Source organism: Sylvia atricapilla, chromosome 20 (genome assembly GCF_009819655.1).
Source record: "Sylvia atricapilla isolate bSylAtr1 chromosome 20, bSylAtr1.pri, whole genome shotgun sequence".
Classification (NCBI taxonomy): Eukaryota; Metazoa; Chordata; class Aves; order Passeriformes; family Sylviidae; genus Sylvia; species Sylvia atricapilla.
Genome location: NC_089159.1, coordinates 7,742,901 through 7,948,995, shown reverse-complemented (window position 1 = coordinate 7,948,995; position 206,095 = coordinate 7,742,901). Strand labels below are relative to the sequence as shown.

Below are 206,095 nucleotides of genomic sequence, written 5' to 3'. Positions count from 1 at the left end.
GCCCCTCAGAGTAACCCCGGCCCCCACAGCCCCTCAGAGCCACCGGGCACCGGCCCCCACAGCCCCTCAGAGCCACCGGCTCCCCACAGCCCCTCAGAGCCGCCCCGGCCCCCACAGCCCCTCAGAGCCACCGGGCACCGACCCCGGCCCCCACAGCCCCTCAGAGCACGGCCGGGGAGGGCGGCACGGGCGGCGGAGCGCAGGGTTGGCTGGGGTGCTGGGGAGAAATTATTCCTTTGAGAGGGTGAAGCGCTGGGCGCAACTCGTTCGGAGAAGCTGTGCGCGCCCCGTCCCTGGAGTGTCCGAGGCCAGGCTGGATGTGGCTGTGAGCAACCTGCTCCAGTGGAAGGTCTGCCAAGCTGTGGGGGACTTGTGATGACACGCACAGGATCACACAGAACCGAGTAGGGTGAGAAAAGACCTTTGAGGTGACGAGTCCAAGCTATGACAGAACACCACCTTGTCAGATAGACTGAGTGTCACATCCAGGCTTTCCTCAAACCCCGCAGGGATGGTGGCTCCGCCGCCTCCCTGGGCAGCCCATTGCAGTGCCCAGTCGCTTTTTCTCTGAAGAACTTCTTCCTAATGTCCAGCCTAAACCTCTCCTGGTTCAGTTTAAGACTGTCCTGTCCCTGTTGACTGGGAGATTTTGCCCCTCACCTGTCTCCATCCTCCTTTCAGGGAGTGGTAGAGAGTGATAAGGTCACCCCTGAGGCTCCTTTTCTCCAGGCTAAATAAACATCACCAACTCCTCCCGGGAGTCATTCCATAACCTCCTTTCCAACCCAAACCATTCTGTGACTTCCCACTGGCCCCGGGAGGGTTCATCCAGCCTCCCCAAAGCCCACAGATTTGTTCTCTTCTTTGTTTCCAAAAATCGAACATAAATACGTATTTACCCCTATCAAATGGAGGCAGAAAAACCTGAAAGCCAATCCAGCAGCATAAACGTGAACTGGGCTGCATTGAGTTACACCGTCTGTCTGGCTGGGGTACAGAAAGGAAATAAAGCAGAGACAGTGACATGCAAACCAGGCTGTAAAATGTATTTGCTCTTTGTAATCAAAGTCTGCAATCTGCAAGCCTGCAGAATTCACTGTGGAATCCTCAGCTGCTCCCGACTGATGTCTGTGTGTCCATACTGCAGAAAAACCCCAAAACAGCACACTGGAATCTTACTATCTACTGCAATAAACACCTTCATTTTTACAACCCTTCCTTATTCGGCTTCTCGTTGCTGTTGTTGCTTTCAATTGTATTTAAAATCGTTGTGTAGCATCCAGAGCCATTAGGGGATGCTTTATAAATACAATTAATTATCATTATTATTATTATTACAGCTTTACAATCTCTCTTTTCTCTTGCCAAGACCTGCTCCCTAGAGGTGGTTCAAAGCAGGAGAAGTTTTGTCTTGTTTTTTATTAGTCCTGCCTTATCTGCCTTAATTAAGTATCTGGGTTCTTCAGGGCAGAGAAGCTGTTTTTTAAGTCTGCAACCCTGAACTCAACCAACCCATGCAGCAAGATAAATATTCTGCTGTAAAAATAATATTTATGGCTGCAGTTAATACATCTGGCCCTGCTTTTTAGTGAACAAAGCAGGAGGAAGATGCTCTGAAATACAGAACAAGTCAAAAGCATTTCTCTCTTAAGGAACAATGAAATAAAACGAGGAAACAACAATTCTTAATGCAAAATATTCACAAGGAGAGGTGTGACTGAACTGAAGTTACACCATCAGAGTGCTTAAAATGTGTGGGTGAGTGTTCGCCCAGGTGCTGGTTCTGCAGCAGAATCACGGATTCAGGATGCCCATTTGACAACCAGCTTGAGACACTGGAATTAAAGAGTCAGGACAGCATCTCAAGATTTTTAATAAGCAGTTTCTTGTCCATACCAAGCCAGTGCCTATCTGCATTTTCCTAACTCCTTTTTATTTTTCATAAATACTGGAGGGGTTTTTTTATATACTACACCCGTGTTGACTAGTACATACTATATTTTTCACTGAGGTAATATTTAGCAAGTTTGGGTGTTTGTTTTTTTCCCCCCAAAGTATTTGCCAATTACTTGGCGCATATTTGCCAAATTATTTGGCTCACTTTGGGATTTCCCGGGATATTTAATAGCCGCCCGGTGCTCAATAGGGTCTTGAAAAAAACCCCACAAACACTGACGCAAGCAGGCAGGGTTAAAAACGCCGAGCCCAAGGGCCGGAGACAAGAACGGCTGGAAAAGGGGATCCGTGTCCCACTCCCCGTTTTCTCCCGGTGCTGCGGGAGCGCCTGGAGAGACCTCGGAGCCGCGGGGCTCCGGTGCCATCTGCCGGGGACACCTCGCACGGCAAGCGGGGACTGCCACCGGCACCGGGGCGGCAGCAGGGAGAGCTCCGTCAGGAGAAAAGGAGCCTCAAAGGGACCTTATTTCTCCCTGGAGAGAGATTGTAGCCCGGTGTGGGTCAGTCTGTCCTCCCAGGTACCAAGCGATGGGACAAGAGGAAACGGACTCGAGCTGCAACAGGTTGGATATTTGGGAAAGATTCTTCACCAAAAGGGTGGCCGAGCCCTGCATGAGGCTGCCCAGGGTAGTTGTGGAGTCATCATTCCTGGAAGAGTCCAAAAACCATCTGGATGTGGCACTTAAGCAGCAGAGTTGCCCTAAAGTATCCACCGATGGCTCTTATAATCTGATCCCATGGCAAAACACTTATATAAAAACAAATTTGATTGCAAAAAGATCTTCAGTTTTTCATTCAGCTGCATTCTGAACTCCACGTTGCACTGAGGGCAGTGGATTTTCCACAGTACTGTGGACATCAGCCAGCAGCAAGGTCTCTTAAAGGAAAGGGACACACTTCAAACGGTTCAGTGTTTGACATAAATCCATTGTGTCCTTCTCCTTTTTGGGCAGCTCTTAATCACGAGTACATTTGTGGAGTGTGTTTTAGCAGCAAGATGTTGGCTGTCTTTCAGATTAGGGACATCCATATCCAAAGAAAGCCCAGAGCAGCCATCCTGCTGGGAATCTGCAGGGAAAACCAGGGCTAATTCTGCTCTGCACATGATGCAAGTCAACTGCAATCCTCCTCAGATTTTTTTCTTCTGAAGTCACATCAGCATCTCTGAGAATCACACAGTGTCCCAGCTGCCGAAACCGGCTTCAGCAGGGCAGACCATCTTCCTGCTCTGGCTGGATTGTGGCTGGTCACCCATTAACTCCTTTAAACACGTCTGTGTTAAGGTATCAGCCTCCCAAAACGCTGCTAGAGATTCACTGGAAGTCTAAAACAGCCGCATGGAATTTGACCCTTCAAATTCCTCGAACTGCTGTTGCAATCCTGTTAATATTCGGATTGCTGAGGGCGGCCGGTGGTACCTTTGACCCTCCTCATTGTCTGCAGCTCCAGAAGATGAGTCGTGCTGAATCCCATCGGGCAGCTGGCAAGGTCCTTGTCCCTGTCCCAGAGGCAGAGGCAGTGCCAGGTCTGTTGTGCCAGTGATGGGGGAGGCCTCAGGGCACCCCTGCTCATCCAGCCAGGTCCTGGGGTGTCCGTTCTGTCACTTTCCAGCAGGACTGGGATCCACGTGTAACCACAGAAACACAAAACAGCGCTTCTGAAAGCAACCAGAGTTGATTTCAAACAACCCCAGCAAAACGCAAGGAAAGATATTTCAGTCACAATCTTTCTGTATGCGTTTGGCTCTCTGGGGACTAGTCCAGGACCTGGCTCCTGGGACTGGGAGGCAACTTTTTTCCCCAAGCTTATAAAGATGGGCCTTTTTATTTTCACAGTCCTTTCCCCCCAGGTTTCTGCCCGATTCTCTCCCTGCTCTTCACCAGCCCAGGGTATTGATCTCAGCGGGGTCACCAGTAAACTTCAAAGGCACTCACACTTGCACTGCTCGTTTAGGACTATGAATAGCACCATCTGAGCCTTATCATTTCCCCTCTGCCTCCACGGGAGATAACAGCACGGCAGGAACCCTCCGGCCATCTCACCAGGCTGGTGACAGTCACAGTCACACCAGCCAGTTATCACCTTTTCCCATAATCTTTTCTGTTTCTTCAGAGCTGCCCCTGCAGCACCATCCTGCACCCACCGGCCACAGGGGAGGAGGGAAAGATCACTGAGAGGAGAACTCTTTTGTCCGGAAATACCCTGATTTCATCAGGGCACATAAAATCAGACTGACCGTGACTCACCACTACTCCTCACGATTTTTCATGATGTCACATCGTGTTTGAAGGGACAGGGGAATAAGTGAAACATTAACGAGACATTACATTTCAGGCTGGTGACACCACATCTAAAAGGCACCAGGGCAGCATTTAAACAGCTGGAAAATCGAGACCCACTTTCCACTGTAATTTTCCGTGCACTAGTAATAGGCTTGGTTACAGCTATTTGGTTACGAGTACCTGCACTTAGGTAAAATTTCACTCCTGTAACAACCCAGCCTCTGACCCAAAAGAAATCTTCTTGCCAGATGCTGGGCAAACACAGCCGTTCAAACCTTCTCGCCCTGCCAGCAGCACCACTGGGCACGGGCCTGCCGGGTGACAATCCCTGGATCAGGGACAATCCCTGCTCAGGAGCTACCGGTGAGTGGATGGAGGAGAAGGGGATCCTGCCCGGAGCCAGCTGCCCTCCACTGTTTGCATGACGCTGATGGCAGTGGGGACATCCCTTTGCTCAGATGTCTCGTTCCTGCCTTTGATAGCCTCTGTGTTAGGGAGCCGACCCCACAGATAGCATCTAGGGGGTCCTAAACCATCGTCCCACAAGGAGTTCCCCAGCCCATAACCACCCACTTGGGGGTCACTGGACCTCTGACCGACACGTGTCTCCTCGGGGGATCCCCATCGCAAAGCCGATGAGCAGAAGAGCTCCAGATGCCGGTGAACAAACAGGGGGATCCCCAAACCACCAACACCAACAGGGGATCCCCAAAAAACCCCCGCGATGGGCTCTGGCTCTGGCCAACACGTGTGTGCGGGGAATGCCCAGCTGCAGACCCGCGGCCGTGAGGGTCCCACTCCCGTCCAGCGGAGACTCGCAGCCCTGACCCCGAGCACGGAGCTGCCCGTGCCGTGCCGAGCCGTGCCGAGCCGTGCCGCTCCGCCCACAGCCCCGCGGCCCCGGGGGCGGAGGCGGCCGGGCCGTGCCCATAAGGCGGGCGGAGGTGGCGCGGGCGGTACCGGCGGCGATGGCGGCAGCGCGGTGCCTGCAGGGCGCCCGGCGCCTCCTGCCCGCGGGCGCACGGCAGGAGTGCATCGAGCTCGCCCGGCTGGCGGGGCCCGTGGTGAGACCCTGGGCGGGGTAAGACCGGGAGGGACACGGGGGACATCCAGAGGACACGGTGCCCTCCCGCCGGAGGTGCGGGAGCGCGTCGCCGGGACGGGGATCGCGGCGGAGCTCGGCTGTCGGTAGCCGGGCAGCGCTGCTCGGGCTCTCCGGGATGCCGAGGAGGGAGATCTCTGACCCTGCTGGTCCCGTGCTGCAGGGTTTCGGCTGCCTTCAGCCTCCGGGCACGGCTCTGCGACCGGGGATGTGCCTCCCAGCCGCGCTGGGGCCACAGCGTGGTCCCTCCGCCGCTCTCCATGCCTGGGTTGGCGCCCGGATCCTTATTCTTTGCCCCAGGCGCTCTTGCTGCTGCCCAGCGTGGTCCCTGCTTCCCTGCAGCACGGCTGTGGAGGAGCAGTGGTGGGCTCGGGGAGGGGGACTAAGCTGTTAAACTGCTCTGTGAAATCAAGTCCTGAGCCCTGGCACTGCCACTCACCCCTTGGGTGACAAGTGAGTCACTCCGCTTAGTGCCAGCTCCATAGGTGGTCCTTCCAGTGGGCTCTGGGTGCCCTGTGACTCGCTGTCCTGAAATGCTCCCTGGACTGGAGCTGCCGTGTGCCATTTGTCTGACCCCTCTGGAGGGAAATGGACCTTTGGTAGCTGGCACAGACAGTGCTGAGCACATTTTGTAGAGGCTTCCTCAAAGGGGAACCACGCACCACAGCTTTGGTCTTAATCACTCGTGTGTGAAATTTTGTGCTTTTAGTCTTCTGCTATATCTGGTAAATAAGTACCAACTGTTAAACTTCTCAGAGGCACCCTTCTGACATCAAATCCCTGATCTGCTGTATCCAGTCAGGAGAGGAAGTCTGGACTAGTTTCAGTTTCTGTAGCTGAACACATCAAGCCCTCTCAGTCCCCTCAGCTGTCCTGCCTGCAGCACAGCCTGCTTCTCCATGTGCACAGACACCTCAAACCCAGACCTACAGCTGCTGTTTAATGATCATTTCATGATAAATGCTGTGCTGGGATGGTGCTGGAGGTACAGACCTCACCTGTGGGGATTACTCACAGCACTTGGTCCAACATGTCTGGGCTTGGCAGCAGGACTGCATCTGCAGGCAGCAGTGGTAGGTCTGCAGAGAAGGGAATGTTCTGCTCTTCCTCTGACCCCTCGGAGCTGGTTTTCCAGCAGCTCTGGGCTCTCATCTTGCCAACTGCTGGGTAGGAAGGAGCATGAACAGCTCCTGGGCATGGTTTCCAGCTGTGCCCACCCCTCAGTGGGTATAAATGTCCCTAACTCCTGCCATCTGTTTTGAGCTGTGCCATGACTCTGCCCTGGATGCCTGTAAGGGCGACATCCTCTTGCCAAGGAAAAAGGAGGTCTGGAGTGCAGTCTCTGCTGCAGCATTGTGACACACTGCTGGCAAGGAACACGCAGACTGGCCTTGGTGTCTCTCCAGGAGGAGAGGATGTTGTGGTTTTGGAGGATAGTTTTCCACATATGCACGCAAATGTGGAAAAGCACTGGGATGTTTTATTTTCCCTTCTCTATGCAACCTGGGAAAGAGGATTTCTACTGAAGCCCTTAAGCCTCTCTTAAACGGGGTCATCTGGCAGATTGGCTGTGTGACACCAAAATACCACAGGGCAGGTAGATGTTGGCTTTGAAAGACAAAGCTGCTGAGAGCCTGCTTGAGTCCTGGAGCTGCCTCCCCTGCTCAGCAGTGTTGGCAAGCAGGGACGGGTTCCCAGGACCTCAGCAGAGCCCTGGCCTGAAGGCATGGACAGAAACACGAGGAAACCTGGAGTGTTCATAGTCCATCTCCTGGGGGAGGGGTGGTGTTCCACAAGCCCTAACAGGTCCTCATCTCACCATCTCCTTCTCCTCTCATCCCAGTTCTTTGCCCAGCTGCTGGGGTTCCTGATCAGCGTGGTCAGCTCCATCTTCTGTGGCCACCTGGGGAAAGCTGAGCTGGATGCTGTGACCCTGGCTGTCTCTGTACGTATTGCTCCAATTCCCCTTGGATTTAAAACATACAAATTATGTGCCACCAAAAAAAGAAGAACTAAAAAACCCCAGACCTGTAGGAATGTATATGCAAGGGCCCTGTTCTTATATTTTGCCCAGAGCACAGGCAGGAGAGAGGAGCTGAGCAGTCAGTGCCTGTGCCAGTGCAAGGCCAGCACCTGAGAGCTTCTGGCCAGCTCCCTGACCCCATCAGACCTGGGCATGTAGCCAGGAGCAGCACTGTTGGTTGTGGTGCTTTAGATCTTCACTCCTTGCTAGAAGATCCTTTCCTTCACTATTTAGTTAATGAAACTGTGTTATTCTGAGAAATACAGACGGACTGGAAAACTTCCTGAAAACTTGTAGCAGAGCTGTCTCCCCACCCAGCTGGGAGGGAGGCAGTGCTGTGGGCCAGGTTCCCCTGTCTCTCCTGCAGGTTATCAACGTGACAGGCATCTCCATCGGTTCTGGCTTGGCCTCAGCATGTGACACGCTGATGACCCAGGTCAGTAGCAGCTCCCCCTTCCCTGTGCCTGGAGGTGTTTGCTGGTGGTGTCTCACCTCCTGTACAGTGTGATCTGGTCACAAAGGGCAGGGCTGTGGCGGGTGCCAGACAGAGCAGGGTTGCAAGCACTCTGTTTGCCTGCTCCCTCCCCAAGGAGCCCTGGGTCATGCCTGGGTGCCAAAGGATTTGCAACCTGCAAGTTACTACATCCAACCAGCCTGGTATTTGCAGCTGCAGGCCATGAGAAAGGCATTTAATTGTCCTGTTGTTGCCCTGAGCGTTTTCCCAGCCCTTTTGACTCCCTGTGATGCCCACCTTGATCCTCTTTCCTGACCCAGACATATGGCAGCAAGAACCTGAAGCAGGTGGGCACCATCCTGCAGCGGGGCATCCTCATCCTGCTGCTGTTCTGCTTCCCTTGCTGGGCCCTCTTCATCAACACTGAGAGGATCCTCCTGCTCATCCGACAGGACCCCGACGTCTCCAGGTCAGGGATGAGATCCAGCCCTTCTGGATCAGACATTTGCCATGGAGTGTTGAAATCAAGGCTCTCTGGAACTTGAGTGCAGCGCTGTTTGGCTTGGCTCTTGCTTTGCTGTATCATTAACTGGGGAAACAACTCTCTTTCCAGGTTAACTCAGCTCTACGTGATGATCTTTATTCCAGCACTTCCTGTAAGTGTCTGCTAAAGCTGTTTAGAAGCTCCGTGTACCTCAGTAACACCAGGGAAAGGAGGGAGGGCCTTTGCTGTGTGGCTCACAGGGCAGCTTTAGGGTTTTACAACGTGCCCCTTGACCTTGTACCTTACCAGATGTGCACAGGCCAGCAGCTGCTGGACCAGCACGCAGGGGCTCTCTCAGCTTCTGTGCAAAGGCTTTTGCTGTGGCCATGTAACTTGTGATGGACATTGAACCAGGGCTTCCAGGCTCACTTTTAGCAGTGAGATAAAGGCTGGAGCTGTTCCCACACTCACAGCTGCTGGGCCCTGACTCCTCTGAGGCAGGGAGCAGTACTTCTGTGGGATAAGGATCTGTAGGTTTATCCTTTCTTCCAAGCTTTCCAGGCTTTCCCATGCTGGTGAGGAAGCATTGGAGGTTTCCCGTTTGGAGACTGATCTATCTTCCTGATAGGAATGGGATGTGCTTTCTGTCACTCTTGGTTTTGGGTGCTGGCAGTGCTTCAGCTGGAGCACAGGGGTTTTGGAAGAAGGTGGAGGGGCGTTTGATCTGGCAGTGTTCAGTGGTCACTTGGCTGTTGAACCATGGTGTGGTGTTGAGCTGAATCCTGACTTTTGCAGGCGGCATTTCTGTACCAGCTGCTGACGAGATATTTACAGAGTCAGGTATTGTATTATTAGCCAGCTTCTGGCCATGGAATAAAGGTATTCCCAGAAATGTGGATAAGGTTGGGGATCTCAGTTCACCCTGTTCTGGGGAGAGCTGGGCTGAGGAGTGTGTGAGGAGCCAGCCCTGGCTGAGCTCATGAGAACCACTCTTAGCTGGCTCCATTTCCTACTTCTCAACTCTGCGTTTTATGAGTTGCACCAGCTCCTGAGCTCTGCTTGTCACTTCCTGCATGTCCCAAAAAGCCCATATTCACCTGGAACATGAAAGCCTTCTTGGCTTTCTCCTTGGGCATTGCTGGAGGTCTCCCTTGTGTTCACTGGATGGGGCTTGGGCTGCATTTTGGGGAAGCAAATTCCAAAGTTCCTCCTTGGCTTCCAGGAAATCATCATGCCTCAGGTGGTGACAGGGATTGCAGCCAACATCCTCAATGCAGCCATGAACGCCTTCCTCCTCTATGCTCTGAAGCTGGGCATGGTGTAAGTGTGAGCAGGGCTGGTGACAGTCTCCCCCTGGGTGCAGGGGATTGCTTAGGGCATGAGGGGGTTCCCTGGGTGCCCAGTTCTTCCACCCCCTCCCTCCAGCCCCCAGGTCTGCAAAGCTGAGGCTGGAGGGGTCTGCCCCATATCTGCAGCAAGGTTGCTGTGGGTGCCCTCAGGTCTGTCCTGCTGTGACTGAGGAATGGGACAAGGATGTCACTTGTAACCTGCCTGTCTCTCTCCCCAGGGGCTCTGCCTGGGCTAACATGGTTTCTCAGTACACCCAGGTCATCCTCCTCGTCCTTTACATGTGGTGGAAGAAGATCCATGTGAAGACCTGGGGAGGTACTGTTCTATCTTCATCCTTCAGAATACCAGTATTTGGCATTGTCACCAGCATGTGACAAAGGGATTGCCATCCCCCACAGCAGGAAGATGCTGCAGCCATGTCCTCAAGGCCTTTACTGTAGCTCCAAACACATTCTTGTCAAATATTCTGTCAAGGATGCAGCATGGCACAGCAGCAATCCTGGGCTGATGTCCTGTGAGCTGCAGGGGGATCTGTCCTCAGAGAGTGGGTGTGGCACCCCTTTAGGGGAGCAGATGGAGAACACATGTTCACTCTGCTTCACCTCCTCCTGTCAGGCTGGAGCAGGGAGTGCCTTATGGACTGGGGCTCCTTCATCTGGCTGGCAGTGCCTGGCATGGTCATGATGTGTATTGAGTGGTGGACCTTTGAGATTGGGAGCTTCTTGGCTGGTGAGTCCAAATCCTCTTTTCCCTCTGGTTCTTGGTGGCCACTGCTTGAGTGTGTCCCCAGAGCTCCCCTGCTGGCAGCAGCCTCCTCAGCTACAGGGCTGGGTCTGCAGGACACTGCAGCTCTTCCCATCTGTTCCATGGGGACAGAGGCCTCCTTTTCAGCCAACCAAGGAGGTGGCAAATCTTTTCCAGGGCTGATCAGCGTGGTGCAGCTGGGTGCACAGTCTGTCATCTACGAGCTCGCCTGTGTCGCCTACATGGTAAGGGCTGGGGCTGTGAAACCCCAGAGAGCCTGGGAGGAATCCCAAAACAGTGGCCCTGTGGATCAGTGCTGAGGTGGGAAGCAGGGGTTGGGAGCAGGCAGGTGATGCCTCTCAAGCCTGCACATCCAGGGTGTGCTGCAGATGGAAAATGCCTTCACTGCAGCAATGTCAGTTTGTCCCAAATTCTCCACTGGGGAAGAAGAAAATCACTGCAGGCTCTGCTGTCACTGCAGGCTCTGCTGTCACTCACCTCCTCTTGTCTCCTGCTTCTCAGGTGCCCCTGGGCATCAGCGTGGCTGCAAGTGTCAGAGTGGGGAATGCCTTGGGAGCAGGGGATGTGGAGCAAGCCAAGACCTCCTGCATCACTGCTCTGCTGTGCACAGGTCAGTGCAGTCTTGCAGTCCAGAATAAAGGGCAATTATCAGCAAATGGTTCAGTTTCCCTCCCCCAAAGGCCAGGGACCTCCCATAGGAACCCAGTCCCACTTGTGTGGACCCTTTGGGCAAGGCGAGGTCCTGACTCATCTGTTCTGTTATGAGCCTGGTGCAAAGGCTTTGATAATTAAAAATGCAGCTTAGTGCTCTGTTCTCACACTCCAGAGGGTAGAGGGAATAGGTGGGGAGAGTGAGAGAAAAACAGACTTGTCCTCTGCTGCAGTATCATTTGAGGGCAGTGAAGTCCAGTCTCCACCACATGGAGCCCCTGAGGTCTGGGCCTGGGTCAGGCCCTTGAAGCAATTTGACTTTTCCTTTTTGTTTCAGGAGTTTTGGCTGTGGTGGTTGCAGCATTACTGGGGAGCCTAAGGGACGTGGTAGGATACATCTTCACCAACGACACGTGGGTTAACAGCTTTCTTTTAAGTATTATTTCCTTCCTGGAGGGTGTTATTTATACCCCAGAAGCTGCTGACAGATAAGAGTTCATAAACCCCCGTCTGGCAAACGTTCCTCAAAGGTTCCTCCCCATTTCCCAGCGTCCCTGGGCAGCACTGCTGCTTGTAACAGTGGGACACTACTGTGGTAGCAGGCTGGGATCAGGGAACTGGGACCAGCCTTTGTGGTTGAACCAAAGACCAGGTGGTGCTGCTTCCCCTGATCAGTCCATCCATCTTCCCAACAGGGAGATTGTCAGCTTGGTGTCCAAAGTGATGCTCATCTTTGGTCCATTCCACTTGCTGGATGCAACAGCAGTGAGTATTTCCACACGTGAAGTGATTTCTCTCTGCAGCTTGGGGTGCAAAGCTGCCTGAAACCCACTCTGGACCTGTTAAAATGATCCAGAGAAGCAAACTGAGAATCTGTCACAGCAGCTGGTTGTGTTACCTGTAACACCTCGGTGTCCTCTTTGCCCCTTGGCATTGCTGCAGACAGTCCAGTTTTTCCTCCTCTTTTTCCCTGGCCAAGGCTCCAGCTTTTCACTGGTTTATCAAAGCAACACAAGTGAGCAGCTGGCTCTTCAGAGATACCAGGTTCTCCCAGCACACTGGGATACTCAACAGACAGTAATTTTGGCCTGTTTCCTCCTGCCATGGACCTGGGCACTGTGGGGAAGCTCTTTGGGATCTGCTGGGTGTCTGTTGGCAGAGCCCCACACCACGTGCTCCAGAACGTGGCTTTGCTCGCTGCTGGCTTGGTGGGACAGTGCTGCGGGTTTCCCTGTCCCCAGGGCTGTGCCATGCCCAGGAGCCAGCTGGCAGTGTCCCCTCTGTGTCCCCTCTCCTCAGGCGACCTGTGGCGGGGTGCTGCGGGGCACGGGCCGGCAGAAGCTGGGCGCCATCGCCAACGCCGTGGGATATTACACCCTCGGCTTCCCCATCGGCATCTCGCTGATGTTTGCAGCCAAGATGGGGGTGTTAGGTACGTGTGACACCCTCCAGCTGGCATGTGTCAGCTGTGTTGAGCAAAGGCTCAGCCCTGGAAACTCGCGCCTGCATCTTCCTTTGGATCAGAGTGGGGCTGGACTGCACGCTGCTTTTGTGCTGTGCTGAGTATGTCCCAGTAAATCCAGGCTTACGCCCAGCTTCCCCACGAGCTGTTTCCTTGAAAGTTCTTGGGCTGAAGTCCTCGAGCACTCTGGCAGTGATTGGCAAAGGCAGGTTTTCCTCAAGCCCTCCCTGAAGTAACTTCCCACTGCTGCAGGTCTGTGGGTTGGGATGATCATTTGCATCTCCGTGCAAGCCCTTTCCTTCTTGGCTTTTGTCATCCGAATGGATTGGAGGAAAGCTGCAGAGGAGGTGAGAATTGTGCTTTTCTCTGGTAATTCTTGAAAGGTGCTGAGATACTCCTGTTTCAGTACAACACTACAGCCCTCTAGGAGGTGGCAGAAGTGAACTGGGGTCTGTCTTTCTCCTGTAGCAGAGGAGCAGTTTGGTATTGAGAATGCTTGTCTTGGGAGAGTGGAGGGTGTTTTTGGGCTGGGCAGGACACCCTTGCCCTGAGAAGAGCAACTCTTCCCTGTGTTTTTAGGCTCAAGTCCGAGCTGGAATGAAAGAACAAGTGGAAGATGTGAACTCCAATGGCACAGTTGCTAACAAAACATCTGCTGTGGGTATGTAGCCGGGCCTGACACCAGGCAGGGAGCCCGAATTCTCCACCCAACCCTTTCCTTTCCTTCCCAATTAAGGCAACCATGCCTATCCTGGAGGCTCAAATGGCTGCAAAGAGCACAGTGCCTGGTGCTGGCCCTGGGCCAGTGGCACTTTTCCTGCCCTGAGTAATGGGGTACAAGACACAGTGTGTCCCAGTGTCCCTAGGCCTTGGGAAAGGACCCTGAGGACTGTCACAGGTGCAGCATCAGCCTGGCAGCTCCTGGCTGGGCAGCTGAGCCTCCCTGCAGCACTCTCTGTCCCACAGGTTACACCTCCCTCGACACAGACACCGGAGACACCACGGTCCTGCCTGAGAGCATCGTGATGGGCGAGAGGCAGCCTGACCACGAGCTCAGCACCACGCAGGAGGAGCCTGTTGTTGTCCCTGTTGTCCCCGCTGTGGCTTGGAGGGCTGTGATCCTGCACCGAGTGCTGGCTGCTGCTGCTGCCATCGCTGTCCTGCTGGTGGGAATCCTGGTCCGGCTTCTGACTGGCAATGGCTAAAAGCAGGGACCCTGGGGAACTGTGCACGGAGCAGGAGGGCACGTGGCAGTGTCCCAGGGGATGGGCTGGGGAAGGAATTCCCCCTCAGTGCCTTACCAAAAGTCCCTTTGCACGGTTTCTGGTTAACTCCCGATTTTTTATCCCACCCTCAAGAGTTCTTAAAGGGGGTGAGGATGTGGCACCTGGGAAAAAAAAAAAAAAAAGGCTTGAGAGCTGGTTCCTCTCCTGCCTTGCGCTGAGATGTCACTTGTGAGGTGGGAGTGTATCCTGGGGCTGACCCAGGAAGGAGACAGGGTCCTGGTGCTGCTGTCCTGCTCTCTGGGGACATTGGATTGTGTCATTTGCTCATGGCAGAGGCTCCTGCTGCCCACAGCATATTTACTCACAGGCCAGCCTTGCCAGCATCTTGGAGTGGCAAATCCCACTTGTAGCTGCTGTGGCAGCACAGAACAAAATGGATTTTGCTGGAAGATGTCTGACTGCTGTTGGGTGCTGGCCCTGACCCTGCTCTCCCTCTGCAGGGCGGGCACGGGGCCTAAAGCAACTCTTCTTTGCACTTTTGTAAGGTGGGATTTTGATACAATAAAGTTTTCTGAGTAAATCTTAGGCTGTTTAATACGGTGTGAGTGTGACCCTGGTCATTGGCAGGACTGTGCTGTTAAGAGGCAAGACTGTGGGTCTGACCCTGGCCCTGAGGTTTGGGGCTGGCTCCAGACAGTGTTATCACTCTTCCCCTTGGGTACAAAAGCAAGCTTTGCTGTTGTCACGGTTGTTGAGCACCGTGGAAGAGGGAGGTGGTGTTGCTCAAGCCTCCAGAGCCATCAAAGAACTGCCCTATGTCATAATGCACACAGCCCAGCGCTGGGTCCCCCTGGGCCTGTCCCGGCCCTTACCTGCGGCTGAGTGACTGTGACGTGCCAAGTGCTGGGCCCTGGCAAGTCAATACCTCATACAGATGGGTGGCACCTCCCTGTCACCCCACGGCTCTCCCGGTGCTGGTGGGCTGTGAATGAAAAAATGTGACACAAGCGAGCTTGAAACTGCCACCATCCCCAAGAGCGGCGGGAGGCCGTGGCACACTCTGCCCCGCTCGGAATCCCGGTAGGTTTGGGATGGGAGTGAGGGGGGGCAGGAAGGTGTCGCACCCTGTCCCGTGAGTTATCCCAGCCCACCGCCCGCTCCGTGCAGGTGGGGTCTGCCCTGGGCACATCTCCCCTTCCCCGCCGGGCCAAGGACACTGAATGCGGCCCGGGGGAGCGCTGCCAGTGAAACCCGACCCGGCGGGGCTGTGCCAAGAGGGCCGGCTTGTCTTGGCCACTGTGATGGGAGTGAGTGAGCCACTGCCCCGCCACAGCTCACCGCAGCCGCGCTCAGAGCCGACAGCCCTCCACCGCCGCTGGAAGAGCAGGACCAGCCTCCAGCCCTCTGGCCGGCGGAGCTGCGCTGAAGCAGGAGAGGTAGGAGCGCTCACAGGGTGGGTTTAGGATGGCTCAGCCCCCAATGCTGGCTCAGGACAGGCAGCAAGCGCCTTCACGGTGCGCTCCGGGCTCCTTTGCGCTGCCAGGACCCTCGCTGGGCTCCGGCACTCCGTGCCCTGCCCTGCCCCACTGCCCACGCTCCCCATGGCCAGCCCAATGCCCGGCCCCGGCTGAAGTTCAGCCCGCCGTGGTTACACATTGCTCGGCCCGGCGAGCTTTAACAGAGCGCGGAGGAAGGGGCTCGTTCCACTCCCCGGCAGGGCAGCATGAAGCCGGAGAACTTCCCCGAGGAGAATGGCTTCGGGGAGGGAAGGACCGCTGATCGCCAGGGCGATCCCACACCCGAGAGCTGCCAGGAGAAACGCCGCTGGATCCCGGAGAACTTCTGGGAGGACGTGAGGCAGCTGCTGGTGCTGGCGGCGCCGCTGGTAAGGAGCCGGGAGAGAGTCCCTCCAGTGTAACCACCCCTGCTCACCTCCATCCCTAACCTTCAGCTCTCCTCCGTGCTTAGATCCTGATCCAGCTGCTGATCTTCCTGATCCACCTTGTCAGCTCCATATTCTGCGGCCACCTGGGCAAGGTTGAGCTGGCCTCTGTCACGCTGGCCATCGCTGTAAGCATTCCCGGGGCCGGGCACCAGCTCATCCCTGCTGACACGGGGATGAGATGGGAAATGGGAAAAGGACAGAGGAGATTTTAAGCTCCCACTTTTCCTTTCAGCCCTTCTTCCCTACCTGAAAATCTTAAATGCTCACCTTCACTCCTTTTGGTTTTTTTGGTTTTTTTAACTCCCAGGTTATAAATGTCACTGCCATCTCTGTAGGTTATGGTTTGACTTCAGCGTGTGACACGTTGATATCACAGGTGGGTAGGACATGCTGGCACCTGCCCTGGGGACACTGGGGGGTTCCAGCATCAGCTAATGATGCCCAGGCACCACATGGATCCCTGGCTGCTCCTGCCAGCTGGGGAAACTTATCCCCAGGTAACAGTCCCATAACAAGGAGATCTGTGCTCCAAATCCTTCCCAGGAGGTTTCCAGGGTGGTCAGGGCTGCTCCGTGCTCTTCAGAGCCCCCTTTCCCCCAGCACCAGCTGATTCCACTGCTGCCCTCTCACCCTGCAGACCTATGGCAGCAAGAACCTGCTGCGGGTGGGGGTGATCCTGCAGCGTGCCACCATCATCATCCTCCTCTGCTGCTTCCCGTGCTGCGCCATCCTCATCAACGTCGAGCAGCTGATGCTGGTCATGCGGCAGGACCCCGACGTCTCCAGGTTGGGTGGTCCCCTCATCCCTCCCCAGGCCTGGAGGGGCCGAGAGGAGGGTGGCCTTGGCCATGCCCCTCCCTGACCCCCCTCTGTGTGTCCCCAGGATGACCCAGAACTACGTGAATGCCTTTCTCCCTGCCCTCCCGGTGAGTGCCCGTGGGCACCCTGGATGCCACCTGCACAAGGGGACAGGCTGTCCCCATCCTCCAGCTTGGCACTGGCTCGTCTCATCCAAAATCTCATTTCCTTTGCAGGCAGTTTTTGTGTATAACCTGGAGACAAGATACCTGCAGAATCAGGTGGGTCCCAAAATCCTCACACTCACCCTGGCTCAGACTCCTTTCCACAGTGCATCCAGGGTTTCCACACTCACTGTCCCCAATGACAAGGCGCCTAGATGCCCCAAAACACCTCTGACCCTGTAGATCACCCCCATCCCAAGCCATCTCTGTCCATCCACCTCCTTTCCTACTTCCCACTTCAGGGATTTCCCTCCATCACACTCATTTTCCAAGCAGGTGACATCACTGGGAGCTTGCTTTGTTTTTCTTTTCTGGCACTGAGACTGGGGCTGGGGGGACCTCCACACCTGCCTGCCAAAACCTTTGTGAAGACCCCCCCATCTCCTCCTCCTCCTCTTTGCAGATGATCATGTGGCCGCTGGTGCTGAGTGGGGTCATCGGCAACATGGTCAACGTGGCTGCAAACTACGTCCTCCTCTACGTGTTCCACCTGGGCGTCACGTGAGTGGCACCTGTGTCCCCTGGGGAGGAAAGCAGGGCACCTGGCAATGGCAAGGGAACACTGAGCTCACAGGGGTACAGCAGCACGTCTTTTTCCCCCCTGAGGGAGGCATGAGCAGGGTGCCAATGACCTTTCTCACTTCCTCTGCAGGGGCTCTGCCTGGGCCAACACCACCGCTCAGTATTCCCAAGCCATTTTCTTGTTCCTGTACATCATAGGCAGGAAACTCCACGTGAACACCTGGGGAGGTAAGGGCATCTCGCCTGTTCCCTCTGCTTCCTGCTTTACCCAGAAGCGTCCATGAAATTTCTATCAGGTGCTCTTGATATTGAATGAATTCTGCTCATCGTGGTGGTGAAATATTAACCCCAGCCCGAGGTGCCCCGGGTACCACAGTGCTGCTTCGGGGGCAGCTCGTCACGCGCCAGCACTGGCAGAGCTGTGTGCTCAGCACTAAACATTAATTCTGCAGAAATGAAACTTTCTGCTGAGGCTTTGGAAGGTTCAGCCCCAAAGCTGGGTGAGCGCAGACGTAAGCAGGAGGTTGTCCTTGGACACCGCTCTGGGAGGGATGGGCTGAGGGTTGTGCTGCTCTGTGGCCCACGGGACAGCAGCAGAGAGGTTGTAGGTGGACACTGTGCTGCTGGAGATCCTGTGGGGCTGCTGGCTCTGGGAACAGGAATGGCACCTCCAGCTGCCCCAGGTGCTGTGCAGGATGTGACACAGGGCCAGTCTGGTGTTGTTTCTCCTCTCAACAGGCTGGTCCAGCGAGTGCCTGCTGGAGTGGGACAGCTTCACCTCCTTGGCCATCCCCAGTATGCTCATGATGTGCATTGAGTGGTGGACCTACGAGATTGGGAGCTTCTTGATAGGTCAGTGGAGAGGGGAGCTGCCAGGACACGGCCAGGCTTGACCCAGAGCAGCCCCCACAGCCAGCACTGACCCCTCCTGTCCCCACAGGCCTGCTGAGTGTCGTCGAGCTCTCCGTGCAGTCCATCATCTATGAGGTGTCTGTTGTGGCTTTCATGGTAAGGGCTGGGTTATCACTGCAGACCAGAGCTCCACGGGGGCTGTCCTGAGACAGGCACACAGCAAAAATCAGCTCCAGCAAAAAACCCTCTTCCCTCTCTGCACTTGAATCTCTCCCTGCTCCTGCCCATCCCGCCTTATGGAGGTGCTTTAAATCAAATCCTGAGCTTCATCCTGCTCTCTGCTGGGTGGTTATCCCCCTGTCACTGTGACAACGCCATTGTCAGACACATGTGAGCCCTGTGGTTGCAGATCCCGCTGGGGCTGGGCACAGCTGCCAGTGTGCAGGTGGGCAATGCACTGGGTGCCGGCAACGTCGAGGCGGCCAAGAGATCCTCCAGCACCAGCCTGATCTGCACAGGTCAGTCCACAACAGCCTGGAAAGCCTCTTCCTGGCCTCCTTCCCGTGGAGCAGGGAGTGTTTGCAGTCCTCTGCCTGCCTCTTCTCCTCCTGCTTCCAGCCAGGCTGGGCTCAGCTCCGTGCTGTGTTTTCAGGGGTGTTCTCCGTAATTGTGGGGTCCATTTTAGCCTCCATAAGGAATGTGCTGGGATATGTCTTCACCACGGACAAGTGAGTGCCCCCAGCTCCTGGCCTCGGTGTCTGCAGATCAGGTCCCAAAAGTGATCCTTGGCTTTCCTCTCTCCCCAGGGAGATCATTGACTTGGTGGCGTGGGTCATGCCTATCTACGTAGTCTTCCACTTGTTTGAAGCCATGACTGTAAGTCCCAGGGAATGCTGCCATTTCCCATGGGGAACCTTGGTGCTCAGCAGCAGCTGCCTGGATCAGGCAGTGGAGGGTCCCTCAGGCTGCAGCTGAGCACCAGTGCCCACACCAGCACCCTGTAGAGCTCCTGGGATCATCCCTTAGCAAACATCGAGCCCATAAAAAGATGGTGACCCATGGGCAGGGATACAGAAATAATGGGAAGAGGGCAGGGAGCTGGGTCATCTCCTAAATTTGGCCAAGGAGATGCTCCCAGCTGCAGCCCCTCTCCCTCTCCTGGCAGGGCGCCTGCAGTGGGGTGCTCAGAGGCATCGGGAAGCAGAAATTTGGTGCCATCCTCAACGCCGTGAGTTACTACGGTGTGGGCATGCCCCTGGCAGCTGTGCTGCTCTTCGTGGTCAAGATCGGCGTCATGGGTACTGACCCCTGGGCACTGCACCCCCAAACCCCCCACTGGGGGCTCCCACAACCCTTGTGCCTGGCTCTGTCCCCCCTCTGACCTGCCTGGGCTCGCTGGGGTGGACTGGGATGGCTCCTGCAGCTGCTGGGAGCTTTTACTGGGAAAAAGCAACCCCAAAGCAGGCACCCACGTCCCCACTGACCTGGGTGACATCTCCTTTCCGGGCCTGCTGTCCCGGGATGCTGGGTCGGCTGTGGCTGACGCCGTGTGCCCTCTGCAGGCCTGTGGATCGCGATGCTCGCCTGCGTCTTCATCCTCTGCACGTGCTTCGTCACCTACATCTACCGCCTGGACTGGGAGAAGGCGGCCAAGGAGGTAACCCAGGCGCTGACAGCACATCCCCGCACTGGGGAGGACCTCAGTGCCCTGCTGGGATGAGACAGGCTCAGTCTCGTGTCCAGTGCTGTCCTCCAGTGCCCCGGAGCAAAACCCAGCGCTCCCATGACATCGCTGCATTCATCTTCCTCCTGCACAAACACTCAGTGGCCTCAAGGCCTCCCGCTGCGCCTTCTCTGGGGACACGAGGCTCCGAGCAGACGGGGTGACCCGAGCTATCCCAGCCCTGCAGCCCTGAGCATCACTTTGTGCCTCAACAGCTCCGGGGACAGCCCAGGAGAGGGAGCACGGCTTTGCTGAGCCGGAATTCCCGGCTGATCCCAGCACGTTCCCTCCCCAGGCTCAGCGCCGAGCAGGAGTGACCCAGCTGCCCCCTCCGGAGCTGCCCAGCCTGGGCCCCGAGCTGTCCTGCAAGGAGCTGGATGTGGCACCGGCCCCCCAGCCCCACACTTTCCTCCCGGCCAGGGCGGTGTTGGGCTCTGTCGGTACGGCGGCCACGGGAGGGGTTGGGGTCAGGAAGGGGCTCGAAGGGTTCCCATAATTCAGGAATAAGGTGTGATGCTGGTGACACCCCCAGGTGCTGGGGGAGAGCAGCAATGACCAGCGTGGGCTCGGGAGGGTGACACAGCCCGGCAGAGGGACAACCTGCGGGCACTCCTCACCTCCAGACACCCGGCCCCACCTCTGGGGACAGGACCCGCTGGCCATCCCCACGCTCTGACGTGCATTCACCCCTGCGACAAAACCCTCCCCCAGAAACCCCTCAATCCCCCTCCAAAGCCCTCAAAGCCCGTTCTCCTTACAGCGGGAATCGAAGCGCAGCCCGACGTTGTGCTCACGGGCATCATCACCAAACCGGAGGGCCCCGAGCAGCAGCTGGAGCTGCGGGAGGTCACCTCGGCTCGGGCCACCCCCGTGGTCACCAAGCAGCTCATTTTCCGCCGTGGGCTGGCCGCCGCCGCCGCCGTGGCTGCGCTGGCGCTCGGCATCGCCATAAAGCTGATCACCGGCACAGCCTGACTCTCACCCAGGGCTCTGGGGACTTGTTTTTGGGCTGAGAGCCTTTCCCGAGGGACGGGCGTAAGGAAGCGCGGGAGCAGCCGGCGAGGGAACGGAGCGCACGCGTGTCCCCGCAGGAGCCAAGGGAGCCTCTGCCCGCGTTCAGCAGCGATTGTGCGGAATATTGCTTGGGAACGGGCTCCCCCCGGCTGCTCTGGCACCCCAACGCTGCTCTGGGCTGCCTGAGTGTGTGGGGGACCCCCTCCTCCAGCCCACACAGCCCAGCTCCCTCTGCTGCTCAATAAAGAATAATGGCCAAATGCCCAATAAAGAATAAACTCGGCTGGAATGGGGCTGGCTCCTTGGGCTGCAGGCTGAGGGCAGGGCTGGGGCCACACCAGGGAACATCCACTCGTGGGTCTTGCCCTGCCCCAGGTGGCCTTTGCAGTAAAACAAAGGTTTTATTCAGCAAGGGTCAAGGTCAGCTCTGAGTTACAAGTTCGGAGGTAAAAGACTATCCATAAACTAATAAAGCCTTGAAATTCAGTTGTGGAGGAGGTGGCTGTGGCTGCTCTGCCCCTCCGGGCCAAGGATGCCCCACACCTGGCACTCCAGTTGCAGAAGTGCCCCAATCTTTGCCCCAGTTGCCCCAAATGCAGCAGCACAACAGTCCCTGGCACTTGGGACAGCATGGCCACAGCTCAGGTGGCTTTTGCCACTACCTCAGATGGCCTTTTTACACCTAAAGTGTAAAAAGTGGTTTCCCTGCAAGGAGCATCACTAATTCGGTCACGAGGCCCATCAAGGATGAGATGCTGCAGGTTCTTTGAGCCTCCTTCCCTCTGCTCTGGGGACAACCAGCCTGGACTGTCCCCTGCAGTGAGACCCTTATTTCCCAGGCTTATCTCTGTGACAGCAGCTTCCTCTGGGGATCAGGTGAGGTGTTACACAGACAACAGGCTCAGTAATTAGTGGCTTTGTTTCCTTGAGACAAACACTCCCACGTTCCCAGGAGTTTTTAGAGGAACTACTGTTTACAAAGCAGGGTGGATGCTGTTTCCTTCCATCTGCCACTCACTGCTCAGGCATGGCCCATGGCCTAGGTTGGGATAGATTCCTGTTTCAGCAGGAGCTGGAACCTTTAACTTGTGGGGGGTCTCTGATTTAGGTGCCTTTTTTTTTTTTTTTTTTTTTTTTTTTTGTCTTCTACCTCTTCAGTGCATTGGCTGCCAAGGAAGAAATGGAATTGCAGCAAAGAAAAGTTCAGCAGTAAGACTGCAGGGAACAAGCAGTGGGTCCAAGGGCTGGCTGCCCATCACTTCTCTAGCTTGGGGCACAACACCTGCAAAGGCACAGAAACAGGGATGAGTCCTCCAGGGAGGCAGCAGAGCTCAAAGGAACAGGGTGATGAAGGCTGAGGGCAGGTGGGAGCTGGGAGCACACACACACAGGGACAGCAGTGACCCAGAGCTCACCTTTGCCACCACGGCTTTCACAGCCTCCAGCAGGGCCGAGATGAACTGTCCCACTCTGCCCTTGTTGCACTGCTTCAGGAGGAAGAGCTTGGCCAAATGCATCATCTCCATGCTGCCGGGTGGGTACCTCAGTTTGTTCACAACCTCCCACCTCAGGTCCTTGATGAGGCAGGAGCGGCGGTGGGAGAAGGTCTCGAAGCTGTACCGGCCAAAGTAGGCACCCATCCCACTCTGGCCTGAGGGACACAGGCAGGCAGGTCACAGCAGGCACAGGGACACCTCAAACACAGTTTAGCAAACCCCCCAAGGATGGAGAGAAAGCTTGGTCATGCTGCTTCTCAGGCAAGAGGAGCAAAGAGCAGCTTATTTAACTTTGCAGAAATCAGTGAGCACCTGCTGGCTGCCTTGAAAGTGTTGCCTTGGGTGTGAACCCACCCTTAAAATGTTAATGAGACCAATTTTCTCCTCCCAGGGCCGGCCTTGCTTTTCCCACAAAATTCCCCCAGGGGCAGGAGGAGCTGGGATGATGATTTCAAGGAGTGGGACATGAGGAGGAACAGCCAAGAGCTCAGCCCTGTGCCCACAGCCAGGTGGTCTCTGCCACAGGAGCCTGTGGAAACTCAACAAGGCCATGGACAAACTCATCCCACGGCCCAGCACAAGAGAACCAGAGTCACTCATGTGCCAGGGGGCTTTCCTCTCTCACTCACTCCAACACCCAAAACACTAACGAGCCTTATTACAAAGCAGCCCACCCCCGGAAATGACATTAATGGGAAAATGAAGCTGAAGGTTCCTGAACTGCCAAATGGGCACGACAGCTCCTGGGTCAGAGGCTGCTGCTGACTGAATGCAGGTGCATGGGCTGGAGCAGGGACTCACCCACACCGCCGAAGGGCAGATCTGGGACCAAGGAGTGCATGAGGACATCGTTGGCTGTCATGCCACCACTGGAGGTCTCTGCTATCACCCGTGTGATCAGCTGCCCACAACGGGAGAAAGCACAGAACAAATCAGGATGGGACACAACACCATGTACCAGAGCAGTGAGGGCTCAAGGTGATGCTTCCATCCCAATCTGGTGGGCACAGGCTGTACCTTGTTCCATGAGAGAGACCAGCGTACACCACCTAAGCACAGGATCTGCCCAGCTGGAGCAGCCACAAAATGAAAAGGCTTCATGTGAGCCCAGGGTGTTCCTCAGCCCTCCCACCCAAACTGCCTGAGGCTGTTGTTGCAGGGCAAAGCCCTGACCTGAATTCCTGAGCTGGCACAACAGGGCCTGGAAACGGGGGCAGGAGACACGGCAGGAAGCAGCACCCACCTGTGTGGGTGGAGATGGACAAACCTAAAGCCCTTCAGCAGGAGACTGGGAGCCTCCAGCAGCTCTGGGGACTCTCATGGCCCCCAAAAACGGCAATTTACGTGGAAAAGGAACTGACACACACCCTGCAGAAAGCTGTGTCTGGCATCAGCCACCATCAGGATCCAGCCCTGCAGAGAGGCTTCCATGAGGGAGCACAGCCCAGACCCACCTGCTTCTTGTTGGAGAAGACATAGAGGGCAAGGGGCTTCTCCCGAAGGTTGATGAACTCAATGGCTTCCTCCACACTCTTCACAGTCACAATGGGCAGCACCGGTCCAAAGATTTCCTCCTCCATCACCTTTGACTCCGGGGAAACATCCGTGAGGATGGTTGGTGCTGCAGCAAACGGGACAATGGGAGAACAGCATGAGCAGGGCACACACCTGGCCCAGCACAGGACCTTGGTCTGTTCAACGTAACCCAAGTGAGGCACAGACACACGGACCCCAAAAATCACCCGCCACCACCTCCCCTCCACAGCAGCTGCCAGGAGCACCTATGAAGCAGGAGGTCTCATCAGTCTCTCCTCCAAGAGCAATTTTTTGTCCTTCCAGCAAGTCCAGGATTCTCTTGAAGTGACGCTGGTTGACGATCCTTCCGTAGTCTGGAGACGACTTCACATCTTCCCCATAGAATTCCTGACAAAGGGAACAGCAGAAACAAAAGTGCTCAGCACAGCTTCTAACAGCCACAGCTGCAGGAAATCACACCCGGGACAACTCCCTCACCTTCAGAGTCTCCTTGATGTTCTCCACCACCTTGTCCTGGATGGATGGGTGGCACAGGATGTAGTCTGGGGCGATGCAGGTTTGCCCACAGTTCATGTACTTGCCCCACGTTATCCGCCTGTGACAGGGGAGGAAGGGACATGGTTTCTCCATGCTCTGCTCCCCACCTCTCTGGCAGCCTCTGAGCTGGGGGTGCTGGCTCAGAGACTTCCCCTGCTCCAGGTGGGTTTTGCCCCAGTGCTGAGGCTCCACCAAGGGTGCAACAACCCGACCTGCAGGCCACAGCCAGGTCACAGTCCTTGTCGATGTAGCAGGGGCTCTTCCCCCCCAGCTCCAGGGTGACAGGGGTCAGGTGCTTGGCAGCTGCTGCCATCACGATTCTGCCCACTCTGGAGCTGCCCGTGTAGAGGATGTGATCAAACCTCTGGGTGAGCAGCTCAGTTGTCTCAGGAGCTCCTCCAGTGACCACAGCGTACAGATCCTGCAGGACAGGGCTGTCAGGCTCACCTCAACCCAGCGCATCACTGAGACACAGAGAAACCTGGGGACCAACACAGGACCACCCTCACCTTGTCCAGGTACTGTGGGAGGAGCTCAGACAGCAGCCGAGCCGTGTTCTCACTGACCTCTGAGGGCTTCACCACCACGGCATTGCCTGCAGGGCACACACAGCACAGACACTGAGCCCTCACATCCTCTCCCCAGCCCCACACACCACCCACCAAGGCCCTGGGAGATCCCCACCTGCCGCGATGGCCCCGATCAGGGGCTGCATGACCAGAAGAAACGGATAGTTCCAGGCTCCAATGACCAGCACCACGCCCAGGGGCTCGTAGTGGATGTAGGCCTTGTCCCTCAGGATGAGCAGGTCCTTTTTCACAGGGTGAGGGGCTGCCCAGGACGGCAGATTCTCCACGGCCCGCACCAGCTCCCTCAGCACGCCCAGGAGCTCCTGGCTGTAGGCGTTGGGCCCGCTCTGTAACAACAGGGAGCTTGGGGAAGGGCTGCCAAAGACACCCACCTCCCACACCACTGTGGCACCCTGGAGAGTCAGAGTCACCCAGTTCCACGGCGGGGGACACGACAAAAAACATTTGTCACCGCAGAGGCCGCCCAGCCCTTCTGCTTTGCTGAGGGTAACCCACTGTCCACAGCAACAGGGAGAGACCCTTTGACAGCACAGACCTTGCTCAGATCCGCCTTGAGGGCTGCCAGGATCTCCTCCTCCTTCTCCTGCACCATCCTCTCCAGGGCCTTCAGCTGCTGGATCCTGAACTCCAGCGGGCGGCTCCGGCCCGAGTTGAAGGCGGCCCTGGCCCTCCCCACGATCTGCTGCATCTTCTCCATGGCCGCCGGGCACTGAGGGGACACCGGTGACATTGGTGACACGCAGCTCACTGCGGGGCCACCGAGGGCTGCTCAGCCCTGGGAACACCACAGTGAGGTGTCCCACTGCTGCTTCAAATCTGCCTGCTTTTCACTGTTTGCGTTTTGTTCTCACGCAGCTTCAAGAAAACGAGGTGTATTTTTAGAGTTTATCTGCTTTGATAACCTATTTCTCCTCTGGGAGGAGAAGGATGATTGATGGTGATGTTCACCAAAGAGGTCGAAGAGGTGGCTGCCTGTGCAGCAGATCTTTGGCCTGCTTGTCAAAGTGTGTGTAAGATGGAGTCAGAAAAATAAAGTTCAGAGTTTTCCCTGCTGACCTTTCTGCTGCCTGCTCATTCTTTCGTGTCCCAAACAGTGACATCCCACCCTGAGCAAGGCTGGCAGACGTTGTCCCTCTCAGAGAAGAGCTCCCACTCTCAAGCTGAGTGCTCAGGGCTCACAGCATCCCAAACCCAGTCCCACCTGCACTGGGCACCCCTCAGAGCAATCTGGGCTTTGCTGATTGATCCTGTTCTGAGGGTTCTCTCCAAGCCTCAAAGCCACCCTCTGCTCACAGGGATGCTCCCAAGGAGCCAGAACATAGAGATGACTGTGGGCTGGGTGGGCAGCCAGCTGGAAGCAGAGCTGTGTGCCCAGAGCCACCCTGCACCCATCTTCCCCATCACCCTGAGGCCCTCACATCTTCACAGAAACATCACAAAACACTGCAGAGATTTCACCTTTTAGTCAGAACCAGAGATCTGGTCCTGCCCAACCAATCCAGACACCAAGATCCCCTTTCCAAGGATTAAATCCTGCCCCTCCCAACCCGCTGCCACAGCTGAGTAGCACAACCCAAGAAAGCAAGTGACTCATTAAAAAAAAGAGGGGGGGGGAGAAAAAGCAAGTTACCTTCAGAGAAGCTTCTCCCTCCACCTGTGGCAAGCTGCAAGCAGGCACAAGCCCTTCCCCTGCCATGGCTGGGGGCGATCCCTCCTCCCCAGGAGGCTGGCCCTGCCCCGGGGCTCTTGCTGGGTACAGGATGCCCTTTTCCCAACTCCTTGCTGGGCTCTGGAGCCCTGGGTGGCTGCTCCCAGCCAGGGCAGTGACTCAGGCCCGTGTGGGATGGCACAGAGCACGTGGCTGTGCCCACGCTGTGCCACACTCAGGATCCAAAAAACCCCCAACCAGGCAGGTGACAATCCATAGATCTGAAAAGGGGAAAAACAGGGCCAGCCTCTCTGCTGGCTCATCCTGCTCCCTGCCTGGCTCCAGGAGAGTTTTCAGTGCCCAGCAGAGCTCTGGGAGAGCCTTCCCAGGGTGCCAGGGACACAACACAACACATTTGAGCCGTTCAGCCAAGCCATGGCCAGAGCTGGGAGCAGCAGGGCAGGATTCCTCAGGAGACTGCAAGGACTTACCACACTCAGTTTATTATTTAAATTTTTAGTGTTTATTTAGTGGCTTGCAAAATGTATCATCAAAAAGGCTTAGCACATGGATTTTCACCAGACATGAAGAAATCCCACTTATTGCACAGTAAATATAATTTTCTACTCTACATTAATTGCATTTATTAACGACTTTTCCACTTGCTTTAACATTAATAGTTCTAAGGCTCTTTCACCTTCAATTCCTTCAGCATCCTTCCCCCAAGCTAGAACAAGCCCCACATTATCCCCTAGTGCAAGATTACAGCATCCTGAGAAGCTCAAACATGAAGGAGCACACACACTCTTCCAGTAATTGTTTTCCCTTGGAGGAATCTGACCAGGACCAGCTTTCTACTGGCTTCGGCTGGGATAAAATTAATTTTCATGGTAGACACTATGTTTCTTTGTAGAAGGACAGTGTTTTGGATTTGTGACATTGGGAGTGATGGCATTTGTCTTCCCAAGTCACCACCAGGTGTGATGATGCCCTACTCTCCTGGGGATGGCTGAACACCTGCCTGATGAGGGGAATTAATGAACAAATTCCTTCATTTCCTTTGATGTGCCTGCAAGCCCAGTTTTCACTTCACCTATTACACTATTTTTATCTCAACATACAAGTTTTCTTACTTTCTTCCAATTCTCTTCCCCATCCCACAGGGAAAAATCAAGTGGCTGTGTGGGGCTGGGCTAATCCACAAGGGATTTGTCATTCCCACTTCTCTGAAAAGGCCTGGAAGTTCTTTTGCTCCAGCATGAGACACTCACCAGCACAAACAGGCAGTGCAGGCATCACCTTCGGAATTTTCTAACTGCGAAATAACTGTTAAAGGCACATGATGAAACACAGAAGGCAGCCCCTGACCGGCTGTGGATGATTCTGGTTTGCAGAGATGGGAGAATGTTTCACCTCAGTTAAATGGCAAGGGGAATAAACTCACTGGGTTTATTCACAGCCATCACTCCTGGCCAAATGCCTGGGGCAGCACAGCCTGTCTCAGGCTTGTCACCAAGAGGGTGGGTGTTCAGACCATCCCCAAAACTGCAGGGAAAACACTGCCAACCCAAGGACTGCTGAAACTTCAGCTCCTGAGGGTCACTGAAGAAAGATGAGTGGTTTGCTGCAGGACACTGTGTGGCCCTGGAAGCTCTGCATGGCACGGGGTGGAGGTAGGGACTGGAATTTCTTGCTCTGCAGTCCTCCTTTGGAGAGCTTGTCCCCACTGGTCCCTCTGTTCCAGCATGGCTTTTAAGTAAACAGGAATCTGAGCCTTCTCGTAGTTAGTGCCTCTCTAAGGCTACTCTGTGTGCTCCACAGCTCACTGAAATCACCCAGAACAAAAGAAAATAATGACTTCCCAGCTCAAGGAAACAGACACAAAGCGAGCACCCAGAGTATATGATGGCGCCTTCTCCTCTCTTCATCAGTTAACCACCTGTGAAGGCAAAACACAACACCAACGTCCTGTGAAGGATCTGCTGAGACAACACCAATTCCCTTTTCTAGAAGAGCCTGAAGCAAAGCCCCTTCAGACAGGGTGTTCCCCAACGTGCAGCTCTCCTGCCCCTCAGCATGCACTGGTTATCTCAGATGCCAGGGGAAGCATCGTGCTCTGGCTCAGCCCCACATTCACTCATCTCCAAAGCTTTCCCCAGTCTCAAACTAGGTCTATGCACAGGAAAAGAAAAAGGCTCCTACCTCACTGTGACAGCCACAGCAGTGCTCTGAAACCTGCTCCTCCTTACCACCCACTGGGCCAGCCCAGCCTCTGCACAGCCAGCACAACCATGAGGGCTTTTCTCTTCAGCACAGACTGGTGGCTCTGAGAAACCCAAATGATTTCAAGATGCTGTGAGTTTCCCCCCCCCCCTCATTCCCCTACACAGGGCCTGCCTCCCTGGCTGCTGCCTCGAGGCCTGAGCCAGTCCTTGGCTCTTACACCTCCTCCTGGATTATGTGGGCAGTTTATTTGCCCTGGGATGTTTGGCTCCCGAGTGTCTCCCTGCAGCAGCAACTACACAGACTGGAGGGCAGAGTCCTGATCCACCCTGCCACATCCTGTGCCCTCAAGAGCTGCTCCCTTAAGCTCACTAAACCCCAGGGAGCAGTCGGTGTAGGCACACGTAGTGTCTGACATGGACAACCAACAGTGATCCTGCTTAAAGATTTGGCATCCTGAGCCTCCTGCAAGCCTCTGCCTCCTGCAGAGAGGACATCCCACCCTTCTGTACTACCCAGCTGGAAACAAGGGAGGAAATGGGAATAACTGAGCTGAGGTCAGACAGGAGCTGCAATGGGTGAGGAGGAACAAGAGCGCATTGCTAACCCTGGCTTTGGGACACAGCTTCCCCTCCCCAGGGTGCCACGGCACAGACTGCAGCTCTCTGGGCTGTGAGGCAGCTCAAACCCTGATGAAGGAAGCCCTGAAATGGAAACCACTCCTAACAAGTCCCAAACTACCAACCTCTGCCTCTGGAGGGAGCATCCCACGGGTGTCACCTACCAGGGAAGAGCAACAAGGAGTACAGCAGCCTGCGGGATCCCTCCGGGGATATTCCTATTCTACAGACTGCTTGCAAGAGTGAGAAGGTAAGAATTTAAGGTGGGACAGATATCATAAATCTCAAGACAGAAAAAGAGGTCAGGCTTTATAAAAGGGCTGCAGTCGCAAAGAACAGATCAGGTAAATCGCACACGCACTGCCACAGAGAGCAAAGACCCAAACACTCACCTTAATCATCACTGCTGCCACAACTCCCAGCAGGGCCAGGACAAAGAGCCCAATTCTGGCCTTGTTAAACCGCTTCAGGAGGAAGAACTTGGCCCAGTCCACCTTCTTCTGGCTGCCAGGTGGGTACCTCATCTTGTTGGTGCTCTCCATCCTCAGGTCCTTGATGAGGCAGGAGCGGCGGTGGGAGAAGGTCTCGAAGCTGTGCTTGCCGTGGTAGGCACCCATCCCACTGTGCCCTAGGGACACAGGCAGCCAGGTCACCCCTCAGCCAGACAAAGCTCTGCCCACCTGAGGACAACTGACCCTGTCCCTGTGATGTCCATCTGTACTCCAACCCTTCTTCTTCCTCGCCTCGTTTCCACCAATCACTCCGATTGCAGCAAATGGTTTTAATCCACCTTTCCCATCAGGCTGCACTAAATGCTTCAGTCTTTCCAAAAATACACCCAAAGGTTTTTCCCTCCTGGCCCCTGTCTTAATGCTCTCCCAGAACTTATCATTATTATCAAGACCTGCTGCACAGAGATCCTTGAGCTGCAGGAGGGACAGGGATACCCACACACAAACCATGAGTTGTTGTTCCCTGGGACACACTGTGCAGTTAAGTCCTAACCCTTAAGGAGCTCCAGTAACTTACCAACACCACCAAAAGGCAAAGTTGAGAGGAAGAAATGCATAATGACATCATTCCCAGTCACACCACCACTGGAGGTTTGTGAGATGACTCTCTTGATTAACTAGAATAGAAAAAAAACCAAAAACCCAAATTATTAAAAAGGTTCAAAGAAGAGACCAGACCATGTAACTGAGGATATTGGGAAGGCAGCTACATGTCAACAATATTCATCTCCTTGGCACAGCCCAAACCCACCTCCTTGTTGTTGGAGAAGACATAGAGGGCAAGGGGCTTCTCCCGACCGTTGATGAACTCAATGGCTTCCTCCACACTCTTCACAGTCACAATGGGCAGCACTGGTCCAAAGATTTCCTCCTCCATCACCTTTGACTCCGGGGAAACATCCGTGAGGATGGTTGGTGCTGCAGCAAATGGGACAATGGGAGAACAGCATGAGCAGGGCACACACCTGGCCCAGCACAGGACCTTGGTCTGTTCAACGTAACCCAAGTGAGGCACAGACACACGGACCCCGAAAAACACCCACCACCACCTCCCCTCCACAGCAGCTGCCAGGAGCACCTATGAAGCAGGAGGCCTCATCAGTCTCTCCCCCATGAGCAATTTTCTGTCCTTCCAGCAGGCTCTTGACCCTCTTGAAGTGACGCTGGTTGACGATCCTTTCATAGTCTGGAGACGACTTCACATCTTCCCCATAGAATTCCTGACAAAGGGAACAGCAGAAACAAAAGTGCTCAGCACAGCTTCCAACAGCCACAGCTGCAGGAAATCACACGTGGGACAACTCCCTCACCTTCAGAGTCTCCTTGATGTTCTCCACCACCTTGTCCTGGATGGATGGGTGGCACAGGATGTAGTCTGGGGCAATGCAGGTTTGCCCACAGTTCATGTACTTGCCCCACGTTATCCGCCTGTGACAGGGGAGGAAGGGACATGGTTTCTCCATGCTCTGCTCCCCACCTCTCTGGCAGCCTCTGAGCTGGGGGTGCTGGCTCAGAGACTTCCCCTGCTCCAGGTGGGTTTTGCCCCAGTGCTGAGGCCCCATCAAGGGTGCAACAACCCGACCTGCAGGCCACAGCCAGGTCACAGTCCTTGTCGATGTAGCAGGGGCTCTTCCCCCCCAGCTCCAGGGTGACAGGGGTCAGGTGCTTGGCAGCTGCTGCCATCACGATTTTGCCCACTGCAGTGTTGCCAGTGTAGAGGATGTGATCAAATCTCTGGGTGAGCAGCTCAGTTGTCTCAGGAACTCCTCCAGTGACCACCGGATACAGCTCCTGCAGGGCAAACACGAGCCTGAGAGTTACCTTGATTCAAAGCACTTACAGCAGGGCAGCAGCCCTGCATGTGGCAGAGGGCAGATTTATTTGTGGTCTCTTTTATAATGGGGACAAAATATAACGGTATCAGAGATATACTCTGCTCCTTCCCCTGAAATGAAGTTTCATTTGTGCCACATGAACTAAAAGAAATAGAGGCTGAGGCCAGGGCTGAGTGTGGCTGTGGAGCTGCTCCCACACAGTAAGAATCAGGGTGCATATGATTGCCAGGCTCCCCCAAGGGCTGTCTTCTTCCTCTGCTCCTGCCTCCCACCTAGAGAAGGCGTTAACTCCCTGGAGGAAACTCCACAGGGTCCCGAGCAGTGACAGTAACAGTCTATCTCCACGACACAGTGCAAGGGATGACAGAACTGCCAGGCAGGAGGAGGAGACACACCACCTCCTCCTGCAAGTGTGGTTCAGCAGGACATGAAAACCCAGGACATATTGCCATGGAACACGCAGTGCCCAATTCTCAGGAAGAGCCAGGCACAGCCACCATCCTACACAACCTGTGCATCCAAGGGCATCCCCAGCACAGCTCTAAAAGAGCAGCTCCTGCAGTGAGAAGCACACACACACCTCTCCATATGGTCATGGGTGTCAAAAAGGCTGTCACATGGCAGCAGCATTATGTAAGCTCAAACACAAACACAGGGAGAATTTGTCAATGTACCTTTGGACTCTAACAGTAACTCAACCCTTCCTGTGCCTCCTGCTTATGCTCCTTTGAAGGGAGCAGGCAATGGATTTGGCTCCATCCTGCAGGAGCCCTTTGGAAGCAGGACAGATGAAGACAGTCGTGTCAGGCACGGGGCCACCCTCACCTTGTCCAGGTACTGTGGGAGGAGCTCAGACAGCAGCCGAGCCGTGTTCTCACTGACCTCTGAGGGCTTCACCACCACGGCATTGCCTGCAGGGCACACACAGCACAGACACTGAGCCCTCACATCCTCTCCCCAGCCCCACACACCACCCACCAAGGCCCTGGGAGATCCCCACCTGCCGCGATGGCCCCGATCAGGGGCTGCATGACCAGCACAAAGGGGTAGTTCCAGGCCCCGATGACCAGCACCACGCCCAGGGGCTCGTAGTGGATGTAGGCCTCATCCCTCATGGTCAGCAGGTTCTTCTTCACGGGCAGAGGGGCTGCCCAGGACGGCAGCTTCTCCATGGTGAGGGCCAGCTCCCCCAGCACGCCCAGGATTTCATGGCTGTAGGCGTTGGGCCCACACTGAAACAACAGGGAGCTTGGGGAAGGGCTGCCAAAGGCACCCACCTCCCAGAGCCACCACCACAGCCCTGCTGCTTCCAAGGGTCTGTCACCGGCAGTGGCAAAGGAGCCCTGGCCAAAGATGTGTGGGAGGCAGAACCCAAAACATGACGGCCAGGAATGCCTTTGCAGTCCTGCCTTGGACTAACTCCTTAGAAACGGTGGCAGCAGATCCTCAGGCCGCAGTGGGACAAGAGTAAGAGCCATTTAGCACAGCAAAGGCAGCCCTTGGCCTTCCCACTTCCCCCTCAGGGCTGACCGCTGTCTGATGGGAGAAACCCCCGAGCCAGACCTTGTTGAGATCCGCCTTGAGGGCTGCCAGGATCTCCTTCTCCTTCTCCTGCACCATCCTCTCCAGGGCCTTCAGCTGCTGGATCCTGAACTCCAGCGGGCGGCTCCGGCCCGAGTTGAAGGCGGTCCTGGCCCTCCCCACGATCTGCTGCATCTTCTCCATGGCCACTCAGCACTGAGGGGACACCGGTGACATCGGTGACATCCAGCTCACCGCGGGCCCTCCCTCGCCCCGCCGCCCAGCCCCGGATTGTCCCCCACATCCCCGGCGCTCCCCCGCCCCAGCCGCAGGCAGCGAACCCGCCGCCGTTTCGCCCCTCACTCCGCCGCATCTCTCCGAAACCTTACGTAATCCCTGAGTTAGAAAAGTTTGCAAAGCAGCGCGGGGCGTTGGTGGCAGCGTGGGGATGTCACCGAGCCAAGCCGGGGGCTGCTCCCGGCGGAGCGTGGGATCCGCGCTAATGAGCGACACCCGGCCGGGACACGGCGGGACGGGGACACCCCTCACCCCGGGGACCCCCGAGCGACACCGGCGATCAGGCGACGACCGTGGCAGCGGTCTCGGCGCGGTGGCTGAGAGCCGCCGGCTGTCCCCCCGGCCGCTGCCCTCCGCCCCCGGGCACGACCCTCCGCCCCCGCGGCCCCGCCGCCCACCGGGGCCGCCGCCGCTTCCTCTTTCCGCTCACATGGACGGAAGCGGAACGGGCGAGGCCGGCGCTGCGCTCCGCGTGCGGCGGTCCCGGGGGGAGAGAGGAGAGGGGAAAAGCCGAGCGGGGCGAAGGACGTGTCCCCGCGGTCACCGCCGCTACCTCGCCCGCCGCTCGGGGATGCTCCTGCCGTGTCGCAGCGCCGCAGTCCTCCGTGGGCTCCGCCGCTCTGGCGCTGCCGGAGGGTTGTGAAACGCTGCCGGGGCGTGGGGCTGCTCTGCGGGCGGAGGGCAGAGTCCCTGCGGGGCCTTATCGGGGCAGAGATGCCCTGCCCTGCCCTGCCCGAAGCCGGGCAGGTGATGTTCTGGGGGAGGCAGGAGGAGCCCGGCAGGACGGTCGAATTAACCTTGACACAGTCGTGGCGTGGGAAGCGAGCCAAAAAAAAATAAAAAATAAACCCAGCCGAAAACCAACCCCCCCCCCCCCCCCAAAAAAAAAAAAAAAAAAACAGCCGCAGAGAAAGGAGCTCAGGCAAGGCTGGGCACATTCCGGTTAAAAATAGACCTGCCACAACTTGTTCTAGGAAAAGCACGGGGATTACTTAAGAGTTGCACGCTGCCTCTCGTGCCACAATTTACCAGGGCTTTTATTGCTAAAGCTCCTCGGCTGCAGCTGTATCCCGCTAAATCCACTGCCACACCTCCTTGACACACAGGGCTGGCACCTGGGTGCTCCTGCCCAGGTCATGGGGGCTCCAGGCATAGAGCCCTCCTTCTGCAACATTTAATCCCATTTTCCCACATCAACACGGCCCTTCGAAGCTGGGAGTGCCCTTTGGCTCCAGACTCTGCAGAACCACAATTCCCCCCAGACACCGAGCTTGGCTTCTGTGGTCAGTTGGCTTCACTAACGCCTCCTGGGCTATGGCCCAGAAGGAACATTTCACAAGCTGTTGCACAAATTTTGGCAGTAAACACCCCGCTCTGGAGAAGAATGACATGAGCAACTGCTAAAACTTGTGTGCAGGAGGCAACATGAGAAGGAAGAACAGGCTGGGCTTGACAGGGCCCTTCCAGGTGGTGTATGGAGAAAATCTGGGCTTGCATTGAAGAAAACATGGGTAAAATGTTCCTCACGGGACCATTGCCTGATGCTAATACTCCCCCTTATCCTGTCAGCATCCTTGCAGGCACAGCAGGCTGGAGCTCTGTGCAGCCCCAAGGGAATTTGGATGAGGGATTAATGGTACTGCAATCAGAGTAAAAGCCTGAGCTCTCAGCACGGAGCATTACATTGTGCCTGGGGAAATGGTGCTGTAAGGCGCCCACCCAGGCTGGCAGCAGGAGCACGGAGGTGGATGGATTCTCCAGAGCTTGTAGAATTCTTACCCGTCAGCCCGGAGGGTTTTCATGTCACAACAGAGCTGCTTGCACTTGGCAGCACGTCCTGGAAGCAAATATCCCCAGTGGTGAGTGGGGATAAACCTCTGCAGAAATGAGGCAGCATCCTGGGAGAGAGTCCCTTCTGGTCCTTGTCAGGGACATCTTTTGGCCAGTTGGGGACAGGAAACAAGGCTGAGGGCTTTTGTAGCTTTGCAGAGTCTCAGCTGGGTGGGACACGTGGATTTCAGGGAAGTGTGGGATCTCGAGTGAGACAGAGGAATACCCCGTCCTCCCCACGCCTGGGAGCTGGCAGTGTTTTCTATTTTAATTCAATCACTAAGAAACAATAAAGGGAGCTATTTATGGGAGAGCAGTGGAACTCCAGAGGAGCTGGGAGGTGAGCAGTGCTGGGGGGAGGCCTCTAATCTGTAGTTACAGCAGCAAGAGGTGTTTCACTGAGAAGCTGAGCTCCAAATTCCTCCTTACCCTCACTCCCTTCTATGAGTCAATTGACAGCAATGAGACAGGCTCCTGCCCTGCCCTGGGGAGCAGCCCTTTGTGCTGATGCTCACCCTTCTTCCAAAAGCACCCGGCAGAGCCTGAGGAAGGAGGACTTTGGTTTGGAAGATAAACTGGGCAGTATTTGGTTTCAAGAGTCCACCAAATAACACAGCTAATCAATAAACGTCCTTTCCGCTCCCACACCACGCTCACTGAACTTCCAGCTTTCAGCTACAATCCCCAGTCTCTGCTTAAATGTCTGCCGAGTCTCAAATTCCAAATGTTTGCTGGAAGTCACATAACCCAGCCAGATCCAAAACCCGAGCAGCACTCGACCATAAAAGCGGGTACAGAAGATGAACAACAGGGAGAGGTTTTTAAGGAACCTACAGGAATCAATGCAGCTCAGTTCATTTATGGCATCACTTGTTTTGGAAGCTGTGGCTGATCTCACATTCGCAAGAAGGAGATACTGTTGTCACACAGAGCCCTGGTCTGTGGGCTGCATTGTGGACAGAGTTCAGGCCATGGAAAATGTGAAAGGGACACAAAGAAACAATGGGAATGATTGGCACAAGGACTGCAACAAGACTCAACAGCCCCACTGGCACTCGGTTGGCTTTCAGGCAGCGAGGAGGGGGGAGCCTGCCCTGCACAAAAGCCTATTGACAAGGTGTTTGCCCCAAGGAGCAGTGCCAAGGCTCCCTTCAGCTGGGCTCCAGCTGACTCGGAGACCTCAGGAGAGGGGTTACCCCCATGGACTTGACTCCTCTGCAGAAAGGAGGAGCTGTGGGGGCACTCTGGGAAAAGCCACAGCCAGGGCCATGGCTCAGGTCAGATGGGGAAGTTCAGGATAAAAAGAGATTTGCTTAAAGACTTAAAAGGCATCCTGGACAGTAAAAAAAGATAGTAGCAAGCAGAGCTTAGAGAAGAAGAAAAAAAAACAAAGTATCAAAACTTGAATTAAAAAAAAAAAAACAAAATAGGAGAAGAAGCAGGAATGAAACAGGAGGTGGGTCACAAGTCAGGTCACAAGCCAGCCTATCTGAATTTCAAAGCCTCAACAAGCTTTGGAAGCAGCTGGATCCAGCTTTCCCTGCTCCAGATGAAAAGCAGGTTTCCCTTTTTTGTGTAGCTGGCACTGGGACTTGGGTGAATCACAAGTTATTGCCTCTGAACCCTGAGGTGATGTGGTAATATAAGATAATAGCAAGAACTATGCAAAATCCAGGCAGCCCCAGGAACACCTCCTTCCTCAAAATGCTCCTTGGAGTAACTTGTAGTATCTTAATTGCAAGTTAAATTATCAGGATTTCCTCCTCTGCGTCAGAGGAAGGGCTGAGAGTTCAACTTCTGGCTTATGAAAAGCAGCAAATGTCAGAATCAAAAATGTGTTTTACTTTCCTCAGCTGACATTGTGTAAATTGGACAGAGTGGAGCAAGTGCAGAACACTCAAGGAGATGCTGGGGAGCTGAGCTAGAAAAGCACATCAAATCTCTCCTTTCAAGTTCTATCTTTCAAAGGCTGGGAGGGGAAAAAAAAAAGTATTTGGTAAAAACAAGCACCTGCTGTTCAGCACAGAGAGCCAAAGACAGAGGACAGCTTCAGGATCTTTGTGGAATGAGTTTATGCAGAAAGACAGGCCATGAACATTGGTCTCCTCCTCCTGAAAACAGCCAGCAAGAATAGCCCTTTTCTTCTCCTCCTGTTTGTGCAGCTGTAGCCTTGCTGGCAAGAGGGGAAGGAGAATGAGCTTGAATCCTGAAAGGAAAGAAAGAAACCCAACAAAACCCAGTGAGTTCCTGAGAAAAGCAGCCTATCTCCTAGACTTGTGCATTAAGGCTGGTGCTTTGTTCCTAGATTCGGGCTCAGACAGATCATTAGCATTCCCAACTCACTCCTTCCTCATCCTCTTCATGTGCCCCTCACAAGTGGAGGGGTTTTTAATAATAAATTGGGGACAGTTTTGATAGTACAGCTCAAAAATACAATATCCACACAGCAGCTACCTCAGCTGGGCAGAGGGCACGAGCTGTGAGGTGAACAAAGGCCATTTTTTGTCCACTTTGGATAGAAATTGTAACTTCCTGCCAGCTTTTGTCAATTAGCTCTGTATATGCTGTCCTGGCAGCCCAGACAGCTCCCCTTTGCTAGAGGCAACAAACAAGCACCTTGTTGAAAGATCATACAGCTGTTACCCAGGATCTTACTTGGCATTTTTATTTTCCAATCCAAATTTAAAAAAAAAAAAATTGGGAGAAAAAAAAAAAAGCAGCAGCAGGGTAAATTGTCTTCCTAAAGCCAGGGAAAAACAAACTCAGGGACACTTTGTGCCAGAGCTGTCCAGAGATAAAGAACTCAAGGATGCTGGCAGGTCCAGCTGCTGAGGGGAACATTCAGCAATTTCTTTACCCAGGCAAGAAGAGATTTTTTTTTTTCCTAAATTTAACACCTCTGCTCACAGAGACACAGAAACTCAGCTGTACCATAGAAACACTTCTAGTGTCAGTATTTATTTTTACCTTAATATACATTTATACAGGCCATAATAAAAAGGCTATTACGCAACAGTTCAGTGAGTTATTACCTAGTTCCAAGAATAATGCATGCAATTACAAAGGAGAGGTAGAAACACCGTATTAAAGACCTAAAAATACAAACATTATATAAACAAACACTTTCAAATTAACTGTTGGAATTTCATACAGATAAATAAGGTAAAAAGTACATTACTCTGTCAAAGTAAAGGAAACACATGGTTATCCCAACACTGAAACAATATTTTGATGTGTAAGCCCTGTACAACTTTGTCAAATAGTTCAGACCACTGTGTTTAAGAGGATTAAAATGATTTTGTCCTGGAGAATGGTTTATTCAAGTATTCAAGCAGTTGAGTAACAAAAAAGTCCCAAAAATAAAGTATAGGAACCATTTCCAGAGAAGCTGATCTGCCTAAAGACTTTGCAAATCGCTGTCCTCATGATCTCATGGGATGCTTGAAATGACAATACCTATAAGGCTAAATGAAGCTTCCCACCTCTCCCCCAAAATGCACACAAAATAATCCTGATTTTTCACACACTCTATATGTAGAGATTCTACATAATTTTATCAGCATCTCAAACCACAACATTATTTTCTGGTTTGTTTTTTTTTTTCACCTTTTTTTTTTTTTTTTTTGCATGGTTCCTTGCAGAACCTTTCAGTTTACAGTATTTATTGTAATACTGCCCAAGAAACAAACTACAGAGAACTGTCATTACACCCCTAAAGACTGCAGGCATTAATGCACATACTGCATGCACAACAAAAGATGCAACCAAATCTATAGAAAAAGCAAACAACCAGCAACTCAACATTGCTATTACTGAGAAAGTCCAGAGCAGTAGTTACTCAAGTATTAGACAAATAGGTATAAAATGGAAAGGTTCACATGAATACAAGTTTTTACAGTTTGTTTGAAAGTCTTCTAGAAGCTACATTTGAAATTCTGAAAAGAATTTTATGTACACTGAAATGAAATTCAGCCAAGTCCATTGTGCCTTCTTTCTCTAGATTTTTTTTTTTAATACAGTTCTTCAAAAAATGAATATACAGTTGCTTTAGTAAATTAGTGCAAAACAAAATATTTTGGAAGAAGATCATCAAATTGTATCCACATCAGCTGAAAACTCCCTGGGGATTTTGCACAGATGGAGAGAATTTCTTCCATCCCCACTTTTCCCCAGGGTAAGAGCGTGTTTGTCACCCCTTCATATGACAACCTGAGCCATGTGTACAATAGGTGAGCTCCCAGACAAGGCAGCTGAGCCCCAAAAAGCTTCAAGCAGCACTTGCACATGGTTAGGGTTTCCCAAATCCACTCAGTCACATTTTACTGAACAGCTTAAAAACTCTCCAGGGAATCTTCTGAGGGAAATGTCTTTTTTTTTTTTTTTTTTTTTTTTTTTTTGGTACCTGATGCAGAAGGATCCGTTCTCTAAAAACCTCACAAGGGAAAAAAACAACAAACCCTGATCATTCAAGTTCAAAGCACACGTACAGGGATCAGTTTGAAATGTGAAGAGAGATTCTTTTAAATTCTGTTGCTAGGAAGGAAAAGGAGCTGCTGGATCCGTAAGGCAAGTGTACTTTTGGAATTTCTCCTCTTTGAATATGCTGCTGTTTCTTTGGTAGTCACCACAGAAATGTAAGAATCATCTTCCACGTGGGGCAGAACAAGGACAACAATGAAGCTGTAGTGAAAAAAGTGCAGTATCACTGATGTGGTCCCTTATGTTCACACCATCTGGTCCTCAGGATATTCCTACTGCTCATACACAGCCACTGTGCTGTAGCAGAGTGCAGAAAGCCTTCGCTCGATGCTGGATTTATCTGCAGAGAGAGAGACACACACAAAGGCAGGTGATGACCAGAACTATTTGACAACGTGAAAATTCCATGTAATTCTCATTATTCAGCTGAACTTACACTTGTGTACGTTTTCTATATCTGCAGGGTCTTGCAGTATTTTAGTCAGTCCCTCCAGCAGCAGGGCTGCCTTGTGGTATCGATATGTGATGTCTTCAGTTTGCTGGAACATCTCATCCAGAGCTGCCGACTGCACCTGCAATCAGTCGGGACAGTCACTTTCAGAAACTCCACCAGATAAGCAGCCAAATGAAAAATTCAGAATTAATCACCTAAAAGTGTCATTAAGAAACTATTTTTCAGCTTTGATTGAGCTGGTGTGTTGTTGTAACTAAGACAACAAAATGAAGGTGGAATTAGATGATCTTTAAGGTCCCTTCTAAACCATTCTGTGATTGTGAGAGGACACAGCACCTGTGCTGTGGTAACAGAATATTCTGCATTAAAAAAAAATCTCTAAAAGCACTTTTTGATATGAATAAACATGCTCATTCTTACACCTGCATTCTCTTGCAATGAAACAAATTAATTGTGCACAACATCACCATTATCAGGGTTAAGCACAACATTTGCCACGACCTTTTGTGTGACATAAGAGTTCCCTCTCATCACTAAAGCAGTTAAATTTCCTTTGTGGTCACTGAAAATATCAATTCTATTTTCTGGTTATGTGGAAGAGAGATATGAGAGAAGGCAGCAATTCCTATAGTTCAGGGAAGAGGAGGCACTCACCATTTCCACAGCACAGCTGTAGATGAGTTTCTCTGCAGTTACACTGTTGATTTCATCAATGAACCTTTGCTTGTCCGAAAAGAAACGATTCAACTTTTCTGTCAGTTTTTTGCACATTCCAATACAGAATTTGTATCTCTCATTGAGGCTTTTCACAACTGGGAGAAAGGTAAGAAGAAATTAAAAAAAAAAACCCCACAACAATCCAACCAACAACTTTGCCTAAGTTCACCTTCGCAAAATAAACTTGTTTAAACTTGTAGTTTTAGTGTTTATTTACTCAACCACTTCTATGACTTGAGTATCTATCATATAATTTCTATTTCAAGTTAATGAATACCCATTTCCTAACTGTTTCTGGCTGTTTACTATCAGAATTGTGCAACTGTACGTATCTAGAGTTCTCCTGCAGAAAAGAATAAACAAATGTTGCAACTTAAAACTTTCTGAGTGATGTATCAGCCAAGAAAATTCATGAGCAAAGCAAATTAAATGATATTGCATCTACCTTGCTTAACAGCAGTGGATGGGTTCAGTTTCCCAGATTTGACCTGTGCTTTGGCAAGATGCAGAGAAGATGCCAGTAACTGGGCAGCTTTCATATACAACACCAGCTGCTCCACTTGTCTAAGGAGAAGAGGGGAAAAAAAAAAAAAGTAATTTATGCATCAAAATACCTTTTTTGAATGCACTCAAGCCAGGGACAGACACCACTTTTTAATCACAACATCCCACAGGATGCAGCAACAGCAGAAAAGGAAGACAGATGTTTAAAATGCAGCTCCACCCCTTCCCTCCCTTCCCTTTACAAACACTCTGTCATGGGGTGAGGGGACATCTGCTCCTTTAGGAGCTGCAGCAGCAAAGACTAACTGCTTTAAATGCAGACGTTTGAAAAAGGAGCACTTATTTGTGGGGACTCTGCCCGAGGTCAATGTCTCACCACAAGTGACTGGGTGTACTTTTCATTTCCTGTCCCCCTGGAATTCTCAGTTGTGAAAAGCAAACACTCTACAGGGGTTTTCTGTTGGGTTTTCATTACTTCAGGAAGAAGGCAGGAAGTAGAACTGCCCTTTCCCACCACTTCAAATTTCTCCTGTTTCTCCTGGCTTTTGATTTGTTATTAGGGCTGATTAACTCTTTTTTTCAGTTAAACCAAATTTGGACACCATTTCTCCCCTCCCAGCTTCCACCTCAGTCAACAGGAACGGATGAGGGCTCATTTCTGCCAGAAGCTGGTACATAAGCTTCCATGCTCAAAAATGCACTGCTGCACTTCAAACCTGAACTCAACACTTTCCCCAGAAAAGTGGCAGACCTAAAAAAAAAACAACTCTTGTCTTTGCTCTCTGATCTGTCTTCAGCTGTTAAAAAAATAATTCCTATAAAGATTCCCTACAGGAAAACAATCACTCCCAGCAGAAAGGGCAGAGCTCCAGTACATTTTTGGTGTGTTGGATCTTCACTAAATCTCTGTTTGACTGCATACTCACCCCCATTCTTTGCTGAGCTGGCTGATCTGATCCACAACGATGCTCTCCTGGATCTGGTACAGTGACACAGCAGAAGTGCACAGGTCTGGGTTCCCTCCCCTCACTGCTGTCAGATCCAGAACACACTCTGTAAATGTCAGCATCATGTTTAGGTGACGCAGTGTGTCTGTGTGCTCTCTCTGTCAGAGGGAAAGATGACAGCAGTTTAACCACTCTAAGCCATCAGCCACATTTAAAACTCTTGTTAATCATTTAAAGATTTCTTGGTGTGTCAGTTCTGTGCAGGAATCACATTGTGGTAGAGGCAGCATTAGGGATGACAGAACCAAATGGGCCCCAACAGATCTGAGCTTGTTCTATTCTTTGTTAATGAATTCAAGATATTGTAGCTTATACTTGAGAGTCTTTCAACAAGCCCAAAGGAATTGGTACATGGAGTTCTGTGTTGAAACCTGAGGAACTAAAGGAATCACAAGTGGGACAAATTACTTATTTTATCATCAATGACACAAAAGTATGCTTGACACTTGTGTGAGGAGCCAGGAGGAACATTTGGCTTTTATTATGTAATAGACTTAATACCTACATAAGAACTGATCTGCCTCACTCTAATTCACACTTGGTTCTGGAATTAAATTGTGTTACAAGGTGGCTGTTACCAAAGTTTACAAATTAGACTAAAAACTTCAATGGGAGTGAACAACTCACTCTGCTCTATCAGTAAAACACAGTACACATGCAGAGTTTCTCCTCAAAAAGAAGCCTTTAAAACTAATCAAACATGTCTTAGCAATGTTTGTAATATTTTCATTAATAATACACGTCTAAATACATTTTAAACTCTATCTGTGGGAAGAATACAGTGTACTGGTAAGGATTTGTGTTTTAAGAGATATTCAACAGGGACCCAAACACCTTCCAAGAAGATGTGAATGAAAAACCAGAACAGCAATCTGTCTTGAGAAATGTACACTCCAAGAATAGCATTCTGGTGAAAGACCACCCCAATTTTAAAGTGTCACTCCCCCACACATTTTAAAAAAATATAGGACAGTCCTCCCACAAGTAGGACTGAACGTCATCCCCTGACTGTGAAGAAGTAATGAAATGCCCAGAGGGGCTTTGTCACTGTCAGCACCCACATCCACTAGCATTAAACAGAGGCCTCTCTGGGAGGCTCTGGTGGACAAAAGCAGTCATGTTCCTTTGGTTACCTTTTCAAACATATAAAATGCCAGCAATAACCACCAAAGAGAAACTGGCAACTACTGATACAGCAATATTTTCAACATCTTGAACAGAAGAACCAACACATGAGACAGCGCAGAGGAAACTACAAAGCACACGGAGCACTCCTGCTTTTACCACATCTGTTTCAGCAACACCACACATTAGAAAACACGAAATGATTGTTTCTATACCTCCATTAAAGTTTCCTCAGGCAATTCAGGAGCTTCAAAAGTGATAAAGCCCTCTAGGCTGGGAGGGGAAGTACCATAAGGGATGTACTTCAGACTGGGAGCCGCCTCAGCCCCCGGAGGAGAGGAGCCCATGTAAATGCCAGGAGGAGAGCCCATATAAACACGGCCACTGGTGGAGCACAGAGACCCTCCAGAGCTGTTTGATCCCACTGCAAGGAAAATAGCACACACATTCAGTCTGATTCGGCACTGGGTGACAGCAGGTGACACATGAGTCCCCTGTGGGACTCTCCTCACTGCTCTTTGCATGGCCCTGCAGAGAGAGCAAAGGCTGTTCTTTAACAAGTGACAACTCCTACCAGATTCTTGGCTGACAAGGAATTCAGGTTGTGCTGTGGTTCACACTGCTCACCTAAAGCCCTTGACCTTCAGGTCTTTAATATCTGACAGCAGAGCTGTCTCTTGCCAAAATGCAGGCAGCTCCCACCCTTGGTGAGCTGTTTCTGGGACAATGCATTCCAGCAGGCAAAAATCAGAATCCTGACACTTCCTTTCCACCTTTGCCATAGAGATCACACTCCCAGTGAGGGAGTAAAGCTGTGTACACAGGAGGTTACTCACTGCTGGACTGTAAATCTGTGCCTCTGACCCTCTTTAGGGGGGAAAAGGCAGAAACTATCTGATATTAACCTCTACTTTTCAGAGCAGTTTTGCTGTAGGCCCTGTGCATGGCAGCAAGCAGGCCCCAGAAGTGGACAAGCCCAAGTGCTGCCTTTGAGAAATGTCCACACAACAAAGTCTTACCTGAGGTGGTTCTGGTTCTGAGGACCATGTGGGTGCAGGTGGGAGGGGTGGCACTGCTGGGTGGGGACCCCACAGTGAACATGACAGCCCGAGAACTTGCCCCACTTCCCATGGATGGAGTTGCCATTGCAATTCCATAGGCTCCTGCTGGAGCTGGGAGAGAACATTTCAGCAGGTTAGTCCCTATTCCATGTAATCACACCAAGAAGTAATTATATGCAGCAAATTGGAGCACTGCAACACAACGTGCTTTGATGCAGATCCAAGCCCTGGACTAGTTAGAGGTTCTCACAGGAAATAAAAGAAGCTGAGTGGACAGTCTTGGTGAGACAAAAATAGTCAAGGTGCAGCTTAATGTATCTTTTTACTTTCAATCTCTCAGTGTTCTACTCTCACCCAGAAAAGAGCAACAGAGACTCCCTGAGAGCCTGAAAAAAATGTCAGCTTTGCAGCAGAAGATCCAGCAGAAAAATTCTAAAGGGAGATCATGACAAGTCTGGAGGCTAAAGACCAGCTCTGTCTGCAAAACTCCTTCCACCTGCTCAGAAGAGAGAACTTCTGGTGGCAAGGGACAAGCTCAGGGAGGAGGAGAAAAAAACCCAACCAAACACCCACAATTACATAAATTTGCTTTCATATGAAATCGAGGTGGAATTAGAAAATGAAAAGCCACAAATGCTAAATTAAAAATAAAACCAAACCAGAAAATCCCAAACCATTCCAGCCAGCATAGGCAGTCAAGATATTTCTGTGTTTAGCACAGAAATAAGTATTTTCCTGTCCCGGTTATTTTTAAAGCTATGCTAAAGAAATGGAACAGATCCCCTCAAACATTAAAAAAAAAGCCTTCTGTGCTGAGGCTAAAAATTGTCAGAACCAATTCTCAGAGTTGGAAGCAGAACTGTGATCCAGCTGGCATTCCATAAAACCCCAGGCACAGGGAAACAGCTTGGAAGTATCACTGATCCTTACCTGTGTCCATTGGCCTCTCTGTGTTGAGACTGTCTGTACTGCCTTGGTATAACTGCCCTCCAAGGTTGGTCTTTACCTGTTGGTCTGACAGCTTCCCAGTACTAACAGACCTGCACAGGAAAACACATGAATTAAAAAACCAGAACGTTATTCAGGAATATCATCCAACTTGCAACTAAGGATAACTAATATTCTTGGCATTTAGTACAGAGAATTTTTCAACAAAGATAGAGAAAGTATTGAAGTCTTGCTTGTTATCATGGATCTTCTAAAACAGAGTGAACCATAAAAATAAAGAAACTTTTTTCTCTTGAAAAATTTATGTTGCAAATTTTGTCATAGAGAGTCTCAAGAAAAAGCTGAACAGGCTTTACAGAGGCAATGAAATTCCAGATTCAGCTAATCAAAACAAAAGGGAACTAGACAGCAACACAAAGTGCTTCAGGAAGTCTCTGCTATATTTATAGCCAGTACAAAATGTTTCTGTTGCACACACCAAACCTCAGCATCCCCTCACAGCTTTTTCACTCTCTGAGAGTTGCTGTGTGCAGTTCTGCTGCCCAGCTGCCTCCCCCAGGGATGCAAAGTTTCTCCTAAAGCAAATGGGAGAGCTCCAAGTTATCACTTAAACAGAGAGCTTTGGGCAAATATCTCTTATAAACACCTCACCTACTCAAAGATGCCCCTCCTCTTTCAAAATCAGGCCTGAAATTTGATGAAATGTTCTTTCCTGGCAGTGCTTACCTGCCAAAGGTGGTTTTGCTGTGCTGATCTCCTGCCTGTTTGTCAGCTGCCTGGCTGGAGTGGAAGTGTGTGAAGTCCCTTGGGTCAGTGATATCTTTAGGCTGCAGTGGGGTTTCAGCCAAGCCCTGGCGATTTGCCAGGGCCAGCAAGTTGGAGGACGCTTGAGTTTTAGGTATTTTGAAAGGAGCTGTTGCCTTTAAAAATCAAGAGCAAAAACACAGAAAAAGATCAAAGTTAGAACCCCAAAATATTCTCTGTTTCAGGCACTGTGTTACTGAGAACTGCAAATTTAACAAACCTTGGTGGGAGAGCCGATGATTGTTGGCAGTGGGGTTTTGAAGAGCCAGTCTGAGCTCCTGGGTGAGGATCCCATGTGCTTGGTAGGGGATGTTCCCAGACTACCTGGCCTGCTTGGCTGTGGAGAATGACTGTATCCATACCCAGCATAGGATGGGCACACTGGGTCTGAATGCTGCTTTCTGAGCTTCTGCTTGTTTTGGTAGATGTCTGTGAGAGTAGGAGCACTCTGCAACCTCGCTCCCATCAGAAGTGACTGCGGAGACTGAGATGGTGGTATAGGAGAACCTACGGAGATGACAAACTCAAAGGTAATATTCTACTTGCAGTGTTTGATGAAGCCCAAAACTCCAGAGAACAACACTGAACTGCAAATATTGAGATGTGTTTCATCATTAGCTCACTAGATAGCAAGGAGCATGGATTCAGCCCGTGGATTATTTAAACTATTGCTGCACCATACTCCAAGCTGCCAAATAGGCACAATTTCAGGCTGACAGCTGTCCTGGCAGCTGCAGTACATCTGGCAACCTGCACCAAGACAAATAAAGTGGTTGGATTCAGCAGGAATGGCATAACCAGCATTGAAATTCCAAGCTGAATAGAGGTTCTCAAGGCCTGGAATGATATTCTTGCAAACAAGAGCGTCAATCCGACATCGCATATTAACGACTTGTTTTGTGTGTAATGACTTCATTTGCAGACACAAAGGCAGCTCATGTTCCTGCAAAAAAACTAAGTACTAAAGAGAACCAAATTATTCAGATGGAACAGTTTGGGGACATTACTTTGAGCAGTTGTTTACTTTTTAGTCTGTCAGACTGAATCTTTTTTCAAAAGCTGACAGAGGAAGTCCACGCTTAGGTACGAGTGCAGTTTCTCCTAAAGCAAAAGGGACAGCCCTAAGTTATCAGTTAAACAGAGGGCTTTGGGGAAATAGCTCTTATAAACACCTCACCTACCCAAAGATGCCCTTCCTCTTTCAGAACCAGGCTGAAATTTGATGAAATGTTCTGTTCCTGGTGTATGCTTTTATGTCTCATGATAGGGAACTGTGCAAAGTTACAAACACTACATCAGACTTCAGCTTTATGGTCACAGCTACCCAGAGAAAATGCCTGTCTGTAACCTCCAAGAACTGACATCCAAGTGAGTTTCACTCATGTTTAAAAAAGAAAAAAAGAGAGAGAAAAACTGAACCGTACAACCAGAGGAGGCTTTTAAAAGCTGGCCACAAGAATCTCCTGACAGAGGCTTCATTTCATAAATACCTGCTCAAAAAAACCATCCCCAACTTCTTGCAGTTTGCTCAGTAAAGTGCCCAGCTGTTACAACACATCTTTCAGCCTTCTTAAGCCCATGTTTTTGCTAGTTGGATTTTGAATATGAGCTACTTCATCTTGATTTCATTCCACTCCATTAGGCAGCATGTTTCAGAACAGCCTGTCTGCCTGCAGCTCTAGCAGAGGGATCAAGTCTATTTCTCATTAACTTTTCAGCCAAGAATTTGCTTGCCTGAAATCCCTCTGCTTCTCTGCCTCACAGCACTGGGAAGCCTTCACCTGTCCTTTTAGAATCAGTCTGAAATCTCACTGGTTACTGTTCCAGGGTTGTTGCCACCCCAGGGAAGGCTTCTGAATTAAAAGTGTGTCCTCTGCTGCCACTGGCAGCAAGAACAGCTCAATTAGTTCAGAAGCTACATTAGGAAAGACATCTTCAGTCCATAGAAAAAGCTCAGCCCAGATGACCTCACCTCACCCAAAGCAAAAAACTGCTTCCCATGCCCATTTCCATGCTGAGAAACAGACTCCCTGCAATTTGTGGTGTTGTACAGTCATTTCAAATTAAGAAGTGAAACCAAGGAGGGAAAGAATGCAGAAAACATATGAAGAAATAAAACATTAAAACCCCTGCCAGCCGAAAAAACAGTGCTGTGATGCAAGTTAGTTTGATCTTGGCAAAAGGCACTAAACCAACAGCCTGATGAAACTATCCAAAGAAAAGTTGCAACAAGAAAAGCAAACACAGTGCTTTGAATTATCTTCACACACACTCCTTTTCACTTTTTAAGAGACCATTTCATATCTAAGGATTCACTCATTCCTTTTGTTGAGCCAGCCAATGGCACAGCAATTATAAAGCCAATTTTTGAGACACATCATCTAACTTATTTCATATGGATGAAATAATTTCCAGACATGGCTACTCCAAGAAGTGAAGGCTCTATCATATCCAGATGGTTTTGGACAAGTGTTAAACAAGAGAAAAACTCACAATGAAGTTTCAACAACACAGCTTATGAAGTCAAAATAACAAGTATAACTAGCATTTTAGTTAGAGAAGAAAATGCACCCCAAATGTGCACAGAGCAGGAGAACGAGTTGCTGAATGGCATATCCTTATACCAAATCCTTCTGGCATTACAGTGCAATTCCATCTTTAACAGTCTCAGAACATCTTCAAGTCCTATTTCTTCCTGATCTTTTTTTTTTTCCCTGCTGGCATGCCATAATAATTTATGACTTGCAAAGCTTGCTGACTGCCTAGCAACAGTAACATCAGATCCCAGCCGATTTCCCAAAGGAATGACGAAAACGTGTTGCACGTTGTGCACTGGCAGCTCTGCCTCCCTTTTCTGAGAACTGGCATGACAGAGCTGGTCTATCAAAACCAGATTCTGAGAAGCATGTTACTACCATTCATTATAAACCAGCCCTGGTTCAAGGCAGGCTTCATCAGAGTTGTTGTTCCAGCTTGAGAATAAGAAATTTCAGTCACTGTCCTGTTGTGTAAGGAATTAGCTATGGGCAAAGGTGTCACCCAGGCCACAGATGGGCTGTTTCCACAAGAACTCAGTGTCTCCTATTGACCCATTCTAACGTGTGTTGGCTCTCCTACTCCTTCACAAAATGCTCTAGAAGCTCTAGCAAAATAATGCTGCTTGCACTGTCCAAAGTCACTCACCTGAGAAGTTTCTACTCCTTGATTCATGTCCTTGGAGTTGTCCACAACAGCAGTGCCCAAGCTGCTCAGGTATGGTTCCAACTATGCAAACAAAACCAAAATGTGGATTTACACTTTATACTTCACTTAAAAAACATTTGTGGCTTTTCATTTTCTAATTCCACCTTGATTCACTTAAAAACATGAAGCAAGTGAAAACCTAGTTAGTTTACTTCTGCGAGAGCCATTTAACAGAAATTATTTCTGTACACTTGGCCTGAGCAGGCCGTGGTTTAAGATTAATTTCAAGCAAGAATTAAAGAGTTCTGAATGACTGCTCCAGATCAAGCTTTACTAATTGCTAAGCATTTCTGCGCTTACCTAGTGGTGAAGGAGAGTATGGTCTGGAAGATCCTGTGGACAGCCTACGCCCAACGCCCTGGGCAGGGTCAGCTGGCACTGGAGAGCACGAGCCCATCTTCATGAACCCCATGGGGCTGGTGTTGGAGCGTCTCACAACGCCGGCTCTGCCAGGGGAAAAGAATGGTCACACACATACTGTGCCCACTGGTGCCTTGAGATAAGCTTCAGGATCCTCCCTGAGCAGTCTGATCAGTTAAAGGAAATACTGGTGTTTCAACAGAAAGCTAAGAATTTAAGCTAAGCTCTCCTACTGACAATAATCAAGATTTAGTTCCCTTTGTTACCACGGACTTTTAAACTTTGAGTGCCATAATAGTCTGTTAACTGGAGAACATTAAAATAGACTTCCCTTAGTACACCTTAATCTTCATAAAACTTGATCAGCAATTTTTTTTATTTCACAACAAAGTATTGCTGTAAATGCCTATTTTTTAATCAGCAAAGATTCTGACAAAATTTTCATTTTGGGTCTTGAATACAGCTCAGATAACTGAAAACAGACTATTTAAGGGCAAGTCATTTCCCTGAATGTAGCAACTATAATCAAATCTGGGATCCTGGAAAAAATATGCAAGAAACCCTGGGTTTTGGTTTTGTAAATATCTCCAGAGTTCTGAGTAGTCTATTTATGAGTCTTTGACCTTCACCAGCCTGATCCTGTAGACCACAAGGCAGAGAATGAGCCTGGCTCACTAGAGCTTTGTAATGAGACAAGCTGGTTAATTAGCATGCCAAAAATTGTTTCCTTGATATTCTACAGGACAAAGCATTCATCTCATCACTACATGTGTGAAAACAAAACATAACTTATTACTGACATTTCAGTTCATGATGTAATGCCATGCAATACACAAAGAGCAGTAAAAAAGCAAGACTTCATCTTTTTACCTTCTTGGGTCTCATTTTGAGTGAAAGAACAAGCTCGTTTTGTTTCCATGAAATATTTCAAGTGCCCATCCAACAATCTTGAGATTGTGAAGGGCTTTTTATTCGTTATCATTGAAACATCTCTTTAGTGCGGAAAAAAATAATGACATCAGCAAGAAAGCAGGGACATCTGCCAGGGTCCCAGACAACCACCAGACCCAAGAGAAAGGAGTTAAGAAGTCCAGCCTCACCTGGGTGATCCGTGGGGGTTTGACACGGGGCTGGCAGTGGAGGAGAGGTTCTGTTCTATGCGCTGGTAATTCCGCAGCTGGGTGGGAACCGGGATCGGCGCCGTCTCGCTGCGGGGGGACACGGAAGGCTGACAGTGCCTGGAGTTGGGAGATGTGGAGACAGGAGATGAATACAGCTAGGCAGGTCTCGCTCTCTCTCAGAGTTGTACTGTAGGAATTTGGAGAAAATCTAAGAAACAGGCAAATAAATTTCTTCTGTGCTGCCTGGGTGTGCTGTGATCTCGGCTTGTCCCAAGCCAGTACTGCACTGGGGAGGATCAGGAACTGTTCAGGACTCCTTGCCTTCCCTGCATTGGCTGGGATCACATGGAGCTGGGAGTCAGCCCTTGGTCACACATCACTGAGATCTCCAGATCCCTCTGACTCCCTGCCAAGCCGCCTGCTGTGTTTACCACACTTGAAAATAACGTTCTAGGAAAACCCGGAGTGCCAGGGACAGGAAGTTCAGAGAAGGGCTGGAATGTGGACAAAAGCCACCCAAGCAAAGGCAGAGATATCCTCAGAGACACTGTGAACTTGCAGGAGGAAAACATGTTATGTAATGCAATAACGAACCCCTGAGAGGAGCAGCCAAACCACACACCTGAACATTAATCCACAGATTCCAGCTGCAGGTTGGCCAAGTTCAGCTGCAGTGTCAGTGACCTGCCTTGCCTCAGTGTGGCTCCTGATAAGGAACTCAAACCACTGCATATAATCAGTAACCAACACTTTTAAAGGAAAACAGAATTCAACGGAAAGAATTTCAAACGAATGAGCTGTCTGGAAGATAATTGTTTTACTATCTGGGCCTTTATTGACCATGTCTTTAAAGGAAGATTATAAATTCTTAGAAGAAATGTGAAAAAAATTCTCTAGAGGACAAGACTCACTGCCTGGCTCCAGCTGAACAGAAATCTGGGTTTTCTTACTGTAATTGTCCTATTCTCTTTGCTACCACTTAGAATGAAATATTACTTCCTAATAGGCACAGAACTTCCTTAGCAAAAGAAAGTAAGTTTGTCCTGCTGCTGCCACCCAGTTTCTGAATCCCACAGAATAATTTGGAAGTTGGCTGTGGGCACACAATCAGCAGAAAGCCTGAAAACTTCCAGGCAAGGAGAAGGACTCCCAAGTGGAAACCACAGGAAGGCTGTGGGCAGCCTGCCATGACTACACAGCACACTCAGGGAGCACGGGGAGCCTCTCCCCAGGAGAGGGAAGCAGATGTTATTTAAACTGGGGCAGTGACACTCAGGAGACCATGAAGGCACTTCAGTTTTTAAAGAACTCAGCACAGAAAACGCCTTTCCCTGCTCTCACACAGGTAGGTCCAGGCAAGCTCTTGAGCTGTGAGCTACCAGGAGGCAGCAGTGCTGTGTGAGTGGGGTGCAGAGGCACAGCCCCATTGGGGCTCCCCAGCTCAGGCCCAAAGCTGAGCTCTGGCCAGGCATCCTCCAGTCTGATGTGGTTTGTTACCAGAGGAAATGCAATACAGATGTCTGCAGAGCTGCATGCAAATCTTGTTTCTCTGAGACCCAGAGGATAAAACTGGTAATAAACCACAGGAGAGTGAACCACCTCGACCTAATCTGCCCATTCTGGCTGGAGACTGTCTGTGAAGACACACAACACAGAGCAGTGTAACTATGGGCACAACTAATTCAGTTTCATCAGCTAATCAGAAAGATTCACTGTTTCACAGGGCATAACCTTTTGTAAAACACCAAAAAACCCTAAAAGAAACAAGCCACAAATTATGAAAGAATATTTGTCAGGAAATAAAAAACCAAACCCCAAAACCAAAACCAGCATCTGGCAGAGTATCAGACACTCTGCTTTCTTCAGACCATGCCACATGCAGCCCCAAATGCAGTTACTGAATTAACTCAGCCAGTAATTAAATCAAACTATTATAGTACAAAGTGTGAACAGTAGGCACCTGTTTTTAATCACATGACCATTTATCATTTAGCAATGCACAGATAACACAACTGACATATTTTCATAACATTTCTAATTCTAAAAACTCTGCCTGACACAACTTAAAAAAGGAAAGAAGAGTGTATTCATACTACATTATACATGGCCAATTCAGAGCAAATGGATCTCTACAGGCAAACCATCCCCATTATCTGCCCTTAAACATAAAACATGAGGCTAAAAGCTGTATCGACAGCCCCTGTCAGCAGATTTCACCAACTGCACAAAGATCAGCACAAAGTAACAAACTTTTCTTGTGACAAGCATTTCTAAACAAATAATGCTGACTTGCAGCCCTCCAGCACTGGCACAAGCCAAAAATGCACCCAACATAATAGCTTTTTTTCCCCAGTTAGCCACTCATCCTCTTTCTGTTTGTACTGAAAACATCATGGAATTCATCACTTGAACAAATTCTGCTTAGATATTCCATGAGTAGTTAAACACCATAATTAAGCTTTACATTTTCCAGTGTACCACAGGAAATATTTCAGGCCCCACTGATGAAAATCAGTTCTATTTTAAACCAGCAGAAACTGAAGCCTACAGCCATGTGGAAGAAAGGGGACTAATCACCAGTCCTGCTGGTGGAAAACCTGCAATACATGTTTAGCTCCTTCATGTGACTTTGGCATCTTGTGAGACACGACCATGAAATTCACAACAGTCACTTGCACAAAAGCCACACCCAGTGACCAGACAAACCAAGCCAGCCACGAGACACAAACCCACGGCAAATCTGGGCTTGCAAAGTTCCTCTCCTCTCACAACCACTTCTTAAAATGAATCTGCATTCAGCATTTTGATTCACTATATGAAGGCCACACTGTCCTTCCCAACTAAAAACGACAAGTCAGTTATATCTCTAAATTTCTACTTTTAAGCAGTTCAGAATTTAAACAGACAAAGAATGCTCTCAACTCCTTAAGGAAATCTTTTGAGAATGCACCAGAGAAGGCATAAAGGGTAGAGAGCCTGGAGAAAAGAAGTCTGGCTTCTATTTTAGCCCAGTTTCACAATTAAAAAAAAAAATAAAGCTAAAACCATAAAACAGCAGAGACTCCAAGGCCACACCTGTTAGCTGTACCAGAAGCAGCACTTCGAGAAGAGGCTGAGGATGGTTTCTGTACAGTTCCTGAGCTTCCAGAAATAGTTAATGGTGACTGCCTGTGAAAACAAAACCACTGTCAAAAGACAGGTCCTCACACCACAGCAACTCTCTACTTGGTAACAAAACTTCCTGAATTCAAGCTGCTTAGATACTCAAATTCAATTCTTGTTAATCTTTCAGAAAACCCACAGAGCTATGACAAGCCAGTGCCAAAAGCCCAGAACCCCTTTCTGCTGCTGCAGCTTCAGTTTTAGAAGAGGAGGTTTCTTTTGGAAGAAGCTCAGCACACCTACCCTCCACACATCAAGAACTCGCTGGAAGCCCTCCTGCCAGCTGCTCCCAAAGGCATATCATCTGCAGGAGGGAACACATGGAAAACCCACGTCAGCAAGCAGAATCATACAAAAAATTATATTTCCAATATTGCTGTTGCAGGAAAAAAAAGCCACTTCTGTGAATATACTAAAAGGTTTTGCGTAGGGAAGTATCCCAAATGTGACCCCCGACAAAAATGGAACTGGGGAATGGAGTTCTTTACCAAGTTATTTTGCTGTTTGTTTGTGGGATGTTGTCATATTAATAATAATTTTGAAATAAACTCCATTGTTTTAGGAGTACAAGGTATCAGCACTGGGATGTTTACAACAATGGATGGCAGAAACCCTTCAGGCAGCCATTTAGTCAAATCTTTACCACAAGTTGGTGGCATCATCCAGAAATCAGCTGACTTTGGGTAATTCAGGTTGGAACCATGTAATAAATGTGCTGCATCCAAGTTTTTCTTTGCATAAACCCAGGCTGATGTTTTACCTTTCATGTTAGAAGTGTTTTATGTTTTTTACCTGCACCTGGTTTTTAAAGCTCTAGAGCATGAGCTATAAATGTTCAGAGAGTCTGGAGGAAACAAATTCTTCCATAAAGAATTCCAAGAGAATCTTTGGGTCTTTTATCAACAGTTGTTTACAACTGATTCTCTTCTTCTACTGCCAAGCCTCACTATTTTCCATGACTTTAAACCACCCCCTACTGCATATCTGGCTGCTCCATTGAAGATAAAAACATCCCAGATGGACGTGAAGTACCAAAGAGTTTCCTTCCAAAAAGGAATCAAACTCCATAAATTAATTTCATTTTGAATTCAGACATATTTAGAGCAAAGAGAGCCAAAGAACAACAGGAGGTAGAAACGTGTTATGAATGAAAATTGGGTTGAGATGTAAAAATAAGAAAGGTTCTTACATGAATGGTCTGAAGAGATATTGTGTGGGACAAGAACAAAGTCATCTGTGTCACAAGAGGAGTTCTTGCTACTGGTACTGGCAGAGTCTTTAGAGACTTGAAGATAGTTAGGAGGACCCAGTGGAGGGGAAGACAAATTTTCTTCTTGAATGTGCTGCATGTCTGGCAGAGACTGGAGGGGGGTGGTGGGAAAAAGCAAGTTAAAAAAACCCACTGCAAATCCAGTGATTCAGAAAGTAGAAATGCTTTTGAACCATGACATTTCAAACACTGGATAACCCTGTAGTGTCAGTTTAGACAGCTCTGTACTGATTAGGCTGTGAGTTTAAACAATTGTGATTTATTCAATCATTCCTGGTGATACAGATGTACCTGTTCCAAATACCACATAAAATTGAAATCACTGGTTTGTAATAAGGGGCCTTAGCGAAAAGGGCCAATTCAAAATTTATCTGTAACAGCCATTACATTGCAAACCATACCAGAATATCTAAAGATTTGCTGCTCTAGCATTTGGTATTTGCATGTATTTTTTTACCTTAACTAAAAAGAACAACAAAAATCCTACAAGATACAACACAAGGAGCACGAGAGCACCAAAGTGTTAATGGTATTTAAGGAAAAGACAGGAGTGTTCCTTGCTCTTTGCTCCTCAACATGACAGTTTACAGTACTCAAGTATTAAAAGATTTTAAAAATTCATGAATTCTTGGCTAAACATTACAGATAATATTTTTTCAGAGGTTGTTGTGTAACACAGAACTTACTGGAGGAGAAGCAAAGCGACAAGGAGAGCTACCACAGGAACTGCCAGAGACTGAGCCTGGGTATGTGGGCACTGGTACAGGACAAGCTAGAAGAGAAAAACCCAGAGGGGAAAAAAAAAAGGGACTAAGACTTCAAAAGGCTTGAATTTCAAACAAATTTCCTCATTGCTTCTCATTCACAAGTCCTTACACAGCTTATAAGAACAGCACATCCTCAATCACACGAGGGTATTTAAGTTCAGTGCAAACGTCAAAAGAACAAGTAAATAAGTATCACATTTCAGTCTGGCATAATACAAGAAAGGATTCAACACTCATAATAGAGCACAACAACAGGCAGGCTGAGGAAAATGTCTCATAAGCACTTGGTGTGATACTTGGCAGATCTTTCTCCCTCCCAGCCCTCAACATTCATCATTCACACAAATAAGTGAAAAGAAAAAAAAAAAAAAAAAACCCAACTACTTACATTTTTTCACTGTTGAAATGTGATCCAGGAAAGGGTGGTTGAAAAATGCTTCTGTAGAACAAGAAACAACCACCATTGTGAGTGGATGTACAAATGACAGAATTTACAGACTGTATTGCAGATGGTGATAAATGGTTGCCTTCCCAGAATCATCAGTGCAGAGCCAGAGGGTGAAGAGCTCATAAAAGATTAAAGTTTTCTAAGGTATGGGCTGCTATAGAGTTTGGAAAGGAAACAAGAATCAACTGAATAACAACAAACATCAGTCAGCAAGGCAAATCAGACTGAATCACTAGAAGACATCTTGTGACTGCACTTAAGGCCATGTACACAAGGAACCTCCCTATACTGCTGAGGAAATGATGTTCTTTATGGTTGTAGTTCAGCTTTAGTTTGTTTTTCAAAACAGTGAGCATTTTTCACATCAGACACTGAAAGTACTTTCAGCTCTGCCTTTCCCAAGGATTGACATTTATTTTTGATGCCATTAATGCTACACCTTAGGTGGCAAAAAGAAAAAAAAAATCACAGCACAGCCATTGTCCTTTCCACTTCCCAACAGCAGAACACGACCTGTGCAGCCAGTTCATGGCATAAAGCAGAATTAGACATCATTTCTTTAACAATTTCCTCAGTGAACTTGCTGTTGTTACATTAGAAATACTTTGCTTTTGTTGTAAATGGATATGCTGAGGCACTTTTAATTGAGCATAGCCAGTTGGCCACCAGGTTACATGGAAAGTTTTGTTCTGCAAGGAGCAGTGTTCAGCTGGTTCAGGGAATTTGAGGGTTGGTGGGAGCCAGCTGCTGAGCTGAGTGAACTTTAATGTCCTAACACTGGAGGAAAAACAATGCTGTGCCTCAGACATAAGCAAATAACAATGAGAAAAAAAAAAAACAAGAGAAGGAATCTGAGGCCTGCAGTATCTCCCTTCCTTCAGCAACACTTTTCTCCATGCCCCAATAAGGGAAGGAATCCAGCTGCAATGCCTGAACAATGTAATTATTAACTTGAACACAGGGATCAGGTGCTCTCCAGCTTTTGTACAACACCTGCTGTTCTACTTCATATTGCTGGAAGTCCAACAACATTTCCAGTGCTATTTTTACCTTAACAACAGGCGACTGGGCTCTGTTATAAACTCTCCCTTTCACTCCCTTTGCTAAGCACATTCCAGAGCAGCCCCTTTGAGGCCCTTTAAGTGGCTCAGCCAAGGAAAACATGACTTTCATCACTGCCATTCTGCTTTCTATTTTTCTTTCGAAGCACAACGCTTTCTCCCACCACCACAAGTGATACAGTGAATTTCCCATGTTTGAAGAAACTTCTGGGGATCAGCACACCCAGAGTGCAGAGGGGAATCAATTACACACAGTCCATGTTTGTGATGTATTATTTCTCCTACATGTAGAGATATCTATACTGACCTGTGGATGCTGTCAATGCAATTTGTGACATGCTACCCAATTATCATGAGCTTTTTCTGGATCTGAACTAAAATTTTAAGATTAATGTTTCCTGGCAGCTATAATAAAACTGCATTAACAAGTAGTGCTATAAAATTTAAATAAGCAGCATGAATATCATGACATACAAGATGCAGCTAAGAAGAATTAATCAAGATGTATCTTTTCAGTAGTGTGTTTTCAAAGTGGGTTCTTCCAGTACATGGAGATCAGAAATGTTTGCTCCCAGTCTGATGCCAAAACATCAGTTAAAGTAACAGAAATAAGACTTCAACATAAAATTTAAGGTATAGTAGTAAATCCTTGAAGGAAAGGGCACAGTTGAAAGAATCAAACTGATTTAAATTTCATACTCAAAAACAAAGTCGTTATTTATGTGCATCACTTAATACTGACAGTAGTTACCCAGTGATTTGTTTTAGCTACTCTGCCTTCTTTATGAAAACAGAGAAGAAAAAAAACACTTCACTTCTCATGTAACTGGCTGTGGACAAAAGGTCAAGATAATTATTCTGGTCACATGAATACAACTAACAAGTGAAGTCAAAAAGAGCAAGAAGAAAAAATAAATACATACCAAAGTCCATTCTATCCTTTTGGTTTCTCTGAAGCAAACCCAACAGCAGGTCAGCCAGGTAAGCTGATGTTTCCCTAGGAATGCTGCACACAAGAGGAAGTAAAACATGCATTAAATGTAATGCATGCATTGAATAATGCATAGCACATTGAATTTCAGGGAATCAGCATTCTGCCACGTCCCTAAGTCACCACTGTCTGTGCTTTACAGCCTTAGTACACTGAGTTTCAGCTAGGTACAATGAAGGGAAGATGCAACATGATTCACTGGTATCACACTACATCCTTGCAAAGACAGCAACAGCAAATATTTTTATGAACCCCAGGCATTCCCCAAGATGAAAAAGTGTTCAATCAACAAGTGTAAGTGACAGGAAAGGCCATGGTGACATACCTAGGAATCAAATTCCTGTTCTTTTCATAAAACATTCTCAAATCTTGAGGACTATTTGCCTGTCAAATAAAAATGTACATTAATTAAAGCTCGGTTTCATGGAGGAAAGAGCTTTTGTACCTAAGCACACATACACAAAAAGGAGACTTTTGCATATGGGCATTAAAGGAGAAAACACCAAGCAGAGCAGTGATTTCAGCACTGACGATCCTTATTTATGTATTTCCTCTGGATTGAACACACTCATCATGCAGACTAAGCATAAACAACTTCTCCCTTGGTATGCTCAAGCCTTTGCAGCACCAACACTCAGACATCACTTGCTTCTGCTTCCCTGACTAGAAGCAAGAGCCCCAGGAATGTCCTTCAGACTGAGAAGAGGGAAAAGGAAAGCAAGTGTTACCTGAAAAGGTGGTTTTCCAACAAGACACTGATAAATCACAGTTCCTATGCTCCACAGGTCTGCTTTAGCATCATAGTGTTGAGACATAATCACTTCAGGGGCCTGGAAAGAACAGCAAAGTCTCAGAAGGGAAAAGAAAAAAAGGAGAGCCACAGCAATATGAATCTACTGTCAGGGCAGTATTAACAGAGACCATTTTATTGTAAGAGAAAATAAACATTTTCATGTGCATCACATGGGTTGAGAGGTAACAACTCCATTGAAAATGAAAGCTGTGTTTCAAAACCACAAAAAACTAGAAATGCTGATGTTCTGAGGAAAATATCCAGCATTTGGCATGTTTGGGAAGAAAAGGGAAGTGTTATTTACTTGGCTTCTGCAGTTCTTCTTCTGCACAAATAACCACTAAGAAATGTTTAATGTCTCTCTGATTTTAACAATCGTGTTCTCCAAATCCCAAGGAGAAAAAAAAAAAGAAAAAAAAAAGGTAGTAAAACTTTGGAAAGGGGAACTGCACTCTGTCCCTGATCCCTGTAAAGCAACATGAGGCATTTGCCAATCTGTAAGCAGTCAATTATTTTGTTCTGGCAGAAGAATGCTGGAGATAAACAAGATAAAGTGAGATATCCCTTACCATGTACATAGGGGAACCACACAGAGTTGCAGCCATCATGTTGCTGTGCAGATAACGAGCAAACCCAAAGTCAGCTATGAAAAAAAACCAACCTTGGTCAGTGAAGAGAAAGATAATTTTCAAATTTTTAACTTAAAAAAGCCTAGAAATCACCTGTGTCTGACTGAAATCTGCTACAATTAACAGTGAGATTGAAAAAAGACAGGTTTAATATCTAGCCAGCTACGTGGAATAGTAGAATCTTTGTCATGCTGAAAGAATAATGGACTATCTTTCAAACGAGCAGCCCAAGAAGCAGCAGTGACATCATTTGCACAAAGTGCTGCTCAGGCACCTCCCCAGCTGCAGAACAGCCTGTCTGGCGTCAGCAGGAAAGGATTAAAGTCACTGGCTAAATATAAATGGCTCATTAACAGTGATGAATATACAATCTGCCTGCAGTGAAATCACATCAGGTACAAGTTGAAGAAGTCAAGTTTCAGGTGCCTGAATTTTCCATGCAGGCAAAAGCAGCTGAAGCTATCAAGTAAGGACAGCAAGGGAAGAAGTTTTGTCCTCCCAGTGCAGTTTTTTGAGCAGAAGCACAGGAAGGAACTTGTTAAAAACAAGATAGTCTTAAATAAACACTTAACAGACAACAAGGAGTGATTGACACTCCTGAAGTGGCCTCTGCAGAAGAGTTTGGTAGTATCTTCAATATTTGACATCTCTCCCCTGTTACAAGGCCAAACCTCCCTTCTACTATGCCAAAAATAGGTCATAACCTTCATTTCTAAACCTCTCAAATAACCCTTAGGAGGATCTACCACTATAAAAGAAAACAGCTGTAACTGCAATTGGAGTCTTGCATACATAGAGTCTTGAAATGGGTTAAAGGCTACTTCAAGATTCAAAAGTTAGATTTATGCCTAACTAAAACAGTTTAGTACTAGAAACATCAGCTAAATAGATTTGTCCCGCAGATTTAATCAAAAAGATCTTTATGATTCAATCTTTTTTTTTACCCCGAGAATGCAGCACAGCATGAAGCTCATCATTCTTGACTTGCTGTCTGATTTGCATCAATTGAATACACTCCACATCCAGTACTTGAACTAGAGAGACATTTCTGAGGAGAGGAAATGTGGGAATGCAATCCCTACACCTCCAGCAGGTGCTTCCAAATAGGGGGAGAGTTTCACTTTACCTTTTGACACGTTAAGAAGTCAGCTGGAAAGTTCTGTGGATCTCTCCTTGTAATTGGCTTGGGGCCAGCCCAAAAGTGTAGACTGGACCCTGAGAATGTTACTCAAAGATTCTAATTACACTCCTTGGGCCAGGGGCCAAAAAGCCCACCTAAACTATGAAGTACAAAGGAGAGAGAACAAAGTAACTCCACGCTTTTCCAAGTGCTGTAGCAAGCAAGGAGTTCATCTCTGTGCCGTACTCGGCTTTGTTATTTTGTTTTTATATTATTTCCCATCTTCATTAAAACCCTTTTGATTCTTCACGGCGCTCTCCATCAGCTCATTATTACAGCCACGTTCTTGCCCTCAGAGTGTGGGTGAAACCCAGAGGGAAAGAAACCCAAGAGAGCTGATTTACCCTTCCCAGCGAGGGGAAGAACGTACCAATTTTGATGCGGATGCCGCTGACGCTGGCTTTGCGGCGGCTGGCGTAGGACAGCAGGATGTTCTGGGGTTTGAGGTCCCTGTGGATGATGCCTTTGCTGTGCAGGATGCGCATGGCTGCTGCAATCTGCTGCAGGAACACTCGGATGGTGTCCTCACTCAGGGTCCCCTTAGCTGGCAGTGACACACACAGGAGCAGGGAGGGAGAGAATAAGTATCAATGTCTTTAGGTAAAAGCAGTGAACTCCACAGTGTTCAGCTGGAAACACAAAGAGTTATAATCCAGTCATCGTGAATTACACTCAGAATGATCCAGTCTCCAGTGGTTTTTTTTTACAAATGTAAATATTCTCAACAATATAGATATCATCACAGTTTTAGAGCAGCCACAGAACTCTGAATCATCTGTTTTTCCAGTAGTTTATTCAGCTTGGTAGCATCATAATTGTAAAATTTCATTAAATCCTGAACTGGCTAAAAAGGCAAAGGAGGCAAGAAAATAAAAGAACTTCACATTGAGTGTATCCAAAAATCATATTAAAAGCTGAAGGCATAAAATTTGTTCTTTAAACAAATGATTATGGGGATGCTGAGAACCACTCTGCTCAGAAATTTCATCCGTGGTAAAACTTACTTTGAAAGGAGAAAAAAAAAAAATGATATGTACTTTTGAAAGTCTCTTCTGAAGGTATTATCTCATTCTGCAGCCCAAAAAAAGCACTGAACACAGGAGCTGAATTTCACTGTCTGAGTCTTTCCAAAGGTTTTAATGGCAAGTGAATTAGGCTTTTAATACACACAGTTACCATAACAATAGCTGTGCACAGAAAAGATTCCCTCCACACACTGAGATACAAGGGCAAGTAGAATATTTTAATCACGAAAAATGTGAAGATTAACATCTCTGCTCAAAATTTTCTGTAAATTCTGTCCTCACTTTGGGCAAAGCCATGGAAAATCTCTCCTAAGCCAGCACTGCCTCTTTCTTCAGAGCATTATTACATAAGTAGATCAGTGTTTTTAAGTTCACATCTCGGAAAAGAAAAACAGGTGGAATGAAAACACTGGGAACAACCCTCAAAATGCAGTTTTAGAAATAGAAACCCACACATTTTTTTCAGCATGCTACTTATGGTTAACTACAGCTTCTCCCTCATTGACAAATAAGGGAATATTACATTCAGCTGTGGAAAAAAATCCCATTTTCTGTCTGTGTATTATCACATTCACCCATATTTAAAGCACAAGCAAAAAAAATCTCAGAGAAACACCAATGGATGTCAGGAATACAGAATATAAACATGAAAAGCAACATAATAAGGAAATACAGTAATCAATTACCTTGTAAGTAATCTGCCAAGTCCCCACCATTGCAGTACTGTTAAAAACAAAGGGTTTTATTCAAAACACAAGCACTGAAACACCTGCTACATCATTTCTACTTTGTAATCTTTTAATGAAAATTAGATCCCTTCCAGCTGTTTGCCTTAAAATTGTTTTGTTAATTATTTGTAATTAATAATTTGAGGTGTCACACTTCATCAATACTTACAGTATCATAACGTGAAACTGCATAATTTATGAAACTAACAGTGCTGATAAATTTAGCAGGGCATAGGAAATTCATACTTTACTTTCCAAAATTTATTTTAGCAAGCCACGATTAGCTTGCAGGTGTGCAAAGGAATAGTTTTGTCTAAAAGTCTTTAAAATCAACCAGAAACATACATGTTAACACATACCTCCATGACCAAGAAGACAGAATTGGGCATTTCCTAAAAGACGAGAAGAAAAGTGATTTAAGGATGTGAGAAGACAAAGTCTGTACCTGCCATAACCAAATGTAACATGGGGTTTTTCAATCACTGAGATGCCTTAATGTAAAGTCACTGTTTCAGAGCATAGCAAAAGTGTAGATTCTCTACTAAGAAGATACTTTACATTTCCAGAAATATTTCCATATGCATAAAACCACTGGGCAATGCTTCCATAAAGTGTCTCCCTGAGTGAGCCCTTGGCAGAAGCACATCCCTGCCATGCTCCTCATGGCAGAGCTGGGAGCTGTGTCCATCCTCCTCAGACTTTCCAAAGCACTGACCTCCCATGACCTATCTGCAACCTGAATTCCCTCTCTTGTAACTGGGGAAAAGTTCCTGAAAGACAAGATTGCCTAACTTCTACTGTGAATTATCTATGCGCTTCACAAATCCAGTTTAAAAAATAAATCTGTACTTAAACCTGACTGTAACAAAAACATTCATCCTTTTTCTAAATATTTATTTTGTGTGAGGGAAAGAAAGGCCTGACCTGTCTGTGCTAACAACCAACATTTGTTTTCCACAGTCTGCATAAGACAGTTCTGTTGGGTCTACAAAGTTAAAGATTCTGAGTTTTTAGAAAGTAAAAGTATTTTTTTGTCCCTCTGAGCTGATTAAGATTGAAAGGCAAGAACACAAAGAGAACTGGAAGGAAACTAAGGGAAGTATACAGTAAACAGGACGATGCTTTTAGTTACAAAGTGTGTTACCTCCCTTTCCCTTTAAAAATAAACTTAAACAAGGGCTGACAGATTGAGGGAAAATATGTTTTTTAAGACAGTTGAAGGAAAAAAGTGAGATGGCACCAGACAAGGCCAAGCACATGCCCCAGTGGGAAGTGGGACTGCAGACAGTCTGACTAAATTCTGCTAAACAGTGTGACAAGAAAGTCAAAAGGGACATTGCACAGCAAAATAAACGCTGCGAACTCAGCCACCTTTCTCTGTGCTTGCACTGAAAACTTGAGCAGATGTTCAGTTTGACCACTCTGGCAAGAATTACCACCAGGGTGCCATTGTCAAGGGTTCACTAAACAGCTTATGTTAGAAAGCTTGCAAAAGAGAAATAAAAGCAAAAAGTGGGCCCAGGCTAGAGAAATCAAAGACCCGAAATACCACACACAGCACAGAGCTCAGGGACAGCACAACCCATCAGAGCCAACCCATCACAGACAACTCCAGATAATGGTAATAATTACAGTTCAAGATGAACTGGCTGGTTTAAGGTTAATTCAAGACTGTGTTAGCCTGCTTCACTTTTGGGAAGCATTTGTTCACTCATGTCTGTGATACAGAAATGCATTTGAGAATCTTTCCAGCCCAAAACATCAAGCACATTTTGCAGATTTGTTTATATTTTGTAATTAGCTTTAAAGAAAACAAGTTTCTAGGAGCATGAGTCAAATCTGTTGGGAATGGCAGGCAAACTCCAACCAATACAGAGTATTTAAGCAGCAGCAGATCACATTTCAGGAAGTCACAATTGTTCAATGTTTCTTCAATTGCTGTGACCAACATGAACCATAATTTACATTCCCATAAACACCTCAAAACCTCAATGCATACAGCAAAGCAAAAAAAAAAACCCAGCAGTAATTACTTGCTTTGCAAATTACTGAAAATATATAATTGCTCCTTTCTGCATTGTCCCTTTGCAACAACACCTTCCAAGACAGTCTGTCTTTTAGGAATCCCGAAGATGCCAAACAGCAACTCTGAGATCCCAATTTATCAAACTGAAAATTCTGCCAGCTGAGGATCTCTTCACTTAAAGGACAACTGTGACATGGAAAAGAACAAGGCAGCTAAGGAGCACGGAAAGTCCATTCCCCAGTGACAAGAGAGCAGCTCAGCTCCTGGATTCCCACCCCAGCATTGCAATGCCATGAATCACAAAGATGTTCCACGGCGTCAGAGCCTCCACTGCACAAAACCAGCAGCTTATGGCAGCGTGTAATGCTCAGCTCATGACAGACATTTATTCATCACACAGCTAAGAGGATGTGTTTGCTGGATTCCCTTGGAAACAAAGTGCTCTCAAATCAACTGCTCTCTTCAGAAACAGCTGATGATTCGCTCTGTTGTACCAGCTCTTACCTGTTTAGAAAGTCATTTCTGTGGACCATACTGCGTTGCCCTCAAATAGAATTACACCTTTTTTTTAAATTGATATTCTTGATGAAAAATTGCAAATCAAGTCATTAAGTAAAGTATGAAGTAGAGCATGCTTCCTTAATTTATCTTAGAAAATCCTTTTTTTAATAAATCTGCAGGGCAGATTAGAGACTCCACCAAGATATTTTCCCAGACTCAAAGTTCTCACCAATTCACACTGAGGAAGTAATAGTTTACACAGAACTGATACCAACCTCCCCAGCCACAACCTGTCCCAACTTGAACTCATAACCAAACACTTTTCAATATCCCACCAACACAAGAGTTAGTACAAAACAACTGAACTTTTCAACCCTTCAGAGTTGCTCAAGTTTTGCCTTACAGTTCTTGGCCAGCTTGATTGGGAATCTGATCTCCATTTTGGGAATACATTCAGAACAGACAAGCCAGCTCTGGAGATACATTTTGCCCTTCTAAATTATTTTGCTGAACAATAAAGCTCTCCCTATCAACATTCCCCAGACTTGTGATTTCTGTTGACTTGCTAAGCAGAGCAAAGTGCTCAAAATGGAAAGATTAGAAAACCAGCATGTTTCAGATCTAACATTCAGGAATAAAGCTGATCTAGCAAGCTATTTTAAACTGCCTCCTGAAACAGATAACAAAGCTTTCAACAATTTGCATTGATGTACAGATCACAAAATTAGTGCAGCTGGAGTTGTTCTGACCTACACTCCTACCTAGATAAATAAGCAAAACAGATATCTGCTGTGTTGCAACAATTACCAGTTTTGGCCAGTGACCCTTGCTTGGCTGATGAAAGTTTTCTTGGCAAAAACCTACTTTTGCACCTTTTTATTCTGAATCTAAGTTTTACTTGCAAGCAAAGGCTAATAATAAACCAATTTACAATTCTGAAAGATAACCAGATAAACCTAAGAGAAAGAGGTTAAGAGGCAACATATTGGCCAAAACTTGCTGTGTTTTAATCCAAGGCTTTCATCAGCTGTCTTGGGGGACGTGAAGTTCCAACTTGAATCACAGTCTTAAGCACAGTAGTTCCACTTAAAAAAACATTAATTGAAAGAGAAGTCAAAACACCCATGGTTACTTCCAAGAGCTGTTGCTAGATCTCTGGAGTACTGGCAGAAACATTCCCTAGATTTCATTTTGGTTCATGAGTCCTCCTTTAGGACAAGCTGAAGGTCTGCAAGGAGCTTAGTGAGCTCCCAAAGCAGAAACTGTGGCAAATAGTTACTCTCTTTTTGCTTTGAATCTGTAGATTTTATTTCAGTGCAGCTCATGATGGGAGTCCCCAAAGCAGAAGAATTGTTAACCTGACAGCTTGTGCACTGCTGTTATCTGATTAATTTTCTGCTATGTTCATTTGTGCTACATTGGATATAATTTTTTGGCCAGGAATGCACTTTTTTTTTTTTTTTGAGCTTTAAATACACTTGGCAAAAATCCTAATAATGTAGTGAAAAAGGGCAGGTCCAGGTCTTTTAAAGGCTGTTTCTCTCTGTATCACAGACATTCTTGGTTTACTTTGTGAGGGCAACCAGCAACAACTTCTGTGTGCAGCTCCTGTCACCTAAAGGACTGAACATTTTGTTAATTCTGACAACATGTTAAATCTCAGGCTAAATGTCACTTGTCAGGTGCCTATAAGGATTCAAACAGGGTGCATGCTGCCAATTATTCACATAAAAGAGCAATCAGCCATGGAGAAATGCACCACAAGAACTGGACCATCCATTTGCTGTTAGTGAAATGCTATATTTAACCAATATATGGGAGGTGGGGAAAGGGGTTGCTCTGCTGCCCAGCACCAAGGAAAGGCACAGCTGTTCTCAGCACAAAGGTTCAGCACACTTGTGTACTAAAAAGTCATGTGGAACAGTTCTGAAATTCAAATTACAGCATCCAGGCACAGCAGGTAAGCAAAGGACTGTGTAGTAATTCCTCTGAAACAGTTCTGAAATTCAAATTACAGGATCTAGGCACAGCAGGTAAGCTAAGGCCTGTGTAGTAACTCCAGCTCTTTGGTTCTCTGGTTCTCAACAAATTCTAATCCTGCTTGTACCCAACCTCCAACATCTACCCTGGCATCATTCCTGCACTGTCATAACCAACCTTTCAGCTGGCATCAGCTGCCAGGTACTGTTTCAAAACCTTTACACTTGCTACAGGGTAGGATTTTTCTTTTTATCCGAACACCATGTTCTCATTTGATTACTTCCACACAGACACAGAGGATGGGTATTGACAAACACAAAGGCCTTAAGCAAGGAGCTGAGGGGACAAAAATAAAGATATTGTGACATCCCCTGTTCTGCTGGGAGTGTGGAGGCAATGAAAGCTGTGAGACACTGAGATCAGGAGCACACACAGGATGCCTGGAGCAAATATCTCAAGAAACACACGCAACAGCACCAGAGCAACTGGAGCCCTTGGGTAAACCAGAGATATTTAATTCCTGCTGCTAAAACAACAGTTCCTCCTCTCAGCACCCCTAGTAGAGCTCCTGGGCTCTGTGTACAAGCAAAGCTGAGCTGGAGGTCCCAGAAGACTCTCTGGCTCCATTCCCACTGGCTTTTTCTGCTTCCAAGGACAGCAGAAGCAGCTGCATGGTTTTTGTCTGCTCTGTACCAACAAGCTAAGACAAGATACAATTTTTATCCAGATACTGTTTCTCCAATAACACTCTAGAAATTAGTTCTCCCTAAACTACTGTTCAAATAGCAAACTTCAGACTCCATACAGTGAGGACATTAATTCACGCTCCTAAAATGCTATCTCCAAGATACATTACAGACTTTCATTCGGAGGGCTGACATTCTAGAGAGGTTTTGAATTAAATTATTTGCTAAAACAGGCACTGTCTAGCACTGTGTAAGAGATTAGATCTACTCAGCACACACTTGGGATCATGAACTGCACAAAACTGTAAATTCATGCCCTAAATATAGAACATTCCAAATAACTTACTGATACCTTCATACTTCAGTGGAATACTTTATCCAAGGATCTCAGTGTATTTTACACTGCTAAGTTAAAGGCTATTTCAGGCTCCTTTTGCTTTTGAGAAACAGTGGCTCCACTTCCCCAATTAACAGGATCTAAGATTGATTTTCTTTTGCAGATGAATGACATCCCACAGCACCACCACGGGAAAAGAGTTGCATCCTTAAACCATTTCAGAGATTTGGGAGTGGTTTTGTTCTTGAATGACAGACAATCAACATTTGCTCAAGAAGATAAGTGAAAAATGTCTCTCTTGCTCTCCATCTATTGTATCTGAGGTTTTACTAAGCATTTCACAAAAAAAAATATTTTTTTTTAAGTGAGCTACTTCCAGAGTATGCTGCAAAACATTTGTCTCAGCCAGATGGGAGGGTTTTTTATTTAAATCTCTCTCCAAGTTCCTTCAGCCATAGCACCACGGCCTCCACACCCTGGTGTGTGCAGCTCCCCAGCCCTGTGAGGTGGCACCAGCAGCAGTGGAGTGCTCTGCTTACATAAAATGCTTATCTGCAGCTCAAACCTGCCAGAGCTGCACGTCCACCTCACAGAAATCAAGGGCAATTATCCCGCTGGCTGCAGAACAAAACATTTTTATGCCCCCATTAACACACACCAGTTCACTGGGGTGTGGCTCCAGATGAATGGGCACTTCTAGTAATTGAACTCCAGACACACTAATAACATATCGAAATGGTGCTGCTCACAGGAGAGGAAGGATCAGCAGTGGAGAAGGTCTGAAAATGTTCATGCACAATCAGCAGAACGGTCCCCAAGTTCTTGGATTTAATTAAAGCCTCCATGGTGTGTCTGTCTTTATTATGCTGACTTGTGTGAGTGGTCATGCAACGGGAACACAACCATCAATGAAGAGGCAAGAAGGAGGAGGAATCCAAATACTTCCTGCAAGTCAATCCAAATGAAGCTTTTTGGAATATATAAAATAATAACTGTACATTCGTTCTCAAAAGATACATTCTAAATTGCTATGCAGGGATACAGCTTTAATCTCAAAGTACTGCCATTAATTTAATATTACAAGATGTGAAAATATCCTTGATCACAATCAATTTACACTTTTTTCACTTGGTTTTGCCACTTTTATTGCACATCATCTTTCCCACATGAAAACTCAGGGCAACAATCAGCTCTTGGCGTATTCAGCTACATGATCTGTCAAACTGCCTCTGAAACAGGAGCATTTTCTTATTTCAAACTGTCTAAGGTTAAGAAAAGCTTCAGCCCAACAGAACTACAAAAATAAAACAGACTCCCATTCACACTGAGAACTTCCTACTGTGACACAGACTCCACTGGCTCCAGCACTGAGGGAAAAAAAATAGCTTCTGTAAACTTAGCAATAGCTTTAAATCCTAAAGTCTTATCTGCTGGACTGTGTCACTGTGTTCACAATAACCCTGGCAAACAAAAAGGGCAGCACATGCTAGAACATGAAATACTAAAGAAAATTAGTAGGTGTAACAGCCTACTAGACATGTGAATGCCTTGCATAGTGTTCATTCTTGCTGGGCTATAAATTAATGTAATCACAGAAGTTAATGATGTCTGTCACTTCACAAACACAGCAGAAAGGGAAAAGCTTATTTGTGCAAGTGGCACACTCTTTATACCATATCTTGCAAAGCAATTCCTTCTGTAGAAGGAGCATCCTACTGCCAAGCTTTGTGTTTGCTGTGAATGTGTTTGAAATAGATGAAGGCACAGGACACAGGTTTGCCCTTCTCTTTGCTTTAACTGCTCATTTTATTTGAGCACAACAGTTGGTGACAAGCAGCAACATCCCCTTCTCAAATGGGAGCAGCACTGATCATTCAAGAAAACCTGTCACCCTTTCCTGAGGCAGAACAGGAAAACCTAAAAGTTATGTTTATAAAAACCCTTTAGGTAAAGAAACCATAGATAACTGTAGGATTCTGTAGTCTTGTGCATAAATCAAAAGAACAAGAGTCTCTCCAAAGCTCAGATGTTAAATCATCCAAACACCCAACTAGTCTCCTACCCCCAGGTTGAGCTGCAGAGCTGACTCTGACTAAGGAGCCTTCACACATAAACGACTGTAAATGATAAATCTAAAATTCAGCAGCTTACTCACATACCAACACCCTCAGTCAACAATTCCAGTTGCTTTTGAGATGTCTGGACGTACTAAATTTAGGATGCTGAGAGATTATTTCCACTTAGCAATACTCAGGAAAACCTGGTCTCCTTAAGAAGCACAACAGACAATACTTTCCCTCTCAGAGCACATAATATCACTCAAAATGAAGAATTTTGAAGTCAAGATGCAGGAAAAACAGAGTTTACAGATTGAACCCAGAAGTTTTGATGCATGGTCAGTTGCTACATGAACATCACAGTACCTGAAGTCACTCACATGCTACAGACTAGAAAACCTGAGCCCACCTAATTTATGTCACATGAGCACAGATTTTTACAGCAAAAGGTGCACATCCACACAAGCTAAAAGCTTTTAGCACATGAAGGTGTAAAGACAAAGGAAAGACTGAATGTCACAATCTCTATTTTGTGTTGCTTTGACTGTGCAATGCACCAAAGGTGCTTCTCAGTCATTTTTTTTTTCCATCAGTGTAATTCTATTTAAAATCAGAACTGAGCTCAGGAGATAAATGGATAGTTCTTATTCAGGCAGAACAAATGGCTCCATGAGCTACCTCATGTCTCTCATTTAGCTTTGCTCAACACTGGCAGGCCTCAGGATACAAAAATGTCCTTCCCAAGCAGAATCCACTCCCCTAGACAGGCTGCAGAGTAACTCCTCCACCTCATCAGGCAATAAAGAGAGGAAGACAATCTGAAGTAATTTTAATTGAAAAGATCCAATTGTCTGCTCGGCTTTTTTCACTGTATCCTGTCCTGAACACAAAGGCAACAGACACACGTGATTGTGGTTTTCTGCTTCCTTCAGCTCCTCCTCACTGTGACAGGGCTGAACATCACATTTCTTTGACAGATCCCCAAGATGCTGCTCTTGCTGACACTTGTTTTTGCTAAATTCCAAACTGATGACAGCAACAAAGTAGATTCATTCAAAATAAACTCAGAATAAACCCATCCAAAATCTTCTACTTGGCATACATTTTATATGTTCATTATACTTCCATAAATTAATTTTAATTAAAAAAAGATATCAAAGTATATTTTACCTGGACATCATAAAGAGCTACAATATTCTCATGCTGAAGTTCCTGTAAAACAAAATATTTGTATTATGGAAAAAGGTTATTAGTATTACTACTATTATTATTATTAATTGAATTTGCTGATAATGCCAATTTGGAGATCATCAAAGAGAATCTTTTTAAGATGATCAGATGGAATTTAGAGGAGATCTCAGCTGTTTAGACAATATTTACAGGATAAGGAAGTTAGGCAATATCTTGAGAGGTCATAAAAACATTTGGTTCCAGAACTTAATGTCTGTGACTTGTTACAGAAAGTACCAGGGCATAAGATCCTCTAATGAGCACTGAAAGCTGACAAGATTTAATTTTCTACTCTTACACAATTTCTTGCTTAGTGAAGTAATCAACTAGACCATGTTCAAATCAACCTTACTTTTATAATACAAAGAAGATCACACCAAATAACATTAAATAAAACTCGTGGGACAGCTCACTAATTATTTATAGCTGCTCAAAAAAAAACCCCTTTTGTTTGTTAAGTACTTGCAGCACACTAATAAGCCCAACACTAATTCTGGTGTATAATAAATAAATGAGAATATAATATGTATATAATGGTATATAAAGTAGTGATGTATCTCAAGAAGCTCAGAAACATGGGAAGAAAGCAGCACTCGTTATTAGTGAGTGAAATGAGATGTGAAATTCAGTGAGCAGCGAATGCTAAATGACCACCCAAGGAGATGTTTCTATAAAGTAACACTGAAAAACTGGAAGATGCTCTGTTACATTTCCTCTGTCAGAGCCACACTCCAGGTTTTAAGGCAATTATCACAAGTCAGAAGTGGGCAGCTGCTACAGGAATCAAGTCAGCTCACTGATTTCAGCTTTCAGGGCAGCTTTGAGCAAAAAAAAAGATGAAAGAGCAAAGCCTGATGATTCACCCTCAGCTATGATCTGTTGGGAAAAGGTGCCACATTGGCCATCCTGAAGGACAAAGTCTTCCACAGGTGCAATAAGCAAAGCACGGACACTGGTTCCACAAAAATTTGCTACTTTTAACTGCAAAAAGCACGCTCACAACCTGTTCTGAGACATTTCCAGAACTAAAGATATGAGGTTTTTTCTGTTTTTCTTAGTATTTTTTATTTCTGGATCTCTTACAAAGAAACAGCACAACAGCAATTACTGTGATACCACACATGACCTGGAATGAACTAGGTCAGAAGTCTCTTTTCCTTTTCAAACAAAGCAGCTTTAAAAATCACTGCAAATTAACATACCTTTAAGATTTTTATTTCTTTTCCAAGCAGGATTTGTGACTTCGACAAGTTCTTTTTGTTAATACTCTTTATGGCTACTTCCCAATCAGTTTTCTGGAAGCGAACAAAAAAAGTATTGTCAGTTTACCTTTTTTTTTTTTTTTTTAACTTCATCCTCTATCAACTATCTAGGAAAACAGTGAGAAAAAGTTGCAAGATCACCCTTCTTCCACCCACCAGTTATTACTGCACCACGTGACACCATCAAGAACTATTTAATTCCACAATAGCTTAGACAGCTATTAAAATCCAGCTTCGGCTACACTGCATTTTAATGGATTCCAAAGCATTTAAAACAAAGAAAAAACCAACAACTAATCATATACCATTTATTTTTTTTTTTTGGTAGCAGTGCTATTTATCTGCTTCTTTAGACCTCTCACAATGATCAAGTTACTTTTACTGTCCTTTAAGGACTTCTCGTTTTCAGCTTTTTTATCCTCTGCAGATGAAAACTGCACAAAACTCCCTCTGTTTTAAGCAAGCTCATATATTGTCTATTTATATATTACCCAAAAATAAACTGACTATTTATTTGTGAGGTGGGAGCACCTCCATTGGCCATTAAAGTTTCCGTTTCCCTTTCTCCTTTTTCTTTTAACCCCAAAATCACTGCACCGTGCCTCTCCAAGCCCTGTGCGCTGCCTTAATCCTCCAAAATGCTAAATCCGAAGGGCTGTTTTCTGGAAAGCAAAGCTCTTTTAGACACCAGAATAAACTCACGGCATCAAGAAACCATAACGTAACTATGAATATCCGGGGCGATTAGCAAGTCACGCCAGGAAACCAGACACCTCTGAATTTCAGAAATCTTCAGCCAATCCCAAAGGAGTCGATTTTCCATTAGATCCCTCGTTATCCAGCGAGATAAACATGACCCTCCCCGACAAACAAAGGGCTCAGCCTCCCCTACAGCTGCAACTCTCCCCTGGCCGCTACGGCACGGAGCTGCCAACAGCGGGGAGGAGCGGTGCGACCGCGGACAGGCCGCTGGGGTGGAGGGAAAGGCAAAAATAAAGGGTTTAGAGATGCCGGGGCCGGATCCCGGCTCAGGGCCGCGGGCCTCAGCCCAGCCAGCATCTCCCTTCGGCTCTTTTTTTTCTCCCCCAACACCCAAACCACGTCAAAACTCCCCAGAGGAGGACACAAACCACCCGCACCGCCACCGCGGCTGTCACCCACCCGAGGGGCTGCTATCGGCCCCGGGTTGTGTAACCAGCCCCGCTCCGGCTGCGGGCGAAGCCCGTCGCTATTTACCTTGCGGTGGCGACCTTTGAAGACCACAGCAAAGGCTCCGTGTCCTATCAGGTCCTTCTTGCTGTACTCAAAGTCCCCCACCACCTCCATCATCCCTCAGCGGGGGGCATGAAGCCCCCGGGAAGGACGAAGGGAAAACAAAGAGGGGCTCTTCCTCTAGCTACAGCCGCCTCACGGCAGCCGGCGGCGGGGTGGGAGCCTGCCCCGGTCCTGGCTGCCCCCGGCGGCGGGGGCAGCTCCTCTCATAGCGCCGCAGACCCCCGGGCCGGCGGGGCTGCTGCAGGGCGTCACCGAGCCGAGGGGCTCCGTCGGGCATGGGGAGGGGAAAGAGGGGAATCTCAGAGGCCGGGTGTGAGGGGACAGCGCGGCATCGGCGCCGGGACGAAGGGCCTTCTCAGCGGGGAAGGGGGCTCCGTGCCCTGCCGCTTCCCGGACCCATAGCCCCGCCACAGCGGGGGCTGCCGGCGCCGCGGCCCCGCTCAGGGACCGAACCCCAGAGCATCCAGCGACGCGAGGGAAGGCGCGGCCCACGGCTCCGGGGGTGGCTGTCGCTGTCGCCGCCGCAGCCCTCGCGAGAGAGGAGGAAGCAATGAGAGTGCGGACGGGGGTCTCTCAGGCCGCCAGCTCCTCCCGGGGTTCTTGCTGCTGCTCCACCAGCTCCGCCACTGAGACCTGCACTCGGCCAGCTCCGGCTGCGAGTGCCCGGCCCTCCGCACCGCCCGCGGCTCTTATAGGCCGCAGTGCGCAGGCCCAAGCGCTCGGGTGCTTCCGCTGGCGGCCAAAGAGTGCCTCACCCCGGGTAACCCTGCGGTCCCTCCGCCGCCGGCGCCTCAGAGCGGAGCCATTGCCCCGAGCGGTGCCCGACCCGCGGCTGTCCCGGCACGGCTCCGGGGGCCCGCTCGGCTCGTCCCCTCAGAGAGGACGGTGACCCTGGGCCCACCCTTGCCCTCACCCCGGAGTCGGGGCAGAGAGGCCAAACTCAGCCCGTCGTACCCTGCCGTCGCTTCAGCCCTTTCCTCAGCCGCCTCAGGCGCACCCGACAGTGAGGACAACGCTGAGGGGTCACCAGGGGAAAAAGGAGGACCGGAGTTGCACAGGACAAGAGCTGGGACAGCCAGCAGCCAGAGTGGGAAGGCAGGTACTGGATCATCCCAGGTTTCCAAGGCAGTGGCACTGCTTACATAGCACCTCCAGGTCACACAACCTCAACCCTGTCCCTGCTCCAGGTCACACATTCTCAGCCCTGTTTTTGCTTCAGGTCACACATTCTCAGCCTGTCCCTGCTCCAGTAGTGAGCAAGACCTTCCCTCAAACCTGAAACAAGGAGTTTCAATGAACGGAGGGGCAATGGAGTAACATGCATACAAAGTTCTGTGAGCCAAAAGACACTTCAGAGTTGTTTGCTCCCTTTATAAGGATAACAACGCCTGTAATTTACAGCCCCTGCCTCCCAGCACTTTTAGATCAGCCTAGGGCTGTTTACAGCACGTACAAACATTAAAAAAAACCGCAACCAGCCACTGAACAACAGTCACATGGAGCCTTTGACCTTCACCTACAGGTTTACATAATTCTGCTCCTTTCCTCTGGCTCCCATTCCTCACTGCTCTCTTTTCTCCCTCTCCACCCAGTTCTCCATCACACCACTTCCACATCCCAGTTTCAGACCCTTTCAGGCTTCCCCAGTATCCCCAGGGGATGCAGGGTGTGACCCCTCTGACCTCACACAGCTGTGCTGTGCCTTCCCTTATGTGACACAGGCTCTGCTTTCAGTGTCACCAGATCAAAATAGAGACTGAGCAAAGACTTGTGCACTTGGGCCTCTCCCCATTCCTCACTTATCTCCCTTGGCTTTCCAGCACTCAGACCCAGGCACTGCTGGAGCCATGTGCCATGACAGGATCTCCTCAGCTCAAGACTTCTCCACAGACAACGCACTTAGATTAAAAAAAAAAAAATAGCCAGCAAGAGATTCTTAAAGGAAAAGATTGACAGCTTTATGAAGGCTATTTTAAGCTATCAGAGGAATCCTAAGAAATCTGTTTTGTGCCAAAGAGAACCAAAGGGCCTTAAAACCCCTCAAAACTGAGTCGTCCCCCCCCCCCCTTTATTTGGTGAAGTTTTAAGCTCGCACCCAAAATCCATCCATGGCACTACCCTAACAAATAACACCAAGAAAGCAGAGCTGACCGAAAATTTCAACAGCTCAGAACACCCCTGTGCAAAGAATAAATGAGATGTAAAAATATTCCAAGCTAATCATAAATTAAAATGTTGGTAGTAACAGACACTTTGTGATACGCTTCACAGTGCCCCTTTAAACCAGGAAAAAGCCCACAAGCCTCCATGTGTTAAATATTCTGATTCATAAAAATAATTCCCCTCAGAAACGGTTGTTTATTGCCATCCACCAATTCTCACTTCAATATTAATCCTCTCAGCCTCAGCGTGTATCCTCACCCCAAAATCAACTTCCCTACGTTTTAGGGAAGTATTAAAAAAAAAAAAATCATTCCGAAGATGCCTTTTGAACAGATAAAAGTCACAACAGCCATCACTAAGCCACCCATTCTGCATCACACTTGCGAACCGAGACACATTTCCCGACACATTTCCCTTCGGCAGCAGCACTGCCTGATGTCCTTTTGTCCCGGTAATGGGGCTGGAGCCCTGGAGCAGGTTTGTCTCAGCTCAGCAAGGACAAACAGGCAGGAGCGGCGGCGAGGTTTGACCGGAATAACTAAACACCCTGCGCTGGGATCCCAGCGGCACCCGAGGGCTCCACCAGCGCTCGCTGGAGGCTGCGGGATCTGCATGCGGGTCACTCCTCCCAGCAGGATCCTCGACTGGCGGCTGCGGGATGTTCTGAGTGTTGGGAACTCCAGCATCCAGGCAGCAAAGAGCCTACAGACTGCACCTTCCCTCGCTTTTGCTGCTGGAAGAGTTCAGAGGCAGAACGGGCGGGATTCGCCTTTCTCAAAAGGAGCCTCGGGGCTGGAGATGTTGGGAGGGCAATGCAGGATAACCCGATGGGGTTCGTGCTGCTCCTACACAGGGTATTTAGCTCTGTATCCTGCAGCACCCAAGGGGGATGCTTGCTCTCACCATGCAGCAGGACACTAAAACACCCTGCCTGATTGACCTTCAAAAGGATCCTTCAAAAACACGGAGCAGTGTCCTGAGTTGGTTGGTTTTTAACATCATGCCCTGCAGGAGATGCAGCCCACTGAGAGAGACCACTAGCAACCCCACAGTTCTGCAAGCACCATTCACAGAGTGAAGGAAACACAACAGCAGTTCTGGAGATGGCTCTGGGGCTCCTTCCCAGCTGCACTACTTTGCTTCAAATTAGTCCCTCAGTTGTGAGCCAGGACCTCTGATCACAAGAGAAACACATCGAGGAAGGAATTAGGAACTTCCAGGTTGCTTGTCTGGGTGCAGAGAAGGATGCTTTCATCTGGTAGCAGCTCCACAGAACACAGATATCACTGCCCTGAGTTTTCTTAACACCTTTCATCCTCAAAAAGCACTAATGGACTTTCACACTGAGCCTTTCTCTGCCACACCACACCAGCAAAATGCAGCCCTGAGGTAGAAACATCACCTGAACAGCGCCTGGGCTGACCCAAATAAAAAGCTGAACAAGGCTGCTTTTCCTACTTTTTATGCAGAACAATGAATGAAGTGCATTTTCTTCCTATTCATTGAAAGATTTTTTTCTTGTCTCTCTTTCTCCCCAGGCTATAAACTTGCACATGGAAATTAAATTACAGATCTGGGAAAATATTCAAGAGATCATCTGAGTCAAACAGGACAGGAACATGTGGCTCCAAGGACCCAGAGAACACAACACACACTCCACTTGCATGGATAAGCAGGACACAGCCCCAGGAAGAGTTTTCACATGGATTTTAAGGCCTCGCTTATCTAAACCAGCTCCCAAAGGTAGGAGTCTGACAGAGTCTTGCTCACCTCAAAGCTATCAACTTCACTCCAGGTGTTCTTCCTTCCCTCCCTCCATCACACTCAGGATTTCATTAGACAGGTAAATCTTCCTCAGAGGACTGACACACTTCCCAGTCCTTCTCACCACTGTCCTCCCATTGGGATTTGTAACAAAATTTATGGGGGCATCAGCTGGGCTTTTAAAGGAGAAAGAGTCAGAGGGCTCTGTAGGATGGTTTCTGGCTATGCTTAAAATTATTCTTGTATTACCAGTGAAAAGTAACACCTTTGTGGTAGGCAAACCCTTGTAGGATGCTTCATGAGTAACTCAGGAGGAACTGGACTGAAACATGGAAGCAGATCCCAGGATTCCCATCAAACAGCACTGGAAAAGCTCAGGCATTTCCATGGGTTTTCTGTCAGGCTGGTGCTGCCGATCCCAGAAGAGCAACCAGAAAGCTCCAGCCTACCTCCTAGATTTGTCCTTTAACACAAAGCAACGTCTTCCCCATTAATAACGCCACCAACCCCAATTTGCATCTGCAATTGCCCGAATTAGCTAATTAAAGCTCCCATCGCCAGCGCCGCCGAGCGAGGGCACGTCACGCGCTCGCTGCAGCTCCTGCCAAGCAGGAACCAGCTCTGGAGGGAAGGGCAGCAGCTCTTCCATCCCCAGTGCCTGAGCAAGGCAGGAGACTGCAGCCAGACCCGGGAAATGCCGCATTCAAATAAAACTGGGAGGGAGGAGTGTTGGGGAATTGCTTAGGAATACAGCTGGAGCGGGGCCAGCACTTAGTATGCACGGAGGCTGGTGCTGTATGAATGGTAAAAATAGCAGCAGATGCTTAGATAAGAAAATACAATTTGGTTTACGTGCAAAGCCATCACAGAGCGTGGTTCAAAAAAAATCTACCCGCTATCAGATCACAGGAAGATTAAGAGAGAGAGCTTAATTTGGTGTAAACTTAGTTGCAAGCCCCTCTCTTTCTTCAAGAGGTTTCACTTCCCTTTTGAAAACTTTTCTGCTTCAGCATTAGAAAGGTGGGGTTTTATTTATTCAGGCTTTATGTCACAGAAGCAGAGTCTGAAGGGATGGCAGGAGCATGGTCAGAGGGAACAAGTGATTGCTTTGGTTTGGAAATCAGTGGGCAAGGTACACTGATATTTTAGGTACACCTACACAATGTACAGCCAAGACCAAGTTCCCACGGGCAGGATTGCTTCCCTGAGCTTTGATACATCCCTGCCTCCAACACAAAACACACAGACTGACAGGGCACAGTGACCCTGAGCAGCACTCCAGGGCAGGAAGCAGAGAATGATGATTCTTCACTCAGGAAGAGCCACTGGCAACCAGGAACTGCTGTTTGCAGCAAGTCAGACTTGGGGACAGAGAGGTACACTCTCAAGGGTGAGTCATTTGCTTTAGCACAAGCACCCTAAAAAACTTGGAAATCAGGCAGGTTTCTTGGCTGTTACCAGTGACCTGCTCCTTTTCTTCCCAAGGCCAGACTTATCAGCTGGTTTTAAACCACCCTGTCCCACATTTACCTCAGTCAATTACAAAAGATTTTTGTTTACACTGCCAGCAAGAACCAGCTGGAGGAAGCACCCTAATGAAAGAGCAGGTATGGGATACTGAGCTCTTCCCGAAAGATCCCAGAGAGATATATCCCTGCTGACTTGGCTGGCAGAAGGAGATACTAACAGCAACAGGAACCACAAAGTGTATTCTCAGTCATATTAAAAATTTTACCCTTTGTTCCAGCCATTGGCTCACCTGAACACCTGCAGACATGCAAAAGGCCATCACAGTCTTAATTCTCCAAAGCAATCCTGCCAATAGGGATATAAAGTCATAAAATGCATCTTCTGCAGCTGGGAAGTATTTGAGACCCAAACTCCTGCTCTGAACTGCAGTAATCACTGTGTATGAGGGCTATGGAGAATGTTTTGACCTTCATGCTAACCTGCTGCAACTAAATCCGACAGTGTAATTTCTGATCCTTATTTATCACATCTTGATTTTCTCTGTTTCATAAGCATCCTGAAGTAAACAATTAGTCCAGGCCTATTCATCTCATGATGGCTGGAAACCTGAATTGACTGATAAAAAGGCTCATAAACAAACTTACAAATACCCAGCTGACAGTGTGAATCCCTCTCACCCAGTGGGCAAGTAAATGCACTTGAGAAATTCCAGAAGGAGCCAGCCCTGTGCAATGGAAGCATTGCCATTTTCTGTGTCAGCCCCAGCCCTGCTGTCAGCACGTATCCAGGGCAAGGGACAAGTGCCACACAGAATTCCTGCTCCATTCTCCCCCTTCCCCACCCTATCCTTCCTTCCCCCTGCGCCAGTGGTGTATGGGAAATGGGCACTCTCTCCCCTGTTCAGAGTCTCATTTCCCCATTCCCAAGAGTTGTGGAAACTTAAAAACTCAGCACAGCTCCTCAAGTCATTTGAAGTCCATGCCTGTTACACCCAGAACAGATGAGCAAAGGAGTTATCTGCTGTGGATGCAGAGGATCACTGGCAGATAATGCTCAGCACAGCCCACAGGGAAATGGGGCTGTGTGGAAAGGCAAAACCTTACTGGAATAATGAGAAGCCCCAAGTCCTCATTCTCAGCAGATCTTTGTCCCCGACACACAGCCAAGCACAATTCTGCAATGTAATGATGTGCTGAATTTTCCCACTTTTCTTTCTCTGAAGGCCACACAAGGATAACCCTCTCTGTTCCCACTAAAACCCTCTTCTCCACAGGATTCTTCACAGAGAAAGAAAGGGCACGAGCAGTCTCCAGCCTTTGCTTGCCCCTTTCAGGACATTTGCTACTGTGAGGCTGAAATTCCAATAAAAAGCCAGTTGAGATGGAGGCAGATGAGATATCCCTCCTGTGATGTTCAGAGGAAATCATCCTACAATGCACAGCTCTTAATAAGAACTAAAATTAAAATTTCCTTAAATAAACATAAGGAAAGAGTCCACGAGGGAGAGTTGCCAACGGGAACATGGAGCAGTGTTTGGATCAATCTCTTCGTCCATCACCTTGGAGATCTCCCAGGACTGTGCTGAGGGCAGGACCAGCAGCTCCATGTCACTGTTCCTATCGACGCCATCTGGAAAGGGAAAGAGCTGCTGTGTCCCTGTGGTGGGGCACCAGACAAGAGCAGCACCACGGGGACCTGGGGTCACCAGCCACAGTCAAATAGCAACCAGCTCCCAGGAATTTGTCTGCCTAATTGGGAGAGGGAAGAAGGTCAGAAAGGAAGACCTGACCAGCTGGTGCAACTGTTCCTTCCCCTCTCCAGGAGTCAAAATATCTGAGTCAAATTTCATCCTGACTGCTTGGCTGGAGGGGCTCTGCTTTCTAGTTATCTCCCAGCAACAGTTCCTGCCCTGACAGAGGTCAGGTCTCCAAGCTGGAATTTGACCCACTGCTGTGCTCTCTGCAGGGAGATCATGCCCTAACCACACAGGTCTCTGCAGGGACACACAGAGTAGCTACAACATCCTCATGGACACAGGTTACTCACATCCGCAAGCACTTGTCCTTCCCTCCGCTCGCTACCCTCTGTCCGTCCGGGCTCCAATCCGCTGCATACACCTGGAGTGATGGAAATCAGTCACCTCTGCTGGCAGGAGGTCACTCCTGCCCCCCAAACCCCTCAGCTCAGCTCACCTCATCAGCATGGCCAGGCAGATCAATGGCCAGTTTCATTTTCTTGGCATCCCAGACCTTGAGGGTGCTGTCGCTGCTGCCGCTCACCAGCAGGCGGCTGTCGGCTGACCAGGCGATCTGGTACACGGCTGAGACATGGCCCCTCAGCGATGTCAGGTACCTGGGGATGAGGACAGGCTGTTAGAACAGCAGGCTTTGTTCCAAACTTGCCCTTGCCTTCATGTTTCTTCTCCACCAGCAGTCACAGGATGCCCAGCACACGCCAGGCAGTCAAATGCTAGAGAGAGTCCATCCAGAAACCCTCCCAAGTGGGCTCAGAACCTTCTAGATGATGTCTCTTCAACTCACCCCCTCTGCCAAGAAACCCTTATCCAGCGGGCAACACTTCAGCCTTACTGCACAGGTGTGTCCTTCCCTCTTTGGCTGAGCAGCCCAGATTTAGAAGGACCTTTAAAATCGCTGACATGAAAGCCAAGCTCATGAGCATTAGGATTGGTTTGCAAGAGAGGACTGCTGCCTCCAAGAGCTCACCAGTACTGCAGCTGACAGTTAAAAGCTGGATTACAGGAGCATCCAAATATCAACAGCACTACTTGCAACTACAAGAATTTGCATCATCCAGAACAAGCTGTTCTCTGGCACAAGAGCTGTTTAAACTGGGTCAGTCTCCAGTTCCCAGCACACATCTTCAGGAGATCAGTGGAGTGGAACATCCCATCCCACCACAGCTGCGCCTGCCCTGCAGAACCGACCCTGCAGCAACAGGGTGTGCACACAGGTGCCAGGCAGTGCTGTGGCTGAGTCACAGTGGGGCTGCTGCACACACAGAGCCGAGCACAGACACCCTGACACAAGAAAAGCCAGACAACACACTTCCTAAGGGCAGAAAAAGGCAGAGGCAGCAGAGTGACTTCGTACAAGTTGAGGCTACAGAGATGCTGAACACATCAGGGAGCTGCTGGCAATGAACTGGGGCCCAGCCCTGTGTGCCCTGAGCATTACACACAGACTCCACACCAGCACCACCTCTAACAGAACAAACCAACTCACTTTCCTGTCCTGCCATCCCAGAGCTTTATGGACTTGTCAAAGGAAGCACTAGCTATTATCCGGGTGTCTGGGGAGAAGAGGACTTGGTTAATCAATGCCTGGTGGCCTGTCATTCTCTCCAGTGGCTTCTTGTCTTCTGCTGGTCTCCAAAGAAACAGGGTGAAATCATCTGACCCCGAGACAAGCCTTTCTGGTTCCTGGCCCTGAAAAAGGGATAAAAGAGCCCAAGTTTTGTACAAGCCAGGTGTGGAGAGCTTGGAAGCACACCAGTGTTGGAGTGTCCACTGCTTTCACCAGTGACAGTGTTAGAAGTGACAGCAGGGACAAAAGGGACTTACCCGCACTTGGTTGTATCTCTGCAGTGCCCTGTCTTTCAGTTCTGACACTGAAAAAGGGAAAAGGAGGGTGAAAGAGAGATTTGCAATCCTTAGATGAAAAGAAACTTTATAACGTTGCCATGCCAGTTCCAATGTGGGTTCAGCAGGAGCATTTGTGACTGCTCAATTTGCCAAAGGCAATTTGGGAGCAAAAGCCCAAATTTTGCTCCCAAGACAGTGACCTCCCCATCCCCCAGACTACTCCACCCTGGCATGGGCAAGAAAAATCTTGACTTCTAGCACGACCAGTCCTCCCCCAGCCTCCAAGGTAGGTGCTGCACTCACAGGAGCCTCTGACATCCTGGGGGTTGATGGTGGCCTCGGCCGGCTCGAAGGCGCCGGTGCGGAGAACGTAGTCGGTGCTCAGGGCCATGGTGTTCACCCAGTGAGCGTGGCCCTGCAGCGTGCGGCACAGGACACCCTGGGGACAGAGCCACCCTCAGACAGGGACAGCACACAGCCAGGCTGCTCAACACCCATCAAACCCACCAGGCTGCAGGGACCAACCCCAAAGTGCCCAAACCTGCTTGTCCCAGCTGCAGCCAGGCTAAGCAGGGAAGGAAGACACAACACTGTTGAGCTTCAGGAATCAGTTTCCCTCGCACAGCACCCATCAGCTCAGGTTGCTCCAGGGATGTTTCCAGCTTTTAGCCTCATTTAATGCTCTTGAGGATGAAAACATCACACACCTTTGCAAAAAGTGCCAAGCAACAGGTCAAGATACAGCAGCTCTGTTTCTCAAGGCACAAGCTGTGTCAGGAAGAGCACACAAAGTTACCCGAGAGTGTGCCCAGCCCTCTCTGCCAGCAGCCCAAGGGCAGTCCCTCACTTACATCCTGGCTCCTCCAGACTTTGATGGTCCTGTCCTGGGAGGAGGAGTAGAGCAAGCCATCGCCCCCCCACTTCACACAGGTCACCGACTGCGTGTGGCTTGTGAGGATTTTGTCACACCTGCCCATCAGCGTGTCCCAGATGCGGATGCTGCCGTCCTTGGAGGCACTGGCCAGGTAACGGCACTCTGGGTTTCTGGGCAAAGAGACCAAATCCATTTGTGCAGCTCCCCTGAGCTCCCTCCCCATCAGCCCCAGAGGATTCAAGGGTCCAACAGGCAATAAAATGCAACTGTATTTTAGCTTAAGATCAGAGAGAGGCAAGACAGGGAGAGCACTGAGCACTACAGAGAACAAGGTCTCACAAGGCAGGGAAAAGGCAGACAAACTCCTGGGCTACACATCGGAGAAATCAATCCAGGGTAAAGCTGGCAGCTGAGGCCTTGGCAATGACTTTGTTTCCACAGCCTTAACCCACTGGCTAACGAGGTCACCACAAACTGGCACCTTCCCTGGGCACAGGATCAGCCTCACACAGGGAGGACAGACCCATGGCACTGGGAATGTGTTGGATGTTTCCCTGCCTCTGCCATACCTCATCTCCAGCCCATGGACAGAGTGCTGTTGTGTTGACAGAGCTGAAAGGGGCAATGTCCATCCACATCCATTGTGGCTCGGGGCAAATTGAACACATCTGGAAGTGGCTGGCCACAACCCAGCAAGGACAGGGCAGCCACAACCCTCTGTCCTTTGCACATCTTTACCACTCTGCATGGTGGCACCAGCAGTGAGGAAGAGAACTTCCATTGCACTGGAACTGGCTGAAGAAAGAGAACTGCAGCCCTGACAGGGTCATGTCTCTCCTCTCATTTCCTCATCTTCCTTACAATCATTTTTTTGCTAATCCAGTTAATTGTCTGCAAATAGCTGGAGCTTCCTACTGGCAAATTCAATTTGCAGGGCTCTGCTCTGAAGGGCCCCTTTTCCTTTCTTTTTTTATTTATTTCTGTAACATCTTGGATTAATGGCTACAACTGTCCCCCCTCCACCCACCTCTCCCAGAGGGAGCTTTAGCTGGTCGAAGGGATAAGGGGATTGTACAGTTAATCATCCCTCATGATAAACAAATGGGATGACAGAGGCCAGCAGGATCAGGAGAGCAGAAAGGAGTGCTCTGCCCTTGGACACCACCAGGATTCCCTGCTCCCACCTCAGCATTGCTGGAGCAGCACATCAGGGTTTGTCCAGCACCACAAAAGCAGTGTTTTCCACAGGCAGGTGTGTCTTTTTTCCCAGGGGAAAAGAGATGCAGCCTGGCAGTGATTCCCAGCAACCCACAGAGACTGTGAGCAGCAGCTGGGACTCTTGGCTCCCAGCTGCACACATTTTTCCCAGCTCACCTTGAGAGCTGCTCTACATGGCCTTTTTCCTATAACAGGAGAAAGGCAAACAGGAGCAATGCCCTTCAGGTCAGGCTGCTCTTTTCCATAGGAGCAAAGGGGAAGGGCTGAGCTGGCCCCTTCACTTACATGTGGAGCGGTTCCCAGCACAGACATGTGATCCATTTGGAGTGGCCAGAGAGCACCCGGCCGATCTGGCTGCCCGTGGCTGGGTCCCAGAGAAAGATCTGTCCAAGAGAGGAAGCACGAGGGTCGAGTCAGGCCACAGACATCATGTGAATCCCAGAGACGTCGGAGCTCCATTTAGAGAGCAGAGGTGTCCTTGGGATCGTGTTTGCACTCGCAGGCAGCAGCAGGGGAAGGGGGCTGGATGCCTTTCCAAATCCCTGCAGCAATCAGCTGACACCCGAAAGAATGAGACCTGACTGCCCTCCAGTCTGCCTACAAGGCTGCTGCTACAAAATTATCTGACTCAACTCAGAAAGGATACAGGTCCCCAAAAAGCCACCCCCTGCCAGAGACTCAAGTAAGTGTTTGCAGAGCACAGTGAAAGCCACAGCGAACTAAACGCTGCTGATTATCGGATGCTGTGGGTGGGACACATGCTGGTTTTCTCTTGTTGATTCTCTCTCTACATAAATGTTCATCTTAAGAGCCAAGGCATTAGTCATCCCCTACTTAAGGATCTAAGAGAAATAGGGAAAAGCAGGACAAGCAGCTCTCTGGGTTCAATTAAAGGCACACCAGCACCAAACCATGGCTGAACTATCCTGGCCCAGGACATTTCCTTGGGATTGGCATCACAACTTGGGCAGCTCTGTGAATGTGACCATTCAAAGGTCAGAGAAAGAGACTGCCCCACAGCAGCTCAGCTCCCATTTAACCACACACTCCTGCTTCCCCAGGCATTTCTGCAGTTCAAGCACACAAATCTTTCCCCATAGTGGGGGCTGAACTCCTTTTGTGTTCCTGCAAGAGGGAATTTGGCCATGTCTGTGTGAGAACACTGTGACCAGGCTGCTGCTGCACGCCTGGGTCACGCTAACAGCAGCCCTGACCTGTCCTCACTCCAGACACCTCCCTCGTGATGGAGCCGCCTGCCAACGGCCACATCCAGAGCCTGGACTCTCCTGTACAGAGGGAAAAGCGTCTGCCAAAAGACAGCAGGACTCAGCAGCAAGAGCTCTGGTTCTAAAACCTCAGGGGTTTGATGCCAGAGCACTGCCTGGCACAGTGACAATGCCAAGGTGACAATGCCAGAGCACTGCCTGGCACAGAGACGCTTCTCGCAATATCGTGAGACATCCGCACACAAAGCTCCTCTGGAGAATGGGAATCCTGCTTGAAACAATGGGATACACCCCTCACACCCCTGAAGAAACAAGCCTTCACCCTTAAACCCCCACAGCCCTCCCAGCCCCATGCTGAGGGAGCCCACATGTACCTGGCTGTTCTTGCAGCCCGAGGCCAGTTTCTTGCCATCAGGTGACCAAGCAATGCTGAGCACCCAGTGCCGGTGACCTGGCGGAGAGAGCACGAGTGGCTGTGAGTGGAAAGCTGTGACAGTCCCTGGTGCTCCACAGGAACCCACTCCATATTCCTCCAGGCCAGCCCTTCTTTTTCCACTTTGCCAAAGAGAGGCACTCCCTCCCCAGGCTGCAGTCCCGGCCTGGACGGCTCAAACAGCACCAGGCTCTGCTCTGCTTGTCCCCCCAGGGGGGTCCATGAGGGATGGGGTCACACCCCAATACCCACCTTTGGCCGTGAACTGCGGAGTTTCTGTGCTGAGGTCCCAGAAACGAACAGTGGTGTCTCCAGAGCCGCTCGCCAGGTACCTGGGAGAGGAGGAACAGCTCAGCACAGTGTCCCCAGGACAGGACAATGGTCCCCTGGTCTGCCTGCAGCCACACCCTCGTACTTTCCCGTGGGGCTGAAAGCCACAGAGATGACAGCCTCGGTGTGCCCCTCCAGGGAGCTGGTGCAGCGTGTCACCGCCCGCACCCTGAACACCGCCTGCGGCTGGTAGATGATGTCCAGGACCTTCTCTGTCTCCACGCTCTGCCCTGCCAGGGTCTTCTCCAGCGACGCCACGATCTCGGCATCGTGGACGAAGAAGGCCAGAGGCACCGGCTCATCCTGCGGGAGAAAGAGCAGGTGAGCTTGCGACAGACGGCACCGGGTCAGGCTGCGGGTGTTGGGGAGTTCGGGTGGGGCCTCACCTTCTGTAGGAGGGCGTTGCAGACCAGCTGCAGCTTGTCCGGAGTGATGGTGACGGGGACGTCGAAGGGGGAGCCCAGACACTCCCCTGCCTCATCGCGGAACTGGATCAGGAGCCGCTGCACATCCTCCTCGTCCGGCGACATGTTCTGCGGGACAGCGGGCTCAGCACTGGGAATCCCAAGGGCAGCGAGCACAGCCCTCCGCTCCATCAGCGACACCCGCCCGGGGAGAAGGAACCTTTACAGGGGACCCCGCCTAGGGCCCGTGGGAGGGAGAAACGCCGCGCAGGATGGGGTCAGCAGGAGCCGCGCGGGGGAACCCCAGGGGAGGGCGAGAAGACCCCGGAGCGCCGCAGCACTCCCACCCCTGCAGCTTCCATGTGCTGCCCATCCCGATCCCAATCCCGATCCTGGTCCCGGTCCCGCTCACCGCGGCCATGTGCGCTCGCGCCCCACGTGCGCCGGAAGCGGCGGGAGCCCCCGAGCGGGGCGATGCTGCCCCCTAGCGGCCGGCGGTCAGCGCCGCGCTCGCCCCCGGGGCCGCGGGTTCGAGGCCGCGCAGGGACAGCTCGGTCCCGCGGCGCCCACGCGTGGGGAGGGCACCGCGGCTCTGAAACCTCAGGGGGCTGGTGCCAAAAGGACTCAGGATAAGGCCGAACCTCGCACACTGCAGCCGGCCCACAGGTTAAAGAAACGCAGCCCTGAGCAATATCCATATCCAAATCTGGGACCTGTAATTCCTGAACACGCCCAGGATTAGTCGAGATCCTGCCCAGGGTGGAAACTGAGGTAGGGGTGCACTAAAATAGGCTAGTTTAGTGTGGTTCAATACTTCAGGACCAACTCCTGCCCCTTTACACCTTTCCCAGCCCAACTTCTGCCACGTCCTGTGACAGAACACCTTATTTACTATTTAATAAGAATTAATCTTATTCACCACACTGCCATTAACATAATCCATTAAGAAATGTGGGCAAAATTACCCCAAAACTCACATTAAAAAAATCCCATGCAACTTCATACCCCATGAAAACAGCAAATCAACACAAATTTTAATATTTATATATTTTAAATCAAAACACAATTAAATATAGTATGTTTTAAGTACATGAATGCTTGGGTATGAGAGAAATAAGAGGTGGTACATAGTACCAAAAACCTATACACAGCCTTTTTTGCTTTTTCATAACAATACAGTGTGTCTCTATACAATCAAATATTGCAACAGAATAACACTTTCTAGTCAATCAAGATATTCTGAACATTGGAAATGATTTCAGCTCTTCGCATAGTGATTTCTTTGCACAAGTCTGAGGAAAAAAGCAATCATTAGAGTTAAAAAAAAAAAAAAGACCCAAAATAAAAGTGTCGTATACTAAAACTGCAGCAGTAACGTAACAGTGAGACACTGAGTACTTCTGCTACCCTGCAAAATCGATTTGCTGGGGGAAAAAAGAGAGGTGCTGTGTAACATGGTAAGTGTTGACAGTGTGAGGAGGAAGGCCAGAGGTCATTAAAAATCGTTTTTCTTTGTAAACCAAACATCTGGAATTAGATGGGTGGAGGACAACAAGCGGTGGAGAATGGCAGCAATTTCTTTTTTCCTTTTTTGTGGGATGGTGGGGACAGGAAGTGGAGCAGCCTGCAGGGTCCAAGCTGCTCGGAAGGTGGGAGCAGAGGGGCTGCAGGACCAGCCTTGGATCTGCTCCATGGTGGAAGCAGGGGAGGTGTTTGTGTGTGTGCAGGTGTAGGAGCTCGACAAGGACGAGTTCCTGACCCTTCTACACTGCCTTCAAAGTTAATGCAGTTATGAAGTAAAATACATTTATCTTACAGTTGAATACGCATCTATTTCAAGTAACGGAAAATTAAACTTAGAACTTTCCAGGCCATTCACTGCCAATGGATTCGCCCCACAGCCCTTCCAATTCTGTGTTTACAAATTACAAGCAGTAGAACTAGAAACTACAGCAAAACCTTCCCCTCTGTTGTGGCCTATGTGTCCCATTCCAGATATTTTGCTTGAAAGTCCTTTTTTTGAGACAGGGTCAAGTACTTGTGAAGTCGATCACAGTTTCTCAGTGACACATTTGTAAACTGCATCTTCATCTCAGAGCCATCATTACTGTGAATGCCACATATGCCAGGGAAAAGTGGTTTCTTCACTCTCTACACTGGAGGTCCAGGATTGCTTCTTTTTCATTCTTCCTTAGAAATGAGGGAGATTCCGGCGGTTGGAGTAACAGTGCTTTGTTTTTATTGGCTGTGTTAAAGAATCCACCAATAGGGAAAGTTCACTCCTTCTCAAAGTGGAAAACCAGATTTCCTGTCCTGCAGTTTCTAAAATCATAGCTGGAAAAGGGAAAAACAGTTCATTTTACCCTAAAAACATGCAAGGTAATTGTTCAATAGAAAGACATTTTGTGTTTAAAAGTGTTGACGCCAGGTTTGTTTTGAGTTTGGAGGAGAAAAAAGCCCCAAACCTAATCCAAACACACTCAACCTTTTGACTACTTGCTTAATTGAATCCAGAACATCTGCAGCCATTTGAGATTTCTAAATACTGTGCTGAGTGACCTTTTCATCCAGGCAGACTGGAATTGTATCATTTGCAGCCAAGCTATTAAGCAAAATCATTATACAAGTCACTTAAATGTTACTGCTCTATTAGAAAGAAAACACTCACACAGTGAAACTATGGATCCACCCATTTGGATCAAGTAAATGGGCTTTGGCACATGTTTACCTTCAATAACTGAACATAATGCAAGTTAATTTTTAGAAACTCACATACCTGAAAGTCAGAAGTACCAGAATTAACTTGGTAACCTGCTGTCACCAATATTTCACAAAATCCATCTGCTACCTCAAAACTGGGGTTTTTTAGACAGAGAATGCATGGGCTGTACAACAACACAGACACTAAGCAACAATACACAAACCTATGGACAGGGTTACTGTGTCTTTTTAAAGTCTGGAGACAGAATTGTGCAAGTGAGTGCACCCAAAGTGACAAATTCACGGCTGTTGAGTTTTACTGACACTTCAAGCAGAAATACCACTACTGACTAAGAGGACACAGCAAATGTGAGCTCAAGTAAGGGATTACACTTCATCCTGCAGCACAGATCACCCTTTTCACTAATTAGGCAGTTTGTAGACTCCAACTAAGTTTAATGCCTGCACAGGAGAACCACCACAGGCATCTGTTAAGAAATTCCTGCGTCACACGTAGGCCGAAACACTTCCAACCTTTGTTTCCTCCTCTCATGCTCTGCTGGTTTGAACATTTACCAGCGTGGGTTTCAGGCACAGGAGGAAGGCAAGTGAGAGCTCTGCTCCTCCCACAGCCTGGCTGGAGCCAGATGAAGACAGAAGCCTTTCCACCCCCTACCTTGGTGACCTCCAAAGGCTGCTCACACTGCGCCTGCTGCATGACGTCGTTGACAATCATCTTTGCTATTCTCCAAGCCATCTCTTCTTGAGCCTGCAAAACACAGCCCAAAACACAGATAGCTTCAGGTTCTTAAAAGAAAAACACAGTGCTCTCAGCCCAGCCTTGGAGTCAGGGTAATGTTCACAACTCCACGACCTGTATGAACATATCCTCCCTCGATGGAAATGCACCTGGCTTCTAAGCAGTGTTAACTTCAGTTATTGTACTTAAGCCTTGATGCAATTTCCAATAGAGTGGAGATTTTAGATTTATCTCTTGGGGATTTGTCCAAGCCCCTCAGAGAGGGAAAAATGCACCCTGGAATCCATGTGCAGTGGTCACTTCACCATAAAAATCAAACAGCACTTCCACCCCTACCTATAGATCTATAAAACCACAATAAGAAAAACCCTGACTGCAAGCACACACTTAATTACTTCAACCAGCAAGCACTGGCAAAGAGCAAACTAATTTCACACATACATGCAATCAAATTATATTTAGCACACAGACTCTCCCTGTTCTTGCTGCAGCAAAAAGATGCTCAGAGATAACAGCCAGGATTAAGAACATCAATACTTTATTTTTCTGAAGTGTGAAGTCACAAGAAGAACATGAAATGGGACACACCTCATCTGTATTTCCTTGAACCCATTTCTTCATTGCTTGTGAAAACATGGACCCTGGTTGAGATAAAAACAGCAAGCAAGGTATGTAAGCAAAGTGAGGTACAAAGCTGATTCCTGTCACTCTTCTGAAGGGTTTGCTCTGCTGGCATTCAGGACATGGAGCAGTGGCAGGAAAGACAAGGGACTGCCTGGAGCCATTTGGATATTGAGCCTTTCCCAGAGCTGAAAAGCAGCACCAGCAGCAGGTCCCAGCCTGGGTGGGAAGCACATGGAGAGCTGCAGTTCTTTTGCATCTCAAAACCAAAGCTTTGAAGGTTTGATCACCAGCTCAGCTGCTGACACTTCCATCCCTGCCAGGTTCCATTAACAGCTCCAACTCCCACAGGCTGCTCATGCTCCCTGGAGTCCAGCTGGACCAGAAAAGCAGAATTTGGATAGGAAACTGGGCCAGAGATGGGTTTTGCCTCAGTACAGGCCAATCCCCCACATCATCACTATTCAGCTTAAAACAGATCTGGAAAGAGTCAAACACTTTGCCTATCCTAACTCCAGCAGGGAAGAGAACAGCTCTACAAATGTTTACAGAAATGGAGAGAAAGAGCAAAGCAAACCTTTTGATTTTTTGACATCAGGCTCTGGTTCAGATTCTCTGATGAACTGCCCCAGGTCACTGACTCTTCCAAATGTCATCTTCCTGAGGAGAGGAGTGAAGAACCATGTGGATGATCAAAAGAACTTTGGCATTATGGAAAGCTATATCTGACTATATACTTGGCTATATTTTGGAATCAAAGAGGAACAATAACTACGAGGAAGAGAAAAACCAATTGGAAATATTTTCCTGGCTGCCATTTTGGTCAAAGAAACATTCACCAGGTGTTAAATCACACTGTTGAAATAAATTTAGTGTCAAATATTAAGACATGGCCTAAGATCTTGCATTTAGGCTTGCTCTCCATGCAGGAGGACACAGCAAAAATGAAACAGAAGTGAAACATGTAACCAGAAAGGAAACAATACACTGAAATGAACCTTACCCTGCATATGTTCGTTGATACAAAGATTCTGGATCCAGACTTGCAGCATCTACAATTATTGCTTCATCAAAATTTTTCAGGATTTTAACATTAGCCTTTTTGACATTGGACTACAAATAAAAATTCTAAGTATTAGTGCCCAATGCAGACAACTGCCAGCTTCTTAACAAAACTGCAATTTTAGTGCTTTTAACACAGATAAAACTCCATCAAGTCTCTAAGCAAGAGTATAAAAGAATTAGTGTATCTACACAGCCTTGAATTCTCAACTCATAGGACATTGTTTTTAGCAGAGGATGATAAAAGTTCTGTGGACAGAGCCAAAGACACAAAGCCCAGGTCAGCACACGCTGCTGCCTGAGCATTATCAGCTCAACAGATCCATGTGTGCTGGCAAATCATTTGTTGTGAGTCTGGAACATCCCTCTCCTGCTCTTGGTAAGCAATTCCCAAACACAGATGCCTCCCCCATGCACAGAGAACAAACATTTATCTTCTGGCCTGGAGTATTTATATAAGATTATGAAAAAAAAGCCAAGGAAACATCAGAGCAACAGCAGGGAGGGCACAACACACAGTGATCTTTTATTGCCTCAGCATGGAACAGGAACACCAATGGCAGCTCCTTTCCTGCTGCTCTTTATGCAAAAATATGCATAGGCCCAGAGATTCTCCTATTCAGACAAGCAGGAATGCACACCACAGAAAGCAGCACCTCATTTCCTAAATTGCCCAGCCAATTACCAGCAGTTCCTCCTGCTCAGAGGATCAAGCAGCAGGAGGCTTCAAGAACACAGATTTTATTCCCCACTTCACAGCTAGGGGAGGAATATTCCCTCCTTGCAAATTAGGAGGTTTAAAAATAGTATGAGCAGGTAGTACAGCTTCCAAGTTGCTGGAAAGCCAGGACATGACTAACATTGGTGTGGATACTGGATTTGAAGCTCAGGGTAGCCCTGCAGAGTTCAAAAAAAGCAGCTCTCACTTGGCTCTTCTGCTCTCAGCTGGGATGCAGTTTCCAAGCTGCCCTGGTTAGCCAGAATCTACTCTGTATTTGAGCAGATTGATGCCTTCACAGTCCTGAAAATAATTTACTCTTCAGGACAGAAGATGTGGCACTTTAGAAGAACTGAGCACACAAAGCTTACATGTTTATATTTAAATTTGATAGCATATTCACAAGTGTCAATTTTCACCTGAAGTTGTAACTATGGTATTGACAAAATAATGTTATTTCTAATAACAAGCATTCTTAGATACTATGGCACAATGAAAGTCTTCAGTAATAGTAGCAGCTTAATAAAGACATCACTGATGTAAAGAAATAACAGCAGCACAAGGCTTTGGGTACAACAAATAGCAGAGACACTTCTGACAGAACTGAGCTGCAGGTAGACTAAACACATCCTAACACAACACAGGTTTTAAATGGAAGTGGAATGGTGTTTCCTACATGGTAAAAACTTGGATATTGACACAGAAAACCCAAATTGGTACCTGGGAGGCAGAGCCATCCGTGCTCCCAATGGAATCACTGTCAGGAGAGCTACCAGGGCCATGAATACTCAGTGCAATGTTCCCTCCTGGGAATTCATCTCCTCGTACTGAATGGATGAGGTCATTCAAGTATTTGTAGTAAAGGTTGCTGGACAAGAAACCAGGTAGGAAAACCTGAGAGACAGAAAAAGTCCTCTTTAATCAAGGCTGGTCTGCACGGTTAGAGAAGAGCACACAAACATTTCAGTCCTTGTGTATATGGAACACAAGTAAAAGCATCCATGGATGGAATTATTGAGGATTAGTAACTGCAATGCTTTAAGTTTTAATCTCACTGTAAAATGAATAAACCCAACTGCCTATTAATCAAATCCCCCAGAAACTGGAACTGAAGTTCAGGGGTTTTTTATTCCCCTTTAGAAACTTAAGCTTGACAGCCCAACAGGCTTTACAGTTATTCTGCTTCACTGTTCACAATTCTCTGCAGCTCCAGAATCAAATAATTCATTTCTGGTATCTGGATATCCCAGAGTTACATTATTAACCACAGCACTTGTATTAGACTTGCAAACAACTCCTACTAGGAGGAAGGAAAATTTTCTAAAGATATAAAATAAGCTGTTGATAGCAATTCATATGGGAGGAAATTCTGTTACTTCCATTAAACTGCAATAATCACCCGAGACAAACATTTCACAGAGCATTAATAGCAGCCAGTGGGGGCCATCTTCAAATCAGACTGGGGAAAATAGTCTGGCAGATTTTCCTGTTCTATTATCCAGGTAAACAGGAAGTCAGTAAAGGAACAGGACAAACCAGGGGCACACTATGGAACCTCCATATCACCTTCACTAAGTGTGAACCCCGCTCTGAGGAAGGATCTCACCGTCTCCATGGTTGTCCACGCCTGCCTTAAGGGAGTGGTGAAGCAGTTGGGGAGAGGCCCCCCCTCCCTGCAGATGTTGGATTCAATCTCCAGCCTCACAGAGTCATCAAACCCCAGAGGATGAGTGGCCTGCAGGGAGAAGTACCTGGGGCAGGGCAAGGAAACAACACAAACAGGATTTGCAAACCTCTGCAGGTGCTCGGTGCCCACCTGTGCCCCAGACACTGCAAAAAACCTGCACACACCTGGCCCCCACTGACCACAGGTGAGACATCCCCCCACAACCACCCAGAAATGGTTCTGAGAGCCCTGCCCTGAAACACAGAGCAAAAACAGGGAATGGAAAACAGGGATGGAGCAGGAAACTCCCAGAACTCCAAAGCAGCACTGCCTCTACTGCTCATATCCTCGCAAATGGAGTTTAGGGATGGGGGAATGATTGATTGACTTAGCTTCTGAGTGAAGCATTTGCTTCCTCTCCAATTATTATTTCCTCCCTGGGCAATAACTCAAGTTGTGGTAGAGCCTCACACTTAAACTTAAGAACCAACATTTCCTGGAAGCAGTTGTGCTGTCTGTCTCCCAACTGTCATATTGCTGAGTGAAGCACAAAATAAAAGAAGAAAGTTTCTCTCCTAAAAGTCTAGCATTAAAAAGGATCTGACTGCTTCCTTAAAAAAAGGAAATATTTCACAATACTAAGAACAAGCACTAGTTGGCTTTTATTATGTGTGAGAACAGTTTGTACAGCCTACTTTATGTGGATAACAGTATCTGAACATCAAGGTTTTCTGCAGTGCTGTATGTGCTATTAGGCTTAAATTGCAGATTTTAAACCTACTAGCAGATACATTTCAAAATGTATCTTCCACTTTCAAATGTATCTTCCATTTTCAAATGCCAACCAATCAGCTTTGTTATTTCCCAAACAAACAAACTCAAGTAATCAGGCGCTGAAAATCCTGAATTATGTCTAAGAATGGAATCCTTGTAAGGATTTCTCCTCATGTATATCAAAAAATTGGAAATGTTCACATGTGCAAACACATCAAAAGCCACCTGGATAAAAGCACCTCAGCAGAACAGCACAAGAATGCAGAGAAGTTCCTTTTGCACAGCATAACACAAAACCACAAGTACAGAGACAAAGGATTGTTGAACTCCCTCACTTGTCATACAAAATCATGGCATCATTCTGTGCTTCTTGCCCATCATACTGGCCTTTTTTGGCAGCAAGCTGAGACTGGAAGTTATCTGCTGCCAACCAGAACTGCAATACATTAACTGCATCTTCCTTCTCCATGTACTGGAAGGGAAATCAGAAAAAGAGGAGATTAAAGAAGTTTTAGCAAGAAACTTTTAATAATTTTTTAAACTTTTTTTCCCATTTAGAACAAGAAACATAGGAAATGCAAAATAGTCACCAAGACAAAATATTTTGAATTTCTCTTTCAGACAGATTCTGCTTGATGGGAGAGAAAAAAAAAGGAGAAAAAAAGAGAACTTCTGACATTTCTTTTCTGTACTTATTTTCACACTTAGTTTCCAAAAACTATTTGTCTCATCCTAGGACAGGAAATACCATTTTTATGCTACATTTAGCTTACACTGAGCTCAGCACATTGTCTCAACTTCCCAAGCTGCAGTTTCAAACTATATCAGCTTGTCAGACTGTCAGGACAAGTATGTCAAGAGCTGATTCCTTAAAGGTGCAGGAGCCTGCAACTGTGAAATCTTTTATTTAACCTATCACATCACTAAAGGTGCCCTCTCCACACAGCACTGGTTCTGGTTTGTTATCTGTAATAACACTTGAGGCTTTTACAGTCACTACAATGTGAAGATCACAACGACAATGTCAAAGCTTCTACAAAGCAAAGAGACTCTGAGAAGCACTCACTAATTGGAGAGGAAACCACAAATATTCATTCCACAACACAATGGACAGGTCTGAACGTTTCAATGAGTTCTGTGTTGGGGCATGAAAAAGTTCAATGCATTTTCCCTCAGAAAAAACACACCTTGGGTTTTTTATTGTATTTAGAGTCATAGAATTACAGAATTGTTTGGGTGGAATGGGACCTTAAAAACGATCCAGTTCCAGCCTCCTGCCATGGGCAGGGACAACTTCCACTGTCCCAGGTTGCTCCAAGCCTCATCCAACCTGGCCTTGGACACTTCCAGGGACCCAGGGGCAGCCACAGCTTCTCTGGGCACCCTGTGCCAGGGCCTCCCCACCCTCACAGGGAACAATTCCTTCCCAATATCCAATCTAAGGATAAAAGCCATCAAGGAATGAACAGATTTTTTTTTTTTCATCTGCTAGAAAGGGATCGAAAAGCAAACCCAAATGTTGACACTCACCTCAGAGAAGTAGAACAGGGCTGACTCACAGAACAGAATGTCAGCCAGATACACAGTCCCACTGGTCAGCACCTCGATCTGGTATTTACAGAAATGGTGACTCCGCAGAAACTCACTAAAGTGCCTGCACAGAGACAGGGACAACCAGTTATCAGGGTCAGCAGCACCCAAGGCACCCTCAGAACCAATTAGCTCTTGCCCAGAACTCTGATACTTTTGGTTGGATAAAAGCAAAACAAGCAAGAAACAGGGCAGGTCTGTAAATGGCACAAGAAAGAGATAAAGAAGACAAGAGTGTGAACAGCCAAGTTCAGCAAGAATGGATTTGGAGGAGGGGATCTGAGCAGTTTCAAATACAGAAGACAGCACAGAAAAATGCTGATATGGTTATGTCTCCATAAACATTTTTAACAGAACCTTTAGGACAAGAGACACAAGAACCCAAACCCCTGCATCAACTCACTCTTGTTCCATTGCACTGAACACTATGGACTGTGCTGTAACAAAGCAGTTGGGATCCACTTGGCCATCCTCCCCACAGATCTTTGCTGCAAAGAAAGACCAGGTTAATTTTAACATGGATTTGGCTGATGGAGCTGAAAGGCACAAGCAAGGACTAGTTAATGAAAAATTGCAGTTCAAATCCACCAGAATCAGCTGGTTCTGACTGAGCAAAGAGCTTTCAAAGCTGGCCAGACAGTAATAACATGGCTAAAGTATTTGATTGAGACTCATATCTGGATCCCCTCCATAACCACCAAGAATTCTTTCCTTAATTAAACAAAATCTCTTTCCCTCATTTAAACAAAAAAGTTTTTCTGAGGATAGTCACAGCTCTGCTGAAGGTCAGATCCACTAATACTTGTAATCTATCTTTTTACAGCTGCCTTTAAAATTCATAAAAATAAAGATAAATACAAGTGTGTGACGTATTAGAGACACATTTTTATGGGGACAGAGCAGCTCTGAAATGAGGAAGCAGTTAATTCATTCTTACCAACTATGTCATTTCTCATTGCTTCTGTAATAGGGATTGGTTTAGCAGCATCTGGAGAAATATATTTGGTAAAAGTACTAACTGCATCTCGTTCTATACCTGTGGGGAAGAAACACAGAATCAAACTTGGAATTCCTTGGTATGAGTGAGTAACAAATTTGCTCTTTAGAAAAGCACGTGTCTAATTCTCAGTGATGTTTCCACTGCAGGATATTCATATTCTGCTCCTGACCAGCTGCAGGGACTGTGTGATCTCCAGCCAGGTCACAACAAACACAGCACGGACCCAGAAGGAATAAAACAATATAGCTCCAAATTTTCCCTACCACCACACAAGGCAGAACCCACTTCCTCAGCTGCACACCACAGGCCCAGAAGCGACACCTTTCAGGCAAGTGAAATTCCCAATTTTTAGTTCTCATCACAGAGAAATCATTTGCATTATATAGGAATTACTAGGAAAAAAAAAATCTTTAAATGAGATGGCTCAAACAAGTTGTGTTCTTTACACATCATCTTTTCTGACTTGGGACTCTGCTCTGGAAGAGAAAAAAAAAATTACACTCAAATGCTTTTCAGATTTCTCAAGAAGGACCCTGTGTTTTCAAATTCTTTTTAGACATCAGAAAGCAGAGGTGCTTTGATGACTAAAACATCATTTTCCTTGAGGTATGTATTGTGGGGGCACATGATAAATAACTACATGAGAAAGACAAACAGCAAGAGAAAGGGATGCAACACGAGGAAACAGTTGGGCAAACAAAAGGAACCAATATGAAGAAAGAAGTTTCCTTTTTGCCTGCAGACTTGCACAAATGAGGGAGGACTGAGTAGATGCAAAGTAGAGAAACATGTAACTGTGCATGTATCTCACTACCAAAAGGAAATATTGTAATTTCATCCTTACTTCAAGCAGCCTCTGAAGAGGTGGAATCCAAATGACAACAAATCAGTTACAAGGGGAGGAACTCTATCAAATAAATCCAAGAACAAAACCAGTACATTCCACACAGAAATCTCCACAAGTCTCCTGCGACCACTACTTATATAATTTTACGTCATACAGGATATTTACCTTCCATGGCAAGTTAATTCTCAGCCCCACCATCCAAACATTCTCCAATTCTTGTAAGGTGGGGTGGGATGGGATGGTTGAGGGAAGAACTGGACATGGCAATATTCACTTAATTTCTTATGATGACACATGGAAGAACAGAAGCAACCTAAGCTCATTGAGTACACAATGATTTTAAAGTCTCTTCAGCAGCTTTTTTTATTTTTAAACAAGTCAAACAATACATAGCTCAAACTGACCAGCAGCAAGTTAACATCAGTGATACACAAAACTTCCTTCCTTGCAACATCACATCAGCCTTGCTGAGAACCTGAGAACTGAGGCAGCTCCCTGTACAAAAACATTCCCCATTCCCCACCTTTTCAACCCAAAGGGAACACGCAGCACTTACTTTTCATGAGCTTTCCTGACAAGTCCTTTAGTGCAGAGGAAGGGCTGTTTCTATTTGATACTGAAAGCTTGGAAGATTCTTGCTGATCAGCTGGAAGAGAGGGAGTCCCTGTGTCTGTTTTCCTCAGAGGCAGAGCCCCGCGGCCACCCCGCCCCGGCAGCCCCACATGGTTCTGGCTGCTGGCAGTTCTGTCAGGCTGGGGCTGGACCCCAGAGCCCTCCAGCCTCTCCTCCAGCCACCCAGCAGGAGGAGAGGAGGCCAATTCCTGCTGTTTGGAGGGAGACACTGGCTCTGCCAGGGAGCTCTGCTTCACCGTGTTCAGGCTGTGAGCGCGGATGCGGGACCAGGTGGTGGAGTGGAAGCTCTCGGCCTCTAACCAGAATTTCACCAAGTGCTCCATCCTGCGCAGCTCCATGAACTGGATGAAGTAAGGGAGGGCTACACTGTCCTGCAGGACTTGTTCAAGGGTCTTGGAAAGGCTTGATTTGGTCTCTTGAGCCTGGTAGTTCAGACACGATCTGCCTAAAGGAAAACACGAAAGGGAGTGAGTCCGTATTGTGCCCACAGATGTGGGGGTTGGATACAGAAATGTCCTGTAATAACAGTGTGAAGAGCAATTCCAACATAATGACAAAGGAAAGGAATCATCTGTTCCCTTCAAAACCCTCCAGGTTAACACAGATGTAACAGCAGCCACACTTTTATTACCTATTTGTTTACCTGAAAACCAAGTGAGTGCATGGTGAGTGCACCAGGAATGCACAGAATAAAATAAAAACAATTATCACAGCCTTACCTAAGTCTCCAAAGTGAGCAGCTTCCATGTGACTTGGCTGCTTCTTGAGGGCAGCTGTGCGGCTGCTGGAGAAGGAGTCCATGTTGGCAGAGATGGCATTGATGGCCACATGGCTTGGTCCTGCAGCCTCCAGCAAGGCATGATTCCTAGTGCTTCTCTGAGGGGAATGTACTGGGAGTGGAGCTGCAATCAAGACAGGAATTGTTAAAGCACAAGGACCTCAAGACCTCTTCTAAACACTGCCCAATGCTAAGCACCCCCAAATACACCAGGGAGTTTGTAGGAGTCAGTCTCATTAAAATCTCATTGTACCACTGTTTGTCATCTTTGATCAAGGGTCTGATTAAAGACCACAAGTTTTATTATTGCAAGAATAAACTCACTCCCACCCACCTCTATTTTCTTTATTCAGCAACAAATCAAGAGATGCCACGTCTAAGCTTACATGTGAAATATTCCTGAGTCTTCCTGCTTCCTTGATAACCACTTCTGTAACAACTTTATACTCTGTCAGACATTTAGTTTAGTTCCAAAGCTCCTGCCAATCTATTTCCATGCCTTTTTGAAAACTAAAATGTGTTAAAAATCCTGAACTACAAACCTATCTGTGAGGTTTAATAACAGTTATTTATCAAAAATATTTTTGTTGCTCCTGCTTGGTTGCAAGAGAAAAAAAAAAAAAAAAAAAAAAAAAAAGGCAATAAGGAAATACCTCTGATGAAACCCAGGTTATAAACTTTAACCCCCTCTGGCTGTTTCAGGACGTGAGTGGCTACTGCAGCTCAGAAAGAACAAATGAGAACTTCCTCATACAAAATTCTGCTAATTGTTAATTGATGACAAAGCTGGAAAAAAAACCCCAAACATGCTCACAGCTCAGGAAGCTGTGTTAGATGAGAATGTCATGCAGGGACATCTTACACCTCTGACTCAAAAATAAAGCACATCAGATGAGCTGATTATCTCAGCACCTCCCAGGGATGTGTTCCATCAAGGTGTCAGGCAGCTTGGGCTTCATGACTTCCATGCTGCATCACTTTATTTTTATTCCCAATTTTATGACAGCAGTTGACAATTTCACACTTAGATGTCACAGCACAGATACCTCAGGAGCAATGGAAACATTTAAATTATTGCCAAGTGTTTGTGCAGTTGCAGGACTGGACACCAAGACACCACCTGCTGCTTCTTACACAGCCTCTGGTTTTTCATATCAGCAATAATGGAGAAAATACTTTTTTTCCAAGGCCAAGGGATGGCAGCAGTGGGAAATTTTGGTAGAGGTCACTTGTGTAGAACCAGAGCCACACTCCTCATAATGCTACAAGCTTTTGTCAATTAGATTTAAATTTAATTTTATATTATGGACATTTGAGAAAAAAATGTTCTACTCTCTCTAAGGGTCAAACAAAGGTGCTCTCTGCTGCAGCAGCTCACAATGTGCAAGACTATAAATATTCAAGTTTTTTTTTATTTTCAGGGTCACCATACTGGTAGTTGCACCAAAGGTGAGGTGTGGCTATGAAATGGATACAACTCACTGTTTCCTGCATTTGACTTGAAAGACAGACCACCAAGGTGAAAAAAGCCTGTAATTTTCTCTTGATGAGCAGATAACACATTACCAAGTAGAGAAACAGGATTTTGTCTGAGGGTATAAAAGTAACAAATCAGATTCTCGCATTTACCTCCTCTCCTTTCAGAACAGCAAGAAAATCTGACAGGATAAGCAAACTTGTTTTCCTACAGTTCATAAATCTCTTTTCCACCAAGACTTTTTTCTCCTCTCCTAAGAGATTTAGCAGCAAGACCTGTGCAGCACACAGAGCAGCAGAATGGCTCATTCAGGATGGGATCTTCAGCCTCACAAGCCCCACCAAAGTTAAATCTGCAGCTTCTTCTGCAAATCAGACACAGTGAAGCTGCACTTTCCAAACTCCAAAGGACACTGCACCTGAGCAAGAAACTTCAGGAGCAATTTTTTTGGATAAGGAACAACCACTTCATGCAAGGTGACCGGATTGCCTGATCACTTTGAATTAAAGCTCATGCCTGACATAACTTAATAACCTTCTGCACTTACAGATTCAGCAAGATGAGGAGGAAAGATTAGTTACTATAAATACCCAGAAACAGAATTAAGTTCTGGGTTTGGTTTGAGTTTGATGCACAGGTCAAATCTGTGCTCAGGAGTAAGGAAATGATCCAGTTGGGTAACAGAAAAACGGTGGATGATGGCAGAGATCTGAATTTACAGAAAAATGCTTGATCTTACTTTTAATTGCTTTCACATCTGTGGTCTTTTCTTGTTCTTTGCCTTTCACTGTAAAACACAAGGGAAAATGTTAATGCTATTTTGGGTCACTAATGGCATTTACCTGAGAATGGACATAGAATTCCCAACATCAGCAAGTATCAGAGGCAGATGGAAACTATAATTTTGTTAAAACTGATTTCTCATTTAAATTGCACATCCAGTAATTGACAGAGGCTTTCAAAGCTTTTCTGTTGACTTACTTTCAAAAGCAAAACCTTATCATCCATTAATTAAGTTTCAGGAAATACAGTCTGTTAAATTTCCATGGAGGAAGATGTTTGCAGTCTGTGGATTAAAGCTCCATTCAGGGTGATTTAATAAACAGCATGAAGAGGGGAAAGGTGTGTTTTAAGTGTAGAACGCTGGCAGGTGCTCTCTGTGAACCAAAAATCACCTAAAACCAACATCTCTCTTGTTTTGCAGGAAGAGCAGCAGAGCACCCAACACTGAGGAGATGTGGGCTGGCTCTGGCTCCATGGAGCTGCTTCCATGCACATCATGGATACCACAGAAATGCTCTGGAAACTCCCTGCAAAGAGTTAATTCTCTCACAAATAGTCTTGCTTAATCATCATCAAACCCCGGGTGAGCAACTGATGGGGAGATAACAGTGTAAAAAGTTGTGATGGAAAAGCGCTTTGAGGATTTATTTTTTTTTAAAATACTACTATTTTTTAAAGGAAGCTCCTAAAGGAAGTGAAGGAGGTGATCTGTTCAAAACAAAAATAAAGAAGCCCAAGCAGCACATAAACAGGATGGCAGAGAAACAAATGCAAGGGTGATGTTGGAGAATGTGATCTACCAGGGAGGCTGCTCCAGGCCAGGATTATTACTACAAATAGGTCATCCCTGAACACCGACTGTGGAGCCCTTCCTAAGGCAACCAATCCCACAATTTACATCACAAAACCCATTAAAAAAACCCACCCAAAGCCTTCCTATTCCGACCCGAGGATGTTAAATATTTTAAAGGGGAACTCCGGTCTCCGGTTACATAAATGCCCTGGGCCGGTGGCTGCAGCGCTGCCTGCCAGCCTCCCCTGCCAGCACGAACGCTGCAGGGCTGCAAATTGGCAACCTGGCGCCCAAAATTTCAGCTGCCAGGGAGCACGTTCTGTGACAGAGGGGTTTTAAGTGTCCATGAGAAGCGGAGGATTCTTTCCACACTGACCTGCAGCCCGACGCAGCTGTGAGCAGGGAGAGCAACCAGCCTTTACATAACTGGAGCTGATGGACAGGAGAGAAATCACCGAGGAACACTGAACCAAGCAACCTCTGCAAGCTCTCATCTTTCCCAAATCGCTCCAATATTTCATCAGACCCGTTCCTAGCTATCAGCAGTAATTCCTGGCTTTCACACAAGAGCCCTCCATAAGCCTATTTTCAGTTTAAATACCTCTGTTCCTTCTTCCCAAGCTACTCAATTCCTCCATAAATACCTACTTACAACTGGAAATACCAACTCCAGGGTCGTGTCCCAACCCTTTCCACACAGGCTGCTTCTGTTCCCAGCAGCTCTGAGCACGACCAAGTGACATCAGCAACAGCAGGGGACAAAATCAGCTCCGATCCAGCACCAGCCCGAATTTTAGAGAGTGAAGTTTCACTACATGAATTCACTTTCACTTCCCCCAAAAAGCGGATGCTGTGCGGTGCCCGTGTGAAACCAGAAGGAACCACAGAATGGGGGCTGAGGGTGAGATTTCCAGGGGCCAATCCCATTCCCAAGGGTGCCAAACCAGCACGTGACATTCCCGAGTTTTAATTCACATCTTGAACTGCTCTGAACAAACTCAAGAAGTGTTCACAGTGTGTCAACAGCACACAAAAAACAACGAGAACCTGCTGAGGTCAGCCAGGCTGTGTGGGACTCCACGTTATTCCCAAGATGTCCCCAGGGATGAGCTGTTCCACTGGCAGCAGTTTCATAACCTGCCCTCAAGCGCCCAGCTCACCTGTTATACTTTGATTTCTTAACCCATTATCCACCCTCAGTCTGCCAGACTTTTACTTTAAGGCCCCAGCTATAAAAACACATCACCTTCAGTTTTGATTTTTCTACAGATCAGTTGCTTTATGATTTTTTGCTACGGTTTAATTTAAAATTAGTTTTAATTTTTACCCACTGCAATATCCTCTTAAACAACGACAGCTCACCCCAGGAACACTGGTGTTTGTAGGATTTTGGACTGCACGTGGCCAGAGTTTTATCCTAAGCCTTAATGTGCTGCTTTCCACACAGCTTCAGTTCAAATCTTCTCTAAAAGCCAAATCTAAAAACAGAGATCACACCATGCAGTGCTTTATGCACAGCCCAGATGAAAGGTTGCTTTTCTCCTCTCCTTCACAGCGTCTCTCTCTCAGGCATTTAGTGCTGATTTGCCTCTCTGACCAAAGATCCTTTAATCAAAGGAACACAGATCCTCAATTACACTTCTCAGATAATCAGACCTTTCATGGCTTTCTCCTTGAGAAAGTTTCCACCCAAGCCGACCTTGTCCCTGTGATCCCACAGCAGGATGGAACCTCAGCTCCACAATTCTCAATGAAGCAGCAGGAGATCCTTATGAAGAGTTTACAACCATTATCAAAGTTTTATTCTGCAGCCCAACATTTGTATATGAACAGCCCAAAAAGGATTATGGCACTTGCAAAGTCCAGAGTTTTCAGATCTGTTAGTGAGAACAGAATTTTAGACTCATTTCCCTCACAACTACTGCACTAACCCCCCCAAAGAGTGACATTTTCAGTGCTGCTGTTTCGGCTGAGCAAGATCCAGAGGATGTGCGAGCCAAGAGCATCAACATCACCCCAGGTACTATGTTCTTGCCTCCCAGGATGTGCACTTTGGGTTCGGTAACCCAGGAAGGACAGTGCTGCATTAGAAGAGTGCATTGCTCCAGCCACAGCATCACGAGGAAACAGACCTTTCCCAAGGGGCCCTTCCTAAAAGATGCCACTTTCAACAAAAACCTCCCAAACCACAACTGGGCGGGTTGAGAGCGCAGTGCCCTGCCTGCAGCACGAGCACAAAGTGCCTTCCAAATGCTGCACTGCCAGAGAACACTTAAACTGCACCCACTTGAGCTGCTGGAGTATTATAAATATTTCAGGAGCCCTGAATTTCCGAGCTTATGCTCCCTAACAAATCTATTACAGAATACACTGCCAATGACTCCTCTGGCTTTCACGGAGAGCTCAGTGCGATGAGGTCCCTTTTTCACTGAGATTTTCAGCTGCTGCCGTACATTCTCAGCCTATTATATTTTTTACAAAGCCGGGTATGTCAGCGTTGTAAAAAAAAAATCATCTGTAAAGAGCTCAGAGGCTCAAACCCTGCACGGAGCGTGGGAGGTGCTCCAGCCCTCTCCCGCCCCGGTGCCGGTCCGGAGCCGCGGGCAGCCCGGGGGCCGCAGCCGCTCACCGGAGAGCCCCGGCGGCAGCCGAGCCCCGCCCGGCCCCGGCCCCCGACCCCTCCCAGCCCCGCGGGCGGACACGGCCGCCGGCACTGACCGTCATTGGCGGGGAGGCCGCTCCTCAGGGCCCGCGCGTCCTCGCGGGGCCCGCTGGCGATGCCCGGAGGGACAGGGCCGGGGCCCGGCAGCCGCGCGGGGGACGAGCCCGGCGGCCGCCCGCCCGCCGCCCCTCTACCTTTCCGCCTGAAGAAGGACATAGCGCCGGGGAGGGGGCGAGGCGGCCGCCGGGGCGGGGGAAGGCGGGAGAGAGGGAAAGCAGCGCGCCGAGTCCTATGAATGAGGCTGCTGCGCCCGCCCGCCGCCGCCGCTCCCTCCGCCTCTTCCTCCCGCGGCGGCGCCCGCGGCCGCCATGTTGTCAACAACGGCCCCGCGCCCGCTTCCGGCAGCGCCGCCCGCGCGGCACGGCGGGATGCGGCCGCACTCAACATGGCCGCCCCGGCGTCGCGCCCGCCCGCCAATGGGGGCCGGGCGGGGCCGCCATGTTGGGTGAGGGCAAGGAGCGCGAGGGGCTGGGGGGGCGGGGCGGCCATCTTTGATCAGGGCGGGGGGCGCCGGGCGGCGTGAGGGGCTGGCCGCCATCTTGGCTGAGGGCACGGGTGACCGGGGGACGCTGCGGCACATTGGGCGCGTCCCGTGGGCAGCAGGGACAGAGAGCCCTGAGGGCAGGGGACAGAGCCCTGAGAGCAGGGGACAGAGCCCTGAGAGCAAGGGACAGCGGGAGAGCGCTGTGACAAGGCCATGAGAGCCTAAGCGCCTGGAGAGACACCTCAGGGACTTGTCCCAAAATGTCCCCTTCGGCCATGGGGGCCGCAGCAGAGGGGACGGACAGATGGATGGACACAGGGACAGCCCTGGCCGCTGTCCGAGCTCCCGCCCGGGCTCTGAGGGCTCTGCGGGCCGTGTCCCCAGCCTGTGCAGGACACGCGTGGTGCGGGAATGCGGCAGCTCCTTCATCCCGCGGCACCCCGTGTCCGCACGGCCGGGGATCCCTGCCGGGCTGCTCGGACACTGCCGGACGCTGGCAATCCATGTCCGATAACTCAGTTCCGTCTGCCTCCCAAATCCTGCCACAAAAAGCCTCTTAATCATCCTCCCGAGACAAACCTGCCATTCCCTCACCTGCCAAGGGCGTTTGTCACCGTGACACAGCGCTTAGGTCGATATCCGAGGGGGAAGATCCGTGATGTAAAAGCTCTACAAACGCTTTGTACAGACTGCAATTACAAATTCTGCTCTGTGTGTGAGGAAACTGAGGCACAGAGCCAGAGGGCAGCTCTGCCATCGCCGTGTCACCCCGGATCGATGCGGGGTCACCCCTCTGCCGTGTAGCTGTCCTGCCCTTGCCGCCCGAGCCGTGTGAAAATGATGAAAATAATAATCATTGTGAGTTTCTGCGCCCTCTTTCATCCGAGCATTCCGAAGCTCTTTACAAACACTCGGTAATTAAGGCTCATAAATTGTAAATGGTATAAAAGGTACGTGGGGATCTTGCAGGGCTGGGATGGAGCCGTCTCCTGGGCGGGATGGTGCCGCTGATCAACGCCCTGTAGCAACTGCATTTTCTCTTTTGATATTATTTTTGTTAACTGGTGCTCTTTGATACAGTTTTGTACACATGCCCAGAGGCTGGCTGGAGCATAATGAACTATTCTATACGGTTTGTGCATAATGAATGGAATTATTTAATTGGCACATAACCTCAGAGACTGCTAATAGACGAAAACATTCTGAAGATGAGCAAATTGGAAAGAATGGGATGACTTAGGGAACACTAAATTAAACATGTTCTGCCAAAAATTTTTCACCCAGTCCTCTTGGGCTTCAGGGTGTCCATGGGGGTTGAACAGTGATTTACACAAGAGTTCAACATGAATTACCTCCCCTGGACTGAAATTTTCTCTCATTTTTGGGAATTCAGAAGCTCCAATCCAGAGCTGCTCACTCAGCCTTGCATCTGGATCTGAACTGGAAGTGTGAGTGACAGCAGGTGCTGCAGTCTTTAACAGAACATGACAGTTTAATTATCTGAGCAATCAGTTAAATATGACTTCAGGACATGGGTTGGCCAATCTCAGGGAAACTGAGGGACTCCTCCCTAGATTAAAATATTAAAAAAAAAAAAAAAAAAAAAAAAAAAAAAAAAAGTTGTCTTACTTCTTGATTTTTTCCTCTTCACGGCTAGAAAAATAAGTAAACTTTAATATTTGAAAAGATCTGAATGCAATGATCATGTTTGGGCAGATATAATAAAGCAGAACAAGACCATGATCTTGGGATTCTCTCCCATATATAGAATTCTCACTACTTCAAGAATACAAATACCAAAAGTTGTATGAGTAAGGACTTTAACAGCTGAGATCTTACTCTGGAATAAATAATAATGGCCTAAATATATCAGGAGTCAAAGATGTTTTTGCACAGAAACTCACAGCACCTTCAATTAGAGACTTGTGTTTTTCTCCATTTTTTTTTCTTTTCTTTTCTTTTTAATGGGAAAACAAGTGTCTGCATGCACACACAAAATCCCTGGCAAATTTGGCTGTGGCTGACCTCAGTCCGTGAACCCTCATGGGAACAGGAGGGTTGGTACCTGTGCTGAGCATTTCAAAGGAGGGAATTCTCCCACGTCCCAGCCTGGCAAAAATTTAACTGCTTTTATTCAAACATTGCAGTCCCTCCCTGTCTCCTTCCACTGAGCACATTCCCAGGAAGGGAGGTTTATTCCTCTGTGCCTGGGTACAAACAAGGGATGAAGAGTGGGTGAGTTAAAACTCGAGGTTTGAAGTGTAAAAATGGGGTTAAAAGGTAAAAAACCCCAGGTTCAGTCCCCGCAGGAAGAGCTGTGTTGGTGATGTGCAGATGTGCAGGACACAGAGCTCTGGGAAGCAGCACTGAGCAGGAGAAAGCAGAAAATCCCCCGTTCCAGGTCCTGAGCTCTCCCCAGCCCTGCCGTGGGCTGCTCCTGCAGGAACGGAGCCTTTTCTGCGCGGCTTGGGAGCCACTCCGGAATTATTCTGAATCAGTGAAAGCAGACGGGCTCGTTGGCACCTCCAGCCTGCCCAGATGGCATCGCCAGCGCTGTGTGGGGCTCACCTCAGATGACCTTTCTCCACTCCACACTGCTTTCCCCAAGTTCTTGGCCATTCTGTGGCATCATAAATACTTGGGAAATAATGATCTAGTTTAACACCATCTTCTGTTTCTCCGTTCTTCTTTTTTTCCCCCACCTTTCGCTTTTCTAGGTGCCTCAAGGAGTACAAGAGGCGATGCAGCACATGACAGCAGTCGGTTTTTTCTTCAAACCAGGGATATGGGCAAAAAAACACCGCTGAGTGTGATTTTTTTTTTCCCTTCAGAACTTGCCTGAAGTCACAGGACGAGCAGCATCCGCGGCATTTCCAGATGCAGGACGCAGAGACAGCCCCATGAAGCCACAAAGCTGCATCCAGACAGAACCGCAGCGCGTTACCGGCGGCTTTGCCCGTGAACTCAGCCGTAGGAGCGGATGATTCGGCGTCGCTGCCACAGCGCACACCAGGAGAGGGTGCCAAGCCCCCGGTTCTGCTGCCGGGATCCGCACGGGCTTCCCAGGACTCGGAGCTCCCTCCAAGCGCTGTGCCTAAAACATCAACCAATCCACCCTCTTTTCTTTTTTCTTTATTTTTTTTTTTTTGACCAAAAGCTGCCCAAATGTCTTTAACTGTTCCAGCGCTATCGGCAGTAAGAGCCCGAAACCCGCCCGAGGACATTAGTGCAGGATCAAGACATTTTTTGCTACATTTTAAAACTGATCTGATTCTTTATGCGGCTGATGGGACCGCTCGGGGGAACAGCTGAGCTCTTGGAGATCGAGAAAACCCGTAAGAACTGCGAGGCACAAACATAAGACAACAATCCGTGCTGCACAGGCACCGTGAGGTTTAGCAGGAATAAAACCTGATCCATGAAGTTTTTAGAATGACTGTTATAAAAATCCATCTGCACTGGGAGGCGCAGCTTTTACACCTCAAGTAAGCGCAGGCTCCCGGGCGGCCGCTCTGCCTCCAACACCTTGGATAAACCTGCGGGATTAGAGGATAACACTGCCCGAGGGAGCCGACCCCGACTCCGAGACCTCCGTGCCACGGAGGGTTTAAATCCCCCGCGCGGTGCCACCCGCGGAATTCCCGCACCCGCGTTCCCCGCTCGTGTCCCCGTCCGGGGGAGCTGCAGGAGCGGAGCCGCAGCATCGCCGTCTGCGGGCACGGAGGGAGGCTTCAAAATAGCGCCGAGCATTTACCGCAGGAGCAGCCCGAGAAAAGGCGTGAACCCCCCCGAACACCGTGCGCGCAGGTGACCCCGCTCCGCCCGCCCCGGATTCCCCCCGCCCGCCGCGGGTGTCGCAACCGCGCCCGTCCTCAGCCGCGCCCCGCGGGGCGGGCGGCGCAGGGAGCGCGCAGGGAGCGCGCAGGGGCGCGGGCAGCGCTGCCGGCCCCGCGCCCGGCCCCGCCGGCCGCCCCGCGCCGCCGATGCTGTCGGTGCCGGTGCCGGTGGCGGGCGCGGGGGCGGCGCGGGGCGCGGGCTCCCTGCCCCGCCGGCGCACCATGTGCAGCGGTGTCGGCTGCTTCTGGGCGCTGCTCTCCGCCGGCCTCCTGGCCGCCTGCGCCGCCGCCTTCCTCTCGCCGGCCTGGCTGCTGCCGCCCGGCCGCGCCGCAGCCGGCTTCGGCTTGCTCTGGCGCTGCGCCGGGCCGCCCCGCGGCTGCCACGGCTCCGCCGGCCCCGGCGGCTTCGGAGACATCCCCTCCGGTTCCTGGCAGGTGAGCGCCTCCCCGCCGCGGCACCCCCCACCGCCTCTCCCGGGTTCCCCGGCATCCCTCGTCAGGTCCCCGACATCCCGCCTGCCCTTCCCCGGACTCCCCGGCATCTCCCATCACCTCCCCGACCTCATCCGTGTCTGCTTCTGGCTCTCCGGCATCCCTCATCACCTCCCCGACATCACCTCCGTCTGGTTCGAGCTCCCCAGCATCCCCCATCACTTCCCCTGCATCCTCCCCTTGCTTGCTTTGGGCTCCCCGGAGCCACCCCATCACCTCCTGGCATCCCTCCAGACCTGCTCCAGGCTCTCCGGTATCTCTCTGTCCTCCTCATGTCCCTAAGGTCCCCCTGCCATCACCCCAGCGTCCCTTGTCCTGTCTTCCAGACCTGCTCCAGCATCCCAGAGCATCCCCGGCATCCCCCGTGCTGCCCTCGAGCATCCTCTGCAGCTCCCCGTGCTCTCTCCAGCATCCCTTTCATCCTCTGCATCCCACCCGTCCGAGCGTCTCCTCAGCACCCCTTGGGTATCCCGGGGTCCCTGTGGGGTCACATTCCTCTTTGGGATGTTTTTGGGGTGCTGCAGGGACGCCGCGGTGGTCAGTGCAGGTCCCGGCCGTGGCCCCGGCAGTGCTGACCCGGCCACGCTGCCCTGGCGGGTCCCCAAATGCCCCCGCGCTGCCCGGGCCGGTTCCCGCTGCCTGTGCGGGACTCGGGGGGAAGCTGGAGAGGTTTCTGAGCGGGGCGCTGAGCATCACTCGCCGGCTGAGTTTGCTGTGCAGGGGGAGCAGGGACGTGGCTGAAACTGCTGCTCCTGGGACACGTGGATCCAGAAATCGAACGTGGATATGGGGATCCCTCTGCCCGGCCACCCGGGGTGATCCCCTGGCCAGGTTTTGGGTAGAAAGGAGGCCCAGACCTCCCCGCTCGCCCCATGGGGCCCGGGGGTGCTGTGGTGTCCCGGGGTGACAAAGAGCCGCCCGTCACGCTGGGTGTGTGCAGGGACCGCACAAAGCCCGGCCCCGGCATCCCACCGCCCGCTTGCCCCGGTCCTTTCTCCCTCCTCTCCCTTCATTCTTAGCTTCTTACCCCGAGGCTGTGAGTGTGAAAACCCTGCCTCTGCTCGGAACACACGAGCTTGGACTCGCTCCAGGTCACAGCGAGGGGATCCGCAAACCGGGGCTGCAGCCCCGGGAGGTTGTGGCTGTGCCGGGCACAAAGGGTGTCAGCAGCTGGATTTCTCAGCCTGCCATGGAGCTGCGCTGTTATCTCTCCTAGGACACCAGGTCTGCGTGTGATTCCTTAAATCCCATCACGGTCCTTAAAATTGGCGTTAGAGACAAATATTGTGAATCGCAAAGAAAAGAACCAGCTGTATAAACTCCTTCCTATTTATATAAAAAGGTGCAAAAATGCTCTTGTTTCCAAGGGCTGGCCTTTGTTCAGATGTTTTTGCAAATGTGATGCAGATAAACACTTCCAAGTAATAACAAACTTTAAAGATAAGAATGAAGCTCAGCAGTGACTCATTTGAACAAGCTTCAGCCTCTGGAAACATTGAGACCCAGAATATAATGTAGCACAAAGTCTCTAAGTTCCTGAGCTTCGGCTGAGGAAAAGATGAATAATCACATCACTAAGAGGAATTTGCAGAGCATTTTGGTGACATGTTGTGTCACCTTTATTAATGCCACCCAAATAATTAATGAACAGCAACCAGTGCAGACTCTTTCAGAGGAGAATGCTCCCTTACCAGCTTTCTGCCATGATGAGGGGGAGAATACCTGTTGTGATGGTTATTTGATGGGCTGGAATATAATAAAACAGTCCTGACAGCTTTGCTGAGGCAGGCGACAGCTTTGGCTTTCTTGCATGAGCAGCCTCCGAGCCCGCACGCCTCGGTGCTCAGCACGGGGGGAGCCGAGTGTTGGGAACCCTGGCCACGAGTTCGAGCAGGAGATTTCTCTCCCTTTTGGAGAGATGGGGAGATCGTGGCTCCTTTTTCTTTGCTGTCAGAGCCCTGACGTTCATTTCCAATCTTTCCAGCGATCTGATGGGCAGCTCTGTCTTTAAATGAAAGCCGAAGGTGGAGAGGAATCTGGGAGCTCCTGAAAAGAGCCTCCAGCGTTTGCTGAAGTGCAGTTTGCTGGCAGGAGGGTGGGAGCTGGGGCTGCCGGGGGCAAAGGGACCCGAAGCTGATGCGGGGCTCGGGAACTCTTCTAGAGTGGAGCTGGTGCCACATCTGGGGATGCTGAGAGCACATCTGGGGGTGCTGAGAGCACACCTGGGGAGGATGCTGAGCACACCCGGGGAAGGTTCCCACCCGCAGCCGGGATGTCCATCCCTGGGGAACATCGTTCTTTTTGTTTCCTGCAGAGAGCAGGCTCGGTGCTGTTCCAGTGTTTCCCTGCTCCAATGTGCCCATTTGTTGAAGGGGTGGGGGAGCTCAGTCCTGCAAATGATCGTTAATGCCAGTTGTGTGTGCACTTGGGGGATTATGTTAATCATGCTACAAATGATGCTTTGAATCATGTCTGGAGGTTAATTAACATGCCTTTCTTCTCTTAAGAGGGCCTTCATGTCTGCTTAGAGTTGCTGGCTTTTTTCTGCTTCCTTTCATAATTACTTTGCAGCTCTCTACTATCATGGGTACCTTTAATTTAACCCTGCCAGTGCTGCTGGGGCTTTGCACTGAGCTCAGCATCATGATGGTTATTATACATTATGGGGTGGAATACAACAAAATATCCCTGATGGCTCCAGATGGACAGGCAGGACCTTGCAGGAGCTGATGGAAACTGGAGAGGATTTGTCTGGAGCCAGAGAGGAGAATGGATGGTGATGGTGGTATTGCCCAGCCCAATTGTGAGTGAGGATCTGTTGTGGGATGACTTGGAGCTGTGAGGGCTGGAGAGGGACATCCCAAGGGTGCAGGTGCCCTGGAGAGAGGGGATTGCTCTTGGGAGGCCACATGGAAAAAATAGGGGAACTTTTGAGCTCTGAGTGGTTTCATTGCATCTCACGACTTTTCTTTTTCCTGATGCCAGATCACTGTGTACGTGCAAAATAAGGCTTCATCCTCAGCTAATTTATTTTCTCTTTCAGTGGGAGCATTTGGCTCATGGGTTCCTGTCTCAGTGCTGCACTTCGGAAGCTACTGCTGCCACATTTCAAATTTCTATTTTTATTTTTCCAGATAGTCTCCAATTATTTTCAGGCTTTGCCAAGCATGTAATCTAAAATAACAAAGAAGCTGATCAGCCCATGATATTCAGGTTAAAACCACATGGACCATTTGCCTATGGAGGCAGTGATGCCATGCTGGAGCAGAGCCCAAAATAACCTGCTCAGGACAGGGAGAAGGCTTTGCCCAACCCCAGCAGTTCCTTGAGTGGGTCTCTCCTGGGTTTTAAAGCAGGACTTGAAAAGATTCAGCAAAGCTTAGTGAAAGTGTACAATAAACCTGCTTACCCTTTTATTAAATCTTCATTGCAGACTTCTCACTGCATCAGTTCAGCCCTGATGTCCCTGATGTCATCTGGGGGTTGCCCACTGGGGCCAGGTTTGCAGAGAAGTTACACAGCAGCCCCAATCCCAGTCAAAAAGCACGTGGGCTGCTCGTGGAGATGGGAAGAAATCTGTCACTCTGTGGCAAATCTGTCACTCCTCTTGTAGCATAGGCTTTGGAATTAGGGAGAGATGCAACGTGACCCAAGCAGGGACTCGTGTGTGTGTGCTGGCTCTCAGGCAGAGTCTGCTCTGCCTCCAGAGCTGTGTATCAGGCCAGCACATTAACTTGGGATTATCAGGAAATCAACTTTTAGCTCCTCATCCTAAGAACTTCCCAAGAGACCAGACTCTGCCTGCCAGTCCATTTGATTTTTAATTGCACTTACACACCCTTGGCAGAGTTGTAAGCACTAAGTGTGAGGAATTCTTGACATAGCAGACTTTATCTGCTTTCAGCAGCCACCCAGAGTTTTCTGACCTACATTAACAGGACTGAAAACACCTGGTGTTGGGGAAACGTGTAATTCCTGCGCTGTGGCCCCACATTTTGGTGCCCAAGTCACAAACCACCACCAGGACTCACTGACCTGCTCTCAGCTAAGCTGGGCTGAAAGGGGTGCTGAGACAGGACCAGCTTAAGGGTGGGCCGTGGGAGGTCAAGTTGATTGAAAATGCAGCCAGGCTGCTCTCAGGATTAGTTCTGTCCACTGCCCTCGGAGGGAGAGGGAAGCTGCTTTGCATGAACACAGAGGTGGTGTCAGCCCCGGGGCTGCGGGGCCGGGCTCAGGTCACACCCAGGGGTCACCTGCCCACACAGCCCCTCCCCAAAGAGCAAATCCTGAGCCCTGTCCCTGGGGAAGGGCATCCTCTGGGCACATCAGAGACATTCTGGAATGAGCGTTGTGTTTCCCCTTTGCAGGGCCCAGAGCGGAGTCTGGCACCGGCTGGCAGGGACGTTTTGAGAGTGGGACATTCCCTCCATCCTCTTGAGGCTGCAAATCCCACTGCGCCCGGGCTCCTCCTCGGGCTTTGTGAGGAAAAGCCAGATGGACGAGTGTGTGACCCGCGGGGCATTCCCCGGCCGCGGCGATGGGCCCGGCTGGGCGGCCAGCGCCAGGAAAGGGCTTATCCCAGCCAAGGATAATGACAGAGTGAGGGGAAGGAGGGCTGCTCGGGTGCCCGGCACAGTGCACTGCTTGCTGCCTAATTAAAATTTCATTAAGTTGGTTCGAATCCCTTGATGGAGGTCACAGGCACACCATTGATGTGCTAATGTCTTACTTTCCCCCTTTTTTTCTGTCTTTCACTACTATCCATCATCCTCTTAGATAAAGCAGTGCCATTAGGAACTGCTTTCCAGCATCCCCAGATGCAATGGCACCGAAAGAGAGACAGCCATAATTCATCAGACATATTATCTGTCTCTTATTTTCTCTCTAATTAAAAAAATGCCTTCCCCCCCCGACTTGAATCAGTTTGGGCATTAACCCCTCTGGTGTTCTGTTGAATATGCTGGTGAGCTGGGAATTGGAAAAGTTGCCTGGAAGGCCAGGAATGGCTGAGCTTTGTTTTGGTGGAGGTGGTGCTGAATTTTGTGCAAAAGCATCTAAATCTGGGCTGAGGGGAGAGATGCCCCCTGTGCATGTTGTGGTGTGGGCAGGTCTCCATCCACCAAATCCTCCATTTGAAGGGGAAGAAATGAGGGCTGGAGCCTCCTCTGCATCCCTGTGGCTCAAAACATCCCAAAAGCTCAGGGGACTGAGCCATCAGTCACCTCCCCGGTGCCATCACCCCTGGAGCTCTGCGTTCCTGCCTGCTTTAGGATCCGATAACAGCGGCCACTTCCCAGCGCTCCTGGGCAGGGGTGGCGTTTTCTGGGAGAGGGATGGAGAGGGAAGATCAAACAGGCAAGAGAAAGCTCTCAGATGGCGCCCGAAGGAAAGGAATTGCCGGGGAGGAGAAGCCGAGGATGTGTGGGATTCTCTTCCTGGCCGTCGCTTTAATGCCGCCCAGATGGCGAATGTTTGTTGCTGTGCCTCGTGTGGGGGAAATACGAAGGAGCTGCGAGGCTCCATCCGCCCACCCCGGCAGGCAGCGCCTCCCAGGTGGAGATTCCTGCCTTTTACCGAGATCCTCGCCCGAGGAGGAGGCACAGGAGCCTCCTGCCCTCACCTGCATCGTCCTCCCGAGTGCTGCCAACTCCCTGCAAATCCCGAAGCTGAGGCCCCACTCAGCACCTCCATCCAGCACAGAACTGGTTTTTTAACAAGGTTAAAACTCTCCATGTCCATTTGGTTTCTGTCTCTGAAGGTGCAGCACTACTCAGTTTAACCCCAAAACATGTTCCCATAAGGAATATTTGATCACACAGAGCTCTGATAAGAAAGGGTTGCATTTAAAAATTAAAATGGTTGGAATAATTTTGCCACCTCTTCCTTTACTACTCTTTACAGTTTTTCTCCAGTTCATTTGGGGTTTCTTAGATATTTCCTCTCAACAGATACGCCCAAAAAGCCATGGTAGCTACACTATCATCTTCACTTCCTTTTTCTCACTGAGCCTGTGGCTTTATTTCCCAGTTATTCAGGGTATTTATTTTTTGTCCCCATTTCCAGAGATGCTGAAGCATCTGAGCAGGTTTGGAACAGCCCAGCAGTCTGTAACCTTCCCTCAGCCTGCTGCTCTGGGTACCACCGGCCCCATCCAGGATGGCAGCTGTTGAGGATGGTCAAGTGCCAATTAATAAATTGCATTAATAAACTAATGGGCATCATGACCCAGTTCATAGTGATGGCAGGAGCTTTGCCAGGCTGGTTTATCTCTGCTGAACCAAACACCAGGTACTGTTTCTCAGAACTAAAACCTGGACTGGAGAGTTAATTTTCCCTTCCTCCTTCCCTGCTTTAATTCTGGGTTTCAAAGATTAGTTTACTTTTATTTTTTTTTATTAGGGATATTAAGGAATTCTTCCCAGGATGGCCATTATGTGACATTTTAATTTTGATTTTTCTGGTGAATGAAACAACATCTTCAGCAGATTTATTGCTTAGTGAATGGCCCAGCCATGGCATGTGTCAGACCTGTAAAACACTAAAATAACGGGCAGGGGATTGTTGTTAATGGGAATTTATTACGCTACATAAAGGCATATTTACAGTCCCACCAGGGGACGATTAATTTGTTTGGGGATAAACAATTAATCTCCCCGGGAGTGGGAGCAGAAAATCTGACACGGTTTTATGTCTTTTCCCAGCGTGGCAGAGGCAGGATTGCTCACAGCCTCCCTGGGGGCATGTCCCTGGCACTGCCAGGGGTCAGCAATGCCCAGGGATGGGCAGCCCTGCTCCTCCCTGGCAGGGTTTGCACTGGGAGCTGTGCCCTTTACTGGGATAAATGGGGTTTTTCCTGCCCTTCCTGAGCTGGGCTCTCACAGGCAGCCTCTTGCATCCCTGTTATTCCTCCCCACCCTGTCTATTTTTGGGTTTCAGCCTTTGCATCTGTTTCCTGCATCCTCTCCTTTCTGCTCAAGATGCAACAGGCACAAACAGGGAGGAGAGAGGGAGGTGCTGCACAGTGGCAAGGAGAGAAATTCAGCTGTTATTCCTTGGTACCTTTGCTCCATGGACTTCTTCCAACTTAAGCTCTCATACTTCTCTTTGAAAGCAGCTTTTTGATCTTTGCAGGAGCAATTCCAGTACAGGGCAGGAGCACTTGGGATAATTCCCAGCTGAGGCCCTGGAAAGGTTATGACAAAAGCAAAATTTCTGGTTTCCAAGAGCATATGCAGTGTTTTGGCAGGTAATGCCAGCACACACCCAGGAGAATGTGGGAGCCAGGCAAAGAGCAGTGGTGTTCCCTTTTCTACTATTACCTATTTTTGGGGCAGTTGTGCCCCTGCCACCCCTTCTGCCCCCAGGAGCTGCCTGGCAGCTGTTCAGTGGCTCAGCATTCCTGGCCCACATGGCAGATCCCAAACCTCACCATTTACCTTCACCTATTGCTCACAGGAATTTTCTCACATTTATTCCCAACGGGACCTTTGTTCCCTTTGCCAAGGCCTGGCTGGATTTGGTGGGGTTTTGGCCACCCCTGGGCACATCAGGATGCTGCCAGCCCTGAGACTTCTCAGTCTTGTTGCTAAACCCAGCTCCCAAACCAGATCAGCTCTTCTGGCAGTTTACCACTCACCTGCACCCATCACGTTTGTGCCTTTTTCCTGTCACTTTGTCCTGAAAAAGACCTTCACACTTCTCCATGGGGATTAACAGTCTGAGCAGCTCATCAGTTGTTTCCAGCAGGAACTGCGAGTTTTTAGGGGATTTGAGCTTCCACAATTAAGGAGAACCTAGATCATTAAAAATAATATGCTTCACACAAAAGAGGAACCAGCCTGCTTCACAAGACCCCTTTCTGCTGAAAAATTCATTGCTCTAAATAATTCATGGTCCTTGCAAAGGAGGATGGTTTTGCTGGGCGGAAGGTGAAATGCAGACACCAGGCAGAGGAATCCTTTTTTTTGTTATGAATCCAGATTTCCTGGCCATGCTGCTGCCCTGGGAGCAGGGCTGTGGCTGCTTTCCCCATGGGGCCCCAGGCTGGGAGAGTGTCTGTGCAATGGGGTCATGCATCCCACACCATCCCAAACCCCATCGGTCCCTCCTGGTGTAGGGACAGGGCAGGGAGCCCTGCTGGCATGTCCCAACCTTGTATCTTAGGCCCTGAAGCAGCGCTTGTCTTCTGTTCAGGTCTCAGTGGCTCAGGAGGCTCTGGAGAAGAGAGCAGCTATCCCTGCTGGAGCAGCCTCTCCATTTCTCTGGGTAGCTGTTTGCACTGCTGTTCCTTTTACATTGCCTGTCAGGAATTCATTTATGGCTGGGACAGCATTTGCATCGCTCAGTGCATAAATAGGCTCTAAATAAGATGCTGATTTCTAATCACTGCACAGCCCCAGGAGAAGCACTCACACCAGGGTGTCAGGTGGTGCCCACGCTGCCCTGGCCTGTCCCTCTCCAGCACCAGTGCGTCCCTTCTTGGAGCAGTGGCAGCTGCTGGGCAGGACCCTGCAGGCACTGGCTGTGTCACCCAGCACCAGCAAGTCCAGCTGCTAAACACCAGCTCAGCAGTAATAACAGGGGTAGATGTAGGGCAGTGCCAGACCTGTGGGACAGCACCACTCATGGGAGGGGGTTTTTAGCTGTTTGGACTCCCCATTGGCATCACAGGGTAAATCCAATTCCTCTTCCCCTGCTCAGCCTGTCTGTGGCTCCTGCAGAATCATTTACATACGGCAGATTATTTGTAACCTCTTTGGTGAGGGGATGTTAATGGACACCTGTATTGAGGGTTGTTTCTGTAATAACCGTGGCTGCCCAAAAGCTCAGGTAGAGAGGGAAAAATAAGAAAGGAAAACTGTGCATTGCTAACCAGAATGTCTCACCAGGACAAGAGGGCTGGACAAGGGTGGAAGTGGGACCTGACCTCCTCAGAGCAGCTCCCACACAGGTTATAAAAGTGAAGCTTTTCAGGAAGATGGGAGTGAGACCTGCCTTGGAGCTGTGCTGCTTCAGGGAGCTGAGGCGGGTGTTATTGCAGGGTGACTCACCAGAGCCAGCAGCATTCCCTGGAATCTGCTGGGAAATGACAGGAGCTGCCGTGGCTGCCGCAGTGCTGAGGTGTCCTCACGCTGTGTGAGCACTGTCAGGAGCTGGGTGCTGGAGGGGAAAGGTCCCCTCACTGCCCCCAGCCACGCTGTGCCCCTGCCTGGGCTGGTACACCCCTGCTGGTGCAGTGTCCCTGGCTGCCAGGGCCATCCCCTGCCACGGGGACAGAAACAGCGACAGTGCAGTGACTGAACACCTGTCCCCAAGGGCTGTTTTGCCAGGAATTAGTGCTTTTCCCAGTTTTTAGGCTGCTGGAGGTGGGAGCAGCCTGCTGCAATGAGAGCAGCAGTGGGATCCCCAGAACACCTGCTCAGTGCCAGGCCTGCTGAGGCAGGTGCTGCCAGATCCATTTCAGTGCTCAGCAGAGGCCCTGACACATCAGGGACATCTAATGGCACTTGTCTTAGGACGTGGCCCTTCATGCATGTCATGCACTTGCAATGGTCACTGTGGCCCCAGTGCCAGTAACCCCTGGGTCAGGGCACGGCTGAACCTCGGGCTCCAGATTTCACTGTGAACTGAACAACGAAAGGTGGCAGGGACAAGGAGGGAGAAGCCGCCAGGGCTCCACTCCCCACTTCCCTCGGGGGATCTCTGGGAGGTGTGGCGGTGGGGTGACCTCTCTGACAGCCCCCTGTGTCCTTTCAGACCAGCGCCGTGCTGTGTGCGGGCGGCTGTGCCCTGCTGGCCCTCAGCTCCCTGCTGGCCATCGTCGCTGTGCTGCTGCCCGGCGGAGCCTGCGAGCGCCGAGTCTGCACCCTGGCTGGCTACATGCAGACAGCAGCAGGCAAGTCATGGGGCTTTGCTCTTTGGGGTGGGAGGATGGGCTGTCCTTTCGGGGTGTCTCGGAGCTCAGCAGCATGAGGTGCTTGCAAACTCAAAGCAAGGGTGGGAGGAAAGCAAGTGGCCCTTCAGTTTAGTGATTGCCTCCTGCACTCATCATAAAAGCTATTGAACATCACCTCCAAGCAGATACACAGGTCTGTGGCAGAGCAGGTCCCACTCAGGATGTTGTGTGGGACAGAGGGCTGAGGTGAGTGGTGGAGATCAGGCTTTCTGCTGGGAGGGTGCTGCTGCACCTCCTGGGGTCCAGGGGATGCTCCCTGTGAAGTGTCCAGTTCCATCTTTGTGGTTAAGCCTCCGGAAGGATTTCCCTCTCTGAGCTTTACACCTCAGACAGGGGTTGCCCAGCCTGCCCTGTATCTCCCCCAGGCAGCCCTCGTAATGCTGCACCCACTTAAAATTCCATCGCAATTGCCGTGCTTCTGCCTCGGGGGAGTGCCGGTGCAGAGGGAGAGGCAGGAAGCTGGGGAGGGACAAACCCCACCGGAGATTTGTCACCCCTGCAGGGAACCATGTCCCCGAGTGTTGGACCAAACCTCCCCACCTGGACATGAGCCATGACAGGAGATTAATGCCCGTTCGTGTCTGTGCCCGAGAATAAACTCCCTTCCTTGGAGAAATTCTCAGGGCCAGCCAGGCTTTGTTCTCTGCCTGGAAGCATTCAAGCTGCTTTGAGAGGAAATCCTGTTACACGCTCTCCTCTCCAGGGCTCATCCCGTGGGATCTGATTTGGGACAGATGGAGCAGGACAGATTTTAGCCATGGCTGCTCCAGCTCAGCCGGGCTGTGGGTTTACAGAGACAGCTGCTTGTGCCTGTTCCCCTTCTCCCAGTCTGGGGAGTCCCATCTCTGCTGGCTGGTGGCCAGTGCGTCCCCTGGGTGTAGGACAGAGGCTGGAGAAGCCCCATGGCAGCAGATCTCCAGGGATGGAGCCCTGCAGGTGACTCGGGGTGGCCTTGCAGGTGATCTCCCCTGCAGGGGATAATTGGGGGAGAAAAGGGTAACCCCACATTACCTTTTCCTGGGGGGTGGCACATCCCTGCTGAGTCTGGAGCAGATACAAAGCAAAGGATTAGGAAGAGTCCCTGGGAAGGAAACTGTGGCAGATAAATACAAATGAGGCGCTGCGAGGGGTTCTGGTAATATTGAACAGGCTGTAAATAAACTGTAGGCTCTAAGCGTTATTGACAAATGAAAATTTACTGGGGACGTTTGAGCAAGCTAATGGGTTGCTTTAAACCCTGGCATTGCCTGCTAAGCATTTTGTCTTGTGCTTTTTAATTTTGTGCACTGTGGATTAATTCCCATTCAGAGCCAGGCAGCCCTGAGTCAACAGAATTAAATGGTTTAATGTATTTGGATTCAGAAATGGTGCCCCTCCATAATTTCTCTCCTTGTTCCTCCCTTCCTCCCTCAGAGGAAGCTTTTCAATAGAAATCAGCTGCAGTGAGGTGACAGGGAGAGAAACTCCTCCCCAAAAATCACATTATCTCGGAGAAAAACAGGGATTTTAGGATAGATGGAATTATATGGGAGTGAAGGAAAGCAGAACAAGCCCAGGAGGTTTGGTGGAGTAGCTTTCTGATGGGGGGTGGGGGGCAGCTCTGCCAGGGATGAGATGCTGGCAGAGCTGTGGGGTTTTGTTTCTCTCAAACCCCAGGTTTCCAGGTCCCACAGTCACCTTTCCTCTGTCTGACCAGATAATTTCCCACTGAAATTTTGCTCTCATTTTCCCATTTCACAAAGCCAACTTGAGGTATTTTTTTTTAGAGCACCAAAGGTATGAGTAAATAAGCTTAATTCTATAAAACATTGAATCAGGAATCCAATGTCCTAATAAAGAGACAGGTGCATTCAGTCGGGAGCATTAGAAATGCCAGGAAGTGCAGGAGCAGAGGTTCCAGCAGAGCCAGAATCAGCCCCCCCAGGCTCTGCACTGTCTCAGAAAGATGCCCTGAGCTGCACTCACATAAATCCAGGTGCAGAGGCCAAGGATTGATCCCTGAACCAAGCAGGAACCAACCCTGAGAGCAGCCCCACAACAAGGGCAGCCAGGCTCAAGCTACATCTTTAACACTTTCCTGCTGTATATTTGGAGATCCAAGTTGTGCCTTTTGCAGCCTCAGAAGGGAGGAAGGTAAAAACCTCCGGCAGACAAAGCAGAGCACTAATTGCAGATGCAGACAGGCCATCAGGGTTCAGAGCTGGGCTAATTGCCACCATACTTTCAAAACATGAGTCCTGATGCCTGGCATCCACTCCTCAGATAAAAACCCAAAAAACCAACATACCCACAAGGGGATGATCTCTAATGAAAGAGTTAATGAGCAACAGGGAGAGGAGGAAGTATAAAGGAATATTTGCTCAGCTTTCCCACCCTACAAAGTCAAAGCTGTCCCTGAGAGATTAGAGATGGAGCTCACTCCCTGGTCACTGTGTCAGCTCAATAAAATGAAATTTCTGGGGGATCCTTCCTCCCAAACCTGCATGGCAGCACCTCCAAAGAGGCTGAGTGAGCCAAACTGGCCCATTTATGTGTGGGCTGCCCCAATCCTCAGGTGTAACCCATTGCTGTTGCTGGAGGAGGGTCCTGGGGCTCACCCCAGGGTCATGGAGGGCAAATGGGGGCACAGCTGAAATCCTGCCAGTTGTCCTTCAGCAAAAGCCTCTTTGCTGGGGTTTTACAAACAGGAGTTAATTCCAGGAAGAAATGTCTCCTGCTGCAAGGGGGTGAAAGGGAAGGACAGGGAATGTTCCCCAGGGCTGATTGTGCCTCTACAACCTCTCTGGTGGCTGCCAGGTGCTGGTCAGGGGTCTGTGGTTTAGAGCTGGACATTCCAGTTCAGCTCTGTAAGGCTCTCAGAGCAGTTTTTCAGTGACTGGCAGTGGGGAAACTGCTGGAAGGAGCACGGGACCATCACAGTGTGTCAGGCACTGCCTTCATGCCCTGGAGAGCCCCAAGGCTCTGCTCTGAGCTGTCACAGCCCACACAACCCCAGCAGTGTCACTGCCTTATAGAAGTGTCCTGAACCCCGAGGAACTGAGAGTCAGAGCAGCCTCTGACTGTTTCCAGCAGTGACTGAGCTCCACAGCCCAGAACATCCTCACTCCCACGGGAATGCCCTTCCCAGGGCACTGAGGCTTGTGACTGATGAAAACTGAGATTGCAACTGAGGCTGAGTTAACCCCATCAAACAGAAAATCTGGGCAGATTTCTGCTTTGGGGGCTTGTGGTACTAAGGGAAGGATTATGGGTGTGCTGTAGGATTAAGCTGCTGGTGACCAGGCTCCAGCACTGAGGCTGCTTCCATCTGCTGCTTAGGAACAAGTCCTCACAGGCAGGATGAGCAGCTTCCCTCATCCCTCAAAGCCTCAATAAAGCCAGGACTGTGCTGCTTTTGTGCTGCTTTTGGGAAGCTTTTCCCTGTGTGCTGTTCAGGCACAGGGCTCCTGCTTTGCTGGCAAGGGGTGGCTGATCCAACCTATCAGTGGCCCCACAGCTGCTGATCCTTTCCCTGGTCCCTGTGGCCTGGCAGGAGGAGAAGCAGAGCTTGGCACCTCGGTGAGGGCACAGAGCACAGGAAGCCTTCAGGGAGAGATTTGCTTTTCCCCACACTGCTCTCTGTCCAATCCTACCACCATCAGCTCACTGCTCAAGACAAACCCAGTACTGAGGGCAAATGATCCTGACCTGCCTGTGCCTTTCTAAGGTTCTTCTGGTTTTAAAGAGCAATTTCCCAGCATCACCATGACAGAATCAGAACAGTCACAAGACTCCAGCAAGACAAGCAGAAACCCACAGTTATGCAATTCCCTCATTTAGCCACACTGTAATCCCAGGTTTCACGGTAGTCCCAAGAGCTTCTTCCTGGAAAATTTGTTCTCCTGTATTCTGCAGCCAAGATCCCTCTTACTGGCAGCAACATGATGGCATTACAGAGATGGCCTCAGCTTTTGGTCAGTCAAGCAGCAGAGCAAAATACAGGAGACCTTGTGATTTTTGTCTGTTCTTTAGACTCTGATCATCCAGTAAGAACAAAGAAAGAGGGAGAATTGTTCATTTTCGGATCAGTGTGAACCTTCTAAATGTATCAGTTCCCAAGGACCTAGATTAAAATGGCTTGTGCCATTCCCAAGGGAGAGCAGCAGGATGGGTGGGAGGTTTGGGGCACAGCAACTCCCTGGCCAGGCTCCTGTCCCAGTGTCACAATGTTATTTAGGAAGGCAGGACGTGATCCTTCCCCCTCATTGCACCTCCCATCCCACCCTGCATCCCAGCCCACCTCTGGGATCGATGGTGCCCTGCTTCTCCCAGCTTGTGCAGGCTCTGAATGGCAAACAGCACCGTCATGCACATCCCTATTGATCCCTCAGACTGCTATCGATCAGCCTGCTGACATATAGGTAATGTGTAATTAGTAACTTAGATAAGAACAGCACCAGGAGGGAGCTGCCTGGCAGCTCCAACCTTGGCTGCTGTGTCCATGGAGCAGCACAGAGGGTTCATGGCTGCCTGGTGATTGTTGACCTGGCATAAGTCACTGAAACTCTTCCCTTCCCTGCAGCCATCACTCCTGTGCTGTTCCTGCAAGGTCTTGGATCCCTCCCATCCTGCCCCTCACCCAGAAATCCTGATTGGAATAACGGCATGAGGAAGGCACTCTGCCAAGCTTCCCTTTCCAATGCACTTGTGGCAGCTGGTGGGGATGCTGGAGAGCAACGTCCAGGGATGTTGCAGGGGCCACCAGACAGTGGGGACATGCTCTGCTCCCAGGTTCAGTGTCACAGCACCGCTTTGAGAGGACACAACTGGAGCTGACACCTCCCCAAGGCAGGGAACAGTTTGGGATTGGGAGCCCAGCACCACAATCGACACTGAAAAGTTCAGGAATGGCCAAGGACAGCAGGGTGGGAGCCGTTCCCTAAATGCTCACTAGAAATGTTCGGGAATGGCCAAGGAGAGCAGGGTGGGAGCCGTTCCCTAAATGCTCACTAGAAATGTTCAGGAATGGCCAAGGACAGCAGGGTGGGAGCCGTTCCCTAAATGCTCACTAGAAATGTTCGGGAATGGCCAAGGAGAGCAGGGTGGGAGCCGTTCCCAGCCCTTGCCGCCCCTCCCGTAGAGCCCGGGGCAGGGGCAGACCCGCAGCCGCTTTCCTGCTGGGCGTTTTTGTGGCTGCGGCAGCCCGGGAGCCCCATCCTGTTGACGCCGAGGGTTGTTTGTCAGAAGACATCCTTGGGATTCGGAAGAGGAATTTGGCAGTGGAGGCAGGGAGGGAAGCAGTGCTCTGTTGTCCGGGCATTGATTTGATTTAAAATCACCCGAAGCTTCCCTCAGCCCTGTTTAAAAATACCATCTTGGTATTATCGCAGAGCCCACGCCGTCCCTCTTCTTGTGGCAGTAGCTTCTTGAGAAACATGCTCAGTCCTGATGCAGTGACATTGCTGGATGCGTTCAATCATCAGAGCAGCATTAAGAAAATGTTGCCATGAAGCTGTTTCCCCATTTAGGAAATGTTCCTCGAAACTGCAAGAGAAGCTTCCAAAATAAGCAAAGTCCAGTCTTCCTTCAAGGTGCTTGGGCACAAGAGCAAAACACAGCAGCATAAAACCTGAGCCTGGAGATGTGTCCAGCTGCTGAATTGCAAGGCCAGCTTGTTTATCTTTGGAAAGAGCAATGCTCCCAACACAGCTGGGAGCAACTGCATGATCCTCCTCACTGCTCAGGTCTCCACAGCCATCCTCACCCTCTGCCCTCCATATTTCACATCTTGTCCTTGCCATAGAGACAGCACTCACACTGTTGGAAGCCCTGATTCCACCCCTGGTGCAAGGCTTTTTTCCCTCCTGCTTTCTTTAATTACATTAGCAAAGTCAAAAAACCGCCTTTGGCATGTTATTATTCAGTCAGTGAACTCTCACTAATTCCTGACACAACTAATAAATATCTGAGGGTAGGAGCTCACTGCCAGGGAGAGGGGCTCAGTCACAGCCCAACCCGAGAAGTTCTCACTCCAGAGCCAGCACTGCTCATGCCTGACTTACCTGTGCTCTCATTTTGTTCATTTGCACTGATGCAACTCATCTTCTGTTACAGTTTTTGCTCATTTTCTCCAGGATTCAGCTCAGGAAAGGCCACAACCATCCTGAGCTTTGGGCTGGTTTGTCCTGGAGCAAGAACTGCTCTGGACCCTGTGGAGATGCTGGGTACCAGCACCAAGCCCAGATGTTGTTATTCCATCACTCTCTGTGTGCTTAAGAATTTGATGAACTCCTATGTTAGAAGCAACAATTGACTTCTTTTCCATTTACCTCCCAGCTGGGAGGTGTTTCCTGGGAGGATGTTGCAGGGAGGAAAATGAACTTGTCAGATCCACAGATCGACAGGCATGAAAGTGGAACCACAAACATCAACTTCAGCCTTTCAGGAAATTTTTACTTCTGCTGAAACAGTAATTTCTCTGTGCTCACTCCAGTGCATACATTCGAGTGACAGATCATCTTGGTTTGAGAACAATTTCGTGATTTTATTTCCAAAACCTGAGATCTTCATTGGAGAGCCAGGCCATTAACCACAGCAGTGAAAGGAGAGGGGCTGGCAGCTCTCCTCACAGCCAGACTCCCTGCCACAGGTTAAGTGCAGATCAGCCTTCCCCAGGGCTCCAGCTCATTTCATACAAGGTGCAGAGCTGCTGAGGGAAAAGGGGCCAGACCCTGGCTGTGCCATAGAGCAGCTGAGCCCTGCTCCAACCCAGTGACAGATTCATTTCCATCTGACTTTTGGACGGATTTCTTTCCTCTGCTCAGTTCTCAAAGTGTGCTGTGCTGCTCTCCAGGTGGGTTTTGCCATCTGGCACGAAGCTGCTGACTTGGTGCCTTTGCCCTCCCTTCAGGCCAGGTCCCAGCAGCAGCAGAGTGTGCCTGGGCTAATGCCAGGAGCAGAGCATTTCTCAGTAGCCTCATTTAGAGAATAAACCAGCCATGTCCTTTCATTGGTTTCTTGGAGAGGGGCAATACATTTCCAGTGGCATCAGTGACAGAAGCAATATTCTTTCATTGCTATCATCAGAAAAGAGCAGCTTTATACTGCAAGAAAGAACTATTGCACTTGTGCAAAACATATTTTTTATTCCCTTAAACCTGAGGAAATCCTTGTCATATTAATATGTGTCTGAATTGCTTCTCTGTCAACAGTTCTCCCAGGGATTTGAGCTTAGACCAGTTATTGCACTTGGATGTAGTAACAGTCCATAAAAAAGGATATTCTGTAAATAATAACAGTGCTTTGTAATAAATGGAAACTACAAATAACAAGTGCCACTGGGACTCCAACACTGCTGCCCCTGAGGAAATACAAGCCCCAAGGAGCCCAGCACTGTGCCAGAGCCACGTGTTTCAGATGGGAAAATCCATATTTCATTTGATTCCCTCTGTCTGTGACTCTCCCTTCAGTTTACAGACAGTTTGTTCTTTCTACAACACAGGGCATTTACCTGGTTTCTAACATTTTCAAGGCACCAGGGTGGAACACGTGGGTGTTACCAGAAGACTCCACAAGCCATATCTTTCCAAGCAGACTCCTTCTTGAATTTTTGCTGAGGGATGATTTTGATAATGGCTCATCTTTCATGAAGTTTAATTGAGCTTGTTTCTGCAGCAGAGAACCACTGCAGGAGAGGGTTCCCCTTCCCTTGTAAGTTCAGGTTGCATAATAAACCAGACCCTGAAAGCTTGAGAGCATTTATCATTTAACAGCTGTCATTAGTGGCTGCCCAGTCTGCTTGTTGCATGCCCACAGTGCTGAGAAGGATCACGTCCTCTTATCTCCTTGCTGTGTAATTACATGTTCAGTTGAGGCTTCTTTTCACAAACAGTTTGACTTCTCCCATTCCCCCTCCTTGCTTAGCTCGTGTCTGTTGGCTGTTGCTGGGAAGATGGAGACAGACCCCTGTAACCCTCCTCCAGGGCCACCTAAATGTCCTCCCTTGCTGTGGGGAGGGAGCTCATAGCTGAATTTCATGCATCCTGAAGCAATTGTGTAGACACCACATCATCTTTATTGACTCATCCATCTGCACAGAGCGCAGGGTGTAAGGCTGAGGACAAAAAGCCTCCCTGTCCTCTCTGATGCTGGCAGGGAGCTCAGGACTGTCAGGAGCAGTTTGCAGTTCAGTCTGCTCAGGGATGCATTTCAGGGAGTTTTGCTCAGCCCTGGTGCCCAGCCACATCTGGCTGTGCTGAAGATTTGGGCCTGTTGCTAATACCAGTATTAGCAGCATGGAGACAGTCTCTGGCCTTGGGGGGAGATGTAACTGTTTGATGGGCTGGTTGGATGCTGCCTGTAATTTAAAAGGCATCTAGAAGTGGGGACAGGGACTTGTCAGAACACAGAGCAGGGCAGTGTATAGAGAAGCCATTACCTGTCTGCCAACACCAACATGCTGCACCAAAACCTAAAGGTTGGCATCAAATTTAGGGTGAAGCAGTGAGCCCCCCAATGCCTCAAAACCTGTTGCTGAGATTAAATGAAGCTCATGCTATTTGTAGATCCACTTTGGAAGTCATTACGGGGCCTGGTTTGGCCCAGCCTTGGTGAGCACATTGATAAATCTGGGTGGCAGCTGCTCACTGCCTTTTGTGTCACAAATTGCCCAGGCAGTTAAAAACTCTGCTGTCTGTGCACCAGCCAGGCTGACTTTAGGAGCAGGGGGGGATTTCCCTTGAGAAATGAGCAATGAAGATCTGACAAATGGGTCTTTCCAACACCTACAGTCCTGGCTGATGTAGGACAGACCCTTTGGTGGAACATGGGGAATTTTCAGTCCTGCTTTGCTTGCTCTGATTTGGCTTCAGTGTCCTGGATTACTGGGAGGTGGTGCTGGGTGAGCTGGGGAGTCAGCCCTGGGAACAGCCACAGGAGCAGTGGCTCTGGGCCAGATCCACTTCCTTTTTGCAGAGCCTGACAATGCAGGGAGTCTGGCAGAGGTCTCTGTCCTCCTGTGGGCACGTAGCACAGCTCCCAGGCGAGCTCTGCTTCGGAAATGTTTTGCTCTGCCTTCCTGTCTGAGCCTGTGCTGAGCCAGATTCCTTTGCTGGTAAGGAACAGATCTGCTCGGAGGAGAAATTTACCCTGCACCAAGTGTAAACACAGATGGAAACGTGGTGGAGCCCTTTTCAAAGTCAAGGGAATAAATCTGTTTAAAAGGCTGAACATCTGGGGCAGTGAAAGAGCAGGTGAAGCATTAACCCTGGAAAGGACACTGGGGCTAAGGCTGAGGGCACAAACTGCACAATAGAAGTGTCTAAGTGGAGAATTACCCCAAAGAGCATAACAGAAAGGTGAAAAGACTCCTTTTTGGATATTTTTTAAGACTCCTGAGTTTTTTGAGCCCTGTGAGTTACACCCCAGGCACTTTGGATGGAGCAAGCAGGTTAGGCTTTTCCCCTGGACTGATCTCATCTGCCTTCTCTAAGGCAGCATGTCAGGGATGCAGCCCCATGTGTCCTCCAGCTGCTGGGAGGGATAAGCAGGATTTTGTTCCCTGGTTAGGCTGTGCTGCAGAAACCCTGGAAGGACAGACCTGGCACGTTCACACCAGTGGGAATCAGCTTCCTGATGGTTTGGTCAGCTCTTCCGCTCCAAGCCAGGACATTTTCTGTGTTCTACAGTAACGGCACTCCTGAACAAAGGCCTTGGTCCTGCAGGGCTTTATTCACTTGCCTAACCAAAGAGCTAGAAACATAGCTAAGCCTTGGATGGCTGAGAAAATGTGAAATTGGGTTCTCCTCCCATCCATAACCTTGGCAGAAGCAGAGCTCCGGCTGCTAAAGCCCATGAAATGAACAGCCCCTGTTACTCCTGATAGGGGTATAAAATTCTAATTACTTGAGATTCAGTGTAACAGGGATCTTCTCCTTTTTGATTGAATTACTCCGTGGTTATTCCTAGAAGACTGGAAGCAGATGGCAAGGTCTGGCCAGGCATTTAACAGCCTGAGTTATGGCACAGAGGGGATGGAGCTGAGCTCCAACCTGCTGCTCCTGCCTTCCTGCTTGCTTTGGGTCCCCATCCTGGTGTATTTCCTGGGAAAGGAGAGGCTGGAGCTGGGACAAGATTTGCAGCAATGGATGGAGACGTGGAGCATGTCCAGCAGCAGAGGGTTTGTTTTGCAGCTCAGGTGGCACCACAGAAATGCAAACATTTTGTTTCTGTAAATCCCGTGCTGCTTTGGCCCAGGTAGGCACATCTTGACAGCAATCCCAGTGTGTTGTGTGAGGAGCCTGTGGATCTGGGAGGTGACAACTGCCCTTCTGTCACACAGAAAGGCTCCGAATCCTTCCAGGCCCAGGAGGAGGATGGATGGATGAAGGCAGACGGTCCCCTGGGCTGGGGTGGAACAAACACAGCTGTATAATTTCTGCCTCACTGCTCCTCCTGCCCCCGTATATCTTGAGCACATCAATAAAATCAAACAGACTATTAGCAGCACGTCCTGTTATCAGCCATGGATGGGCATCAGGCAACCTGCATTTTATGAAGCGCTGCTCCTACCACTGCTGGGGCTGCAGTGATTATCACATCTCCTCACAGCTGGGCCACACCACAGCTTTTATGAGCTACCCTACATCAAAGGCCCTTTCTTTTTAAAGATAAATTAACAATTCTCTCCCTTTCTTTTTATTTAATGGCATAACAGCCAGCTGATTACTAGGTGAGACACCAATCTCGTTGCCGAGCTGTGCTTACTGCATTGTCTATTTGATTATTTTTATTGAATAAGCAAATGTTCTCTCGGAGCTCTGAAGTCCTTATGAGGGAGACTCATTTTCTGCTACTGTGATCTCTTTGTCACGGGTGGGTGATGTATGAAAAGGAATTGCAAATAGCTGTTTACAGCAAGCAAAGTCACAGAACAGCCCACTTCAATTTCTGCTATCTGTCGGAGGCTGTTGTTGGCGATGGTCAAAATTAATTAAGCAGGAAGGAAGAGAGCAGAGAGGCATTGTGCATCCAGTCCTGACATTGAAATATTAATGGCGAGCTAATCAAGAAAGAGTATCTATGAATATCTAATCAGCTCACAGTTTGCAGTTTTAGTGAAGCAGTGAACTTCTGGGCAGCAGCCCTTTGCAGGAGGTGTTGGGAGGGGAGGTGGGCGGGCTGCTCCTGATTGCTCTATCTGGGAATAAACAAAGAGCTTCTGCCTGTGACAGGGGCTGAGGGACGTTTTCCTCCCACATCTCACATCCCTGCTGCCACTGGATGCTGCTGCATCCTTCCTGCTGTCACCCACAGCAGCCAGGCCAGAATGTCCAGCCCACAGCATTCCCAGCGCTGTGTTCCTCCCTCCCCAGTGCCAGAGGCCATGTGGAGGGCTCAGCTCCTCCAGGACTGAGCTGCAGCATCTGTCCACATCCAGGTCTTGGGAAAAGGCTCAGAACATTGTGCCTTGGACACACAGCCTGGCCCTCTCCTTCCATGCCTGCTACAGGCACCCCATGGGAGGCAGCAGCTGTGTCCCTGTCTCTCCTGCCAGTGTGTTCCCAAGTGGAGTTTCCAAGCTTTTTATGGGGAAAAGGAATGTGATGGCTGTGCTACAGGGCCAGGGTGCACTGCAGACCTCCCAAGCCCAGTTCCTGCTCAGCTGCTTTCTCCCACCCACCACACAAGCAGAGAAAAACAAGAGGAAACAATCCCATGGCAAAGCTGGGCCGATTCCAATCAAAGCCACAAAAGTAAATGTCGGCGTTGGGCGCCAGGAGTCGTCAAGCATCATTTCTTTCTTCAGTGTCACTGTAATGAGGGCTGTGGCTTTGGAGATTTCTATTGCTGTGTTTCTGCAAACAGTTCCCTCCTCTAACCTCTTGGAAATTGGATTTTGTGGGGCTGAGCAGTTTGTGTGCAGCAGATAGCAGCAGGACTGATAAGCAGAAACCTGTTTACACACTCACTCTCATCTAATACTACGACTGGGCAGGCAGCTGCCTAGATTATTTTTTAAATTTCTTTTTTTTTTTTAAGCACTATCAAATGTAATCCTTGTTGGCTGAATGTTTTGCTGCTTAACTGGGAGAAATCTGAACTAGACAGTTTTAACATGTAACAAACATGAAAATGATGTGAAGAAAAAGATAAAGGTAATAAGTAAATTTTAAATGACACTAAGGAAGAATCAGGTGGTGATCAGGAGGGAATAGAAAACCTATGCTGTCCTGTGTGAGGTGGCATTTCATGTGCTGCCGGGGGAGTAGGGACTGGATACAACTCCAAATGCAGAAAGGAGAGAGTCCTGGCACGTCGCTCTGACAGCCACAGGAACTTTCTGGGAAAGGAAAAGCAAAGCAGATGGCATCAGCTGAGAATAGTGGAAGGTACCAGGGATGTCCAGGGAAATGATGGAGCCCAGTGGCTGCATCCACTGTCTGTGGGAGGAGAAACCCTCTCACTGCAGCTGTGTGGGGGCTGCAGTGCCCAGCTGCAGCTCCTGGGGCTGGTGGGGGAGCCAGCAGCAGGATTTCTCCAGGAGGAGCACTCTGCAACGTGCTTCCCTCTACTGCTCCAATATAACCCAAATCTGTCAGCCTTTAGGGCTTGCTGAGAAGGTCATCTGTGAGCATGGCTAATTATTTCAAGCAAAGCAGCAGGCTAATGCCACTAACCTGCTCCCAGGGACTGAGCTCTGCCCTGTGCCTTGGCTCTGTAGCTGCACACAAGCTGCAGGGAATTACGGATCCATGGGGGTCTGTGTAAAGCTCATGGATATAAACAGATCCCACTGGCAGGTACCTTGAGCACAGAGAGGGAAATTCACATTTTTCATAGCCGATTCATTCAGTTGTCATGAAAATGCTGTTCCAGCCAGAAGGCAGAATCTCTTCTTTCTGCCATTTAATTTTCTTTAATCTGCTCTTGACATTCATTGAAAGAAGTATTTTACCCACATCAAAGGCAAAGATTTCAAAACATCACATGGAAAAAAAACCTGAAGGTCAGTCCAAGCAAGGATATGGTGGCTGACATGAGATGAAAGACTCTGGTTTCCACAAGGAAGGTCTGTGCAAAACAAGAGGCCACACTGGCCTGTGCTCTGAGGGCACTTCATTTGCACTCCTGGCAGGAGCTGCAAACAGTGGGCTTTGTGTGTTTGACACCTTCAGCAATTCAAGCAAGGCTGTCCTTAATATGAACAGGTTCAAAAATAAAAGATGCCTTGACAACACAAGTTTTCAGAAGGCGCTTCATGGGGGTGAAGTGTTTCCTGTGGCTCTGCCCAACGTTGGCCCAACTCTCTTTGCCTGGGGCAGAGCTGGGCCCTCCTTTGCCTTCACCCCCCATGAGGGACTGGTGCTGCTTCCCACATGATTAAATGAGCCAAAACACTTGACAAACTCGACAATCTGCTGAACGTGCATCCAGTAGAGGGGCCAAGCCTGTACGATGCCTCTGGATGTGTGGAACATCCTGAATGCCAATACTGAAGAAAGATGCAAAATGTAAAAGTTCCTCAGAAAACTTCTCCATTTAGTTCATTTTGCATGGGTAGAGGTAACAAGCTGACACAGGTTAATTTATAGCTTGGTTGTATGCTGATTGCAAAGTACACATTTCCAGTCAGCCACCATGAGTAAATCACTTTCCCACTGGTTCTCTTGGCATATAAAAGAAATTTCTCCCTTCCCGACATTTAAAAAAAATCCTAATATGTTATACACTCCATGACTTTATAGCATCTTTAATATTTAAAAGGCTAGAATCTATAACCTCAACCTTTAACAAATGTACAGTAACGTGATAACAAATTTGCCTCGAACAGCTGCTATCTTGGTACCAACTGGCACGAGGAGGAGGGAAGTAATTGGCTTGTTTTCAGATAATTACCATAATTGTAGTGACACCATTTGGATCACATCTAACTGCGTTCCTGCTGCAAGTTGGATAATTTAATAATTGGCAGAATTTAGACTGACAGTAAAGGTAAAGTCAGCATATGGTGGGGAATCAGCAGGCACCTCCCTGCACTGCTGGTACAGGCTCTGCTGCTGTTGCTCTGAAGTTCAGCAAAATCTTTTGGGTTTACTGCTTTTCTCGAGCTCTGTGACTGGGCCACATCTTTGCTCCTTTTCTGACGCTTGACATGATGAGACCACGTTTTGCACCTCTTGAACCTTTTGATTTGAGATCAATCAGTTCTGTTCACTCCTGCCCAAATTACTACTTCCTTTGTGCTCTTGAGTATTTTTAGCTGTCCTACTTCTGCTGGGGGCTCGTCAGAGCTCTGCACTGAAAGGGGATTAAACCACTGTCAGGTGCTTCCAGGCAGCAGAAATGCCTTTCCCAGAGGGTGAAGCCAGGCTCCCTGGAGCAGGGCTCATTCCCCTGGCTGAGCCCAGGGGAGCTGGGCACTGGAGGGAACTTGTTCCTCTTGTGCCTTCCTGTCCTTGCTGCTCGTGGCCAGCGTGAAGGGGATGCAGCACCTCCTGTGCCTCCAGTGCTGAGAGCTGCCCAGCCACAGCCCCGGGAGCAGGGGCTGCAAGGTAAGGCCAGGAGGTGGCTGAGGCTGCTGGGGAAAGACAAGGAGGTTTCTCAGCTCAGCTGGGCACTTTTGCCAGGAGTTGCAAAAGGAGCGCAGCACTGAGCTGCTGCCCTGCAGTGCCTGTCTGTGGCCTTGCCCTGCCTTCTTTTGCAGGGCAGAGCTGAGGACAGCTGACAACAACACTGGCAGTGCTCAAGGAGATGGGCTGCTGGAGCTTCCCCAGTCCCCAAATCAGAGATACTCCTGGGGTACATTTGCTTGTTTTGCTTATGTGACTCTTCTGCTTTCCCTGGGCTGAACCGAGACCCCAGGTGCATTTTCCACGGGTCCTGGTGGGTGAGGGCACTGGGGATGCACCCTTAGCCCAGGCCTGGGATCCTGGGGATCCCTCAGAGAGGCTGGAGAGAACTTTGGCATGGAGCAGGGGAAGGGCTCATCTCTAACAGACCCCTCTGCCAAGCTCCACCCCAGATTGGGCACACACAACCCTGGCACAGGAGGGAGGGAAGGAAGATGACTAAAAAGTAAATCCCCAGGTTCTGGTGGGTGGTCTCCAGTGCAGTGCTGGGAAGGAGTGGGAGTGTGTGCTGCACCAGGTTTGTGATGCCTGGAAGCAGCTGCTGATCCCCACACATCCCTTCTCCCTGCCCTGCACACACAAACTGCAGGGGATCCGTTTCCTCACAGCATTCCCTCCCCCTCTGTGATTTATTGCTGCCAGGAGGCTGTGCATGTGGAGGTGGCATAAATCTCACCCAAAAGAGAGAGAAGGAGGAAATTTGCATTCGCTTCCTCACTGGCATATTGAATGCAGCTTTCCAGTTCACTGCTGAAACCCTGGGCAGGTCCCAGGCTTCCCTCAAGATAAAACAGGGCCAGCACTGGGGCTTCCTTCCCTGCTGGAGGAGGCTCCCACAGGCAGCAAGGAGCAGCTCCACCACTGCTCAATTATCCCCAGATTAATTTAATTTCATTCCTATTTATATTTTGTGGTATCAGCCTACATCATTCTGTAGTATTTACAGGCTTCAAGCATTCCCTGTACTCCCTTGTGCTGATCTGCCAACAGCCACAAACCCTTTCCTCATTCAGACCTTCCAGTCCTCCAGCTCATTTCTGTGTCTCACCCACCTCCCTCCAAGTTGCTTTCATCTAGGCTGACAGTCCCTGTGCTGGAGTTAAAATCCCCCAAGCTGCTACTGGAAGCTACAGAAAGCAATTAAGGAAATTACAGTCAGAGCATGGTCGTGCTGCTGCAAGGTCTGGATGTCCTGTCACAAGCAGGCAGCCTGGACTAAGAGGCTTTCAAATAACAGAGCATAAGCAAACAGGAAAGCCTGGCAATTGTTGTCTCCAGGACTGCATTTTACCTGGAAGTCCATCAATGTTTTCCTGTGTCAACACTAAGCTGGATATAAGGCAAAGAAAGAAATGCAAATGAGGAAGGAGAAAGCAAGGTGGATATAACACATTAATCAGAGGCAAAAGTTGGAGGCAGTCTGCAAACCTCTGCTCCTGCAGGGGCTGACAGCTGTAAATAGCATACTGAAGCCATGGAGGAAGTAAAGAATTAATTACAGTGCCAAGACCCAATCCCACTTCCAGCCACAGGCAGCATTTATTAAGATCTCACTGAGGCAGGAAAGATTGAACAAGGGACTCAGGGGACTACGAAGGGGAAAAGAATTAATCAGTTTGTCCCAGGAGACTGGAGAAGTCAGATTAAATAAAAAGTGGAAGTAAAATGAAAGGGGGAACAAGATGGTTGGAAACCTGGACTTATTTGAAGGAGAAACTCTGGAGTCATAGCTGGGAGCAGTCCCAGGGGCTCCAGTCCCCCACTACAGAAGCTGGAGAGCTTTGAGGACAAAAGCTGAAAGTTTGCCTTGACCTTTTAATAGGTTTAAAAAAGCCACTTCCTTTGCCTGGCAGAAGGAGGCCAGGAAAGACATCCTCAGCTCTCCCACCTCTGGTCCATACTCCAGTGCATCACCAAGGAGCTCAGACTCCCCACATCCCAGGGGATGGATATGGACCTGAGAGTTATTCCCCAGGCTGCTGAAACTCCCCGACAGCCAAGCAGGGCAGCAAGGGAAGCTGCACCCAGTTGAACAAAGAGAAATCCCAGAAGCAACACCCTTAAAGGAACATTTTTGTCCCTGCCCATTTTCAGCCAATGTTTTCCATCACAATAACGTTCAGTTATTTATCTTCTAAAGTGTACAACATTTTCTTCCCTCTTTTGTGCTGTTGCTTTTCTGCCTGTCCCTCTGGGAAAGGTCACTGGGCTTCCACATTCCTGCTGTGTAATGAGCTGTGACAAACGCTGGTGACCAGGCCGGGGTCATAGAGTTTTAGAGGGAGTTGAACACCAACATCACAAGGAGGAAGCCTGTCCCCAGCTTGTGAATGGGTGTCCCATTGCCAGGCTCCTTCCCCTCCATGCAGCTCAGTAGCAGAAACTCCCTGGAAGCCAGATTAGAGACTTTTGTCTTATTCTTTCCCCTCAAAAATCCCAAGCCTGATATATCCAGACATAAAATAAAGCTTTTCATGTAATCAAAGTAAAGAGTGAATGGAGGAGCACACTTTGTCCTCCTTAGTAAGTTTTCAGGAAACAGGAAAGCATTCCTGCTTTTCTTGCATGTCTAAAACAAGCTGTTTAGAGAAAGTCTTTATGGAAATGCAAAGTATATATCCTATAAACAGGGTTTCTTCAAATTCCAGCAGCTTTGATTTAGAAGAGAGACACCAAAGCCCTGCTTGCTGCAACAGAAACACTTCCCAATAAAATCGCAGTTTAGAAAGTTCCTGACTTTATCATATCAGTCTCTTTCACAGAAGTACAGGTCTGTGCCTACTTTTTTAGCAAACTTTCAGATTATTGGAATATACTGATTACAGAAAGTGCAGGTTGTAAGGAATAGACATTCCATTAACAGCTGCATTGGGTAATAACCCTTAACATCAGAAAGCATCATCATAGCAGGATGGGTTTTGTCCCATGTTATGCCAAAGAATAGTAAAAAAAAGTCATTTTCTGCTGATTCTATGGTGGTATTTCCTGGAAAAACCACTAAACACTGTTTGCTGGAGTTTAATGTGCGTGAATGATGGGAGGGAGGGATATGCACAGCTCTTGGCTTTGCCCTGTGTGACAGAAGAGCAGTTGTCACCTCCCAGTCAAAAAAATGTGGTGTTTTCCTCTGACCCAGAGCACGAGCACTTGCCTGTGTGCAGCCAATCCTTTCCCCTGACATCAGATTGAAGGTGAACAAACCACCAAGCCACAGCTGCAGGCAAGACTTAAAAAACCCCACAAGCCACCAAAAGTAAAGATGTCTCTCTGCCAACACCTGTGTAATGTTTCAAACTAAACCAGCCAAAGAACTGAATGTGGAACTAGTGCAGAAATAGATTCTCCTTCAGAAAATGAACAAAAAGGATGTTTGCTGGGGGATATAGATAAGGCAGGAAATTAGAGGTAAAACCTAAAAGCTGGAGATGGAAGAGCCTCCCTGAACCAGCTGTGCTTCCTGGGGTCCCATGAGGCCCCACTTTCAGTCTCTGGGCTCTACAGTCCCAACTGCACCAGGTGCTTTTCAGAGCTGGTGCTGCCCAGTGACACCTCACACCTCCACTGTAACTAACCCAGAAAGGACAAAACCTTCCCATCCCTTTCCAGTCAGCTTTTCCTACGAGGTGGTGCTGAAAGCCTTGATGCATCTCACTTTAATGTCCCTAGGGCTTATCGATGGATCCCAAAATTAGATCAGCAGACCCCAGCAGGCTCAGGAGTCTTAGCTAGGCTTGTTACCTTAATGAAATGCTAATTGCTGCTTCTGCAGACTAAAAAAGTGCCTTTGGTCCTACAGCAGCTTCAGTTAAGCAGTGTTAATTGCCAAAGCTAATTATGTTGCTGTTGCTCCTAGATACTGGTTCAGGTTAGGTCTGTAAACAATAAACCCAGTAGTCAGTGCCCTCGGTGCTTTCTGTGCACAAAGCAGGTGCTTGGCAGGGAACAGGGGCCACATCCTGAGCTGATGCCACACACACAGGACAGGACAGGACCAGGGAAGTGGCAACCTCTAGACAAGAGACCTCACAGCAAATCTTCTTCCTAAAATTTTTAGGATTTGTATTTTGAGAGAAAATACTGGAAAAAAAAGAGGTGATATTTCCTCAGTTCTACAGGTACAGGCTTTATTAATTTCTTTAACCAGCTGTCCTAAAAAAACCACAAATTTCTTCTGTGATGCAATTAGTTGAAGCCAAGGAGCAAACAGATCTGGGGTTCAACTTCCCAAGGAAAAAAAAAAACAAACCTCTCCAAATGCCTTTTTTTGTTGTACATCCCACATCTGTTTCATTGATGAAATTCCCAGCTGAAAAGGTGCATTACATCAATTAAACCACCAGCATTTTCCAAGATCTTGCTGAAAAACCATTAGGATAAAATATTTGCTGGTTAGAACAGCCTCGGATAATTGCTCCAAAGGGGTTTCACTTTGCCATACCCCTTGGAAACCACTGCTTTGGGACTGGAGGCAGAAGCAGCCCCGTGTGAGCAGCTGTGCTGCCATTGCAAAAACCGGGATGAACCTTCCCTGGGACACTCCCAGGGCAAACAGGAACAGCCTGGGAGAGCCACAAGGAAAATCCTCTTGAGTTTGGTTGTGCTGCTTTACTGCCCTCCTCCTTGTGCTGGACGGGAGCAGAACAAAGCAGGCAGTGCTATAGGTTGTTATTCCAGAACGAACTTTACAGAATCCTGTTTAGGGAACATGCAGTAAAACAGCTTTTATCCCAGATCCAATTAACAGCTGAGTTACAGGACTCAAGTGAAATAAAGGGCAGTGAATCTCCCAGACTATTTACATGATTTATTGGAACACGGCTGTCTGCAGGAGCGGGCGGCTGCTTCATGTTTAATTTATGAGGACACGAGGGGGTGAAGGCTCAGTTACCAAGCTGTTGGGGGGTTCCTACCCCAGCAGTGCTGAAATTCTCCTACAACAAAGGCACTAACAGGCCTCTTGCTGCAGCACTGCTGGCTGTTCATGGCATGTCAGCCACGGCTTCCCGACTGGGCTTGGCAGAACTGCTGCTGCAAAAGCACCATTCATCTCCTCTCACTCCTTTCAAGGTTTATCTGGAGCAGAGAACCAAAGCTCAGACATCCAGAGGGGAAAAATAGATGAGTTCCCAGCCTTGCAGCTGAACTAGCAGCAAGGGACAATGCATGTAGTGGGAGTTTCTGTAACAAGCATGGAGAAGTTGGGACTGGAGTTTTCTCATCTCTGCTTCTGAAGCCTCCCTTTCTAAGCATCTTCCAGGCCAGAAGAGGATATTTGAGCTGACAGCCTTGGAAGAGCTCCACCGTTTGATGTTTGTATGTTTGTAGAGGAAGCACAGAAGGATTTTCAGTGACAGATGAAATCTGCAGTTCTTCTAACACACCAGCTAAAGGGATTTTGCCTCTTTTAAGGCCAAACTATAAGGTTTCTATTGCAGAGATATTTGATACCAGGAAACTGAGTGTTGTGAGAAAATGAAAGTGTCCATAGTTTTCCTCCACTGCAATCAGTATTCGTGTAAAATAGCTGCTTTCCCTGTCTTGCATAGCAATGCAGTAGTGAGAGCAGCTGCTGTTTCATTTTTTCCCTTATTTTTCAGAAGTAGCAGATACACAGCGATAGGAAAATACAGTGACAAGTAAATTGACTTTCTCTAAGTGTCTGTTTTCAAGAAAAGTGTTTTTCTGTGTATGGCGGGGTTTTTTTAACACTTCAGTGGTGTTCTGAATAGCTGTTAAGATGAGAGGCTCCAATGCCATGTTGTATCAGTATCACAAAATTGGGAGCTCCTGAGGGAAGGAGCCTAATTAGGATTATTATTTATTGCTAGAGCAGCCTTAGATTTGGCAAGTCCTCGCCCAGCAAGACTGTGTTCACTCCTAACATATGTTGTTTGGATCCATCATTTGAACTTAAAAGCTAAAAGTACTTTTTCTCTAATGGGTAGAGATGCAAGCTCCCCTCCAAATCTCTCCAGGAGGTGGAAGGCTCTCCCGGGGGTTGCCTTTTTCTGTTAAGTGTTTCTCTAATGGGCTTGGAGAGAAGCAGCATTGACACAGAGCAGAAGGAGCAGAAAACAGCCTTACAGAGGCAATATAAAACTTCTGTTGCCAACTTCTCTGTTCACCTTATCCACTCAGTGTGATCTCTCATAAGAAAACCAAGGCAACTCTCATGCTTGTCCCCAAAAACTGATTTAAATAATACAGTTAAAATATTATTTGCAGAGAAAGCCATCCATTAAAAATCAGATTGCTGCATTTACTTTTCTTCTGTCAGATAGAGAAGGCTGCTTGTAAGGTGAACTTCAAATGGGACCAAGTTTTAGCACAGTTATTTGTACATTCTGCTCCCTAAGATGCAGGCACACAAGTATCCCCAGGCTTTGGTATTCCTGAGGGACAGCTAACACAGCTCTCAGGGACTCCTGGAACATCACAAAACAAGACACCTGAGCCGTGTGGGGAGTTTTAGGCAATTGCTGTCAAAGGTGTTGTGATCTCTCATGTCCCAGTTTAGGGAGCTCAAGAGAAATAGCAGAAAACAAGGTTTTAAATGAAGGGTGAGAAAAGCGTTAGATTAATGCACCAGTAGTTAAGTCTTTACAACAGAAAGTGCTGTTTCTCTAACAGTATTTCATGCAGTTCCTAGGTGTGAGACAATAAACCCTGCACACTCATCTTAATAAGGAATCTGTCTTGGGAGTGCCAGGGACTGGCATGGGCTGCTTTTGCAGGAGCAGTTTGAGATCCAGTAGAAATAAGAAGAGAGAATTCAGCTCTCAGGAACACAGGGTCACATGAAGAATTAAAACCAAGTCTCCCAAGCCACAGACAGTGTCAGCCCAATCCCCCCTCCTGATTAGAGAGTAATTTTTCTCGTTTCCCTCATTCACACTCACTCTGGCAAGGGAGGGAGTTGATGCTTGCAAATTTAGCTAAAAGCTTTCAACCCCATTTCCATGACACCAGTGCAGAGCTTGTTGCACATAGGTGCCAAAGAAAGCATTCTTTGAAATACAGAAGATTTCCAGGGTGCAGCTCGCTTCCCTTTGCAGCAGAGCTCGGGTAGGGTTTGTTGGAGCCGCCTGGGGTGCCCAGTCCCAGCAGGACTCCCTGGGGTAGCAGCACTGTTGCTGTGGAGTGAGGACTCAGCAAGGAGCTCCTTTCCATCCAGCCTGACCAAGGCTGCCAGCAGGGAAGCATTAGGGGCAAAATGTTTCCTCTGGCTCTTTTTCAAAAGCCTGGAATGGACACAGCCCATTTTATCATCATACTTTAGGAAGAAATCAGCAGTCAGCCCAGAACAAGTTCTAGAAAAGTCGTTGCAACACTTCAGGGTTTCAGTTTTACTGAGTTATCCGAAGTTTGGCAGCCAAGTAGCAAGTGTGAACAAACAGCCATTAACGCTGTTGTTATTATTATTTACTGCCCTCAAGCATCCAGTACTGCAGGGGGGAGGAATAAGCTGGCACTTGTCCTCAGAAACCTGCAGCTTAGGTTTAGTCACAGCAAAACAAGAGCTTCTATCAGCACACACCTCCCTCGCCTCCATCACAGTCACTGGGAGCTCTCAGGTTGAGGACAGTGTTGTCACTGACAGTAATTAAAGCTGTAACACGAGGCACAGGTCTTCGCTGGGCTGTGCACAGGGCAGGTTGAACCTGGCTCTGCCGCTCCTGGCAGTTGAATTCCCCTGTGTTTTGTGTCACAGCAGGTCTGGTCGGCACATACCTGGGCAATTACTGGGCTCAGACAGGTAGTGCCATGAGCTGGTATGGTCTGATGACTTGTGATCACCACTCCAGACTGTAATAATCACGTACAACTTTGATAACCAGCAATTGCTTGACTCAGCTCCTCTCCTTTCCCCCCTCCAGGCACTCCCAGTTTGCTCCTGGGAGCTCAAGCTTCCCCCCACCCCTGCTGACAAACCCATCTTTAAAAACTGTGTCAGCTGTGAGGATGCAGATGGTCTCATTTGCATCAAACAACTTTTAAATTATCATTCAAATTAAATTAAATTGAAAATGCAATGAGCTGTTCCTGTAGAACTCCACGCACAAAGAAGAGTTAATGAAGGTCACATTTGTAACCAGTGAGGAACATTTAAACTGTATCATGTTTGGCATGGGATGCCATTAGAATAACATGCCTTTCTAAATAAGGATAAATTACTCTTAAAGGCCTTGTGCAGGATCAGTCCCTGCTCCCAGAACAGGCTGGTCTTTGGGCCCTCTGTAGTTTAAAGAGGGAAGAGCTGTGCTGGGTGCAGCAGAGCACCAACAAAACTCGTTGGCCATGAGGGTGAGGCTCAGGCACCTGGGCCAGCAGGTCCTGCCTGCTCTCCTTGCCTGGATGCAAAGCCAGGCACACCTGTAAGGCCTGTGGAGCTCAGCCAAGGGAGCTGATTGAAAGGTGCAATCCCCATGCCTCTGGCTGTAATTGCTTCATTTACACACACAGAACTGGGTGTCTTCTGCCTTGCTCTGTGTTTGCAGCCATTGAAAAACTGCCCTGTAATGCTTTGGGTGACATCCGTCATCTTCATGGCTCTGTGTTGTCACAAGGATGTCACAGAAATGAGCCATGCCCAGTTCTGTGTGCTGAGATGACAAATGTGACCTGGGTGGCTCCCTGGGTGGCTTCCCAGGGCCCAGCTCCTACTCTGATGCCAGGCTGGGCTCCAATAAAACACTGGGTGAGTGCAGGAGCTCAGCCCTTGAGCCAGTGCCCTGAGTCCAGACAACCACACAGCAACAACCTGAGCAAGCCAACACAAAACAGAAATTTGTAGTTACTCTTCTTTCTCTCTCCTTTGCATGATCCTGCACCTTATCTGCACCTGCTGCAGGCCACATCACATGTTTCATCTCAGGAAATGAAGCAGCATTTTGTATAGGGAAATAAATAGCAGTAGTACATCCCAAATGCTCCTTAGCAACAAAGCTCTTGTTTTTACACGGGCTCTGCTCCACACTCAGGTGCAAAGTCAGATGCTGAGAGATCAGAGAGACCTGTGAAATGGAGAGTAATAATTGGCACAATTTTTGTCATCTGCAAAGGCTTAAGAGCTGTTGGTTCACTACAGCAATAGCCTGCTGTCTCAGAGAAGAGCTAACACCTGCCATCAAAAGGGGACTAAAGTGCTTTGCTTTAAATAGCTACCGAGGTTTTAGTTGCTTTGAAGTGACTGAGTGCATCCAAAATCTTAGAAAGCAACTGTTCTAAAATCCACCCATCCCTATTTCTGCCATTATAACAAAAGCAGTCAAGTCACAGCTGAGTGCAGCTCATAATTCCCTGCAAGAAGAATCACCAGGTTCAGTTTCTGAGCTGAGGACAGTGGCTAAGTGGTTGGCCCTGTCTGCAGAACATTGCTGAAAGGCAGCAGTGTGCCTTTGCTTACTCTGAGCAGAGCATTGCTCGAATGTTTCTTCTAAAATCTCATAACAGTTGTAAATCTGAGGAAAACCCTTCTGATCCCTGTGGATGATGGTCTAATTTGTTATCAGCACAGCAGAGAACAAAATCTGGACCTGAGCGTTCTACTCAAAGCAAGCTTTTGTTTGATGACATCTGAGAAATTGCAACAACTGGAATTAAACTATTTTACGTAATCCATTCATAAGATAGAGCTCATAAATAATAGTAGGAAAACAAAATGTCAAGCCAAACTGATTTAAAAAAAGCTTGAAAGCTGCCTTACAAATGAGTGGCACAATAGTAGCTCAGCAGTGAATGGTGATTAGTCTCTGTTCTGCAAACCAATTTATTTATCAATAGCTGAAGTTCAAAGATTATGCAAAAGTTTAACAAAGTCAAGGATATGTGACTAGGAAGAATGTGTCACACTGCTGCCTATATGGATTCAACAAAGGAATTTAAGGCTTTGTCTTCTTCCTAGTAACTGCAGAACAACTCTGTCTAAAGCCACAGCTTCCCTCTGGGCATGGGAGCAGATTTCCAGCTCCAGTTTCTGTGCCTCCTCTTCACCAGCTCTGGGGAGTTGAGTTAAATGGTCCTGACCAACGATGTCACAGTTTTCTGCTGCCTTTTGCCTCTGTTAACTGCTGTGGTACATGCCCAGCCTGTGGCTCGGACACAGCTCAGTTTCTGAACCTGGAAAACTCAGTGATGTTTCAGGAGAGATGAAGACTGTGAGTCTGCCCAGAGTTTTCCTGCACAGCATCCAAGTGTTGCAAAGAGGAGCCTTTGCACTGTCAGTTCATTTTCTCCTCAGAATCTCCATGGGAAGGGAATTTTCCCTCTTTAGATGTTCCATTAGAAACTGCTGCTGCAGAATCCATCAAATGCATTAGAAGTCCATTAGGTCTGTAAGGCTGCTGTTTGTTTTCCTGTGTTGTCTGAAGAATTTGGAAGGCCACAAGCTGTATGTTGCCTGTGGCAGATTATCCTGTGCAGGCTGGCTGTGTGCTCTGGCTGCAATATCCTGTGTGCAACAGGGATATGTGGCTTCAAGAGATGAGAGGATACAAGGCCCTTTCAATCTGCCTGTGCCTTTGAACTGTGTCACACAAAAATGACAGCAGTGGGAGACACAGCAAATGAAGGCCCAGAAGTTTAGCCCAAACTAACCACATCATTTTGCATCAAACAATTCTGTCTGATATATTTGCTCTATAGTCAGTTCTGAACTGCATATTCTTCCCTAAAGCTGCTTCAACAGGTGACACTTTGCTCAAATTATAGCTAGATCTTCATTAATGTATGCTGATGGTACTGAAAAATCCACGTAGGATAAATGTCCTGGAACATTTAATGATCTTGTATTAATTAATCAATTCTAACTTACATGCAAAGGATTATTTCAGGTAACACCATGAAACAGTTATTTCTAAGATAAAACAAGGCACAACAATTCTGTGCAACCCAGGATGATGAGGGGAATTAGGCAGGGCAAAGCTGACTGGGACACAGGATTAATCTTTGCAAACTAATGTCAAGCCAAGTGGGGAGTTTCAGCCAAAGCTTGTTCCAACAAGTGACGTGCAGTGATTTTGATGAATCCTCACGACACCCTGTTGAGATCTGGTGATGTTGTATAAACATGCAGCATCTTGGAATCTTGCAGAGAGCAGAGATACACCTGGTACAGCACAGAGGTCAGAGCTGAGCGTGTGAGACACTCGTCTGGTTTGTTGCAGCCTCCTGGGAAATTTGTTTGGGTTTGGTTAACTTGACTTTTAAATGTAGGCATCCTACAGAAGGAAACTTCCCTGAATGACAAGTCTGATGTAGTTTAACAAAACCATTTTTGAAATGCAGAACTCCAAACGTGATTAAAATGCAGGTTTTCCAATGTATATTTCATCAAGGCTAACCATGAACAATCCTTTTTAAGTATTTCCTTTGATGGCTGGCTGTTTATTTGGATTCAGTGAATGCAGGTTTGGTGAAAGAGGGTGTCAAACAGGTCAAGAGGCGAGACGGACACTGTGCCCTGGAAATTCAAGCCTTTATTATCTGGTCTCCACGGGATTTCCTTTCCTACACGGAAAAATGTGTGGTAATGCCATAGCAACAACAAAGGAACAAACATAGCAGGACATGTCTCTGCTGTTTAAGGCTTAGTAGACTGGATTTTGTAAATGACTGCATTTCCAGAACAGTTATTTTGCTTAGAATAATATAAACAATGAGAAGCTGAACTAAAGGCACAAGAAATAAGGATGAACAGCTTTCCATCTTCTCCTCGAGGATTTTGCCTGTAAGGCAAAAGGAGCCTTATAAATATTAAGGACGAGTTGAAAAATCCTCATTTTAATTTTAAACTGATTCCTCTTCCTCATCTCATACCACACTTACAAAGGAATCATCCTTAAGCCCCACGATAAACTCCTCACCCTGTGTGGGTAAGCACAGATGCAGAATACTGCATGTATTCTCTGCCAGTTAGTTCCCACAGACAAAATCTGCTGCCTGCTTCTTTGGCAGAGGGGCTTTGCTGAAGGATTCAGGAGTTAAATGGCCCTTGGGGAGCTGGGATGTCTGTGGAGATTCACAAAACGGGAAGAGAGAGCGGCACTTTAAGGCTGGACAGCTCCTGGTGTGGAGGTCCTGCTCCCAGATGATCCTGTCCTGTGTGCCAGCAGGACACAGAGCAAGGCATAATCCACTTTTTTCCCTATGGATTTGTTCTAGGATGCCACAGGAATGCATGGCTCACCACCAGCTCTCTTGAAGCCACATGCAAACAGTAGATCAACATGATTTATCAAAATCAGTTTATAATCATGACACTGATCTGTCAGTCAGCAGCCCCAGAGGGAAGTTTTTTGCAGCCCTCCCAGACCCTTTAAGATCCTTGACATGAAATGCAAGGCTTTCTGAGCTGCCTCCTGACCTCTCTTGTGACCTTCCTCTCACAAGCCATTATTCTCCACACAGTGGGCCCCGACAGCAGAGCCCATCAGCACCTGTCATGGAAAGGGTCTTGGCTAAAAACTCACAGTCTGGCTGCAGTATTTCAAACCAGCTCTTTATCAGAGGAGACCAAAGTCAAGCCAAGAAAAGATCTAAGGAGATGTCAGTAAGAAGGAAAAAAATCCCTCTAGTTTTCAGGACGGATGGGTAACTATAACCACCTTTCGTGGTTACCATGTTTGTGCTGGAGTAGATCTCAGCCTGGGTTTCCAGTGCCTTCATTTGCAAATCTGCCTTCCATACCCATTAGGGGCTCTAAAAAACAGTACCTCTGACCTCAACCTCTGCCCACTTCCCCACTGTAATCCTGCCTCTGATGATTTCTCTACGAGTGTCTTTAAAAAGAGCAGCCAAAGTTGGGCAGGATCCAGAGCCCATCAAAAACCCTAATGGGGAGAGGTCCCAACACGCCTCCATAATTAACACGAGCACATGACTGACAAACACACTGATAGGGCTTCATCCAAAAAGCTCCTTCATAAATATGTGCTGTCCTAATTATATGAATTCCCTAATAGTTCAGTACATGCCGAAATCATTTCAGTAGGCAGAAAAAGACATATCATAAGATTAACACTTAAACAGATTGGAAACATCTGGCTTTGGAAAGTGGATTGGTTAGACAGCAGCTTTTGCAGGGCTTTGCAGGGTTATTTTCCCCTTTGGATTAATCTGCTCGACTACAGAATAAGTATTTTTCTGACCTGCCAGCAGAGACAATATTAATAGTTTCTAATTCTTTAGTCAGCAGAACAGTAGGGTGAAAGCATGCTTGGGATTGGATAGAAGGGAGTCTTTATGATCCTCCAGCATCCCTTTAAATTCTCCTTCTGTCACTTGCAACAAAACAGGCACTTTTTGGTATGGAAAACACATGGCACACAAAGAAAAAAGGAAAAATAAGCCTGCCACCTCTAAAGGCAGAACTGCACTCGGATTTATGGGGTTGTGGCTAACGAACAGAATAACAGCTGATATCTTTTTATGGGTGATTGAGAAAAAGAAATGTATTTCATATACCATTATGTACTATTACACAATGGTTAGTCATCTCAAAGAGGTATTAGATGGACTTTTTTTTTTCATTAAAATGCTATTAACAAATGAAATGGGTGGGAGGAGCCATTGGCTTGGTAGTAGTAAATGACCTGATCACAGGTGAGTAATAATAATTGTGCATCAGCAGTGATCAGTGCCAACTTGACAGATAGCTCAGATTTGACTGGTAATATTTGGCATCAAACCTCATTTCTATGCACCCAGCTTCCTGCCTTCTATCTTTATCACCCAGTGCATTTTCTTTTCTGAGAGCAGGCTGATTGCTACTAATCTTCCAGCCTGTAACCTAATGCTCTCTCTTTAAATGAAGTCCCCATATTGTTGATAAAGAGTCATTGTGTTCGCTTATCTCCCTCCTCTCCAGAAGTGATAGCAGTAAATCTGACTTCTCAATTAACCTGTGCTGAATTAGAATCTTTATGATCAAATTGGTTGATGTCAGTTTTGGGGGTTTTTTTTGTTGGTTTGCGTTTTTTTTTTTAAATCTGGACTGCTTGAAACTCAGTGGGAATTAGGATTTGTGTATCTCACCAGAGCCTCTCTCTGTGTGTCAGACTGCTATGGTGTACACAGATGAGAAGCCATTTTCCTGTCATTCTTACAAATTGCTTCTCTTCCTGAAATTTTCGAAGGAGGAATGAACGTGGCATTGTGTTGCAGGGAAGGCAACAGAAATGAGATCATTTACACCATGGAAAAATAATGGATGTTTCACAGATGTAGCAAGCAAAGGAGAGTATGGCATAGATCTGTCTGTGAGACAGGAGCCAGACCTTCTACAAATTCATTACAATTATTATTTTAAATGTATTTTTCCAGGATGCAATGTTATACATTGGTACGTGGGAATGAAGACATTCAAAACTCAGTATATTTACGTCGCCTGTATATTTTCCAAACCGTTCTTTTCAGATTAAAGTAATCTGTGGCTCACAGATGCCACATCCCATATGGGAATCTCATCAAAGGTTAGGGAAAAAATTGAATGAGTCAAGGGAGGCAAGAATTTCCAACCAAGCCAGGGGAAGAGGCTCATGGGCTGGGAGCACATCCAGCCGTCCAGCCTTGACACTGCACCATCAGCCTGGGCTTTCCTCTGCTCTACTCCACAGAGTATCTCTGGTGCAGGGACATCCTGCTGCTCCCAGGGCAGCTTTACAAAGCCTGGTGTTAGACACTGTCTTCCCTGAATGTCTTAAAGCAGGGCTTAACCTGGCTTGCTCAAATTCCTTGGCATTTGACATAGATAAACCAAGGTTAATTACAGAATGTTTAATGAGAGACTGTATCTAAGATCATCAAAACGTCTCCTTCTTTAAAAAGCACGTAAATCTCATTAAAACATGGATACCTAAGAAAAGAGATTTAAGAGGCTAAATGAAAGCCCTGTCATTACTGCTTCATTTCCTTGCTGCTGTTTGAGTTTTGATGGGAAGGGCACTGGCAGATGATCCTACCCTGATTAATACAGTTCCGCTGAAGATTTCACCTGCAATTATTCCCTGTAGGAACACAAGGACCTGGCCAGGTTTAAATCAGCATGCCTCAGATATCTCCTTTATTCAACATGTAGATACTTCAAATATTTTTCTTGTTCAAACAGGGATGTGGAGCTGTAGTTCACCTAGACTGTGTTTATCTGGCACAAGAAAGCCTGCTCTGACACACAGAGAGGTTGGTACAAATCAAATTTTCCATCTCTCCACTACAGATTAAAGCACGAACCAAAACTAATGCCATAAAATAAAATCTGGTACAATGCAAAAGTTGTGCCAGAGTACACACTTGTTCTGACACCCACGTACATGACGTGCTGTAAAACTCCAGCCCAGGAGTGCAGACTTTTCCTAAGAATACTCCTCTGCCAAAGATTTCAACAAATGCTTTTTCTCTTTCCATTCAATATTTATGCTTTCCTTGTTAGATTCTGCTTAAATTCCCATTATTTCAGGAACTAACTGATGTTAGTGCAGTATTTCAAAGCACCTCCCAGTTAAAAGACATTAAGGTAATCCATGATAGTATAAATAAGAGGCTTTTTTAAGGAAGTCCTTGAGACATTTTACTGTAATGACAGCAGGGCTCATTAAACAGCTGCATCTCCTGCCCGGACTGGGGACGTTTGCAATGCCTGCTGTTTGTGACAGCCCCCAACGTGACCCCTGGGAACACAGCAGGAGCAGAGCTGGAGGATGTAAATTGGATTGCAAAAGGAGCAGAGTGTCAAAGAGCAGCCCGGGCAGTGCCGGGGGTTCTCCTCCCTTCCACCTGCTGTGCTCAGCAGGGTGACATTGTCCTGGGCACGGCAGCCACGTGCGCTGCACAGAAATCCCACAGTGTTTTGTCCAGAGCCTCCCAAGCAGTGCTGGTGTGGCAGCACCTTTCCCAGGGGCACATTTAGCTCTGTATTTCAGCTGTGCTGGTTTGGGGAATTTATCTCACATGGGTATCAGGAGCATGGAGATCAGACTTGCTGTGAAGGGCCCTTTCCTCCTCCTGCTGGGGATGCTCACGGCTGAGAGAAACCTCCTGAGCACTTGTTCCAGGCGGTAAAAGTTCAACTCGTTATGCTACAGAAGCAAAACATTCCAGTGAACGCATCCAGGCACATTGGGGTTTGATTAGAACTTTGTAATTTGCCACTGGACAATCTAGAGTGTGAATTTGTCTGCAAGTCATTTCACAAGGTCCAAGGGGTTATATCCTCCACGAGTCACTGAACACAGGTGAACTTTTATAAAATATTGTTCCGTCAGCCTTTCACTGTGTGTGTACAGAATACCAAGCTTCCAGGCTGCTGAATTAAAGCTGTAAATTTAAGCTGTCAAAGCCAAAAGATGTTGGACCAGGCAGCAGGTACCTTTATGACATTTCCTTATTACAAGCACTGAGATGCAATTGTTCATGGAGAGCATTAAATCAAATTGTGGATGGAAGCTGTGACAGAAACCCCCCAGGTTCCTGCCTTACCGCAGGCACTGCAAAGTACTCACAATTAACCTGCCTGGCTGGAGAGCTGCAGAGGGGAGATGCTTTTCTTTTGGATGGATTTTGCCATCCCAAATGGAACTGTACACTGTGACACCGAGCAGTTTGCCATTACCTTAATGAACTAAAGCCTGTGGAGCAGCTATTCCATCAGGGGCAGCATCTGCTGCACTGCCCCTTTGGCGGTGGTGCTCCACTGAGCTGCATCCTCCTAAAATGGCATCAGGCTTGAAGGAGCAGCCACATTGTGCAGAGACACAGGAGAAAGAGGATGGGTTGATAAAATTAATGATGCTAGAAGGGTACTCCTGTGCTGAGCAGGTTATTTGGCTGTTGGTTGTATCTTACATGACCTGCAATAGATCAGTAGATGCAGACTCTGACAAGAGCTCACCTGTCTGCACTGAGTGAAAAGTTTCGGGGGAACACATCCCTGAGGACAGCAGAGATAAACCTGAGCTGTCAGAGCCATTCAGCCAGGCCACGGCTTCCCATCAGGGCAGTTTACTCGGGCTTTGTTGTTGATTGTTGCACTCATTGCTTCTTTGTAGTCCATCAGATTTAATTCTGTCCGTGGATGCAGTAATTAGACGTTCCTGGTTTTATGAAGGGCTAATAGACCACCTAAGGCTTTGTGTAAATTAGTTAATGTTTCCTCCTGCAATGCTGCTGTTTGTCCTGTGTTGTGCTGGCAGGTGCAAAATGTTCCTTGCAAAAGCATAGGGAGAATCACTGAAGTACAGCAAATGCTTAGGGGTTTTCCAAGGACAGGGTTAAAGGATCATGTTCTTTATGATATATATGAGCACAGAATTTATTTTATATTTCGTCTGTAGCCCGAAATGCCTTAAAATTGCTGCTGAGAAAGCAGATACCTCAGAGGAAAAATATCCTTATAAGGGACATGGAGGCAAAATAATAATTTCAGGAGGTGTTTAAGCCAAATGGGAACGGTGACAGTGAGCAAACAGCCTAAAAGGAGCATGGAATATCATCCGGTTTGCACTGAAACACAGACTTGTGGAGCAAAATTTTTAGGCTGGCTGCATAAAAATTAAGGATTCTGTAGGGAAAGGTAAACTGGTGTTGTCAGATAACAATCTGCTAGTCACACTGCAAGAGAATTGTGGCTCTTTGTAGATATCTGGGGCTAAAACCTGGCCTAATGAGGTGGGTGGCAACATTTCTGTTGACTCAGTATGTGCCGGATTTCATTCTAATTCTTTAACTGTTTTTATTTCCTGTAAACAATCCCGCCTAGAGCTGAGGAACATTTTTAAGTGAGGGTTTATTCCTCAGTGCTTAACTATAATACATTAATAAATCAGTAGCCAAACTAAATAACTACTGGTTTTCGATTATATTTCAGCCTTCTCATGTATTTCTGGTCTTCCTCTTTCTCATGTTATGCTGAAAGCAAGTCCAAAATCCACATTTTCTGGCAATTTTGAGATGCCCATAAGAAAGGTAACAGATACTCAGCTCTCCCAAGCAATCCCTGCCCTGTGTTCAGGCTGTGGTGGAGGCAAAAGCCCAGCATTAGTTCAGCTTTGGTTCCCTTCCTTTTCTGCTGATCCCATGAAATTGAAAAAGCAAGGGGGAAAATACCAAAAGATCCCATCACATTTTCTCCAGTTTAAAGTACTAACTATCATGTTATGAAAAAGCCTGAGGTAAGCCTCAAAGCTGGATCTCTTACATGGCAATTTCCTTGAAGAGTTGTTGGATCACATTTTTGTAAGGGTTTCTTCTACACACGAGTTTTTCATTGCATCTATTTATCCCAGTAACCTGGAATTCATTTATCTGACAAAGATATTTCCATGAGTGAGCTTCCAAACACACAGAGGAAAAATATGACACATCTGCTTTTAGTTTGTCCTTTCTGTGGCTAATTTAAAAATGAACACTAAGGGAGCTACGTGTCAGGCTCAGAGGATTCACCTCATTACTAGCAGACTTCTAACTCAGAACAGAAAATAAAATCTGAAATAAAGATTTCAAATGCCACATTGCAAACTTCTAGATGGCAACAGATGTGCCAAACCACAGAATCAATATGGCTCTGATAGAGTGGAGGAAGGATTGCAATCAGTAAGCAGTTTCTTGGGTACTAAAAAACAGACAGGGATTTAGATCAGCTGGTGAAAAATCCTTTAAATCTTCCAACTTGTTCCCAAGTCTCTTGCACAGTGATCAGATACAGCAGACGAGGCCTTGTGTCCTCCCCTGAATGGAGTATCTGAGCAAGCAGCAGAAATGCCTTAGTTTGGGAGCTCAGTGCATTTAGAGTCTCTAAAATGGATGCGGGGCCTCTTTCTGCCTTTGTCAGACAAAACCCTAATGGAACTGGGACAAGAACAAGTGCTGTTGTGTCCTGTGCTGTGCTGAGACATGGGGTGTTATTTCTTAGAGGGAAAATGGGTTAAATGGATGGAAATGTTTGGCCCTTGATGGCTGATGTGTGCACTTAGGGTTCATCATCTGCCCTGCCTAGATGCACATCACTTCTGCCAGAACAAATGAGTATTTTCCTGATTAATCAGGAGCCCTCAGGGAACTGCTCTTTCTGTACATATATTATGATCATTAAGGAGCCTGACTACCCTGTCCTTGTTGCAGGCTGTGGGAAATGCAAAGCAAATTGTGCAAACTACACTCTGTTTATTGGACACATTTCTCTGTATCTCTTTCAGTAATGGTGTAATTCAGTATCCTGAGATGACAAATGATGTATTTAAGCTCATTTTCCCATGCTGCCCCATAAATGTTATTAACTCGAACGCTGAAACGCAGGAAGATGGAAATGCTGTGGGGATTTTTGGCAGTGCTGAAGGAAGCCCCTGTCACGGGCCCTGCCTGGGGTGTTCCTCACTGCTGTGTGTGGGGTTGGCAAGGGGGGTCCCAGCTCTCAGCAGGGCACAGCTGAGCAGGGCTGGCTGCTGGAGTCACACAAACCCAGCTGCAGGGCTGGCACTCCTCCCAGAGCATCCTCACACCCCCATGGTTTGGACAGAGCAGCAGAACAGGGGCAGGACAGAGGACACAGCCCTTTACTCTGTTTGAAAGCACACCTTTCACTCTGCAAACACATTACTGCTTAAATCACATCTGACAGGCTCCAGAGGAATTGCTGTGGGAGCAGTGCCTGAGTTTGGGAGGCAGGAGTGACTGTGTCCACCTGACAAGCAGAGGGCTCCTCCCACCCACCCGTGTCTCATCATTGTTCTGTACTGGACACCTAATTAAACAGCAAATTAACATTAATTGGTACCCCTTCTGCTGGCACAACCACCTCATTGTGGTACTGCATAAGGATCATGGAAGGCTTTCCACTAATGCTTTTCTCAAATGACAGAGAATTTTCCTGGTATTGTCCTCTGCTGGGTCTACATTGATTTCTTTTTTAAAGTTGAAAATCTATGATGTAGTGCTCTTGAAAAATTAGGAAAACAAATCATCCTCCAGCCCAATATAATAGGTAACGTTTCAAATGCTGGCTAAAACCCATGTGAAAGGAGAGAGAAATATGCATCTTTTGATTACAAGACCCGAGCTTAGAAATTGGCTTCACTTCTCTGACCCCCTGGACTGGAGGGGCACCACTTTTCTGGCACTCTCACAACTTAACAAGGTCATCTGCACTCCCAGAAGAAACTCAAAATTCATAACTGGAGTTTCAGGTAATAAAAAAGAGAAGAAAGAGATACTGATTTGCAGTTCCTTTACATAAAAATATATTCAAGGAAATATTGGGATCTTATCGCTACAGTTGGGGCCTTAAGCAGTTCATTTATTAAGGAAGTTCAATGTTTATTTAAGATTTCAGCTCCCCTTAAAAAATATCTAGAAAATAAATGAAGTTCAATGCCAAAAAACCCACAGCAGAGCTATTCTTGTATTAATAAAACAATGGGAATAATACAGATGTCCTTGAGAGTAACTCTTTCTTACAGAGATAAGGAGTGATTAATGGGAAATTTGTTCTTGCCAGAGGTGGCTTTCAACAGTAAGTAAATAAATAGTACGATCCCATTCTTGCAGTCCACCTACCATAAATATTATTAATCTGGTAATAGGAAGCTGTAATACTGCTGGCCATTCAGAGGTTAAGATTCTGAAAACACCCTTGCCCCTAAGGTTATTTTGTTGATGATGTCATTTACTATAATGCCACAGGAAAAAAAAAATGGCATGGCAACCAATTCAATTCAGTTTTAAAATAATTTCCAGAATAGAATGCTTATTTCTGACAGTGTCACTGCACCTGCTCAAAATCAGCTAAAGAGCTTAGCCTCAAGGAATGGAACAGCCTTTATGAAGCTGAATTTTAAACCTGAGGGAGTGCTGGAGCAAATTAATATGGGTTATGTCCAGTGGCACATGTGCTGCAGCAGCTGGAGTCCCCCTAAGCACTCAGTGGGAAGCAGGACATTGCCAAAAGGCACCAACCTCCTGCAGCTCTCCTTAGCCTGAAGTTACTTGCACAAGAGACAGATTTCCAATAGAACCTTAACCAGAGATGGGGAAAAAAAACCCTCCTCCACACAGACATTCAATTGTCCCCATAGTTTATTTATGAATTCTGGATTTCATGGGCCAAATTTATTAACTAAGTTATTCTGTCAAGAAATATAAATGATGATCATTTGTTAGCTGCACCTCTTGAATAACAGTATCAAAGTGTAATAAAATTATTGAGGGGATTTATTAACCTGATGAAGTAACTCATTAAATCCTTCAAATGCATTAATGAAGGAGGAAGTGGGGGCCTTTTGGTATAATTGGAGATGGGAAATTGTGCAGCTGGGCCAACCTGATAAGAAGGCTCAGATATTCCAAAACACTTTCATTTAGCTGGTAGTTTGGGGTATTTCTATCACTACTCTGGATTTCAACATGATTTTTCTAATCTAGGTAGCTCTGCATCAGAACACAACTATTTTTTTGTTGTTGTTGTTTTACTACTTTCTTCTAGCAGCTTTGGACTAAATTAAGCTCTTGTGTGAGACGTGGCTGGGGTTCTCTAAAGCTGATCTGTCTGCTGTTAACTGAGGGTGGCTGGACCAGCACAACCAGCTCAGGACAGTTTTGACCACAGGTTTTAAGAGGACACTACTCAAAGTTCCTGTTTAAGACTTGGCTAAGGAACACAGGGCTGAAGTCAAAACATCAGATGTGCTGTGCTGATTCATTTACACAAACAGCCATCAGTGACAGCAAACCCTGCTCAGGGAAAATAAAAGCTGGATGTTAGAAAGAGAGTGGGAGAGAATGGATCAGAGTGCCATGTGCACCTGAGGATCAGTGCTGGGATCACCTGCTGCATTTCCAGGCAGCTTTCAGTGAAGTAGCAGTTGCTATCCCATTTTCCATCTGCAGAGAGCATCTGGCTCAAGCCAGAGCTGACTCTATTTATAATGTTTCTAAAACCACTGAATTGTCATACCTGCACTGTTCCAGTGAGCAGCATTAAATCTTCCAAGCACTCAGAGAGCATCACTGCTGGAGGTGCTGCTCGAACCCACTTCAGCAGGACAGGGGCTGCATGTGGCTACAGCTGTGTGGCACCTGGGCTGTGAGAGAGGAGCTCTGGAGCAGACAATCATTTCCAGCATTACTCGTGGTGTGGCTGATTTATGGTGGGCTGGAATCAGCAGCATGAAATGAGGGTTGTTACAGAACTGTTCTTTATGATCAAGTGGTGGCACGTGAGCTTCTGCTGACTGATGACATTCACAGGACTAGGACATCTGAGAAACAGAAAACTCTGCTTTCAACCCCCTGTCAAGTAGTTTTTATGAGGAGATTTGAAAACATGCAATTTGTGTCTTCCTGGTAGTTCCTATGCCCTGGGAAAACTGAAGCTGGTCTTTGTAGCTTAAATCAATTAGGAGAAGGATGTAGGTTGTCGTTTTTGTTTTAGGCATGTATTTTTCATGGTTGCATTCCAGATAAAACGCTGTTGTGTCAGGGATTCTAATCACCTTTCAGCCATATATGTAAAATACATGTCTCTGAAAGAGGTAATGAATGTGATATCCCTGAGGCTTGGAGACTGCTGCGATGTGAAGTGCAGCTGTAATGAAGTGAGACGTGGGCATTATTCTCAGACCTCCCACCACCACTGCCTTGGCTGCCAGCGTGAGAGACAAGGTAGAGAATGGGCAAAGTCAAAATAAATTCACTGTACAACGCTTTAGAATAAGGTCACCTCTGGTGGAAGGCTGGTATTTAATGGCCACCAGGTTCATTATAAATCTGTTTTCATCAGTGTCTGCTCTGCTTAAATTGTGAGTCTTGGGAGAGGTGAAAAGATTGATTTAAAACAGACCTGTGGGCTGAGCAGGTAGGGAGGAGAAGGGAGCGAATGTGTCATGTGGAATCATGACATTTCAGGTGATCTACACCTCACTGCCTGTCTTTTGGACCTCAGCCCCTGTTCTAAATAGCTATTTAAGAACTTGGATTTGACAGACAGAGCAGGAGCCAAGACCTGCTGTAGGCTGGGCAGCATCTCCCCTTCCCAGGTGAGCTGGCTCCAAAGGAAAAACAATATAAATGTGTTTGTTCCAGCTGCACGTGGACCCAGGCTGACACTGTTCCTTTTGCTAGGGAATGCATCAGATGGTAGGTGGAAGCTGCTCTTGTTCTCAGCCAAAAGATCATAAGAAAAAGCATTAATTTAAATTTTCAGTCATCAGTTTCATTCCCTGCTTGCACTGAGGAACATAGCAGTTTTGGCAAGGATAGGTTAATTAAGAAGAGAAGCAAAGCATTTGCCACCCTGATTTCTATTTGTAGAAATGTGCATTGCTTAGAAAATATGTACCATGTTATGTTTACCTAAAATAGAACAACTGAAATATGCACTTTTTATTAGCACTTCTTAACTGTTGAATAAAATGTGACACAAAGATAAGGGAACACAGGCACATTACAGGCATGATACATTCTGAACATGCTGCTCTCAGCTAGAGAATCCAACACTTAAATATGTCAATATTACATTATTAGTCTGCTTCTGTGTTTGCTGCTCTGAGAGAGATGAAGTGAGCATGACTTATATAATTTCCAAAAAGAATAAATAGAAAATCTATGTAATTATTGAAGCAGTACTAAAGAAGAAAATCATAATGGTTTCCAAATGAGAATGCATCTGACAGTCCTCATTTCTTAGCTCTCTGACTCTTGTAAAATTTCATGTAACACACACTGCTATTTTGAGAAACATTAGCTCTTGTCTCTCTTTTACAGTCTGCTAAAGAGGCTGTATTTCTCCTAACCTTGCAGATGACAAAATGCACTCCTTCACCATAGTCTACACAGCACTAGATCATTTCAGGCTTTCCAAGTAAATGACACGCAACTCTATAACTGTATGATTAGGCCCATAGATTACCAGATTACAGCTATAAATCTTCACCATAGCTACCACTCACTTGGGCAGAAATAGTCAAGTTTCATCATTTGTTCTCATGTAGAAAACATGCCGTGAAATGTAGCCTCAAAGGTCACTGGGATGGCATTTCCTTTTGTGGCCCTTAATAAACTTGCAGCTAATGCAGTAATTACCAAGCCCAATTACCTCTGTGATGGCTTCAGAGGATTTCTTTTCCAAAGTCTGGATAGTCAGATTCCACTCCCTTCAGTTAATAAGTAAGATAGATTGAGCTATTCCTACAGTTGTTAGACATTTCTGAAACAGGTTATTTGTAGAATGAGGGAGTTGTGCCAACAGAACCTGAGCTGAGTATTTTAGTGGCACTAAAAAAATTGTGTACAAAAGGTGCATGGACACCCTTTTGGTGCTAGCTTTATTTACAGTAAAGTGTTCCTACTCTATCTCAGATAAATCCAAATAAACTGAAATGGAAAACATTGCCCAGCTTTTGATATACACGTATTTCTCCATAATTTTGCATATATGTACATACATAAAAATACAACCTATTTTATCTGATGCAGTTCCTTAGCTTGTGAGCTGGAGTCACAGACTCAGCATTTCTTTAAACACAGAGTTTGGAGACACTGTACAAACGAACCCCTTCCCTTTGTTAGCTACAAAGGGGTTTGACAAGCTACACAGCTCTCGCTATAACTACATTTATATTACAGCTGCTAAGTGCTAACTTGTGAGTTGCACCATTTAGAAAAGCCAGAAAAGGAACTGCTATAATCTACTCCTTTGGCACCAGTCCAGCACTGATAGAAGCTCCTCAAATCACAACATGTTTGACTGAAATGATGCCAGTGGAATAATTCTTTACAAAGAAGAGCTGAAGTGTGGTACGTTAGAAGTGGCTGTGCCATTATTAGGAGTTCCAGCTCTTTATTCAGTTACAAAAGAAGGCAGCTACATCTTTATACCAAGCATATGGGCATTATTATCCCCTTTTCCTGCTCTTCTTTTGGTTTCCTTGGAGGGAATAATTGCTAGGGCAGCTTCCAAGAGTTTGAACTCCAGGTACCTGCCATGCACCTGCCATGAGTTCAGCAGAGCAGAATGGCATTTAACAGTCTCCCTGTTTGCCTCATCCTCCAAAGTTCAGCTGTTGTAACAGTAGGATTTTAGTCTGGTGTCTTTTATCTTTGAGAGGTCACTTTCCTGGTTATTTTACAGTCAGTTTATTTATAGTTATACAGTTTCAGTTATTTATATGTAATAGACATTCAAAGCGATGCCTGCTGATTTTAGATATATTTCAGCTCTCTCCAAATTACTCTGGGTAATTCCTCCTTTCCTGAAGTAGTCAAAAGGAAATCACTAATTTTCAGATAAGCCCAGAATTCCATCTTGTTTCTATTTGTACACTGATGTGCAGCTATTACTGACAAAAACCTTGGATCTTACTTGGCACTGTCTTCAAAGGATAGATATGGAAGAGAAATACTGGATACCTCATTTTTGTAGAACGGAATTTATCCAAAATACCCCAAATATAGAAACCCTTCAGGCACACTACAAAAATATTTGCTTGGGAAGAGTGCTGGGAAGGATTGAGTGTAGGGCAGCCAAGACAGCAGGACAAGAGGTGACATTTTTGAAGATGTTTGGCTGTGTTACTGGCTGCCAGGTTTTCCCTGTTACCTGTATTTCTGGCTTGGTGTTAAGCTGTCTGTGGCTTTGGATCAGCACCTGCTTACTCATTTAAGATCATGTAAGCAAAATCACATAAACATATGGAAAAAGCTGGAGAGCAGCTAATAAAATTATTAGGTGAATAAAATGTATGAGCCTGAGAAGAAACATGTTATTCCAAGTCAACTGATTGTGCATATGAAGAACTGCCAGGTTTAATAAAGGAGTTAATGGCTTATATGTAAGAGGAAACTTCTTGATGAGATGAGTGAAAATTGCTTTGGTAGATTAAGCTCTGTCAATAAAAATCTTCTAAGAAGACGTAAGACTGTGACAATCTGTAATAGGGTTGGAATAATACCCTTGCTTTCCTGTGATTCAACCCTAATTCTAATGATTGTCTGATACGTCCCTCAAGCTTGCAATTAATCCGTCATTGTCACAAGCATCAGGAATACAATACACTCCTAAAATAAGCAAATTAAATTTCTAAGACAAACTAATCTTCTTACAGCGTGTAATTTCAGGAAGAGAATTCATGCACACAGTATATTTCACTACTACACATCACGTAAACATATTAACAGACACAATAAAATAAGACGTGTTTTTTGTTCTCTGTGAGCCACCTTTGGATTTCCATCCATTCCAACATTAGTATGGAAGGACAAAGATAAGCTTAGCCCAGTTTAACCATTCCTGCTTCACAACACAGAAAATTATTTAATTACTGTGTTTCAGATGTTGGGAACTCCATCAGTCTTGCCAAAAGAAGTGGAATGGAAATAGCCTTTTTTTGTCATGGCATCTAAGAGTGTTGTACATTGGTGCCCTCTGCACACACTCCAGAGAACTGCATTGCTTTGCTTTGGTTTAAAATCAACTTGAAAATGGTGTGAGAGATTTAAATAATTAAACAGTTGTACAGGAACTTAATGAAATGAATAAACCATTGCACTGACAGAATGTTATATATTATTAATTTTAGAGTAGCAGAAAATGCTATTTTCCCCAACTAGAAGTGTCATTGATTCAGTATTTTCACCAACAATTTACATTTTCTTCCTACAAAACCCCGTTTTCTCTAAAAAGAAATGTCCTCCTTTCAAATAATACTCGATTCCTATTAAAGTTATGTTATTTAGAAACCAATCAATTCAGAAGCCTACTTTTCAAAAATAAAACCAGGCCTTGGCTAGCAAACGCTTCAGAGCTGAAACTGCCATTTACCATCTGGCTGTAGGACACCAGGGAAGCAAAGAGGATGAGGGTGAGACTGTAACTGTTTGGGATTAGAAAGTAGAAATAAAATATGACTTACTGTTGAACCAATGTGCTTGGCCTTGTCTCTGGGCTGCCCTCAGCTGTGGCCGTGAGTTAGTGGAGAGGGCTTAGGTGAGGAGAACCCAGCAATAACAAACACCTGGGTGGCACATCAGAAACAAAACAAGACAAAAGAGCACTTTTTAACCAGTCTTCATAGCTGATGGGAGATTAATCAAATTATCAAACCTTGTTAAAAAAGAACTCAATTATGCATTTTACCAGCAAGTCCCCTCATACCCCAGGGCTTCGTGCTGGAGAACAAACCAAAATATGTTTGTCTGGCCTCATCACCTTGTGTGACAGCAGGATAACGCCACGCAGAACGGTGAGATGCACTCGCTGCTGTGTTCTGACACCTTTGAAAGTGATGTTTGTTGTCGGAAAGCCGTGCAGAGGCGTGAGTGTTACACGAGGAGCCTAAATGGAGCCCCACTGTTTCTTTGTGCGCTGTCCCAGCTCGCTGTGCTGCTGACAGACACCACCATTAAGGAGTCATTAGCACCATGCCTGAAAGCTCGGCTTCTGCGGATAATAACGGGGCTATTCAATATTTGGAGCCTTTGTAAGAAAGAGGGCACCTAAATGAGAATAATGAGGTCATTCTATGACATGCCTGAGGATATGAAACCATGGGTAACTTTTTAGCCCGTTTGATATGTGAACATACACGTTCAGCTGTGGCAGATTATTTCTAGCCTTGGAAAAAAAAAATAAAATAAAGCTGCTTCTATTAAGTCACACCACGCAACATCAGCACCAAGTGGTAATCAAAACACTGTAAAACACAGCCTTCAAAACAATTCTGTGTAACCCAATCAAAAAGAAAACATATATGGAACAGATATGTGAAACAGAGCAAGGGGTTGAGACAGTGTCAGGAAAGCAGTGAAATTTAACAGTTAGGAAAGAATTTTTTATGACTTGAAAGGATTATTTCCAATTTCGCCTTTTTTTTTTTTTTTTTTTTTTTTTTTTTCCCATCGAATGAGATGCTATTTTGGCTCTGAAAAGATGAACAAACTGAAATTTTAATTTTAGACCTTCTTCTTGCTTAGAGCAGTAGCTGTTTCTTGTAAAACTGGCTCACTTTCCCAACATTTCACAGAAGGTTTTGTACCCCGGGGCTATTTCAAGATTCCTGGTGCAGTGGAGCAGCCTTGGGCTGCAGGAGCGCTGTGCTGAGCACCCCCTGTGCACCCCAGGCTCTGGGGCAGCCCCCTGTTCCACATCCTAGCTGTGTCACAGAGAACCTACCACCACACAGGTCCGAGGATTAACAGGGTTTAGTTCGTGGCTTAACACTCTCGCTGCTGTTTACAGCAGAAGTAGGAGAAGTCTCCCCTTTTTTGAGTTATTTCTGCCACCACAGGAGGTGTTCTGGAATTTTCCTGGGTGTGCAGGAGTGTCATGAGGCTCTCAGGCTCTTCTGGGAAAGCTCAGTGACCTTTACTGAACAAGAAGACAGAATCATGGAATAGTTTGAGTTGGAAGTGACCTGTAAAGGTTCCTCTGGAGCAAACAGAGATGTCTTCAAGTAGATAGGATTGCTCAGAGCCCTGTCCAGCCTGACCTTGGGTGCCTCCAGGGATGGGGCATCCACCACCTCTCTGGGCAGCCTGTGCTGGTGTTTTATCACACTCATCATGAAAGACTTCTTCCTTCTGTCTACTCTGAATCTACCCTGTTTTAATTTAAAACTATCACTCCTTGTCCTTGTCTGGTTTGGCTTCATTTTGACTGTATTTTCATTTTATATAGCTTTTAGGGGTGTCACACGTGCAGTTAGGGAGATTACATAACTTCATTGTACTCAGCCTCAGCACGTCTGGTTACTGTCAGGCCCCAAACGCAGGGACTCAGCTGCTGAACTCGCAGATCCATGAACTGCCCTGCCCTGGGCACCCCCAGCAGGGGCAGCTGCTCGAGGATCAGGAGTTGTGATCCTGGCTCAGGATGCTTGTGCTGGTTAGACTTTTCCCTTACTGGCTCTTGCAGCAGCACCTTTACCCACCTTGTGCTTGGAAAGAGGAAAAGGCCACAGCAACCACTGCAAAGTTATTCCTGAGGTGTAAAGGAAAGAGGGTGGGCTGCTGGAGCAGGTGAAACTCCTGGCTCTCAGAGTTCCACCTCTTGGCAGGCAGCTTCTCTTTGTACCCATGTGTGAGATACCCAGAGGGAAACAGACTTTGCTGCTGCTTCACTTTCTCTCCTTTTAATTTCCATTTTCTTCATCTTACTGTTTTCTACAAGGGATTAACTCAGTGGTTCCATTTGGACTAGAAGGAAAATTACAATTCAGATTATTCAGGGACATGTTAAACTTTTTGACTTAATCTAGCCCTCAAGCTTATTAAAGTGTTTTTTAATTAGAAAAGATTAATGAGTGATTACCCTTTTTTAGTGGATACTTTTAAGATTAAGCCTCTCCAATATTATAATTGATGTAATATGCATGTGCCCTACCAGAAAGGCAATCACAAACACAGAGAATATCACATAGTGTTTGTTTTATACTCCTAATGTTTCATTAGATGTTTGCAGGCTATGAATTATCTATCAGCTCAAACATAACTGTTAATTCTGGTTGCTTCTTGAATCACTACCCTGAATTTGAACAAAATAGTGTCCTGGAAAAAGGGGAAGAGAGGAAAAGAGACTGCTCCATGGTATCTTTTTAGTACATAAAATAAAGCCTTTTAAAACAGAGATTTTAAATACAGTGGTAATTGATTAGCAGAAGGGATAGGAAAGAAAACGTGGTTTCTCAGTGCTGTCAAACAAAAGGTGGTGTAACCTCTCACACCAGCCTGGCTCAGCCCTCTTCACTTCCAAGGTGGGCAGAATCAGGTTCCAAGAGTTGTTCCTGGAGGATTTAAATGCATCTTTATCTTACTCATGAGTTGTATCTTGGGCAGTCTTATTTTCGAAGTTGGAAAAGTGGTTCAATTACCTGCATAAGTTGATACTTGAATATGCCAAGGATTCCTTAAAGACTAAAATTTGTGAAGTTCTATTAAAAGCCAATGCAGGGTAATTGCAGGAGGCAAGCCTGGCTCTCCAAGGTCAAGAGACATAAAATAAATAAATAAAAAGAAGATAAATGGTGTTGTTTTTAATCAGTTGTTCAAATGCAGGATGTTTTAAACAATTTGAGTCCGTACTAATGAGTCTCACATTATCAGAATCTCATCAGCAGAATCTGAAAAACTGTATTTGAACTCTTTCATTGGAAGTTTCTATTTGGCAGAACAAAGTAATTGTTTGTCTCAAGCACAAAAATGCTGTTGAGAAGAAAGTGAAGCTGGTTTGGAATCTGTCAACTTAGGAATTCTTCTCCTCTGGATTCCATATCTGAACCACCTTACTTTTTACATGGCTACATTATTTGGATCACAGCGTTTCTGAAGTTATTTAATGGCAAGAGTTCTCATGAAAAAAATCCCAACTTGCTGCCTTGTGACACCACTGCTGTCCATAAGAGGTAATTATGAAAAGGAGGATAATCAGCCAATCACAAGGGGGTTTTATAAGCTGTGAGTTTTTCCGTTGATTTTAATATTATATATATATATATTTGCCTTGCTAAAATAAGGATTTTTTTTTTCCAAAAGAATTAATGTTTGATAATAACTGGTGTAATTTTTTTTTTCTTCCTCTCTAGTGTTCATAATGGCTTCTGGGCTTTTGGTTTACCCTTTTGGTTTCAACTCTGCTACTGTGAAGAGAGTCTGTGAGAACTCAGACATCTACTATGCAGGAGACTGCCAGATTGGATGGGGGTACATGCTGGCAATTGTTGGGGTCATGTTGTCTGTCTTTTTACCATTCTTTGCGAAATATGCACCAAAAGAGCACATATCTCCAACTCCTATACCTACAATTTTATAGTATTTTAGTACTGTTTAAGAACAGAACATTCCTGTCTACAGTAATGGGCAGAAATTATTAAAGCACTTCCAGTTGGCTGTGTTGCTAAAGAGAGGAGAGGAGATGGGGAAGAGAAGGTCAGATTGACAAAGACCAAAAGTGCATTGAAAGTCTTCCGTAAGCACGAGCAGCGAACACTCTGGAATTGAAATAGGATTAATCAGCAGCTTTTACACTGCTCTAAACAGATAATGGCAGAATGCCTTAGACAAAATAAAATAAAAAAATAATCAGTTTATCCTCAAAACATCTGTCTACCTCCCAGTTTCTTTTGTGTCTCAAAATTGTGAGTCTTAAAAGCTTCGATTCACTTTTGATATATTGTGAAATGTCAGAACTGTTATGAACCCAGTAACTTTAAAATCAATAATGATATTTTGTTACAATTATTTTGATTAGTGAAAAAAGCACCTACTAATAGCCACAGCCTAAAATTAAGATTGATAGCTAAAAAAGAATTGTATACAAGAAAAAAGTTTCTTTTTAATCTATATATATTAGCAGCACCTGCATTTTGTAAGTTCTGGGCACAGTTTTTACTTCTGCTCTAATTGCCAAGGTACAGAGACATCGTCATCAAGTCTTGGGTAAAACTGAAATTTCTTTTTTTCCAAGAGCTCCAACTATTTCCAAAGGCTTCGGGATGATTTAATACTTTAACAACAAGAATTGGTTTTCAATATTTCCTAAATTTTAATTCTAGGTGAACTCTAACAGAATGTTTTTAACTATGACAACTGTAGATTTTGGGTTTTGTTGTTTAAGGCTGAAAAGAAAAGATCTCTGTTTACAAAAATGTCTGTGCCCAATTGCCCTTATCTGTAGTGATAACACAAGCCAGAATGAACTAATTCCAGTATTTACACTGCAATTCAGAGTCCAGACTGTAAAACAAAAAAGTAAAATGCTATTGAACATCACTAGCAAAAATCTGATGCTGTGTCAGAATTACAATGGCCATATTTCATTAGTCTGTATGGAAATTCTGTGAGGTCTGATTTCCACAATAGCACTGAATTCATTATTATCAAGCATTGAAATAAGTGCACTTGATTGCCTTAAGCAAAAGAAACATTGGGTTCTAATCTCACACCACGGTTGTGTTTTTTCATTTAAAATAAAAATTTAATTCTAATTCTATTATCATCTTTTATTTTCTATTATTTATTAAAAAGAAAAATCACATAGATTATATTTAATTCAGAGCTGTACTTCTTAGTTTTGTATTTTGGCACAAACCAGGTGATCCAATTTATTATTCTTCACTTAGCTGAGTCCAACTGAGTCCTGAATTTTTATTTTTTTTAAAGGAAGGTGTACATGAAGGGACAGACAGAGACATGTTGAGGATGTATAAGAAAATGCAAACAGAACAATCACTGTGTTATTTTAATATACATCAAAGACTTCTGCAGTCTTGTTTCCATTCCTCACCCTTCTAAACTTCAATGGAACATTGCATTGTTTTCCAAAATAATTGACCTGTCGTTACATTTCCATGCACTCTAAAAGCAAATTCTGCACATAAACTTAGCAAGTTCTTTGAAAATACAGATTCCAGTGCAGAATTAAGTACACTGAGAAAGAGAGCATGAGTGCTCTGCACTTTTGCTCACAGGGACTCAGAAATTAAATCTTCCAAATATTTAAAAATAGGTTGAAGGAATGCCCTAAAGTAAGAAGAATGAACTTCAGTCACTTCTGTATATTGATGTGCTTTTCAGTGATGTCTTACACTTTTTTTTACGAATGGCTGAGATTGATAATTTTCATGTCAGAGTCAGAAAAGTGAGGAATAACAAACAACATGCAAAAAGAAAATAATCACCACAAAGTAGAGAGACAGAGATGCAGGCTTTTCTTTCCTAACCAACCTGTGCCTTTACACTAGAACCATTATACAAGACAGGATCAATATGGTCAAGAAAAAAAATCACCCAACAACTGAAAAATGTTGAGTAGTGTGTATAAACTGTATTGAGTAGGGTTTTTTCTGTTTTGTGTAATGTTTACGACTGTTCACTTAATGTTTCACTAGAAAAAGTGATTTGTTAGTGTCAAGTAGAAACTTCTTTCGCGAAATTCTAAACACTTCCTGAAAAGTAAAATTATTTTAGATTTTTATTAACAGCCATAACACAACTAGTAGACAAAGGACCTATTCCTGTCATTACTTATTAACGTAAGTTTCACATGTGCAGAACTGGAAGCATCAACCACATAACTGGAGTCAGTTTTAAATTACTATTACAGCAGAGTCTCACAATTCACAACACTGCTGTACCAACTCTTTTACTTCTAAAGCTCAGCTTCTGTTGTGCAAAACCATCAACCTCTGCATCCTACAACATTCTGCATCTTTTATGAGTCAAGCTAATGCTTCCAGTTGGAGCTTCCTTTAACACTTTGTAATATTTAAAGCTAATCAAATACATGTACATGACCTCTACAACAGGATTGGCAAAACCCTCCTGGAAGCATCCATGCTCTGAGCCTGCTTCACACTTGAAGGTGTGATGGTAATTCCAGTGATCCTTGCAGTAGTTGGTAAAGCACATCCTTTAGATCTCACCTGTTGCTGACAATGCCTGTGCTCACACTGACAGATCACTTTTTTAAACAAAGACTGTCTGCGCGTTGAACTGTGTAAAAGCGTTTTCCTGTTACGATTTGCTGGACCAGGTTCAAGTTTTATTCTAAATATATAATTTTTTAAGTGTAACTAAAAGCTGTATTTTCCATTAATGTGTTTCTGCGTTGACTAGCTGGCTCCTTTTTAGAATATTAACTGTTTTCTGTATTTGACTTGTTGGATACAATATTTCAATTATTTTAAATGTGAAATTTCCAATTGCCAACACTGTATAATAAAATAATTTAAAACAAATCCCGGTACTGTTTGCTATTTTCTTGACAACTCTTTTGTTTTGCAATTCCCAAGAGATCTGCTACAAAGCTTCTGAAATAGGGGAAAAGGAAATAGGAACAGCAGGAATAATCTATGGAAGTTAATGTTGGAAGGCAAAGGCACATAAACATGCTCATGGTCCATCACTCATGAAAGATGTTTCTATGGCAAAGGCAAGGAAGTTCTGTGTTCAAATAATTCTTTCTTTTCTACTTCCTCTGTGTCCTTGGGAATCTTCCTACTGCTTCAGGGTCTGTTGTTATTTTATACAGGTATTATACTTATTTTTTTAAAAAAACATTTATCAGGAAACACATAAATGGGAACCCAATGAACACCACACAGCATTTGTTGGATAACACAGCGCAGTGATATTTTCAAATGTTTAACCAGATTTTCACTGGTAGTTTTGGTAAATGTTGTAGTATGTCTAGCCTTTATGGGTGACAATTAGATAAAATGGGGGTTTGGACAACCACTTTGACTTTTACATTTCATTCATAGTTTTTACATATGCTGTCATCTCAACATCTGCAACTTTAACAAAGTCTTGGAAAGTGTTCTGTTCTTGAGCAGTTGCTGGTCTTACAGAGACGCTCTTGAAAATGTTCCTTTTTGCATCATAGGTCCCCATGCACCTGTGCACCCGACCTCTAATGAGTCGTGGAAGCTCACGGTCCTTCATCAAAGCATAATAAACACATAAAACAATTATATCACCTCACATAAAAGCTTTCCACATGGCTGGTTCCCTGAGGGCTACATCAAACACAAGACCTTTACATCAGCTTTGTTGCTGTGACCAGCTACTTAAAAGCTAAACTCAAAGTCTCACCTGTTTTCCTGAAACAGAAGTCTGAAGATGCCTAAGTTGTGACTATTGCTCTAAATTTGGAACAATCCAGTAAAAACGTTCAGCCTGCTGTTTGCACAGTAAATTTATGTTTTCTTTTGGCATTCATAAAAAGGATTAGAGCCAGTGGTGACTGTGTTATGTGTGGACACAGAATACTCACAATTTCATAAAACACGCAAGGCAGGGTCTCCTTTCCATCTCTCAGAAGAAAATTCTTTGCCCCATATGCTCCAGGTGTGACTGCAGAATCCAGTGTGCCTGTCCCATAAAGCAAAAGTTAATCATTCCAAGATTAAAAATTTTAATCATTATATTAAAATATATTAAAATAATATATTTTATATTAAAAATCATTGTAAAACTCTATCACTCTACAGAAAGTTCCTACTAAACAGGAAAATTTATTCTAACACATTCTAAAAACAAAGAAAGGAAAGAAACAGGATGGGAAAACTTGATGTTGGAGGATGACTGAATTGTTATTTTTGTACCTGTTTCAGTCACCTTTGATAGCTGAATGGAAGGGAAATTAAATGGTGTCCATGCCAGTATTCTGTGGGTTTAAGTATTCCAGCTACTGAAAAATTCTCTCTTGTTGTTGCCCTAGCATTATTATCAGATTATATAATTAAAATCTACTATGCTTACCTAAAACTTCAAATAACAGTGGAGTTTTATAGGCATATTGGCTCCAGTGCCTGACACTTTGAATGACTGCAGACAGGATTCGCAAAGAATTCTTTTTTATTTTAGTTTTTACTTGAGATGATGAAATTTCCTTTCAGATGGAGACAAAAGGTTAAGTTAGACATACACACTTGCAATTTTAAAGGGCACAATGGGTATTTGATTACTATGTCAAATAGGCAATAATTACATTAAAATTAGAGCATTTGTTCAGAATATACAAACAACTCCCTGCCAGTTTACTGAGGATTTTAGATTATAACAGTATGAAAATCTCAATTCTCAGTTTCCAGAAACCCCAGGTTTTACTAAGGCAGCTTGGGCTGATGAAAACCTCATCTTCCATCAATTTCCTTTCTTTACTGCTCTCCTCACTGTGCCTTTCCTATTAACCCCGCCCATAAGTTTTACCTCACTTTTCTCTTCTGAGACACAACCAATTCGGTTTTCATTCCTTTTATTTTGCTGAGTATTGTAGTTAAATTTATATGCTGGACTATGATCCTGCAGATTTCTTGCCACAGCGTTGGGTTTCAGTGGCCACTGTCCCTTGGCTGTGTCAGTTTTGATGAGCTGGGATGGGTTACCACTGTCAGGATGTTTTTGCTGCTGGACAGTTTTCAAACTGCTTGAAAAGTTCTCAAACTTTCGAGAAGTTCCATTATCAGGTCTTGAATTGGCTGTGTTACCTAAAGGAGTATATTCATTTCTGTTCCTGCAATACAACAGAGCCTCTTCTGATTACTCATATATGTGATTAAAGTATATAAAAGCAACCCATAAATTGTTGTTTTAGCTTTAAATGCCTTCAAACTCATTTCATTTACACCAAATTTATCCATATACAGGGCAGTGATTACACCTGTGCATAAATCCATCTGACATCAACAGGCTTAAAACCAGGCTGAGTTACTGTCCTGCCTTGTGTAAGGGATCTTTTCTGACCCAAAATTCACATTTTTTCATCATTCTAAAATAAAATAAACAAGGTTTCCTCTGAGAGTGATCTTCAAAGGGTTTCTTTGAATGCTACAGGCATATGGGGAAATGTGAGATGCATTTTCACATAAGAACAGAAAGGAAGAATAATAGACATTAAAGGCTTCACCAACCTGCAGGCAGACAAGTTTTTTCCAGCATTTGCTAAATTAAACTTTGATGCATTTGGCGGTTTCATAAGGGAAGGAGCCATCGGATGTTCTGCTTGGCTTTCAAAGACAAGTTTATAATATCAGTGACACAGCAGCAGCTTTATTGTAAGACACACATGGATTGTTCATGGAACAATTCACATCCAAATAAAAATCAAAAAAGCAACAAATAACTTGCTTTTTACATACCCACTGTTTGCTGCTTTCTGCAGCTCATCCACTTCTGGGTTTGCAGTTCCCCAGCCTAATTTTCAAAAGACAAAGGATTGAAAAATGGATAAAAAAGGAAAAGCCTGAAAGGTAATAAGTCTTTGTAGGCCTCCAATGCTGCTTAATGTCCCACAAACAGGCTCACACAGGAAGGAGGAAGAAAAAAGAAAAAAGGGGAGTGTGATCCTTTGATATTTGTAATTATAAGACAACTTCTAACAAGTAGGTTGCTTCTCTAGATAATGTTCGGTTACAAACATTAGACTTATTAGCAACAGAGACTTTATTATAAGAAAACTTTAAAACTTTATTACAAGTAAAACATAATGAAAGCACTAAAAGCAGAATTCTGCACTGTTCTTTCCAAGTCCAGTTTGAAGAACAGAAGTTCCTTTCTGAACTACAAGAAAGACATCTTACAAATGTTTCTTCATGTAACACAGGACTTGAATGTTGATTGAAATCAACTGAAAACAAAAGGTCAGTTTCAAGAGACTCGATTTAAATGCCAGTGCTACTTCATTCTCCCTCACACAAAGAGTCAAACTCCCTCTAGGCAAGAAGTATTAAAAGCTCAATTGTACAGAGGAGAAAGAAATTTCCTGGAGGACAATTTTTACACAATGAACTTTTCAGAAAGAGATATAAAGGATGCATATAGTTCTTTGATAAAGACAATGTCGGATTTCATAGAATACAGTCAGGAAGTTGAGATTTCTTTGGATTTAGAGGCAGTAAAAATCTTACTTACCAAATGATGAGGGAGAGAAGTCATAACTACGAGTCCCAGAACCAGTATCTGGTTCACTTTTAAGTGGATTTGAAGTGAGGGGCTGTCTAGTTCTTTTCTTCTGATTGAACAGCGGTACAGGAAGACAACCTAAAATTAAAATTTAAATAATACTATATTAATAGCAAAAGGATACACAATCCACACTTAAAGCATGTAAACAAAATTAATTATTTTACATTACACATAGGAATTACATTTCATAAACACATAACAGACCATTCCCTCACAGAATTTATATTCCCAATCCTCTTGTCCTGCACATAATCCCATGAATGAAACCCTTACCTGAGTGATTACCTCCCTGAATCCATCTAAAATCTTGCCCTGTGCAGCAATAAACAGGTAACCCATGCGAGTCCACACAGGAAATGAGGATTTAGGGCTAAACACTGAATATCCTGTATGAATACTACAGACATAAGTGTATTATATGCATTTATGTGTATATAAAAGCATAACGAGGTGTGAACAGGAAGGCACATAAGAAGGGCTGGTACCTGCTGTGCTGCGAGCGGGGGTGTCAGCTAAACTCCTTCTCATTTCTTTGCTGAATCTTAACCGGCAGCAACGTACTGATTACTCCAAATTTCCTGTATGAAAGTCAGATAAACAAAACAAACTAATTAATGCTGCAAGCACATCCAAACTTCACCTGATTTTATGGCGGTTTCTCTTAATAACACTGCAGCTCCAGTGACTGGCATAATTTCGAGGACAAGCCCTAAAACACTGTACTGTAGCTGTACTGAATTTAGAAGATCCACAGGTGCACGCCTAAAATGCAACTGCTCTTTGCAGATTCCGCTCCGCTGAGGGAGTTGGCGGAGGGTCACCGTTTACCGGGCTGAGGGTCAGCCCTGAGGGATGGGGCTGAGGGTCAGCCCTGAGGGATGGGGCTGTCATGAGGGTCAGCGCTTACCCGGCTGAGGGACAGACTTGAGGGACAGCCCTGAAGGACCGGGACGAGGATCACCTGAGGGACAGCCCTGAAGGACCGGGATGAGGGTCCGCTGTGACGGTCACCCTGAGGGACAGCCCTGAAGGACCGGGATGAGGGTCACCCTGAGGGACAGCCCTGAAGGTCCGGGATGAGGGTCACCGCTGAGGGTCACCCTGAGGGACAGCCCTGAAGGACCCGGCTGACGGTCAGCTGTGACGGTCACCCTGAGGGACAGCCCTGAAGGTCCGGGACGAGGGTCACCCTGAGGGACAGCCCTGAAGGACTGGGATGAGGGTCACCCTAAGGGACAGCCCTGAAGGACCGGGATGAGGGTCACCCTGAGGGACAGCCCTGAAGGTCCGGGACGAGGTTCACCGCTGAGGGTCACCCTGAGGGACAGCCCTGAAGGTCCGGGACGAGGGTCACCGCTGAGGGTCACCCTGAGGGACAGCCCTGAAGGACCGGGATGAGGGTCACCGCTGAGGGTCACCCTGAGGGACAGCCCTGAAGGACCGGGATGAGGGTCACCCTGAGGGACAGCCCTGAAGGACCGGGACGAGGGTCACCGCTGAGGGTCACCCTGAGGCGACGCCCGCCGAAGATAACGGACCCGGCCCGGCGCCGCCGCCTCAGGCGGTGCGGAAATGGCGGGAAGCTGTTGCCCGTTCCCAGCCGCTGAGGGCACGGCGGGAGCGGCCCGGCCCGGCCCTTTAATCACCCTTTAATCACAACTCTTTAATCACCCCCTCGGTGGGATTTCATTAATTACCCCCGGCCCCAAGGAAGAGATGTAGTGTGACCCTCAGAAAACCCGGGGCAGAAGCTGAATCTCCAGAAGTGTGTGCACGAAAAAGTGGCTGTAAATAAAACGAACGGCATTCTTCACCCTGTTTGTCTCTTCAGTTGTTCTGGCATTTACACATGGCTGGTTCCTGTTTAAAATCTCACTTTAGCACGATTGGATCTTGTCCTGTTTTCATAAACCTTTTCCTTCAGAAGCTCTCCCAAATATCTGTATGCAGCACATCAAACCAATCTGGATAAACTAAATATCCCACGTCCTTTTTCAGAGTGTGAGTTTTGGCAAAGCGAAGGAATGAGGGATGGGTCCCAGTGTTTAACCCCGAAGAGTGAAAAGTTTCCATGGGAATTTCCATCCATTCCCAAATTGGTGGGTCCTGGGACACCGGGAGTTAAAGTGTTTGGATGGGAACTGCTCTAAGGGGATAAAAGAAGCTTCCATGGGTTTAGTTCCTAACCTCGTGTTTGGAAATTCACTGTCTCTGTCCTAAAAACACTCTTAGGAGACAAACTTCTTGCATGTTAAGTAAGTGCATAGGCGATCTCTGTGTTTCATTCAGTGCTTTGGAAGGAATTACAACCATTACAGTGCCAGCAGCAATAAAAGATAAACTATATGTTCCAGCCCTGCATGTTTGCATTTTGCTGTTTACTCCTCAAACTACTGCTGTGTCTAAATTCAGCAAACCCAGATTCAGAGTGTGAGTTGTGGTTTTGGGTGTTGTGTCACCATTCTGGCACCACCGCTGAAGAGAGAGGTCAAAGGACAGTACAGACTGTCCAGTGCTGTAAAATGCAACTTTACTGCTTTGTTTAATAAATTACTCATTCTGATTAAATATCTGACAGCTCCTAAGCACAGAGTAATACAGCTGAGTATTTAAGTAAAGAGTCTCTGTATTAACTCACTCTAAGGTTCAGCAAAATCTGAATGGGTGAACCGAAACAAAGAGAGCAACTTTTGTAGAAATTATATTCCTGGCAGAACTATTCTAGATAAATCCTGTGCTTCGCTTTTCCCAGATCTACAGTCTGTCAGCCTGGGATATAAAGCCTTTCAGGCACTGGCCAAATATTCTCTAAGTCGTTTGGGTATAATCTTAATAAAAAAGAATTGTTCAATAAACATTCTTTATTCTCTTGCAATCTTAATATTTGTTATGTTTATATCATGAGTCATATATCAGTTGCAAATACTTCTGTCGTTTACAGAAATAAAGCTTATTTTTCTGTTAATAAGACCTTTTATTCTAAATGTTTAGATTCTCAGGATGGAAGTTACAGCTGCTCTTTGGCTTAAGCTTCAGAAGCCTTTCTGAACGCTTTTGGAAATGGAAGAAAAGTTGCTGACTAAAGTTTTTTGGGGAGAGAACAGAACTATTGTCCCATCGTGGTCTAGATCTGTTTCCTTTTTAATAAGAGGCTGCAGAAGTTAGAGGGTTGTCCCTGGCAAAGTTGTTTCAATGTGTTAGAGGTCTGTGTAAGCAGATCCTGAGATAGAACTGGAGCCAGAACTCTGGGTAAGTCAGTCGTGGATAAACTGCACTGTAATTTCAGCTCGTGTTCCTTCTAATCACTGTTCTTAGGATTTCTCAAACAAAAAAAGTTTGTACAAGCCACAACGTGCTTTGAGGAACTTAGCTGTTCTTGGCTTTTTTCAGAAGAAAATACTTGATGTTTCAGCATTGTGTGCTGGACTAGAGCCAAGATACGATTCTTGTTTTGCTGATTTTGCTCACTTTAAATCATTCTGCCCTTATATAATATAATACTTATGTAACTTCAAACACACACGAGAATACCTGTTACTCCTAGTTTGCAGTGCAAAACTGCCTGACATTTAAGTGTAAAAACAGTGTTTTCCACTGTTCATTAGTACAGGATTTCTCTATAGATCATACATTATAAAGACTGCCCAGAGTCTTTAACTTTTGGACTGTGGAACTGTGCCATTAACAGCCTCGGAGATGTTACTAAATACGGAAACTGAAGGGGAGGCTCCTTGGGGAGGGAGGTTGGAAAATCCCGCCTCAAAACTGAGTTGAGAACTGTTGGGAGAAATCCATTCACTTTCTTTTTACATCTGACCTAAGCAGAAGAAAGACTCTCCTACTGGAAAGATTTTTTTTTTTTTTTTCTTCTCCTCAGAGAGAAAACTTTTCCTTGAGCATGAATTCCCCGTGTGCTCGGGTGAGACGGGTGGGGCTCTTCGGGGGCACTCACGGCAATGAATTATCGGGGGTGCTCCTGGTCAGGCACTGGCAGCAGGATGGAGCTGAGATCCAGAGACCAGGAGTGGAGGTGAAACCATTCCTCACCAACCCCAGAGCTGTGGAGAGGTGCACCAGGTACATTGACTGTGATCTCAACCGGGTTTTTGACCCCGAGAGTCTTGGGTAAGAGCAGTTGTGCTTTTCTGTTCTTCTACTTTTCTGGGTTTTAAAATTCTTTCCAGATTAAAATGTTAAAACACAAGTTCCCCTGCTACTTTAACAGTGCGGTCACATTACTGAAATTACTGACCTTTAACCTAAAAAAAAAGAACAATTTGCATGTGTTAACAGACTCACTTCTATTGCTGGTAAGATCAGTCTCAAACCAACACATTATCTTAAACACCATTTTAAATTAGTATTAGATGAGCTGCATTTGTGTGAATTGGAGTACCACTGTTCTGAGTCAGAGTCATTATTTCTCATGCCTTGTGCAATTCAGTTTGGGAGCTCTTCTGAATACAATTAGACTTCCAAGAAATAGCAGATAAAAGCAATTAAACCTAGACATCCGAGTACCTGAAAGAATTGCACAGAAATCAGGGAAGTGTGTTTAATTCTAGTTATGTACAGTAAAGGTGAAAAGTGGAAATTAGAAAAACTTATACTAGAAATAATCTATTCTCAGGCAAAAGCATAGCCAAACCCCTCAATAATGTACCTGATTCATTATATTAAAAGAAATACTGTCTATAATTACTGTAAAATAGTAACTGATTTTACATTTTTTAATAGGATTTGATGTTTCTGTGCTTTTGAGACATCTATTCCAGAGGTGTACTTTGCTATATAAACATTCTTGGTATAGTTGCTAACCAGGTAATTCTGTTTCAGAATATCACAGAAAGGAATACTTATTGTATGTATTTTACAGGCAGTTATTCTTACCTTCTTACTCTACACATCTTTCCATGTGGCTTTTCATCTTAGAATTTTGTTGTTGATTATTACATCTAAGATAAGCAGATGTTAACACATAAGGATTGAGGCCATTCTTCTAATTGTTTACTTTGGAAAAACATAACAACAAAAAAAGGTAGTTTTGTTTGGTTTCAGCTGCTTTGAACACAGAACACTTGAAAAAACACCAGATTAAGACACCTGCAGGTTTCCTTCATATCTTAACTACTATTTCTCAGTAAATACTATGAAGTTGCCTGCTCCTATTACAGAACTATAGTGTTTGAAATACCTTCCCCTGGTCCCTTAAGTGTAGAACCTTCAAGATGACAAATTATTTTACAAAATAAGAAAAAGGAGAGTGATATCTTGATGCTATTGAAGGCAATGGTGTAAATCTCATTTGCTTCAATAAAAAGGATTAATTAACAGTTTTATGTGAAGAAATGTTGAATTACAAAGGCAGAGCTAAGGAATGAAAAGGTGGAAAATGTGATACACAGAGTCTCCTGAAATTACAAGTATTAAAACTTGAGATAGGAAAATCTTCACTGAGCTTTAGGAATAGACTGTAAAAGTCTGATCAGATCATGAGAAGACAAGAAATAAAACAATTTAGAAAAAACCTTGAGGGTGATGTCCAAGGCAAAACATCATGGGCTGGGGTCTGAATATGGGCTCCAGCAGGAGGTGGATCCAGTCTTGGAAGTGCTCTATGTTGTTGTTAAATTTTTAATTAGTTTTATGCATAGGGGGAAATTTTGGGATGTGAGGGAAATAAATCGTTTCCAGCCAAACTTTGATTAAATAATTCTAATACCCTTCTGCACAAGACACAGAATAATCAGCCAGTTACTAGACAATCGTACTTGCTTTCTTCAACAAATTCAGCCAATTTTAAGTTTGGTGATTAAACAGGTGATTTCAACTCCAGTCAATTTTGGATTTAAAGTAAAAAGAAAAGGCTAATACGTATTTTGTTGACTGTAAAGCCGTGGAATGAGCTTACTAATTTCTTTGTGCTGATATTAACAGCAGGCCAGTGGTGGAAGATATTCCATATGAAGTGAGGAGGGCTCAGGAAATCAATCATATATTTGGTCCCAAAGGTAGTGATGATGCCTATGACCTTATTTTTGACCTCCACAACACCACTTCTAACATGGGTGGTACCATTATTCTTGAAAACTCCAGGGATGACTTTACAATTCAAATGGTTCATTATATCAAGGTAAAACTAATTTAAATGAACTATTAAAATAGATTATTAGTTGTAATGTTGTATTACTATATATTATTTTGTAGTTCCTTTGAATATACTATTTTTTCTTCTGCAAAACTGTTTAAAATATTTCATTACTCATAGGATGATTTTTTTAATGAGAGCCAATTATTAATTTGATTATAATATCAGGTAATTCAGATTTAAACTAATCATATCTTCATGTATTAAAATGAGCATTATTAAAACTGATGGGCAAAGAGGAATACTTAGAATAACATCTATGAAAATTAATGCAGTTTAATCTACTTTCACACTGATCTCTCAGGAACTCAGATAAATTTGGGATACACATGCTAAATAGTTAAACATTAATTTCATTAAATAAAGAGACGTAACAAATAATGGAAGTTGGTAATGACAATTTTCCCTGATCAGTGATGTGTCTTTAGAAGGTGTTTGATTCTGCTGTTCCTGAAGCTGATAAGTTTTGGTAGAGTGAGGTTTGCAGAAGTGCTGCTTTAAACATAATTTGAATTCTGGTGACCTGGACAGTGACTGATGGAATCCAGGTTGGGCCAATGGTGTGGATTTTTTTCCCCCTTAGAAACAAGGCCTTTTCAAACTTTTTTTTTTTCCTTATTACATGTTTTGGTTTTTTTTTTTTTTTTTTCTTTTGGTAATGCTTATAAAAATATATGAAGATCTAAAAATCTTTTGACTAAAATGATACAAAGAGTAATGGTGAGCAGTCATCAAGAAAGAAGCCTCAAGTAGCAAAAATGCCAATAAAGAAGATTAAAATGAGGCTTAATTCACAATCTGCATCCTTATAAGAGAACTGGATTCTAACCCCAAATAAAATAGTTAAAATCTGCTTTATGGTATTTCAGTGCTCACTTTTGGAATCATGCTGAGGAGATTTTTTTTTCTCTGCTGGCAGTTCAGGACTAGAACTGTGCTCAGTTCTGGTTCAGCGGAGCTGCCTGGCATCAGTTAATGGAACAGACACCAACAAACACAGCTTTGTGCATTTTCTAAAGATGTCCTACTTCCTTGAGGGCCCTGAAATAAAGGCAACATATTGAAGACATTGTGTAAATCACTTCTGCATCAGTAATCTTTTGTGGCACAACATTTTAAACCATTTTGCATGACAAAGGCGTTTTTAAACCATCTCCACAGAACGCTTTGGCTCCAGAACCTTGTCCTGTTCTGCTGATTGAACATCCCAGCCTGAAATATGCAACAACTCGGTCTGTGGCAAAACATCCTGTAGGTAAATATCAAATCTAAAGGTTCTTTCAACCCACCAGCAATGATTTTGAAATATGGCTGTTTTCAGATGTGTTCACTGCCTTATGCAGAGTGCTCTGAGCACCAGGAGCTGTTTGTTTGACAACATCTTTACCAAAATGAATGTATGTGATTACCCATTCTTCTGCAGAGTTCTGATTTACACAGTCAGAGTTCTGGCTTACAAAACACAGAAGTCCTAGAACTCAATTAACCCACTTTTTGCAGAAAACCTTTATAATATATGACAAAGACCTGTTTACCTTAAAACCCCACAGAATTCTGTGCCTTAGACATTAAATACTGACCCATCAGACACTTCTTTCTTCTGTGCAGTGAAAGCAGGTGATGTGTGATGGTGACAATAAGTGACATTAATAATCTCCCTCATCTCCAAACAGGTGTCGAGGTGGGGCCCCAGCCACAAGGTGTTGCTAGAGCTGATGTTTTGGACAAAATGAGGAAGATTGTCAAACATGGCCTTGATTTTGTGCAGCTTTTTAATGAAGGTAACGAGAGGTTACAGCATCCTGTGTCATGTCAGTGGACTATTTTAGGAGAATATTTTAAAATATGGGTTGGGCTATAGCATTTTTAACAGGTAAAAGGTGGGGAGAGAAGTAAAAAAAAATCAAAAATTTCAAGTCAGACCTGTGCACTACCTAAAATACACTCTGACAAAATAAATGTTTTTAATTATTTCAGAGTATGTTTTGTCAGTGGGTTGGGGTTTTTTTTGAAATAGAAAGAAAATAATACAGTTTATGCATGTCAGAATTTCCATGCTTGTGCTGGAATAGTAAAGATTAAATACCACTGATGCCACTCTGTGCTGTGCAGCACTAGCAAACAGACCTTTCATTGATTTCCTGATCTACAAAATAGGGGTTTTTAAGTGAAAAGTAACATTTCAGTATCAAATTTAGACTTGAACTTCATATGCCCCAATACATGACTGGAGCTTTCTACACCTCGGCTTTGAGGGAACAACCTGATGATTTCAGCCACTCTGCAGAGAATAAATAATGCAATGTTCTTTTTAACAGGCACTTTTTCATCTTGACATTAAATTTCATTTCTTCTTTCTAGGCAAGGAATTTCCACCATGCACAATCGAGGTTTTTAAAATAATGGAGAAAGTAGATTATCCTAGGAATAAGAATGGTGAAATTATTGCAATAATTCATCCTAAACTACAGGTACATTCTAGAATAGTTTCCTTTTGTGACATTTTCTATTTATTCCTGTGTTTCTTCTGCTACATTGTTGTATATTTTAGTAATAAATATTTTAAATGCCAATATTGCCAATGGGTTTTATTGAATACTTTAGATCTCCCCAAGGGTTAAGTTCTCTCACTAAGGTCATACATTTATTATTTCAGGAACTGCCTTGGGAATCACTGAATCTAAAATCACTACAAAGACAATAGGGTAGCTTATGCTTTAAAACATAAACCTAATTTTTAATTCTTAAATGAGTGTCTGTTTTCAATCAGTTGTGAGCATCTGCAGTTTCCTTCTAGTTCACTTTACCAGTGAATTCTGAAAATGAGGGCCAGACACACAAAATTATGTATTAAAATAAAAAGGAATTCTTTTAAAAGCTTTTGTCATAAACTGCAGAAATTAGCAAAAGTAGCATTAGCTCAAGAATCACATAAAATATATAAAAACCTGAAAGTAATATATGCTATTTATTTTCTTTCCCTAAGGATCAAGACTGGCAGCCTCTGAAGAATGGTGATCCTCTATTTTTGACTTTTGATGGAGAAGTAATTCCATATCAGGGGAACTGTACAGTCTATCCAACATTTATTAATGAAGCTGCATATTATGAAAAGAAACAAGCTTTTGTAAAAACAGAGAAAATCAAACTCACTGCAAAACACCTCAGGTTGTCAGTCTCAGAGCAGAGCACTTCCTAGGAGCTTGTTACAGATTTTTCATATTAAAAGTGAGTTTCTTTGTGAAGTCCAGGGTCACTCAGTAGTAACTTGTGGGATAAATAAATGCAGAATCTAATTTTAAATTGTAATTTAATTAACCTTGCTGAGCACTTTGAGCTCTATTGTCATAATGCTGATTATGACTCTGTTTATTGTTCTAATACAATCCTATAGATGCCAAGAATTTATAAATATTTTTATGAAGTTTTTAGGAAGAAGCTCATCCACAGTAGTACATTACATACAAAATTTGCAGCTTTTCTATTTCATAACCCCAAACCACAATAGCCAACACTTTTTATAGTGGGTTGATCCTTGAAATTAATTCCTCAGGTAAACACACAAAATGTGAGACAAAGGAAAAACTGGGCAGAGAGAAACATGGGAGGATGTGCATAATAAATGATATTATCTGCATATGTGACTGACCTCCACTGTGCTGAAGTGGAAGCCTTGGGATTTATTTTGTTTTTATACTTCCAAACATAAAAACAAGCTAAAAACAGGATTTCAGAGAAATACACTCTGAAAAGCTTTACATTTTATTTTAGTGTCTTTCACAGTTAATTCAAGATGCTGCTGATTTAAGGCAAGATTTAGGCAGTTATTCTGGTTTTGTTGAAGAGCAGTGCACAAACCATACCTGAGTAGTCCAGAATGGAAATTAAGAAGAATTCCATATAGGGAGACTTGTTCTGTATCTGTAGAGACAAAGCCTGTCATAACATCTTAAAAAGAGAAAAAAATGGGGGTTTAATTAATTTTCTGAAGTTGTTTGTCACATATTTGACAAGTTGATGATAAACATTAAGAACTTTGCATAAGGATATATTAATTATTTACTGGAAGATTAATTGTTCAGGTAATTCTCATATTCTACCTTTGAAAAGTGATGTCATCCTCATTTACTACTAAAATTTAAAGTATTTTTTCCTTGCCTTTGTGTAAGTCCTATGGCAATAAAATAAAAACACAGGGCAGGATATTGATCGAATTACAAGTTTTATTTCCTTAATTTAAATAAACATGGTATAAAAAGCACAGAATTACCTGCTCTAGTCATTATTCAGAGTGTCCTTGGTAAAAGCCTGGAGGCAGCACATGGCTCATGTGAGGTGGCCAAGCCCTGTGGCCACACCAGGAGGGCATTTCCTCAGTGAGAGCTTTTAGAAACAACCCCCAGCTCATTCCTGGGCTCATCCACACGGTTTTGGACCTGGGCAGTGGCTCAGCACATCCTTGTTGGGCTTTTTGTGCCTTCCCTGTTTCCCAGGCAGAGTGGCCTCAGCACAGCACAGAGGTCTGTCTCATTGTGTTTCCAGCAGCCTCCTGGCCCAGCCTGGTTCCTGAGTGTGTGTGAAGAGGTATTTTTCCCTTTGTACAAAAACTGGCACTGAAAGGATCCAAGCAGACCCGTGCAGTCCTGAGGCAATGTCCTTCCTTGGCAGCTTTGGTGCAAAATTACCCAGCAAAGACCAAAGATTCTGAGACCACGGGGATTTTTCTTCTCATCCTCACATCTCCTCCTGAGAAGGCCAAACAGTGCTCAGGTGTGATGTGGCCTGGGGTTACACAAATGTCCTTCCCCTCAAATTCCTGTGCCCTGCCAGAGCACAGCCGAGGTTTCCTGTGGATCCCATCCAGCCAGGCCATGGGTGGAACCTGCAGGACCCACGTCACCATCCCTGTAAATATCTTTGCCTTATCCTTCCCACTGCAGGCTTCCCTCATGATCTCTTCTGTCTTAAGAAAGTCTTTTGGATCATTTTGCCCACAGCTGCAAAATCCAATGCAATCCTTATTATCATTCAAACACAGAACTGAGTTCCCCTGAGCCTCACCTAAAATAGCACCTTTAAAACAGGCACCACATGAATAATTCTGGTGAAAAGCCATGACACTGGAGACACATGTTAATTGAAATTTAAAAGTACACAGAACAAATGTTTCTCCTTTTATATACACACATAAAATAGAAAACTCAAAATATAATTCATAGTACTTGGTCATCACAGGTAGTGAGTGAAATAAGAGCTACGGAAATGCATTAGAGTCCTCTGAATAAAAAATAAGGTCTGGAAGGGTATTGCATTGAACTAATTTTGTTCACCTCGGGAAGAAATACTGACTTCTGATTTTTCTGAAGTAGTTGAATGCAAAAATTAATTCAGAAGAACTTCCCAGTGTGGTAACTTTTTATGTAGCAAGACGCAACAGCATGGAAAAACCAAGGAGGAAAAGTAATGTTGAGACTGGAGCAAATATCCTCCATCAGGAATTATATTTCTGCCCTGTTCTTTCATAGGGAGGCACAGACACACAGTAATAAATAAACAGCAATAAACTCCAGTTATACCCTGGGGACTGCACAGAGGAAAACAGATCAGGCAACGCCACTGGGACCTGAGGAGGCTTTTTCCAACTTGTGGGACCAAGCCTCCAGTAATGGAGTCAGTGACAGTCAGTGCAAAAGCTGCAAATGTATCCAGAACCTTGTTATTTCAAAATAATGTACTTCATTTAGTCATCTTCAGAACTGAAATGCTTTGCTTTTCACCACAACAAGAATCTTTTTTTTCAGTGTACAAAATGAGTTTCTCATGAGTTAGAGATTCCAAAAACCAGCAGATTGGGATCACAGTGGCCTTAATTTTCCACAAAAGGAAGAAATATCTCACATTTGACCTTTTTTATCCAGTTAAACATCTCGAGCCAAGTTTGAGGAGCATCAGTCAAACTTGGGCAGCAACAGTTTGAGAGGCTCAGGACTAACCCAGTGAAATAATCCCATTTATTTCAGCTCAGTTGCTCTGAATAAATGGGTTCAAGCCATCAGACTGTGTCACTGAAAGTTTGTGTTCCAGCTGGCTACAGCTGTCCAAAACAGCCACAAAGCTTTCAGCATCCAGTGCTGATGCTTTTAACCTTCAGAAGAGCCACATGTCAAGCACAGCACAACTAAACAGAAGTTTCAGGCAAATCATCCATTTCTTCAAATGTATTCAGGGTGTTTTTGCTATTAGTTCTTGAATTATCTTGAATTTTGCTTGGATCTGCAAAAAAATGCATTGTAAACAAAACAGGATATGGTAGAAACTGTATAGGCAAGATCAGAGTTTTGCACCTTTTTTTTTTGTTTGTTAAAAACATGTATTTATTTAAACAGCAAGCTCTCAGTTTGCTACCATATCTTCTACAGAGATTTTTCACCCCAGAGGGAGCTCATTTCTCAAGGACACTCCTGCCCTGGCAGCAGATGGATGTCTTGGATTCCCTGGCCAACATTTATGTCATCCAATATATATGTTACAAAACTTGTTTGTCACCAACCCTCTCTCCAAGTCTTAAAAAGTAATTTAACACCACTGCCATATTAACCATTCATTTCTCTAGCAATAATGTGTGGCTTAATATAAGGGTTTATATTTTTTAAAGGTATAAAACTGTTTCAAAAAGCATCTCTAAGAAGAAAAGATTCTGCAAATAGGGTGTGATAAAATTCCACAGTACCTGTTGGCCCTGGATCTTCATTAATAAATGAAACATGGGTTTTCCACTCTGTCCATTTCACTTCATTAATCCTGTTTACATTGTACATAATTTGTGTTATCACCATGCATTATGCCCCAGCTCCATCACTGATCTTCCCCCTTTATTCTTTCCTGGGATTGTCACACTTTACCACCTGCTTTGCTGGCACTAAAAGCCTCAATGCCTTCTGCACAGTCAGGCACTATTTGGAGGTGAGAATAATACCAAGACTGCTTCATAATTTCACACGTTGTTAGTACAGTCTTGAAATATTTAAGTATTTTTCATTAAATAGCACAGTTCTTTAATATGGTAATCATCAATTACCAATCAACTTAAATGTGATTGCTTTTAAGCTGACATTCAAAGGAGATTATGATAAAGTGACATTTACCGCAAGCAGATTTAAGGCTTCTACAGTAAAAACATATGAAGAGGAAAATCTGCTTTCTTACCAAACCATTGCCTACATAAAAAAATTGTACATTTTCCCTATTTAAACAACTGGTTTCAATGGAAAGACAAAACCCAAATTATATTTTTGTGCATCTAGCATAATTTTAAGAGATAACAGAAATATTCTAAAGAGAGTTTTGAGGAGAAATAACCTCGAAGGAGCATAAAGAGAGCAGAATTGATAGCACATTATTCCAGCTTTGCTTTACCTTAAACACACCCTGGTGTCATTTTCAGCCACTTTACACCGTTCTCCCAGCTGGAATTTTTTCCTCAGGCACTTTGGTAAGAATTTTTCAAATTCCAAAATAGTCCTGGCTCTCTATTGGCAATAAATAGTAAAATAAGTGTAGTTAGCCATGGTCTGATTTCACAGCATGCACAGTTTGCAGGTCAAGCCTCCACCCACAGCCAACACCAAAAACAGCAAATCACTGACAATTTGTGCAAATAGGGATTCAGATTCCTGGAAAAACAGTGAAACACATCATCCTGTGACATATCCAGGGCAATGAAAGTCACGACAGAGCACGGGTTGGAAATCCAAGGCACAATATCACCTCTAGGACTGTTAATTCCAAAGTCACTACAATTCTCCAATTCTGGAATTATTTATTTCTATTATTCACATGCAAAACCAAATGAGGATTCTCTTTAACACTTAATCTGTTGTGTCATTATGAGAGTTTTTATCCCAAGCACCTCCCAAACAAACCTGGAGTTTCCAGATGTGTTCACTCTCCTTAGAAATATCCTCCACTGTTTCTCCCATTAACGCAATGAGCATGTTCAAGAGAAGAACAAAAGTCAGCACAACGAAAGTTATGAGGAGCAGGAGAAACAGGACAGGGTACTTGGAGTTCTGCTGGATCTCCAGGTCACCAAGTCCTAGGGTGAGCTTGAAAAGATCCATCAGGACAGGTCCCAGGCTGCTGTTGGAGTGGCATTCCCCACCCTCCTGGCATGTCTCAATCAGAGCAGCGAGAGCTGAGAAGAAAGCACAAGGGAATTTCAGTCACAATCATTATTTAGGAATACAGGGCATTCCATCCCAAAGAATTCAAACTGCTTAAGAGAGCCAGAGCTGCCCAGGCACACAGAGCTGCCAGGAAGCAGGAGGAGCCCACATCCAAATGAAATTCCAGGGATTTGAGACCGAGGAAAATGGCTCATCTGTTCACATCTAAACTTAACATCCAGAAGAAACCCCAACATGAGCTCTCATGAAAACAGGGTTCTTATTCATAATTATGCTAAAATTTTTACTCACAAAGAACATCAGTGCTTTTCTCCAGTAATATTTACCTACGCCAAATCCCAGCAAAAACACGATATAGACAACTAAAAATTTGATCACATCTTGCAGGATGACCTGAAAACGGAATGAAACAGTTGACAGAAATTAAAATTCAGAACTAGCTTTGTGCTTGTGAATTCTGCAGGGATACAGCTGAGGCACACACTGAGCATCCGACTGCTTTCCTTGAGCAAACAAATCCAAAAGTCTGATTTTTGTCTCAAGCCTGGTGTGTTCTCTGAGAGTGACTAATTCTGTACAATACAGACATTACAGATTATGATGCAATTAAATTGCAGAACTACATTAGCTGGAAAAAACCACAAGCTACTCACATATTTAATGTAATAAAAATGTCAATATTAGGATACAAACTAGTTCCTGCTGTTGAAGAACAGTGTGTTCTGCTGAAATAATGCCTAACAACTGGAAATAAGACACTTCAAAATGAACTATAAAATACATATAATTGCTGAATATACTTGATTTGGATTGTAGAGCAAGGGCATATTATCAGGCAGGTAAAACAAAAGAAAAACTTGCCTTTTGAATCATCACACTGTAGATGCCCATGGACTGGAAACCTCTGGTGAAATAGAGCATATTGGCCCAGCCAAGGGCCATTGCCAAAACAAGACACACCAGGTGTTCTTTGTAGGAAAACAAGTACAAAAAGACAGAGAAGATCACAAGCAAAGCTTGTATAAAACTGTTAAAAAACAAACATATATGTAAAAGAGAAATTACTAGCACAAAACCAACAACAGAATGGAAAAACACGAAAACAAGATTTCTTTGCTCTTTAGGCTTAATTTGTAATGTCATGCTGCTTTTTTATCCTCCCCATGAAACTGGCATTACAGTTTAATGATAAAATGGGTTGGTGCAAGTGATATAAGTATGTTAACATATAAGGATTGTATTTATTAAAGTTTAATTTAGGTAAACTATTCTCCCCAAAAGAGCTGCTCAATTGCACATTTTGCTGACAGAGACATTAAGAATCCTTACAATATCTTAGAAGCCATTCAATTGCAGCTTTAGCTTAATGAATTGATAGAATCATTACAGATTTTCCAAAAACAAGGAAGACACTGGCAGGTGGGAAAAATCCACTTCATGCACATCAAGCCTGGTATTGTTACTGACAATGCAACCAATAGTTTGTGTCACAGAAAAGCTGCAGGTAAACTTACATCCATCCCTCTAAAACTGATAGTTTTGAGGAAAAAAAGTATCTACTACAGCAGTGCCTTATCTGTGACCATGAGGTAGGGAATTTTATATATAGTGGAAAAAATACATATACATGTCAGACTTACAATGCAAAGTGGAACCAGGCATCAGAGAGAATTGACTGCAGGTCTGAGGGCCTGAGCAGGAAGATGGCCACACTCTGCAGGCAGAAACAGGAAATACAGGCATGGTGGAAGAGAAAACAGACCTCAAAACCTGTTTTTCAAAATAATTTAACTGGTGTTCTACACTAATCCATCTACTGATAAGATGTGGTAACTTCCTGAATTAATTTTTTTATGGGGCTGTAAATTCAAAAGTTAAAACTCTGTCATCTCTGGCATAATTTAAGATACTGTTTTTAATTACTCACAGTACATGGCAAAGTTATACCATGGGATTTTTTTTATTACAACTTGCAATTCTTTTGTCCTTAAAGCAAATAATTTGACAATACTGATAATATACAAATATCAGATCTCTGCATTGACAATTTGAAAAGCAAACATCCTTATATTTGTTTCACAGTTGTACTCAAATATATAACCAGGGTCATTGTGAATAAGTGATTGTGCCAAAGATTTGAAAATTACACAAAGATACTCCAAGTGTATTGCCAATATCAGCAACAGCATATTCATAATTTTAAAGAAGTTCTTTACAAAATAGCTGTATAGTTGTTACTAAGAAGAAATCTTACCTCTTTTATGCCTATAAATATTGCTCCTAACATAACCATCACCTGTCCTGACAACTGCAGCCACCCCACTCCTCGGGTCAGAGCCAGTGGATAAGGAGGAGCCTGCAAGACAAATCCAGGGGAAAATCTCAGTTCCATCCCTGAGGGGTAAAAGACAAAGCAACAGAAACTCTCACACCTGTAACTCTCTGGGTTCACAACTTCCTCCCTTCCAGGGAGAATTTTTTTGATGTATTTGTACTTTAGGTCACTTCCACAAAAAATGCAGATCTGATGCTCCCACACTGATGTGGGAGAAGGTGGTCTCTTCTATATCCAGATATTCCAAATATCTACTCTTGTTTTAGCATTTTAAATACAATTCAAGAAATATTGTTGCCTTTTAAGTCAGTAAAATTTGGTGAGATTCAGCTGCTGTACTCACTTCATTTTCATTAGGCCTGTGGTAGGAAACCAATGTTAATGTTACATTGTACAGGAAATAAAAACAGCAGGACATGAAAAACATGTGCCGGGCAAACTTCTTCCATTTCATCCTCAGGAGTGAGTTCAGAGGCTCCAAAGTCAGCATTTCGTGACGATTCTGAGGAGAAAAAAAAATTAAAAAAAAAAAATTCAACTTGCTGCCTGTAAGGAGACGGAATTTTAGCTGTGAATTTTGTGTATTTTATTCCATGCTATACTTGCTTCCCTAGAAACACCTCTGTGCTCAGGGATGTGCCAGACCCCCCTGAGATGGGACAAAGGGACAATTCCTCCTCCTGCTGGGATAAGCTGCCATTCCCAGCCTGGCGAGTTATGACTGAGCTAAAACTCTCCTGTGAACTCCTGGTCCTGCTTCCTATGGAAATTTTGTGGTAGGATTTGAATTCAGCAAATGTAAAATCCTGGCTTTGTAAATCAAACACTCTTAAAAACTTAAAATACCAGCCTATTAAGTAAAGTTTCCTTGGTCTGAGCAACTTGGCCATATTTATGTTCCTAAGTCAAATTAATGTTTCAAATGTAGGAAAAGACACTCCAAAATAACTAACCTGTGTTGCAGGAGCTGAATGCATGTTTGCTTACAGCTGACATTATGCAGTGGCATAAAATTTATCTTGATACAAAAACTGAGAATCAAAAATTACTGTTCACAAGTAATTCAATTGTTTGCAAGGCTGCAATATTTAAAATGGGGGTACTTCTAGGAAAAAATATAAAAAAATAGGCAACTTACACCAATATTTGTATTATAAACAATGATTTCCAGCACTGAGTTGTCAGCAGTGGTATCCAGCTCTGTCAGATCATACAGAGAAGACTGAACAGGACCATAAGCCCAGTCTGTGAATTTTCTTGACAGGCTCCTGTTTGGCTTCTCTCTGATCTCTCTGCTCAGGATGTACTTCAGGATCTAAAACATGAACAGATCATTTGTCAGCAGCTGTGTTGTTCATGGGAAAGGAGACAGCACATGAATATACTCGCCCAAACTCCCACCTTTTACCTGTAACATTTGGTACAGTTGTGCAATTGAATGTATTTGTAATTGTGTTATTCAGTGATGAGTGCTGGAGGTGAAAAACCTCTGAGAAGTAAGTTCAGTGTTTTTAATGCCTTCAGATTTTCTGTCAGAGTTATTTTTCTAAAGGATGAAAGCACGATTTTCCATGTGTTCATTTATGTCTTCCTTGAACTGAATGACTTTCTAAACCATCCCATTGCCAATTCTCAACACTACCGTTGATTTATGCAAACCAAATTCTACAACAGAGCAGTTCTAGTGAGTTTTCTGAAATTCTTTGGTGGTAAATGCAGAACTTCTGTAGAGCAGAAGGCTGGTTCTAAACAGCTTGTGTAGTTTGTATAGAGGGAGGGAGTTACAGAGAAACCTTGAAGCATGAAAACAACACTGCAATGGAAATACTTGTGTTTTGACCAAAATCAGCTCACCAAATAAGTTTCTCTTAGATGCTATTGAAATCACACCCACCTCTAATTTCCCAGTTTTTGCAGCTAATTGCAGTGGTGTCAAACCCTCCTTATTCTTGGTTGTTTCCAGATTTCTGTCTTTACTTTTCAGCAGAATCATGTCGTACATTCTGATCACAAAATCATTCTGTGTTCTGGAGTCCTCTGCCACAGTAACTAATGCATGGAGGATATTGTTTCCTCTGGAATCCTGAGAGGAAATATTGGTCCTGGCATTGTCCATTAACAGCTCAATTATGTCTGGCTGGTTGGTACATGCTGCTAAAGCCAGTGCAGTCTCACCTACAGAATCACAGAATGCAGCAAGAAGTCATGTTTTATTTCAAGCATTTAAATCAGAATAGAAAATATTGTGTTAACCATCTTAATGTATGAAAGCACATTTATATATTGATTGCACTGGATTAAGCTCTTGTTTTATAGAAGTTTGGGGTATTCCTTAACTTTTCCAGAAATATCTCAGCTCCACTTACCAAAATAAAAGCCTTCATGCTTGTGTTTGGGATTAAAGAAAATACCCTGGGCATGAGCATTGACATCAGCTCCTTTTTCTATGAGGCTCTGGGTGATTTCATACTGTCTCCTCTCAATGGCAATATTTAGAGCTGTCTGGCCTGAAAAAGCACACACAGGAATTTAGGGCTGAGTCTCTCAAGCACACTCTGAAACATTAATGATGTTTCACAAAGGATGGAACCAGTGATAATGGAAAAAAGTTGGTTCAAAGGGTTTAAACCATCATTATTTTATAGAGGTTATGTTTGACCATATACCTGAAACTGCTATCAGATGGCAATACCTTTATATGCCTCTTCTGTGTATGCTGCATTGATAAATCTCTCCAAAATGCCATTTTCCTCTGCAAAGGACAAGAGCATGTTCACTATCTCATTTGTGTTCTGGTTGATGTTCAGCAGAGCTTTCATCAGACAAGTTTTGCCAGTGTCTGAAGCCGTGAACTTCTTCATCAGGTAATCTACAAGAGTGAATTTTGAGATTAGATCATTGTTACTTATTAAACTTCTCTTCATTAGGGGTGAAACCTGAGGGATACAGATGAACACAAACTATTTGCCAAACTATTACTGCACCCTGTTTCACTTTGTTCTTGGGCACCGAGGCAACCTTGGTTTTCCTCTTGGACATCCTGGTGCCATAACTCCCAAATTCACAGGGGAATAAAGACATTTCCCAGGTTTAGGAACTCAAGATATCTCCCTGAGCCAGCAGCAGCCCTCCCTAGGGGGTTGCAGAGCTCACCTGGCACAGGCAGGTTGGTGCAGGCACTGGATCTCTCCTTCAGCTCAGCCAGCAGCCGCTGCAGCTCCTCCACGTTCCCCTCGGACACTGCCCGGAACAGGTTCCTCTTCAGCTTCTTCCTGGCACTCGTCAGCTCAGGGCCTTGGCATGTGTTAGCACTGAATTGTGAGAAATCATCATGAGGTTGCTGGTGCAATTTATCCTGGTTTATTTTAGTTTAAGAAGAGTAAAAACCAAATACAATTATTCGGCCCAGACCACACAACCTTGCTTCACTTCCACGGACAGCTCAGAACGTTTCTCACATTGCTGATTTGCAGGTAAGTGGGCCGTTGTGAGGGTGCTTTATTATAAACAGCACATTTTCCAAGCATTTTGTGGTTTTTCCAGTTTATTTGGTATTACTCTTCTAGAATAAAGGCTAAGAAACACTTCTTTGCTCTGCCACAACTGACTGCAGTGCTGAGATTATCTGGTGCTGCTCTCTCAGCAGAAGGGAGTTCTTAACCTCACATCTTACACCACCTTCTGATCATCCTTTATTCTGGAAAAAGAATGATTTCATATTTGCCTCAAGCAGAAATACTCCATGCCTGACTGTGGTGTGTAGGTCCTGCATTGCCATTTAAGAAACACCCATTATATATAAAGAATCCTCCCACTAAATATGAAAATTGAGAGATTAGACTTGTTTAATTCAACATTTAATTGTTGAAGAATCAGAAAGGCATGCACATACATGACCTTTTTTTTTCCAAAACATGGCAGGAAAAATAAGTAATACCTACCCTACCGCAGATTTAATCAGTTGAAAATGTGCTGAGAAATATTTGTGTCTCCACTCACCCACAGCTCTCGACATTAGGGCTGTATTCAGTGGCATCATCCTGAAGAGACTGTGGGGAATCCATGTCTTCTCCATTTCCAGATGCACTGCAGAGCAAGAAAAGCAAATGTGCTGGGATTTTAGCAGGTATTTTTGCAAATTGCATGAAGAAACAGTGAGTGGTAGGACAGAGTATCTACACTAGAGCTTAAATTAGTCCAGTTTGATGTTGGCCTTTTAATTCCATCATTTTTATCTCCCACATGGATTTTAAAGGGAGTGATAAAAATAAAGAGACTCGCAGGATTTTATTATATTTTTAGAAAGATCACATTAGGAAAGCAATTTGCTTTGTGTTTTATTATATTATTTCACTACAGATCCTGAAACCATGGGAACTTTTTTCTTTTTTGTTTTTAATGATCACTGGTTTTTATGCATCACCCTGAATGTTTGAAGCTTACATTCTTCCTTTTCACAGGCTTAATTTGTCATCTGGCACAAAACAAATCCTAAATCAGTAGCAGTGAGTGGGTTGCAAGCCCACAATGAAAGATTTACCTAAAGATTTACTACACAGAACACTGTTGGCAATTCAGGAGTGTTTTGTGGCTGATTTGAATGAAAGAAATTGAGGACTGGGCCCTAAATAGATATTTAAGTGATATATTTAACAGATTTTCAATGGCATTGATATTTTGTAATTGCTGTACATAATTTCCACACAGTCCTAAAAGCAGATCTGACTCAGAAAAATTAGGATAAATTAGTTTCTTTCTTGTATTTTTGTTTTCTCTAAGATTCAGATTGGATGAACTACCTCAGGTTAATAATTTAGGGAACCTGAGCTATTAATTACTGGCAAAACAGATGCATGGACAGCACTGCTCTGCAGGTATTCCCTTCCCTTTGAAATAAAGCCGAGAGCTCCAAGTCCATTCTTATTCCATCTGTCTCTCTGCAGAAAGCTGAGTAATGTGGTGACAAAGCATATGTGCAGGTCACTTCCTGAATGAGAGGGGGAAATTTGGACACCTCTCCTCTGAAACCAAAATCAGCCTGTCAGCCAATTCCTAAAAGCTGACCAGACATCCTCAGACACAAAAACCTTTGGCCATTCTGGACCTGTACCAGATTTGTGACATATTTCCCTTACTCATAATTATTGGCTGTTAGCACCCCACACAGGTTTTTTTAAATTAAGTGTGTTCTTCCCAGTCATATTTTTTCTCTATTCATTCAGCATAAATGGCTGCTTTAAATATTTCAGATTCAGCATTTCCACGTTTGATTGTTAATGAGCAATGGAGGGAAGACGTCAGCAGGCAGCTGGGAACAGAGCTTGCTAAATTAGGCTGTGGTCTTCACACAGCAGAAAACACCCAAATGAGAGCATGGAGTTTGTTCTATTGCATCATAAATAAAAGGCTAAGATTAAAAAAAAAAATACTGATTTTAAATTTATTCAGATCTGAGGCCTGATTTATTCCATGGAAATGTCAGCACTAGATAAAACCAAAGATAAATCTCCAGTGAAGTCCTGTCTTTGAAGTGACCAAAAGCTATGAAAAGTCATGTGGAATCCTGGCACTGAGGCCCAAGGAGAGTTAAGGGGAAGCTGCTGGGAAGAAAATAGATATATTTTCAGCAGGGCCATTGCTTGTGCATCTGTAACTTACCAGGGGCGAATATTTGAATCCATGGGTTTGGAAAACACGGGGGGAGAGGTGTTATTGGGAGTGGCATTGCTTTCAAAACCATCAATCTCCAGGAAAAAGTGGGAACTGTTGAAGACAGTGCATTTAAAAAAAAATATCAGTCATAAAAGGCAAGCCTAACCATAAACCAAGAAAAGAACTACCAAGGGCAAGCTTGACAATTTATCTCTCCTGGCATTAAAGCTGAGCTGGAGCAGAGCTTATCTGCTTCCCCTGAGGGGATCCCAACCTCCAGCCTGTGCCCAGCTCTTCCAGGCTGGCAGATGGGCAAAAGTCCCAAGGTATTTTTAGAACACATGGCATCAGATCCTGACATGTGTGAGCAGCAATCTCTAAACCAGCCTTGCACCCACCTCCTCTCACTGCCCAACCACAAAAAAAACTTTTTTTTTTTTTTCTTTTAATCCCAGTCCCTGCTCTTCCAGCCAGGAGCCATCAGGATGGATCATTTCAAACCCATTAATAGTGATAGTGATTAAATCAGAAAGTTTGAAAGGTCACACGTTCAGTGACATCAGGCATTTCCACCAGCCAGGGCTGAATGTGTCCTCTTGCCTGCATGACATTTTACTGTTTTCCCTATAAATAATTATAGAAATATTTATGATGAAAAGAAATAAAATTTGGAACAACACAGAAAAAGTGATACGAAAAGAAAGATTTCAGCTTTTAAAAGCCTGCTGAGTCGAGAGGCAAAAATCAATGATTTGGTTTTACTGGATCTCAGTAAAACACTGCTACAGCTCACCAGAGGCAGAGGAGTTTCAGTGGTGGATGCAGCAACTCCCACAGGAGCTGTTGTTCAGAAACTGCCTAACATTTCTAAAATGTTGCAGCAGCCACCTGGAAAACCTTTCCAATTCACCTAATATTTATGGGCTTGTCCATAAGGCATTTTTTTTTCCCTAGCTGCATCTTCCCCAAAAAATCTTGTCGGAGTGAAGTACTTGTATTGATGGTAAAATGCAGTGTATTATTAGGACACTACTGAATAACCTGCTGATATTTGCTAAAAATACCAGTGTCTAGTTCATGTCATTTTCCAATGGCTCAATGATCCAGGTGTTAATTCTGGCATCCAACAGCTGTGCAGCAGCTGGGAAGGGAAGCCTGCTTTGGGGGCTGACAGACCTCACCTCCCCTGGCTTGGGGGTTACCTGGGGATGTCATGGTGGTGAAAAAAACCACTCCAAAAGCCACCGTGCAAAGCAGGGTGCCATCAAATAGGCCGGTGCTGACGTGGCCGGGTGCTCTGCCCACAGCCATCAGCAGGCTCTGACAGCCTCCTCCCCGCCTGCCCCTCCGATTTCCTGTGCTTAATTACAGACTTAATCCACCCAGATTCCAGGAGCTTCCAGCAGGGAATGCCACTGTCTGTCAAGAAAGTGAATATTGCCAATACACGCTGAGAGTGAGAAATGCCACCCTGGGAGTGCAGCAGCTGCTGGTGGGGCGGTGGAGGGAGAGTTTTGAAGGAACAGGATGAAGCAGCATTGGAACATGTAATTAATAGAATATGTTAAAGCCCTGCGTTCAAATAAATCCACGTGATCTCGGTGCCGTGTGTTACAGGAATGCTGTCAGCCACACCCGGAGCTCTGGGCTGAGAGGTGGGAAAAACCCCAAGGTTACTATTCCTGAGGCCACAATGAATGTGAGATAGGAGTTAAGTAATTGAGGGCTTGGCTTTGGCAATATTCCCATAACTCCACAATCTGCCGCGGAATTGCCCCTTTTTTGAAGTGCTGGGTGTATCAGGAGCTGTTCAGACACCATGTCTCCCCCCATATGCCACCAAAGAGCTTCTCTTCTTGAATTTAATGACAAAAAGACAAATCGGACCACACAGGCAGTGGATCTCAAATAACTAATGGCACCATTCCTGTGGAAGGTGATTCTTCTGATTATTGAGAATTCTAAATGTCAGAACAGCCACAATTGGCCAGGTCTTCAGAGTTTCAGAAATTGCCATAATAACCAGTAATTATCCAGAATGAAAAGTTTATGAATGAAAATTCATCCTTGCTCTATAGTAACTTAGCTGACTTCAGAGTACCAGGCAGGAGTTACATTTATATTACTTATATTCCCCCATTCATATTAAATACAAACCCTCAATCCCTTTATTAATTCTCTAGTATCAATTATGAATGAAAGTGAATATTTTATAAAACAGCAAAATAGTCTCATTAATCAGACTAATGAAAAATAGAGTGAATTTGGGTTTCTGTTTGTGATACGATTTTTCAAACCTCCTGCTCTCCCAGCCCTCTGCCTCTTCATAATCTGTCACATTTCCATGTGAGGCTAAGTTTGAAATGCTCCCTTTTTTCAGGCCAGTATCACTTACATAAAACCTGGGGTGTTCTTCCATGTGAGCTCTTAAAAAATATATCACTTTATACCAAACATTAACCATCATTAGATCAGATTCTTGTGAGGCTGTACAGAACAAAGCTGTTGGTGGTATTTCAGTGCAAAGATCTCCTAAAGGAGATAAAGCAGGGAGTTTTAGTGGTTTAGACTGAGCTGGAGTCCTACCTTTTCTTGGTGGGAGTGCCTTCAGTCACCTTTTTCTCTTGCTGGTTTGCAGGGGGAATTCCAGGTGGGTTTGTTTTCTTGCCCATTAGTGGAACAATTTCGTTGTTATCTTTAATCATGTTTCTGCAGTAAAGACACATCAGTTACTTGACTCCTGTTCCTTTGAAGGAAGTATGGTGACCAAATTACCTGTTTACAGTCCCTTCTCGTGTAAACACACAAATATTGATCCTTTTTTTCCCCCAAAGTTTCTCATTTTTCAGCTGCTGAGCACAACCCCCCCAACATTTCATGTGTCAGATCTGGAGGGTTAAACACATGACTCATTAAATTTCAGTCTATGACAAGTGCCATTAAAAGTGGTACCAGGAGAACCATAAATTCAAGCCTGTGCCTAAATTAAACTGAAGGGAGCCTGTCAGTCCCAGTGACAGTGTGTGTTATTTAGAGAAACAGAAAGAGCACGATGACTTTTATAAGTAGCCCTAAAGTTGGGCATCTTTACAGTTAATCTGAGCAGTCTGCTCCTGACCAAGACAATTTCATAAAAGTAGTAAATTCCAGGAAGACCTGTGCAACAGAAAACAGATAAAGGAAGGTTCCAGATGTGAAAAGAACAAAGAAAATGCCCTGAAAATTCTCACTGCATCGGAACAGCAGAAGTAGCAGACTGAAAATGATGCCCAAGGTGAGCTCAGCTAAATTATCACACAGATAACAGCCAGGTTTTGTGTCCTGGTGATTTCCCAACGTTTCTTCAGGAAAAAAAAAAAAAAAAAAAAACCACCCTGATTCTGCTGGATGGAAATCACCCCCAGCACAACACAAAAGGATCCTGATGCATGTTCCCTGCCTAGGAACACCCACAGCATGAATTCTGTAAGGAATAATGAATAACATCTCCCTCTTTCTCAGTCTAATACTCAAGGGCATCATTTTAAATGACCCAGGATAATTTGAAAGCAAGGAGGTGAATTCAGGATACATTAAAATTCACTGAAGGTAAACCCAGGAAGATTTATGAGGTCAGGGATCCATTCCCAAGGAAATCAAGGGAGTGGCCTCCACACCCAAGGACAAATGGTAAAAATAATTTGCCTGCAAAGTTTGAACAAAATCGACTACACATTTTTCCCCCTCCTACTCCACTTTCCTTAATGTGACAAATGAACACACACAAACTTTCTGCTCCTGTCACAGTTCTGTCAATGTGCCTTAGCACCAGGATTCCTTCATTATGGGAGTATCAAGATACAGAAAGCAGATTGTTCAGAGTGTTTGAGAAGACATGACACCTGGTATGAGAGAGGAGCCAAGAATATCAAATACACTGGTATTTGAGTGAAAGTCTATTAATGCATAAACAACAAATGTTTAATTATGGCAATTTTCAATCCCAAGTACAGAGAACTGAGAATTTACAGGGTCCAAACACTCCCAAGTGCAGCTGTAATCTCTTGGCATTCTGTGGAATAGGAATTGAAACATTGGAAAGGACTCCTTACCTTGCAAAGGCTGGCTGAAGAAAAAGGCATGAAAATAAATTCTTATTGTGTTTTCTACCATTGGCAGGTGTGTTCACACTAGGAAACATTCCTAGTTTGGATGAATTCCCTATGAATTCATATCACAGCTTTCATAGAAATAATTTATAAGGGGAAAAATATTTTTACTTGCATACAAACTACATCACAGCTTTTAGTAAATGCAGAGAAGAGCTGAACTTGGTGATGACACAGTGAAGGTGGGAAGAGGGGGGTTTGTCTGTGGCTCTGGAAATGCCACTCACGTAGTCCTCAGACACATGTTGTGTCAGTGAATACACTGATAAACATTTAGTCTAAACACAGCTAAAACAAATGACTGTTGTCTTGCTTAGTTCATAAATAATTCTGCTATTTACTTCTTACCAAGTACTTAAAGAATACAAAGCAGTGTGTGGGCAAAGACAGCTCCCATCCCAAGGAAGAGGCAAATGGGATACTTGATATAAATCAAATAAAAGGGGACCATGGTGGTGATGGACACTAAATAGCTTTATAAAATCAGTTACTTTAAAGGAAGAGAATAGTTGGGAACAGATTAGAAGGTCCAAAACTCAACAAAAGGAGTTGTCAAGTTGAGAAGGGCACAGCTGGGTGTGAAGTCAAGAGGGGTGGGAGAGTAGAATGAAGAGCTGGAGTAAGGAAGATCAAGGTTAAATTCCTAAATTCCTCGTTTGTGAGTGATGCTGGAGCTGCTCAGAGATGGCAACACCTTCCTGCAAGGGCAGCAGCTCAAAGCCCCATTTGCAGTCGGTTTTCACCACAGAGATTTCAGCAGTGACTCGAGAACAGGCTGCACCTCTGAGGAGAGGTGGGAAATTATCAAACATAGCACTGAAGTTGTATTGGATGATGAAGGACTGCTGAACCATCAGCGATGGAAGGAAGCAATTTGGGAAGGAAAAAAGAGGACAGATTTCCATAAGTACAGAGGGAGTACACTTTCAAAAGCACAGAGATGTGACTGTATCCCAGCCAAAAATCTATTTAAAATGAGCTCTCAGTCTGCCCAAGAAAATAACTGCAGGCACCGTAGCAGAAGTACCTTGTTACAGTGCTGAGGTAGCGTCTGCTTCATTTTTAATCACAATTAATTGTGTGCTGAGATGAAAACTAAGCTGGGCTTTCATCAGCAGCTTCCAGTGCACTATCATTTTCTGTAATCTCTGACAGATAGAGAAAAACAGTACAGCAGCTTGAAAAGTGTCAGGTCTAAGCAGTGTAGCTTACCTAACCTGATACAGAGTGTTGTCTTTGCCTGTAACTATTTTCTACTCCCATTATTTCCTTAATTGTCACTTGCAGGCCACCAGAGAAGTGGCTTATTTGAAGTGGCCAGCAAGACAAAAACGCTGCATTGATTTATAGAATTAAGAATTACTTTGAAAGGGATCTGAGGAGTTGATATCTGACCTCCAGTGTGCTGGGGGTAAGAAAAGGGAATTTATCTGTGCTGGTGAACGGGAATCTGCCATTCCTACACATTATCACAGACTCGCCTTCTGCTTTCTGAGAACAAGAAAAATCACACATATCTGTATCTTTGTATCTCAGCAGCAGTTTACATGATGTGGGTAAAGAGAGAACCCTACAAATCAGAAGAAACACTCAGTTGTGATGCTGTGGCACAAAGGGCTCCCCTTCCCTGGGGGCAGAGGAGGGGAAGTGATTTCCAAGAGCTATTTCATTCTCAGGTTCCTCAGAACAGACCGTGACACTTTCCAGCACCTACCACCTAATTCTTGCTGGCCCATAAAAAATAAATCCCCTCCCCAAGGGGAAAGCTGATAAAACTTCATTCTGACTTTTCTGCATTATTTATGAGCCATATCAGCAAAAAGTTACACTTGGTAGGAAGAGCTTCATCTTCCTGTAAGATTATTAAACTTTTGAGAGGCATTCATAGACTTCAGGTGTTACCAAAAATGCACTTCTTGAGCAATTTTTACTTTCCCATGAGGATTTTCATAACAGAAATTTTAAAAAAAACAAAACTCTGAAAAGCAAGATTTTTCCCTGAGGAAAAATTACTTGACATTATTTACCTGCCTATTTCTGAATTAAACAAAGATTTTTCTGAGTTGAAACAACTTATTCTATAACTTATATTTGGCTTTCAGTGGTCACTACAGTAGCTGAAACTTTTGGTGGAAGATGATGAATGTATTAAAGTTTTGTTTGTATAATTTTGGATCCCCTTGGCACAGGAATTAGGAAGTGCAACAGTGTTCCAGGCTGACAAACACAAATTACACGAGGCCTGTCCTTCTCCACTCCTGAATGCCCAAGGAAATAGCAGGGCCCAGCTCAGGAGAGCCAGAAAAACAGAAGCAAGCACAACAAAAAAGGCATTCTCTGTGTGAAGGATGGGTTTCACCTCTGTCTTTGGAAGATTTCCCTCTCTCCAGAAGCATCACACCCCAAAGAGCCCCGGAGCACTCACCCTGTTCACAACACCTCCATGTCGGCGTGGACGGATCCGGGCGGCGAAAATCAAAACGAGGCCCCACTGACAACATCCAAAACTCATCTGCCAAAGGAGCAAAACTACTTTCAGGCTCCAGACTATCCTGAGAACACAGAACCAGGCTGCTCCAGGCATCCAGTGTGCTCAGCTGGGGAGCAGAGCCAGGGAAGCGCCGAGGAAGCGAGGCCAGATGGGGTTTGCTCCATCTGAAATTAGGGAGCAGGGAGAAACTGGCCAGGCAACAACTCTTGGCTTCAGAGCTGCCAAAGTGGGATGACACACAGGCAGTAATTACACACTGGAGTGTTACTAAAGCTGAGTTGCTCACAGGTGACTTCTTGGCAGCAGTGGAGTATCTCAGGCCATCACTGCTCTGCAGTTTACACGCTGTTTGCAAAGGAAAATAGTGATGCGCCTGCATTTGGGTTGTAAATGACACCTTTATGTCATGCTCTGTTTATTATATGGCATGGACCTACTGAGAAGGCAGAAAGCAAAAACAAGGAAATGATCCTAAGTGTGCCAGCAAGAAAAATTTTCGCAGTTATTCCAAAACTTTACAAAGTGTGTTAGAAGATCTGATACTTTCACAGTGCTGTCAGGGAAAACGTGATGGGTGTGTTCAAATTCTTCCCTACCTGCTGAATTTTTAAATGAATCTGTCCCCACAGGGGCGGTGGGAACACAACCAGGTGAGTTTCACATCCCTGTGACAGGTAATGGCTTTTCTCAGCTTTTCTATTTTGGAGCTGTAGAGCAATGGTGAATGCAGAATCCTGGTCTGGGACATACCAGAAGAGTGACCAGAAGTTCCTCTGCTCCTTTTATAGAGTGTTTGCATTATCACCAGAAATAGGATGTGAAAAACTCGTATGTCTCTGCAGTCAGACCTGCAAGGTGTATTTACAGCTGCTGGTCTTGACTTAATTATTAGATGGGAGTTTAAGAGGAACTATGTAGACAACAAAACAGGAATCTTTTTTCAGCTGTAGAGAAGGACAAAAAAAAGTCAAGTTTGGGTGGTGTTCTTTAGTAGGAGGTAGATCAAAATGTGGAAGTAAAACCAAAATATCTTTGGATACTACAACACAGACATTTTAATCCAAAGGTTATGGCATTAAAACACATCTACAAACATAAGGTAAGCTCCTCCTGTTCATAAAGCATCTTTAGAAACAGGTCTGCTGGGTATTACATTTGCCTTAGACGTTGTGTGAAATGCCAGGAGCACTGCACAGTTCCTGGTGATGAATCAGCTCCCCAGGAGCTGTGTGGGGAAAGGGGCTGTGCCTGGGCTGGTTGGATTTGGCACTGGGGCTCCCTTTGGTTGGAGGTGCTGAGCACACATCCAGCTCTGCCCTACACAAACTCCTGCTCTGCTCCAAACCCTTCCCGAGCCAGAAAATGTTGTTCACATCTTGCCAAAGTCCTGAGCTAAACTGTGACAACCCAGAGACAGCTGCTTTGATGGTCTTTTAGCTGCTGCTGTAAGAACCTGGAATAAGGACTGGATCCTGCCTGGGAGAGCAGCAGCTTGGTTCTCAACACAAACTGTGAGAAACTGTTTAATTGAAGTAACTCTGAGGATGGAAATAGGCAAAGCCACATGAAATCTGAGTGAAGGTGTATTTGAGGACTCTTGCTTTACCTCTGATCAACCACAGTAACAGAAATCCTTTTGCTAAGGAGAGAAGATGAATTTGGCAGCAAGCAGGACTTTGAACTTGGAAAGCAGCTCTATCTGCAAGCACCCAGATCTGTGTGGTTTAGCAGAACACAGGACCTAGCAGCAGGGTCTATTTATAATGCTGTGGCAGTTATCCAGAGAGGAAAAACTGGGACAAGCTGCAGCAAGAGAGGCAGAGCCCTGCTCCCAACCTGCCCAGGGAAAGATGCAGGGACTGCAGGAGCTGGGAAGAGTTCACATTCAGCAGCTCCATTCCCTCCTGCCTGCTCTGGGAGCAGCTGCTCCTTGCTGTCAGGGCAGCCTTGACCCCCTGAACCCCAGGGTGGCCTTTCCTCTGCAGCTCTCAGATTTAGGGAGCAGGAGCCCTGCCTGTTTCTGGCTGCTCTCCCTGAAAACAGAATTTTGGGGTGCTGTGAGCCTGAGCTGGGCTGCTTGTGAGGACAGACTTGAGAGCCAGAAAATGAGAGGCAGAGCTGCAGTCGGTCACATCTGTGCAAACATTTTCTTCCAGTTTTAATCATTAACCTGCTCAGCCTTTTTGTTCCCTGCTCCACCCTGATGTTTCTGACAAGGGCAGCATTTTTCAGGAGCCATGGAGGGTTTTGCAAGAGGCTCTGTCATGACCATGACCATTTTATAGAGTTTTAGAGCAGTCACCAGTTGCTCCAGCTACTGAAGAGATGCCAGAAGTGTCAAGAACATTAACAACATGCATTTCCTATTAAAAATTACTTGAAAATTTCAGGTTTGGACAGTCTTGCAGCACAAATAAGCAGCAGAAGCCCTATGTGGCATTATTTTGTTTTCCTAGCAAGTGTTAGACTGAGTAGAAACCAAAATTAACAAGATGAAGGAAACCCCAGATGGGAGGGAATGAGCATTTGAAGATCTTCCATCTGACATCAGCAAGTCAGAGCTGCATTTGCTCTTCTGCTGATACAGGACACCACCCCAGGCCAACTCACATTAGAAGTTATTCACATTTTATATTAATTCTGGGATTTTCAGTAGCCCAGCTGAGTCACTAAAGGGAAAAGCCACTATCTAAATGCATTTTTGACCTTGGGTAACATCAAGAATATTTGTAAATTACTGATTGCCTTTATCTCATTCCCCAAGCTCCTTAAAAGTAATCCAAAATATGAGAATTAAAACACTGAGCATACCAGTAGCAGCCCACTTCCCCTGAACATAGTGTTTAATCCATTCACAGGAGTTTTCTATGAGTTTTCACTGTGCTCTCCTCACCCCTCCCCTCAGAGTTAAACTTGTCCTGGGCTCACCTCTGTGTGCTGCTACACAAAGAGCTTTTCACACCTCTCTAGACAACTGAGTACCACTTGCAAATATTTACACATCATGCTCATAAATTGCAAGATAAGAGGCTGCTTTATGCAGCTGAGCAGCAGGAAAATGAATTAGCCTGCAAGTGTGTGACTCTCACCTACCAGGAGACAGCCTTGTGGGAGGTCATTCCAGGAAAACACTGGGATATCACTTACCAGTTGGTGCAGTCTGGGCTGCAGGGACAAGTCAGCCTCTTTAGCAATGCAGT

The 206,095-nt window shown here is 46.3% G+C and overlaps 11 protein-coding genes across 13 annotated transcripts; 4 read left to right on the top strand and 7 right to left on the bottom strand.

The window, feature by feature from the left end:
- The first annotated feature begins 5,203 nt into the window (after positions 1–5,203).
- LOC136370177 (multidrug and toxin extrusion protein 2-like) lies at positions 5,204–14,350 on the top strand. The gene is made up of 17 exons (XM_066333476.1): positions 5,204–5,302; positions 7,184–7,285; positions 7,731–7,799; positions 8,138–8,286; positions 8,431–8,473; positions 9,097–9,141; positions 9,524–9,621; positions 9,869–9,966; positions 10,267–10,380; positions 10,573–10,640; positions 10,918–11,026; positions 11,405–11,480; positions 11,763–11,832; positions 12,367–12,499; positions 12,782–12,876; positions 13,109–13,190; positions 13,496–14,350. Exons 1-17 carry the CDS (start codon positions 5,207–5,209, stop codon positions 13,732–13,734), a joined length of 1,686 nt encoding a protein of 561 aa, XP_066189573.1. The 5' UTR covers positions 5,204–5,206; the 3' UTR covers positions 13,735–14,350.
- Positions 14,351–15,478: 1,128 nt separating this feature from the next.
- LOC136370305 (multidrug and toxin extrusion protein 2-like) lies at positions 15,479–20,847 on the top strand. Its single transcript, XM_066333679.1, has 17 exons — positions 15,479–15,640; positions 15,724–15,825; positions 16,008–16,076; positions 16,338–16,486; positions 16,584–16,626; positions 16,735–16,779; positions 17,126–17,223; positions 17,375–17,472; positions 17,983–18,096; positions 18,185–18,252; positions 18,506–18,614; positions 18,749–18,824; positions 18,903–18,972; positions 19,262–19,394; positions 19,659–19,753; positions 20,115–20,259; positions 20,580–20,847. Exons 1-17 carry the CDS (start codon positions 15,479–15,481, stop codon positions 20,792–20,794), a joined length of 1,791 nt encoding a protein of 596 aa, XP_066189776.1. The 3' UTR covers positions 20,795–20,847.
- A 248-nt stretch (positions 20,848–21,095) lies between these two features.
- LOC136370176 (aldehyde dehydrogenase family 3 member A2-like) lies at positions 21,096–25,715 on the bottom strand. Its single transcript, XM_066333475.1, has 10 exons — positions 25,528–25,715; positions 25,087–25,318; positions 24,912–24,997; positions 24,615–24,823; positions 24,343–24,460; positions 24,111–24,252; positions 23,784–23,950; positions 23,131–23,230; positions 22,249–22,484; positions 21,096–22,115 (listed from the first exon to the last, which is right to left on the bottom strand). Exons 1-10 carry the CDS (start codon positions 25,687–25,689, stop codon positions 22,089–22,091), a joined length of 1,479 nt encoding a protein of 492 aa, XP_066189572.1. The 5' UTR covers positions 25,690–25,715; the 3' UTR covers positions 21,096–22,088.
- A 1,425-nt stretch (positions 25,716–27,140) lies between these two features.
- LOC136370175 (aldehyde dehydrogenase family 3 member A2-like) lies at positions 27,141–33,864 on the bottom strand. 2 transcript variants are annotated; one of them, XM_066333473.1, is made up of 12 exons: positions 33,741–33,864; positions 33,394–33,567; positions 32,831–33,062; positions 32,656–32,741; positions 31,578–31,786; positions 31,306–31,423; positions 31,074–31,215; positions 30,747–30,913; positions 30,513–30,612; positions 29,876–30,111; positions 28,843–28,966; positions 27,141–28,579 (listed from the first exon to the last, which is right to left on the bottom strand). In XM_066333473.1, exons 2-11 carry the CDS (start codon positions 33,553–33,555, stop codon positions 28,886–28,888), a joined length of 1,533 nt encoding a protein of 510 aa, XP_066189570.1. In that variant the 5' UTR covers positions 33,556–33,567; positions 33,741–33,864; the 3' UTR covers positions 27,141–28,579; positions 28,843–28,885. The 2 variants fall into 2 exon arrangements, with proteins under 2 accessions (XP_066189570.1, XP_066189571.1); XM_066333474.1 differs by lacking the exons at positions 28,843–28,966; positions 33,741–33,864 and having other exon boundaries at positions 33,394–33,581.
- Positions 33,865–38,406: 4,542 nt separating this feature from the next.
- ULK2 (unc-51 like autophagy activating kinase 2) lies at positions 38,407–75,354 on the bottom strand. Its single transcript, XM_066333472.1, has 28 exons — positions 74,671–75,354; positions 73,375–73,467; positions 72,113–72,154; positions 63,715–63,747; positions 63,314–63,350; positions 61,973–62,146; positions 60,363–60,436; positions 59,729–59,830; positions 59,326–59,384; positions 58,933–59,015; positions 56,889–56,939; positions 56,420–56,505; positions 55,653–55,824; positions 54,707–54,767; positions 54,377–54,469; positions 51,281–51,418; positions 50,121–50,266; positions 49,761–49,841; positions 46,798–47,084; positions 46,500–46,693; positions 45,756–45,865; positions 44,784–44,936; positions 43,980–44,188; positions 42,559–42,737; positions 41,574–41,692; positions 41,066–41,223; positions 40,394–40,529; positions 38,407–40,297 (listed from the first exon to the last, which is right to left on the bottom strand). The coding sequence occupies exons 1-28, from the start codon at positions 74,761–74,763 to the stop codon at positions 40,230–40,232; spliced, it is 3,231 nt and encodes a 1,076-aa protein (XP_066189569.1). The 5' UTR covers positions 74,764–75,354; the 3' UTR covers positions 38,407–40,229.
- A 6,139-nt stretch (positions 75,355–81,493) lies between these two features.
- On the bottom strand, positions 81,494–88,334 carry NLE1 (notchless homolog 1). Its single transcript, XM_066333471.1, has 12 exons — positions 88,175–88,334; positions 87,874–88,091; positions 87,711–87,790; positions 87,400–87,476; positions 86,085–86,182; positions 84,559–84,751; positions 84,011–84,146; positions 83,687–83,733; positions 83,349–83,551; positions 82,299–82,458; positions 82,153–82,223; positions 81,494–81,735 (listed from the first exon to the last, which is right to left on the bottom strand). The coding sequence occupies exons 1-12, from the start codon at positions 88,316–88,318 to the stop codon at positions 81,723–81,725; spliced, it is 1,440 nt and encodes a 479-aa protein (XP_066189568.1). The 5' UTR covers positions 88,319–88,334; the 3' UTR covers positions 81,494–81,722.
- Positions 88,335–89,220: 886 nt separating this feature from the next.
- Positions 89,221–107,434, bottom strand: AKAP10 (A-kinase anchoring protein 10). 2 transcript variants are annotated; one of them, XM_066333468.1, is made up of 15 exons: positions 107,113–107,434; positions 103,558–103,605; positions 101,283–101,465; positions 100,487–101,008; positions 99,021–99,119; positions 98,487–98,571; positions 98,024–98,147; positions 96,829–96,965; positions 95,660–95,804; positions 94,774–94,947; positions 93,277–93,386; positions 92,851–92,933; positions 92,241–92,293; positions 91,569–91,661; positions 89,221–90,526 (listed from the first exon to the last, which is right to left on the bottom strand). In XM_066333468.1, exons 1-15 carry the CDS (start codon positions 107,270–107,272, stop codon positions 90,521–90,523), a joined length of 2,022 nt encoding a protein of 673 aa, XP_066189565.1. In that variant the 5' UTR covers positions 107,273–107,434; the 3' UTR covers positions 89,221–90,520. The 2 variants fall into 2 exon arrangements, with proteins under 2 accessions (XP_066189565.1, XP_066189566.1); XM_066333469.1 differs by lacking the exon at positions 103,558–103,605.
- Positions 107,435–111,560: 4,126 nt separating this feature from the next.
- LHFPL7 (LHFPL tetraspan subfamily member 7) lies at positions 111,561–170,205 on the top strand. The gene is made up of 3 exons (XM_066333467.1): positions 111,561–111,871; positions 121,685–121,823; positions 167,053–170,205. Exons 1-3 carry the CDS (start codon positions 111,584–111,586, stop codon positions 167,277–167,279), a joined length of 654 nt encoding a protein of 217 aa, XP_066189564.1. The 5' UTR covers positions 111,561–111,583; the 3' UTR covers positions 167,280–170,205.
- Positions 170,206–170,713: 508 nt separating this feature from the next.
- Positions 170,714–174,463, bottom strand: SPATA22 (spermatogenesis associated 22). The gene is made up of 8 exons (XM_066333677.1): positions 174,421–174,463; positions 173,882–174,010; positions 173,110–173,164; positions 172,882–172,977; positions 172,181–172,484; positions 171,731–171,860; positions 171,243–171,340; positions 170,714–170,905 (listed from the first exon to the last, which is right to left on the bottom strand). Exons 1-8 carry the CDS (start codon positions 174,461–174,463, stop codon positions 170,714–170,716), a joined length of 1,047 nt encoding a protein of 348 aa, XP_066189774.1.
- Positions 174,464–177,673: 3,210 nt separating this feature from the next.
- ASPA (aspartoacylase) lies at positions 177,674–183,782 on the top strand. Its single transcript, XM_066333466.1, has 6 exons — positions 177,674–178,060; positions 179,873–180,068; positions 181,245–181,338; positions 181,757–181,864; positions 182,445–182,554; positions 183,070–183,782. Exons 1-6 carry the CDS (start codon positions 177,834–177,836, stop codon positions 183,280–183,282), a joined length of 948 nt encoding a protein of 315 aa, XP_066189563.1. The 5' UTR covers positions 177,674–177,833; the 3' UTR covers positions 183,283–183,782.
- Positions 183,783–185,356: 1,574 nt separating this feature from the next.
- On the bottom strand, positions 185,357–198,961 carry TRPV3 (transient receptor potential cation channel subfamily V member 3). Its single transcript, XM_066333676.1, has 17 exons — positions 198,843–198,961; positions 196,263–196,367; positions 194,604–194,690; positions 193,758–193,915; positions 193,297–193,473; positions 192,971–193,111; positions 192,499–192,779; positions 191,743–191,919; positions 190,948–191,106; positions 190,524–190,625; positions 189,910–189,983; positions 189,131–189,296; positions 188,596–188,662; positions 188,006–188,277; positions 187,500–187,612; positions 186,814–186,884; positions 185,357–186,356 (listed from the first exon to the last, which is right to left on the bottom strand). Exons 1-17 carry the CDS (start codon positions 198,959–198,961, stop codon positions 186,262–186,264), a joined length of 2,364 nt encoding a protein of 787 aa, XP_066189773.1. The 3' UTR covers positions 185,357–186,261.
- Positions 198,962–206,095: the final 7,134 nt, after the last annotated feature.

Bases quoted from the DNA above. Each gene is read 5' to 3' on its own strand.
- SPATA22 (XM_066333677.1), bottom strand. From the start codon at position 174,463: ATGAGAAGGAGTTTAGCTGACACCCCCGCTCGCAGCACAGCAG. The intron at 171,861-172,180 runs GTAAAACTTATG...TCCATCTGAAAG, and splicing joins TCTCAGAAGAGAAAAGTGAG to GAAATTTCATCATCTCAAGT. The intron at 171,341-171,730 runs GTAAGCATAGTA...TTTATGGGACAG, and splicing joins ACTGTTATTTGAAGTTTTAG to GCACACTGGATTCTGCAGTC.
- TRPV3 (XM_066333676.1), bottom strand. From the start codon at position 198,961: ATGATTAAAGATAACAACGAAATTGTTCCACTAATGGGCAAGAAAACA. The intron at 196,368-198,842 runs GTAGGACTCCAG...TGTCTTCAACAG, and splicing joins GGCACTCCCACCAAGAAAAG to TTCCCACTTTTTCCTGGAGA. The intron at 194,691-196,262 runs GTAAGTTACAGA...CTTGCTCTGCAG, and splicing joins GATTCAAATATTCGCCCCTG to TGCATCTGGAAATGGAGAAG.
- ASPA (XM_066333466.1), top strand. From the start codon at position 177,834: ATGAATTCCCCGTGTGCTCGGGTGAGACGGGTGGGGCTCTTCGGGGGC. The intron at 178,061-179,872 runs GTAAGAGCAGTT...TGATATTAACAG, and splicing joins TTTGACCCCGAGAGTCTTGG to CAGGCCAGTGGTGGAAGATA. The intron at 182,555-183,069 runs GTACATTCTAGA...TCTTTCCCTAAG, and splicing joins TAATTCATCCTAAACTACAG to GATCAAGACTGGCAGCCTCT.
- ULK2 (XM_066333472.1), bottom strand. From the start codon at position 74,763: ATGATGGAGGTGGTGGGGGACTTTGAGTACAGCAAGAAGGACCTGATA. The intron at 62,147-63,313 runs GTAATTGATTAC...TGTCACTGCCAG, and splicing joins CTTGGCAGATTACTTACAAG to CTAAGGGGACCCTGAGTGAG. The intron at 51,419-54,376 runs GTGTGGCCTTGG...TCCCAACTCCAG, and splicing joins GCTTCTGGTACAGCTAACAG to GCACTGTCAGCCTTCCGTGT.
- LOC136370175 (XM_066333473.1), bottom strand. From the start codon at position 33,555: ATGGAGAAGATGCAGCAGATCGTGGGGAGGGCCAGGACCGCCTTCAAC. The intron at 33,063-33,393 runs GTCTGGCTCGGG...CTGTTGTTTCAG, and splicing joins TCAAGGCGGATCTCAACAAG to TGTGGGCCCAACGCCTACAG. The intron at 31,787-32,655 runs GTGAGGGTGGCC...TTTGCCCTGCAG, and splicing joins TCCCACAGTACCTGGACAAG to GAGCTGTATCCGGTGGTCAC.
- LOC136370176 (XM_066333475.1), bottom strand. From the start codon at position 25,689: ATGGAGAAGATGCAGCAGATCGTGGGGAGGGCCAGGGCCGCCTTCAAC. The intron at 23,951-24,110 runs GTGCTCCTGGCA...CGTTTGCTGCAG, and splicing joins TGAGACCTCCTGCTTCATAG to CACCAACCATCCTCACGGAT. The intron at 22,485-23,130 runs GTGAGTCCCTGC...TGTGTCCCTCAG, and splicing joins TCTGCCCTTCGGCGGTGTGG to GCCAGAGTGGGATGGGTGCC.
- AKAP10 (XM_066333468.1), bottom strand. From the start codon at position 107,272: ATGTCCTTCTTCAGGCGGAAAGGTAGAGGGGCGGCGGGCGGGCGGCCG. The intron at 96,966-98,023 runs GTGAGTGTCAAC...TTTCCCTTCCAG, and splicing joins CCCTGTTCTACTTCTCTGAG to TACATGGAGAAGGAAGATGC. The intron at 92,294-92,850 runs GTTTGCTTTGCT...TATCTCAACCAG, and splicing joins TGATGTCAAAAAATCAAAAG to GGTCCATGTTTTCACAAGCA.
- LOC136370177 (XM_066333476.1), top strand. From the start codon at position 5,207: ATGGCGGCAGCGCGGTGCCTGCAGGGCGCCCGGCGCCTCCTGCCCGCG. The intron at 8,287-8,430 runs GTCAGGGATGAG...CTCTCTTTCCAG, and splicing joins CAGGACCCCGACGTCTCCAG to GTTAACTCAGCTCTACGTGA. The intron at 12,500-12,781 runs GTACGTGTGACA...CCACTGCTGCAG, and splicing joins AGCCAAGATGGGGGTGTTAG to GTCTGTGGGTTGGGATGATC.
- LOC136370305 (XM_066333679.1), top strand. From the start codon at position 15,479: ATGAAGCCGGAGAACTTCCCCGAGGAGAATGGCTTCGGGGAGGGAAGG. The intron at 16,627-16,734 runs GTGAGTGCCCGT...TTTCCTTTGCAG, and splicing joins CCTTTCTCCCTGCCCTCCCG to GCAGTTTTTGTGTATAACCT. The intron at 16,780-17,125 runs GTGGGTCCCAAA...TCCTCTTTGCAG, and splicing joins CAAGATACCTGCAGAATCAG to ATGATCATGTGGCCGCTGGT.
- LHFPL7 (XM_066333467.1), top strand. From the start codon at position 111,584: ATGCTGTCGGTGCCGGTGCCGGTGGCGGGCGCGGGGGCGGCGCGGGGC. The intron at 111,872-121,684 runs GTGAGCGCCTCC...GTGTCCTTTCAG, and splicing joins TCCCCTCCGGTTCCTGGCAG to ACCAGCGCCGTGCTGTGTGC. The intron at 121,824-167,052 runs GCAAGTCATGGG...CTTCCTCTCTAG, and splicing joins CTACATGCAGACAGCAGCAG to TGTTCATAATGGCTTCTGGG.
- NLE1 (XM_066333471.1), bottom strand. From the start codon at position 88,318: ATGTCGCCGGACGAGGAGGATGTGCAGCGGCTCCTGATCCAGTTCCGC. The intron at 86,183-87,399 runs GTACATGTGGGC...TCTCTTGGACAG, and splicing joins CGGGCTGCAAGAACAGCCAG to ATCTTTCTCTGGGACCCAGC. The intron at 82,224-82,298 runs GTGAGCTGAGCT...CCATCACTCCAG, and splicing joins TGCCTGGCCATGCTGATGAG to GTGTATGCAGCGGATTGGAG.